Genomic DNA, 226768 nt, shown 5'->3' with positions numbered 1-226768 from the left:
ATTTTGTGTGTTACTGTGCTGGAACATGTCAAGGTTAGGAAAGGGACTGTTGGAGCTTCTGAAAAGTTCCCATAGCCAGATGGAATATATCCCAGGTCCCCACTGCTGGTGAAGGACGATGAGAGGCAACATGATAGAAGTATATGGCTGAGAAGTTCACTTATACTACTCAGAGGGTTTGAACTAGTTTGGCAGAGGGATGGGAGCAAAAGCACTTGGTCAGAATATATAGGGATTTAAGGAAAGTGGATGTCATGGCCAGCAAGTCTGTTCTGTGAGAACAAACTTAAAAGACACAATGTGACAAACTGGTTGGAGTGTGCTGATTTTAGTGCTTGGGATGTTAAAGCTAAGTATGATGAGAGTAGTACATTGTGGCCATTAGCTTAATGTTCCAGGGTTTTGATGCTTCAGAAATTATAAACAAAAAGTGGAAAAGGTGGCAGGGTGTTTCATTGTGTGTAGATTCAGGTGTAGGCAACCTTGAGCACAAATGATTTTCTAGCATGCGTTATTTATTAATTTGAGGCAAAACATAACTAGGTGTATTTAAATGGATAATTTCCATATTTCAAGTTTTTTATGGCATTTATCTGACCCACCATCTGCTCATTAATACGTGATCCAGCTCACAGAGACAAAAAGGTTGCTGACCCCAATCTAGTCCAAGGTTTGCAAATGTCAGATTTGTTCTGGGATAGGTAATCGTATCTGGATCAAATGTGTGCTATACTTGGCAGGAAGGTCTTTGACAGTTAATGAGAAGGATATCGTCACCTACATGCAGGACAGGAGGTCAGCTTGGACCAGCAGAAAGGCTTTGACGGCTATGATGTACGTGGTGGACATACTCTAAAATGGGCTTTTGAATCCAACTGCTCTACACAAACCAGTGGTGCAGTCCAAATCAGTGGGTGGGAAACAACTTTCATATCAAGTATTGTCAGACAGGGTTGCCCATTCACCCCTGTCTTCAGTTTATCTGGGATCCAAGATGGAACAGATAAGATGGACCACAATGCACAAGTTCCTGGACAATGGGCAAATTTACCCAATGTTGCCCTTGCCCTAATGGATGATTGCATCGGGTTGGTCATCTAAATACATGGGCACTAACTACCACTACATGCTGAGGTTCTATCTATCTTGAGTGTTATGAAGGCTGGATCTGGGCCCAGTGCCATATAATGTCAGTCAGCTGGACAGTACCTGTTCTTCAGGGAAACATTCTTAAAGACCAACACCTTTGATCAGCCAGTGGTCAGTGCAGAACATCCTGCAAACACTGCAGAAGAAGGACTCAATGAACACTTTGGGGTAGTTTCCTGAGCAGACTGGGCCATCTGGCAAAATCCCTCAACAGGCACTGAGATCTTGTCTGGCTGATGACGAGAGGGGCCCTTCCAGTCAGATCATGCATGCCCAAAGCATCACTCCTACAGCATGCTGCTCATGGGACGACAGTAGTGGGGAAGAGATGGTAGGTCACCTCTTTGCAGACTTCGGATTTGCTAAAAGAGTAAGGACAAAGATGAAAATGCCTGTGTCATGGTTCATTCTGAATAGCTGCATGAAAAAGTTCTCGATCTACAGGCTGTTCCCAGGGACACACATCAACTCAGTTGACATGCCCTTTGGTCAGCATGTCAGGATGTCTGTTGAGTTCTACCAACTGGCACATTCTTGGCTATGCTGAACCATTTTTCTGCCTCGTCCCACTGACCTGCACCTGGGCCATATCCCTCCAAATCCCTCTCATCCACATACCTGTCCCAAGTTTTTCTTAAGTGTCAAAAGTGAGCCCACATTCACCACTTCATCTGGCAGCTCATTCCACACTCCCACCACTCTCTGCATGAAGAAGCCCCCAATGTTCCCTTTAAACTTTTCCCCCTTCACCCTTAACCCAAGACCTCTAGTTTTTTTCTCCCCTGGCCTCAGTGGTAAAAGCCTGCTTGCATTCACTCTATCTGTACCCATCATAATTTTATACACCTCTATCAAATCACCCCTCATTCTCCCACGCTCCAGGGAATAAATTCCTAACCTATTCAACCTTTCTCTGTAACTCAGTTTCTCAAGTCCCAGAAGAATCCTTGTAAACCTCTGCACTCTTTCAACCTTACCAATATATCCTTCCTGTAATTAGGTGACCAAAACTGCACACAATACTCCAAATTTGGCCTCGCCAATGCATTATACAACCACCTCATAACATTCCAACTCAAACTCAATACTTTGATTTATAAAGGCCAATGTACCAAAAGCTCTCTTTACTACCCAATCTACTTGTGAAGCCACTTTTAGGGAATTATGTACCTGTACTCCCAGATCCTTCTGTTCTACTGCACTCCTCAGTGTCCTACCATTTACCTTGTATGTTCTACCTTAGTTTGACCTTCTGAAGTGCAATACCTCACTCTTGTCTGCATTAAACTCCATCTGCCATTCTTCAGCCCATTCCTTCAACTGGTCCAAATCCCTCTGCAAGCTTTGAAAACCTTCCTCACTGTCCTCACCTCCAATCTTTGTATCATCATCAAATTTGCTGATCCAATTTGCCACATTATCATCCAGATCCTTGATACAGATGACAAATAACAATGGACCCAGCACTGATCCCTGTGGCACACCACTAGTAACAGGCCTCCACTCAGAGTAGCAATCCTCCACTACCACTCTCTGGCTTCTTCCATTGAGCCAATGTCTAATCCAATTTACTACCTCTCCATGTATAGCTAGCGACTGAATCTTCCTAATTGACCTCTCATGCGGGACCTTGTCAAAGGCCTTACTAAAGTCCATGTATACAACATCCACTGCCTTCCCTTTATCCACTTTCCAGGCAACTTCCTCGAAAAACTCTTAATAGATTTGTTAAACATGACCTGCCACGCACAAAGCCATGCTGACTTTTTCTAATAAGTCCCTATCTATCCAAATACTTGTAGACCCAATTATTTACCTACTACCGATGTCAAATTTACTGGCCTATAATTTCCCAGCTTACTTTTTGAGCCTTTTTTAAACAACGGAACTACATGAGCTATCCTCCGGCACCTGACTCGTGGATATCGACATTTTAAATATTTCTGCCAGGGCCCCTGCAATTTCAACACTAGTCTCCTTCAAGGTTCGAGGGAATACCCTGCCAGGTCTTGGGGATTTACCTACTCTGATTTGCCCCAAGACAGCAAGCACCTCCTCCTCTTTAATCTGCATAAGTTCCATGACCTCCCTACTTGTTTGCCTTGTTTCCATAGACTCCATTCCAGTTTCATAGTGTAGAGTTCTATTACTGGAGAGGGAAGGACAAAAATTTGCTTACAGTTCCTGGTGTTTACAGTTATTTTCTATAGTTTTGCTAAGTATGTCCACAGAAAAAGAATCTCGGTTGTATGCGATGACATTTATGTACTCTGACAAGAAATTTTACTTTTAACTATGAACATCTACATAGAGATGCCAAAACATACAGTGAGTGCATTTTTCCGTCAAATCAAATCAACGGGGATTGTGCTAGGCAAGCGTCCCTACCCTTTTGGTGTCAACTATAGCAAGCCATACATCTTTGAAATAAAACCATAAGACATACGAGCAAAATTAGGCCACTCTGCTCATCATTTATGGTTAAATAATATTTATACTTGAACTTTATGGTTGGTGCAGATTTACCATAAGACATAGGAGTAGAATTAGTCTGAATATGCTCTGCCATTCCAACATGGTTGATTCATTATCCCTCTCAACCCCATTCTCCTGTCTTATTGCAATCTTCGACATTCTGTCTAATGAAGAACCAATCAGCCTCTGCTTTAAATATACAGTACTCAATGACTTGGCTTTGACAGCCAACCGTGACAATGCATTCCACAGATTCACCACTCTCTGGCTAAAGCAATTCCTTCCCTTTGCTGTTCTAAATGTACATCCCTCTGTTCTATGGCTGTGCCCTCTGGTCCTAGACTCACTCACAACAGGAAACATCTACGCATCCATTCTATATAGGCCTTTCAATATTCAGTATGTATCAATGAGATTTCCCCTTATTCTTTTAAACACCAGTGAGTACAAGCCCAAAGCCATCAAACCATCCTCACACATTAACCCTTTCATTCACTGAATCATTCTCATTGACCTCCTCTGAGCCCTCTCCAATACCTGCACATATTTTCTCAGATAAGGGGCCCAAAATTGCTCAGAATACTCCAAATGTGGTCAGACCAATGCCTTATAAAACCTCAGTATCACTTATTAGTCCTTGCAAAATGAATGCTAACATTGCATTTGCCTTCCTTACCACTGACACAACCTGCAAGTTGGCCTTCAGGACTCCTAAGGGACTCCTAAGTCCCTTTCCGCCTCTGATTTTTGATTTTTCTCTGCATTTAGAAAATAGTATATTGTAGCGGTGTGTTACACGCAGCGCTAAAATAACGACACGGAGTCGGTAAACTACAGTCAAAGTTAAGTTTATTTGAACTTCACAACATTGCTTTTAAAGCCTCCCTCAATCCGTCCTCCCCCGCGCAGATGCTTCGAGAGGCACGTACTGACACCCCCTCAGGCTTTCTCCCTTTGTTGCGGACCTAGCCTTTGTGCCTGCACACTGGCTAATTGTGAGCTGGTTTGAGTGTGCTAGTAAGTGGGTCGCCACATAACCCCCCCCCCCACCCCAGAACCGGCGATACACCCCCCAATGTCCACAGTCTGGGCCAGACCCTGTTTGGGAGGTCTGCCTCTGCACCGCGGTGTCGGAAACTCGACCATTTGCGCCAGGTCCACATGTGCAGGTTTGAGGCGGTCCACCGTGAAAACCTGCTCTTTCCCCCCAACGTCCAGCACGAACGTGGACCCGTTGTTCCTGAGCACCGTGAATGGCCCCTTGTAAGGCCGTTGCAGCAGTGGCCAATGCCCGCCCTTTCGTACAAACACAAACTTACAGTTCTCCAGGTCTTTGGGTATGCAGGTCGGGTTCTGCCCATGCTGCGAAGTGGGTATGGGGGCCAGGGCACCGAGCCTCTCGCGTAGTCTGCCCAGGACTGCTGTGGGTTCTTCTTCTCGCCCCCTTGGGGCTGGTATGAACTCCCCGGGGACAACCAGGGGTGCACCGTACACCAACTTGGCCGACGAAGCGTGCAGATCGTCTTTGGGCGCCGTGCGGATGCCGAATAGGACCCAGGGAAGCTCGTCCGCCCAGTTAGCTCCTCGCAGGCGGGCCATGAGAGCCGACTTCAGGTGACTGTGGAAACGCTCCACCAGTCCGTTCGACTGTGGGTGGTAGGCAGTGGTGTGGTGCAGCTGAGTCCCCAACAGGCTGGCCATCGCTGACCACAGGCTGGAGGTGAACTGGGCGCCTCTGTCGGAGGTAATGTGGGCCGGTACACCAAAACGGGACACCCAGGTGGTGAGCAGTGATTCGGAGGTGGTGTCGGTGAACCGGTCCACGATAGTCAGGAGGTGCCGCGCTCTGCGCGACACTGGCAGGGAGCCCACAATATCCACATGAATGTGGTCAAAACGCCGGTGGGTGGGGTGGAACTGCTGCGGCAGAGCTTTGGTGTGCCGCTGGACCTTGGCCGTCTGGCAGTGCATGCACGTTCTGGCCCATTCACAGACCTGCTTGCGGAGACCGTGCCAAATAAACCTGCTGGAGACCATCCGGACCGTAGTGCAGATGGAGGGGTGCGCCAAGTTATGAATGGAGTCGAAAACACGTCACCACCAAGGTGCCGGGACGACGGGACGGACTGGCCGGTGGCAATGTCACAGAGTAGGGTCCTCTCACCTGGGTCTACGGGGGGGTCCTGGAGCTGCAAACCGGAGACTGCATTCCTGTAACTCGGGATCTCCTCATCTGCCTGCTGTGCCTCTGCCAGCGCCTCAAAGTCTAAAGGGTGTGAATGTTAGGGCGAGAGAGCGCATCTGCCACGACATTGTCCTTACCCGAGACGTGCCGGACGTCCGTCGTGTATTCAGAGATGTAGGACAGATGGCGCTGCTGGCGGGACGACCAGGGATCGGACACCTTCGTGAACGTAAAGGTAAGCAGTTTGTGGTCCATGAACGCGGTGAAGGGCCTACCTTCTAAGAAGTACCTGAAATGCCGGATTGCCAGGTATAGCGCCAACAGTTCCCGGTCAAAAGCACTGTATTTGAGCTCGGGTGGCCGCAGGTGTTTGCTGAAAAACGCCAGGGGTTGCCAGCGGCCCGCGATGAGCTGCTCCAGTACTCCACCGACTGCCGTGTTAGATGTGTCCACTGTGAGGGCGGTAGGAATGTCCATTCTGGGGTACACTAGCATCACGGCGTTTGCCAAGGCGTCCTTCGTTTGAATGAAAGCGGCGGCTGACTCCTCATCCCAGGTAATGTCCTTGCCCGGACCGGACAGCAAGGCAAACAGGGCATGATCCGGGCAGCTGAAGGGAGGAAGCGGTGGTAGAAATTGACCATACCTACGAATTCCTGAAGGCCTTTGATCGTGGTGGGTCGGGGGAAATGGCAGACCGCATCTACCTTAGCGGGCAGAGGGGTTGCCCCGTCTGTGGTAATCCTGTGGCCCAGGAAGTCAATGGTATCGAGCCTGAATTGGCATTTGGCCAGGTTGATGGTTCGACCGTAGTCACTCAGCCGGGCATAGAGTTGACGGAGGTGGGACGGATGCTCCTGACGACTGCTGCTGGCTATGAGGATGTCGTCCAAATAGATGAATGCGAAGTGCAGGTCACGTCCCACCGCGTCCATCAACCGCTGGAACGTCTGTGCGGCATTCTTCAGGCCGAACGGCATGCAGAGGAACTCGAAAAGGCCGAACGGGGTGATGAGAACCGTTTTGGGGACATCGTCCGGATGCATCAGGATTTGATGGTATCCGCAGAGGAGGTCTACCTTGGAGAAGATCCGTGTGCCGTGCAGGTTTGTTGCAAAGTCCTGAATGTGCTGTGTCCTGGTCGAGGGAGCTCACCACGTAGTAGTAACGGGTGTCCTCTGAGGTTATTTGCCGAACGTGGAATTGGGCTTCTGCTGGAACCATAGGTGAGGTTGTAGCATCCAGAAACTTGGCAGTTTCAATGAAACCGCATGAACAGATGCGGCGTCATTCATCTCCGGTCCAAAATCGTTTGGACCGTCGGGGTCACCAGTTGTAGCGGTGTGCTACACGCAGCGCTAAAATAACAACACGGAATCGGTAAACTGCAGTCCAAGTTAAGTTTATTTGAACTTCACAACCTTGCTTTTAAAGCCTCCCTCAATCCGCCCTCCCCCGCGCGGATGCTTCGAGAGGCACGTACTGACACCCCCTCAGGCCTTCTCCCTTTGTTGCGGACCTAGCCTTTGTGCCTGCATGCTGGCTAATTGTGAGCCGTTTCGAGTGTGCTAGTAAGTGGGTCGCCACACTATGCCTTTATTCTTTCTACCAAAGTGTATGACAATACACTTGCCTACAGTGTATTCCATCTGTCACTTCTTTGCCCATTTTCATAATCTGTCCAAGACCTTCTGCAGAATCCCTGCTTCCTCAACACTACCTGCCCCTCCGCTATCTTTGTATTGTCTGCAAACTTGACAACAAAGTCATCAATTCCTTCATCTAAATTGTTCACATACAACATAAAAAGAAGCAGTCCCAATACCTACTCCAGCAGAATACCACAAGTCACTGGAAGCCAACCAGAATAGGCCTCCTTTATTTCCATTCTTTGCTTCATGCCCGTCAGGCAAACTTCTATCCATGCTAGTATCTTAACTGCAATACTTAACTTGTTAAGCAGCCTCGTGTGGCACCTCATCAAAGGCCTTCTGAAAATCCAAGTAAACAACATTCATTGACTCTTTTGTCTACTCTATTATTTTCTCAAAGAATTCCAAAAGATTTATCAGGCAAGATTTCCCCATAGGAAACTTTGGCCTACTTCATTATGCACTTCCAACTACCCCAAAACCTCATCCTCAATAATGGATTCCAACATCTTCCTAACCACTGAAGTCAGGCCAACTGGCCTAAAATTTCTTCTCTACTGTCTCCCTCCCTTCTTAAAGAGTGGAATTGTCTAGTCTTCCAGAACCATTCCAGAATCTAGTGATTATTGAAAGATAATTACTAATGCCTTTTTCAGAACCCTAGGGTATAGTCTATCTGATCCAGATGACGTATCTACCTTCAGACCTTTCAGCTTCCCAAGCACCTTCTCCTCAGTCATCACAAAAACACTCAGTTCTGCCGTGACACTCCCAAATTTCTGGCATACTACTAGTGTCTTCCACAGTAAAGACTGATGCAAAATAATTATTAAGTTTATCCCCATTTCTTTTACTTATTACTACCTTTCCAGTGTTATTTTCCACTCTTGCCTCTCATTTACTCTTCATATATCTGATAAAATGTCTGGTATCCTCTTTGATATTATTGGCTAGCTAACCTTCAGACTTCATCTTTTCTCTCCTTATCTTTTTTTTAAGTTGCCTCCTGTTGGTTTTTAAAAGCTTCCCAAATCCTTTAATGCTGTACTAATTTTGCAATGTTATATACGCTCTCTTTTGCTTTTATGCTGTTCTTGATTTCCTATGTCAGCCATGGTCTCCTCATCCTCCCTTTAGAATACTTATTCATTTTCAGGATGTATCCATCCTGCACCTTCCAAATTGCCTCTAGAAACTCTAGTCATTGCTTTTCTGCCATCATCCCTGATAGTCTCCCTTTACACCCAACTTTGTCCAGTTCCCCTCTCACGACCGTCATTCCCTTTACTCCACTGTAATATTGATGCATCTCACTTTAGCTTATCTCTCTCAAACTGCAGGGTAAATTCTATCATATTATGATCACTGGCTCCTAAGGGTTCCTTTACCTTAAGCTCCTATTCAAGTCTGGTTCATTACGTAACACCTAATCCAGAATTATCTTTCCCCTAGTGGGCTCAACCACATGCTACTTTAAGAAGCTATCTCGTAGGCTGTCTACAAATTCCCTCTCTTGAGATCCAGCACCAATCTGGTATTCCCAATCTTTCCTGGTCGGTCGGGGCATCAAAGGATATGGTGAGGGTATGGGGTTGAGTGGGATCCAGGATCTGTCATGATGGAATGGTGGAACAGACTCAATAGACTGAATGGCCTAATTCTGCTCATATATCTTATGGTTGAGACCCTTCAGCAGGACCTCCCCCATCTTCCCTGAGTCCTGCTGAAGGGTCTCAGTCCAAAACATCGGCTGTACTTCTTTCCATAGATGCTGCTGGGCCTGCTGAGATTCTCCAGCACTTTGTGTGTGTGGCTTAGATTTCTAGCATCTGCATATGTTCTCTTGTTTGTGATTGCTCTGATTACAGCCATTTTTATTTCCCATTGAAATTTATATCTCACACCCTGGCTACTGTTTGGGGGCTTGTATGTAATTCCCATCAGACTTTATACTCTTGCAGTTTTTTTAACTCTACCCACAAGGATTTGACATCTTCCAATGGTATATCACCTCTTTCTGAGGATTAGACTCCATTTTTTACCAACAGATCCACCCCTCCGCCTCTGCATAACCGCCTCCCCTTTCGATACAAGGTTTATCCTTGGATGTTAAGCTCCCAACTATGTTCTCCTTTCAGCCACAACTCAGTGATGGCCCCAACATCATATTTGCCAGTCTCTAACTGTGCTACAAATTCATCTACTTTATTTCATATTATGCATGGGAATATGGGAGGAAAACAGAGTTCCTGGAGGAAATCCACAGAGTCACGGAAAAAATGTAGAAAGTTGTTACAGACAGTTGAACCCCAGTTGGTGATCACTGGCGCTGTAATAGTGTTATGTTAACCACTACGCCACCCACATTTTTTAGGACAAAAAGCATCCACCTTGAGACTTTAGCAAGAAGGTTTAATGAGAAATCTAAAATTCTTTGGAAGTATATATGAAGCAAGGGGGTAGCTAAGGAGGTAATGGATCCCCTTAGGGATGAATGGGTATCTATGTATGGATATCAGTTTTCACTAGGGAAAAGGACTGGGAGGCTGGAGAGTTAAGGTGGAGCTGCACTGACATTCTGGGAAATGTCTGTGTCAGAAAGGCTTCAATGTAGAAATACTGGATACGTTCGAACAGATCAATGCCAAGAGGCTCACAGGATTTATCACAGCATTCTAAGGAAAGCAGGAAATAAGATTGCTTGGGCCCTGAAGGAAATTTTTGCATCTTTGATAGTCACAGATTACATATAAAAAGATTGGAGGATAGCTAAGGTTGTCTCCTTGTTTTTAAAAGACAGTAGGGATAAATCCAGATACAACAGGCCAACGAGCATCACCATCAGTGGCAGGGAAGTTATTGGAAAAGAATCTGAAGGGCAAGACTTGCATTCACTTGGAAATGCAAGGACTACTTAGGAGGAGTTGGCATGATTTTGTGCAGAGGAGAACATATCTCACTTGGCATGGTTTCATGCAGGGGAGAACATGTCTCATAAAACTGACTGGAGTTTTTGAGAAGGTAATTAAGAATATTGCTAAAGACAGGGCAGTATACATAGTTTTTTTTTAACGAAAGGCTTTTTAACAAAGTCCTGCATAGTCGGCTAGTTTACAAGGTAGGCATGCTGGCAAACTGGATCTAAAACTGTCTTTGTGATAGGAGGGTAGTGTTGCAAGGGTGTTCCTCTGATTGGAAATTGGCAACAAGTGGTATACTGCAGGGGCTGGTGCTGGGAACTTTGTTGTTTGTAACATATATGAATGAAACTCAGCAATCTAATTAGCAGGTTTGATGATGACACAAAAATTGTCGAATTTGTAGTTGGCAAGGATAAGTGGGACATGAATAGAAAGCTGGGAGGAGTGGTAGCAGATAGAATTTAATCCATTAATGTGTGAGGTGATAAACTTAAGCAGGTTCAACTTCTGGTAAGACTTGCTGAGTTAATGACAGGGACCTTAGGAGCATTGATGTACAGAGGCCTTTGAGTGCCAACCGATAATTGGTAAGCCTACCCTCAAGGCCAAGGCATGAATAAAAGATTTAAGATGTTATGCTGCAATTATACAAAATATTAGCAATATTTTGCACCATTCTGTTTCCACACTGCAGGAAGGTAGTAATAAAAGTAAATGCAGAGGAGATTCACCATTATGTTGCTTGCAGTGGGGGGCAGCAGTTAATTCAAATATCACTGGAATGTTGGAGACTGAGGGTATGACCTTATGAATGTTTATAAAATTCTATGGGGCTTCTTTAGTTGTTTTTTTCCCAGGGCAGGTGAGTATAGAACCAGAGATTAGAGCACTAAGGATAGTGATTTTAAATTAGATCTGTTTTTCATACAGAGGGTTGTGAATAACTGGAATGGGCTAGCAGAGGAGGTAATAGATGCACATACAATTACAACCCCTAAATGGCAGTAGGTCAGGTACTTGGATAGGAAAAAAGTAGAAGTATGTAGGACAACTGTGATTTGTGTAAATAGGCATCATAGGCACCAGAAGGTGATTGTTTACTGGACTGCACTGCCTGAGGAGGTCGTGGAGGCAGACACTCTCACAACATTGAAATACCATCAGGATGAGAACAAAGGCATAAAAAGCTACAGACCAGGTATTAGTAAATACAATTAGTATGGGCGGGTACTTAATGGTAAGCTCTCTGTAGATCTGTGCTAGTGCTTGTTTTCTGTCTCTTTCCATGAATTTGGAGAGATGGGGACATTGTTAAGGATGAGAGATTTTAATTGTTTGTTATGTTATTATGGAGAGTTTGTAATGGGGCAGGAGTATAGTCATTTGTTAATAGGGAAGCAATATTTATAAGAGGAGTTTATTGGTTTTGGTTGATGAGGAGAATGTGGCTATAAGTGGAACAGGTGCTATTGAAAATCTTACTGATGTGAAATGTGAACTTTCAACAGTTAGGTGTTTATGTTGGCATTCAATTTGCTAATTTCAGGAAATAAAGTCTTAATATGGCTCTTTTAATACTCCTTTGAAAACTTTCCAGGATGGTTTGCATTGTGTCTTGTGTCTATGCACCAAAATCTTATATCCCTACATAAATGGATCAACAATACTGGTGCCTTGTCAAATGAACTTAGGTTGACCTACAAGCACTTTGAGGGACAAGAAACATATCTCCAAAGCAGCTCTTCAAAATCTTCCAGGTTAGCTAGCAGGATCAGTTGATCAATGTCAGTGTCCTCTTCCAGGTCAAAATGGCCTGCACTACTGTCTACACGACCAGTACTAAACTCTTGAAAAGCTGAGAAAGCAAAGGATACAGAAACAAAAATGTCTCCTTGAAAATAGTAACACTCTTGCTGACTCCTGGTGACTTTGGTCCGTGACTCAATATGACTCATTCAGGATGGTTTTGAGAACCTCATGTGCAACAATAATTCCCACATTGGCTTCAGAACTCACAAAACCGAAGTGGAGGCGAGCCCTGTAGAGGAATTATCTAAGGAGTAGTAGATAATTGGTGACGGCAGAACCAGCAGTAGCAAAGTTTCCTTTGGCTATGACAAATGGCTTCCATTCACAAAATCGTTTCAGTGTCTGGAATCAGAGGGATTGGTCCAGCGACGTGTTTGTGATTGGAAGCCTGTGATGTGTCCCAGGAATTCGCAATTGGATCCTTAGGAGTCACTTAGGATCTCGGCTCTGACGGTAAATTAGCAGATGACCAGATCACCGGTGCTTCCCACAGCAAGAAGTGTCTGGAGATTGTCCATCCCCAACTGTACTCCAGAGATGTGGGACAAATGACTTAGAAAGTTGGGTAAGAACTGTCACCAGGTTTGTACGCGCACCACCCAGCATGTAGGCCAGCTGAACACTAAAGAGATGCCAGTATCCGAAATAGTGACTTGACACAGCAAGGTCCCCAAATCTGCATCGATGGTCGTGCTCCTCCAGCTTGATTCCTCAAACGATTAAGTCTGGTTGCCATAGTTACATAGGAGTTTAGGCAGAAAAAAGCCGTATCGTCCGCTAAACTTCGGTGAGCGGCAACGGGCGTCGCAGTTCCCGAACACTGGCCCACCTCTCTACGATACAAAATACGCTGCAGATTCTGGGGTTAAAGCAACACGCACAACATGCTGCCCGACCTGCTGAGTTCCTCCAGCGTGTTGCATCCCTCTGATGTTGCGTGTGACATGACGCAATCACGTAGCGTGGACGTCAGAGCCGCAGTGTTTACAGGGGACTGTGTACTGTTCGCCGAGCCCAAGGGGAGGGAGAAGAAGCGCGAGCCGAGCGCAGCACGAGCCCCAGGGAGGGAGAGCGGAAGCAAGCCAGCGCGAGCCCGACGGACGAAGAGGCCAAGGCCATTGCTGCCATGTACCGGGCCCTCTACACCTTCCACTCGGCCGAGCCGCATTCTCTGCACTTCACGGCCGGCGAGAGCTTCGTTATCCTGGAGCGGAGCAACCAGCACTGGTGGCTGGCGTCCAAGAGCAGCACCGGGGAGGTGGGCTATATTCCCGCATCGTACATCCACAAGGACGAGGTGAGCAGCAGCGCATCACATTAGTATTCAGTGGAGCGGCCCTTCCACCCACTCACTGTACGACTGCCGGCCTTGGGCTCTGGCTCCCGGCGCAGTGTTTGCCTCAGGATTCGGGTGCCTATAGCTTCTCTGTGTTTTTAGTAGCTGTAGGGCCGGAGGCCGCACGGGATGGTTGAAGACTGTGGTGTCGGGGGGACGCTGGAGCGGCTACCCTGTGTGTGTGTGTGTTGGGGGGTGGTAGTTAATGCGAGTGGTGTCCCATTGTGTGTGTGGGGTTATGATGGGGTGGTTACCTAGTGTGTGTCTGTGGGATTATGGGGTGGTTACCCTGTGTGTGTGTTACAATAGGAGTGGTTTCTCGGTGTTTTGGGGGTTACGATAGGATTGGTTTCTCTGTGTGTGTGTGTGTGAGGCGGATATAGGTAGGTCACTGTTTGCGGATGATGGGGCCTTGTGGAAAAGAGGTAGGAACATGGAGCTACAAACAGGAAGCTATAAGGAGCAATTGATGAAGTGGTGGAGTGGGGTTATGATTGGGAATGTAGATTTTTAGTAGAAAAAACTCAAACTGTATGTTTCACCAGGAAAAGAATTGAGGTAGGGAAAAAGTTAAGGATGTATGGGATAGAATTAGAAAGGGTTGGATCATTTAATTTTCTGGGAGTTATATTTGATTCATGGTTAACATAGGCAGATATAGCAGGAAAGTTGAGAAATGTAAAAAAGTAATAAATGTGATGAGATGTTTGACTGGTAGGGAATGGGGAGCAAGGTGTTCAGTGTTGAAGAGAATGTATATGACTTTAGTAAGATATGTGTTGGACTAATGAAATGTAGCATATGGATCAGCAGCTAGGTATCTTATAAGGAAACTGGATGCGATTCAGGCTCAGGCTTTAAGAATGTGCGTGGGGCTTTTAAAACATCACCAGTATCAGCCCTACAGGTAGAATTGGGAGTAATGCCTTTGAAGCTAAGAAGGAAGAAATTGATGGCAAATTACTGGGCTAATTTGGGGCACAATGATTCTCACCCTGCAAAAGGAGTGCTGAGAGAATGGGAAGTTTCAGAGGGATAACTTTAGTTGGGTAGGGAATGATATTGCGAAAGAATGTGGAGTGTTTGATCTAAGGATAAGTTCTTCAGTAGTTTATCTGGTTGTAGCTCCATGGAAGATTGCATGGCCTGATGTAGACTGACATTTGTTAGAGGTAAAAAGGCAAGGAAAATATAAAACCGATTTGGTAGGTACATTTAACTATCATGTGATGGAAAAGTATAGTGGTTATACTCAGATTTATACGGATGGTGCTAAGGAGCCTGAAACAGGACGGACGGGGTTTGGGGTGGCTATGCCAGTAAAAGAAATTGGAATCAGCAGAAGAACATCCAATAAGTTAGGGGTGTATACTGTGGAGATGTTGGCAGTGTTGGTTGCGATGGGTGGAGAAAGCTATACTATTCAAAATGTTGATATTCATCCTCAGTTCTAGCAAGTTTAAAGTCTTTTCACCCAAACAGCCGGCAAGATGTACTTTATGAAGTCCTTCAGTCAGTCACAAGAGTTGCAAATCAGGGAGGTCAGGTAAAATTTCTATGGGTTCTAGCTGTTGTAGGGGTGAAGGGGAATGAGAGGGTGAATGAGTTGGCAAAGAGTCAGAAAATATAGAAATGCACATTAGTATCAGCAAAGCAGAGGCTTAAGTGTATAATCTGGGAAAGGATTATCCAAATGTGGCAAGAAAGATGGGACAGAGAGGGGAAAGGGAGGCATTTATATCAAATACAAAAGAGTGTTACAGCTACTAGGGTAGGCAGTGGATACAGAAGAGAGGAAACTGCGGATCAGGTTAAGGCTGTGGCACTGTGCACTAAACAAAACATTGAAAATGATAGGGAAACACCAGACAGGATTGTGTGAGGAATGTTAGGACGAGGAGTCAGTAGAACATGTAATTCTGAGTTGCAGGAAGTATGGGATACAGAGAGAGATGAGAATTAACCTAAGGGAATTGGGGGTGCAGGAATTCACATTAAAAGGGTTACTGGGCATGGGTGAGAGGGCACAGGTCCGGGTGCTTTTAGCTTTCTTAAGGGATGCAGGGTTTTTTATAGGATATGATGGGTAAGCAGGAATAGGGTACTAGGATGGCCATAGAAGAAAGGATGAAATGTTGATTAAGGTTGGGGGGGGGGGGGGTGTGTGTGTGTGTTTGTGTATATATATATATAGAGAGAGATTTAGAGTGTGAGTTTATTGTCTGATCCACACTCCGGAGCGGAAAGTGGTGGTAATGCACCATTAAGCTGGGTGCTAACTGCCGTAAAACAAGAAGAAGAAAAGTGTGTGAGGCTTGCGATGGGAGTGGTTTCCCAGTGTGTGTGTGTGGGGGGGGGGGGGGTTACGATAGGAGTGGTTTGTGTGTGTGTGTGGGGAGTTACGATGGGAGTGGTTTCCTGGTGTGTGTGGGGGGGGGTTATGGTGGGAGTGGTTTCTCGGTGTGTGTGGTGTACAGTGGAAGGATCATGGAGGAGGTACTCTAGATATGCAGAGTTTTGGTTGCATTAAGAATGCAATAACCTGGGGGTTATTGAAGGGATCGGTTAATGGGGTTGGTGTGCTCTGTGAGTGAATTACCTGGGAATATTCAGTTGCCCTGGGGTAGTTGATCTAGCATTTTCTAGAGCATTGGTTTGGTATGCTTGGGTTTTTGGTGGTGTGAGTATTTTCTGAGCTTGTTGCAGTTGTCTGTGGGTTTTTTTAGGATTAATGTATTTGGGATTTAGGTGTGGGCACTCCTGTAGGTTTAGAATTTGAGTTGATACATGCTGTGTTGAGGTGTTTCTGGGGCATATTGTTGTACCATTGATGTGGTGTTGTGTTGCTTAGGCTCCTGACGCCAGCTGTTCAGTTGAAGAACTTGCTGCAATGGGGTGGGAGTGCATTGGATTTTGATTTGTTACTCACTTGGTTTTGGGGTGTTGTTGTGGTCCCATTGTTTTTGAGTTTAGGTGATGGTCAAAATATGGGAGATATGAAAGTCTGGCAGAGTTAAGTGTCTTCGACATGTTTTGCATGCTCTTGAGCTTGGTCGATGTGAGCCATGTATTTTGTCTAGTTTTGAGTGTGTGTGGTTCTATATGGGAAAACTATGGACATAATTTCTGCTGGGTAACTTGCCAGTGACACTGATCTACTCTTTTGTGAAAGAGCAGGCTATCACAGTGAGTACTTTTTGCAGAAATGAAAGAAAGCTGGGAAATTGTCAGACAAGTTTCTTTTTGTTTGTTAGCAGTGTTTCGAACATTTTGTTTCATAACTGTTATATTCTGATTCTGCGTGTGATGTGTTCTACTTTGTGACATTGGTTTTGCCTTTCATAAATGATCTTGTATGCAAAGCAATTGCGAGTTGTATTGAGAGAATGAACAATGGCACATGGGAGATGCACTTAATGATATGCTTAAATCTAAATTGCAGTGCGTCAAAGAATCAATACAGTCAACTTTAATATATCTAATTGTACAAGTGGTACCTTTACTATTGGATTACAGCAAACATAATTGTTTTGCATAGCTGAAAACCTTTCATCACAACTTGTGGTGTTCACAACTTATATACTCACATCTGCAATTGAGAGAACAGGTGTATCAAATTCATTTTGTAATAAGATTTCAGTCCAATCAGAAATGAAGTTACTGTTAATGACATATACGTTTGTGAAATGTTTTACCCAGAGCTCACTTATGCATAGTGTTTGTGACTTATGATACTTGCACTGTGTGTGAAAGAAACACATTTTATTTACTGTCACCAGTGTGATATCCCAATAGTATTTTGTTAAAAGTAGAAGCAGATCATGTGCAGATCATAGATTTTATTTTTACATCAATGACCCTGGTTCACACAACCTTGCAGTAGTGGCTATTGATACTACAGTTGGGTTCAGTTTATACGGAGAGTTAAATTGAAGGCATTCCCGAATTTGTCAAAGATCTAATTGATTAATAATTAGGGATTTGTTCAGATTGAAATTGTACTGGGGTATTGATGGCCAAATTTACATTATGATACTGCATGAATTCTTAAGAGAATGTACACTCTACAAATTTCTGAAAGTTCAGTTTCTGTGTTGGAATTTTTGAAAGCACTTGGTTAACACTGTGCTTGAATTAGTCTTGCCCCTTATTTTAGTATAGAGCTTTTGTGTTCTGTCAACACATGCAAATCAATTGAAGCTGGAAGAAGCATGTTTAGCATGTATTTTTTTGTATTTCTCTGCATCTTGCAAGTTAATTTTCTTAGTTGCTGTCTTTCAAAAAAAAATCAGTTTTTGCTGATCTTTTAAAATTTTGTTCTGTTAACTTATTTCAGAGTTATAATTTTATTTAATTTGCATTGCTGGCTTGCGCCTTTTTTTTAACTATGTTACTCATTGGAGCTTGATACAAAGATTTTGTGATTGTGTGTTATCGTGAATGGTAAAGATGCATTACATTTAGATCAGTTTGGTTTAAAAAAAATCACAAGTAGATACTGGAATTAAAATCCCGGTGAAAGTTTTTGGAATTAATAGTTAATATCAATTGGGATCAATTTGTCTGACGTGGATAGGAATCTTGTATTCATTGAGGATATCTCACTGGTGACAGTGAGTTGCCCATAACTCACAAATGCTATGCGCCGAAGTGAGTTATGGTAGCCCTTTGCACGAATGTACGCGTTTGCCTGGAACTCTTGGGTCACTGGTGAGGTATTCTGCATTATTCTATGGGAGTGAACACCCCCCTTCAATTTCCACACACCTTTTACCAAGTTAAGATCTATAGTGCATCTGATGGGGCTCAGCAGATGCTATTGTAAAGAGATTCGTTATGTGTAGTTATCTACTTCTGTCTAACATTTTGATGCCTGCAAATAGTGCCAACATTGTTCACTCTCTTAGAATTAAAAATCCAGATGATGATGATGTTAAATTTTGACCAAAAGATCATAGTATGTAATGGTTAAAACTTTAAAGTGGGGGTGAAAATGTGTCTTTTAATGCAAATTCCCTTTTTTCCTGAACAAAAAATAATCAGCCAGTTCATGATACTGAGTAATTCAAGGGGAAATTTTCTGATTCCTGTTCTCTGCTTATTTCCTACTCTTAATGAAGTGCTAATCCTAATTTTCCCTATCATCCCCAGTCCCTCTCCCCACCTACCCATCTCTTTGGTGATTTAATGAATGGAATATCTATTCTTTGGTATAAAGTAGTAACTGGCTGATCTTAAAATATGAAAGGTAACTTAAGGTGTTGCTGCCTGAATTTACTGGGCAGTTGTGAATATTGACCCCTGCTTTACTGTTAAATGTATGCATGTTAAATGTATTTTACCAAAGTGTTGGCTATTACTGCATGTTTTAAATTGATTTAACTTAGTATTCTACTTTTGTTCTGTGAACATTTAAAATTCTGTTAAATCGTATTTTAACTTTTTTTTCCAAACTGTGCTGTTTTCCATCTACATATCTTCATCTTTTTGTTTTTGTTGAATATTTTTCCACTTCCAACTTCAAGCAGATTTAAAGTAGTTTTAAATTGCCATTAGTAAATACTACTGAGCAGTCAGGTGCTCTATGGCCCTAACATCAGCTGGTATAAAGCTTTGAATCTTTGCTATGGTGTGAAATTTAGGAGATCTGGTAACATTCAGTTATTATTGAAGAGCCTCAAAGACCTGGGATATAAATGGCACTGGCAAAGGTGTTACGGAGATAACACATCATTACCAGTTTACTATTCATTCTGTGATTCTCATTCAGTACAGACTAAATGTCAAATGCAGAGGGCAGTATGTTAAGCGATTGTATACTGGGTACATATTTGCCATTGCCAAGTTATACTATGTCAGTTGAAAAGCTTGTTTGGAGGAAGAATTTTGAGGATTGCAGTGGCTCCGTAAACAAAAATCCACAGAGTATGTTAATCGTAATGAAGAGGGGAATATTATTTCTTGGTGTGTGATTTTTTTTTTGGACTAAGTTTATGTTTTAGTTCACATGGATTTTTCTAGGTGACAGCAAATGCTGGAATTGCTCAGTAAACAATTATCCTCACTCTGCTCTCCAAGCACAAAATTGAGATTGTACCACTCGAGATCGTTGTTGTAAATCTCTATAATACAAATGTTTTCCTGGTTTGGACTTGTATTTGGAACAACATTAAACAGATTTTGCAGATGGGCATTCTCGTTGAAATTGCTTAATGTATTTTGCATATTCAGAATATGCTCTGCCATTGGAAATACACATATATAAACTGTGAAATTGAGCCAAGGTTCAGTTCATCTGCACTGATCTCAAGAAACTTGCCCTTTGTAGTCTATGTATTTATACAATGAACCTCTCGTCAATAAGGAGTTGGTTGCTATTATTGAAGACTAAACTTGGAATGAGGTGTATGGAGGTTGTCCTAAAGTTGGTATATTTTAATCCCAATTTTCAGTTCATTCGAATGATAACTGCCTCCCCAAATTTTCTGATGCAGCAGCAGTTTACTTTCCAAGATGTTTCCTAATTGCTGTAGCTTACTTTTCTCAGTTCGCGTATTCCTTGCATCTTTAGTGCTGTACTAGTTTCCATGCTGTTCTTGGATTTTTAAAAATCTGTTATAAACATGAGCACTCGCGAGTAACTGAGTATACATATTTCTTGTCTCAGTTGGATTTTATTGAGGTGGCATTAGATCAGTAAGGGTGCTAGGTTGCTCCTTGTGTCCTTCAATTAACGAGAGGCAGTTATTCTAGTGAATATCAAGTGCTCCTAATTTTTGTGTGCATGTTTGGCATAACTGAATAGCACATTGAAGTGATGATACTGGCAAATCACTGGCAAATACTGGCAAATCACACTACCTTTTATAGTTTATTGCAATTGTAATTATTTGGGCATCGTGAGGTATTGTTCCAACCCCAGAAGATGCCATTAAAAGGACTGGCGATAGTTGTTCAGAAGTGAAATTACACTTTGATACCAGCATAATCTATACTGGAAATGTTGATAACTAATAGACTGAACTATAGGCACTGAGTTTTAGATAATGATGATGAGCTTTAATCTTTTGTGATCTATTGAAAGACAGTTTTGCATGGGAAACTGGATTTTAACTTTTATCACTACATAGTGATAAAGCTTTTCTCAATACAATTATAACAGATTAAATGTAAAGGAAGCATAATGTGAAGTTGTTCTTTTGCGAGATGAAAGTCAATTATGTTCAATTAGTGACAATTGCATGGGTTTAAGGAAAGTAATTTGTGATTTATACTTGCACAATTCTTGCCATTAATTTGTTACTAAAGGAAGAACATTAGTTACTGCATAACATGTTTCATGATAGCACAAGTACTTTGAAGGTGCAGCATGGACTTTATGATTTGAAGTAATAGTTCTGTTTTAAAAAAAATCATATTTGGAGATTTAATTGGCATACTTTTCTACTGCTTTTTCAGTTCTTCTATTTAAAAAAAACCTTGACCTGTATTGCAGATGTGGCATCATAAATTGTTGATCAGTGAATATGGTGTCAGATCAAATAACCCAAGTAATTCTCTAATGGGATTCCTATGGTTTTAATCTACAATCATTGTTCTCAACATAGTTTAGATGAACTTATAACAAAATTTTAATTTTCTGCTAAAATAGTTGAATGATGCTAGTGGAGAGTTTAAAAATTTGAGGCTTCACTGTTATCATTAGTGGCAAATTTCAGTTTGTAGTTTGCAGCCCATTTCACAGTAATTGTTTGTCTCCTTTAGGCTCTAGACTTCTCTGCTCCTGAAAAGTAACTGTCTTGTTTTTCTATGTATCATGTAAAAAATGTGTCATTCAGACCATCAAGCCTATGGCTATTCTTTTTGATCATATCTGATCTGTACTTGAATTCCATTTGCTCACCTTTGCTCAATTATCCATCTGGCAGTAGGCTGTCAGAAGACCTTGGTGCTCTTTCATTTAAAGCTGCACTTGTGTTATTGTGCAGTCTCAATGGTCGCATTCTTGTGTTGGCCTCGTGGGTTGATTTAAATGGGTGACACATTCTGCAGGCTTGGTCACCTGATTTTGAAAAAGTTCAATTCTCACTCTACAATTATATTCATTTCCTGTTGTTCAGGTTGACATCAAAGTTTTTAGGTTAAATTTGGGATAAATGTATCATAATAGACCTATTGAACAGTATGGGTGTTAGCTAGTATCTGGGAATATTTGAGATGATCTTGCTAATTTTTTAGCTTTGATGCTGCTTGCTTCTAAAAATTAAACCAGTGAACCAGTTCTGGTTCACATTATATGAGGACAGCTATGATTTCATTCCTTGCTTGACAAAGAGGCACAGGACAATCTTTCTGATCAGTCTTGGGAGTTTATGAGATATTTGTAATTGTAGTTTTTAACATTATCTCCTGTAAGCTGCAAGCTGTATTTGAAGGGTTTCACTCCAATAAATATATCTTGCATTGCATGTATGGAAAATTATATGCAACTTCACCACATATGCCACTGTAGATTTGATATGCAATATGAGGATTTATTCTGTTTTCAAATTAAGATTTTGGATGGGAGACGAATAGAGAAATGTACCAAAAAGTTTTAAAAAATAACTTCAGTTGCTGCATATTTGCTAGAAACAATCTGTAGCATCTGTGGAAAGAGAAACAGTTGATTCAGGTCAATTATCCTTCTGAATTTGTGTCTTCAGCCTGAAGCATTAAACTTCTGGAAACACAGCAGGAATTTCATGACTTGCTGTGCTTTTCCAGCCTTTTCTGTTTTGATTGTAAGTACATTCATATAATGTGGGAACAGACAACATAGTTTGAAACTTAAGTTTCTTTCAGCAATTATTCAGTGAGTTCTGATTTATTTTTACAAGAGTCATATTCACCAGAAATGTATTCTTGAAATTAGGCCTACCTAATATTCTACGTTGTAGTTCAAATGGTTTTTGTGACCACCAGTAGTGATAATTAACAGCAGGATAAACAACAGTGAAAACTCACAATTATGACTAAATGGCCTGTTTTTTCTGTTTGTAGATTTTCTTGACTTCCTGAATGCATGGGGAAAATGCATTTGGGATGTTAGAGTAGAAGAGGGAAGTATGCATGTCAGAGCTTTAAAATCTTGGCCTTCTGGCATAAAATGCAGTGTAGATAAGGACAGCGTTGCTGCAAACAGATTAATGACACATTTTGTGAAGCATTGTTTTGTGGTCACTTGTCCTTGCAGTTCCTTGCTGCCTGTATTGAAAATGAGTTGTGAATTTTATTTTACAATGTAGGCTGCGGTCAGCTGTAATCAGGGCTCGAACTGTTGTTTAGTTTTGATCTTTTTTGGTGGTATTGGGGACTTAAGGAAGCTTTGCAGCTACAATTGGGAAAACTGCTGAAGCATATGAGAATCGACAAATGTATTCGTTGACAAGATAAGCGACTTTGGAGGAACTCAGCAAGGCTGTGGAAGGACCATCTGGTTGTGATGTGCAGTTGTGACGCTAAAAGGGTGCAAGTTAAGTTTTGACAGGTAAGAGGAAAATAATATATAGTGTTTTTTTAAATGTGTTTTTATTCCTTTCAATGAAACTTAAATAGTATTGCAGGTTTGTAAAGGATTTGAAGGTACCATAAAACTTGATGCACTTATTGTAAGCTTTCAGGTTTTCAGTGAACATGGCAGATCTTGAAATTTAGGGTACAGAATGAGATATTCCAGTGGTGTAGAGAATGGCAGCTATTAATGAATGGTAAGTGATATGATATTGTGCAAAGGTTGTGAAGAATTGTGATGAAATTGATTGTGAAAGTTTATTTTAGTGTTTGGAATTATGTGGTTAAATAATGGAAAATTAGTTGTTGATTGGATAAAGGTAGCAAATAGGTTTTTTGTTTTTGTTTTAATTTTGTTCAGATAGATAGCATTGTGTGTGTTTTAGTTTTCATAGTTTCCAACTCTGCTATATGTAATGATTAGTAACCAGGAATCCATTTCGAAACTTGGGTCTTGTTGATATTACATGGATGGTTCCAATTTTGCAGCTTTCCGAGAATGAGTGTCTATGGTTACTATGCTTCTAATTTAATTCATTTAGGATTGGTTTTGAATTGTAAGAATGGAAAGCTTCAAGTGCTTTTTATTTTGGAGTCCATGTCTGTGTTGAGTTATTAGTGGAAAAGCCAGCAGATGAAATAAATCAAGTTATTTGGAAAGCAATTCACCATAAGAGAAAGGATAAAAACACATTTAAAAAGTATCATTCTTTTATTTAAGCATTTCGTATTTTATTTTTAACTTCCATGTTTCACATTTTTCCAGTTTGGATGGACATACAATGCATCGCTCTATTTTAGAATTGTTTCACCGTAACACAACAAGATCACATGAGGTAATAATTTTGATTTTTTTAACAAAAGCTTTTAAATCAGTTTTAAAAGTGATCTTTTGAAATGCAATTTCCCCATCTTTCCTTTGCAGAATTCTGAAGATTGTGCTAATGGTCATGAAATTGATGAAGATGAAGACAAAGATAAAAGTGGTGATAATTATGCCAGTTGTTTTGATGATGAACTGAAGGAAAGTTCCTACTTCGATTATGGAATAATGAAAAAGTGTAAAGGAAGTAACTGTGGGCTCAAATCATGGATTCAAATGGACCCACGGCTCTCTTGTTTTCTATATGATGAGCAGCAGAACAAGTGCTATTGCAAGTAAGCATGAAGTATTTAAATAGCAAGTAAGCATAAATATTTATCAACAATACTTGAACATTCATTGTTGAGATTATGCACAAAATACTTTTTTTGATATGCTTTGTTTTAGAGTTTGTGTTGATAATAGCATTACTGATACAGAGTGGACAAGTGGTAGGTCTCAGCCACAAGGTGGGTGGAAAAAAGATTACTTGCTTCGCCATCTGGCCAGTAGAGAACATCTTCAGGCACTGTCGGTTCCTATAAGTGCAGCCAACTGGGAGAAGGCCCTATTTACTGATGCTCTCAGTAGTGACACAAAAGAGGATGTTGTTCACCTCCTCAGAAATGTTCTGTGGTTAATCAAGGAACAGTTGCCCATTTCCAAAGCTAAAAGCCTACACAGGTAAAGACTTTTCATAAATCTTTTTTTCCTCTGTATTGTTACTATCTTTGTCTCATGTAAATTTTTCATTTTAGGTTAATAGAAAGCCATGGTCTATCATTGGGTAGACGCCACAGAAGTAAAAATTACAGCTGGCAGTTTGTTGCAGCTCTCAATGAACCTGTTGAGGCAGAAAACCTAATGGCATTAAAACAAGCAAGGGTTCATTCTCTGATTGTTGATGAAAGTTCAGATATTGCCACTGAAAAGCACCTGATGATGTACACAAAATTTCTTGCAAAGGTAAGTCTTAATTTGCCTATGCTGTAGGGAATTATTATTGATGCAGTCTTAGTAGCCATTCAGCTAAAAGCTCAAAAATTTGACTGCTCCTCCCAGCTGCAAACAATATTTTCAAAGTGAGAAATTCACCATGAGTACATTGTTATTTTCTGCTGGATTTTACTAACATTTCAAGCATTTCCTGGATTACTCTATTGATCAGTGGTCTGACACCAATATTCCAAGATTTTTTTTCTATAAAAGATTAATAGTTGTTGGAGCTGCACATGCCTCTTACGACTTCATTTGTGTACTTTAAGCCAGACATTTGACTTACTAAGGAGAGATTTAAATTTCTGAACTTGATTGGAGGTGATAATTTTAAGCCTTCAGTTTTTTTCTGCACAATTTAATGTGGGTTTTTGTAAATGCACATGAAATTCAAAATGGTATGCTCATTTTGTTTGTTCTTTGATGCTGGAATGTTTAAAATGCCAATAGGTGGAGTAAACACTGGCATCATATAACTTTTGCCCTTTTTGTGACAATTTGCATTGCCATTATTCTGGTTTCCAGTGACCCTCTGCAAGCAGAATCCCATGGCCCTTGTTTTGTTCTTTCGCTCCTGCTTATCTCTATTTGTAATAAGTTTATATTGTTATGTGTAAATGATCAGTCCTTTGCTGTTTTAAGATCCAGCAGAATTAGGCTAACATACCCACCCTTTGCTCATAAGAAAAACTATTAATTTCATCAGTTAATTTCTTTGAGCTGTTTCCATTGTATCACTGTCTTCCCTTAAGTAAGGATGACATAGTACTCCAGATAACTGAAATGTGACCTCCCCAGTTTTTATTTGGCTCATCTCAGAATAAACAGTAACCTGTTGGTTTTCCTGTCTGTAGCTGTTCCTACCTCAGTCATTTTCAGATCATGCCTTGGAGAATTCAGACCTCTCTATAGTTGGGGCAGCTCAATCTCTTAGATTTGAGATAATATTTTTTTTATTTTTCTGCCAAAGTGGAAAATTTCACATTTTCCCATGTCTCCCAGCTTCTTGTGCTTAGTTGTATCCTCTTGTGTCCTTTCCTACCTCTTTGAATTTGGATAGTTAGGATAGTTCACAGAATTCTAATAATTACAATGCCTGTCAGAATTGTGTATCTATTTTATTAAAAAGAATTTTATGCCACATTTTAGGTCATCTTTCCTATGTTTGCTGTTTTCCTTAACTTGAAACTTGCATGACACATAGGAAATGAAGGCAGATCATTTTTCCATTTAATCCCTTAAAAGCTGGTTCCAGTCCTGTGATTACACCTCATTCCTTCCACATCAAGATGTCTCCAACAGTTGTAATTTTTTGCTTCTGCTGCTCTCCTGACAGACCATTGCTCTTCCTGATTGAACTTTTCTTTCCTCACGAAGTTAGAAGCTTCAGCATCGCTGGAGCAACCTAACATTATCCATGTTGTTTAGGGATGATATTTCTGAGACATAGCCATCATCAGTGTTGGAAACTTCTCCATGTGGCCTCAATTTGAAGCATCTGTCTTTTTTTAACTAGTCTAGGTAAATATTTACTAAGTTGTTACAACATTGTCTGCAGTGAAGATAATTGCTAGATCTTTAATATCTTATAATGCTTGTTTTGTCTTTAAGCATTTACGCAATGAATAATAAATTATTTCCTAGGTTAGGTGATATTAGGTTCCTCTGAATCTTTTTTATTATATCCAAGAGAGCCAGGTTTTCAAGTCTTGTCTTCAAGATAGAGTGAAGTACAATTAATAATGTTTGGTAATATAAAGCATACAATTAGAACAGATCTTTTGACATCAGATCAATTCATATTTGCCAGCTTCTGGTACTCCAGGTACTTTCTTGAATTTCTAATGTTCTCTTTGATTTCTGCAACTGCATTGATTTTGAGGGACACATAATCTTTGAATATGACTGTAATCTGTTAAACTGAGCAGAACAGTTTAATCAAGGCAAACCAGTTTAATATTGCTAGATATTGTATGGGAAGGTTCAGTTTGGAATTGAAATAATCTAAATGAGTTTGTTTCCTGAGGTCATTGTCATGACAGAAAGGCAGAACCTAGCATTGTTATTTGATCTTGAAGGCATTTAGTAGATTTTCGAAACACATTGACAGAAGATAACTGAAAGTGGAGGTCCTCTTGTAAAAGGAACGGACAGCTGTAAATCAAAAACTGAAATCAGAAATAAACCACTGGGGCACAATGGTGACATAGTTATAATATGATGTGTTAAATGCTACGGGTATTCTGGAGTTTGGAGTTCAATTTCAGTGCGATTCTGTAAGGAGTCTCTGCACAACCTCCTTGAGAAATGTGTGGGTTTTCCCTGGGTGCTCGAGTTTTCCTGTGGTCTGAAGACTGTGGTAGGTTAATTGGTCATTATAAATTTTCCCATGATTGTTAGGATTAATGGGGTTTATCGGGGGTTCAGGGTGGTGTGGCTCAAAGACCTGGAAGGGCCTTCTCTGCTGTATCTCTTTTTTAAAAAAAATATGTCACGGTACTCCTGTGACAAGAAGAATGGAATTAATGTTTTGCGACAAACTCTCTTCAACAGAAGCCTGTTCAATGGGTTTAATTGCTGAAATGTGGATTTGATATGGCCAGTTGAATATCTAATCACAGCAGATTGTGATTACATATCTTCTGGTTATAAATGCTTGGTTTATGGACAACTTGTACATGTGAATGAGCATTTGGAAGCCAGGCAGGATGGCTGCTGTGGGGCTTCAAGCATCTTCTGCCATGTGTGAACCTGGTTCATGGCAATATTGCATCTCGCAGAGAAATCTAATAGTGTTATACCCATGTTAAACTGCACTTGTTCTTTCTTAGCCTGTATTTTTATTTAGACAAATTGCCATTGGCTACATTTTTGGCTTGTAAACTGCTCCTGTTTTACAGTGCCAGTTGTATAATCGGGGTTTTATTTTTGCTGCTGTCTGTAAGGAGTTTTTAAGTTTTTCCCTTGACCACGAGTTTCTCCCTAGGTGCTCCAGATTTCCTGCATGTTCCAAAGATGTGTGAGTCAGGTTAGTGACTTGTGGGCATGCTGTGGTGGCGCTGGATGATTGATGACACTTGTAGGCTGCTCAACACAATCATGGTTTTTATTCGATGCTAATGACACATTTTACTGCATGTTTTGATACATGTGACAAAGCTAATTTTTTTTTAGGTTATGAAAACTTCCGAGGAACAGAACTCTGCTGCAGCCCAGGGAGGATTTGCATCTGAATGTTGGCTTACCCTTAGTGCATTGCTTCTACTGTGGACTGAAAAAGAGGAGAGATTCTCTATGCTTTTTTTTTATAAGCAACTGAGAGATTGGCGTGTAATATTTTGGGTCATCAGACTTCCTCAGCAGAATGAATTTTTTTTGCCTTAGGCCATTCTTTTTAGGGACCTATTTGGAAACATGTATGTTGCTATAGAGATACCTAATCCAAGTTCCTGAAATCATTTAGATATGCTTAGAAAAATAGAGGGCTATGGGTAACCCTAGGTAATTTCTAAAGTTAGTACATGTTTGGCACAGTATTGTGGGCCAAAGGGCCTGTATTGTGCTGTAGTTTTTCCCTATGTTTCTATATGATTTGGGATGGTTGATATGTTGCTGGGATTACAGCAAAAAAAAACAGAGGCATCATCCAATTATGGTATCTTTGTAGAATCTGTGCTCTCTATCATTTTATCACATTTTCACCTGTTCACAAGTTCATATCGTTATACCAGCCTGTTTTAGTTTTAGATCATAAGACATGGAAGCAGAATTCGGCTATTTGGCCTTTTTGAGTCTTCTCCATCACCATTCCATAATGGCTGATCTATTAGTCCTTCTTGACCCCATTCTGCTGCCTTCTCCCTGTAGCCTGTGACGTACTGACTAATCATTTGCGGTGGTCTGGAATTACATTCAGTGGCTTATGATCAAAACTCAAGTAAATTTATTATCAAGGAATGTATAAATTATACAGCCTTGAGATTTGCTTGCTCATAGGTAGCCGCAAAGCAAGAAACCTGAAATAACCCAAGTTAACGAAAAAAATAAAAGACCAACACTCAGAAGAAAAAAAGTGTACTTTTTAGGAAGCTGAGGTTCCTGTTTTTATGTATTCAGGACTTGGCCAACAAAACAGCTATACTTTGAAGCCATTTGTTTGTCTCACTGTAAGCTAACCAGTTCATATGTAGGGATCTTGCATGAACAGATTGACATTGCTTAAAGGAAAGTTCAACATAAATGATAATTTCATCACCGGAGACCTTATAGTTAGATCATTTCCACACTGATCCAGTTGGTGACTGTGGCAGTTTTCTTCAGGTCGCACATCCACCAGGTCCTTGTCATGTTTGTCTGACTGTTCTTGCCTGTATGATATGTAGACTCTAATGTTCTCCAGGACATTTAGAGCCATTAATTTAAACACATAGATAATGATACACTGCTAACAACAACCTTGATAATTTTGATGCCTGCTTCAGATATTAGTATCTTCCATCTTGCATATTCTCAAATTTTCATGAGATATGCCCTTATCTGGGGTGGTATCTGGGTACAGGGACTTCCTGTTGTGCCAAGACCTAATGCTGTTTGCACCAGCTCGCACATGACTTCATTTAATTTTTAGTGTAATTTCCAGTATTCAAGTGTAAACGCGATCAAAATAATTGTTACTCTGGATCTGATGCAGTGTTTTAAAAGTCCTGATGAAGGGTCTCAGCTCAAAACGTTGACTGATGCTGCCTGACCTGCTGAGTTCCTCCAACTATTTGTTTGTTACTAAGAGAAAGCACACAACAATCAAAAAACCCCCACAATAAATAAGATACATTAGTGTTTACATAAAGTTACACCAGGCTCAGGAGTGTCTATATGTAAGGTGATTGAAAGGAAATGATTAAGTAGTGGAGGGGTGCGTTAGTGGGTGGAAGTGTTAATCAGCGTTATTACCTGGGGAAAGTAACTGTTTTTGTGTCTGGTGGTCCTGGCAAGGATGCGACATAGCCTCCTTCTTGATGGGAATGGGGCAAACAGTCCATGAGCATGTTGGATTCAATTCTTTGTAATGTTACTATCCCTTTTCTGGTATTACTTTTTACTATATATGTCCTTGATGGTGGTCAAGCCTGTGATAATGTTGGCCAGTTTTGACTCACTGTTGTAGAGCCTTCCTGTCTGCTGTAGTGCAGGTTCTGTACTGTGCAACTTGTTAGGATGCTGTGAAGGTGCATCTGTAGAATGAGATGAATATGGATGTGCATAGTCCAGCTCTCTTCAACTTCTACAGAAAGTAGAAACATTGGTAAGCTTTCCTGATCATGCAGAATGTGTTCTGGGGCCACAAGAAGCTTTGTGAGATGTGCACTCCTCGGAGTTTGAAACTCCTGTTTCCACTGCTGTGCTACTGATGTAAGGAGGGGTGTGAATGATCAGTAGAGTTCTCCAAAATTGATAAAAAATTTTGTCTTGTTGATATCGAGGAAGAATTTATTTGATGCGTTGTCTGTGGTGTGGTTCCAGTGGGTATTTGGTATTGTAAAGATTGTTTTGTATTTGTGGTACAGAGTTTGAACTCTGCCAGAGGGTTGTCATCTATTGTGCATTGGAATGTTGTGAATATGGCAAAAAGTTTGTCATTATCACAAATCTTCCTACTACAATATGCATTGATATGAGGGTTGTACAGTAAATAAATATAATCCAAACACTTAGTCATTGCAAATTGTTCAGCTTGTCTGTAACTTTAAGGCAGACAAAACACCATTTTTATGAAGAGCAAGGCTTGAATATGGCTCTCTATCAAGCATAAGCCACTATTGATGTATATGGATTTGTGCTGCAACTATATAGAAATTACGGCATGTTTAAGCAAGGCACATGGTATTCCTTGTATGATTTCTATTTGCCAATCTTTGTGTTTCTGCTTTAGACCTATGGAAAAGCCACTTCTAGATTATGTTCTGGATTTGCAAGGTTTTCTCAGGTGTCCATGTTCCTTTATCCATCCAGAATTTACAGTGTTTTGGGAGAAGTTACCTTTTGTAACTATTTACAAGCTTTGCAAAAATGTGAAGTATATCGCTTGAAGCTTCTCCCAAACTGTGACGGGGGAAATGCAGGGGTTATGCCGCCATGTAACTGATTACAGCGAGTACTACTGCGGTCTTGCACTGACCTTGTCTGCCATTGGATGCAGTGTTGGGTCTGAAAGAGCTTGGATGTGCTGAATTGATGCTGCTTTATGCCAGCTGTGGTTGTGATATGTAGTGTGTACCCCCCCCCACCCCCCACCTTCTGAACAGGGTTGTTGGTCGAGATTATAGTTTGTTTTTCTCTCATTCCATTATAATTGTGTTTGAAGTAAATGTAATTTTATTTTTTAAACTGTATCAAATTTAAAGCTATTTTAAATGTCACTGGTCATAACTGGGCAAATAGCAATTGAAAGTTGACAGAGGTGAGCATGGCTTTTTTTCTAACAAAACTGTAATTTGGAGCCTTTTAATGAGCTTTCTTATGACTCTGATTTGGATTTTTGGATTATGCTTAACCTTTGTCACCTTGAAATTTTGCATGCAAGGGAATAATTCATGTTTTGGGCTGAGACCCTTCATCAGGATTGTTATTGTACTTGATGCCCCCATTTATGAAGCTCAAGTTTTCAAATGTGTAATGGCACTTTCAATTATTTATAAACATTTGCAAGCTGCCCCCCTCTGTTTGCTTATACTTTTTAATGCTGTGACATGAAGTAGTTGTCTCTTTTTTTAAAACTTAATTTACATACTTCTCGACAAGAAGAGCTATGTTGGATAAAATTGAGGATTTATTATTTCATGCATTCTTTCTTTTGGGTTCATCAGATGCATGGAGAGGGGGAGCTTGCTACATGGCCAACAGCTTGCTCTCCATATTGTACAGTCCAGACTTCTGTATGTAGATAGCGAGAATGCAATATCCATGGTCAACTCTGACCAACGGAGGCCTCAGAGAATCAGATGTATTAAATATAATCTTTCAGTTATCTTATTTTGCAGTCTTATTTATGTCTAAACTCTATTAATATCCTACCCTTTGCTATAACTTTGGTACCATTTGCAAATTGAAATTCTACTCTACACACCCACGTCTAAGTCATGAATACACAAAAAAAACAATGTTCATCCTAGCATGGACAACTTGGATCATATTTGCTACCATCTCTATTCTGAAAAACGTTATTCATTATTCTTCTGTACATAGTACTGTGCTTCTAATTGTATTTCAAGGGCCTCAGTTTTCCTTGCTAGTCTTCTATGGGGATTTCATCCTCCCCATTTTGAAAATGCATATTATTAATATAGTATTCTCTTCACCCTCTTCTATCCCCTTAACCAAAATTCTTACAGTTTGTTCAGTATAATTTGCCTTCAACAACTCTGCAGTGGCTTTCTACCCTGATTATTGTTTCTGAAAGATTTTTCACAATAAGATATGACCTTGCACTCCTTTTTAAGTCAAGGTTTGCCACTTTATAGCTAAAGCCCTGCTGCAGCCTTTATCCCCTCTGAATGCTCTTCATAATCTAAAAAGCATGTTATGCAGCGGTCACACTTGAGAATTATCGTGCTTTCAAAGATCATTGAAATAACTTTGACATCATTCACTATTTCTGCTGTGTCAACTTTGATAGATTTTGGGAGTATCCTTGGAAATCCTGATATCCGAGTGCTTTATCCATCAATGTCCTCTAGATCTTTTTTTCTCTCACACTTCCCCGTTATCATGTATTTGGCTTTGAGATTTTATTCTCATTTCGGGCTCCTTTTTCACTTCAATGATGCAGCTGTAATTTTGTGGCGGGTTAAAATTCCAAGTTGGTTTTCTCCCTGCAAAGTTGTATATAACTCAGCCACTTTATTGTGTACCTTCTATAGCTAATAAAGTGGCAACTGAGTGTATGTTTGTGGCCTTCTGCTGTAGCCCATCCACTTCAAAGTTCAACCTGTTCTATGTTCAGAGATGTTCTTCTGCACACCACTAGTGCGTGGTTATTTGAATTATCGTTACTTTCCTGTCAGCTTGAACCAGTCTGGTCACTTTACTCTGACCTTGCTCATTAGCAAGGTGTTTTTGCCCACAGAGCTGCCACTCACTGAACTTTTTGTTTTTGTTTTTCACACTATTCTCCTTAAGCTCTAGAGACCATTGTGTGTGAAAATCCCAGGAGATCAGTTTCTGAGATACTCAAATCACCCCATATGACACCAGCAATCATTCCACAGTCAAAGTCACTTACATTACATTTCTTCCCCATTCTGATGTTAGGTCTAAACAACAGCTGAACCTCTTGACCATGTCTGTGTGCTTTTATGTATTAAGATACTGTTATGTGATTGGCTGCTTAGAAATTTGCATCACCAAGCAAGCGTGTACCAAATAAAGTGGCCGCTGAATGTATATATAGGCTAGGATTTGAACAATCTTCAGGTACAATGGGAAGTTGATAATTGTATCTATACTTAATCTATTGTACTTTTCTGTAGAGTCCAGTTTGTGCATTTTTGACTTGTATATGCTTAGAAACAAATTATATATTTGCAAAATATCAACACCTGAATATTATCCCAGTCTAACTATTGTGTAATAATAGAGAATGGTCAGATAGTTAGTAAAATACACAGTGTATGGGGGATGCAGTTGGCACTAAGGATCTTTCCAGCATCTCATGGTGTGGCAATGTACTTCTTTGTGCCAGACTTACGGAAATTTTCATCTGGAAATCTATCTTGGAAGACAGATCTTCATCTGTGAAGGAGCTCTCTGAAGCAACATGCATGTATTACTTTTGACCAATATTTCAGTTATTCAGTTTGACCCAGTCATATCACATGGTGATCACAGAGCAGTTGCCCTATGTTTTTTAGTTACTGTGATTTTAGTTATGAAAAACACAGCAGCCAACAGTTTATCTCTCAATGAAGATCTTCAATATGGTCCTTGTGTTACTTATGTTACCTTGGTATGGAAATATTAATTTATATAGATATTTTTGGAATTGCTTGCTGATACTTGCTGTCTGTTAATCAAGCCTTCCTATAAAGCTGGATGGTTGATTTCCTTCTCTAAATTTGAGCATGCATATTTCCAAAAACAAAATAATTGTAATTTTCCTCCAACTTCAGCTGTAGAATGCCCTTTATTTTTTAATTTCAATGTTGCATGTTTAAGTTTCAGCTAAGTGGAACGTATTTTGAATGTTTTGCGTGTATAGGAGTGTTTACAATTATTTGATATTTTTAATAATGTGTACATGTTCCTTAATCTATTTCTCACTTGATCTCTTTGTTTAACATTATTTCTATCTATATTTATTTTTACTGAAGCCATCTAGAATATGTATACTAAATTGTTTAACCAAACTACTATTTTCTACAGTCACACATTCAGGAAAAAAAATACAGGAAGTTTTTGAGCGAAGCTTAAGTTTCTGCTTTGGAATTCATTTTCTCATTTGATTCTGTAAATAGTGAACTTGACCCATCTCTGGACCTGTAATCTATTTATATCTTCGATATATCCACATTTCCTCCCTGGAAGCATTTTCACATTTTCTCAAGTTGGGATTCTAAACCTTTCCCTGCTCAACAATGGTTGAATAATTCTAACCATCATATTTATAATTGTTGTGTCTTGTTGGAAGGTTATCAATGCAAGTCCCATTCTAGAAACTTGAACACAGATATCTAGAACAACACTCCATTGCAGTGGTGAGGGAGTGCTGCACTGTTGGAAGTGGGACGTGAGTGAGATAAGCCAAGATCCACTTTGCTTCTGTCTGATTTCTTTGTCAGCTGATTCCATAAATGCAATTTATCATCTCTGTAAATTTTAACCCGAAGTGAAGTTTATGTAGTGTCTTCTTTTGTAAAATAAAAGTGCACATTCAATTATAGGTAAATGTTAGTTTTGTTTTTCATGTAGACTGAGCTGCAAGTGAAATTTATAAAGCTGCTTTATCTGGATGGTAAATCTGATGCTGTATCCTTGTACAAATCTATAAAGAAGTTCTATGTTGAGCACCAAATCTGCCTCCAGTCAATGGCTATGATAACTACAAATGGTTCAGCTATTATGATGGGATCGAAAGGAGGTCTTCATGTCAAGCTCAAGGTAAATGATGAGTAATTTTGACTCTTGGAACCAGCCATTTTTCTGATGGAATTTCAATTAGATTAGGAAGATGGAATTATTGCTTGTTAATCATTTCTAATTTATCAAAGTAGTTTGTTATTTTGATATAACAACATTTATGCAAGTTTTTGAATGTGAAAGCTTAGCTTTTGTCTTTTGAGATGCATTATCTGTAATCTAGTATCTACAAAACCAGAATATAGATGAGATCTTGCAACTGAGAATTGTAGAGTGTGGAGAAATGCTGAGAAATAAATAGCAATGCAGTGGATACCAGTTAATTGCGACACATTTGGACATTTTGGCACAAATAAGCATCCAAAATTAAATAGAAATAATTAAAAAGGCATAGTGAAGACAAACTTCTGTTTAACTGAGTAACAAATTATGTATTTAACTGGATTATGGAACAAATCAGCACTGTACTGCTACAGTACTATAAAACTCTATTAGTTCCTAATAGTTATCAATGGAGAATTCATCAATTGGATGCTGCCATGTTCTTTTGATAGATTGTAAATGAACAAATCAGTGCAGACACTTAGTAGAGCTAATGGACTGCCTTCATACAATGGTTTTGACTATTGCATCCTCCTAACCTTCATTTCATTGTAATCTTCCAGGTGATTGTCAATACCTTGAAATTTTTCATAATTTCTAATTTAATTTAGAGACATAGAGTGGGTTGCAGCCATGCTGGATCAGCAACCCCTGACAACTTTGGATTTAACCCTAACCTAATCACGTGACAATTTATAATGACCATTTAACCTACCCAGTACGTTTTTGGACTGTGGGAGGAAACCAGAACACCTGGTGAAAATTCACATATTTCACGGGAAGGACGTACAAAGGCGCCTTACAGACAGCACAGCAATTGAACTCTGCCCTGAGCTGTAATCGCGTCGAGCTAATCGCTAGGGTACCATGGTTCCATTGAAGTAGAAAAATCATTTTATTTTCAGTGCCAGCTGTTTCTGGCATCTCCAAGCTGGAATGCTTCAAACCACAGTATGCAAAACAATTCTGAATAGTCTTCCTGTTTATTTCTTGCCAATTATCAATAACAAAAATTTTTGCTTTTTAAGCACAAAAACATTCAAGTGATGCTACTCAAAACCTGTTCGCTCTAAAGCTGGTGTAGTGTTCAATGGCCACATAAGTGCACATGACTGACATTATTTCAAAATTGTTTGATAACTGTCTGATGTCCCAATTAAGCTCCACAGTGTCACAAATAAACAGAAGGAACCCCAGCTATTTTCTCAATTAATTGTTATTCTTTATGAGATGACCCAAATGGCTGCTCTGATTAATCAATGCCTCATTAACTGGAATCCACTGTCTATCCAAGTCTCTCTGATTAAATCTTGGCTTTATGTGTGCTAGTGGGAGGCTGCATTTGATTAGTGTCTTTATTCTTAGAATGGTCTAAATAGTTTGTGACAAACTGGCACAGGTATTCAGGACATAGAAGGGGAAATAGGGAGCCTAGGCTAATATATCTTACTGGATGTGTTGACAAATGGGACCAGGAATAAATGGGCCTTGGTGTACAAATTGGCAGGACAGGTAGATGGCATTGTTGAGAAACTATTGTGGGCTTCATCAGCTGAGTATTGAATGCAAGGCAGCTGGAATATTGTGTTTCGTCCTGGTCACCATGCAGTAGGAAGGATGTGATGATCTGGAGAGTATGAGAAGAAGATTCATTATGTTGCCTGGATGGAGTGTTTCAGTTTTCAGGAGAGGCCCCACTTTACCCTAGAGCAATGAGGTTAAAAATGGATGAGATTGAATTGTATAAAAGATTGTATAAATAATTGTATAAATTTCTGTACATAATTATGAGAGGGATAGATGGGATAGGGAGCTCAACAAAGGTTTAAGGTGAGGATAAAATGTCCGGAGGGGATCTGAGGAAAACCATTTTCACCAACAGTGGATGCAGTCTGGAACACACTGCTTGAAGGTGGTGGAGGCAGATACTCTTGCAACATTTAAGATGCATGTGGTTGAGCAATTGAATTTACCAAGAATGAGGTTGCAGACCAAGTGCTGGTAAATAGGATTAGTATCTGTAGGTACTTGATGCTTTGCATGGGTGTAGCGGGCCATAAGGCATTTTTTTTAATTAACCTAACCCTCTCTAATCTTATCCTCTGTGGAATTTCATTGTGGCTTGATTGTCCTCTGAAACGGTCACAGGGATATGAAGTATGATGATACTGGAAACAAGGACTGCGTAACTTAGCCCTAAGACATGGATTTTTCTTTATTTGTAAGCGTTGGAGTTTGGTGTCATTCAGATTATATAAGGTGCTGGGGAGGCCACAAAGAAAATATTTGTGTTTTTGATCTTTTTGTTAAAGAAGTGAGATTGCCAATGCTACAAATCTAGAGTAAATCTAGAATAAATCAAAGGCTGGAGGAATTTGGTAATTAGTCAGCATCCATGGATAGTTGACAGTGTAGACCAAGACCTTTCAGGACTGGGAAAAATAGTAATAGCTAGAAAAAAAGGGTAGGGGGAAGGGTTGGAGCAAGATCTGGTGGGTGGTAGGTGATCCAGGTGGCATTAGATGCAGTCCAGATTAGATTCACTAGGTTAATTCTTGGAATGAATAGTCTTTTTATCACTAGTAACTAAAGAAATTAGATTTATTTTTATTTAGATGTAGTGTGATATCCTTTACAAAACAACCACACCTCACCATTGTGCCCATGTGACTAAGTAACCTTCTGACTGATATGTCTTTGGAATGTGGGAGGAAATCTAAGCCCCTGGAGGAAACCCATGCGATCACAGGAAGGATAAACAAACTCCTTTCGGGCAGTGGTGGAATTGAATCCGGGTCACTAGTGCTATAATAACATTATGCTAACTTCTATGCTGCACTACCATGCTGGCCAGATCAATATTCTTTAAAGGAATGATTGGTGATCTTACTGGAATGCAAGAGATTCTTGGGAGCATTACAAGGTAGTTGTTTAGAAACTACACAAAATGCTAGAGGAACTCAACAGACTAAAGCAGCATCAGACCCTTTGGCAGGGCCTTTCCCAAGTTCCCCTTGTGCCCCATGGGCTAAAATGTATATACAGTGGCATGCAAAAGTTTGGGATGGTCAACATTTCTGTTACTGTGAATAGCTAGGCGAGTAAAAGATGACCTGATTTCCAAAAGGCATAAAGTTAAAGATGACATATTTCTTTAATATTTTAAGCAAGATTACTATCTATTTCCATCTTTTACAGTTTCAAAATAACAAAAAAGGAAAAGGGCCCGAAGCAAAATTTTGGGCACCCTGCATGGTCAGTACTTAGTAACACCCCTTTTGGCAAGTATCACAGCTAGTAAGTGCTTTCTGTAGCTTAGAGTCTTTCAATTCTTGTATGGGGGATTTTTTCCCATTCTTCCTTGCAAAAGGCCTCTAGTTCAGTGCGATTCTTGGACCATCTTGCATGCACTGATCCTTTGAGGTCTATCCACAGAATTATGATGATGTTTAGGTTGGGAGACTGTGAGGGCCATGGCAAAACCTTCAGCTTGCACCTCTTGAGGTAGTCCATTGTGGATTTAGAGGTGTGTTTAGGATCATTATCTTGTTGTAGAAGCCATCCTCTTTTCATCTTCAGCTTTTTTACAGACGATGTGATGTTTGCTTCCAGAATTTGCTGGTGTTTAATTGAATTCATTCTTCCCTCTACCAGTGAAATGTTCCCCGCGCCACTGGCTGCAACACAGGCCCAAAGCATTATCGATCCACCCTCATGCTTAACAGTTGGAGAGGTGTTCTTTTCATGAAATTCTGCGCCCTTTTTTCTCCAAACGTAGCTTTGTTCATTGCGGCCAAAAAGTTCTATTTTAACTTCAACAGTCCACAGGGCGTGTTTCCAAAATGCATCAGGCTTGTTTAGATGTTCCTTTGCAAACTTCTGATGCTGTATTTTGTGGTGAGGATGCAGGAAAGGTCTTCTTCTGATGACTCTTCCATGAAGGTCATATTTGTGCAGGTGTCGCTGCACAGTATAACAGTGCACCACCGCTCCAGAGTCTGCTAAATCTTCCTGAAGGTCTTTTGCAGTCAAACGGGGATTTTGATTTGCCTTTCTAGCAATCCTACGAGCAGTTCTCTCGGAAAGTTTTCTTGGTCTTCCAGACCTCAACTTGACCTCCACCGTTCCTGTTGACTGCCATTTCTTAATTACATTACAAACTGAGGAAACGGCTACCTGAAAATGCTTTGCTATCTTTTTATAACCTTCTCCTGCTTTGTGGGCATCATTTATTTTAATTTTCAGAGCACAAGGCAGCTGCTCAGAGGAGCCCATGGCTGCTGATTGTTGGGACAAGGTTTGAGGAGTCAAGTTATTTATAGAGCTTTGAAATTTGCATCACCTGGTTTTTCCTAATGATGACTGTGAACAAGCCATAGCCCTAACAAGCTAATTAAGGTTTGAGACCTTGGTAAAAGTTATCTCTGAGCTCAAACCTCTTGGGGTGCCCAAACTTTTGCATGCCGCTATATTTCAATGTCAGCATTATGGCTGAGGAGGATGAACAGAGCCTGCATCAGTACATGGAATTACAACATTGCTATTGGAGAGACCTGGTTGCATGAGGGACAGGATTGGCAGCTCAACATTCTTGGGTTCAGTTATTTTAAATGTGAGGGGGAAGGTGTTAAAAGAAATGGAGGGGTTGCACTATTAATGGAGAATGTTACAGCAGTACTTTGAGAGGACAGACTGCAGGGTTCATTCACAGGCAATTTGGATAGACCTCAGAGATAGGATAGGTTCAGCTACATTGACAGAATTACACTGCAAGCCTCACCAGCAGTCATTGAGAAGTTGAACAGGTATGTAAGCAGATGATGGAAAATTGTCATAACAGGGTTGCATAGTGTCCCCAGTATTGTTTGGAACTTACTTAATACAAGAAACTCATGGGGAAAGGATTTCTTCAGCTATCCAGGGATTCTTGATTGTATGTGGAGAATCTAACTATAGAAGTGAACATACTCGATCTAGGTTTGGGAACAAAGCCAGGACAAGTGACAGACCTGATGGTGGTTAAACATTTTGAAAATGATAATGAAAATTAATTATTTTTAAGACAGTTATGAGTAAGGATAAAGGTGGAAATTGGAGGACGGCAAATTATGACAGGATAAGAAAGGAGCTGATGAGCATTGATTGGAAGCAGCTCTTGTGAGATAAGTCCACATTTGATCTGTGTGAGTTGTTTAAAGACCAGCTGATCAGAGTTCAGATAAGGAGTAAGAACAATGATGGTAATGTAATGGAGCATTGGATGGTTTGAGGCCCTAATTTAGTTAAGAAGGGAGAGGAAGCATAAATAATGTTCAGGAAGCTAAAAGTAGTCTAGATCCTTGAAAGCAGGAAAGAACTCAAACAGGTGTTTAGAAAGGTCAAAAGAGACCATGAAATGTCCTTGACAAGCAAAATCCCAAAATTATCAAGGAAAATCCCAAGGCATTTTATACTTGAAGAGAAAAAGGATAACTGAGAAGGTTAGTCCACTCAAGGAGAAAGGAGTGTGCACATTTATAATAATTTATAATAAATAGAACAGTCAGTGTAAAATAGAGTACGCTCAAGTCAGCATGAGTTCATCAGTCTGATGGCCTGTTGGAAAAAGTTGTTCCAGCTTGTTGGTCCTGGCTTTTATGCTGCGGTACCGCTTCCTGGATGGTAGCAGCTGGAATAGATTGTGGTTGGGGTGACTCGGGTCCACAATGATCTTACATACACTTTTTACACACCTGTCCTTGTAAAGGTCCTGCATCATGGGAATTTCACAACTACAGATGCACTGGACTGTCCGCACCACTCTCTGCAGAGTCCTGGGATTCAAGGAGGTACTGTTCCCATACCAAGCAGTGATGCAGCCAGTCAGGATGCTCTCAGTTGTGCCCCTGTAGAAAGTTCTTAGGATTTGGGGACCCATACCAAACTTCCTCAACCATCTGAAGTGAAAGAGGTGCTGTTATGCCTTTTTCACCACACAGCTGGTATGTACAGACCAAGTGAGGTCCTCGGTGATGTGGATGCCAAGGAACTTGAAGCTATTTACCCTCTTAACCCCAGATCCATTGATGTCAGTAGGGGTTAGCCTGTCTCCATTCTTCCTGTAATCCACAACCAGCACCTTTGTTTTTGCGACATTGAGGTAAAGGTTGTTTTCTTGACACCACTGTGTCAGAGAGATGACTTCTTCCCCGTAGCCCATCTCATTATTGTTTGAGATAAGGCCATCAATGTAGTGTCGTCAGTAGTACTGTGTGTGTTGCCTCCCAGTTATCAGTGCCAGGAACATTGTAGCGCAGGTCCACAGCATTCTAAAGGGTGAGGAAGAGCAGACAAAAGTTGTGGTACATATTGTTGCCAATGACATGTGGCAGGAAAGGGGATGAGGTCCTGAAGAGAGAATATAGGGAGCTAGATAGGAAGGTATAAAGCAGGACTTCAAGGGTAGTAATCTCTGGATTGCCTAATATGGAGTGTTGTGCACAGTTCTGGTCACTGGACTGCAGGAAATATATCAATAAAAGGATGAATGTACACCTGAAAATGGAGCAGGAGCAATATCCTTGTGGGCAGTTTTGGTAGAGCTGTTGGGGAGGGTTTAAATTCATTTGGCTGGGGGATGGGAACTAGAGTGACAGGTCAGGGGAAAGTTGGTATACAGGTAGATACAAAGTATCGAGAGATTGTCAGGAAGGATAGGCAGTTGATAGTACAAAATTACAGTCAGATGAGCTGAAGTACATCTATTTTAGGACATAAGAGCATAGAATGTTAAATTACAATACAGGCCCCTTTGGTTGCTATTTTTGTTGACCTTTTACATCATAATGTATGCATTATGTTGCATGGCCCCATATTTTTTTGTCATCCATGTGCCTATCAAAGAGTTTCTTAAGTGCCCCAAATATAACTGCCTCTACCAGCAACTCTGGCATGTTCCATGAACCCAGCACTCGGTGTAAGATAAACTTGGCTCTGACAACCACTCACATACTTTCCTCCAATCACCTGAAAATTACGCCCATTGTATCAGACTTTTCCGCCCTAGGAAAAAGTTGGTAGCTATCCACTTGATTTGTGCATATCTCTGAAGTCACATCTAATCCTGCTTCGCTGCAAAACCCTAACTTGCTCAACCTATCCTCATAAGATATGCACTTTAATCCAAGCAGCATTCTGGTAAATCTCCTCATCACCTCTCTGAAGCTGCTACATCCTTCCCATAATGAGGAGACTAAAACTGAGCACAATATTCTCAGAGTGGTCCAACTGGGGTTTTTGTTTTAGAGCTGCAGCATTACCTCACAACTCTTGAATTCAATTCCCTGTCTAATGGAAGTCAGCACACTATAACCTTCTCAACAACTGTATCAATTTATGGGGCAACTTTGAGGGATCTGTGGATATAGGTTTTGTCATTCAGTGTATATGAACGATCTGGATGATAATGTAGTAAACTGGATCAGCAAATTTGCGAATGACACCAAGATTAGGGGTAAGTGGACAGTGAGGAAGCTTGCATTGGGATCTGAACCAGCAGGAGAAATGGGCTGAAAAGTGGCAGATGGAATTTAATACAGCCAAGTGTGAGATGTTGCACTTTGGGACGACAGAGTAGGATTTGCACAGTGAACAGTAGGGCATTGAGGAGTGCGACAGAACAGAGGTATCTGGGAATACAGATCCATAATTCCTCAAAGGTGATGTCAGAGGTAGATAGGTTCTTAAAAAGAGCTCTTGGCATATTACCCTTCATAAATCAAATTTAGTAAAGGATTTACGATGTTATGCTGAAATCGTATACGATATTGGTAAGGCCTAATCTGGAGTATTGTGCGCAGTTCTGGTCACCAAACTGCAGGAAAGATGTCAATAAAATTGAAGGGGTCTGGAGGAAATTAACAAGAATATTGCTGGGACTTGAGAGCCTTGGTTATTATAGGGAAAGTTTGAATAGGTTAGAACTTTATTCCCCGGTGCACAGGAGAATGAGGGAAGATTTGATAGAGGTATACAAAATTGAGGGATATCGGTAAGATAAATGAAAGTAGTTTTTCTCCCACTGAGGTTGGGTAAGACTAAAGATAGATGTAACACTCTCACCAGGGCTCATAATAAACCAGGTTTGTTGGCTAGCTCTGGCTAACAACCATGTGACTCAGAAATGCATTGGTAATGATGAGATGGCCATATTCAATAAGCAACACATGTCTTAGGTGGGTATGTTTCTGGTTCAGTAAAACAGGGAAGTTGAAATGCTCTGTTGAGGGAACAAACTATGGTGAATGCTGTATAAGTACCGCCCAACCCACTGTCTCCTAGAAAATTAATGCAAGGTCTCTTGGATGTTCCCACTGCACAGAATGTCATCAAAACAAACCCAGTTGGACACAGCATTCCCAAGCTGAGCAAACGACTCCTTATCTTTGCAGAAACAAAATACTGAACTGTGAAACTTGATTAACAGAAAGCATTGCATTTTACGGAAAAGCTTCAGATAATAAAACACTTAACAGCACAACAGTAGTAATACAATAAAATGTGTTTCTCAACCATGGCATTATATAGAGATCATAGGTTAATGGTGAAAGGTGAAATGTTTCAGGAGATGTGTGCAAGTGGAAGTGATCCATCTGGGTTGAATTCAATAATTAAGAGAAATTTGGATAAGTACATGGATGTACTTATCCAAAAGGGCCTACCTGTGGGTTATGCTCAAGCTGAAAATTGATGCAACTAGACAGAATGCACTAAATGGGCCAAAGTGCATGTTTCTGTGCTCTAACTATAATTCTATCCCTCTGTTCCTCTACACTGTGAAGAATCCTGCTATTAATCCTGTATTCTATCTTTAAATTTGACCTTCCAAAGTGAATCACTTCACATCTTTCTGGATTGAACTACATCTGAAATGATTTGGTACTACTGAAGATCATTATCAAAGTGCAGCTATCTCTTTCTTTGCTTTATGTAGTAACCTGGGGTACATCCCATCTAGCCCTGGTGACTTATCTATCCTAATGTTTTTCAGAAGTTCCAACACATACTCTTTCTTAACATCAACGGGTTCTAGCAAGTCATTTGTTTGATGCTGTGCTCACAAATGTCCAGGTTTCTCTCAGTGGTGAATACTGAAGCAAAATATTCATTAAGGACCTCCTCTGACTCCAGGCACATGTTTCCTCTTCTCTCTCCGATTGGTCTTACTCTCACTCTAGTCATCCTCCTGTTGTTCATATATGTGTAGAAAGCCTTGGGATTTTTCTTAATCTTGCTAAGTCCTTCTCATGTCCCCTACTAGCTCCCCTAAGTCCTTTTTAAGCTCCTTTTTGGGTATTTTGTAACTCTTAAGAGCCCTGTTCTTTTTTGTCTAAACTTTAAGTACACTTGAATCTTCCTCTTGACGAGATGTTTCACATCATTTGTGAACTGTGCTTGCTTCTGTCACCCCACTATCTCAATGGGGCATTCCTATGCAGAACCCCATGAAACTCCTCCCTAAGTAACTTCCATATTTCTGCTGTGCATTTCCTTAAGTACAAACCACATTTCAAGAAAAGTTGGGATATTTTCCAAAATGCAATAAAAACAAAAATCTGTGATATGTTAATTCACGTGAACCATTATTTAACTGACAAAAGTACAAAGAAAAGATTTTCAATAGCTTTACTGACCAACTTAATTGTATTTTGTAAATATACACAAATTTAGAATTTGATGGCTGCAACACACTGAACAAAAGTTGGGACAGAGTTAAAATAAGATTGAAAAGTGCACAGAATACTTAAGTAACACCGGTTTGGAAAACTCCACATTAAGCAGGCTAATTGGTAGCAGGTGAGGTATCATGACTGGGTATAAAAGTAGCGTCCATCAAAGGCTTAGTCTTCACAAGCAAGGATGGGTCGTGGCTCACCCCTTTGTGCCAAAATTCGTGAGAGAATTGTTAGTCAGTTCAAAAGGAACATTTCCTAACGCAAGATTGCAGAGAATTTAGGTCTTTCAACATCTACAGTACATAATATTGTGAAAAGATTCAGAGAATTCAGAGATATCTCAGTGCGTAAAGGGCAAGATCGGAAGCCACTGTTGAATGCGCATGATCTTCGAGCCCTCAGGCGGCACTGCCTAAGAAACTGTCATGCTACTGTGACAATTATAGCCACCTGGGCTCGGGAGTACTTTGGAAAACCATTGTCACTTAACACAGTCCATCGCTGCATCCAGAAATGCAACTTGAAACTGTATTACGCAAGGAGGAAGCCATACACCAACTCTATGCAGAAACGCCAGCGAGTTCTCTGGGCCCAAGCTCATCTCAGATGGACCGAAAGACTGTGTCAGATGAGTCCATATTTCAGCTAGTTTTCAGAAAAAACGGGTGTCGAGTTCTCCGTGCCAAAGATGAAAACGACCATCCTGATTGTTAAAAGCGAAAGGTGCAAAAGCCAGCATCTGTGATGGTATGGGGGTGCATCAGTGCCCACGGCATGGGTGAATTGCATGTATGTGAAGGTACCATTGACTCTGAGGTGTATATTATGATTTTAGAGAGACATATGTTGCCATTAAGGCGACGTCTCTTCCCGGGACGTCCATGCTTATTTCAGCAGGACAATGCCAGACCACATTCTGCACGGGCTACAACAGCGTGGCTTTGTAGATACAGAGTGCGTGTGCTTTGCAGTCCAGATCTATCTCCTATTGAAAATGTATGGCGCATCATGAAGAGGAGAATCAGACAATGGAGACCACGGACTGCTGAGCAGCTGAAGTCTTACATCAAGCAAGAATGGACAAAATTTCCATTGCAAATCTACTACAATTAGTATCCTCAGTTCCAAAATGATTAAAAACTGTTATTAAAAGGAAAGGTGATGTAACACAATGGTAAACATGCCTCTGTCCCAACTTTTGTTGAGTGTGTTGCAGCCATCAAATTCTAAATTTGTGTATATTTACAAAATACAATTAAGTTGGTCAGTAAAACTATTGAAAATCTTTTCTTTGTACTTTTGTCAGTTAAATAAAGGTTCACGTGAATTAACAGATCAGATTTTTGTTTTTATTGCATTTTGGAAAATATCCCAACTTTTCTGGAAATGGGGGTTTGTACATCCATTTGCGATTTATGCTCCTATTCTGCATTGTAGCATCGTAATCTATTAAATAGTTACCCATATCATCTAGAACCATAGAACATTACAGCACAGAAACAGGCCCTTTGGCCCTTCTTTCTGTGCCGAATCATTTTTTTGCCTAGTCCCACTGACCTGCACCTCGACCATATACCTCCATACACCTCTGATCCACGTACCTGTCCAAGTTTTTCTTAAATGTTAAAAGTAAGCCCGCTTTTAGCACTTCATCTGGCAGCTGATTCCACACTCCCACCACTCTCTGTGTGAAGAAGCCCCCCCAATGTCCCCTTTAAACTTTTCCCCCTTCACCCTCAACCCATGTCCTCTTTGTTTTCTCCCCTAGCCTCAGTGGAAAAAGCCTGCTTGCATTCACTCTATCTATACCCATCATAATTTGAGATACTTCTATCAAATCTCCCCTCATTCTTCTATGCTCCAGGGAATAAAGTCCTAACCTATTCAACCTTTCTGTGTAACTGTTTCTCAAGTCCTGGCAACATCCTTGTAAACCTTCTCTGCACTCTTTCAACCTTATTAATATCCTTCCTGTAATTCGGTGGCCAAAACTGCTCACAATACTCCAAATTCAGCCTCGCCATTGTCTTATGCAACCTCACCATTACATTCCAACTCTTATACTCAATACTTTGATTCATAAAGGCCAATGTACCAAAAGCTCTCTTTACGACCCTATCTACCTGTGATGCCACTTTTAGGAAACTATGTATCTATATTCCCAGATCCCTCTGTTCTACTGCACTCCTCTGTGTTTTATCATTGTATGTTCTACCTTGATTTGTCCTTCCAAAGTGCAATACCTTACACTTGTCTGCATTCAACTCCATCTGCCATTTGTCAGTCCATTTTTCCAGCTGGACCAAATCCCTCTACAAGCTTTGAAAACCTTTCTCACTGTCCAATACACCTCCAATCATTGTATCATCAGCAAATTTGCTGATCCAATTTACCACATTATCATCCAGATCATTGATATAAATGACAAATAACAATGGACCCAGCACTGATCCCTGTGGCACACCACTAGTCACAGGCCTCCACTAGGAGAAGCAATCCTCCACTATCACTCTCTGACTTCTCTCATTGAGCCAATGTCTAATTCAGTTTACTACCTCTCCATGTATACTTAGCGACTGAATCTTCCTAACTAACCTCCCATGAGGGACCTATTCCAATACTTCTCAAAGGCTACAGTAAAGGATAGGGAGTTCTGGTCACTATCTCTGAAATGCTGACCCACCGAGAAATCTGGCATTTGACCAGGTTCAATGTCTGTCATCACATCCAATCTGGCCAGTCTTATAGTCAACCTGTCTACATGTTGTTCAAGAATCCTTCCCGGACACGCCTAATAAATTCCTTCCAATCGAAACCTTTTGTGTAAAGGAATCAGTCAATTTTAGAAAAGTTGGAGTTGGCTATGGCAACAATCCTGTTATTATTGCACCTTTCCAATATATGCCTTCTGATCTGTTCTTCATTGTCTGTTGCTATTGGTGGGGAGGCGGGAGGGTTTGTGAAATAGACCAATAAAATGATTGCTTCCTTCCTTTCCTTGATTTCCACCCACAGAGACTCATTCAACATCATTCAAATGATGTCATCCATTTCTGCAGCTGTTATGCTACCTGTGATAATATCCCTGATATTATCCCCATCTCTTTTGCCTCCCTCCCTGTCCACTTCAAATACCTAAACCACGGAACATCCAGCAACTGTTCCTGCCCTTGTGGTAGCCAAGTCTCATCACAGCCATGATGTTGTAGTTCCATTTACTGACTCTAATTCCTGATACTATTTGCATTAAAATTCTTATTATGTCTGTTAACATTTGGGATGGAGCTTTCAAAATTGCTTTGCAGTTTTCACTGAGAGTTAGTGATGGCTTAGAGTCAAACAGTAATAGTTTAGGCTCTTAAGTCCCTAACTTGCTGTGGGTGCTCTGTAAATATATATTCATGGTTATAATGATTGCTGATCCCAGGAAAAAAATTGTTTATTGTTTTCACTCTTGGAACTATTCAACTTTTTTCAGACTTTTAATTTTAGACTTTTAATTTACTGATGCAGCCTGCCTTAGCTTAGCTTTTTTTAAATTTTTTTTTATTAGTTTTTCAAAACATTTTACAAATTAAAAACCCAAAATCCCAATGAGGAACATTAAAACAGTGCAAAATTAAGCATACAACAACAATATGCTACAAAGGAAGAGAATTTTAAAAAAAAGCACCTAAATTAAAGACAAGTAAGCTTAGTGTCCTCCCCAAGCCCCACAACACAAGAAAAAACAACAGCAACTCCAGACCAACCACAACACAATATAGAGAGTATAAGTCAGAACAGCCAAACTCCCAGACTGTGAATACACTGAGCAACGGAGGATAATAATGCCTTCTACCAGAGAAAAAAAAAGGAGCTGAAAGCAAGGGACCGAAAAGAGAAAAAAAAAACCCAGTCAAGAGGAAGGTTATGAAAGTACTCAATAAAAGGTCCCCAGACCTTATGGAACTTTAGATCCAAATTGAGAACTGATTAATGAATTTTTTCGAGATCCAAGCAGGCCATGATGTCGTTAAGCCAGTGAGCATGAGTGGGCGGGGCAGCATCTCTCCATCTGAGGAGGATCAAGCGTCTAGCCAGGAGAGAGGCAAAGGATAATATTCGGCATTTGGTCGGACCCAGACATAAATCTGTCTCGCCCCAAAAACCGAACAGAGCAATTAAGGGGTTTGGTTCTAGGTGCTGATTCAGAATACACGATAACATAGTGAAGACATCTTTCCAGAATTTCTCCAAGCTTGGACAGAACCAGTACATATGGATGAGAGAGGCCATGCCCCTCTTGCATTTATCACAGAGCGGACTAACGCTAGGGTAGAGTCGAGATAGTTTAGATTTAGACATATGGGCTCTATGACCAATCTTAAACTGTAAGAGGCAGTGGCGAGCACAAAGAGAGGTTGAGTTAACCGATTTGAGAACTGAATCCCAGCTCTCCTCAGATAAGGAGATATTTAAATCCTGCTCCCAGGCCATTTTGATTTTATCCATGGGGGCCCGTCGTACGGCTGCTAGTTTATCTCGGATGATTGATATTAAGCCTTTACCTAGTGGATTCATGGAAAGAAATAGGTCCATAGCATTTTTCGCAGGCATTTCAGGAAAGTTAGGAATTAAAGGAGCAGTAAAGTGTCGGATTTGGAGATATCTGAAAAAATGAGCATTGGGCAGATTGAACTTAACAGAGAGCTGCTGAAAAGAAGCGAAGCGATTATCAATGAAAAGATCTTCAAAATGTCTAATTCCTATACCAAACCTGGAATGCTGAATCGTATGTAGTAGGTAAAAAAAAGGTGATTATCAGCAACAGGGCTGGAAACGGAAAACCCCTGGAAATCATAGCATTTCCTGATCTGAGCCCATGTACGCAAAGTGTGTCTAACAAGAGGATTAGCTATTGATCTGGGCAGACTACTAGGGAGTGCAGAGCCAAGAAGTGCAGAGATAGATAATTCTTTAGTGGAGTTCAACTCCATCGCCACCCAGTTAGGGCACTCGGGTTGGCCATGGAAGAAAGACCAAAAGGTAGCACACCGTATATTAGCTGCCCAATAATATAAACGAAAGTTAGGTAAAGCCATGCCACCCTCTTTTTTTTAGATTTTTGGAGATGGATTTTATTAATTCTAGAGCGCTTATTCTGCCACAGATATGACAAAATAATAGAGTCTAAGGAATCAAAAAAAGATTTAGGAATAAAAATTGGGATAGATTGAAATAGGTATAAAAACTTGGGGAGAACATACATTTTAACAACGTTAATACGACCTACCAAAGACATAGATAGAGATGACCATTGTACCAGACTCTGTTTTATAGCATATGAAAGATTGGCAAAGTTTTCGTGAAAGAGATCTTTAAACTTTCTTGTGACTGTAATTCCAAGATAAGTAAATTGATTATGGACTACTTTAAAAGGGAGATCACGAAATGTTAGTTCTTGTGCTTCTTTATTAATTGGGAGAAGTTCACTCTTATGTAAATTAAGTTTATAGCCAGAGATCTGGCTAAACTGGTCAAGAAGTGAAAACATTAGAGGTAAGGATGTAGATGGATTTGAGAGAAAGAGTAATAAGTCATCAGCATAGAGAGAAACTTTATGCTCAACACCCCCTCTCCAAATCCCAGTCATTTCAGGGCAGTTTCGAAATGCTATCGCCAGAAGTTCCATAGCTAAATCAAAGAGAAAGGGACTTAAGGGGCATCCCTGGCGGGTGCCACGTTTGAGATTAAATACTTGGGATTTCTGAAAATTAGTTAAAACAGAAACAGTAGGACACAGGTACAGCAATTGGATCCAAGAGATGAAACTGGCCAAGGTCAAATTTTTCTAAAACTGCAAAAAGGTAGTTCCACTCTATACGATCAAAAGCCTTAGCTTAGCTCTGAGCATTTTATGATTTGCTTACACTTGATCTCTTTCAGCCTATATAATTATTTATTTTAATTTGCATTTTTAAATCTGTCTCCTCCCCATGAAAGATTACTTCAGTTTCTGGAGTCTGTATTTCATCACAAATCCCCTGAGGATTTTGTCAATACCAAAATATTATATTAAATTTCTATCCATTTTATTCATTTGCCATGTACCAATTTTAAGGTAAGAGTCAACAAATCAAAGGTTCATAGGTCCAATTTAATGTCAGAGAAATGCTTTTTCTTTGCAACTATTCACAAAAAAAGAAGTGGCCCCAAAGAATGAACAACAATTAAATGTTAGAACCCCAAAGTACTCCCCCCTCCCCTCCCTCCCATTTGTAAGCGGCAGCAAGCAACAATCCTTCTTACCCCCATTGGCCAAAAATAGGCACCAGCACCCGCCACCAAGCACTCAAGTGTGATCAAAGCACTAGCAAAGACACAGACTTGCAGTTACCCAAAGGCTTCGCATTTCACTCGGTATATGACATACCACAGGCTCTCTCCCCCTAATAAGAAGGGGGAAGGAGGTGCATCTATTTTCCCAGCGAGCAGGAAGACATAACAAACAACTCGCTGGTTTACAGTGTTAAAAGTCCATTACATCGCTTTTTTTTGAGCTCTGTGCCTGAAGATCTCTAAGATCTTGGGTTTCCAGGCACACAGCCGTAGACACCCCCAATGACACACGGGTCTCCTGCAGTGACACTGATCCTCGGTCTGCCCATCACCAGAGCTCTGAGATCCTAGGCTTCCTAATCTGAGCCAGACTCTTAGGCATGCCAAACAACGGCCAGTTATGGAACGCCAAGAGCGGGTCCCATTCCCACTTGATATGTTGATTTCTTTGATATGTTGATATGTTGACTTGATATGTTGATTTCTTTTTCTTTTTATAGATGTTTGCTGACCCACTGAGTTCCTTCCAACATTTTGTATGTTGCTCCAGATTTTCAGCATCTGCAGTTTCTTGCTTCCATTATTCCCACATGACGTTGTTAGTAAGCTTAGAATTAATACTGTCCATAACAGTATCTGAGGAGAAACTATGAACGTTTTGTATTAGTGACCTTTGATCAAAGTTGGCTGTACTTTTTCCAGTCTGAAGGTGGTTGAGGCAAATATGAATCTCAAAGGAAATCATTAAATGGAAGAACCTGTATGTAGGATGCATCAGAGTTGAAAAGATTAGGTGACATGAATAATGGTTAATTGGCGATTGTGATCTTGCCTATGTAAACATGCTTGTGCAAAGGAGAAAATACTGATCATCTAGGAGATCTAACAATTGCTTTGAAGGGATGCCAGATGGTGAGAGGCATGGTTGGATTATCAAAACAATGAAGATTGTAGAGAGCTGTATGAAATAGGATGTCTTTTCCTTTCCTAAGACTTACAAACAAAAAGTCAGGTATGTTTTTTTTTTGGGGTTTAATGGACCTCGGTCCCAGGTGTGAGCACTGACTACTGATAAATCCTGATTTAGGAGTGCTGGTCTCAGGCTGAAATGTTGATTGTTTATTCCCCTCCATAGATATTGCCTGACTTGCTGAGTTCCTCCTGCATTTACGTATGTTGCTCAAGATTTTGCATCTTCAGAATCTGTTTATTTTGAGCATTGACTTAATTCTCTCTGGTTAAGGTTTATGTAGTTTATGAAAGAAAGATCAATGTTTCAATTTGTGGAAATGAAGCTAGTATAAATGTGATACATTCATACTTCGGAGACCTTCTCTGTGTTTTTATTTTTTCATTTTCATTGATCAGTTATAGTTTTACCATACAAACCTAGCTCTTTGTCTCGCCACATCCATGGCCAATCTTCAGGATGGTGAGAAATATTGTCAGCAATCCTGCAATCAGAAATGATTATTGCTTGGTATTCATTTCGACATCAAGTCAACTTAAATCACTGTACATTGTACTGTGCCCCCTAAGAGTTGCATAAATTAAAAAAGTTGGTATTGGCCAATTTATGGTTGGAGATAGGTGCAAGTAGAAAGTTGGGAGGAGAGAATATGCTTGACCTCTTTGATGATAGGAGCAAATTATCAGCATCTCGTTAAAATTTTTGTGAAATAGTTGATAAAATAATGATGAAAACCATTTGTCCCAGCTTTATCCAGGTAAAATGACAATTTTAATTGAGAAATTCATTTGTTTCTTTTGTTTGAAGAGATGACAATCTTTGTTGTGCTTTTGGGATTCCTTCTGCTCTCTTTTATTCTTCTACTAGGTTACCATTCAGTCTTGATCTTCCAAGTTGAAAGGCTTATTTGGACCTCTTATAATTAAGAACATATGAAGACTTCAATCCCTATAGTTAATAAAATAATGTTGGTCTATGACCTAGATCCATAACTACATATTTTTCCTATAATCATTAAATTAGCTAAAATCTTTTGATCTCAGATTCAAACTTAACTGTTTACCAGCCACACATTTACAAGATTGTGGAATAGAAAGTGACAATGTTTTTTAACTTGTCTCCAAAAATCCCTGACAATTTTAACATGTCCTTTTGTCCTAGACTCACCACTTTTTCTGTCAGTTCCCCTTAATTCAAATCTTCAGTCAACTTTCTAACTTAATTTGGTAATCTTTCTTCGTAGCTTCACGTGGAATCCAGTATCATTTTGGTAAATCATTGCTGCACTCCTTCCAAGGTCAATCCATGCTTCCAAATGTGGTGTGCCCAGAATTGCTCCAGATTTAGTGAACCTGAGCTTTATGTAGCAGTAGCACAAGTTTTATAAAAGCCAGCTGTCCTATCCTTTATGATAATTTTATGTATCTGTGTTCATGGATTCCCTCATTGCTGCTTGTTTTACACCAATTTTCTTCCCATTTTAGGTCTGCAGTACATGAGCCAACAAAAATTGCATTTAGCATAGTCCATTTGCTTTGTCAGTAGCTCCCTGTAATTTAATGTTCCATCTGCACTGCTTATCTGTCATCTATCCATCAGTATAGTTAGAAGTGTGATATTTTGTTTCTGTCAGATCTAGATCCAATGCATTCAAGTTTATCAATCCTGTTGATAGGTGTGATTCCCCTTGAGAAGTGTATCCTTCCTTATTGTTTGAGTACCTGCCTATAATATTGCCACTTAATTTCCTAAACAGAACATTTCTAAGCTTCACTTTAGCTGATGGTATCCTTACCAAGTACATCCTCCTCCACTACCACATCCTAGTCCTCACCATTTTAGAACTGTAACCTGATAATAACTTAGCTTAAATAACTTCAAGTTAATAACTGAACTTAAATTGGCATAGCTTCCCTGCTGAATTTGCAGCTTCAATTCATTCAGTTTATTCCTTGTACTCTGCATTTAGGTAAGAAATGTTTGTTTGCTATAATGTTTCACTCACGCATGTTGGCCTTTCTCTCCTGTCTTAGTGCTTCAGTTTTTGCTTTGCTTACAGTAATGAAAGCTGAAGTTAATATTACTACTGTGCTATTTCTATGCTTGATTCCTTTTGTTTGCTTTGCAACACATTTTCTTACAGCTCCTACTTTTGCTTGCTTAAAGTTCTTGTGGTCACTGGTCCCTAGCTTATTCATCTTGTTCCTTCCTATTCCCATGCTGGTGAAATGGAACTCCAAGTTTTTATAGCTGTTCTCTGTAATTCATTTCTTAAATATTATCTTTATGTCTCTTGAAACCACTGCCTATTCTTGTTTAGTGCTAGTGGTGACTTTAATGGGTCAGATCACACTGATCATGTCTCATGTGACCCTGACTGACCACTCAGTTTTTGTAGTCATGTGAATGCGATTCAAGAATGCGTTCAGTGTTACCACCAGGACTTTAATGCAAGGCACAGTGTTATGCAAGTGGTGGCTAGGCTGTAGTCAGTAGGTGTTAACACCGCATCATCACCTGCAGACCATTTTGATGGCTGCCCAATGAGGGGCTTTTAGAAATGGTTGAAAAAATGTTTTAACTTTTTATTTCCTTTAAATATTGAATTAAATGTATGACAAAATTGGTGACCAAAAATAAATAGTGTAAAATAAACAGGAAAAATAGATCAACATCTTGCTTTTTGTGATGAAACCAAAGGTCTCATTGATTATTTGAATGGGACTGAGATAGATGCACCAGTTAAGGTTCGCATCAAGTAGAATGGCTGGATACAGTGCATTTAGCTCCTCAGCTCAGCAACACCACTGTTCTGGTTGTTGAGGCTAGAGGCAGATATGCAAGTCTGTAGTGAGCTGCTGTGTGCACTACAATAAGCTAGCTGTTGTGTGTAGAACAGTTGGCTAACTATCAGTGTGTTCTGGCCCAACATATCCAACTGAATACAAATCATTGATGTTACTTAGAGCTAGTTGAAGTCTCAATGCTGATTCTGGAGTAGTGTCTAATTCTGGCCATCTTTAGGAAGTATGTCAAGACCTTGGAGATGATGCAAAGGAGATTTACGGGAATGCTACCAAAGATTCAGGACTTCAGTTATGAGGAGAGACTAGTGAAGCTGGGATTGTTGCCTTTGGAGCTAAGAAGGTTACTTAAATATGTTTTTGCGTATCCTCGCATTTATTCTTATGAACCTCCATTTTCATCCTGCAGAACCTTAGATTTTCTTTGTCCCACTTTGATTTATGTAGGGTCAAATATAATTAGTCTGATCTTACTATTTCAGATATTTTTGAACTGCATGCTCAACATAGTTTTAATATTCCCTTTCGAGAGTATTGTTGAGGACTTGCAACAATCATTGGCATAATGTCAAATCTTTGGGTAATGGGTTTATGCTTTCTTGTATTCCCCACTCACATTGAAATAGATAGCTTTATGGTGGACATTCCCAAGGCACTATGTCATATACAGGTTGGCAATATAATCTTGAGTAAATGATGCCATGGGCAGTCTCTGATATGTTAATGTATTTTGTGTATTTCATGCAGTTAACAAAATGACATTATGGCTCTTGTGTTAATCTAAATTAATTCTGGTTGATTAAGCCTAGCATTCTGTTTCACCTCTTTGTAAAGTTTCTTAAAATCCTCCTCTTCCCCCTTCTCTCTCTCTCTTCCCCCCCCCCCCCCCAACTGTGCTTAATACAGTGTTTTTAATTGTTGGTCTGTATTGTGTACTCTGAACACTACAATGAATTTTAATTTGACATTCGCTTGCTGGCACTTTTGTAGGTAGATATTCCATGGCTGCTTGGACAACACTTTGTGGTACATTCTGAGGCTTTAGCCATTAAGGATTCATACAATGAAATTACACTTTTTCAAGAAATAGATGGTTGTTTCAAAGCTATCTATTCATATATTTCCAGGTAAAATACATTATAGCTCTTCTGCAAAATAACAAGTTTTCATTTTCCTAGAACAGTTTGTTTTTAAACATGGCAAACAGAATGTTTGTCTTAGTTTAGTTGCATTGAGGTTCATGTTTCCCCTCTATTATGACATGCCCAAGGGTTCCTAGTTATTTCATTGGTAATTCATATTGTGAAATTTATTTTGTTACTTTGGCTGTGTTGTCCAGTGTGGGGAATTTATTACTTTGATTAGCATGGCTATCCAATTCTGTTCCTGGCATGTATGAAATTTGTTTGTACAGTTCTAGTACTGTATGTGGAATTCCAATGTTTGTCATTGCATGAATGTGATGTTTCCTTAGAAACTGATGAATATGGTGACCCTTAACTTCAATTGTGATTGTATTTCCAGTTTTTTTTATTAAAAAGATATTTTTGTGTTGCAGAATGCATGTTGGGATTAAGTTTCTTTCGCCTGATCGTTTGTCTACAGTGTTAGACTTCTACTTGCCAATCATTCCAATTTCCACTGCACCTTATACACTAGGAAGTCATAACCCATAGAAACAAATAAATTAAACTTATCCGGGCTGTCTTGGAATGCAAATTTATTTGTGAATAGCTGGTAAAATAGAGCTAATGAAAAACTAACCATTTCTTAAACTTTTCAGATCCACAATTAAACATAGTGGTTTGGAAGAAGTCTTCCATGTCTTGGAGACGAGCACCATCAAACTGGCAAAGGCTTGTCACTTCAAATGGATAAATCGGGGCCGGGCAATCCAAGCAATTTGCAAATCCTACCAAACCCTCATAATATATTTTTCTGACATGAGTTACAGTGACCATGATATCACAGCAGAAAGTATCCTCCTTAAACTCCAACAACCTCGGTATTATCTCCTCCATTCTAATATCTATTTTAATACTTGAGTCTGAAATTATGTTTATTTTCTGGGACTGAAACTTTCTGCTTTGTGCCTAGAAATATCAGTTTGTATTTCTCATTATGGAAGTTCATTCATTCATCTTTTGGGAGTAAAGAGTAGCGCTTTTAAACTATCTTTCATGAATAGAACAACTCAATGTGCTTTACAGCAATAGAAATATTTTTGAGTTGTAGTCACCTTTCCATTATAGAAAAGGTGCAGCCCGATTATGCACTGCTAAGTCCCACAAATTGCAAAATGATTAATGAACCTAAGCTGTTATGAGTGAAAACCATTGGCAAAAACATTGGTGTTAATTTTGTTCTTCAGAATATTGCAGTAGTGTTTTTATCAGTACCTGAGCAGGAAAATTCATATGGCATTTCATCACTACTTGATACCTTTGACAGTTCAGCATGATAGCATCAGCCAAGATTTTGTGCTTAAATTACTGTTTGACTTTATTCCAGTGTTGAGACTCAAAAGCAACAGTGTCTAGTTGATATCATGGATTGTGCTGCAAGGGGATCATTAAAGTATACTTTTAAAATGGCATATTAACCACAATTAACATTCACCTTGGGGAAAATGATGTTAACTCCGGCTGTAATAACTAGATCAATTTATTTGTACAATGTTTTTATTCTCTCTTTACATTTACAGCATTCTACTTGCCATTTTCTTCTTGAGAGATCTCCTCCACCATTTGGACAATCTATCACTATTTTTTCAGGAAAGATTTCTGAATCCAGTAAGAATACCTGAAAAGGTTCAATCCACAATTAATCTCCTTGAGTGCAAATATCTTGGAAACAATATCTTGTGGGAAAGCAGCTTTCTGTTGGGAATCCAGTTGCTGGAAAGTGGTGCTCTTTCTCGACTGCCTTTGGCAAGAAAACCACATGGGCCAATACTTCACAAAACAGCAGCTAAAGCTACTGATGAGATAGCTGACTCTGTTAAAACTTTGGTTAGTAGATACTAAACTATTAGATTATTTATGTACTTGTTGCCAACTTGGAATTTTGCCAATACTTTGCAATAGGATATTGTCATACTTCATGATGCGGTAGTATATAGTGAAGTGGTTTCACTTGCCCTGTGTGCTTAATGCTCCTTGGTTAAGTATACGGCAGTGATAACAAAGAAATAATGTAATAAAGATGGTGGCTTAGTAGAAGAATTCTACTTGTGTTTTGTTTTTGTTAGGTGAGGAATATTGTTGACAGTCTGAAGGAGAGGTTCCCTGATAATGCAATCATCAGAGCCTTTCGGATCCTAGATCCAGATAGGATTCCGTCTGACCCTGAGAAACTGGCTCAGTATGGAAATAGTGAAGCAGCAGCTCTGCAAAACCATTTCTCAGATCTTCTTTCCAGTGATGGGAAAGATTTAGTTGCTGAGTGGGATCAGATGAAATACCTCATTGCATCCAGAAAAGGAGAGAGTTTGGATGAAGTAAGCAATTATTTCAATGATGTATTTTTTGTTGTATTTACTGTGCTTTAATATATGTAATATAATCTAACATTAAGATTTTGGAGGTGACTAAACAGGACCATGAATCATTCAATATGAACGTAGCTGACTTGATTGTTGGATTGGAATCAACTCTTTTCCATAGCTCCTTTGCCATAAAATTGTCTACTGAATTCCTAGACTCAACCTGCCCAACTCTCTGAAGGTGAGACCTTTATAGACTGTAAGAAGAAATTCCTTCTCAGCTCAGTCTTAAATGGGTGATTCTTTATCTTTAGGCTTTCCCACTAGTCTTGATCACTACATCAGGGAAATACCCTCACTTGCTCTGCTTTATTAAGTCTTCTCAGAGCTTTTCATGTCTTAAGATCATGTTTCTTGCTCCTAAATTCCAGATAATATTTGCTTATGGACCTTTTGTCCTAGGGACCCTTTGTCCCATGATTCACTTTCTAACGATAGATACTAAATACAGTAAAACTGAATAATATAGAAATCTTAATCAGTATAATGTTAATATTTTGAAATGCTTTATAAATGTAAGGGTCATAGAATTTCAGAATGGAAATGGGTCCTTTGACCCACTGATAAACCACGCATGTATATCGCTGTCATCAACCACCACCAATTTCTACCCATCATCCACATACAAGAGGCAATTTAAAGTGGCCAATTAGCCCACCAACATCCTCTAGCATGTGGGAGAAAATGGGGGCATCGGAAGAAATGCATGTAGCCACAGGGAGAGCATGCTCCTTCCTCATGGCACTAGCAGTCAAGATTGAACCTCGGTAGATGGAGCTGTGAGGCTGTAGCTCCAGTAATTGTGGTGCCTGTAAAAATCGATGGGTTGTTGAATGGCAGATTATTTTTGTGCAACAAAGGTTTCAAGCATTGACAATGTCCAAAATGGGGATGTGTAACCACCATCATTGGGTCCACCATTTTGCACTGTAATCATAACCAACTGGACTAGCCAGATAAATGGAGGTTACAAGAACAGTGCAGAGGCTGGGCATCCTGAGTGAGTCATCTGCTGACACTCTTAACCTTTCAGAGTTTGAAATGGACACTTTGGCCCACCACATTCATGCTTATTCACAATAATCCAGGTTCTTCAATGTTTTGTCTCTGTGCCTTTCTAAATGCCTCTGAAATGAAGTTACTATATTTTTCATCGCCTCTTCTAGTTGAGAGTTATGAATACCAACCACCATTTTTTATTTAGAAAGAACTTTCTTCTCAAGACTCTTAAAACTCCTTCCTCTCAACTTAAACCTATGCCTTCACCCATCCTCTGTAAGGCACAAGTCATGAGCATGATGAAATACACTCTGCTTACATAGATGAGTGAAACTCTAACAGTTCTCAAAGCAGCCCTCAGCAACCATTTGCCATACTGAACACTCATTGTCTCCGCACAATATTGGCAGTGTTCAAAATGCACCGTATCTTGGTTGATCTGACAGCACCTTTGCCCTAAGACATCCATCGCTAAGAGCAACAAGTGTATAGATCAGTATCAATTGCATTCATCCAAGTTGCATAGCATCCTGGTTTGGAAATGTACGTTATATTTATAGACATTCATCACTAGGCCTAGAGCTTTATACTCCCTCTCCATCAGCAGTGTTGTAATACATTCACCAGAAGCACTGATTTGGTTGAAGAAGGCAGCTCATCACATTGGCTATTCCCCTAGCCAGCAACCTAGTCAGATATCAAAAATGAATATATAAAAATAAAACTAGTTATATCCAAAAGATGGTACTTTGAATTCAACATCACTATGCTGAACTTTACAAGATGTGTGAACAGTATGTTTGAAGCAAGAGCGAATATCATTCTTCTTTCCCTTCCCTTTTTCCAACTCACAGGTTTGCATTGATCTAGCACACTCGGATATGTGGAGAAAAGAATATCCAAACTTCTCAATCCTATCAGAGGTTTGTATGGTGATGTCAGCATCAACCACTGAACCCGATAGGGGATTTACATCTGTGAACTTGATAAAAAATAAATACAGGTATATTGTCATGATGAGAATTAGCCAACAGTTGTTTGTTATATGGTTTATTAGTGGCTGAATACTATGACTTAATTTCTTCTGCAGGAATTTGCTCACTTCAGACCAACTTGATCAGTTGCTCAGACTGTGCTTGGAGAAGCCTGAAGATACCCAGGATTACCTGGATGCAGCCTATGCTGCATGGCTGCAAGCTGAACAATGGAGGCTTCTTCTCAAAGAATGGAGAAGAGGGGAAGAATCAAAAACTGAATCTGATTCAACTGAATCGGATCCAGATCCTTTGTCTGATTCAGAATAAAAGTTATTGCTGCTGACTAGTGTCTTGGGACATGCATGACAAAGGGAAAAAATACAACTTCTTTGTTAACTTGTGATTCTCTGTTGGTGCTATGTTGTTTGTAATTGTATTACAAAGAAATGTACATTTGCCTTACATTACATTACATTTTTGCCTTACATTACATTACATTGCCTGGAATAAAAGGCATCTCCCAGTATTCTGTATACTGTTCCTTTATTGCCGATTGATAATCCAACACAACATGCTTCTATATCATAGCATGTGTATCGTATCATATAATAAACGATTTAACAATTTTTATAGATGAGTTTAAATACAGCCGAGTTATCATGACTCAATAGCATTTGGTACATTTTTAAGAAATAAAACTTTTGACACCCGCTAGTTTCTTAGATCTTTTAACAGTCATTGACTGTCTAAAATTGGATGTAGTAAGTTCAAGGTGAAATGCAACTGCTGAATGTGCGATTGTTGCAGTGATGCTTGGGTATAAGTGTAGAGAGAAGAAGCTGTTTGAAGAATTGCATTCTTAAATCTCCTTAGGAGTTTGGGTTTTAATGTTGCTTTGAAATGCTCATGCATTTCAAAGTCTTAAACAACTTCTGGATCTCATTCTTCCTAAAATAAAAAATTACGTTACAAAGTACTGGGAGTGATGTCAAAACAATGAAATTTAAAATACTTCATATTGGATTATTCCATTGAATGATATTTTAAAATGTGGCATTAACTTTGATTTTAAGAAATATGCGAGACTTGTATTTGGTATTTTTTTTGATAAGGCAGCTGTATACTACTTCAGGGAGTTCTAAAGCTCCGCTTCCTGTATGCAATGCAGAAAAGTGGAGTTAGGGCTTTTATCTGAGCTGTCAATGCCATTGGCATCGGCAACATTTTTTTAAATGAGACACTTTTTACAAAAAATTTCACTTTTATGAATGTTCAGGTTGTGTGCATAGATCAGTAAGAAAACAACATCCCCTCTGATACTTTGTTGTACACTATATATCTCAAATCAAATAAAAAGTGAACATCCCCAGCAAACATCAATCTAGAATAGCGCTGGAGCTGTGTTTTATCATGGGCAGTTCACTGAGGTGCATTTACTACCCTACTCAGTGATACAATCTGCTTATCTGCACAGCAAACTATTCGTTGTTAACCATGTCAGTTTCTATGCTAGTTATGCCTTTATTTAAACCATGCTACTTAGCTAACCTGAAACTTCAGCATTTAAGATTATGCAAATAGTTCACAATTCTTCATCACTTTTTAAATTTTTCTCCAGGTTTCCTGTGAATTTAGCACTCTGGTAATCTTATGTTCATGTGGAAGCAGTTTATATATGTGGTCTCTAATTGTCGCAAACCTGATGTGTTTGGTGCTGATATAAAAATTCACCAAAATGCTGTGATGAATTATGAATTCAGATTATGGTGAAGAAGAAAATTGTAAGGCAATGAGCAGTTTAACTCTTGCACTACTTCACATGCAGGTAGCTGACTCATTCTGGACCAAATCTTTCATGGATCCATTGAAAGCAGATTTTTGAATGTAAAGCCAAAAGATTATTTGGTTCTTCCAGCCTGTATTGAAGCTTAGTAATGCATAAGGTTTACTTATTGGATGACAAAGAATACTCTTGCATGCTCGCACATAGTAAAACATTCTGTGTAGCAGTTCAGCAATTATGTTTTTATCAACCTCCCTTGACACTAATAATTATGTTTCAATAGGGAAACTGGTGGATGTCCACATTAGCATGGTTATGCCCTCCCATGCTTCAATAAAATTTATTTTCCATGAACTTTGCTTTAGTAATCACATTATTTAAAGTTGCATTTGTGAAATAGACTGATGTTTATTACCAGAATTTCCCATTCCATTTTAACTGAGTTCTTCGAATGTTCTTGAGCTGCTGCTTTGGCTTGCTTAATATAATTGGTGTAGGGTGTTGGGTTTGGTAGTAAATGTGTCCATTGTCTTTCTGCTTAACTATGCAAATTTTATTTTATTACATATATTCATTCACGTATAAAAATATATGGATGGTCTTAACACTAGTTTGCCAAAAATTTATTGTACAAGATTTCTATGAAGTGCATGATCCATTTGTAGCATTTTTACCACAGGCCATTAATTCACTCACTGTGCATTTTAATATTAATCCCAACAACATGCATTCCCACTTTAAATAACTTTTCTCAAGAAGGTGCTAACATGCTTTTCAATGAATTACTAACATGTTGTTGTGTTCAGGTGAAAATTGGAAATGGATTGACAGTATACGTTGTGCTGAACACTGAAAATGGATATAATTGAGGATATATTATGCTTGGAACAAGATGATGCATTAAAAAATTGTGCTTGGAAATGGTGTTCTGTTTATTTGGGAGATGGAAAATGATTTGATGCATTTAGAATTCTATGCTTGGATCAGAATTATACTTGGACCAGGTATGTAGCTGTGCTTAACTGGAATTGAATGTATTGTGTTTTGTACTGTATACAGGCTGCTATTGGTCTAAAGAAAATAAAGGTGTTAAGTTTGTTAAAAGTATTCCTTTTGAATGTGATGAATTCAAACTGCACACACAAGTGTCTGTTTAATGTACTGTAATGTGGTACAAAGAAACACAGATCTGCAGTGTTGGTACAGAGTGTATGGAGGTAAAAAGACCTCGGGTTAGGCTGTTTATAGTAGAAATAGATGCTTCAGTTTGCAGTTTATTTCATAGTTCATATGAAAGGCTTTAAATAAACTCTTGGAGGACATGATTGTCACCAGGTGAAAAATGTGTATTCATTCAACAGGCACAAAAAAAATTAACTAGACGATCAACTGCATTTCTAATGTTGGTTCTCTCAAAATTCTTATGCATCAACACACAATGCTGGAGGAACTCAGCAGGACAGGCAGCATTGATGGAAATAAATAAATCGTTGACGTATCAGGCCAGGGCCCTTCATCAGAACTGGACAGGAAGGGGAAAGATGCCAGAATAAAAAGGTTGGGGAAGAGGAAGGAGAACAAGCCAAAAGGTGATAGGTTGAGGCTAAGTGAGTGGGAAAGGTAAAGGGCTGGTGAAGGAGGAATCTGATGGTAGAGGAGAGTAGGCCATGGGATAAAGGGAAGGAGGAGCACTAGGGGGAGGTGATAGGCAGGTGTAGAGGAGGTAAAAGGCCAGAGTAGGGATTAGAAGGAGGAAAAGGAAAAGAAAACATCACTGGAAGGAGAAATGGAGGTTCCTGCCATCAGGTTGGAGGCTACTCCACTCTGAGAATGGTTTCATTATAGCAGAAGAGGATGCTGTGGACTAGAGTGTCAGACCAGGAATGGGGATAGGAATTAAAATAGGGGAAATTTTGCTTCTGGGAGATGGAGTGGAGGTGCTTGACAAAGTAGCCACTCTTGGGTTGAAGGAGCAATACCTCATATTCTGTCCAGGTATCCCCCTACCTGATGGCATGAACATTGATTTCTCCTTCCAGTATTTTTCTCTCTAACCTCTCCTCCTTCTCTTTTCTATTTCCCATTCTAGTCTCTTGCCTCTTCACCCCTGTGCGCCCCCTCACCCTGGTGCCCCCCTTTTTCTTCTTTTCCCATGGTCAACTCCTCTACTATTAGATTCCTCCTCCTCCAGCCCTTAATGTTTCTCACCCACCTGCCTTCACCTGTCATCGAGCTTGTCCTCCTTCCCCACTTTTTTATTTTTGTCTTCCCCCTTCCTTTCCAGTCCTGATGAAGGGTTTTAGCCTGAAATGTCAACTGTTTTTATTTGTTTTCATAGATGCTGCCTGAAACATTGGGATTAAAATTTGGTGGAAATATTTATAATTGTTTGGTGTACATAGGTTTCATGTATCACTGAAGTGGTTCATTGATTTAGGTTTAAATGTTCTTTTACCTTCCATCAAATCGATATAGCTAATTCATTGTTTGATTGAGGTGATATAAATTAATTATTGAACCAGTTAGATTTTTGCTTATAATCTTCCACTGTGGGCATTTTGATCGTTGGAACAGCTGGTCCATGGTGGTCACTCTCTCAAGCCAGGAACTAAGCTGTAGCAGGTGAATGACAAGGTTTACCAAGCATATTCTTGAGAATTATGGTCTCCAAACGTCATATGCAGAGGGAGCATTCGAGAGGGGGTCTTTTGTAAGTATAATACCTTCTTGGAGGGTAGTAGAATTGTAATATTTGTAGAGACTGACCTGTGGTGAACATGTGTTTCAGAAGCATTTTTTTTTATTATGAAGCCCTGATTGTAGGAGGGGAAAAATTGTCTTGCTGTTTAATCTTCCAGTGGACTCACTAAATAGTTGTGATTCTACTGCAGCTTGGGAAGTTCTGTAGTTCAGAATTCAATTCCGGTGCTGTTCTGTAAGGAGTCTCCACGTCATCACCATGGTATGTGTGGGCTTCCTCCTGCAGTCCAAAGATGTATTGGATAGGTTATCTGGTCATTGTAAATCGTCCTGTGATAGGTCTGGGTTAATCAGGGTTATGGGGTTGCTGAGGCGATGTGGCTGGAAGTGCCTTAGTGCTGTATCGCTAAATTAAAACAAAAGTAAATTCATGTTGCAGGGTCTCATCCCTCTTTTCTAGCCATGTTGTAATCCGAATCAGGTTTATTATCACTGGCATGAAATCTGTTAACTTAGCAGCAGCAGCAGTTCAATGCAATACATAATCTAGCAGAGACAGAAAAAATAGTAATAATAAAGTAAGACATAATGTAAATTACTCATATTGAATAGTTTATTAAAAATATGCAAACAGAAATACTGTATTAAAAAAGTGAATGGATGGCAGAAGGGAAGTGTTAGTGCCCACATACACCAGAGCTATAGCTGAATACCCTGCCTGTGTCACCACTGACCTTGGCAATGTACCTTCTAGAAGTCATCTTTAAGTCTACACGTCTTTCCCCTTACTATTAGGTCACCTTCCTGTTAGTTGACCCCCAGCTGTGGTGCCACAAACTTAGACCTTGCTACTTACTCTGCAGTGCCATCCCATAATAGCATCCAAAATGGCATTACCTGTTTGACAGAGACAACAGGGTCCTACTGCTCTTCCCAGTGGTGCTAGAAAGTTTGTGAACTCTGTCGCCCTGTCGAGTTGTCTCTATTTCTGCATAAATGTGATCGGATCTTCATGTAAGTCCTAAACTGGAGAAACTAATTAAATAAACAAAAAAACATTCTTATTCATTTATTTATTGAGAAAAACTATCCAATATTACATATATTGGTAAAAATGAGAACCTTGATTCTCAGTAACTGGCCTGACATCCTTGTATGGCAATAACTTCAACCAAATGTTTCCAGTAACTGTTGATCAGTCCTGTACATTTTTCTCATCTGTCCACAGAATATTGTCCCGAAGTGTTGTAGAGTATCCAGGTAGTCTTTTGCAAACATGAGACATGCAGCAATGTTTTGTTTAGAGTGCACTGGTTTCCTCTGTGGTGTCCTTCCATGAAGACCATTCTTGTTCACTGTTTTTCTTATAGTGGACACATAAACAGAGACTTTAGCAAGTTCTCGATATATTTGCAGATCTTTTAACGTTATCCCTGGGTTCTTTCTCATCTCCTTCAGCATTGCAAGTTGTGCTCTTGGTGAGATCTTTACTGAGCAGCTGCATCACTGCCTGGTTCGAAAATTGCACCATTTTGGATCGCAAGATCCTGCAGTGGATAATGAGGTCAGCTGAGAAGATCTGTTCCCGCCATTACAGACATTTACACTACACACTGCATCCGCAAACAAAACAGCATTATGAAGGACCCCACACACCCCTCATACAAACTCTTCCTCCTGCCATCTGGGAAAAGGCACCGTTAGGGCTCTCACGACCAGACTATGTAACAGTTTCTTCCCCCAAGCCATCAGACTCTTCAATACCCAGAGTCTGGACTGACACCAACTTACTGCCCTCTACTGTGCCTATTATCTTGTTTATTATTTATTGTAATGCCTGCACTGTTTTGTGAACTTTGTGCAGTCCTGGGCAGGTCTGTAGTCTAGTGTAGCTTCTGTTATTTTTACATAATTCAGTGTAGTTTTTGTACTGTAGCACCATGGTCCTGAAAAACGTTGTCTCGTTTTTAACTCTGTACTGTACCAGCAGTTATGGTCGAAATGACAAAAGTGACTTGACTTGAGGATACCCACTACAATGGAGAGGAGCAACAGCACTGAGTTTCTACCTTTTGTTGACAATTTCTCTTACTGTGAACTGATGAACACTCAGGTCCTTAAATGCTTTTGTAGCCTTTTACAGTTTAATGCATCTCTACAATTCTTCTTCTAAGGTCCTCTGAAAGTTGTTTTGATCAAGGCATGGTGCACAGAAACAAATCTTTCTCAAGAAGAGCAGGGTCTGTTAGTATCTTGAGAATCTTTTTAGAGGGCAAGGCATCTCGCAAACCATACTTCCAATCTCATCTCATTGATTGGAACACCTGACTGCAAATAGCTTTTGCAGAAGGTGTTACCCCAGAGGTTCACATACTTTTTCCAACAAATATATGTAATATTGTATCATTTTTCTTAATAACTGAACAAGTATGTTATTAATTTAATTGAGTTCTCTTCATCTAGTTTTCAGACTTTTGAAGATCTGATCACATTTTAGGTCATATTCATGCAGAAATACAGAATTCTATAGGGTTCACATACTTTCGAGCACCACTGTATGTACCAATGTAGTTGTGGTGTGACCAATTCATTAAATATGCTATCCACAATTTTCTTAGCATTGCTGATGTTACCAAGTACTCCCCTATGGCCCATAAGGATTTTCTCAAATGCTAATCCCAATCCCAATCCCTGTTCCCAATCCTCTACCTCCTCTTTCAGGCAATTTGTATGTTTTTTGGATCTAATATGATTAATTTACTTAAAAAAAAATTGGCTTGCTTTCCTGACCCCATCTTGTATAAGATATACTTCCACTGCATGATATTCCAAACATCACCAAATATAATTTGAGAAAAATATTACAAGTGCTGTTTAATGGTATGATTTTAGTTGATTTTTGTATTGGGTTTGCATGTTAGAATTGAAAGGAATTCATGCTTACTGTGATCATCTTGCAAAAGTTTATGAAATTGAAAAGTTCATAAATTTTATTGGCAAGTCTATTTCCCGTGTTGCTCTTGTTATCATTTGTATTGAAGAATTCTCAGACAGCATATGAGGAATATTTTTAAAAATACGTTTATGATGTGGCATTTAATAATCTGAATGCACAATTAAAATATCTAGAATACAAATAGTTAAATGTGCAATTGCTACATGTTAAAATCCCTAATACGATGAAGTAAGGAAATTCCAAAATGCACAAAAATTTGTTTGTCGCTGCAAATTTTCTAAGTAACTGTCATTTGGCATGCTATGTAACTCTTATTCAGATATATAAACAAAGCTTTTGATTTTCTAGTTAATTTATAGATGGTCTAACTTACAAAATGGCTTCTGTTCATGTAATGAGAGGTGATTTTTATTAGTTTGTTTTTTGTAAAGAAAAGTACAAAATCATACTGCCAATGAAAGTGTACTGAATTAGTGATAGCAACTTCATGATGTATATTAAACAAGAGCAGGCATACTCCCTAGAGCCTTCATTTGCTGTATATTGTTGAACAGAGGAATCAAATGTACCTCATTCTCTGAAAGTGGCAACACAGACAGGATGATACATTGATACATAATACAGGTGAAGGCATTTGTGCTTGCATGCATTGTATTGACCACAACAGCTGGGTGTACCAGTTGACTGGACTGCACTTGGAGTATTGGAGTATTGTTTACCATTCTGGTCATTGTGCTACAGGAAAGATGTGATCAAGCTGGAAGTATAGAAAAGGTTCACAAGCACATTGTCTGGATTGGAAGGATTTTTGTTACGAGCAACAATTGTATATTTCTGGTCTGGTTTCCTGGAGTGAAAGAGATTGAGAGGTGACTTGATAGAAGTATACAAGAGGGTAAATAGTTGGTCTAAAATGGCATTGGTGTCTAAAACTAGGGGGTATTGGTTTAAGGTCAGGGGTGGAGGCATAAAAGGAAACTGAGGGGTACATTTTTCTATATAGTAACATGTATCTGGAATGAGCTGCTAGACTGGTAATGGAGAAAGGAGCATGAACAAATTTGAAGCATCTATACAGGTAGTTGAATGAGCAGGAAATAGAGGGATATTGAATTAATACAGGTTAGTGGGATCTGTACAAGTAGTTATGATGGGTGTGGCATAGATACAGTGGGGTGAAAGGTCTGTTTTTCTGCTGTTCAACTTTGTGTAGCCACCCTAAACATGGTGTCACTGATAACCTAGTTGTCTGCTGACATAATTAACACAGAACATCAACCATAATAAAAATGAAGTGATGTTATGTATCAATGTCACAAGTTAATTAAATTATTTTGGTTTTAAGTTCTAATCATTGATATTATGAAGGAAAGACTGATGAAAAGTTGATGTGTAGACTGAAACCAGGCTGTGGATGTCAACAATGTGGCTGTCATATTTCTATGTGATGCTTAACAATTGTCCATCTTTGTATTAATTAGATATGGGAAACTGGTTGGTGTAAAATTTTAACATCAGATGGTTTGGCTGAGTAGGATATTGGGAGTATCTGCCAAGAATCTTGAATTGAATTTGGATTTTAAAAAAAATGTGCAGAGCATGTGGCACATATAACTTGAGCATGTTTGAAGAGTAGAATAACATTTCCCTTTGACAGAAAGGTAAGATCAGTAATTGCAAAGAAGACAAAAAAGTTTGTGGAAAACAAAATCAGGAGTGATTTGTTGCAGAAAGATTTTCTGGTAACGATCATTTCTTTAGTCACAAATCTTCAACCAAACTCTGGCTGAGGGTGTAATACCTCTCAGCACAGACCTCTTCCAGAGCACTTCATTATGGGTTTAAATTTGCATTTTTTGGAACCAAGGGCATAAAATGGAGTCGAGGTATGCAGACATGAGTTCAGTGGGGCAGGAGCAGACAGAAGCAATTGTTCTACCCAGATAGTCAGGTTTGTTGATCTGTAAGTAGAAATAGGCAGTCTGGGTAAGGGACTATGAGGTTAGTGGTAGTGGAATGACGATATCCAGAACTGGAGGTTGATGGTCCTGAGTGTGGTCCTTTTCATGGTGGTGTCTGAGAGTTGCCATCTAGCCTCAGCAAGGTAGAGCATTTCAATGTTCTGCCACACAACAGCAGCAGCCCCTTGCAGGTTTGATGGTGATGTTGGGTTTGGTGTGGAGCAAGTGGAGAAGCAGTATGATCAAAGGTTCGAAAAGGTGAGAGGAGTGCTGAATTTGAGCTGGTTAATGTGTGGTTGACAGAGATGAAAAGATCCCAAGCTTGCAGAAAACCAGAGTGGGTTATTTCAATTATTCCAGCTTTCAATTCTCAGATGATTGCTTTACAGAGGCATTGTATTATTGTATCAGGTGGTACCAAAACATGGGAAAGATTTCTGTTTAAATGATGTTGGGCATTGAACATCTGAGCTCTGCCATGACTTTCTGGACTGTATATGCTTGATAGGCTGAACTGGGAGAATAGTATTTACTACAGTGTTTCAAATTTAATGATTCTGGATTTAATTCTATTTCATATACCATAACAGTACACATTTAGTTGTGAACATAGAAAACATACAGCACAATACAGGCCCTTTGGCCAACAAAGCTGTTCCGAACACGTCCTTACCTTAAAAAAAAAAGCCCAGGGTTACCCATAGCCCTCTATTTTTCTTAGCTCCATGTACCTGTCCAGGAGTCTGTTAAAGACTCTATCGTAACAACCTCCACCACTGTCGCTGGCAGCCCATTCCACACACTCACTACTCTGTGTTTTAAAACAAAACAATAACTTACCACTGACATCTCCTTTGTACCTACTTCCAAGCACCTTAAAACTGTGCTCTCCCGTGCTAGCTATGTCAGCCCTGAGGAAAAAGCCTCTGACTATCCACATGATCAATGCCTCTCATCATCTTGTACACCTCTATAAGTCACCTCTCACCCTCCATCACTCAAAGGAGAAAAGGCCGAGTTCACTCAACCTATTCTCACAAGGCATGCACCCCAATCATGGCAACATCCTTGTAAGAGCAAACACGAGGAAATCTGCAGATGCTGGAAATTCAAATAACAACACCCACAAAATGCTGGTGGAACACAGCAGGCCAGGCAGCATCAATAGGGAGAAGCGCTGTCGACATTTCGGGCTGAGACCCTTCGTCAGGACGCTTTTCTAACTTGTCTGTTCCTATCTCTCTCCAATCTTATGGTAAAGGAGATAAAATTGTGATCACTATCTCCAAAGTGCTCTCCCGCTGAGATCTGATACCTGACCAGGTTCATTTCCCAATACCAGATCAAGTTCAGCCTTATCTGTATATTGTGTCAGGAAACCTTCCTGAACACACCTAACAAACTCTACCCCAAAATCTCCCACCATGACAACCCTGTTATTATTACACCTTCACAGAATCTGTCTTCCTATCTGCTCCTCGAGCCCCTGTTACAATTGGGTGGTCTACAAAAAACACCCAGTAGTTATTGACCTCTTCCTGTTTCTAACTTCCACCCACAGAGACTCTGTAGACAATCCCTCCATGTCTTCCTACTATTCTGCAGCCATGACACTATCTCTGATCAACAGTGCCATGCCCCCACCTCTTTTGCTTCCCTCCCTGTCCTTTCTGAAACATCCGAAGGCTGGCACTCTAAGTAACCATTCCTGCCCCTGCACCATCCAAGTCTCTGTAATGGCCACAACATCATAGCTGCAAGTACAGATCCACACTTTAAGCTGTTCTGCTTTGTTCATAATACTCCTTGCATTAAAATAGATACACCTGAAACTATCAGTTCCTTCTCCATCACCTGCCTATCCTCCCTCTCACACTGTCTCCAAGCTTTCTCTATTTGTGAATGTCAACATTAAGGGGGCTGGAGTGCAAAGAGAAATTATGTTAGCTTATTTTGGCCCCTTTAGACACTTAATGGCAGACACCACAACACAAGAATATATTGAGATTTCATAACAGTCTTGGATGATATTTGCTTGAATCAAACCTGGTCTGAAATATAAAGTGAGACATAATTGCATAGACTTTTCCATTTAATATATAAAAATTGATCAGATTGAGGAATACAAGGTTTCCTAAGTGACAATATTTACTTGAATTGGGAAAGGCAAGAACTGATTAATAAATAGTCAGCATGGTTTTGTGCATGGGAATTCATATCTCAAATTTAATTTTGAGGTGTCCAGGAGGATTCATGAGAGTCAGTCAGGAGTTTATGTGGACCTTACCAAGGCCTTGGGTAGTAGACTAGACTATAATTTTAGATCACATAGATCCATATGTAGGTAAGGAAAGGCAAATGGAATTTAAATGGAAATGGGCCTTTTTGTCCAAGTTACCATGCCAACTGTGTTGCCCAACAAGCTGGTGCCAACTGCCTGTGTTTAGCCCATAGCCCTCTAATCCTCATGTATTCATGTACTTATCTAGATGGTTCTTAAATGTTGCTGATGTGCCTATCTCAAACCACTATTTCAAAGATACAATTTAACTCTGACAAATACAAAGTGCTATGTTTTTAGCAGTTGAGGACATACGGTGCATGATGGGCTTGAAGAACATTGTAGAACAGAAGCCTAGGGATTCAGGTAGACTGTGGTGAAGAAAAGCTGACATGCTTACCTTCATCATCTGTGCCATTGAGTGCAAAGATTGTGACATGTTACAGTTGTACAAGATGCTGGTGAGACTGCACCTGGCATATTGCTTGCAGTTCTGGCCACCACTATAGAAGGGTGTCATTAAGCTGGAAAGGGCGCAGAAAGGATTCACAAGGATGTTGCTAGGGCTGGAGGGTTTGAGTTACTGGTAGACTAGGGCTGTATTACCTGGAGTGGCTGAGGGTTTGACCTTGGGGAGTTTTTAAAAAATTGAGTGATATGGATAGGGCAGATAGTCTCTTTATTATCTTTATAAAATACTAACTAGAAGGCATGGGTTTAAAGTGAGAGGGGATAGATTTAAAGAGGATTTGAGGGACACATTTTCATGCACAGGTTGGTGGGTATATGGGTGAGCTGCCAGCAGTGATGGGTAGAGGCAGGTACAGTTGCACCATGCAACCCATTTGGATAGGTACATGGAGAAGGAAGGTTGGAGAGAGATGAACTTAGCAGGCCTCTGAGATCAACTTAGGAATCAGAATCAGGTTTAATATTGACATGGGGTGAAATTTGTGGCAGCAGTGCAGTGCAACACAAAATATATTACAACTTACAATAAAAATACATAAAGTTGAAAATTGAGCAAAAATAGTGAGGTAATGTTCTTGGGACCATTCAGAAATATGGCAGAAGGGAAGAAGCTGTTCCAAAAACATGGAGTGTGTCTTGAGGTACTACCTCCCTGATGGTAGAGCAGGGGGTGGGGTGCTTTAAAGATGGATGCTACCTTTTTGAGGCATAGCCTTTTGAGGATGTTCTTGGTTGGGAGGCAAGTGCCCATGATGGAGCTGGCTGAGTTTACAACCCTCTGAAGGTTTTTCCGATACTGTGCATTGGCGCCTCCATACCAGATAGTGATGCAACCAGTTAGAAAGCTCTCCACAGTATACCTGCAGAAATTTGCTAGAGTCTTTGGTGACATACCAAATCTCCTCAAACTCCTAATATAGCCACGAGAAGATCTTCAGAGATGTTAATGGCCAGGAACTTGAAACTACTCATCCTTTCTATTGCTGATCCCTCAAAGAGGACCAATCAATTCTTTGGCCTTACTGAAGACAACAGTGGTGTCATCAGAGCTTACAGATGTCTTTTGTACTTTGCCTAGCCACACAGTCACGGGCATAGAGAGAGTAGAGCAGCAGGCTAAGCACACATCCTTGAGGTGCATCTTTGTTGAATATCAGCGAAGAGGGGCTCCTTTGATGTGAGGTGCAATGTAGTTTCCATGCTGTATAACTGATTATATGAATAAGATGAAAGATAAATTTAATGGGATAGAGCTAGCAAAGCTAAATTTGGTAGTCAGGTAGGGGTTTGAGTTAAATGACTGAGGTAAAATTCAAAGTGAGTAACATGCGTATAGAAAAGACAGTCTTGCATGCTCAAATTTAAAACTAAAGGCAAAGTAAAATTTATTGTCATTTGCATAAGAACATGTATGTATAGTTGTATTATCTTATTTGTAGCAGCTTCACATGCAGATAGCCAACCATATAAGCAGCACTCACAAGAAAAATACAAATTAAACACAAACTATTCACAATTAGAATAAATAATAGACAATAAGTGCAGGAGTAGGCCATTTGGCCCTTAGAGCCAGCATCACTATTCACTGTGATCATGGCTAATCATCCACACTCAGTACCCCGTTCCTGGCTTCTCCGGATATCCCTTGACTTTGCTATCTTTAAGAGCTCTATCTAACTCTTTCTTGAAACATCCATAGAATTGGCCTCCACTGCCTTCTGAGGCAGAGCATTCCACAGACCCACAATTCACTGGGTGAAAAAGTTTTGTTCTCAACTCCGTTCTAAATGGCCTACCCCTTATTCTTAAACAGTGGCCTCTGGTTCTGGACTCCCCAACATCGGGAACGTGTTTCTTGCCTCTAGCGTATCCAAGCCTATATGGGTATCCGTCCCCCTTTTTTCCTTCGCTACATTGATGACTGCATTGGCGCTGCCTCCTGCACACATGCTGAGCTCGTTGACCTCATTAACTTTGCCTCCAACTTTTACCCTGCCCTCAAATTTACCTGGTCCATTTCTGACACCTCCCTCCCCTTTCTTGATCTTTCTGTTTCCATCTCTGGAGACGGCTTATCTACTGATATCTACTATAAGCCTACAGACTCTCACAGCTACCTGGACTATTCCTCTTCCCACCCTGTCTCTTGCAAAAATGCTATCCCCTCCTCGCAATTCCTCTGTCTCCGCTGCATCTGCTCTCGGGATGAGGCTTTTCATTCCAGGACGAAGGAGATGTCTTCCTTTTTTAAACAAAGGGGCTTCCCTTCCTCCACCATCAACTCTGCTCTCAAATGCATCTCTCTCATTTCCTGCACATCTGCCCTCACCCCATCCGCCCACCACCCCACTTGGGATAGGGTTCTCCTTGTCCTCAACTACCACCCCACCAGTTTCCGGGTCCAACATATAATTCTCTGTAACTTCTGCCACCTCCAACGGGATCCCACTATCAAGCACATCTTTCCCTCTCCTCCCCCCCTTTCTGCTTTCAGCAGTGATCGCTCCCTATGTGACTCTCTTGTCCATTTGTCCCCCCCATCCCTTCCCACCGATCTCCCACCCAGCACTTATCCTAGTAAGCGGAACAAGTGGTACACCTGCCCTTACGCTTCCTCCCTCACGGCCATTCAGGGCCCCAGACAGTCCTTCCAGGTGAGGCGACACTTCACCTGTGAGTTGGCTGGTCTGGTATACTGCATCCAGTGCTCCCGGTGTGGCCTCTTATATATTGGTGAGACCCGACACAGACTGGGAGACCATTTTGTTGAACACCTACGCTCTGTCCGCCACAGAAAACAGGATCTCCCAGTGGCCACTCATTTTAATTCTACGTCCCATTCCCATTCTGATATGTCTATTCATGACCTCCTCTACTGTCAAGATGAAGCCGCACTCAGGTTGGAGGAACAATACCTTATATACCAGCTGGGTAGCCTCCAATCTGATGGCATGAACATTGACTTTTCTAACTTCCGTTAATGCTCCTCCTCCCCTTCTTATCCCATGCCTAATATATTTAGTTTTTTCCCCCTCCTTTTTTTCTCTTTCTGCCCATCACTCTGCCTGTTCTCCATCTCCCTCCGGTGCTCCCCTCCCTCTTTCTTTCTCCCTAGGCCTCCCGTCCCATGATCCTTGCCCTTCTCCAGCTCTGTATCCCTTCTGCCAATCACCTTTCCAGCTCTCAGCTTCACCCCACTCCCTCCGGTCTTCTATCATTTTACATTTTTCCTTCCCCCTCCTACTTTCAAATTTCTTAACTCTCTTTCCTTTCAGTTAGTCCTGATGAAGGGTCTCGGCCCGAAATGTCAACAGTGCTTCTCCCTATAGATGCTGCCTGGTTTGCTGCATTCCACCAGCATTTTGTGTGTGTTGTTTGAATTTCCAGCGCAGATTTCCTTGTGTTTGCCCTTAATAATCTTGTATGTTTCAATCAGATCCCCTCTCATCCTTCTAAATTCCAGTGTATACAAGCCTAGTTGCTCCAATCTTTAAACATATGACAGTCCCGCCATCCTGGGAATTAACCTCATGAATCTACATTGCACTCCCTCAATAGCAAGAATGTCCTTCCTCAAATTTGGAGACCAAAACTGCACATGATACTCCAGGTGTGGTCTCACCAAGGCCCTGTACGACTGCAGAAGGACCTCTTTGCTCCTATACTCAACTCTCCTTGTTACGAAGGCCAACATGCCATTGGCTTTCTTCACTGCCTTTCAATGACTGATGAACAAGGACACCTAGATCTCATTATACTTGCCCTTTTCCTAACTTGACAGCATTCAGATAGTAATCTGCCTTCCTGTTCTTGCCACCAAAGTGGATAACCTCACATTTATCCACATTAAACTGCATCTGCCCACTCACCCAACCTGTCCGTCCTGCATTCTCATAACATCCTCCTCACATTTCACACTGCCACCCAGCTTAGTGTCATCTGCAAATTTGCTAATGATACTTTTAATCCCTTCATCTAAATCATTAATGTTTATTGTAAATAGCTGCAGTCCCAGCACCGAGCCTTGTGGTACCCCACTGGTCACTATCTGCCATTCTGAAAGGGACCCATTAATCCCTACTCTTTGCTTCCTGTCTGCCAACCAATTTTTTATCCATGTCAGTACTTTACCCCCAATACCATGTGTTCTAATTTTGCCCACGAATCTCCTATGTGGGACCTTATAAAAGGCTTTCTGGAAGTGTGGGTACACTACATCCACTGGCTCTCCCTTGTCCATTTTCATAGTTAAATCCTCAAAAAATTCCAGAAGATTAGTCAAGCATCATTTCCCCTTCATAAATCCATGTTGACTCGGACCGATCCTGTTACTGCTATCTAAATGTGCCGCTATTTCATCTTTTATAATTGATTCCAGCATCTTCCCCACCACTGATGTCAGGCTAACTGGTCTATAAATCCCTGTTTTCTCTCTCCCTCCTTTTTTAAAAAAGTGGGTAACATTAGCTACCCTCCAATCCACAGGAACTGATCCTGAATCTATAGAACACTGGTTACCAACAATTACCAATGTGTCCATGATTTCTAGAGCCACCTCCTTAAGTACCCTGGGATGCAAATCATAACGCTCTGAGGATTCATCAGCCTTCAGTCCCATCAGTCTACCCAACACCCTTTTCTGCCTAAGGTGAATTTCCTTCAGTTCCTCTGTTACCCTAGGTCCTCTGGCCACTATTACATCTGGGAGATTGTGTCTTCCCTAGTGAAGACAGATCCAAAGTACCTGTTCAACTGGTCTGCCATTTCCTTGTACCCTATAATAAAATCACCTATTTCTGTCTTCAAGGGCCCAACTTTGGTCTCAACTAATCTTTTCCTTTTCACATACCTAAAGAAGCTTTTACTATCTTCCTTTATATTCTTGGTTAGCTTACCTTCGTACCTCATCTTTTCTCCCTGTATTGCCTTTTTAGTTATCTTCTGTTGCTCTTTATAAGTTTCCCAATCCTCTGGCTTCCCGATCATCTTTGCTATGTTATACTTCTCTTTTATTTTTATACTGTTGTTGACTTCCCTTGTCAGCCACAGTCACCCCTTACTCCCCTTGGAATCTTTCTACCTCTTTGGAATGAACTGATCCTGCACCTTCTGTATTATTCCCAGAGATACCTGCCATTGTTGTTCCACGGTCATCCCTGCTAGGGTATCTTTCCAGTCAACTTTGGCCAGCTCCTCCCTCATGGCACCATAGTCCCCTTTGTTCAACTGTGATACTGACACTTACGATTTACCCTTCTCCCTCTCAAATTATAGATTAAAATTTATCATTATGGTCACTACCTCCTAATGGCTCCTTTACCTCGAGATCCCTTATCAAATCCGGTTCACTACACAATACTAAATCCAGAATTGCCTTCTCCCTGGTAGGCTCCAGTACAAGCTGCTCTAAGAATCCATCTTGGAGGCACTCCACAAATTCCCTTTCTTGGGATCCAGTACCAACCTGATTTTCCCAGTCTACTTGCATGTTGAAATCCCCCATAACAACTGCAGCATTACCTTTGCGACATGCCAATTTTAACTCTTGATTCAACTTGCACCCTATATCCAGGCTGGGGGGCCTGTAGATAACTCTCATTAGAGTCTTTTTGCCCTTACAATTTCTCAGTTCTATCCATATTGACTCTACATTTCCTGATTCTATGTCACCCCTTGCAAGGGACTGAATTTCATTCCTCACCAACAGAGCCATGCCCCGCCCACCTGTATGTCCTTTCAATAGGATATATACCATTGAACATTCATTTCCCAGCCCTTGTCCTCTTGCAGCCATGTCTCAATAAAGAAAAAAGCCTACTTTTATTCAAACTGATCAAAGTCGTAGTGTTGCTTATCTGTAGTGGTAAGGATTTTGCTGGTTGACTCAAGAAAAAAGTGGTTGAAGGGAAGAAGCTGTTCTTTAACCTGGTTGTGTAGGACTTCAGGCTTCTGTACTTCCTGCCCAATAGTAGCTGTGATAAATAGCATGGTCTATATGATGAGGATCTTTGTATGTTGCTTTCTTGAGGCATCATTATCTGGAAATACCATTGTTGTGCTCATGATGTTCTGGGTAAAATCCACTACCTCTCTGCAGCTTGTATCCTGCATATTTGAATTGTAATACTAGTTGAGGTACTTTCAACACCATCTGTTACTGTGTTTGGGGACCCATTCAATCCATTGTAACTCTGGATCAAAGAGTGGCTTAGGAAATCGGGCAACTTGGTGTATGATTACACTGTGCTGCTTAGTTGTGATTTTTATGGAGGAGTACAAACATGCTATGGAGTGATGAAGATAAGAGATTGAAAGCCCTTTCCTCTGATTTAGTGGGGTAGAAGCCTGCCTAATTTTGAATAGAGAGGTTTTGTTGAGAGCATTATGAAGCTTAAATGTTGAAAAGAAATCACGATTTTATTTGAACAGTTTAGAATGGACAAGTGTGAGCTATTGACTAAGTTGTCGATGGTTGCTGAGTGAAAAGACATGTAATGTTAGCTTAGGAAAAGAATGAAAGAAATGAAAATTGTGTGTTGAGGTGAAAAAGGAGCAGAGGGAGGAATTTGAACCAACAATTAAGAGCTGTGCATCAGAATCCAAAGAAACATGGCACAGAGGCAGTGCATTAGGGTAGTTCATGTTTGCAGTCTAGATGATGAAGTTAAGAATATGGATAGAAGGCAGTAAGATGTATACAGGAATACTGCACTGCTTATATTGATTGTACAGAGCACTATCCATTAATATTAGAAGTGAGATTATGTACTATTATTTCTTGCAGTTTGATAAACTGCACTGACACTGTTAGACTGTATCGGTGCTGTTAATTTTGAATGTGAAAATGTATATTGGTAACAAAATTTTTAAAAAAATGCTGGAAATAGTGGAAATAATCAGCAGGTCAGGTGGATTGCTGGCAGAGAAATGGTGACATTTCAGATTGTGTCCACAGATGATTCAAGATGTGCAGTTCCAGCATTTTTGATTTTCATTCCATGTTTCCAGCATATGGTTTTTTTCGGCTTTTGATTATATTATCGATTCTGCCAATGCTGACATTGGGTACAGGTCATTGCATTGATGTGTATTGGGTTGATTTGTAGTGGACTGTGATTGGCCCAGCTTTTGTTAATGCTGTTGTTGGTATTGGATGTAGAATTGTGTCCCAGCATTAGTTATATCATTGTTGGGAATAAGACTGTGTCATAATGTGTTGTTTTGATCTGTGTACAGAACTATAATTGTGGGACTATGTACAAACTGCATAAGTTTTATTTTTTGGCATGAAAATGTTTTCCTAAATTCCTTTAGTAAGAGTTTTGTAAAATCCTGATGTTTGGCAGTTCAATCCAGTATCCTTAAAGTAAATAATTGGCGTGGGTCCTAGCCTCTGAGCTCCGGGTTTCATTGTAACTAATTTTACATTGCGATTGAACAGTTGAGATTGTAACAGGACACTTGTGTCCTAAAACAAAGAACCTTCCTAAAACAAAGTGCAAGGGATGTTGGCCATAAACAGAGACACAAAGGAAGTTACGATAAAGCTTTAACAAGCAAAAGTTCAGTAAAATCCAAATCCACTGGGAGGATAAGTGAACAGATGTTAGTGCTCTCTGCTGGGCCAATATCCCCAGTATCAAAATCATAGCTACACTCAGCTGGATCTGTTGGTCAGGGCATGTCATTAATGTGCTTACCAACATCCTAATAGGGACACTTCATTCTGAGCTCAGTCACAGAACATGGTTACTAGGCAGCTACAAGAAAAGCTATGCTGATGTTCTCAAAACAAAAGATGTGACTTTCCCTTACAGACTTGGGAATCACTAATTTCACCATCAAGCTGCTTGAGGATTATTGGGGAGGGCATTGGGATCCTGTGTAAGTAGGATCTACCCCATAGGTTACACTCGGTACCTTTTAGGGCACCTCAGTACTGACAGAATTCAAGCAGAAGCAACTCATGCTCGATGCTGGAAGAACACGTACAAAGGAGATTGAGTAAGTGGTCAAAATCTTGACAGAATATGATGCCAGAGAAAGCAGAATCTCCCAGTGGCCACATATTTTAATTCCACTTCCCATACCCATTCTGATATGTCTATCCATGGCCTCCTTTACTGTCAAGATGAAGCCACACTCAGGTTGGAGGAGCAACACCTCATATTCCATCTGGGTAGCCTCCAACCTGATGGCATGAACATTGATTTCTCTCATTTCTGTTAATGCCCCTCCTCCCCTTCTTACCCCATCTCTCTTTTCTCTCTCTGTCCTTCTCACAATCACTCCTTGCCTGCTTTCCTTCTCCCTCTGGTACTCCCCTTCCACTTTCTTTCTCCCTAGGCCTCCCATCCCATGATCCTCTCCCTTCTCCTGCTGTGTATCCCTTTTGCCAATAAACTTTCCAGCTCTTAGCTTCATCCCTCCCCCTCCTGTCTTCTATCATTTCAGATTTCCCCCTCCCATGTTCAAATCTCTTACTATCTCTTCTTTCAGTTAGTCCTGACGAAGGGTCTCAGCCTGAAATGTTGACTGTACTTCCTATAGATGCTGCTTGGCCTGCTGCATTCCACCAGCATTTTGTGTGTGTTGCTCAGATATATAGTTAGTTTGGAAAACTAGAGAAATATAGAATGAGGTGGATCTTCTTGTATACGAATTGCACAGTTAAATTACAGGCAAATCAGAAAATGAGGAACAGATTGAATGCTGGCATTCACTGCAATGGAATGTAAAATTAAGGAAGTCTTAACTCTTGTTGTGATCACACCTGGTGTGCTGCAGTTTTAGGCTCCTTGAGACAGCAAATATTCATTGAGTTGGTTATGAGATTGTTTTAAAAGGGAAAGTTGGGCTGATGTTTGGGAAAATATATTTGAAAAATATTTTTGAAATATTTTAAGAGTCTGAAGGGGCTTTGAGCTGATGGATATTGAAAGAAAGTTCTCTTCACAATTTGAATCTAGAGTTAATAGGTATTTCAGAATAAGGGGCAACATATTTTCAAAGGGGAGGGGGAGAAGGATTTTTTAGATATCACAAAACTTCGGTATTCTCGGGTTCCGGTGACATCATTGTCGAGAATGGCAGCTTAAGTCACTAGCTCCTCTGGAAAAATGCAGATTAAGCCCCATTAACCCATCAAATATAGTATTTTTCGAAAAATATTTGAACTGAAAAGAGGAGCAAGAATGGGGAAAAAGAATAGAAATAAAAAAAAGCGACAATATGGAGCCTACTGCCGAGAAGAGTGCAGCGAGCAGCTCTCCTACCCGACCGCATGCTAGTGAGGCGGATGCTGGGCCTCGTTCAGGCAAAGCGGCGAATATGATCGAAATTCTGAAAGAGATAAGGGAGTTCCAGAAAGATATAAAGCAGCAGCTACATTTAAGTCAGAGCTTGCCAATGTCAGTCAAAAAATAGCGGTGGCAGAGATTCGAATTGAGAAGGTGGAAGATTGCCTTCAAAACGTTGAACAAATACTGAGTAAGATGATAAAAATATTAAATCACCAAGAAGGTAAACTGCTTGACCTGGACAGCAGAAAAATATCAGAATATACAACGTTCCCAAAGGAGCGGAAGTCCTGTCTGTGACAGAGTTTGTCGGAAAGTTGCTATGGGACTCACTGGAGCTTCCCTCGACTATGGAGCTGGAAATCGAGAGAACACATTGTGTGCTAGTCCCGAAGTCTACCCGAGATAAGCCACGCTCAATAATAATTAAATTCCTTCAGTACAGTACCAAGGTGGAGATTCTATGAAGGGCCTGGGGTAAGAAGAGGGTGTTTTTAGGTGATAAGTTAATATATTTCGACCAAGGTTACCCCCCCCCCCCTCACACCGCGGTCCTGCAGAAACTTAAAGTAAAGTGAGTACTAAAGCAAAAAAGGATTTAATTTCAAACTCCGTACCCTGCTAAACTTCGAGTGTTTTATGAAGACGGGACGCAGTTGTACTAGACAATGGAAGAGGCGACTACAGTCATGAAGGCCAGAGGGTTGCCCGTCAGTGTGATCAAACTGAGGGAAAGCCTGGCAGAGGAATTATCCCACTCCACTTGGGAAATAGTGCGAGAATCGAGAAGGCAGGAGACGGGAGGAGGCCGAGAGAAGTATATCAGAAAGAGACTGGGAGTTTTCCAAAGGCAGTCCTCATCCCCTCCAGAAGAGCTAACTTGTTTGGCTAACTTCAAAAATGTTGAGAAGCTAAACGGAAGCAAAGGTAGACGGTGATATACCTATCTCAAGAAATACTTATTATAATGTGGATTTTATATTACTTAGTTGTTATTCTTTATTCGCTCACTCCTTTTCCCCCCACCAAAATGAGAATATGTATATATGTAATATATGTATATATATGTGTGTGTGTGTGTGTATATATATATATAGGAGGAGTACACAGGGAAATCTTTTCTGTGTAATGGATTTGTTCACTAACTTTTATGAATACTGCAATGGGGGCCCTCAACTCACAAATAGGAGGGGTTATCCCCACAGCTAGCTCAACGCAAGGTCATCTACTAGAGACCTCAGCCTTGGAATCACACATTCGTTGCCATTTGTGTTATTATTTGTGTTTCCTGGTTCTTATTTGTTCAGGGAGTAGATCGATTAAGTTTTATTCTAATTTCAATGATACATTGACACATAAATACAGATGGCTATGGACAAGGTAAAATTAATTTCTTTTAATGTCAATGAGCTATTAAATCCAATCAAACGTAATAGAATTTTATCCAAAATGAAAAAACAACAAGCCCATGTAATATACTTACAGGAAACTCATTTAAGTGATAATGAGCATAAAAAACTAAAGAGAATGAGCTTCACTAATTTGTTTTTCTCCTCATATAAATCAGGACATAGGAGAGGAGTTGCTATTCTTATCTCAAGTAGGCTAAATTTTGAAAAAGTATTCAAAGTGGGAGATAGAAAGGGCAGATATATTCTGGTAAGGGGGAATATAGATGGAAATTCAGTTACTCTATTGAATATATATGCACCCCCAGGAAGTGATATTGGTTTCTATCAGATAATTACTAATATTATGGTAACGGAAACAGAAGGTCTCCTGATGTGTGCGAGACTTAAATTTACAATTACAACCAAAATTAGACTCTGTCAATAGAAAAAACCTATGAAACAAAATCCTTACATAAGAAAGTTAATACACTTTTTGAGGGTGCTGGTCTAATTGGTATATGGAGGGACCTATTCCCCAACAGAAGAGATTACACTCATTATTCTGCCCCCCATTCTGTATATACAAGAATAGACTATTTCGTAACATTTGGAAAATTCAAAGACAAAATAAACACCTGTGGAATTGGGATGATAGATGTAAGTGACCATGCACCTATATATTTTATCTGTTGATTTTAACCTACGACCAAAGAATACTATTTGGAAATTAATTTCGTCTACTCAATGATCCATACTTTAAGAAACAAATTAAAAAAGAAATTGGTCTCTACTTAGAATTTAATGATAACAAAGAGGTTTCACCTCCCATTCTATGGGATACTCTGAAGGCAGTCTTAAGAGGGAAAATTATAGTGATATCATATAAGAAAAAAATGAGGAATAAAACATTAGAGGAATTACAAAATAGGCTGAAGGAACTAGAGAAAAAACACAAATTGAATTTTTGCTAGGATTAAAATCAATGGATATTTATCAAATAGTCTTGCCCTAGAAAGGGGCACGAGACAGGGTTGTGCATCGTCACCACTACTCTTCGCGTTATATCTGGAACCATTAGCTCAATACATCAAACAAAATGAAGATATCAGGGGAATTACTATTAAAGGGACAGCTTGTTATGGGGATGACTTTTTGATCTATCTAGGGCAACCAACATACTCTTTACCTAAATTGATTCAATCCTTTTAACAATATAGTCAATTATCAGGATACAAGATCAACATAGATAAAACCCAATTACTTTCATATTACCACAGCCCACCAAGAGAAATTGAAAGTCGATACCCCTGGGCATGGCACACAGTCTTTCAAATATTTGGGCATCATTATGCCAAAAGATTTGGCCAAATTATCAGAATGTAATTATCAGCCTTTATATAAAAAAATTAAGGAAGATGTGGCAAGATAGATCCTGATTCCTTTTTTCAGTCTCAGTTCAAGGATTGAGTCTATTAAAATTAATATACTGCCCAGACTGTTATATCTCTTTCAGACTCTACCAATAGAGATGAATCAAAATCAATCCAATGAATAGAACAAGATGCTATCAAGGTATATTTGGCAGGGTAAAAGGCCTAGAGTTCGTCTCAAAACTTTGCAGTTAGCAAAGGAAAAGGGGGGATGGGGCCTACTTTCTGTTAGAGATGATTATTTTGCAGCACAGTTGAGAGCTGTGATATGTTGGTGTAACCCATCATAAGACGCTGAATGGAAAAACATTGAGGAGCGGGTACTTCCCATCCCCATCCAAGCAATTTTGGCTGATAACCTGTAAAGGTACATAAATACTATTGATAACCCATGGGTGAAATTGGTTCTTAAAATATGGAAAACTTGTATAAAAGCATATGATCTAGAAGGAGATATTGCAATTCTTAAATGGTGTGCATATGACTCAGATTTTACACCAAATAAATTGAATGTTAGATTTAAGGACTGGACAGCTAAAGGAATATCAGTTCTTTGAAACATAATGAAAGAAGGAACACTGTTCAGTTTTGAAATGCTTAAAGAGGAACACTTATTAGAAAAACACAATTTTTATCGGTATTTACAGATGCAACAATATGTTAACAAGATGCTTAAAAATGTAACCAAGGCAAGTACATGCTTGATAGAGCTATTTAGACTGTGATGAGTAGACTGGTAGGACTGAAGGCTAATAAATCCCCAGGTCCAGATGGTCTGCATCCGAGGGTTCTAAAAGAGGTGGCTCAGGAAATTGCGGATGCATTGGTAATCATTTTCCAATGTTCCTTAGATTCAGGATCAGTTCCTGAAGATTGGAGAGTGGCTAATGTTGTCCCACTTTTCAAGAAGGGAGGGAAGGAGAAAACGGAGAACTATCGCCCTGTTAGCCTAACGTCAGTCGTGGGGAAGATGCTTGAGTCCATTATTAAGGGCGAAATAGTGGCACATCTAGATGGCAGAAATAGGATTAGGCCGAGCCAGCATGGATTTACCAAGGGCAAATCATGCTTGACTAATCTGTTGGAGTTTTTTGAGGGTGTAACAAGGATGTTAGACGAGGGTAAGCCAGTAGATGTTGTGTACCTAGATTTTCAGAAGGCATTCGATAAGGTGCCACATAGGAGATTGGTGAGTAAAATCAGAGCTCATGGCATTGGGGGCAGGGTTTCAACATGGATAGAAAACTGGTTGGCAGATAGAAAGCAAAGGGTAGCAGTGAAGGGGTGTTTCTCGGACTGGCTGGAGGTGACTAGTGGGGTACCACAGGGCTCTGTATTGGGACCACTGCTCTTTACGATTTATGTCAATGATTTAGATGAGGGCATTGAAAACTATATCAGCAAGTTTGCTGACGATACTAAACTGGGTGGCAGTGTGACATGCGAAGAGGACGTTAGGAGAATACAGGGAGACTTGGATAGGCTGAGTGAGTGGGCAGATACTTGGCAGATGTCATTCAATGTGAATAAATGTGAAGTTATCCACTTTGGAAGCTGGAACAAGAGGGCAGAGTATTGTCTGAACGGTGTCGAGTTAGGTAAGGGAGAAATGCAAAGAGACCTAGGAGTCCTAGTTCACCAGTCAATGAAGGTGAATGAGCAAGTGCAACATGCAGTGAAGAGGGCAAATGGAATGTTGGCCTTTGTTACAAGGGGAATTGAATACAAGAGCAAGGATGTTCTTTTGCATTTGTACAGGGCCCTGGTGAGACCACACCTGGAATATTGTGTACAGTTTTGGTCTCCAGGTTTAAGGAAGGACATTCTGGCAATTGAGGAAGTGCAATGTAGATTCACTAGGTTGATTCCTGGGATGGCAGGGCTGTCTTACGCAGAGAGATTGGAGAGATTGGGCTTGTACACGCTGGAATTGAGGAGATTGAGAGGGGATCTGATTGAAACGTTTAAGATAATTAAAGGATTTGATAGGATTGAGGCAGGAAATATGTTCCAGATGTTGGGAGAGGGCATGGATTGAGAATAAGAGGTCAGTTATTTAAAACAGAGTTGAGGAAGAGCTTCTTCTCCCAGAGAGTTGTGGAGGTGTGGAATGCACTGCCTCGGAAGACGGTGGAGGCCAATTCTCTGGATGCTTTCAAGAAGGAGCTGGATAGATATCTGATGGATAGGGGAATCAAGGGATATGGGGACAAGGCAGGGACTGGGTATTGATAGTGAATGATCAGCCATGATCTCAGAATGGCGGTGCAGACTCGAGGGGCCGAATGGTCTACTTCTGCACCTATTGTCTATTGTCAAATAATTCAGATAATGGTAGTAGAATCATTTCAAGCATGTATAAGGGTTTGTCAAATCTTACAACACATTTGACTTCATACATTAAAACAAAATGGGAGAAGGAAGGAGGGATAATTATATCTGAGAAAGAATGGACAATAATATGGAGGTATCAATGGAAGTGTACCAGTTCACAGAAATGGAGGGAGTTTGGATGGAAAAACTTGATAAGATATTTTATTACACCCTCTCAGAAATCCCATTATGATAGTAACCTCCCTGTTTGCTGGAGAAATTGTGGAAATCAAAATACAAATCATTATATTTTTTGGGACTGCCCTGTTATTAAAAAAGCTATTGGAGGGGAATACCCAGTGCCCTACAAGACATCTTTAAATGTGAAATACCCTTAGAGAGTAAGACCATGTATTTTGGATAAGTACCTCAAGAATGTTTGAAAAGAGATGAATATTTAATGAATATACTGTTGGTGGTTGGTAAAAAGACTCTTGCCAGGAAATGGTTATCACAGGAGAGCCCAACTTTAAATATATGGATGTAAATTACAACGGACATTTACAAAATGGAGAAGATAACGACATCTGTTAATCATAAGCTGGAACAATTTGATTCATACTGGGGAAAAATGGTTAACTACATAATGTCTAATAGGCCTGATTTTATTCTCACAAATCAATGAATATGTTGTTAAAAAAAAATCACTCCCTACTTGTACATAGATTTTTCCTTTTGCTTGTTTTTTCTTTCCACTCTTTTCTGTAAGTGTATACCTCAGATAAATACTTTGTAGAGATTTGTGATATATATGATTATATGATGTATATGTACGATATCTGAAATACATCTTATGGAAATGTTTGATGATGAAGTTCAATTAAAAAAAATTACAGAACAGTATTCTTTGCATTTGCATGAGGTCCATAATGAGTCGGTAAGTTGAATAAAATTGGGTTAGGCAGAGACATAGGGCAGTGGTAAGTTTCTTGACTAGCTGTCTGTGACCAGTGGTGATCTGCAAAGATCACCAGTTAGTAATGTATATAAATAATCTTGATGAAAATGCATTTGGTCTGATTAGTAAACTTGGAGGCAACATGAAAAGTAGTGAAGTTGTCGATAGTGAGAAAGATTGCCAAAGGATGTGTCAGGATATAACCCAGTTGGAAATTTGGGCAGAAAATGACAGATAAAGTTTAATCTGTACACGTATGAGGTGTTCATTTTGGGAAAGCTGGTGCAAGAGATGCCAGCAGGAACATTGGTGTACAGAAGAACTTTGGGGTACAAGTCTATAGGTCACAGCCAGAAGTGGACAGGATTGTAAAGTAAGTATACAACATGCTTACCTTTACCGTTCAGGGCTGTGAATGCAAAAGTTGAGAAGTCATGATGGAGCCTTGTGAAACTTCAGTTAGGCCATAATTTGAATATTGTGTGCAGCTCTGGTCACCATAGTACAGGAAGGCTGTGCAGAGGAGGTTCACCATGTTGCCTGAATTGGTGTTTGGCTATATATAAGAGGAATGAACTTTGATTGTCTTCTCTGGAACGTTAGAGGCAGAGAGGACTTCAAATATTCAAAGCACATTTATTATCAAAGTATGTATGTGGTGTACAATCCTGAGATTGGTCTTCCCGCAGGCAGGCATGAAACAAAGACACAACACAGAACCCATTCACATGACATCAATCTTACTTGACACTTACTGAGATTGGTGAGTGATTGATTCAGTTATGGCTTTGCAACCCACCTTTAGGCTGTGTACTCCATTCTCAACCTCACTCTTAACCATTCTGAATTCCCTCGGAGACAGCAAAAGCGCCAGATCATTCAGTTGGCCCCAAAACGCTATCTAGATGTACATTACAGGTTCCAATCACATACAGATTAGTAGTAGAAGGAAATTTAAAAGGAGTAGTAGTTTTGTGATCTGTCTGGAGGATGTCACCCTTGGTGTTAATAGAAGTATATATAATTATGAGAGAGATGTAGGAAGGATTGTCATTTTTTGCATTTAAATACAAGAGGGCATAGATTTAAGGGAGGGGGAGTGAAATTTAAAGGAGATAGAAGTTTTTTTTAACAGAGTGGTAGGTGCCTGGAACATGTTGTCAGAGGCAGATATGGTAGAGGCATTTAAGAGTTCCAATTTATTGTTTTGAATAAGGGCTATGACATACAGCGTTTTGCAGCAGCATTAAATGTATCAAAATAGAGCAAAATAGCAGCAAAATAGATCTGCTGAACTTAAAACTTAATGACTTTGCTATCTTTCCACCTGCTACATCTTTGCCTACTTCTAACCAATAAAGAATGGACAATGCTGAAGATGTCAGGTAACATCTGCAGGGATCTGTGGTTAATTGATGACATTTCATCAGAATGAGTTATTTCTGCATGAACTACAGAAACTTCAGTTATGGTATTTTCACCTTCAAACTCCATAAATCATAATCTGTATACCTGAGCTAAACAAGATGGAGCTACTTGTGCAACTGAATGATTGTAGCACACGGGTTCTGTTCAAGTCTTTTTTGCCAACAAGTCAAAAAATATATAATTGTCCACTCAATATGGTAACCATACCTCCACAGTATGGTATTGAATGGTGTCAAAAGTACATAAGACTGTTCTGAAAGAACAATCTCTAAAGCGGAGATATGGAAAACTGGTTCAGCTGTTTGTAGGAACAAATGTTTGTACAAACATCAAACATTTTAATTTCGTAAGTTGTGAGAGTTCACTCATGGGTTTAAAGGTTGGGCATCCTTAACCTGGGGACAGCCTATATCAACAAGTTCCCTTGCCTGTTCTTTTTAATAGCATTGATGCCTACTCCAACAGTCTCTTCAAATACCTTATGGGTAATGATCACCTTCTAACTCCCAACCTGTTTCTGCAGCCACCTTCTCCCCTTTCTCCAACTATGGTCAATTGTCTGTTGATCGATGATATCACTGAAAACATTCCAACGCCACAGTTATCCATAAGCCATAAGCTTCCTCAATTTTTACATCTTCCCTTTTTCCCCAATTTAATGAGGAAATCTAAAAGTGTGGTGATAACTAACCAATGGAACTTGAATTCCATGGAATTCAATATTGGGTTTGGAAGGTAAAATCAGTATTGTTTTGAAAATGTTGGTAAGGCTGACTTTGGAGAAATGAAGTAGAAATTGACCACAATAGACAGGACATAAATATTAATGAATAGTTGTAAAAATACTCTGTTCAAAGCACTTCTGCATCCTGTGATGAGCCACAATCAGGTAGATAATTTTCCACCTGATGCTTAGTGGGAAGTGTTGGGCCAAGGGAACTGTATCTACAGTGCCTATAAAAAGTATTCAACCCCCCCCCCCCCCAAAGAAGTTCTCATGTTTTATTATTTTACAACATTGAATCAGAGTGGATTTAATTTGGCTTTTTTTGACATTGATCAACAGAAAAAGACTCATTTGTGTCAAAATGAAAGTAGATCTCTACAAATATGGAACACAAAGTAATTGCATAAATATTCACCCCCTTTAATATTGCACACCGAATCATCACTGGTACGACCAATGGTTTTTTTAGAAGTCATGTAATTAGTTAAATAGAGATCACTTGTGTGCAGTCAAGGTGTTTCATTTGATTGTAGTAAAAATACACCTGTATCTGGGAGGTCCAACTGCTGGTGAGTCAGTTTCCTGGCAAAAACTACACCATGAACACTCCAAGCACCTCTGAAAAGCACAAGTCAGGAGATGGGATTCAAGAAAATTTCCAAGTCACTGAATATCCCTTGGATACAGTTAATTCAATTATCAAGGAATGGAAAGAATATGGCACAGCTGTAAATCTGCCTAGAGCAGGCCATCCTCAAAAACTGAGTTACTGAGCAAGAAAGGGACTAGTGAGGGAGAAACCTATGACAACTCTGGAGGAGTTGCAAGCGTTAGTGCCTGAGGTGGGAGAGACTGCATACCGTAACTGTTGCCTGGGCGCTTCACCAGTCACAGCTTTAAGGGAGAGTTCCAAAGAGAAAACCACTGGAAAAAAAACTCTCATGAAATTTTTGCTAGAATTTGCCAGAAGCCATGTGGAAGACTCTGAAGTCAGCTAGAAGAAGGTTCTAAGGTCTGATGAAACCAAAAGTGAGCTTTTTGGCCATCAGACTAAATGTAATGTTTGGCGGAAGGCAGATCATCAGAAACAAACCATCCCTACTGTGAAGCCTGGTGGTGGTTGTATCGTGCTGTGGGGATGCTTCAGTACAGCAGGCCCTGGAAGGCTTGTCAAGGTAGAGAGTAAAATAAATGCAGCAAAATACAGGGAAATCCTGGAGGAAATCCTAATGCAGTCTGCAAGAGAACTGTGATTTGGGAGAAGATTTGTTTTCCAGTAAGACAATGATCCCAAGTATAAAGCCAAAGTTAGGTAGGAATGGCTAAAAACAACAAAGTTAATGTCCTGAAGTGGCCTAGTCAGAGTCCAGACCTCAATCCAATTAAGAATTTGTGGCTGGACTTGAAAAGTACTGTTCACTCACGATCTCCATACAATCTGACAGAGCTTGAATAGCTTTGTAAAGAAGAAAGGGAGAAAATTGCAGTGTGCAGATGTGCAAAGCTGATGGAGACCTAGCCACACAGACTCAGTGCTTAATTGCTACCAAAGGTGCATCTACTACCAGATACTGACTTGAAGGGTTGAGTAATTATGCAATTAATTATTTTTTGTTAAATAATTGTAATAAATTTAGACCAATTTGTAGAAATTTGTTTTCACTTTGACACAAGAGTATTTTCGGTTGTTCTCATCCAAATCATTGCTACAGATGACAAATGGACTACCAATCTATAGGAAGCAACACTGTCTCCAGTCTGGAAAAACAACCTTCCACCATCACTCTCTGCTTCATACCATAAAATCAATTGTGTATCAACCCTTGCCTTTTCAAATGCATGTATATCTTACAGAATCCCCTCTAGTATTTTATCTACCACAGGTGTTAAACATGCCTATGTTACCTATCTTAATAGCTTTTCTGAAGTAAAAGACACAACATTAGTCTCTAGTCTTTCAGCACTTTACCCATTGCTAATGATGCATCTAATCTCAGCCAGGGGTCCCACAATTTCTTTGGCTTCCTGCAGTATTCTTGGATATACACAGGATGTGAGATTGATCTACCTTCATATATTTTAAGACATGTAACACCGTCTCCACTGTAATGTGGACTATCACTAAGACCTCCACATTAACTGTGTCAAGTTCCCACATCTCTATACCTTTCTGTATGGTAAACATTGAGGAAAAGTATTCATTGAGGACCTTGCCCATCTCCTGTGGCTTCACACTTAAATGTTCACTGTGGACCTATTTTCTCTCTAGATACTAATTTTTCCTCTTTTATATTTTTATACAGTCTATGGGTTGTTTTTAACCTTTTCTGTCAAAGCTAACTCATTCTGCCTTTTTGCCCTTCTGTTTTCTTATTTGAGTATGCTTCTGTTACCTCAATACTCCTGGGTTACACTTGATCCCAGCTGGCTTCTTTTTCCTGGTGAAAATCTCAATATCTATTGTTGTCCAGGGTTCCCCATTCTTGACCATCATGCCCTTCACATGTAAACCTTGAACTCTCAATAGCTCACTTTCAAAAGCCTCCCACTTGCCAGATGTCCCTTTGCCCTCAAATAACCCACTGTAATACCATCAAAATTTGTCTTCCCTAGTTCAGAATCATAACTTGTAGACCAGGTTTGTCCCTTTCCATAACTAATTTAAACTAAGTGTTATCATCCCTGGTCCCGAAGTGTTTCATACTGGGATACTTGTTCTTTAGGAAATTAAATATAAAGGGACAGTGCATTATTAATGGCAATACCCTTAACAGTGTTAATGAACAGAGGGATTTTGGGGTAAAAATTCAAAGCTCTCTGAAAATGGCTGCACATGTAATAAGGTGTGAAAGAAGTCATGGCATGATTGCTTTTATTAGTCAAGGCACTCACTTTAAATGTCTTTTAATTTTGTTGCAGCTGTACAAAACTCTGATTAAGTTACAGCTGGAATATTGCATTCAGTTCATTATAGATCACTTGGTTAGGCAATCACTTCATTATAGGGAGGATGTGGAGGCTTTGGAGAGGGTGCAGAAGAGGTTTACTAGGACACTTCTTTGATTAGAAGGCATTGGGTGTGGCTGTGGTTTATTGGGAGTACACAATAAGTCCTCCAGTAGACACCAGGACATTGTAGAGTAGATTGGTAGGCATATTTTGCAAAAAATGGTGCAAAAAAATCAGGGTTATTGTCATGAATGAGTTCAGTTTCCCTAATATTGATTGACATGTTCTTGGTATAAAAGGTTCAGATGGGGAAGGGGGCATTTGTTAGTATGTTCAGGAAAGATTCCTGAAACAGTATATGGACAAGCCGAGTAGGAGAGAGGCTAGACTGGATGTGATGCTCAGCAATGAATCTGGTGAGAAGGTTGAGAGTTTTGTAGATAGTGACCACAACCTGTTGACTTTTAGCAAAGCCATTGACAAAGGCAGGGAAGTATTTAATTAAGGGAGGGGTAATTATGCTGGTTAGTTGGGAGTGTCAATTGGGACCAAATATTCTCAGGGAAATGTACAGCATAAATATAGAGGTTATTTAGGGAGGATTTCCATGGCTTTCTGGATAGATTTGTCCCACTGAGACAAGGAAAGGTTGGTAGGGTGAAGGAACCATGGTTGACGAGAGAGGTGGTGGATTTAGTCAAGAGGTAAAAGAAATATATAGTTATATATATATCTTGGTCAGCATTGCCTTTACCCTTGTAAGAGATTCACTGGGATGTTAGAGTCATTCAGTCATTAAGCTCTTTGGCTTGATTGATCCATGCTGACCAAGATACCCATATATAGTTTTATATATATAAACTATAAGAAACTTATAGTTTAGGGAGCAAAAATCAGGCAGGGCTCTTGAGAGTTATAAAATGGTGGGCAGATTTGCCAGAGCTACCAATGAGGGTTTAAACTTTAAATTTTGTGTGTGTACATGTGTGCGTTCAATCTAAAACAGTTCAGGTGCAACCTGTCCCTGTCACCGCGGTCCCAGAAGAGATTCCATGGTCAAAAGTCTGAATCCCTGGCCCTTGCACCAACCCCTTAGCCACACATTCATCTGCCAGATCCTCCTGTTCTTGCCCTCACCAGCATGTGGCACTGGGAATAATCGAGAGATCCTGGAATCCCCTTTCTGGTCATAAAATCTGCTTGGTGATAGGAGGCAGAAATGAGATGGGAGCTTTTTTGGTTAGAAATCTGTTATTAGTTGTGTACCACAGGGATCAGTGCTGAGACCTTTATTGTTTGTCATATATATTAATTGAGAATGTTGGTGGTCATAGCAAAGAACATTGTTTGTAGATAAAGTGGAACTTAGAAGTGGAGAGCTGAGCTGAATGGTAGCGGATGCAATTTAGTCCAGGCACCTGTGAGGTAATGAATACATTTTGGGAAGATAACTTCTGTTAGGTCACAAAAGGACCTTGGGAGCTTTCCATGTGATGGAACTTACCATGTGAGTTCACAGATCCCTGAGAATGGTGAGATGGGTGGATGGGGTTGTGAAACAGGTATCTGATATGCTTGCCTTTGTAAGAGATTCACTGGGATGTTAGAGTCATTCAGCATGGAAGCCGGCCCTTTGGCTTAATTGATCCATGCTGACCAAGATATCCATCCAAGTTAGTCCCATTTGCCAGCATTTGGCCCATAACCCTCTATTCATACACATGTTCAACTATCTTTATAATTTGTTAATGTACCTGTGTCAAACATTTACTCTGGCAGTGCATTCCACATTTCTACCACCCTCTGTGTGTGTAAAAAAAAAAGCAATAACAAAGTTGCCCCTCAAGAAATTGATTACATTCACACTATCTCTGCCCCTCAATTTCATACAACTCCAGAATATTGCCATGAGGAATTATATGGTCCAATAAACTAGGCCATTGCAATCTCCCCCATTAGCCCAGTCCCTCAATTCCTGATAAAAGCCTTGTATATCTTTTCTGTTTCCTTTCCAATTTTTTTCACATCCTGTTTGCATGTGACTTACTTTTCAAGAAACCAGATGCTTGAATTCCAAGTAACTGTGTTCTATAACATTCCTCAGGACCCTACCATTCACTGTGAAAATTCTCCCTTGATTTGACTTTAAAATGTAATACCTCACACTGAGCTGAATAAAATTCCAGTACCATTCCTTTGCTCACTGACTCAGTTGATTAAGATGCCCCTGTAATTGTTGATTACCACCTTCAGCACCCACCATGCCACCTACTTTAGTATCATTTGCAAACAGTACCTTGTAGTTCTTACTCAAATCGTTGATATGGATGTCAAACAGCAATGGGCCCCACACTGAGCCCAGAGGCACACCACTAGTCAGGAGTCTCCAGTCCAAAAAAGAACTCTCCCACTATCACCCTGTTTGCAACCATCAAGCTAATTGTGTATCTATTTAACTACTCTTGGATTCCATGCAATCTAAACTTCCTGAATGACCTGCCTCATGGAACCTTGTCAAAGGCCTTATTGACAAGGTTAAGTTTCTGGAATGAGCAACCAAAGTAGGTGGTGGAGATGGGTTCATTTACAGTGTTTAAAAGGCATTTGGACAGGTATATGGGTAGGGTAGTAGAGGGGAAAAGGCTTAAGACAGACAGATGGGATTCGTGCAGACATGCATCACAATTAGGTAAACATCTTTGTTGGCATGGACAAGGTGGGTGAAAAAGGCCTGTTCCTGTGTTGTATGTTTCTATGTTTCTGTAAACCACATCTACTGATCTTCTGTCATCAACTTTCTTGATCATCTCGTCAAAAAAGCTCAATCAAGTTTATAAGACATCACCTGAGCACAAAGCCGAGCTGACTAGCTCTAATCGACACTTGTCTTTCGATCTGCATGTATTTCTTATCTATCAGTAGCCTTTCCAGTAGCTTACTTATCACAGATGTTAAACTTGCTGTCTGTAATTCTCATGCTTTTCATTGCCGTCCTTCTTAAAGGCATAATATTTGCTACCCTTCTGTCCATGGTCATATATCTGTAGCTCACGATGTTGCAGACATCTCAGCCAAATCTCCCACTGTTTTCTCTAGCTTCCTATGGTCAGGCCCAAAAGATTTGTATATTATCATAGATTTTAAGACACCCATTGCTGTAATGTGGAATATATCCAAGACCACCTCATTAACTTTCATTCTGAAGTCTTTGTCTCTTCACACTAATGGTCGCCAACCAGTTGATCGCGATCGACTGGTCGATCTTTGAGACTTTCCCAGTAGATCCTGAAAAAATGAAAAATAAATACACAAATGCATTATGCCTGATAAACTTTTTGATGAAAATATGTAGTAACTTCTACTTTGAGAAAAGACCACTTGACAACTTCTTGCCCAAAAGGAACAATTTTATCTAGGACGGTAAAACAATATCTGCATACAGAGGTTTTCACTAATGCACACTGGGCAGAAAAGACTGGAAGGAAAACCCCGCAACCCTGGAAACAATCTCTCCTTACAAACAACTTTACCATGATTCTAATTGGTATTAACTTATCTTTATAATGCTCACGTTACAACACTTCTCCCCCCTTTAAATTCCAACATTCCCCAAATGTAAAGAAATGGGAAACAAAAACAGTGGTGTCATTAGCTTGTGTACCCCTGAAACATATACTAGTGTCTCAGTAACAGTTTACCAATAGCAGGAAAGTTGAGGAGCTGATATCAGGGTTGAAGGCTCAGAGGATGTGGATTGACAAGTGTTAAAGGACTTGTCACTCTGTGAATATTTTTCACAACAGTTTGATGAATCCCTGGATGTAATGCAAACAGCTCAGTTTGTTGTATTTGCCAGAATGGCTTTCCAGGATTTTACAATAAAGGAGGACTTTCTCACTCTTTTGCACTTAAAGGAGAGAACGAAAGGTGAGGATATTTACAGTGAGTTTCAAAAAATGTACGTGAAAATGACATCCCCATTCATAAACTGGTGGCAATTACTACTGATGGGGCCCCAGCAATGCGCAGTGTGCGTGTTGGTTTTATAGCCGTAAAGACCCTGATTTTCCCAGCTTCCTGGATTATCACTGTGTGATTCATCAGCAGGCCTTGGCTGGGAAGGTCTTGGACTTTTCTCATGTGATGACACTGGTGGTCAAACTGATGAACTTGATTTGAGGAAAAGCGCTTCAGCACCGCTTATTCAAGGCGTTATTGGATGAGCTTGATGCCGCTATGACTTATTTGATATGCTAGTTACAGTGTTTTCTTGGTTAAATTAATTTGAAAGTTTGACAAAAGCATTTTGTGTAATTAAAATACAATTAGCCCAAATAAAAGGCCTCATGTTGGAAGTACAATCTGAGCTGTTATTTCTGTAAATGATTTAGTAGGGGATCTTGGGCTTAAAAAGGTTGGTGACCACTACTTTACACAGTAAATATGGAGGAGAAATATTTATTTAGACCTTAATCATTTCCACTGTTTCCACACAAAGATATCCACTTTGGTGTTTGAGGGGCCCCATTTTTCTCTTGTGTTGCTTAGATAGATAGGATAGATGGTTGGTGTAATTTATTCCAGCACAGTAGAGTCAAGAAATTTAGGAAATTTGAAGGATTTCAAGGAGTAATTATTTCAATGTAGGTGGTGGGGATGGGTTCATTTGCAATGTTTCAAAGGCATTTGGGCAGATATATGGATAGGAAAGTGGAGAAGAATAAGCCTAATACAGACAAGTAGGCTTAGTGTAGACAAGCATCAGTTGGCCTAGATGAGGTGGGCAGAAAAAACTGTTTCTGTGTTGTGCATTTCTATGATTCAAGCTGTACTGGTACAATATGTTTGTGCTGCATGTAGTGCAGAGACCATTCACCGGGTTGATACCTTGATTGCAGTTCGAAGGAGAAACTACAAACCCCATTTCCAGAAAAGTTGGGATATTTTCCAAAATGCAATAAAAACAAAAATCTGTGATACGTTAATTCACGTGAACCTTTATTTAACTGACAAAAGTACAAAGAAAAGATTTTCAATAGTTTTACTGACCAACTTAATTGTATTTTGTAAAGATACACAAATTTAGAATTTGATGGCTGCAACACACTCAACAAAAGTTGAGACAGAGGCATGTTTACCATTGTGTTACATCACCTTTTAATAATAGTTTTTAATCGTTTTGGAACTGAGGATACTAATTGTAGTAGATTTGCAATTGGAAATTTTGTCCATTCTTGCTTGATATAAGACTTCAGCTGCTCAGCAGTCCGTGGTCTCCGTTGTCTGATTCTCCTCTTCATGATGCACCATACATTTTCAATAGGAGAAAGATCTGGACTGGCAGCAGGCCAGTCAAGCACACGCACTCTGTGTCTACAAAGCCACGCTGTTGTAGCCCGTGCAGAATGTGGTCTGGCATTGTCCTGCTGAAATAAGCATGGATGTCCCGGGAAGAGACGTTGCCTTAAATGGCAACATATGTCTCTCTAAAATCATAATATATGCCTCAGAGTCAATGGTACCTTCACATACATGCAATTCACCCATGCCGTGGGCACTGATGCACCCCCATACCATCACAGATGCTGGCTTTTGCACCTTTCGCTGATAACAATCAGGATGGTCGTTTTCATCTTGGCACTGAGAACTCGATGCCCGTTTTTTCCAAAAACTAACTGAAATGTGGACTCATCTGACACAGTCTTTCGGTCCATCTGAGATGAGCTTGGGCCCAGAGAACTCGCCGATGTCTCTGCATAGAGGTGATGTATGGCTTCCTCCTTGCGTAATACAGTTTCTAATTGCATTTCTGGATGCAGCGACGGACTGTGTTAAATGACAATGGTTTTCCAAAGTACTCCCAAGCCCAGGTGGCTATAATTGTCACAGTAGCATGACAGTTTCTTAGGCAGTGCCGCCTGAGGGCTCGAAGATCACTCACATTCAACAGTGGTTTCCCACCTTGCCCTTTACGCACTGAGATGTCTCTGAATTCTCTGAATCTTTTCACAATATTATGTACTGTAGGTGTTGAAAGACCTAAATTCTCTGCAATCTTGCGTTGGGAAATGTTCCTTTTGAACTGACTAACAATTCTCTCATGAATTTTGGCACAAAGGGGTGAGCCACGACCCATCCTTGCTTGCGAAGACTAAGCCTTTGATGGACGCTACTTTTATACCCAATCATGATACCTCACCTGCTACCAATTAGCCTGCTTAATGTGGAGTCTTCCAAACCAGTGTTACTTGAATATTCTGTGCACTTTTCAATCTTATTTTAACTCTGTCCCAACTTTTGTTGAGTGTGTTGCTGCCATCAAATTCTAAATTTGTGTATATTTACAAAATACAATTAAGTTGGTCAGTAAAACTATTGAAATCTTTTCTTTGTACTTTTGTCAGTCAACTTTTCTGGAAATGGGGTTTGTAGATAAGCTAGGTTTATTTTCCCTGGAGTGGAGGAGGGTAACATGATAGAAATGTACATAGTTATGAGAGTAGTAGCAAGTGCCCTAAACAGCGCAGAAATTGGCCTCTTAGCTCAACAAGTCAATGTAGTGAAGTGTGTGGTCATGCAGTTTAGCAGAAAGCATAGACTGTTGTCTAAAACAAAAAGAAGTTCATAAGTTGAAAGTGCTAAAGGACTTGGGAGTCCTAGTATAGGACTATATTAACCAAAAGGTTAACATGCAGGTTGAGTCAGTGGTAAGGAAGAAAAATGCAATATTAGCATTAATTTCGAGTGGGCTCAAATAAGTAATGCAGAGACCCCACTTTAGACACTTGTCAAACCACATTTGGAATATTGTGAACAGTTCTGGGTCTCATATTGAAGAACGTATGTGCCAGCAGTGGAGAGGGTCCAGAGGTTTACGTGAATAATCCTTGAAATTAAAGGGTTAATGTATGGGGAGTGTTTGATAGCTCCTGGATGTGAAGTGGATGCTTCTAGTACTGGGAGAGTCTACGACCAGAGGTTACAGCCTCAGAGTACAAGAATCTTGCTTTCGGACAGAGATGATGAATTTCTGCACATCTTTGGGATGTGGGAGGAAATATTAACTTCAATGGTCATAGGAAGAACATGAAGAAATACTCAAATGGCAAAATAGTACAACTGTGGCTGACAAGGGAAGACAAAGCTAATATAAAAGGAAAAGAGAAGGCATACAATAAAGCAAAAATTAGTGAGAAGACAGAATTGGGAAGCTTTTAAAAATCTACAGTGAGTAACTAAAAGGATCATTAGGAGGGAAAAGGTAAAATATGAAAGCAAGCTAGCAAACAAGATCAAAGTGGATTGCAAAAGCTTTTTCCAAGTATGTATTTAAAAATAAATAAGAGAGATGAGAGTGGATACGGGACCACTAGAAAATGAGGCTGGAAAAATAATCACAGGGGCCAAGGAGTATTTTGCATAAGTCATATAAACATGCTTAAGCTGTACCATGAGAAATAGGTGGAAACTGTGACCGTTGTTGTCAATAACAATGAGCTGATCTGGCTGATCTGTCTGAGGCCTATTTTAAATCAAACATTATTTCAGCCAGATTGACAAATTCGGCTATTTTGGAAAATCTTGATGAGAAATTGGCTCATTTACAGCCACAAAAGCAGCAGCAAATGAAACAGTTGATCATGAAATTTAGGGATTTGTCCCCCGATGTCCCAAAAAGAACAATAGTAGTTTCACGATGTAGATGTCGGCAATGCCAAACCTCCGTATCGCATGAATATTGAAAAATGTAGACTTGCTGAAACAAGAGATTGAGTATATGTTAGAAAATGGTATTATTAGGCATTCTACTTCAGATTGGAGCTCAGCTTGCATTATGGTACCTAAACCAGATGGTAGTATCAGGTTTTGCACTGATTACAGCAAGGTGAATGCCATGACAAAAACAGATGCTTATCCCATCCCTGGAGTGGATGATTGTGAAGACAAGGTTGGAAAGGCTAAGTTTCTTACAGAGATCGATTTGTCAAAAGGGTATTGGTGTGTTCCATTAACGGATGGAGGTAGAGAAATTTCTGCATTTGTAACACCTTCTGGGTTGTATGAGTATGATGTTCCGCCATTTGGAATGAAAACTGCTCCAGGAACATTCCAGAGAATGATTAATTCTGTAATTCAAGGGTTAGAACACACAGATGCCCATATTGATGATTTGGTCACAGGAAATGACACATGGGAAGCAGAAATGGAAAAGCTGTTTGACAGGCTCTCAAAGGCCAATCTTACAATTAATTTAACTAAGAGTGAATTTGGCCATGCCACGTGACCTATCTTGGTTATGTTGTAGGTCAGGGCAGGTTGGCTCCTGTTCAGACAAAAGTTCAGGCAATTTCTGAGGTTCCCGTTCCAACCGGTAAAAAACCTCTTGGATGATCCCTGGGAATGGTTGGATATTATCACAAGTTCTGGAAGAACTTTGCTGATGTTGGTCTCCCATTGATTAACTTCCTGAAGAAGGGTGAAAAGTTTGTTTGGACAGAGCCTTGTCAGGAGGCATTTGATAAATTGAAACCCATCTTATGTCACCAACCTGTGCTCAGGTCACCTGACTTTGCAAAGCCGTTTTCCATAGCTGTGGATGCCAGTGATGACGCTGCAGGAGCAGTGTTACTACAAATGGATGATTATGATGATGTTGACCATCCTGTGGCTTACTTTTCAAAGAAATTATTCCACCATCGAGAGGGAATTATTATCACTTATTTTGGCTTTGCAGCATTTTGATGTTTATGTTTGCCCAGCTCAGAAACCACTTGTGGTTTATACAGATCATAATCCAGTGGTGTTCTTGAGTAAAGTGAAAAACAAAAATAGAAGGTTGTTGAATTGAAGCTTGATTTTGCAGGAGTATGATCTCATGATAACTCACATTAAAGGAAAGGATAATATAATTGCCGATTATCTTTCCATATGTTAAGTTTGCGATGTACTTTTAATAGTGGAGTGATATTTACTAGTTGTATACGCTTCTGCAATATGTTGTATTAGTCTATAGTATGCTATATGGTACCCATATATGTATTGTTTCACATATTGTAGTTTGCAGTTAAAATTTTGCTCTTCCAGGTCAGAAGTTTCCCTTTTTGGGGGGAAGTGTTATGTGACCACAGTTTCATTTACTGTGGGTGTCACTTTAAAACACCTGGATGAGGCGGGACTATGATGTCAGTATAACAAGCTGCGACAGACCGCTGGGATTTTCAGAGAAGAGAGGGTGAGGGCAAGGTCAAGGGATTTGGACTGCAAGCAGCAGGGGCTTGCTGTAAAAAAAAAAAATGGGTAAAGTCTGATACTTTTCCATGCCCAAAGGACATAGGAAACAGTGCACATTGGATGTATGATTGTCACTTTGTATGATCCATACGTGGATTTTGTTGGAGTATCCTGTGGCGACCACTTTTGTTAACCCTTACCTGGATTCGGGTGTGCTATGTGGTAACCACTTGTGCGAAGGGATATTCCATGACTGTCACCTTTGGGATATTTCTACATGGATTTCAGAACGACTTGATGGATAAGATCTTCGGCAACTGTTACTTCATTTTCCCAGCATGGAACCTGTGGAATTCTTCATGATCGCCTTCTCTCTACATTTTGACGTGGATTTACAAATCCCTTCCCTCACTAATTCCATGGATTACTGGACCTTACTGGTTTGCCATCTTAAGACTTTAAGAACTGTTCCTAAGCTTGACAGTTTGGGAGCCACGCACACATAACGCTGTTAACTTCTGTTTATTTAATTTAATTTTATATATTTTGAGTAGATACTAATAAAGATAGTTGTTTAACATTAAAACTTGATTCAATTTGTGATCTATTGCTGCTGGTACGTAACAATAAATAAATAAATAAGAGAGATGAGAGTGGATATGGCACCACTAGAAACTGAGGCTGGAAAAATAATCACAGGGGCCAAGGAGTATTTTGTATCAGTCTTCAGTGTGGAAGACACTAGCAGTGTGCCAGATGTTGAAGGGTTTGAGGGAAGAGAAGTGAGTGCAGTTACTATTACAAGGAAGAAGGTGCTCGAAAAGCTGAAAGACCTAAGGGTACAGAAGTCACACGGTCCAGATGCACTGCACCCTAGGGTTCTGAAAGAGGTTGTGGTAGAGATTGTGGATGCATTAGTAATGATATTTCAAAAATCATTGGACTCTGGCATGGTGCCAGAGGTCTGGAAAGGATGAGGTTATGGAGTACTTTGTGATACAGGACAAAGTCAACGTGGTTTCCTTAAGGGAAAATCTTGCCTGATGAACCTGTTGGAATTCTTTGAGGAGCTTAATGTTGTGTATTTAGACTTTCAGAAAGCCTTTGATATGGGGCCACACATGAGGCTGCTAACGAAGTTAAGAGCCCATGGTATTACAGGAAAGTTACTGGCATGGTTAGAGTATTGGCTGATTGGTAGGAGGCAGCGAGTGGGAATAAATGGATCCTTTTCTGGTTGGCTACCAGTAATTAGTGGTATTCTGCAGGGGTCAGTGTTGGGACCGTTTCCTTTTATGCTGTATAACAATCATTTAGATGATGGAACAGATGGCTTTGTTGACAGGTTTGCACATGATGTGAAGATTGCTGGAGGGGCAGGTAATGTTGAAGAATCAGGTAGGCTGCAGAAGGACTTGGGTTAGGAGAATAGACAAAAGAGTGACAAATAAAATACAATCTTGGAATATGCATGGTCATGCACTTTGGTAGAAGAAATAAATGTGCAGACTATTCTCTAAATGGGGAGAAAATACAGAAATCTGTGATGCAAAGGGACTTGGATGTCCTTGTGCAGAATACCCTAAAGGTTAACTTGCAGGTAGAGTCGGTGGCGAGGAAAGCAAATGCAATGATAGCATTCATTTCAAGAGTTCTTGAATACAAGAGCAGGGATGTGATGCTGAGGCTTTATAAGGCACTGGTGAGGCCTCACCTTGAGTATTGTGAACAGTTTTGGGCTTCTCATCTAAGAAAAGATGTGCTGGCATTGGAGAGGGTTCAGAGGAAGTTCACAAGGATGATTGTAGGAATGAAAGGGGTAAGATATGAGGAACGCTTGATGGCTCTAGTCTGTACTCACTGTAATTTAGAAGACTGGGGGGGGGAGGGGGAATCTCATTTAAACCTTTTGAATGTTGAAAGGCCGAGACAGTGTAGATGTGGAAAGGATGTTTCCCATGGCGGAGGAGTCCAGGCCAAGGGGGCACAGCCTCCAAATGGAAGAGCATCCATTTAAGAGATGTGGAGACATTTCTTTAGCCAGAGGGTGGTGAATTTGTGGAATTTATTACCACAGGCAGCTGTGGAGACCTGGTCATTGGGTGTACTTGTACTTAAGGCAAAGCTTGATCAGTTCTTGATTGGACGTGACATTGAAGGTTGCAGGGAGAAGTCTGGGTAGTGGGGCTGAGAAGGGGAGAGAAAGGATCAGCTGTGATTGAATGGCAGAGCAGATTTGATGGACTAAATGGCCTAATCCTGTTCCTATGTCTTATGGTCTAACATGGAAACTCCACAAACTGCTCTCATCGTCAGTATTGAGTGTGGATCTCTTCTTTTCTTTGATCACAAGTGAAGTCTCAGAGTACTGAATAATAGTCAGTGGTATTGTGTTTAAGAAGAACAATGGGGACAATTTATATGCTGCTGAGCTTTCATCAGTGGAAAAAAATTATTGGAAAAGCTTCCTGGGGGATAGACTTCACTTACATTTGGAAAACATGGGCTTTTTAGGGTTAGACAGTATGGCTTTGTGGGGCATACCATATCTAATGAACTTGTGTTTTTTTTTTGAAGAGGTGATGAAAATGGTTAATGAGGATAGGGTAGTGGCTGCTGTCTACATGAATTTTGGTAAAGCATTTAATAAGATCACTCATGGTTGAGTGATCCTGAAAATTAGGGCATATGGGATTCATGGATTTTTGGTAGACTGGGTTCAAAAATCTTTGGTCAACAAAAGAACAGGGTAGTATTGGAGAGGTATTATTCTGCTTGGAGATCCATCAACAATGGTGTTCCATGGAGATCTCAGCGGTATTTGTCATTTGCGGTATAATTTGAATGAAAACATAAGTGGTCTGATCTATAAATTTGCAGATTACACAAAAACTAGAAGAGTAGTGGATTGTAAAAAAGATTATAAAAGACTTCAGCAGGGTACATATCAATTGGCTAATGGACAGAGAAATGACAAATGGAGTTTAAGTGAAAAATGTTAAACTTTGGGAGATCAATTGTAAGCTCAAGTTTAATTGTTATTCAACCATACAGGAATACAGTCAAGTGAAACAGCATTCCTCTGGGGTCAAGGTGGAAAACACAGTTGCAACCATCATACACTAGGCAGGGCCCATACAGCACATATACCTTGGAAGAAGTATTCAGCCTCCAGAAATATTTTCACATTTTACAGTCTCATTTTCTAAATTCAAAACACATTAAAGTAGGATTTTTTGAGCTGATCTATAAAAGATTGTGCATTATGTCGAATTAAAAGTAAAATTCTAAAACCTGTCAATAATGTACCAAAACTTAAAAGAACAAAATAGTGAGGTTGAAAATGAATTCATCCCTTTGTAATTACTGCACTAACTTTCCTTAGGTGCAGTATTACCTTACCAACTCATTCAATATGTTGATGTAGAAAACTGGAGGATCATTTATTTTCAATGACTTCATAAGAATAAATACCCCGTCTATCTGTAAGGTCTAACTGTATGGTGGATTTTCAACAGAGCAAACCAGAACGAAGATGTAAGAGCATTCAAGACAAGTCATGGAAATGGCAATAGAGAGGTACAAATCTGGGGAAGGGTACAAAATCCATCTCAAAGGCACTGAATGTCAGTGCAGTCCAGAGTGAAAAGTGGGAAAAAATATGAAACCACAGTCACACTGCCTAGGTCAAGTTGCCCCTGTAAACTTAGTCGCCGGAGAAGAATGGCTCTTGTAAGAGAAGCTACTATGTACACCAACAGTCACTGTGAGTGAGCTGCAGAAGTCAGATAAAGTTCATGGCTCCACAATTCTTGAGACCTTGCACAAAAATAACATTTATGGAAGAGTGACAAGGAAGAAGCCCTGTTTTTTTTAAAAAAAGCATATCCTTGCCCACAAAGACTTTACAAAGTGTCATGTAAAAGATACTATAAACATATGGAAGAAGGTCTTGTGGAGACTAAAGTGGAACTTTTTGACTCAATACTAAGTGATGTATGTTATGTAAATCTAATACTACATATTAGGTAACACCATCCCTACTGTATCAGGATGCTATTCAGCAGCAGGAACTGGAAATCTGGTCAGGATTGATGGGAAGATGAATGCAGCTAAATACAGAGAGATCCTGGACAAAAACCTGCTATCCTCTGCCAGAATGCTTAAACTGGGGAGGAAGTTTATCTTTCAGCAGGATAATGACCCAAAGCATACTGCCAGAGCAACCATGGTGTGGTTTCAAATGAAGAGAATTGATGATTGAACACATCTAGCAAGACCTCAAGATTGCTGTTCACTGCTTCTCCCCAACTAACCCTGCACAGCTTGAGCAATTTTGCAAGGAGGAATGGGCAATTTTTGATCTGTCATGTTGTGCAAAGCTTATAGGTACTTATCCAAAAAGATGCTGGCTGTTTTAGCTATGAGAGGTGGTTCAACTAAGCATTGAACATTTGTGAGGATAATAGGTTTAGAGTAGGGACTGAGATCACAGCCTAATGAGGCAAGGTGCTGCTGTTATGGAGAAGGTACAGTGGAGACAGTAAGTTGCAAAGTCATGATGAGGTAGATTGTGAGGTTAAGACTGCACTTTAGCATATAAGAGGTGCATTCAATTATTGAGGATAATTGTGGCAGAGGTGTGGCTGCCTATTGTTATTGATGCGATCTGTTGACCAGGAATTTGTGGCTGAAAGGAGGTCACAGTTGGGAGTTTAACATCAAAGCATATACTTTGTATTGAAAGGACAGCCAGGAAGGCATAGGTGGTGGTATGGCTCTGTTGGTAAGAGGTGAAATTACATCTTTAGAAAGAGGTAACATAGGGTCAGAGTCTTTGTGAGTGGAGTTAAAAAACAGCAAGAGTAAAAAAAAACATTAAGGGAATCATATATAGACCTCCAAGTAGTAGCTAAGATGTGGGGTTGAGATCGCAAAGGGAGCTGGAAAGGGCATGTAGTAAGGGTAATAATACAATTGTAATAGAGGACTTTAATATGAAAGGCAAAGGGTCTAAGTCAAGGATTTGTTTACAAAGAGAAGTGTTGAGTCCTATGTCTAGGAGACGCTTTGGATATTATAACTAATACTAGAGGTTCCCTGGATTGAATAATATTAGCAGGGGAGGTTGGACAAACTGGAGTGCCAAAGGCTGAGAAGAGACATGCCTGACTTCAGATTCTTAAAGCAGGCCCTCTGTTCTGAGCTGTGTAATTGGAAACGATTCAGGGAGGTGATTGCTGCTTCCTTGGAAATAATTGCAATGTTTCAGCTGACTGCTGGCCTGTGTTCAAGTGATGGGGGCACACTGTATGAGCCAAGCACCTAACATCTGCACACCTCTTCAGACAGCACTTTTTCCAGCTGTGGAAAAATCTTCAGATTTCTTACTGTCAACGCAGAACCCAGAAAACTGAAGTGGTAGCTACCCATCCTTGACCCTGATCAACTACTTCAGGAGAACAATTACAATATTTCTTTAAATTATGGCCATCTTAAAAGCTGTCTGCCTATTATTATCTTCGTAGAGAATACACTGTGAATTTTGCTTAAAGAAGCACAGAATATTTTCTTTTAAACTTTGATGCTAAATGTCATTTATGATTCATATACTTTCACTGTTCATAATCTATAATGAGTAACCATTTGGACTTATTCCTCTCTCTGTTGTCCCCAAGTCAAATCAGCATGATCTGGTCCTACAGTCGATTGACCGAGCAATCGAGGCAATTCATAATGCAGCAATGAAAGCTGGTGGCAAATACAACCTGGAACAACGTGAAGTTCTACAGTAAGTGTCAACTAGATCTCTGTGTGGTGGTGGTGTTTAGGCTGCATCTGGAGCAGAGGAATGGGAGAATGGAAAGTAGCATTAGAATGGCTGGTCATCAAGGTATCCAAGCACAGTCAGATAGAGCAAAGGCACTTGGCAAAGTGGTTACAACCGCACACCCTTCCTAATCAATTGGGTCCACCTGTCCATAGCCAGGATGCTCCATCACTTCCCTTCACCATTTTATACCATCTGCCCTCTTTTTTACCAGTTTAGATCAAGGGTCTTGATTTGAACTATCAAATGTCCATTTCCCCCCACTTTTTCAGATGTGATTAATAAGGCAATTGTGGATAAATTGATTTATATTTTGTATAAAATATTTCATGAATCTAAAAAGTTTAAAATTTCCGAGGTAAGTCTTAAATCCCAATGTAGATGCATTGAATCTGAAACAGCATGATGGAGTGCTTTTACCCAAAGGGTCTTAATGCTTAAAGAAGGCAGCTCAGCAGCACCTTCTCATGGGCACCAAGAGTTGGAGAATAAATGCTGTCACTGTGCTGATGCCTAGTGGTCTCATAAATTGCATAGGAAACTAGGCTGCATGAACTCAGTATTGGTTCACCCAAAGAAGTCAGAGGGTGATAGCAAATGGTACATATTCTGCCTGGAGATTTGTGACCAGTGGTGTTCTATGGAGATCTGTTCTAGGAGCCTGCTCTTTGTAATTTTTATAAATGACTTAGATGATGAAGTGCAAGGGTAGGTTAGTAAGTTTGCAGATGGCATGAAGTTTAGATGTGTTGTAAGTAGTGTAAAAGGTACACTAGAGTACAATGAGTACAATGGGACATTGCTAGGATACAGAACTGGGTTGAGAAGTGGCAAACAGAGTTCAACCTGAGAAGTGTGAAGTGATTCACTTTGGAAGGTTAAACTAGAAGGCAGAAAACAGGATTAATGGCAGGATACAGGATTAATGGTAGGATTCTCAACAATGTGGATCTTGGGGCTCATGTCCATGGATGGCTGAATGTGGCAGTGCAAGTTAATAGGGCTGTTAAGAAGTCGTATGGTGTGTTGACTTTCTTTAGTCAAGGGACTGAGTTCGAAAAGCATGAGATAATGTAATAGCTCTATAAAACTTTGGTCAGACCATTCTTGGAATATATGTTCAATTCTGGTCACCTCATATGAAGGATGTGGAAGCTTTAGAGATGATGCAGGATGCTATATGAATTGGATCGCATGTCTTAAAGGATAGGTTGAATGATTCAATGCTTTTCTCTTTGGAGAGGAGGATGAGAGGTGATTTGATGGAGGCATAGATAGAATGGACAGCCAGTGCCTTTCTCCCAGTGTGGAAATTGTTAATACAAGGGGGCATAACTTTAAGATGTTTTGAGGGAAGTATATGGGAAATGTCAGAGTAGCTTTTTTACATAGTGATGGGTTCATGAAACATCCTTTCAGGGGTGGTGGTAGAGGCATATACATTAGCGACATTTCAGAGACTCTTACATAGGCACACAGCTGAACAAAAAATGGAAGATTATGTGGGAGGGGAGGGTTAGATTGATCTTTGGTTATGTTAAAGTTTGGCACATCATGCGCCGAAGGGCCTGTACTGTGCAATACTGTTCTATGTTCTCTATTTAAATTACAAGTTATTCGGCGTGCATTAATCTGGACTATCAAGTCCAGGACATAAATCTGTTGTGGGATATCTTTGTCATTTCCTATGTTGAATATCTTTTCTCTTCCTATTAAGGAAATTAATACATCATCGAAAATTTACTGTTGCTCGAAAAGACCAGATTATGAGCCAGCAGAAGGTAAATTCCAAGCCTAATATGACTGAGAACCAGGGAGAAACAGATCACCAGCTAGGTAGACAGGCCAAGATCCTGCCTGATTATTGCCCTTTTCCGTCAGAGTCACAGTCTCCAGAAGGCACTGTTTACCAGGTAAAGTTTACTGAAAGCTAATATGTTCTCTTGTTTTCTCCTATTTCTGACCTTTTTTTTTGGGTCATTGGCATTTTTCGTGTTTATTTCTCATTTATTTTGAGGTATGTACAAGTCAATTCATCAACAAATGACATCATCAGTAAATATCTACCCATAAGTTAGAAAGTAAGTTTCCTGTAGGGGGGACACAGTAGTATAGTGCTTAGCACTAAAGTACCAGTGACCTGGGTTCAATTCCCACCACTGCCTGTAAGGTGTTGGAATATTCTCCTCATGACCACGTGGGTTTCCTTTGGATACTCTGGTTTCCTCCCAAAGAGGTACCGGTTAGTAAGTTAATTAATCATTGTAAATTGTACCATGATTAGGCTAGGACTAAATCGGGAGATTGCTGGGCAGCGTGACTTGAAGTGTCAGAAGGGCCTGTTCCACATTGTTTCTCAACAATGAATAAAATAGACGCAAGTGGTACTCTGGTGTGGTGGATAATGGTTGGAAAATATTCATGTACTGCCATGTTTTAACAAAACCATGCAGTAGACAATTAATGAGATTTATTAATCTATGATACACTTTTGAAATCTGCAAACTGAGCCAAGCAGCCCTTACTTCAGCAGCATGAGATTCTGGTTACTTCAACTGTTAAGGTACATTCAAGGTAGAACTAAGCAAGTGGTAGAGACAAAACATGCTGCAGGGTCTTGGCAAAGCATTTGTCTAGTCTGCACTTGGTCTCACTGATGTAGACAAGACTACTTCAAAGGCACTGAATGCCATAGATAAATTTGGAGAATGTTTAAGTCCCTTGATGTGGTGGGTAAGGAGATGTAGGGGCAGGAGTTGTTCCCCCCACCACCCCAAACAGGCACAGGTAAGTACCTAGGGAGGGGACTGGATGGACATACAGTACTATGGAGTCACAGAGTAATCCATATGAAAAGCAGGAAGGGAGCCGAGGACAAGATAGGTGGTGGGATCATGTTGAGCTAGTGGTGGGGTGAGTACATAATGCAAACAATCTTAAATTATATAGTGTGATTTTTAACACTGAGCCTCATTTCTGTAGTGCTTATTATAATAATTACAAGAGATTCTGAAGATGCTGTAAATCTTGAGTAATGCACAAGATGCAAATTCATCAGGTCAGGAAGTATCTATAGAGTGGGATAAACAATCCACATTCTGAGCAAAGGCTGTTCATCAGGACTTTAAAGGAAGTGGGCAAAAGTCAGAATAAAATGATGGGGAAGGGGAAGAAGTACAATGAGACCAGGCGAGGGAGAAAGTTGGTTGGCGCAGAGGGGTAATGAAGTAAGATGCTAGAAGGGGATAGAAGGAAGAGGTAAAGGGCTGAAGAAGGAATTAGAAGAACAGGAAGGAGGAAAAGCACTAGAAGGAGGTGGAAGGCAGGCAAGAGATGAAAGGGTAACCAGAATGGAGAATGGAAAAAGAGGAAGGAGAAGGAGAAATTACCAGAAGTAACAGTGTTCATTTCATCAAGTTTTTAGGCTACTCAGCCAGAATGTGAGGTGTTGTTCACCTGACTTCATCATCGCAGTGATGTGTCATAAGGTGGGCGTTGAGAGCAGACCCAAATGCAAGACACAGACACTGAAGTACTAGGGAAAGTGGGCCCTGGTGTGTTAGAAAGCAAGGGAAGTGGGGGAGAAACAACGCTGGACAAGACTAGGAAAGAGGGACCTGGATGAGGAACTGGGAACCTGAACAAGGACTCCGAGCCAGAGACTGGACAGGGACCTGGAACCTGGGTCTTGACTCGGGCTCGGACTCCAGATCTAGGCGAAGACTGGACTTGGCAAGGTAACAGGACTTGACGAGGGGGCAGGACGCAAGATTCCGGGGCTGGATGAAGACATCTAGGTCTTGGTCAAGGGAGAGCAAAGCAGAAGCGGGGAGAGGCGTAGCTGGACACGGACACTGGCCCTGGACAAGACTAGGACTCAGGGCCTGGGCTATGACTTGGACTTGGACCCAGACTGGAACCTCCTCAGAGCCTTGGACCCGGACTGGGATTTGAACACAGAACAACAAGCAACGACAGTCCATTCGAGTAGCGACAAACAGCCTGCCTACTGAGCTGGATACGAGACGACAAAACAACCACAGTCCATTCAAGTAGCAGCAAACGGTCTGCCTACTACCCTTGGACTTGAGCACAGGAACACTGACCACAGAGCTTGGACCCCTCCTTGGGAACAGGGTGTAGGGCCGGGACTCGTACACAGACACTAAACACGGACGCAAAGAGACAGTTCCAAGCTCAATGATAGATAGTTCCTTCTGTTGGGTTGGCAAGGCTTCAGTCTCACTCCAGCAGCTGAACTTGACGGCGATACAGGCGAGGATGCAGGTGAGGTTGCAGGCAAGGCTTCAGGCATGAGTTGCTGAAAGAAGTGGAAGGGAAGGGAACAGTCCAGCCTCAGGGTAACAGTAAAGTCTCACCCAATGGAGGCAAGGACAGGGAGGGACAGATCCAACCACAGGGTAATGGCAAAGACAGCCTGTGTCCTTGCCACAGAGGCAAGGACAGGATACTGACAAGACAAACCAGCACCCACACTTGAACCCAGGGCCACTTATATTCCCGGCCACAAGACGAGAATCAGGTACCTATGATTAAGCCCAAATGAAACAAGGGACAGCCAGAAAACCCGGAGTATGGAGTCCACGGACCAGACTGTGAACCGGAACACGGACTTCATGGACCGGACCATGACAAGATGAGGCCATAGACTGAAATGTCAAAGTGGGAAATGGAATTGAAATGTGTAGCGGTTGGGAATTTCGGCCTTTTGCAGCAGGCAGGCTGAAGGTGCATGACAAAGTGGTCTCCTAATTTGCACTAGGTCTCACTAATATCAAGAAAGCTGCATTGGGTGCACTGGATACAATATGTAACCCTGACAGATTTGCAGGAGAACTGTGGAAGGAGTAGTGAGAAAAGTGTGTGTAATGGTAAGTTCTTGTTGGAGATGGCAGAAGTTATGGCGAATGATGTATTTACCACGCCACCTGCCTCTGTATCCAGCGCATCATTCTCTGTAACTTCCACCATCTCCAATAGGATCTTATCGCTAAGCATGTCTTTCTCTGTCCTTTCTTCATCTTCTCTAGGGATCACTCCATGTGTGATTCCCATGTCCACTCATCCTACCCACTGATCTCTCTCTCGACACTTATCCTTGCAAGTGAGGCAAGTGCTACACCTGTCCCTACACCACCTCCTTCAACACCATTTCAAGCCCCAAACAGTACTTACATGTGAGGTGACACCTTATATGCAAGTCTGTTATGGTTACCTACAGTGTCTGATGCTCCCATTGTGGCCTACTCTATATCAATGAGATCTAACTCAGATTGAGGGACTTGATTTGTCGAGTACCTTTTCTCTGTCTGCTGCAATAGGCAGGATCTCTGGGTGGCTACCCACTTCAATTCTACCTCCTATTCTCATTTTGATAAGTTTGAGATCAGAGTTTTCCTTCCGGATGAGCCGCCTACCATGGCTGCTTCTACTGCTGTGATGACATACTCAGGCTGGAGGAGCAGCACCTGTCATATTCCACCTGGGTAGCCTCCAACCTGTTAGCATGAACATCAATTTTTCCAACCAGTAACAACATTCCCTCCCTCCCCTTCGCTCTTTTGCCATTCTCCATCCTGTTTACCCTCTCACACCTTCTATTCTCACCTGCACGTGACCTCCCTGTAGTTCCCCTCAGTTTCCTTCTTCAGCACTTTATTTCTTGCACCTATCCCTCCCAGCTTCTCACTTCATAACCCCCTTTTCCACCATCTTTTCCCCCACCTGGTCTCGCCTTTCATGTTCTAGCTTGTACTCTTTCCCCTCTATTCTGGCTGTGCTCTTTTTCTTTTCAGTCCTGATGAAGGGTCTCAGCCAGAAATGTAGACTCTTTATTCACCTCCATAGTTGCTGCCTGGCCAGCTGAATTCATCCAGCATTTTGTGTGTATTGTGATAATAGCTAGCAGGAAATGTCACCAAGGATATTGGGTGGTAACCAGAACTTGGTTGCTCCTTTCATCCTACAGCGTAATGCTGGGTTTCAAGTCACACAGAGTAGGGTAGGCCCTCCATTTATTTGGGTCAACCATGGATGTTGCTTTCTAACTCTCTCTGCAAGCCAGGGCAGATGATATGGAGAGCAAGCTGTTGCCATACAGCAGGCTCCTCCTGTCCACACAGCTGATGAATCCAAAGGAGTGGTAGAGACTGATGCAGTTTGGCACCAGTGGTCACACAGTTGTCAATCAGTGTTGAACTTAATGTAGGACTGCCTTAGGAACTCCAGCTCTGGATTTTTCATTGGGGTTTGCCCCTGAAATCTTCCTCATGAGTGGGTATAGCTACAAGGCAGCATAGGTTTGAGGTCAGAGTTTTCCTTCTCCTGGATGAGCTGCCTACCATGGCTGATGAGCCTCATCTTCCTGAAGCCAGTAACCCATCTTTGCCCATTTTCCTGTTGGTCAAAATGGTTCTGTTGGGCTTAATAGGTAAGCCACACATGAAGGGCAGGAGCAAAACTTGACTGTCAGAGGCTATTTGAGATGCATGCTGTTGGTAACATTTAATAGGTAGTAGCAGCTTATCCCTACTACTTCCCCCAGCAATTACAAATTAAAGGAACCAGGTTCACATAGTATGCTGTGTATCCAGAGAAAAATGCTCCCTTTACCTTCTCGCGGGACTGCATGTCTCCAGGAAAATAGTGTGCAGCGAACTAACAGAACCTCAGCAGATGAGTTTTCAGTGTGATTTTAATTATCTGCAGTTTGGGCTGTCTAATCGACCCAAATGTAGTTCTTAAAGAGCTAGAAACTTCTATCAGAAGTGTAGCAATCCAAACTAGTACCCAATCTGCCAAAGAGCTGAAATATCTCATTGTTGGCCTCCTGCATTCCCTAAATTAAGGCAAGAATCTACAATTGACTTCTGTGTTTTCAGTGGATGATAGAGGAGGAGAGGAAGGTGTAATCCTTGAAGTCCTGTTCTTCAACAATTTCTGTCTGAGATTAGGGGTAGGGTTGGGTCAATGGGGATATTCTTCCATATTCAGAGTTGGTCAACCCTTGTACAATGAATAAGAGAGAAGATCCAAATGTATGGTCACACTCAGTTAGTTCCCACAGAAGAACAGTGCATATGATCAATAGTTTTCTTCACCAATGTTATCAGAGATAAGTTCACAAAGAATCGATGAATTCCTTAAACATTCACTGAATTTGTATACTATGTTCTTATTGCTTTGCAGACCACAGCTCAGCACCGATGTGCAGCTCCAGTGGCTCCACAACAGCATGACAAACTTGGGGATTTGTACCTTTCCTCATCACTTAAGCAAGGTAAGGATGTAAAAAGTCATTCAGTATTGTATTTTGCCATGTCACCTGTCTGAATAAGATATTTGCCAACAAATGGAAAGTCCTTTGTCGGAGACCAAAATGGAACAGAATGATACAGCACTGGAATAAAGCCTTTGGTTGCCATGTTGTGCCAAAGAAATTAAACTAATAATTAAAAGCTTAACTAAACTAATCCCTAAAGCCTATACAATGACCATGTCCCTTCATTCTCCACACATTCATGTGCCTACCTAACGGGCTGTTTAACATCTCTCTCATCTGTTTAGCAGCTCCTCTCACCTTACATGCATGCCTTTGAGTATTAGACAATTCAAGCTGTGAGAAAGATACCTCCAATAACCTTATAAAGTTCTATAAGGTGTCCTTTATCACAAACAGCTGAAAACCCACTATGAAACCCCATAGAACACGGCTTCCAACCTGAATAAGTCCCATTGAAAACTGCCCTTTGTCTTGTACGGGAAAGCAATTTCTGAATCCAAACAGCCAAGCCACCATTGGTTCCATACATCTAAGTGCCACGGGGTGGGGACAAGGGTGCTGGGAGAGGACCCACACACAGGACACAAACCGTCTTTCTTAGGTACAATAAAATAGCGTTTATTACTCGCTACACAGAAGATCAGGAAATTGAGGACAAAGAGGAACATGAACCTCGGACTAGGGGACTAGGGGCTTGAATCGCCACGGACCTGGGACTTGGAAACAAGGAACTGGGACAGCCGCGGACCTTGGACTTGAACGGGGGAGCATGGACAGCCACGGACCTTGGACTCAGACAGGGGGAGCATGGACAGCTGCGGACCTTGGACTTGGACCCTGGGGACTGGGACTGCCACAGCCCTTGGGGAGCAATGGGTAGAAAGGGGGGAACCCCCACTGGGCAGTGGCAGTCCGGCTGGACCTGTCCGACAGAGGCAACGGGTAGGAAGGGGCAGAACCCCACCGGGCAGCAGCAGTCCATCCGGACCCGCCTGATGGAGACAATGGGTAGGAAGGGGCAGAACCCCGCCAGGCAGCGGCAGTCCGGCCGGACCTGCCCGACGGAGGCAACGGGTAGGAAGGGGCAGAACCCCGCCAGGCAGCAGCAGTCCATCCGGACCTGCCTGATGGAGACAATGGGTAGGAAGGGGCAGAACCCCGCCAGGCAGCAGCAGTCCATCCGGACCTGCCTGATGGAGACAATGGGTAGGAAGGGGCAGAACCCCGCCGGGCAGCGGCAGTCCATCCAGACCTGCCTGATGGAGACAATGGGTAGGAAGGGGCAGAACCCCGCCAGGCAGCGGCAGTCCATCCGGACCTGCCCGACTGAGGCAACGGGTAGGAATAATGAGTCAGGACTCCGCCTTCCACTCAGGCACCAAGCCGGGACTTCTTCGAAGGGTAGACATGGACAATGGGCAGGAACATCAAGTCAGGACTCCGCCTTCAGCTCAGGCACCGAGCCGGGACTTCTTCGAAGGTTAGACACGGACAAGGGGCATGAACATCTAGTCAGGACTCCGCCTTCAGCTCAGGCACCGAGTCAGGACTCTTCTTCAGGGGTTAGACACAGACACTGGGCATGATATCGAGCTGGGTCTCCGCCTTCAGCTCAGGCACCGAGCCGGGGCTCTTCTTCAGGGGTAGACACAGACAAGGGGCATAATAAATAAAGTCAGGATTCCGCCTTCAACTCACCCCTGGTAGATTGACCTTGACCGGACCCACTCTGGCGATGGAAGGCGAATTGCTGGTACTCCGATGCGGGCTGGATCACTCTGGTTTGTCATAGCGGCAACGGCGGCGACTTGCGAAGGCTTCTTTAACACTCACGCGCCGAACGGCTAAAGCCAAGGGCTTATAAGCTGCCGGTTCGGGTTGAGGGTAGATTACCTTGATTGCCAAGCTCAAGGGACGCGTGAAACAAAATTAAAAGGGAACAAGACGTCAATGGTCCGGATCGCAACCTAACTAAATTTAAAGGGGAACTGATCCGGTCCATGACACTAATTCTTTTGGATGAGCCTACCATGAGGGGCCACATCAAACACTTCACTAAAAATACGTGGAGACAACATTTACAGCTCTACCTTCATGAAATGTCTTTGTAAACTCTTTGAAAAACTATATCAAGTTAGTAAGACACAACTTGCCCCGCTACAAAGCCATGTAGATTGCCCCTAATTAGGCCTGGTTTTCCAAATGCTCAAGAATTCCCAAGGAACTGATTGTACTGTTAAGGAGATGGAAACCAGAGGTCCATAATCCTCATTGGAGAATCAGAGATGGAGAGGGGTCAGTAAATTCCTGGGTGTTACTATTTCAGAGGACCTATCCTAGACCCAGTATGTAAATATAATAGCAAAGAAAGCATGATGGCACCGCTACTTCCTTGGGAGTCTGTGGAGATTTGGCATGACATCAACAATTTTTACAAACTTCTATAGATATGTAGTAGAGAGTATATTGACTGGGTGCATCATGGGTATGGGAACACCAATGCCTTTGAACAGAAAATCCTACAAAAGGTAATGCATTCAGCCCAGTACATCACTGGTAAAGCCCTCCCATCCATTGACCACATCGACATGAAAGGCTGTCATAGGAAAGCAGCAGACATCATCAAAGATCCTCACCATCCAGGCAATACTCTTCTTGCCATTGCCATCAGGTAGAAGGTACAAGAGTTTCAAGATTCATGCCACCAGGTTCAAGAACAGTTACTACCCCCAACCATCAGGCTCTTAAACAAAAGGGGATAACTGCATTCACCTGCTCCTCTATTGAGAAGTTCCCACAATAAATGATCACACTTTATGGACTCTTTATCTTGTTATTTCATGTTCTTGTTATTTATTGCTGTTTATATTTGCATTTGCACAGTGTGCCTTTGGCACTCTAATTGATCTTTTATTGAATCTTGTATATGGTTACTATTCTATAGATTTGCTGAGTATGCTACAGGAAAATGAATCTCAGGGTTGTGTGTGGTGAGATAATAAAATTTACTTTGAACTTTGAATTCTATTCCTGAGCATCCTCTCTGGTTTCTCTGCCATAAGTTGAGATTCACTGGTTTATAGTTTTCAAAATTAACTCTACCTTCTTTTTAGAAAAATGGAACAATGTTAGTTTGTTGTCTTTTCTTTGCGATAGCTAGAGAGTACAAAGATCTTGGTCAAGGCCCCAACAATCTCAGCTCTTGCTTTTCTCAGTAACCTGGGGTATATCCCATCAGGCACAGGTTACTTATCCACCTTAACTTTAAAATATAGAACAAGTACAGCACATGAACAGACCATTTGGTCCACAATGTTGTGCCAAACCAGCTAAAAAGTGAATCAAAAATACCCAAACACAAATCCCCCCCTACCTACACAATCTTCATATTCCTCTATCTTCCTTACATTGATGTGCCTATCTAAACATTTCTGAAAAGTCTCTAATAGATTTGCCTCTACCACTATACCAGGCAGCCCATTCCAGGCATCCACCACTGAATAAAAAAACTTGCCCCTCACGTCCCCCTTGAACCTACCCGCTCTCACTTTCAATGCACGCTCTCTGGTATTAGACATTTCAACCCTGGGAACTTTCTTCAAGAGCCCAATGCTACCACTTTATTTTATCATAAAATGCATGTTAGCACACTCCATATTGATCTCACTATCCCATATATCCTTCTCCTTGGCCAAAGTGCTCATTCATCATCATACCCCAGTACATGCTATATCCTTTATTCTTCAGTGGTCCTACCCTCTCTCAAGTTGTTTTCTTGCTCTTTAATCATTTCAAACACACTTTTGTGGGAGGGGTGGGGCTAGTTTTAAAAAGAGTGCAGGGCCTTTTGGGACTTTTTGGCAGGCTTAAATCATTGTGAATACACACTTTTGGGAAAGATGACATGAGGTATACAAAGATCGCTGGGCTTTTCGGGACTTTTCAGTGGTTTCAATCATTAGGAGCACTCACCTGTGGGAGAGGCGCATAAGGTTTAAACAGAGCTCTGGCCTTTCAAGACTTTTTGGTGGGCCTCAATCACTTGGCAAAGGCTGATTAAAAAGAAATGAGGTGTAAGTGGAACAGTCATTGTGTCAGTGGGCCGGTGTTAGAGTGGTCAGGCTTTGGCTTGAGAGGCTTATGTGAGAAGGTGCCAAGGCTCTATGTAATTTTTTAGAAAGTTTATTTCTTTCTTTGAATATTAGTACATAGCTAGTGGAGTGACAATGGGTCCAGAGTTTGTGCCATGTTCTTTATATGAGTTGTGGGAACTCTGGAAGATCTCCAGTCTCTCCAGTAACTACATTGCACAAGGTGCATTGAGCTGCAGTTGCTTAGAGACCGTATTAAGGAAATGGAGCTGCAGTTGGATGACCTTTGGCTCATGAGGGAGAATGAGGACATGATAGTGAGGTCGTCACCCTACGTTACAGGAGGCAGATAGCTGAGCAACTGTCATGAGAGGGAAATGGAAATAGGCAGCCTGTGCAGAGTAACCCTGTGGTTGTTCCCCTTTACTGAATACTGCTGTGGTGGGGAGGGGGGAGTCTCCTATCAGAAGAAGCCACAGTGAACAGGCCTCTGGCACTGAGTCTGGCTCTGTAACGCAAAAGGGAAGGGGGGGAAAAGAGGTTTGCAATAGTGATAGGAGTTTCATAATTAGAGGAGCACAGGCAAGAGTTTCTGTGGACATGAAAGAGACACTCGGATAGTACATAGCCTCCCAGGTGCCAGGTCAGTGATGTCCATAGTATTCAAAATGGTGGGGGCGGGGTGAGCAGCTAGACAGCATTATGAGTTAGGTTGAAAGCTGAAAGGCAGGACCCTAAAGTAAGTAAGCTCTAGATTGGTGTCTGTGCCATGCACCAGCGAGGATATGAAATTGGTGCAGGGGTCAGGGTTTCAGATTTCTGAATCACGGGGATCTCTTCTAGGGAAAGTACGACCTATACAAGATGGACGGGTTACACTTGAACTTGAGGGACACCATTATCCTTGCAGGCAAGTTTGCAACAACTGTTGAGGGTTTAAACTAATTTTGCGTGGGATGGGAACGGCAATGAAAGGGCAGAGGGTGGGGCGGTTGGTATACAAGCAGATGCAGTGTGTTGTGAGACTGTGAGGAAGAATAAGTAGATGATGAGGCAAAATTGTAGTCAGTGGGATGAGTGAACATGTAACATGGGGGTAAAATCCAAAAGGTGATGAATACAGGACTGAAGGTGTTATATTTGAATACACATAGTATACAGAGTAAGGTTGATGATCTTGTAGAGCTGTTAGAAATTGGCAGGTATGACGTTGTGGGCATCATTGAGATGTGGCAGGAAAGAAGATCATAGTTGGGAACTTAACATTCAAGGATACGTATGGCGTAAAAAGGATAATTAGTTAGGCAGAGGGGATGGAGTGGCTTTGTGGGTAAAAAATGAAATCATATCCCTAGAAAGAGGCGACATAGGATCGGAAGATGCAGAAACCTCATGGGTAGAGTTGAGAAACTACAAGGGGCAAAAAGGCAAAAAAGGAAATAACTAGATATCGTGTAATGAACCAGATTTTAGGACTTAACCCGGGTTAAGGGTGAAAGCTGGAACTTTAGGGGAAACTTCTTCATTCAGAATGTGGAACAAACTGCCAGTGGAAGTTGTGGGTGAGGGTTTGATTTCAACACATGAGAAATTTGGATAGGTATATGGATGGCTATCGTCTGGGTACAGGTCAATGGGACTTGGCAGCTTAATAGTTCAGCATGGACTACACAGGCCAGAGGGCATGTTTTGTGCCGTAGTAATCCCTGACTCTATTTGATTGGGGAGTTTAATGTAGAGAGGTAGTTTGAGAGGGAGGAGTTAAAATTAGTGGAGTAAAGGGAGTAAAAAATCATGTGCGAGGAACTGGCCAAAATTGATTGGAAGGGAGCACTAGCAGGGATGATGGTGGGACAGCAATTGTAGGAGTTTCTGGGAGCAATTCAGAAGGTACAGGATAGATTCATCCCAAAGTAGTTTTTAAAGGGAGCATAAGGCAAACGTGGCTGACAGTGCAAATTAAACATTGCATAAAAACAAATGAGAGGTTATGTAATATAGCAAAAAATTGTGGGAAGCTAGAGGTTTGGGACACTTTTAAAAATCAACAGAGGACAATAAAAATGCAATAAGAGGAGAAAAGATTAAATATGAAGGTAAGCTAGCCAATAATTTTAAAGAGGACACCAAAAGTTGTTTCAGGTATATAAAGAATAAAAGAGAGGCAAGAATGTACATTGGATCACTGGAAAATGATGTAATGGGGAAAAGAAATGGCAGATGAACTTAATAAGTATTTTGCATCACTTTTCACTCTGGAAGACACCAGCAGAATGCCAGAAATTCGAGACTGTCAGTGGGCAGAAATGAGCTATTACGAAGGGGAAGTTGAAAAATCTGAAGGTGGTTAAGTCACCTTGACCAGATGAACTACATCCCAGAATTCTGAAACAGGTAGCTGAAGAGATTGTGGAGGCATTAAAATAGGCCAAGTCAGCATTGTTTCCTTAAGGGGAAATCTTCCCTGACAAATTCATTGGAATTTTTTGAGGAAATAACAAGCATGATAGACAAAAAAAAGTCCATGTAAGTTGCTTACTTAGACTTTCAGAATGACAAGGTGCTGCACATGAGGCTGGTAACCAAGATAAGAGCCCATGGTATTATAGGAAAGATCCTAGTATGGATAGAAGATTGGATGACTCACTGGAGGCAAAGTTGAAATAAAGGGGGCCTTTTCTGGTTGTCTGCCAGTGACAAGTGGTGTTCCATAAGGGTCTATGTTGGGACCAATTCTTTTCACATTACATATCAATGATTTGGATGATGGCCAAGTATGTAGACGATATGAAGATAGGCAGAAGGGAAGATAGTGTTGAGGAAACAGGAAGTCTACAGAAGGATGTAGAGAGATTAAGAGAATGTGCAAAGAAGTGGTAGATAGAATATAGTGTAGGGAAGAGTGTGTTAAATAACTTTGGTAGACAGAATAAAAGAGTTGACCATTTCCTAAATGGAGAAAATTTGGAAATCAGAGGTGCAAAGGAACTTAGGAGTCCTCATGCAAGACTCCCTAAAGGTTAACTTGTAGATGAGTTGGTGATAAGAAAGGCAAATGCAATGTTAGCATTCATTTTGAGAAATCTAGAATATAAGTGAGGATATAATGCTGAGGCACGATAAGGTATTGTTCAGACTACATTCATTTTGAGCAGTTTTGGGCCCCTTGTCTAAGAGAAGATATGTTGGCATTAGAGAGGGTCCAAAGAAGGTCAACAGGAATGGTTCTGGGCATGAAAGGCTTAATGTATGAGGAGTGTTTGATGGCTGTGGGCTTGCATTTACTGGAGTTTAAAACAATGAGACGAAATTTCATTGAAACCTATCAAATATTGAAAGAGTTAAATAAAGTGGATTTGGAGAGGATGTTCCCTGCAGTGGAGGAGTCTAGGACCAGAGAGACTTCAGAATAGAGGGATGTCCCTGTAGTGGTTACTTTAAGAACAAATCAAAACAGCTCCAAGTCTAAGCATGGGGGGTTGACATTGTATGAATCATTCCACAAATAATGGAGTTCTAAGTCAAAGAAAATACGTTTGATTCTTTATTAAGAAACCAGCAAAAGTAAATAACCTTTTAGCGATAAAACTAATGAAGCTAAAACAAGTAATATAAAAAAGTAAACAGTCTAAGCCAGGGGTGGGCAAACTTTTTGACTATTGGGCCACAAAGGGTTCTAAAATTTGACAGGGAGGCCGGACCAGGAGCAGATGGACGGAGTGTTTTGGTAATACACCTCATAAGAGAAAATAAAATATCATGGGATATGTAGAAAACATGTGCTTGAATTTCAATTGAAAATGAATAAATGCATTACAACAAAATATCTGTCTTTGAAGTCCCATGGTATTTAGCTATTTATTGAAATGACTTTTAAAACACTGAAAATTAAATGAATAAAATACAACTTTTTTTAATAGTAACAGTTATTATTTTAAAGCACTGAAAATTCTGTTATCCTTCAAGATATTATCATCATCACTCTCCTCCTGACTGTCTTTATTTCAAAAACGGTAGGAGATGCAGGTCTACTTGTTCTGCTCCTTCTTATTCAATTATCCCCTGTGCCAAAACTCAACAATGACCAGCACAAGGACAGAACAGTGACAGCGTGCCAGTATGCGGAGCGCGTTATTTGATCTGGAGCGCATTTTTTATTTTGAGAACGTACGTGCACCTGCGCACTACTCATGTCCATCACTTAACAGAAATGACATGTAACATGTAAGGCTTATTGTAAAAAATATTTTCAAATGCATTTTTTACATAACACAATGAAGAAACTTATTTTTAATTTCAGTGGGAACAGTGTTGTTGGTCTCCCTTTTTAGCCAGCGCATCAAAGTCTGGATTTAGTTTTGTTGTGGCGATTCTCATGATGGATCTGAGGTGTTGGTCAGTTAACTTGGATCTGTGGCTGGCTTTGTTGATGTTCATGACGCTGAACGCCTGTTCACACAAATAGGTCGAGCCGAACAAAGAGTAAAGCGCAAATGTGGAGTAATACGCTGCACCTCAACAAAGGTCAATGTATATAGAGTGCGTCATCTATTGGGAAAACGCCAGAATTGCGGGGAAAAAATGTTAACAAGGTTTATTAATATAATTTCATCAAGTTCTGTGGGCCGGATTAAAAAGCTTAACGGGCCGCATATGGCCCCCGGGCCGTAGTTTGCCCATGCCTGGTCTAAGCGTATTTAAATGTACTTAAGTGTTGGCAAATTTAAAACTACTAAACCAAACATTCTTAAACATACTTAAATGATAAGCAGTCAACAAAAAAAATCATTTCCCCCGACTTGCTCCCTACTAAAAACTGACTAAAGACAAAGCACTTAACTATACTCTTCACTTCTACCATGTAACAAATTACCCATAATAAACATGCAACACAAAATGCAATATAGATAGACAGAAAATAGATACATGGCTCCAACATCCCAGCCCTTAATTATCACATTGTAATAATTACAACTACATTCTACTCAAAAAATAGGAAACATGAAATCTTAACATTCAATCAAATGTCCTCTTCTTCTTCCCAACAAGTCACGCAACAGTCATCCAGGGCAGAGGTTACCAGTACTTAGCACAGTACAGAGTGATCTTTACTACCACTTTCTGTCAAATCAGTAAATCAAGTCAAAATCATTAAACTTCTGAAGCTATAGCTCCTCAAACCTCTGCCTCCTGTCGAAGACAGATCTTGGTTATAGACTTGCCCAGACATGTAGTCTTTTCTTCATGCACACTTGCCCTGCATCAAGAACACCCACAGCTCCAATCTGCTAATTAGATTTGCAGATGATACTACATTGATTGCCATTGTCTCAAATGATGAGGCAGCCTACAGAGAAGAAGTCATCACCCTGACACAGTGGTGTCAAGAAAACAACCTCTCCCTCAATGATGCAAAAACAAAGGAGCTGGTTGTGGACTACAGGAGGAATGGAGACAGGCTAACCCCTATTGACATCAATGGATCTGGGGTTAAGAGGGTGAAGAACTTCAAGTTTTTTGGTATACATGTCACTGAGGACCTCACTTGTTCTGTACATACCGACTGTGTGGTGAAAAAAAGTACAACAGCACCTCTTTCACCTCAGACAGTTGAAGAAGTTCAGCACGAGTCCCAAATCCTAAGGACTTTCTACAGGGGCACAATTGAGAGCATCCTGACTGGCTGTATCACTGCCTGGTGTGTGAACTTTACTTCCCTAAATCGCAGGATTCTGCAGAGAGTGATGCTGAACAGCCCAGCACATCTGTGGATGTGAACTTGCCACTATTGAGGGTATTTACAGCATCAGGTGTTTAAAAAGGGCCCGAAGGATCATTGGGACCTGAGTCACCCAACCACAAACTGTTCCAGCTGCTACCGTTTGAGAAACGGTACCACAGCATTAAAGCCAGGACCAACAGACTCCAGGACAGCTTCTTTCACCAGGCAATCGAACTGATTAGTTCATGCTGATTGTATTTCTAAGCTATATTCACTGTTCTGTTGTACATAGTATTTATTACAAATTACTATAATTTGCACATTGCACATTCATTTGGAGCTGTAGCATAAACATTTTTACTACTCCTGTATGTGAAAGATGTAAGAAATAGTCAGTTCAATTTAATTCCTCTTTTGCCTGAAAAGACTTGAATGATTCTTCTCATGATCCAAGAGTTTGGAGGTATTTTGTCATCAACTATATGCACAATATCTCCTGGGAGGAAATTGTGCCTTATACATGACCATTTCTGATGTTCCTGCAGCTGTGGTAAATACTCCTTGACCCTATCCTGAGGTAGATCCACCATGTGCTGGCATTCTGCAGCTGCAAGCAACCATTGACAAACAACACACTTAGACAGGATTCTTCTTAGAGCTGTACCCACACCAGGAATCCTGACACAACCTGAATAACATGAACAAACTTCCATTTACAATGAGCATAACCATCTTCCTTTTGGAAGTCTCCTGGTGGTAAGGAAGGATGGTGACATCTTCAGATGGTTGGGTGTTAATACTTCCAAATCATTGGGATTCTAGATGCTTCAGTAATCGAATGATCATTGATAATAGCCACTACTTCACAAAGAACTGTGTGGAAACCCTCTTCATCAAAATTCTACTTTCAGTACTGGGTTGATGTTGACCTTAAAATCAGCACAGATCCTGACAGACCAATTCTCAGCTATCTAGAATACTGATGTTGCCCATGGGCTCCACTCAACATTGGAAAGAATTCCTTCAGCCTCCATGTGATCTAGCTCACTGGCTACTTTATCACTGGCCTTGTAAAGATTGGTGAGGCATTTTCATTTAAGACCCTTGATATGTTCGACTTTTCCAGTGCCATCCTTGAACACTGCTGTGGCATCATCCAGTACCTTTCTTGATTCACTGGCAGTCAGCTCTCTTGCTGGGAATGAGGCATGCATCAGGTGGATGGATCTCAAATCAAGTTGTAGTTGTAGATCCCACAAAGCTGGCCCTCTTGTTTTTACCACACATAAGCCCAATGTGGCTTGTTGGTTGTAGTATTTCACTGTTACGAATGTCATTCCCACATATCTGAAGGCTTCATTTCCGTATCTTTGAAATGCCATCAATCGCATTTTGTGGAATGACAAACAGCTGAGCCAATGTGTCCAATTCCAGTTTAATTAATTTACCTTTCACTTCTGATGTAAGCCATATTGATTGTCTATTATTAGTTTTCACATTGTAAATCTCATGGTGATCCAGTCCTTGTCACTGTCATCATTGTCAGATTTTTCATCAACAGCTTGCAGATTAGTGCTTTTTTTTTGAAACTGCAACTTGCCATTTTCTTCTTTCTTCTGCAGTCCACTTATTCTTGTCTGCCTAATGTGCCCTTTGTGCGTGTCCTATTTTATTGCATTTTTTGCAAGTTTTGCCTTTAAATATGCATTCAGCAGGTGTATGTGAGCCTCTGCCACAACGGTAATGCAATTTGTTAGCCCAGGCTGGTTTCTGTTTAGTTCTTGCAAATTTGTTCATGCTGTCTTCATTCCTGACTACAATTCCATTGCATCTCTGTCTGATGATAGAGCTATTCAACTATTCTTGTAAATGTAAGTTGTAAATGTAAGTTAAATGTAAGTTAGGAGCTGATTTTGAATGCTTTCTCATAAGAATCCAGAAACTAAACCATCTCTCAGTGCATCATTAAGCTCATTACCAAACTGACATTGCTCACCCACCCTCCCACACATGGACAGGCTCCAGGCCTTTGGGATTGATGGTTTCTTCCAGAATATTTACAAACATGAAACTTGCTGTTCATTTCTCCTATACTTCACTGTGATTGCTTTGACAGATCCATGATATACTATCCAAAGCATTCGTTCTGAAGCCCTACTTGATTTGGTGCACTTTGCCAAATCTGGCCATTCCTTGCTCAATCCAGCATATTGAAATTCACTTAAAATCCTGTTGCAGATTAATAACTCATCAGATTATAATTTGCAGCCATAATTTCAGTTTGGCAATGTATTGTCAAAGGTCTTGCCAATAATCAAATGTCATATACATGTACTTTTCATATTTACTTATGACAGGAAAATAGGCCATTCAGGTTATCATGGCAATTCTTTGAGAAATTCTATCACTTCTATTTCACCATTAATTACCCTCACATGCACATTAACATCCACCTGAATTCCTCTATTACCCATCTACATTAACAATGATCAATTAATCTACAAATCAATGTGTCTCGGGATGTGGGAAGAAACTGGAGTGTCCATGAAGAAAAGAGGGGAACTGGATGTGGGGTTGCACACAGCATCAGAAGTCAAGAGCGAAGGCTGATCTCAGGAGCTGTGAGGTAGAATATCTCGTCATTTTCCTGACATCTTCTGAAATGCTCAAATTTGCTGATGTTCTCTTTGTGGTGATTCTTGAGAGCTTTAAAAATCTGTTCAGTGTTTCATTTGTAATGTTGATTAGTGACAAATCCAACATTATATACCTTCACCTTCACCATTTTCCCTCCTCTTCACATTCACTCTTACCTATGCTCTATTTTCATCAATTACCTTTGTCACCTCATGAGTTTTTCAAGAAGGGATGATGATTGGTGAAATGAGAGCTATATATGTTGTCTGCATGGATTTTAGTGAGAAATTTGACAAGATCCCTCATGATAGGCTCATCTGTAATTTTAAGACATTGACATGGCAATTTGGATTTAGCCGATATAAGGTAGAGGTCAATAATACTTATTCTAGCTAGAGGTTTAGTTGAGATATTTCACAAAGATATGTTCTGGGACCTCCAATGTTCGTAATCTAAATAAATAACAGATGAAAATGTGGATAGATGGGTTCACAGATGATACAAGATTGTGGATAGTGCAGAAGATTGAAATTTGGCCAATAGAGTTTAATCTGGCCACATGTGAAGTATTGGGAGATCAAATATCATACAGTATGCAATTAATTTAAGGATCCTTAACAGTATTGATGTACAGAGCATCTTGGATTCCAAGCCCTTAGCTCCCTGAAAGTGGCTGCACAGGTTGATAGGGCAGTAGGAAAATTCGCCTTCATCAGTCACAGCATTGAGTTCAAGAGTCAGGAAGTTATTTTACACCTTAATTAAACTCTGGTTAGGCTGCACCTGATGTATTACATTCAATTCTGATCATCCTTTCCTCAGGAAGGATGTGGAGACTTTGGAGAGCATGCAAAAAGGTTTATCAGGACACTGTCTGGATTAGAGTGCCACTTCCTGAGGAAATTGAGGAGAATGGAGCTACCCTTCCCCCCCATTCTAACCAATTTTCCAGGAGCACCATCGAGATTGTCCTGACCAGCTGTATCACCATCTGGTATCGGAATTGCGAGACAACTGTCCGTGAGTCCCTGCAAAGGATTGCAATTGACTGCTAGGGTTTCTCTCCTGCTCATTTGAGGTATTTATCAGGAGTGCTGTGTACACAAGGCCCTTAGCAATATCAATGATCCCTCTGGACAAGAACATGATGATGAGAACTGTTAGAATGGAAAACAGCTTCTTCATCCAGGCTGTAAGACTATTGAACTCCCTGCCGTCATCCAGGTCTCATCACATATGAAGTGCCAGTAGCGTTTATGCTGTTTACTTTTTAACTTGTATCATACATGCACCTTATTATTTAGTTTAATTTGTCATTATATTATTTTGTCATGTGTGAGTTAAGTGTACTGTGTTGTGTACCTTGGTCTAGCGGAACGTTGTCTCATTTGGCAGTATGCACATGTACAGTTGAATGATGATGAATTTCAACTTGATAGACTTGGGTTGGTTTCTCTTTATTGGCAGAGGGGAAGTCTGTTAGAAGTTTATAAGATTGTGTGAGGCATAGATGAATAGACAACCAGTATCTTTTTCCCAACATCAAAATGCTTAATATTAGAGGGCATACATTTAAGCTGAGAGGGGGTTAAATTTAAAGATGTGTGTGTCAAGTTCTTTTTAAACACAGAAAGTTGTGGGTACTTGAAATGCATTGTTGGAGTTGATGTTGGAGGCAAATACAACAGAGGTGTTTGTCAGCTGAAGGATCTTGATTCTGTGCTGTACTGGCTTACATTCTTCATTAGCCAATGCAATAAAAAGAATTCCTCCTTTCACTGACTCAAATATTGCTTTCCCTGCTCCAAACTTTAAACGCTTATAATTGGCATACCAGAAAGCCAAGCCTGGTATTTCCATTTCATCTGCCATGTGCCATCTCAGTGGATCTTTAATTAAGAAATAGTATCTTTTATTGAGAACATAGTGCCCTATTAGAGCAGACTTGCCTCAGTCTGCCTCAGAAGGCAGTGGAGGCCAATTCTCTGGATGCTTTCAAGAAAGAGTTAGATAGAGCTCTTAAAGATAGCGGAGTCAAGGGATATGGGGAGAAGGCAGGAACGGGGTACTGATTGTGGATGATCAGCTATGATCACATTGAATGGTGGTGCTGGCTCAAAGGGCCTACTCCTGCACCTATTGTCTATTGTCTATTTTCTGTATCCATATACCAGGGGTCACCAACCTTTTTTGCACCACGGACCAGTTTAATATTGACAATGTTCTTGCGGACCGGCCGACGGGGTAGGGGGGGTTGTTAATCATGACCGGAATATAGGTGATAAGTCAATTATAAGTCACTTATAAGTGGCTAATACACTCAATTTCATTTCTAAAAGAGTTTATCTAACAAATTTAGTATTAAACACAAAGCGCCTATTTTCCTCACATGAACATAGTGATAAGTCCATAGCATCATAACATTTTAAGTAACGTTTGGATATTAAACACACAGCACATATTTTCCTTCTATGAACATATAAAATTATTGCAACACATCAGTGAGAGGACAAGGTAAGGGCCGGAGGTCCCTATATCGGGGCCGCGGCAGTCGCCGTCTGGAGAGAGCGACTGACTGAGCGAGGTGTGTGACAGGGCACGTGCCTGCCCCTCTTGTAGGTAGGTAGGATCTATCGGCCGATAAAAGTTTGGCTCGAGGGATGACTTTCAGCAGATCGCAGCAGCTGTGCTACTTATGAAACCCTGAGCCCGAATTAGGTTGTCTGCAAATATTTTAGCACCGGGTTCCCCACGAACATTTGGTGTGCTAAACAGGTTTAGAGGCGGCATCCATCTGTCCGCGCTCCAGGCCAGTAGCAACAACACTTTTTGCCGGCCGCATGAGGCGGCCGGTTACCCAAGGCCAACCAGTGATCCCTGGCACTATGGTATCATAATGACCTCGCGTGCTTTCAAGTTCAACAGTGGGCATGACAGGGAATGAGGAAAGGTGCAGCTGACTCATATCGTTTCATATTGACAAATCATATAGTTTCCTCGTGGCTCAGTAGCACATGCTTTGTGGCCCAGTGGTTGGGGACCACTGCTATATATACCTTTCTCCTCTTACTGGAAGTGAATGTTCCAAGATAAAAAGTCAATATCACAGGTGTATTATGCTATTCTCAGTGTATGTTCTTCAAATAATGTACTTGCTACCACACTTCGACAGTTTTTGATGCAAAATTAATTCCATTGTTTAATTTCATGATCATTGTCTGCTTTAACAGTACTCTTTTATTTGGAAATATTTGAGCTTGCAGCTGTTGCAATATATTGTTGTTGGCTGGAACTGCTCCCCTCATAGAAGCTATATGTTTTATGATGCTTTGCAATTGCAAGAGTTCATTGGCTTGTGTAAGTCTGGCTCTAATATTTTAGACGTGGCTGTCATTTTTGGATTCCCCACTTCTATTCGTATAGTTTTGCCTTAAGCTTAAAAATCTCAATCAAATTTAAATTTTAGGGAACACCATTTCTGCATGTTTCTGTTAGAATGAAGGGCAAGGCTGGTAGGAATAGGGAACCCTGAATGCTGAGGGATATTGAGCCATTGGCCAGGAAAAAGAAGGAAGCTTGAGTCAGATTCACACAGCTGGGATCAAGTAAACCCTAAAGATGTTGAAGTGTACTCAAGAAGAAAATCAGGAAGTTGAAAAAAGAGTATGAGGTAATTTTCACAGAGAAGATTAAGAAACATCCAAAGAGACTATTTAAATATGTTAAGGAAGAAAGTGTAACTTAAGAGAGAATAGGCCAACCAAAGAGGATACATTGATATGGAGCCACAGGAAATGGGCAAGGTCTTGATTGAATATTTTTCCTCTGTACCTTGGAGAAAGACATAAAGACTTCATAACAAGGAAAAATGGAGAGGTCTTGGGAATAATCTGCATTACCGTACAAGAGATACTAGATGTCTTAAAAGGTATGAAGGTTGATAACTCTCCAGGAGGCCTAGTGGAAGCCTAGAAAAGTAGTTGTGGAAACCCTGGCTGAGATATTTACATCGTAGTTAACCACTGACGAGGTGCCAGTAGATTGGATGATAGTGAATGTTGTGTCTTCATTTAAGAAGAGCAGCAAGGAAAAGCTTGGGAACTCTAGGCCAGTACATCTAATATCTGTGGTAGGTAAGTTACCAGGGATGATTCTCAGTGATTTAATTTTTTTTAATTTACTGAGTTGGGAATGGGCTCTACCAGCCCTTCGAGACGTGCAGCCAATTTGACACTAGTCTAATCACAGGACAATTTACAAAGATCAATTAACCTACCAATTGGTACATTTTTGGACTGAGAGAGGAAACTGGAGCAACTGGAGGAAACCCATATGGCCATGGAGAGAATGTACTAAGATTCATGATATGTACATCTGGAAAGACAGGGATTGATTAGTGTTGGCCATATATGGCTTTATGCATGAGAGATTGTCTTAAGAACTTGAGTTTTTTAATGCGGGCACCAGTAAAGTTGATGATGGTAAGGCAATAGACATTTATATAGATTTCAGTGAGGTCTTTGATAAGTTTCCACAAGATAGGCTGCTTTGAAGGTTAGATCACATGGGATCCAGGGAGACTGGCTAATCAGATTTTCTTGAAGGTTGTAATAGAATGTCGTTCTCAGTGCTGGGCCCATTGTTATTTATCATTTATATCAACAATTTGAATAATAATGTACTGGTTGGTAAATTTACAGAGGACACAAAAGTAAGTAGTATAGTGGATAATGAGGAAGGTTATTAAAATTTACAGGGATTTTGATCAGCTGAGTAAGTGGGCTGAGGAAAAACAAGTGAAGTTTAATTCAGATGAGTGTGAGGTGTTGCATTTTAGAAAGTGAGGTTCGGGGAAGATTTTCACAGTGAACAGCAGGCCCTGGGGTGCGCTGAGGAACAGTACATGGTTCCCTGGAGCTAGTGACTTAAACTGCCATTCTCGACGATGACGTCCCCAGAACCTCAGAAAAGTCTTTTTTCTAACCCCCAAAATGCTCCTAGATTTAGTTGTGTCCAGTACAATTGGAAATATTGCTAATTCTGACCATGCAGCAGTATACTTAAATATTAAACCCAAAGATTATTCAGCATGATCTAGAATTGGAGGCTGAATCCTTTTATTCTAAAATATAATAAATTTATAGACTATTTTACTTCTAAATTCAAAACTTCCCTATCTATTGATTCCAAATCAGCTAGTAGTCCATCGATGCTCTGGGAAACCACGAAGGCCTATGCAAGGAGATTAATTATCTCCTACTGTGCTAGTAAGAAGCGACAAGCTGTGGAACAGCAGCACCTTGTGGAAGCAAGGCTTGTGGCAGTGAAAAGGATTATATTAGTAAGCCTTCTGCAGCCAAGTTACAGAATATCACAGCCCTACGCTGCACACTAAGCTCTTTACTTACACAAGCAGCCAAAGGAAAATTGACATTTGCTAAACAATGATTGTTTGAACATGGTGAAAAACCAGGTAGTATTTGGCTTATTTGGCTAGAAAGAAAAATGCCTCTCAGACTATTGCTTCAATTAGGGATGGGACAGGAGCCCACACTAGTAATTCTAAAATGATTAATGTTGTGTTTAAGAAATTTTATTCTAAATTGTATCAATCTGAGCAATGTAACATTGGACAATCTAGGATGGAGACCTTTTTCAGGAATTTAGAGTTTTTTCCAGGCATTTCTACTGAACAAGAGTCCCTCCTCAATGCTCCGTTAGCTATACATGAGATACAGGAAGTTGTGAGACAGCTGCAAAGTAGGAATGCCCCTGGTCCTGATGGACTCACTAGTGAATTCTAGAAAGAGTTCACAGGGTTATTATCAGAGCCTATGCTAAACATCTTCAAGCATGCATTTAATTGTGGTTTCCTCCCACCATCATTGAGAGAAGCTAATTTCTCCCTAATTCTTAAGAAAGGAAAAAGCCCTAAGGATTGTGCCTTCTACAAGCCTATTTCATCGTTAGAAATTGACTTTAAAATCTTATCTAAAACCTTAGCATTGCGATTAGAAATTGTGTTACCTTTTATCATAAAAGAGGATCAAATGGGTTTTGTAAAAGACCCTAGATCATCTAACAATATCAGAGGATTACTTTATGTGATTCAGGCATGTCAGCAACAGGCAGTGGATGGCTTGGTGGTTTCCTTAGATGCAGGAATTTGATCGTGTCGAATGGCCGTATCTTTCTTCACTTTAGAACGATTTGTTTTGGACACTAATTTTATTAAGAGGGTGAAGGTTCTTTATAATGACCCTTTGGCTGCGATTCTCACTAATGGTATTAGGTCAAATAATTTTAGTATTCTGAGGGGTAGCCAGCAGGGCTGCCCTTTATCATATTACTTTTCACACTAGTGATCGAGCCATTGGCTGAGGCTGTTCAGCGAGACCCCAAAATATCTACTCCAGACATTGGACTAAAGTTACATAAAATTACATTGTATGTGGATGATGTTCTAATTTTCTTATCAAACCCTGCTATATCAGTGCACCACCCTATACAATGCTATGCTTCTGGGGAATCTGCAGCAGGTACCTGACACTCAGGGTGTTTTCCCCTTTAAATGGTCGCAGACAGGTTTTGTTTATTTAGGCATATTTATCACACCTATGTTTGATCAATTGCTCAAAGCTAACTTTACACAGTTATTTGACAAAATCAAACAGAATCTTGAGCGATGGAGCACTCTTCCCATTTCTTGGCTTCGCCAAAAATCCTTGCTCAAAATGAACATTCTTCCTCGTTTGCTCTACCCAATACAAATGATTGCAGTCATTTTTACCCAACAAATACTTTAAAAAAAAATGGCTGGTTTGTTTCTTTCATCTGGAACAAAAAAAAGACCCTGTATTAAAATGTCTTAAAATGTCTAAGTTACAGCTTCCCGTAGTCTAGAGGGTCTGGATTTTTCAGACATCAAAATATATCAATTAAGTTCCTTTTTATCTTATGTGGCTGACTGAGTTTGCAGGGACCCCTCCTCAATTTGGCTAGACATTGAAGCTTCACAGGCAAAATGCCCTCTTATTAATTTGCTTTACTTCAATAAGCTGAAACTAGTTAAGAATATTGTCACAATCCAATAGCAATTACAATTGTCACAATAACAATAACAATAACAATCAGGGCTTGGAGGGTGGTGCGACAAATTGAGGGCAACACAGCGAAAATATCACCCTTCACTCCAATAACCGATTTCTAAGGGTATTTTCCATTTGGAGATTTGTTTCTTTGTTTCTTGCTTTTTTTTCCAAATCGTTGTATTATTATTATTCAAAAATACACAGGTACATCGAAGTAACAACACACAAGAAAAGTGAGAAAAAAAGAACCCATTGAGGGCACAACCCTGGAGCCATGCGTCATATAGAAAGCTTCTAAAAATAAACATCAAACCACCAACAAGAAGAAAAAATATATCAAATCAAAATTTACACTTAGATCATGGAGGAAATCTATAAGTTAACTGAAATGATAGTAACGAGCAAATGAGCCCCATCTCTTCTCAAAATCAAATAAAGGTTCAAAGGTTCGACTTCTAATTTTCTCCAAGCTAAGACACAGCATCACTTGAGAGAACCATTATGACAAAGTAAGAGCTGATATATCCTTCCATTTCAACAAAATGGCCCTCCTATGTAACAAATGCAATAACATGTTGGTCAGACAGAGAAATACTTTTGAGGAATTATTCCAAAAAGCACAGTCAATTTATTAGGTTGTAAATTGATTCTAAGTGCTTTAGAAATTGTCAAAAAGACTGACTTCCAGAACAGTTTTAATTTAGAACATGACCAAAACATATGTGTCAGTGTAGCTACCTCAGTTTTACATCTATCACAATACTTGTCGACATTGGGAAATATTTTAGAAAGTCTCTCTTTTGTCCAATGTTAACAATGTACAATTTTAAATTGAATCAGTGAATGACTAGCACAGACTGAGGAAGAGTTAACCAACTTCAGAATCTGCGTCCAATCCTCCCATATAAAAGTCAAATTGAGTTCTTGCTCCCAATTCTGTTTAGTCTTAAGTAAAGGGCGCTTATCCCATTGTAATAATAAATTATAAATTCTTCCAATAGAACCTTTCATCAAGGGGTTCATATTCATAATAGTATCTAACAAGTCAGCCTCCAATATCTAAGGAAAATTACTTAAATATTTTTGTAAAAAATGTCTAACTTGAAGATATTGTAAAAAATGTGAATATGAAAGAGAATTTTTATCGACTAATTGTTCAAAAGCCATCAATCTGCCTTTTTTAAGTAAGTCCAAAAAGAACTTAATTCCTTTATTTTTCCAAAGTAAAAAAATTGGAACACTCCAGGAAGGTTTAAAAAAGTAATTACGATAAATTATACTATCAAGTTTAAATTTTTTAAGATTAAAAAAAATTGCGGAACTGGAGCCAAATTTGTAAAGAGTGCTTAACCACAGGATATAAATTTAAATTTAAATTAGCAATTTAAATTAGTAATTGTATAGGTAGAGCAACTCTTAATAATGAAGTTAAATAAAACTGTTTCATAGCTCTCAGTTCCAGGTCTACCCAGATTGGCCAGTCATTTCTATCACCCCAATATAACTAAAAGGATATATATCGCAAATTAACAGCCCAATAATACATTCTTAGATTAGGCAAAGTGAGACCTCTGTCCTTTTTCAACTTTTATAAATGATTTTTACTGATCCTTGGTCTTTTATTATCCCAAATAAAAAATAGAATAATAGAGTCAGTCTGATCAAAAAAACTTCTTAGTCAAAAAAACAGGAATATTCTGAAATAAATATAAAAATTTCGGTAAAATCATCATTTTAACTATATGAATACGACCAACAAATGAAAATGTAAGTGGGCTCCATCTACTAAATGAGTACTTCATAGAGTCCACTAAAGGAGGACTCTAAAAGAATCCGTAATTTTGAAAGGAATGTATAGAGACAAATTCATTTAAAGGAAGTAATTCACTTTTACTAAAATTTATTTTATATCCTGAAAAATCTCCAAATTTGTCAAATAATTTTAGCAAAGCAGGAATAGATTCTTCAGGTTTAGATATATATATATACCAATAAATCATAAGCATGAAGAGAAATCTTGTGCATGGTCCCATTCATAAAAATCTCATGAATTTTTCTAGCTTCACGAAGAGCAATAGCGAGGGGTTCTAATATTAAGTTAAATAACAAAGGACTTAATGGACAACCTCGTCTTGCCCCCTGTGATCGCTGAAAAAGGGGAGACCTAAAGTTACTGGTGACAACAGTAGCAACAGGAGCTTTATATATCCAATTATTAAAATTAATCCCAAAACCAAATTTTTCTAAAACATTAAATAAATATTTCCATTCCACTCGATCAAATGCTTTTTCAGCATCCAAAGATATAACACATTGTAGAGTTTTAGAAGAGGGCGAATATATAATGTTAAATAATCTCCAAACATTTGAAAAAGAATAATGACCCTTTATAAATGATTTTTCCCAAAAACTCTCCAACTGATTAGCCATTATTTTTGAGAGAATCTTAACATAAACATTCAGTAATGAAATAGGTCTGTATGAGGCACAATCAGTAGGATCTTTATCCTTTTTGATGATTAAAGAAACAAAAGCTTCATAGAAAGGAGAGGGTAATTCACTTTTCACAAAAGAATCTTTAAACATCTCCAACATATATGGAGAAAGCAGTTTTCCAAACTTTTTTATAAAATTCTACAGGATGACCATCAAGTCCTGGGGCCTTACCAGATTGCATTGAAAAAATAGCTTTATGGATTTTGGATTCAGTAATTTGGGCATCAAGAGTTTTTTGATCCTCAGCAGAAATTTTAGGGAAAACAATCTTTCGTAAAAAAACATTCATTTCAGAAGAATCTACTGAAGATTGAGATTTATAAAGTCCAGTATAAAAATCTTGGAAAATCTTACTGATTTCTTCATATTCCTGAGCCAAGGTACCATCCTTTCTACGAATTTTCAAAATTTGCCTTTTGGCTCCAGCCGATTTTAATTGAAAAGCAAGTAATTTACTATTTTTATCTCCAAACATACAAAATTGGCTCTTTAACTTAAGTAGATAACCTTTGGATGACTTAATAATAGATTATATTGTGATTGAAGTTCCATGCCTTTTTTTAAATAAGTCAACATTAGGGGAAAGCACATAGACATTATCTAAATTTTTAATTTGTTTTGAAATTTTATCTAATTCTGCTTTTGTCTGTTTTTTGAGTTTAGCTGAATAAGAAATAATCTGACCACATAAAAATGCTTTGAATGTATCCCATATAATTAATTTGGACATACCTCCTATATCATTAAAAAGAAAAAAAATATTTTATCTGGCTTTCAATAAAAATGATAAAATCAGAGTTTTGCAATAAAGTCTGAGATATGCGCCATGGTAGGCAGACAAAAATGACAAATTCATATTCAAAAAATCGTCAAGTTCAAAGGACAAACTCAAAGGCGCATGATCAAAGGCGCTATTGCCTAGCAATAGCGTCATATACACAGTTTTTAACATTAAGCAAAAGGTGGGGATCAACTATAATATAATCAATCCTCGAATATTTTTTGTAGACATGCGAAAAGAAGGAATATTCTCTATTATCAGGGTGTATATGCCTCCATAATTCGATCAACCCAAAATTGATCAAAAAGGAGTTGATAACTGATGCAGAGCAATTTGGAAGTCTCTGATTAGTTGAACTCTTATCAATCAAAGGATTTAAACAACAGTTGAAATCCCCACCTATTATTAACATATACTCATTTAAATCTAGCAATAAAGCAAATACTTTTTTTAAAAAAGTAGGATCATCTAAATTGGGACCATACAAATTAACTAAAACAATCTTTCTATTAAAAATCACTCCTTTAACAATTAAAAATCTCCCATTAGAGTCTGATTCCATATCCTCTTGAGTAAATATACTAGATTTAATAAAGACAGATACGCCCTTAGTTTTACTTTGCGAAGCAGCATGGAACTGCAGGCCATTCCACCATCTAAAAAACCTATTTTGATCTCCCACCTTGATACGTGTCTCCTGAGCAAAAACTATATCAGGTTGGAATCGATTGATAGAATTTTTGTTTGATAGAATGTACATTCTACCACGTACATTCCAACTTATTACATTAATCCGTTTGACTGCCATAGTATAAATTTATTCTAATTTACTTTATATATGCGCAGAGCACATACCAATACGGAATTATCAAAGATGGTGGTGATGAGGAATACAACCATATAGAAAACACGCGTGCTCCGGAACCACCCAATGGGAAAAAAAACTCCTAACTCTAAACACGCCCATCCTCCCAAAAGCTCGAAAAAAGGCAAGCAAACTAAGATAGATGCAAAGCCACGGCCGCTCTGTCAGTCTCGTCCCTCCCTCCTCCCCCCCCCCCCACCAGCGAGTGCCTGTACAGAAAAAATAAGATGACCTTGCAAGAAAAACAGTAACATCTCAGCAAAGGCGAGTGTTTACATTCCGTCATGTATTAAACAAAAAAGAACCAAAATAATATAATCTCTTAAAGAGAAAAACCAGTACCATCTTAAATTAAGCTTTAAATTTCTAAGAAAACTATTAAATTTGGTTATATATTGCTATAATAAAACAGATTTAAAAAAGAAGGGTTTTTTCCTTTTTGCCTTTTTTCGAGCTTTTGGGAGGGTAGGCAGGTTTAGAGTTAGAAGGTTTTTTTCCCATTGGGTGGTTCCGGAGCATGTGTGTTTTCTATATGGTTGTATTCCTCATCACCGCCATCTTTGATAATTCCGTATATTTAACCAAACTAAATTTACAGAAATATTAATTAGTAATATCATAAGTAACTAAACCCTCCCGGATATATATATATATAAAGAAACCGGAAATAGGAAAGAAAACTACCAGTTAGTAAATTAAGTAACAACAAAAAGAAACATCAAAACCAAATATTAGATAAAAGGAACAAATCCCTCTATCTCAGTCAAATATCTAATTAGCCATTTAAAGAGTCAAACTTGAGCCGTAAATCTTCTTTCCAAAAAAAATCCAATAGGATATAATAATAAGCAGGTTTTCTTATCTTCTTTTATTAATCTCTCAATAAAATATCCAATTAGCCTTCATATATCTTCTTTTTAAACTATGAATAATATACAAATAATCAAACAGTTTTTCAGATAGTTCATTCGGTAGTAATTTGGTGACGGTGATAGGTATAGCCTGAACAAAATCCAACGCGGCTTTGGGATCGAAGGAAATATGTAGAGAAGAATTGGAAGCGAAACTTTCATTCTTGTTGGATATCTCAGAGAGGGAAATAATTTCTTATCATATGCTTGTCTCATTACCGAAGCAAATCTTAATCATTGTACCATTACTTGTTTCCGGTAATCTTCATAAAAACGGAGCTCAGACCCATTGAATCTGAAAACTCTCTGTTTTCTTGCCTGCCGCATTATTTGATCTTTAATTTTAAAGTGATGAAAACAAACCAAAATAACTCTTGGTCTGCTTGAGTTTTTAAATTTCGAAAGTCTGTGTGCTCTTTCAATAGCAGGCGGCTTTGATAAAATGGTCGGAAATAAAGTATGAAAGAGCTTACCAAAGTAAACTGTTAGAACTCCATTTTCAGCTTCTTGCAATCCAATGATTCTTATGTTGTTTCGCCGAGACCTGGTTTCTAAATCTATAATCTTATCATGATATTTTTGCAAACGGGTTGTAGTTTCAGACAATTTCTGCTTGGTTAACTTCAATTCCTCTTTGTGTTTAGTAACTTGAGTCTCCACATCTTTTAAGATTTCCCAGAAAGAACTTCATTTCATTATTATTCTTTTCTAGTTGATCTTTAATTACCGTAATCTGTTCTTGAATTAAATTCAGTGTCCAAACGATGTCTTCAGCCCATGATGGCATTTCTTCAGATCTTTCCTTCGGTATCTTTCCTTTTCCATTACCTTTTCCATTCCCTTTGTCAGTAGATTCATGCAAATTCTTCCCACTTCTTGTAAACGTATTACTCTCCTTCAAGAATCAGCAATTAAAAATTATGAATTCAAAATTTAAGTTGGGGGGGGGAGAGAGAGAAAGCTAAGAGCAGCACTGAATTACTGCTGAAGTTTCCGGTGATGTCATCGTCGAGAATGGCAGCTTAAATCACTAGCTCCTCCGGAAAAACGTGTACTAAGCCCCATTAACCCATCAAATATAATATTTTTCGAAAAATATTTGAACTGAAAAGAGGGGCAAGAATGGGGAGAAGAAATGGAAATAAAAAAAGTGACACTGTGGAGCCTGAGTCCGAGAGGAGTGCAGCGAGTGGCTCTCCGACCGGACTGTGTGCTAGCGAGGTGGCTGCTGGGCCTCGTTCAGCCGAAGCGGCGAATGTCTTCGAAATCCTGAAAGAGATAAGGGAGTTCCGGAAAGAAATAGAGCAGCAGCTCCGTGATATTAGGGCAGAGCTCGCCAACGTTAATCAAAAAATAGCAGTGGCAGAGACTCGCATCGAGAAGGTGGAAGATCGCGTTCAAAACGTGGAATGGATACTGAGCAAGACAATAAAAATAATACATCACCAAGAAGGTAAACTGCTTGACCTGGAGGGAAGATCATGGTGGAAAAATATCAGAATCTACAATGTTACCGAAGGAGCAGAGGGCTCATCTATAATGCAGTTTGTCGGAAAGTTACTGTGGGACGCGCTGGATCTTCCCCCGGCTCTGAAGCTGGAAGTCGAAAGAGCCCAGCGCGTGTTGGTCCCAAAACCTACCCAGTATAGAAAGCCACGCTCAATAATAATAAAATTCCTTCGGTACAGCACCAAGGCGGAGATTCTACGAAGGGCCTGGGGTAAGAAGAGAGTGTTTTTAGAGGATAAATTAATATATTTCGATCAAGATTACCCTCCCCCCCCGCGGTCCTCCAGAAACGCAAAGAATATTCCGAAGTAAAGGTAGTATTAAAGCAAAATAAGATTAGATTTCAAACTCCATACCCTGCTAAACTTCGAGTGTTTTATGACAACGGGACGCGGTTGTACCAGACGGTGGAAGAGGCGACCACAGACATGAAGTCCAGAGGGTTGCCCGTCAGCATGACCAAAACAAAGGAAAGCCTGGCTGAGGAATTGTCCCGCTCGGCTTGGGAAATAGTGCGAGAAACGAGAAGGCAGGAGACGGGAGGAGGCCAAGAGAAACATATCAGGAAGAGACCGGGAGTTTCCCAATGACAGTCCTCACCCGCTTCAGAAGAGCCATAAGGTTTGGCTAACTTTAAAAATGTTGAGAAGCAAAAGTACACGGTGATATACCTATCTCGAGAAATACTTATTATAATGTAGATTTTATATTACTTAGCTGTTATTCTTTATTCGCTCACTTACTCCTTTTCCCCCACCAAAATCAGAATATGTATATATGTGTGTGTGTGTGTGCATATATGTGTATGTGTGTAATGTGTGTGTATATATGTATGCATACATATATATATATATATATATTTGTGCGTATACATATGTATATGTAGGAGGGGTACACGGAAATCTTCTCTGTGTAATGGATTTGTTCACTGACTTTTATGAATACTGCAATGGGGGCCCTCAACTCATAAGTAGGAGGGGTTAACCCCCACAGCTAGACATTTCCTCTAGCTCAACGTAGGGTCATTTACTAGAGACTTCAGCCTTGGAATCACACGTTCGTTGCCATTTTTGTTATTATTTGAGTTTCTTGGTTCTTATTTGTTTAGGGAGTAGATCAATTAAGTTTTATTCTAATTACAATGATACATTGACAGATAAATACAGATGGCTAAGGACAAGGTAAAATTCATTTCTTTTAATGTAAATGGGCTATTAAATCCAATAAAACGTAAGAGAATTTTATCTAAAATGAAAAAAGAACAAGCCCATGTAGTATATTTACAGGAAACTCATTTAACTGATAATGAGCATAAAAAACTAAAGAGAATGGGCTTCACTAATCTGTTTTTCTCCTCGTATAAATTGGGACATAGGAGAGGAGTTGCTATTCTTATCTCAAGTAAGTTAAATTTTGAAAAAATATTTGAAATGGGAGATAAAGAAGGCAGATATATTCTGGTAAGGGGGAATTCAGTTACTCTATTGAATATATATGCACCCCCAGGAAGTGATATTGGTTTCTTTCAGAAAATTACTAATATTATGGTAATGGAAACAGAAGGTCTCCTGATGTGTGCGAGACTTAAATTTACAATTACAACCAAAGTTAGACTCTGTCAATAGAAAAAAACCTATGAAACAAAATCCTTACATAAGAAAGTTAATACACTTTTTGAGGGTGCTGGTCTAATTGGTATATGGAGGGACCTTTTCCCCAACAGAAGGGATTACACTCATTATTCTGCCCCCCATTTCTGTCTATACAAGAATAGACTATTTCATAATATTTGGAAAACACAAAGACAAAATAAACACCTGTGGAATTGGGACAATAGATGTAAGTGACTATGCACCTATATATTTTATCTGTTGATTTTAACCTACAACCAAAGAATACTATTTGGAAATTAATTCCAATTCTAGTCAATGATCCATACTTTAAGAAACAAATTAAAAAAGAAATTGGTCTCTACTTAGAATTTAATGATAACAAAGAGGTTTCACCTCCCACTCTATGGGATACTCTGAAGGCAGTCTTAAGAGGGAAAATTATAGCGATATCTTCATATAAGAAAAAAAATAAGGAATAAAACATTAGAGGAATTACAAAATAGGCTGAAGGAACTAGAGAAAAAACACAAATTGAATTTGGCACAGGATACATTAGGGGAAATTGAAAGAATTAGGAATGAAATAAATAGTTTGGCTATGTAAGAAATCAGGAAAAACTTAGTGTTTCTGAAACAGAGACATTATGAAAGTGGATCGAAATCTACAAGAATACTGGCATGAAAACTGAAAAAAAAAGAAAGCAGAAAATAGGGACCCAAAAACGAAACTGATTAAAAAATAAGCTAAGTAAAATTCAAGAAACTTTTGAAGTGTTTTACAAAACACTATATTCCAAAGTTCCAGGGGGAAGCATAACCCAAATTGGCACCTTCTTGAATTCTCTAGAGTTACCCACTTTAAGCGAAGAACAAAATAGAAGGATGACTGCTGACATAACTGAAGTTGAATTAAATGCTGCAATTAGTAGGCTTAGATTAAGCAAGTCACCAGGATCAGATGGGTATATGGCAGAATGGTACAAAGAATTTAAAAATGAGCTTTACTCCCCACACTGAACTGGGCTCTAAAAAAGGCACAAATGCCACCCAGTTGGAAGGAAGCGATAATTTTAGCTATACCAAAAGAAGGCAAGGATAAAATGGAATGTGGGTCAGTTAGACCAATATCGATTCTTAATGTAGATTATAGGTTATTTACCTCCAACATGGCCAAACAATTAGAGGAGTTTCTACCCATACCGATACGTAATGATCAGACAGGTTTTTTATGACAACACTAGACTCAAGACAATATACAAAGGACACTTCACATTATGGATCATATACAAAAAAATAAAATCGAAGCAATAGTGTTAAGCTTGGACGCTGAAAAAGCTTTTGATTGGGTTAATTGGAATTTTCTTTACAGAGTTTTACATAGATTTGGTTTTCAAGACACAATTATTAAAACTATACAGACACTATATGACAATGCTACTGCTAGGATTTAAATCAATGGATATTTATCAAATAGTCTTACCCTAGAAAGGGGCACGAGACAGGGTTGTGCATAGTCACCACTACTCTTCACGTTATATCTGGAACCATAAGCTCAATACATCAGACAAAATGAAGATATCAGCAGAATTACTTTTAAAGGGACAGAACATAAATTGGCTTGTTATGCAGATGACAGTTCTTTGCAATATAATAAAAGAAGGAATACTGTTCAGTTTTGAAATGATTAAAGAGAAACACTTGTTAGAAAAATAAGATTTTTATCGGTATTTACAGATGTGACAATGTGTTAATAGGATGCTTAAAAATGTAACCAAGACAAATACATGCTTGATAGAGCTCTTTAGAAAAGCATATAATTCAGATAATGGTAGTAGAATCATTTCAAGCATGTATAAGGGGTTGTCAAATCTTAAAATACATTCGACTTCATACGTTAAAACAAAATGGGAAAAGGAAGGAGGGATAATTATATCTGAGGAAGAATAGACAACAGTGTGGAGATATCAATGGAAGTGTACCAATTCACAGAAATGGAAGGAGTTTGGATGGAATAACTTGATAAGATATTTTATTACACCCTCAGAAACCCCCTACGAGAGTAACCTCCCTGTTTGCTGGAGAGATTGTGGAAATCAAAATGCAAATCATTATCATATTTTTTGGGACCGCCCTGTTATCAAAAACTGTTGGAGGGGGATACACAATGCCCTACAAGACATCTTTAAATGTGAAATTCCCCTTGGAGAGTAAGACCATATATTTTGGATATATACCTCGAATGGTTGAAAAGAGATAAATATTTAATGAATATACTGTTGGTGGCTGGTATAAAGATTCTTACTAGGAAAAGATTATCACAGGAGAGCCCAACTTTAAATACATGGATGGAAATTACAATGGACATTTACAAAATGGAGAAGATAACAGCATCTGTTAATCATAAGCTGGAACAATTTGATTCATACTGGGAAAAATGCCTACATAATGCCTCATAGGCCTGATTTTATTCTCACAAATCAATGAATCTGTTGTAAAAAAAAAGATCACTCCCTACTTGTACATAGTTCTTTCCTTTTACTTGTTTTTTCTTTCCACTCTTTTTTATACGTGTATAACTCAGATAAATACTTTGTGAAGACTTTTTGATTTATATGATATATATGTACAATGTCTTAAATACATCTTATGGAAATGTTTGTTTGATGAACTTCAATAAAAAAATAAATTACAAAAAAAAAACCAAAATTACTGCTACATCGACAGAGGCAGTCTCCTCGAGATTTGCTTGATGAAGGAATGATGATGTATTTTAGTCAAATAGTACAGACATTTAACATACCTAACAAGGATCTTTTTCGTTTCTTTCAGATAAGAGATTATATACAGAAAAAAATCATTGTTAACTGATTTCTATAACCCTAACATAGAAAAGAGGGTGTTTTGTTCTAAGGGTGAAGTCTCCATTCGTACTTTTTACAGCATCCTGAAGGGAATGTTCTTGTGGAGAAGCTGAGCAGCTGGGGAGGGTCTGGGAGGAAGAGCTGGGAGTAAAATTACAACTGAAACATGGGACGACATCTGTGATAATGCAAAGAAAAGTTCAGTTTATAATAGAACTAAAGCATTGCAACTCAGAATTCTGCATAGAGCCCATCTGACTTCAGATTGTCTCTCGAAATGTAAGATGGGGGTTTCTCCAATGTGTTCTAAATGTAAAGTAAATACTGGAACTTTCAACCACTGTTTTTGGACTTGTCCCAAACTTCAGGCATACTAGAGTGATATTTTGGGTGAAATGGAACAATTCTGAAGATGGAGCTTGAACTGGACCCAGTGTCTTTTCTCTTAGGCTTACCCAGCAGTTGCATTATTAATGCACATCAGGAAAAACTTCTAAACATCCTGACTTTTTGTGCGAGGAAGAACTTATTACTTTGTTGGATATCCGATAAGGCTCCTGGACTTTTTGGTTGGCGAAAATTAATCATGGAATACATTCCTTTGGACTTTTTGACATGTATAGTAAACTCAAAACCAAATAAGTTTTCATAAAACATGGCAAGCTTTTCCGCAGTATGTAGATGTAAACCTATCTGCTCTACTAATAAGGGCTTTTGTATAGGATGTTGTGGTGATGTCTATGTTTTGATGAAAATGTTCTGTTAGCTGATATCCATGAGGGGAAGAAATGTAAATGTATCTGGAAATTGAAAGTTTTGTTATACTGAGCAAAAAAAAAATAAAAAGATACCATAAGATCATGAAACATAGAAGCAGAATTAAGTGATTCAGCCCATTGAGTCCGCTCTGTTATTTCCCAGATCCCATTCAACCCCATACACCTGCCCTCTCACCAATTAGGATTTAATTCCCCTGAATTCCCAACCAATTAGGCATCTATCAACTTCCGATTTAAATATATCCATGGATTTGACCCCCACCACAGTCTGTGACAGAGTATTCCACAGATTCACCAGTCTTTGGCTAAAAGAATTCCTCCTTACTTCTGTTCTAAAAGGATGCAATCTTGAGGCTGTGCCCTCTAGTTCTGGGTACGCCCACCAGAAGAAATGTCCTCTCCACATCCACCTTATCTAGTCCTTTTAACATTTGGTAGGTTTCAATGAGATCCCCATGCATCCTTCTAAATTCCTGTGAGTACAGGCCCAAAGCAAACAAACACTGCTCATACGTTAAGCCCTTCTTTCCCTGAATCATCCTCGTGAACCTCCTCTAGATACTCTCCAATGACAATATATCCTTTCTGAGATAAAGGGCCCAAAACTGTTGACAATACTCCAAGTGCCCTGATTAGTGTCTTATAAATCTTCAGCATTATCTCCTTGTTTTTATGTTCTATTTTAGAAACAAATGCCAACATTGCATTTGCCTTCTTTACCTCAGACTCAATCTGTGAATTAACCTTCTGGGAGTCTTGGAACAAGAACTCTTAAACCCATTTGCACGTCTGTTGTTTGAATTTCTCCCCATTTAGATAATTTACACTATTGTTCCTTTTACTAAACACATTATCATATATTTCCCAACACTGTATTCCATCTGACACTTATTTCCCCATTCTTCCAATTTGTCTACGTCATACTGCAATTGCATTGCTTCCTCAGCAATACCTATCCCTCCACCTATCTTCGTATCATCCACAAACTTTGCCGCAAAGCCATTAATTCCACTATCTAAATTACTGAGAAACAATGTGAAAAGTAGTGGTCCCAACACTGACCCCTGAGGAACACCACTAGTCACTGGCAACCAACTAGAAAAGGCCCCCTTTATTTCCACTTACTGCCTCCTGCCTGTCAGTATCTTTCCTGTAATGCCATAGGATTTTATCTTGTTAGCAGCCTCATGTAAGACACTTTATCAAATGCCTTCTGAAAAGCTAAGAAATGACATCTACTGCTTCTCCTCTGTCCACCCTGCTTGCTACTTCCTTGAAGAACTCTAACAGATCTGTCAGGCAAGATTTCCCTTTCAAGAACCATGCTGACTTGGACTTATTTTATCATTAGTTTCCAAGTATCCTGAAAACTCATCCTTAATAATAAACTCCCAACATTTTCCCAACCACTGAGGTTATGCTAACTGGCCTAAATTTTCCTTTCTTTTGCCTTCCTCCCTTCTTAAAGTGGAGTGACATTTGCAATTTTCCAGTCCTCTGGCACCATGCCAGAATCAAGTGATTCTTGAAAGGTCATGACCAATGCATCTGTTATCTCTTCAGCAACCTCTTTCAGGATTCTAAAATGTAATCCATCTACTTTATCCACCTTAGACTCTTTCAGTTTGTCTTGCACTTTTTCCTTTGTAATAGCAATGGCACTCACATCTGCTCTCTGACACACACAGATGTCTGGCACGCTGCTAGTGTCTTCCAAAATGAAGACTGAAGCAAAGTACTTAAATTCATCTGCGATTTTTTTTCCCCTTTTTACAAACTCATCAACATCACTTTCCAGTGGTCCAATATCAACTGTCACCTCCCTTTTATTCTTCATATAACTCTTTTTTACTTGCCCTTTGTTGGATTTTAAAAGCTTTCCAATCATCCAATTTCCTACTCACTTTTATTACCTTATATGCCCTTTCCTTGCTTTTATGCAGTCTTTAACATCCCATGTCAGCCTCGGTTGCCTAGCGCTGCCATTTGAGAACAACTACATCTGTGGGACACATCTATCCTGCACCTTGTGAACTATTCCCATTAGCTTCAGCCATCTCTGTCCTGCTGCCATCCTCAGCAGTATCCCCCTCCAATCAATCTGGCCAAGCTCCTCTTTCATGCCTCTGTAATTCTTTTTGTTCCATTGTGATACTGGTACATGTAATTTGTGCTTCTCCCTTTCAAATTGCAGCACGAATTCAATCATATGATCAGTACCTCTTCAGGGTTCCTTTACGTTAAGCTGACTAATAAGATTTGGATTATTACACAGCACCCAATCTAAGCTAGCCTTTCGCTGAGTAGGCTCAAGCACAAGCTTCTCTTAAAAAGCCATCTTGTAGGCATTCAACAAATTCCCTCTCTTGCAATCTGACACTAATATGATTTTTTCTGATCCCCTTGTACATTGAAGTTCCCCAATACAATTGTGATGTTACCTCTAAGACTTACCCTTTCCAGCTCCCTTTGCAATCTCATCCCCCACATCTTGGCTACTATTTGAAGGCCTATATATGATTCCCATAATGTTTTTTTTAATCCTTACAGTTTCTTAACTCCACCTACAAAGATTCAACATTCTCAGACCCTATGTTACCTCTTTCTAAAGATGTAATTCCATCTCTTACCAATAGAGCCACACTACCTTCCTGCCTGTACTCTCGATACAAAGTATATCCTTTGATTTTAAGCTCCCAGCTGCGGCCTTTTCAGCCACGACTCAATGATGTCATACCGACCAATCTGTAGTTGTGCCACAAGCTTGGCCACCTTATTCTGAATGCTATGTGAATTTAAATACTGTATCTTCTGCCCTCCATTCTTCATCCTTCTAAATTTTGCCTCTGTGGTACAGCTGAACTCTTTGCTCTGCCTGCAGTTGTATCCAATCATTGGCTTGCCCTTGCATCATCTACTTGTAAACCTGCTGGCTCACCCTCAGCTGGTTCACATTCTTCTGCTATATTAGTTTAAACCACTCCCAGCAGCTTTAGTAAATCAGCCGATAATGATGTTAGTTCCCCTTGGACTCGAGTGCAACTTGTTTCTTTTGTACAGGTTACACCTGTCCCAGAAGAGGTCCCAATGATTCAAAATCTGAATCCCTGCCCCTTTCTCCAATTCTTCAGCCAATTATTCAGAAACAATTCACAATGACTAAGCTACAATTTAGAGAACTCGTTTATTTTAAAATTATTTTGCCCAAATGTTTACCCACTGCCCGGGCCTGTCATGTTTGTTGTCTCATAGTTAGCCAGTACCCTTGAGAGTCAGAAGTTTCAAATTGTAGGCAGTTTTCACCCCAGGTAACAAGGATACAACCCAGTCTGTCAGTGACTTGCTTCATCTGAATGTTGTCAGCCCTTCTCAATACCTGTATCTGATTTGGGAATCATTTTCTCTTGTAAACTCTTCTGTGGGAAGACAGCAATGTTTGTTACCTAGCATCAGCTCTCTCCAGATTTTCCCTTATTTTTTTCTAAAATTGTTTTCAGAGACTGTAGAAGACTCCCCACAGAACGTGTCAACTATTTCGTCTGTGAGTACAGCTTCTCTTGATACCCTGTATACTGGCTCCTCCAACTCGCCTGAACTGCAGCAGTCCACAGTCACTTCCAGTCCTTCGACAACCCCTCCACCCCTCCCAACTCGAAGCACTTTTTCTGCTCCTAAATATCCAACCAGCATCCCTCCCTGTGGAGACGCAATACCAGGACATTTGATTGATGCCTACAATCCCAGTGGCCCAGTTCAAGCATCCACTCTTATCGACTTGAATGCTGAAAATGTGCACTGTGCAAGTCAGGGCAAGGAGACTCCAGCAATGTCATCACCTGAAGCGGAGGCAGGCCAGCCTGTTGTCTCTGTTCCCAAAACTATTGGAGCCGAGCTGATTGAACTGGTTCGTAAGAACACAAATCTCAGCTATGAGATGTCACGCGTGGCAATTGGTGTGATGGTTGGACACATTCAGAGTTCAGTCCCAGCAGTGATGGATGTTATGGAGCAGATCTTGCTGTCGCTGGTGGAGAGCAAGGTAAGATACAGATTTATTGATTGATTGCTGTCACTGAACATGAGGTCTTGTAACACTTTAGTACACTGGAGCAATATTTTGGCTGATTGCAGTGATGATTGTTTATTACTCTGCCCCTAAAAATGCTTAAAGTATTTTAAAGGTTTCTGGAGCAATTCCAGAACACCCAAATTGGCAGTTATTCGAACAGTGACTCTGGAATCTGTTTGTTCAGGCTACAACCTGACTTCACTGAACATTGACATCAACTTCAGAACAGAACCTGCATTTACCATTTTTCTTTCTTTATCAATCTTCTTATTAATTAAATAAAAGAGTGTATATAAAAACAAGAGGAGAATTATCTCAAATATCTATATCAATAACAATTCATATAAAAGGTAAAATAAACATTATCAAGATCATACATAGTATTAATCTAGAAGTATGTAATAAAGAAAAAGATAATTAATTTTCCTCTTATCCATGAAAAGAAGAAAAAAGATAAAGAAACATAATTTTAATATACATAAAAACCCACTAAACAAAAAAAAACAAAAGAAAAAGAGAGAAAAAAAGGGAACTGGGCAGCTCAAACTGAGAGTGAAAGCAAGAAAAAAGAAAAACTTTCTGATCAAATCCAACATTTTGAGAAGGTAACTGGAAGAGCCATAAATCAAAGCATATGAAAATATTGAATAAAAGGTCGCCAAGTTTCCTCAAATTTAAAGGATGTATCAAATGTCTGACTTCCTATTTTTTCTAAACTTAAACAGGACATAATGGAAGTAAGCCAATAAAGACCAGTAGGTGGATCAATATACTTCCATTTAAGCAAAATGGCTCTCCTAGCCAGTAAAGTTGTAAAAGCTATCATCCATTGAGCGGAAACAGGAATATATCTTGTTTCCAATGGAATGATCCCAAAAACTGCTGTCAGTAAATTCGGTTGTAGATCCAAATTTAAGATTTTTGATAAAGTTTTAAAGACTTCTTTCCAAAAGTTATCTATCTTGATACAAGACCAAAACACATGTTAAAGTAGCTACCTAAATATTACATCTATCGCAAATAGGATTAATATTGGAAAAGATATGGGCTAATTTGTCCTTTGATATATGCGCCCGATGCACTACCTTGACCTGTATCAAGGAATCATGGGCACAAATAAATGAAGTATTTACCAAATGAAAAATTTTATCCCATTGATTATCTGAAAGTGACTCTCAAAATTCCAATTCCCATGCAGCTTTAATTTTATTATTTAACATAAGCAAATTCAATAACCATTTATACATTATAGCTATCAGTCCTTTTTGAAATGGTTTAACCTGAAAGACGGTATCTATTGGGTGAATAAGCTGAGGGAAAATTTGGAAGTTAACTGCTTAGAAAATTCCTAATTTGAAAATATCTAAAAAAAGTGTGCATTAGATAGGTCATATTTATCTGCTAACTGAGTGAAAGACATTAAACAATTCCCCATAGACAAATTTAAAAAAGTTACTAAAAGCCTGATCAGAAATTGATGGTTTAAAACAATAATTGGGATAGATTTTACTAGAAAGAACAAAATTATTAAAGTCAAAGAATCTACAAAACTGAAACCAAATTCTTAATGTATATTTAATAATGGGATTAAGGTCTTGACTACCAATCTTAGAAAGCAAAAAAGGAAGAGGAGCTCCCAGTAGAGGCCAAAGAATACCCCTTCACCGAGTTTTTCTCCAAATCCACCCATAAAGGACAGTCGTGTATGTCTGAGAAATGAATCCAAGAAGATATATATTGAATATTAATTGCCCAGTAATACATTCTAAAATTTGGCAAGGTCATACCACCATACTTTTTTAAATTTCTGCATTAAAGGTTTACTCAATCTAGGACTTTTATTATTCCAAATGAAAGATAGAACTTTAGAGTCTATTCTATCAAAAAAAACCAGTTTAGGAACAAAAAAAGGGATTGCTTGGAATACATATAGAAACTTCGGTAACACTATCATTTTAATAGCACTAATTCAACCAATTAATGATAATGTGATAGGAGACCATTTAGAAAGTACTTGTTGCATGGACTCAATTAATGGAAAAAGTTATATTTATACAGGTCCTTAAAATTTTTGGTAATTTTAACACCAAGATAAGTGAAGTTATTTTTTAGCAATACTAAAAGGAATTTGGTCATATTGATTCAAATAGTTGTTAACAGGAAATAACTCACTTTTGTGCAAACTTAATCTATATCCAGAAAAACTACTAAATACAGGAAATATTGATAACATAGCAGGAATAGATTTCTTAGGATCCGAAATATAAACTAACAAGTCATCTGCACACATGAAACCTTATGCACTTTACCTCCTCTCTTAGTACCTTGAACCTCATTGGAGTCCCAAACAGCAGTAGCAAGTGGTTTTAGAGCCAGGTTGAATAACAACAGACTAAGAGGACAACCCTGCCGGGTACCTCTGTATAACCTAAAATAAGGAGATTTTTGATTGTTAGTTATAACTGCTGCCATAGGGGCTTGGTAGATCAGCTTAATCCAGGAAATAAAACCTGGACCAAAATTAAATCTTTCTAAAACCAGAAAAATAAATAGGGCCATTCTACCCTATCAAAGGCTTTCTCTGCATCAAGGGAAACAATGCATTCAGATTCTTTAGATGGAGAGGAATGAATAATGTTCAATAATTCTGAATATTAAAATATGAGTATCTATTCTTAATAAATCCAGTTTGATCCTTAGAAATAACCTCAGGTAAATATTCTCAAGACTGTTAGCCAACATCTTAGAAAGAATTTTAGAATCCGCATTTAATAAGGAAATTGGTCTGGAAGGCATTTACCATTCTTAACAAATTATTTACAACAGAATAGTTAATCATATGGTATTGTGGAAACCCTGTTAACCCACTCCTTCTGCTGTAGGTGCATTGAATGTTTATTCCTATGTTGTTTCCTTTCACATATTTTTGATCCACAATGGAAACACAGGAATCTGCAGATGATGGAAATCCAGAGCAACACACATAAGATACTGGAGGAACTCAGGAGGTCAAGCAATATCTATCTTTCAACCTGAGATCCTTCCTTTCCAGTACTGATGAAGAGTCTTGCCCTAAAACATTGATTGTTCATTCATTTCTATAGAAGCTTTCTGAACTGCTGGGTTCCTTCACCATTTTGTATTGGTTCACTGGATTGGCAGTGTTTTGCAGGAAATGGCTCAGCAGTATTTTTGCCCTCAGCTTGATATCACTCGATCCTGCATTGAAATGTTTTTGATAATCACTTCTTTATCCCAGGACCTTAGTTCAGCATTACCCAGGGGTCAAGTTTGTCAGGATGAACAGCGGCTTGAAGTAATCTTTGCTGATCTGGCAAGGCACAAGAACGATACCCAGCAAAGGAGCTGGGCATTGCATGAGGATGAGAGCATCATCTCCTGTTACTTGGAGGAGCTGCTGGGTATTCTGGTGCGTACTGAATATAGAAGTTGGTCTAGCAGATGATGTTTATTTATTTATTTATGTAGAGATACAACATGGTAACAGGCCCTTCCAATCTAACGAGCACATGCTATTTAATGACTAAAATGTGACCAATGAGCACACACTGTCTAATGAAGCACATGTGACCAATGTAACCTGTACGTCTTTGGAATGTGGGAGGAAACCAGAGCACCCGGAGGAAACTCGTGGTTATGGGGAGAATGTACAGACTGCGGCAAAATTGAATCCTGGTTACTGACACTGTATTTAGTTTGATTACTACCCTTGGTTCACTGGTGTTTACAGATGTGATGTAAACTTTCTCTTCCTCCTCTAAGCCACATTGTTGACAAGTTGCAAGCCCATGGTTACTGAAAGAGCACTCATCTGATGTGATGAGATGAGCCTTCTGGTGATCTCCTGAACCTGTGCAGAGGGTTAGGGTTGAATGCCAATTCGTTGCCTTGTCATTGAGAAGGTACTTGTTAACTTCAAGTGCAGTCATGTGTGCAGCATTCCTTTGTTTGTATCAAACCCAGAAGCTCATCTCTGTATCAAGTCTGTATACCTGGTACTCACACCTCTTCTATTTTCTATCTCATTAAAAATAAGGAATTCTTTTAAATAACTTGAACTGTCAGAGGAAGATCCACTTCTTTTCTGAGCAACAATTTAATGGATCAGCTAAATTACTTGGAAGAGGAAGGAAGTAAAATTTAAAGGGAAAGATACTTGACAAATGTAGAGTGGGAGCATTAGTAATTCTACAAGGAAAAGCTGGTAGCTGCTGACCATTGTTGAGTATAGGTCCTTGTAAGTTTTGGGATAATTTCACATAAATTCACACTTCAACACAGTTGAAGTTCATGACAGCAGAAAAACTTGGCTAATTTTTACAAGAGTTGAGCAGTTTTTCTTCCTTTTGCAGAAAGATAAGAACATAATAAACTCCCTTGGTCAATCTGATTGTTGCTGATCTGAGCCAGGTCTCAACTCCTCTGCTGTTCCAGTTCCTTATTGCCCTCACTTCCTTAATCTTCCAAAGATGTACTTATCTGGAATTTATCTAGCCAAGGAGGGGGAATGGTGGCCTTCTCCAGGGATATGGTGTTGGGTCAGGTTATCTTTGTGATTTATACTAACAAGTTAGAAAAGTGTTTAATTGGAGAAAGGGGAATTATGAGGCTATCAGGCAAGAAATTGGAAGCTTAAATTGGAAACAGATGTTCTCAGGGAAAAGTATGGAAGAAATGTGGCAAATGTTCAGGGGGTATTTCTGTGGAGTTCTGTATATGTACGTTCCAATGAGACAGGGAATTTATGGTAGGGTACAGGAACCGTGGTGTACAAAGGCTGTAATAAATCTAGTTAAGAAGAAAAGTTTGCAAAAGGTTCAGAGAACTAGGTAATGTTAGAGATCTAGAAGATTTATAAGGCTAATATGAAGGAGCTTAAGAAGGAAATTAGGAGAGCTAGAAGGGTCCATGAGAAGGCCTTGGAGGAGAGGATTAAAGAAAACCCCAAGGCATTCTACAAGTATGTGAAGAGCAAGAGGATAAGACGTGAAAGAATAGGACGTATCAAATGTGACAGTAGGAAAGTGTGTATGGAACTGGAGGAAATAGCAAATGTACTGAATGAATACTTTTCTTCAGTATTCACTATGGAAAAGGATCTTGGTGATTATAGTGATGACTTGCAACAGTCTGAAAAATTTGAGCATGTAGATATTAGGAAAGAGAATGTGCTGGAGCTTTTGGAAAGCATCAAGTTGGATAAGTCACCAGGACCGGTTGAGATGTACCCCAGGCTACTTTGGTGGGGAGGGAGGAGATTGCTGAGTCTCTGGTGATGATCTTTGCATCATCAATGGGGACAGGGGCAGTTCCAGAGGATTAGAGGGTTGCAGATGTTGTTCCTTTCTTCAAGAAAGGGAGTAGAGATAGCCCAGGAAATTATAGACTAGTGAGTCTTACCTCAGTGGTTGGTAAGTTGATGGAGAAGATCCTGAGAGGCAGGACTTATGAACAGTTGAAGAGGTATAATATGATTAGGAATAGTCAGCATGGCTTTGTCAAGGGCAGGTCGTGCCTTACAAGCCTGACTGAATTTTTTGAGTATGTGACTAAACACATTGATGAAGGGAGAGCAGTATATGGATTTCAGCAAGGAATTTGATAAGGTATTCCCTGCAAGGCTTATTGAGAAAGTAAGGAGGCATGGGATCCAAGAGGACATTGCTTTGTGGATACAGAAATGGCTTGCCCACAGAAGGTTGTAGACAGGTTATATTCTGCGTGGAGGTCGGTCACCAGAGGAGTGCCTCAGGGATCTGTTCTGGAACCCTTATAATTCATGATTTTATAAATGACCTGGATGAGGAAGTGGAGGGTTGAGTTAGTAAGTTTGCCAATGACACAAAGGTTGGAGGTGTTGTGGATAGTGTGGAGGGCTGTCAGCGGGACATTGATAGGATCAGGGGAATCTTGGGGACCGAGTCCATAGGACACTCAAAGCAGCTGCACAAATTGACTCTGTGGTTAAGAAGGCATATTGGCATTCATCAATTGTGGAATTGAATTTAGGAGCTGAGAGGTAATGTTGCAGCTATATAGGACCCTGGTCAGACCCCACTTGGAGTACTGTGCTCAGTTCTGTCTGCCTCACTATAGGAAGGATGTGGAAGCCATAGAAAGGGTGCAGAGGAGATTTACAAGGATTGTGCCTGGATTGGGGAGCAAACCTTAAGAGAATAGGTTGAGTGATCTCGGCCTTTTCTCCTTGGAGCGACAGAGGATGAGAGGTGACCTGATAGAGGTATATAAGATGATGAGAGGCATTGATCGTGTGGATAGACCATAAGACAAAGGAGCAGAAGTTGGCCATTCGGCCCATCGAGTCTGCTCCACCATTTCATCATGAGCTGATCCAATCTCCCCTTTAGTCCCATTCCCCCGCCTTCTCACCATAACCTTTGATGCCCTGACTACTCAGATACCTATCAACCTCTGCCTTAAATAGACCCAATGACTTGGCCTCCACTGCCACCCATGGCAACAAATTCCATAGATTCACCGACTTCTGGCGTTTTTGCATCTCTGTTCTGAATGGGTGTCAGAACAAGTCATGTCCTCTCGTACTAGACCCCCCCCACCATGGGAAACAACTTTGCCACATCCACTCTGTCCAAGCCTTTCAACATTCGAAATGTTTCTATGAGGTCCCCCCTCATTCTTCTAAACTGCAAGGAGTACAGTCCAAGAGCAGTCAGACATTCCTCATATGTTAACCCTCTCATTCCCAGAATCACTCTAGTGAATCTTATCTGAACCCTCTCCAATGTCAGCACATCGTTTCTTAAATAAGGAGCCCAAAACTGCACACAGTATTCCAAGTGAGGTATTACCAGTGCCTTATAGAGCCTCAACGTCACATCCCTGCTCCTATACTCTATTCCTCTGGAAATGAGTGCCAACATTGCATTCCCCTTTTTCACCACCAACTCAACCTGGAGGTTAACCTTAAGGGTATCCTGCAGGAGGTCTCCCAAGTCCCGTTGCATCTCAGAACTTTGAATCCTCTCCCCATTTAAATAATAATCTGCCTGTTTATTTCTTCTACAAAAGTGCATGACCGTACACTTTCCGGCATTGTAATTCATTTGCCACTTCTTTGCCCATTCCCCCAATCTATCCAAGTCTCTCTGTAGACTCTCTGTTTCCTCAGCACTACCGGCCCCTCCACCTATCTTTGTATCATCAGCAAACTTAGCCACAAAGCCATCTATTCCATAATCCAAATCATTGATATACAATGTAAAAAGGGTAGTCAGAGGCTTTTTCCCAGGGCTGAAATGGTTGCCACAAGAGGACACAGGTTCATTGTGCTGGGGAGTAGGCACAGAGGAGATGTCAGGGGTAGGGTTTTTACTCAGAGCAGTGAGTGCATGGAATGGGCTGCCGGCAATGGTGGTGGAGGTGGATATGACAGGGTCTTTTACGAGGCTTTTAGATATGTACATGGAGCTTAGTAAAATAGAGGCGAAAGGGAAGCCTAGTAATTTCTAAGGTAGGAACATGTTCAGCACATCTTTGTGGGCTGAAGGGCCTGTACTGTGCTGTAGGTTTTCTGTGTTCTATGTTCTACCACCACCCCTGGCTGTATATTCCAGGCCCCCACCACTCTTCAGCTTCAGAGATCAGGATTAAAACTGTCAATGGAGCTTTTAGATATGCAAAGAATGGAACAATATGGATAATATACAGATAGAAGGGATTAGTTTAATTAAGATTGCAATTGCTAGTTTAATCAATATGGCATAACATAGCAGACCAAAGTGTCTGCACCTGCACTTTACTGTTTTATGTTCTAAATCTGAAATACAGCTGGTAAATAGAAAAGGGATAAATCATTCGTGGTTTAGTAGACTGGTGCGCCAGGCTACATTTGAATGTCTTTCCCAGTTGACCAGTTTCTGTTACAGCTGTAATTCTCCCTTCTCTGTGAGTGTGAGCAGGCAGTACTAATGATTTTGATGAAATGGCTACATTCATTTCCAAGGTTCACAAACAGCAAACTATGCTGTTAACCACTGAGTCTCCAAGGATAATTGAGTGCAACATTGAAGCCGTATTAGTTTTCACTAGGAATGAGTGAGAAAAAGTCACAATGTACAGAATGCTGTCACACAAGCCCACAGTGATGCTAGGCTGGCCACCTTGATCTTGCTAATAGTTTTTTTCTTGGTTCTGGTTGCTTGTTTTTGTTTACTGGCCTTTTTCATTTATTATTACAAATAAAGCAGATAATTCCTGTAGCAAGAGAACTGTGTTCCATAAGCATGCATCTTCAATAATGGTCTTTATTTTCTTAGACTGATGCAGATCCAGAAGTCTGTAAAAGAATGATAAAGAAGAATCACTTTGAACCAGTTCTCTCACTCATTGCTTATTATCAGATGGTAAGAATACTGAATGTTTGGTTTTGGAGTGTGGAAAATGATCACGGAATGCCAGAGTATCCTTTACTTGAGTGTTGTGTTTTAGATTGTGTATATCTTTTTTCTCAGTCTGTCCTTTGTATATGGTTCTCTATTTATTTACCTGTATTAGTGATGAGGGTTCCCTGATAGAATTTGGAACAGCAGTTTAGTATTTTTCTATTTACTGCATCATCTTGGTCTCTGTTATGTGAGATTCAAATTTTAGTGCAATATAAGATTATTCAGCTTCCAACTTCCTTTCCTTACAATTTTTCCTTAAGCTGCACTCATTTGATCCTTATCAAAGGTGAAGCTATGGGAATCCACATGAATCTAAGGCATGGCTGACTCATCGTGAAACTTGTATCAGTATCACAGTCTATCCCTGAGTTACCAATGCTGAACCATTTAAACTGCCTTGTTCCATTGACCTGCACCCAGATCCATACCCTTACTGTCCATGTACCTATCCAAACTCCTCTCAAGCATTGAAATTGAGTTCTGTAACATTGAATCAGGTTCCCAGGTCTGGTGAGTGAGATGGAAAATACTGACTATGAATAAGTGTATTAATAGTCCATTTACAATCAGTAAAAATTTGACCAAACATTCATGTTCCCTAAGTTATAGAAATTACAATGCTGAATATTCAACAAACATGGATATTTATAAGCTTGCACAGAGCTTACCTTCCCTACAGTTAAGTTCACCTCTTGCCTTAAACAAAGGAAAAGTGAGCAAGCCCCTTCCATAAGACATTGGAGCAGAATTAGGCCATTCAGCCCATCAAGTCCGCACCGCTGTTTCATCATGGCTGATCCCGGATGCCATCTCATCATATCACCAATCTCACCAATCATGAAGTTATCAACTCCAGCTTTAAATATACTCATGGACTATGCCTCCACCTCAGTCTGTGGTAGAGTATTCCACAGATTCACCACTTTTTAATCTAAATAATTCCTCCTTGCTTCTGTTCTAAAAGGTCGCCACTCAACTTTGAGGCTGTGCCCTCTAGTTCTGGATACCTCCACCAGAGGAAACATCCTGTCACATTCACCTTATCTAGTCCTTTAAACATTCAGTAGATTTCAATGAGATCCCACACATTCTTCTAAATTCCAGTGAGTAGAGGCCCAAAGCTGCCAAACACTCTTCATATGTTCTCTTCGTTCCCGGAAACCTCCTCTGGACTGTCTTCAATGACAATACATTCTTTCTAAGATAAGGAGCCAAAAACTGTTGACAATGCTTCAAGTTGTGGCCTGACTAGTGTCTTATAAATCTTCAGCATTATCTCCTTCTTTGTATATTCTATTCCCCTTGAAATAAATGCCAAAGTTGAAATTGCCTTCGTTACCACAGACTCAACCTGTAAATTAACCTTCTGAGAGTCTTGCACGAGGACTCCCAAGTCCTTTTGCACCTCTGATGTTTAAATTTTCTCCCCATTTAGATAATAGTCTGCACTATTGTTCCTTTTACCAAAATGCATTATAAGAGCATGAGATATAGGAGCAATAGGCCATTTGACCCATCAAGTCTGCTTCGCCATTCAATCATGGGCTGATCCAATTCTTCCAGTCATTCCCGCTCCTCTGCCATCTTCCCATGTCCTTTGATGCCCTGGCTAATCAGGAACCTATCTATCACTTACACCCAATGACTTGGCCTCCACAGCCTCTCATGGCAACAAATTCCACAGATTTACCACCCTCTGACTAAAGTAATTTCTCCATATCTCTGTCCTAAATGGACGTCCTTCAATCCTGAAGATGCACCCACTTGCCCTAGAATCCCCTACTATGGGAAATAACTTTGCCATATCTAATCTGTTCGGGCCTTTTAACATTTGGAATGTTTATATGAGATCACCCCTCATTCTCTTGAACTCCAGGGTATACAGCCCAAGAGCTGCCAGACATTCCTCATAAGATCACCCTGTCATTCCTGGAATCATTCTTATGAATCTTCTCTGAACTTTCTCCAAAATCAGTATATCCCTTCTAAAATAAGAAGCCCAAAACTGCATACAATACTCCAAATGTGGTCTCACGAATCCCTTATAGAGCTTCAACATCACATCCCTGCTCTTATATTCTATATCTCCAGAAATGAATGCCAACATTGCATTCACCACCGACTCAACCTGCAGTTTAACTTTTAGGGTATCCTGCACAAGGACTCCCAAGTCCCCTTGCATCTCTGCCTTTTGATTTCTCTCCCCATCTAAATAATGGTCTTCCCATTTATTTCTTCCACCAAAGTGAATGGCCATACATTTTCTAATATTGTATTTCATTTGCCACTTTTTTGCCAATTCCCCTAAACTATCTAAGTCTCTCTGCAGGCTCTGTTTCCTCATTCACTACCCACCCCTCCACCTATCTTTATATCATCGTCAAATGTAGCCACAAATCCATTAATCCGGTCGTCTAAATCATGGACATACATCGTAAAAAGCAGCAGTCCCAACACTGACCCCTGTGGAATTCCAGTGGTAACTGGCAGCCAGCCAGAATAGGATCCCTTTATTCCCACTCTCTGTTTTATGTCGATCAGCCAATGCTCCACCCATGCTAGTAACTTCCCTGTAATTCCACAGGCTCTCATCTTGCTGAGAAGCCTCATATGTGGCAGCTTGTCAAAGACTTTCTGTACACCACACCTACTACATCTCCTTTGTCTACCCTGCTTGTAATTTCCTCAAAAAATTTGCAGTATATTAGCCAGGCAGGTCTTTCCTTTCAGGAAACCATGCTGGCTTTGGCCTCCAGGTATTCCATAATCTCATCCCTAACAATCGGTTCCAACAACTTCCCAACCTCTGACATCAGGCTAACAGGTCTATAGTTTACTTTCTGCTGCCTCCCACCTTTCATAAATAGCGGAGTGACATTTGCAATTTTCCAGTCATCCAGTACAATGCCAGAATCTATCGATTCTTGAAAGATCATTGTTAATACCTCCACAATCTCTCCAGCTAGTTCCTTCAGGACCCAAGAATGCACTCCATCAGGTCCAAGAGATTTATCCACCTTCAGACCATTAAGCTTCCTCAGCACCTTCTCAGTCATAATTTCCACTGCACATACTTCACTTCCCTGACACTCTTGAATGTCCGGTATACAGCAGATGTCTTCCACTGTGAAGACTAATGTAGAATATGCATTCAATTCCTCTGCCATCTCTGTGTCTCTCATTACAATATCCCCTGCAAGATTTTCTATTGATCCTATATCTACCCTTGACTTTTTTTTAACCCTTTATATACTTAAAAAAGCTTTTAGTATCTTCTCTGATATTAGTCGCCAGCTTCCTTTCATAATTCATCTTTTCCTTCCTAATGACCTTCTGCAAGATTCTAAAAGCTTCCTAATCCTCTATCTTTCCTCTAGCTTTGCCTTCTTTGTATGCCCTCTCTTTTGCTCTTACTTTGGCTCTGACTTCACTTGTCAGCCACGGTAGTGTCCTTCCATTCAAAAATTTCTTCTTATTTGGAATATATCTGTCTTGCACTTCCCTCATTTTTCGCAGAACCTCCAGCCATTGCTACTGTGCTGTCCTTCCTGCTAGTGTCCCTTTCCAGTCAACTTTGGCCAGTTCCCCACTCATGTCATTTTAATTTCCTTTATTCCACTAAAATACCGATACATTGGACTTCAGTTTCTCCTTCTCAAATTTCAAAGTGAACTCATAGAAACATAGAAAACTTACAGCACACTACAGGCCCTTCGGCCCACAATGCTGTGCTGAACATGTACTTACTTTAGAAATTACCTAGGATGACCCATAGCCCTCTATTTTTCTAAACTCCATGTACCCATCCAGGAGTCTCTTAAAAGACACTATCATATCTGCCTCCACCACCATTGCTGGCAGCCCATTCCACACACTCACCACTTGCTGAGTAAAAAGAAAACACACTTACCCCTGACATCTCCTCCGTACCTACTTCCAAGTACCTTATAACTGTGTCTTCTCGTGTTAGCCAACTCAAGCATATTGTGATCATTGTTCCCAAAGGGAGCCTTAACCTTAAGCTCTCTTATCACCTTCAGATCATTGCATAACACCCAATCAGCACAGCCATCCGCCTCGTGGGCTCAACAACAAGCTGTTCTAAAAAGCCATAAAAAGCCATCCCTTAGACATTCTACAAATTCTCTATCTTGAGGTCCAGTACTGGCCTGGTTTTCCCAATCCATTTTCATGTTAAAATCCCCAACGATTATTGTGACACTGCCCTTCTGACAAGCCTTTTCTACTGTAATTTGTAATCTACATCCCAGCTGTTGTTTGAAGGCTTGTATACAACTGCCATTAGGGTCCTTTTACCCTTACCATTTCTTAACTCAACCCATAGAGACTCTACACCTACTGATCCTATGTCATCCCTTTCTAACGATTTAGTATTATTTCTTATACACAGGGCTCACTAGGCACCCCCTCTGCCTACTAACCTATCTTTTTGATACACCACATATCCTTGGACGTTCAGCTCCCAATGGAAGCCATCCTTTAGCCAATTTTCAGGGATGGCCACAATGTCATACTTGCCAAACTGTAGCTGAATTTCAAGATCATTCATTTTATTTCTTGTGCTGCCTGCATTCGAATATAAAACTTATAGTCCAGTATTTGTTGCTTTCTGTTTTAACTACACCACACCTCTATTGCCCTGTAACTCATCCCACTGGCTGTGATTATGCCTCATCTCCTGTCTGTGCTATCATCTCTGTTACATGCTACCTTTGATTTATTTCTGTTTTCCCCTTCCTCGGACCTATCACTCCGGTTCCCATCCTCCTGCCAAATTAGGTTAACCCCCCCCAACAGCTCTATTAAATCTGCCTACTGGGATATTGGACCCCTTTGGGTTCAGCTATAACCCGTCCTTTTCGTACAGATCATGCCTCTTCCAGAAGAGGCCCCAATGATCCAGAAACCTGAAGCCCTGCCCCCTACACCAGTCTCTCAGCCACGCATTAATATGCCTGATCTTGCTATTCTTGCGCTCGTTAGCACGTGGTACAGGCAACAATCCTGAGATTACTACTCGGGGTGTCCTGCTTTTCAGCTTCCTACTTAACTCCCTGAATTCTCTCTTCAGAACCTCCTCCATTTTTCTGCCTATGTCATTGGTATCAACGTGACCAAGACTTCTGGCTGCTTACCCTTTCCCTTCAGAATACTTTGTACCTGATCCAAGGCACCCCGTATCCTGGCACCTGGAAGGCAACACACCCTGCAGGTACCTCTATCAGGCTGACAGAACCTCCTGTCTGTTCCCCTCGCTATGGAATCCCCTATGACTACCACATTCCTCATATTCTCTCCCTTCTGCACCCGACAACAGCATCCAAAACAAGATAACGATTACTGAGGAGGATGGCCACAGGGGTGCTCTCTACTACCTGAGCTCTTCCCTGATGGTCACATATGAGGCAAGTTTTCCCTCATATTTCATATTTTTCCTTCTTACAGATTTTTTAGTTGCCTTTTGTTGGATTTTAAAAGGTTCCCAGTCATCCAAATTCCCACTCACTTTTGCTACCTTATATGCCCTTTCCTTGGCTTTTATGCAGTCCTTAACTTCCCTTGTCAGCCATGGTTGTCCAACCCTGCCATTTGAGAAATTCTTCCTGAAAGCACTTCAAAAATTCCACACTTGCTATTTTCCAGCCCCACGTGTAATGCCTGAAACTTCTGCACTCTGGAATGTATTGCCCTTTTAATCATATCATAAATCATGCAGCATGGATACAGATCCTTTGGTCCAACCAGACTATGCTGATCATGGTGCCCACCCAGCTAGTTCCAATTGATGGCCATATCTTTCTAAGCTTCACCCCTCTATGTGCTTCTTAAATGATACCATTTTAGCTGCCTCAATTACTCCCTGTAGTAACAATATCCTCATCACCCTCAACTTGAAAAAGTTACCCTTCTGGTCCCTGAAGGAAATCTCCTTCAAACTCTACACCCATATTTTGGACCTTTGGAAAAGACTATTGCCACCCATCTTATCTGTGCCTCTCATAATCTTAACACCTCTATAAGGTTGGCTCTCATTCTCTTTGTTCTGAAGAATAAAGTTCCTGCCTGTCCAACCTCTCCCTATAACTGAGGCCTTCTGGTCCTGACTAGAGAATGTATCAGATGTTGGAAATGTGTTGTATTTGTTGTATGACTTGCACTTTGTTCTATTATGCCAAAGGAACATAGGGTGGCATTGAGGTTGTTCTTACTGAAATGCTTTGGAGCCATGTGCAATCTGGATGCAGCCATCATCTCCACATTGTCAAACTCTGTGCTACCAATGGAACTTGCACGGGATATGCAAGCTGACACCAAAGGTAGGCTTGTGTATTGGGGAATTAACAGATTATGGCTGAAGAGAACTCTGAGCTGGAAACACATGAAGTTTTCACATTTATACTTTGGAGAAGCTGGTGTTGATAATAGCTACTCTAATAATATAATATTTGAACAGGAAGCTGAGGTAGACATGTATAAAGATGTGTCCCTCCATGGTTGTCCCTCCACTTCCCCAGTTTTTAATCTCCACGAGATTATTTCATGTAAAGAGCCAAACTGGCATCAATGAGTTGTGAATTTCAAGGTTCTGTTGCATCATTTGTCTGTAACACTAATTTAATGAATTGAGCTGAGAGAGGGGTGTGATGTGTGAATGCTAATGCCTCGTACCATGAGGGATAATAATGCATCTGCAGCCTGTGTGTATTCATGTTCCTGGAGGGGAGGTTATGTCCAGGCAGAGCCTGGAGATGTCAGGTAGCTCAATGATTTTATCTGTAGGTGAAGACAAGCTTTTCACTGTATCGTGGCTTTCACAAACCAAACCAAACAAGGCAAAGCACTGCATCTGCTATACTGAGGTTCTCAGCTCGGTGTCTACATAATGAGTGCTAACTGAAAGTGACTTCTGTAGGATAACATTCTCATTCTTTGGTGAGCTTGTCTGGATGAGAGTGAAAAGCTACTGTGGATCGGTGCAGACATCACAGGGTTTGCTGGCTGACAAATGGCAGTCCAAGTTCAGAAAACTGCAGTTGTGATAATTAAAACTGGCCTGAAATGGCTGCCGAGTTGATTGCATTTTCTTTTCCTGCAGAACACCAGAAGCTGTGTTACTCTGCATTGCTGCTGACCATGGTGTTTTCCATGGGGGAGCCATTACCATATCATCATTATGGTAGGTAAAAAAATTCCAGAACTCTGAAGAGCCTGTATTGTGCTGTAGGTTTTCCATGTTTCTATGACATACCAATGCGTTGCAGATAAATGAATCATTTGTTGCAGTAATCGAAGGCAGAAGAATGTATTTTCTGTCATTCTGTCTTTCGTCCTGCTGTCATTCTTCTTGCTGTTCCATGACTATTTCTAACAAAGCTGACTGCTCTCTTACATTTGTACTGCTTCTTTCCACTTGCATAACTTCACATATATGTTGTTTTTCTCAGTTACCTTTTTACATAAACTGTCTAAAACTTTCTAGAGACCAAGTTCCAGGTATCCACAATTAATGCTGTCAGGCTGACTCTGAGCCCACAAGTCTTCCACCTATTAACAGATCAACTATATGATGTGCTCAGTGGTAGTATTAATCTAGTCTGCAAGCTTTCTTGAACTAAATAACTTAGCCAGTGATGTCTGGTTTAATTCAAGCCCAATTGTTTTCGACCATAATACAAAGGAGCAGAATTAGGTCATCAGGTCGGGCAGCATGTGTGGAAACGAACAGTCAACATTTTGGGCCGAGACCCTTCGTCAGGACTGTAGAGGAAGGGGGCGGGGCCCTATAAAGAAGGTGGGGGGAGGGTAGGAAGGAGAAGGCTGGTAGGTACCAGGTGAAAAACCAATAAGGGAAAAGATCAAGGGGTGGGGGAGGGGAAGCAGGGAGGTGTTAGGCATGTAAAGTGAAGAAGGAGTGTAAGGGGAAAGCACTAGGGGTAGTAGAAGGAGGCGGAACCATGAGGGAGGTGATAGGCAGCTGGAGGAGGAAGCAGAGTGGGATGGGGGAAGGGAGGGGGAGGGAATTACCGGAAGTTGGAGAATTCAATGTTCATGCCAAGGGGCAGGACACTACCCAAACAGTATATGAGGTGTTGCTCCTCCAACCTGAGTTTGGCCTCATCATGGCAGTAGAGGAGGCCGCATTTGGACATATCAGAATGGGAATGTGAAGCAGAGTTGAAGTGGGTGGCAACAGGGAGATCCTGTCTGTTGTGGTGGATGGAGCAGAGTTTCCTCCTCCTGGAAACTATATCTCTGAGCCTAGTACTTTAACAAGGATTCCCCTCCCCCTATTGATGACCCCTTCTCCCGTCTTCAACTCTCCTCCTCCTCCTGGAAATTACCCTCCTCTGACCCCAGCTCCAACCCTTGTCGTGTTTTCACTATCCCCTCTGACCTTCCCCTCTCTGAGGCAGAACGTTCTGTTCTTAGTGTCACTTTTGTCTCCCTCCTCCTCCTCCTGGACAGCACCCACCCCCCAGCCCGGGCCTTTTACCTGCACTCAATCTTTTAATCTCCAACTGTCGCCAAGACATCAACCGTCTCAACTTCACCACTCCTGTCTCCTGTTCCAACCTTACTCCCTCTGAACGCACTGCCCTCCATTCTCTCCGCACTAATCCTAACCTCACCATCAAACCCGCAAACGAAGATGGTGCTGTAGTAGTCTGGCAGATGGAACTCTACCTCACTGAGGCCAAATGGCAGCTCTCTGACACCTCCTCTTACTTACCCGTGGAGCAAGACCCCACCAATAAACATCAAACCATTCTCTTCTGTACCATCACTGCACTTACCAACTCTGGAACGACCTTCCATCCTCCGCCAAAAAACTCATAATTCCTACACCCCGCAGTGCTCGGTTTTATCTCCTCCTCAAGATCCACAAGCCTGACTGTCCTGGTAGACCCATAGTTTTGGCCTGCTCCTGCCCCACCGAACTTGTATCTATCTACCTGGACTCCATTTTGTCACCCATAGTTCAGTCCCTCCCCACCTACATCTGAGATACATCCCATGCCCTCCACCTCTTCAACAATTTCCAGTTCCCCTGTCCCAACCGCTACATTTTCACTATGGATGTCCAATCCTTATACACTTCCATTCCCCTTCAAGAAGACCTCAAGGCTCTCTGCTACTTTCTTGACAATAGACCTCACCAGTTCCCCACAGTGGTAAGAAAGCTTCCCACTTTCTTCAGACCAAGGTTGTAGCTATGGGCACTTGCATGGGCCCCAGCTATGTCTGCCTCTTCATTGGTTATGTGGAACAGTCTATGCTCCAAACCTATACTGGTACTGCTTCCCAACTTTTCCTTTGCTACATTGACGGCTCCATTGGTGCTGTTTCCTGCACCCATGCTGAACTCATCAATTTCATCGACTTTGCCTCTAACTTCTACCTAGCCCTCAAATTCACTTGGTCCATCTCGGACACTCCTCTCCCCTTTCTCAGTCTCTTGGTCTCCATCTCTGGAGACAGGCTGTCCACTTAAACCTTCTGTAAACCCACTGATTTTCATAACTACCTGAAATATACCTCTTCCCACCCTGCCAAATGCAAAAATGCTATTCCCTATTCCCAGTTCCACCATCTCCGCCGCATCTGCTCGCAGGATGAGGCTTTCCATTCCAGGACATCTCAAATGTCTTCTTTCTTTAAGGATCGTGGTTTCCCTTCTTCTGTCATCAAAAATGCCCTCACCCGCATCTCCTCCATTTCCTGCATTTCGGCCCTCACCCCATCCTCCCATCACCACAACAGGGACTGAGTTCCCCTTGTCCTCACCTACAACCCCACCAGCCTCCGGATCAACTTCCCCAACACTAAGCACATCTTTCCTTCTCTACCCCTCTCTGCTTTCCGCAGGGATCGTTCCCTCCCCAACTCCCTGGTCCACATGTCCCTCCCCACGGATCTCCCACCTGGCACTTATCCCTGCAAGCATAAGTGCTACACCTGTCCCTACTCTTCCTCCCTTACCACCATTCAGGGCCCCAAACAGTCCCTCAAGGTGAGACAACTCTTCACTTGTGAGTCTTTTGGGGTCATCTATTGCATCTAGTGCTCCCGGTGTGGCCTCCTCCACATTGGCAAGACGCAGATTGGGGGACCGCTTTGTCGAGCACCTCTGCTCCTTCTGCCACAACAGACAAGATCTCCTGGTTGCTGCCCACTTCAACTCTGCTTCACATTCCCATTCAGATATGTCCATACATGGCCTCCTCTACTCCCATGATGAGGCCAAACTCAGGTTGGAGGAGCAACATCTTGTATACTGTCTGAGTGGTCTCCAGCCCCTTGGCATGAACATTGAATTCTCCAACTTCTGGTAATTCCCTCCCCCTCCCTTCCACCATCCCACTCTGCTTTCTCCTCCAGCTGCCTATCACCTTTCTCATGGTTCCGTCTCCTACCACCCATAGTGCTTTCCCCTTACGTTCCTTCTTCACCTTACCCGCCTATTCCATCCCTGCTTCCCCTCGCCCACCCCTTGATCTTTTCCCTTACTGGTTTTTCACCTGGCACCTACCAGCCTTCTCCTTCCCACCCTCCCCCCACCCTCTTTATAGGGCCCCACCCCCTCCCTCTTCAGTCCTGATGAAAGGTCTTGGCCCGAAACATTGACTGTTCATTTCCACGGATGCTGCCCAACCTGCTGAGTTCCTCCAGCGTGTTGTGCGTGTTGCTTTGACCCCAGCATCTGCAGAGTATTTTGTGTTTAGAATTAGACCATTCAGTCCATCGAGCCTGGTCTGCCATTCCATCATGGCTGATCCCAGATCCCACTCACCCTCATACGGTTGCCTTCTCACCATTTCCCTTGTTGCCTTGACCAATTAGGAAACAAACAACTTCAGCTTTAAATAGGCCCACGGACTTGGCCTCTACCGTAGTCTGTGGCAGAGTATTCCATGGATTCACTACTTTCTGGCTAAAAACATTCCTTGTTACTTATTTTCTAAAGGATCACCCCTCAGTTTTGAGGCTGTGCCTTCTAGTTCTGGATACTGCACTAGAGGAAGCATCCTGTCCATATCCACCCTATCTAGCCATTTCAACATTTGATAGGTTTCATGAGATCCCCATGAATTCTTCTAAATTCTAGTGAGTACAGGCCCAAGGCTGCCAAACACTCCTCATATATTAACTCTTTCATTTCCCAAATCATCCTCATGAACCTCTTCTGGACTCTCTCCAATTACAGTAGATCTTTTCTGACATATGAGTCCCAAAACTGTTGACAATACTCGAAGTGCAGCTTGGCTAGACTCTTATAAAGTTTCAGCATTATCTCCTTACTTGAATATTCTATTCCCCTTAATATAAATGCTAACATTGAATTTGCCTCCTTGAGTACAGACTCAACCTGTAAATTAACCTTCTGGGAGTCTTACACATAGACTCTCAAGTCTGCACTTCTGATGTTGAATTTTCTCCCCATTTAAATAATAGTACACACCTAGCAGTTATAGGCCTGTAACTTTGATGTCAGTGGTGGGTAAATTAATGGTAAGTATTCTTAGAGATGGTATATATAATTATCTGGATAGACAGGGTCTGATTAGGAACAGTCAACATGGATTTGTGCATGGAAGGTCATGTTTGATAAATCATTGAATTTTTTGAAGAGGTTACTAGGAAAGTTGACAAGGGTAAAGCAGTGGATGTTGTCTATATAGACTTCAGTAAGGCCTTTGACAAGGTTCTGCACGGAAGGTTAGTTAGGAAGGTCCAGTCTTTAGGTGTTAATATAGAAGTAGTAAAATGGTTTCAACAGTGGCTGGATGGGAGATGCCAGAGAGTAGTGGTGGATAACTGCTTGTCAGGTTGGAGGCTGGTGACTAATGGTGTGCCTCAGGGATCTGTACTGGGTCCAATGTTGTTTGTCATTTACATTAATGATCTGGATGATGGGGTGGTAAATTGGATTTGTAAGTATGTAGATGATACTAAGATAGGTGGCATTGTGGATAATGAAGTAGGTTTTCAAAGCTTGCAGAGAGATTTAGGCCAGTTAGAAGAGTGGGCTGAAAGATTGCAGATGGGAGTTTAATGCTGATAAATGTGAGGTTTTTCCATGCTGTAATTGTTATATGGTTATATATTGATTCTTTTACCAAAATTCATTATCGTACATTTCCCAACAATATATTTCATCTGCTACTTTTTTGCCCATTCTTCCAATTTGTCTGAGTCCTGCTGCAATTGCATTGCTTCCTCAGCACTACCAACCCTCCTCCTATTTTTGTATCATCCACAAACTTTGCCACAAAGCCATTCCATTAATTCCATTCTAAATCAATTCCATTACCTAAATCATTGATTATCATTGTGAAAAGTAGTTGTTCCAATACTGACCCCTGAGGAACACCACTAGTTGTAGCCAACTAGCAAAAGCCTCCTTTATTTCAACTTGCTGCCTCCTGCCTGTCAGCCATTCCTTTATCCATGCCAGTATCTTTCCTGTAACGCCATGGGATTTTGCCTTCTTAAGCAGCCTCATGTGAGACACCTAATCACATGTCTTTTGAAAATCCAAGTAAATGACATCCACTGCCTTTCATTTGTCCAGCTTGCTTGTTACCTTCCCTGAAGAACTCTAACAGATTTTGTCAGGCTAGATTTCCCTTTACAAGTTACCATGCTGACTTTGACTTGTTTTATCATTAGTCTCCAGGTACCCTGAACCTCATCCTTGATAATAGACTCCAAAACTTTCCCAACCACTGATATTAGGCTAACAAGCCCATAATTCTCTTTTGTCTTTCTCCTTTCTTAAAGAGCGGAGTGACATTTGCAATTTTCCAGTCCTCAAGGAACATGCTAGAATCAAGTGACAAATGCATCTGTTATCTCTTCAGCAGCCTCTTTCAGGACTCTGGGATGTAGTCCATCTAGTGATTTTTTTCTACCTCAAGATCTTTCAGTTTGCCTAGCACTTTTTCTTTGTAATAGCAACAACACTCACTCCTGCTTCCTAACACCCAAGGACCTCTGGCACACTGATAAACTAATGCAAAGTAACATAGAAACCAAAAGTACAATGCAGGCCCTTTGGCCCACAATGCTAGCCCAAACATATACAAACGTTTGTACTTACTTTGGAAATTACCTAGGGTTACCCATAGCCCTCTATTTTTCTGAGCTCAATGTACCTATCCAGGAGCCTCTTGAAAGACCCTATTGTATCCACCTCTAAATGACTCACATTCCATTTTATCCTTGCCTCTTTTTGGTATAGCTGAGATTATCACCTCCTTCCAGCTGAGTGGCATTTGCGCCTTTCTTAGAGCCCAGTTCAATTTGGGGAGTAAAACAGGAATTAACTCATTTCTAAATTCTTTATACCTCTCTGCCGAATATCTATCTGATCCTGGTGACTTGCTTAATTTAAGCCTACTAATTGCAGTTTTTAGTTCAGCTTCAGTTATGTCAGCAGTCATCGTTCTATTTTGTTCTTTGCTTAAAGTGGGTAACTCTAAAGAATTCAGGAAGGTGTCAATCTGGGTTATGCTTCCCCCTGCAACTTTGGAATATAGAGTTTTATAAAATGTTTCAAACGCTTCTTGAATTTCACTTAGCTTATTTTTTATCACTTTTGTTCTTGGATCCCTAATTCTATGAATTGTATTTTCTGCTATCTTTTTTTTCAGTTTCCATGGCAGTATTTTCATAGATTTAGATCCACTTTCATAGTGTCTCTGTTTCAGAAATTAAATTTTTTCTAATTTCTTGTGTAGCCAAACTATTAATTTCATTTCCTCTAGTGTATCCTGTGCCAAACTCAATTTGTGTTTTTTTTCTAGTTCCTTCAGTTTATTTTGTAATTCCTCTCATGTTTTATTCCTCTTAAGACAGCCTTCACAGTATCCCATAGAATGGGAGGTGAAACCTCTCTATTATCATTGAATTCTAAGTAAAGACCAATTTCCTTTTTAATTTGTCACCTTGCATTTCTTCACCTCCATTATGACCTCACCAGCATCGTTTTCCAATGCTCCAATTTCAACTCTCACCTCTCTTTTACTCTTCATATAACTGAAAATTATTTTGGTATCCTGCTTTATACTATTGGTTTCTTTGCCCTTATATTGCATCTTTTCCCATATTGCTTTTTTTAAATGCCCTTTCCTTGGCTTTTATGCAGTTCGTAACTCCCTTGTTATCCATGGTTTGTCATTTGAAAACTACTACTTCTGTGTGACATACCTATCCTGTGAACTATTCCCAGGAACATTATCCACCTCTATTCTGCCATCATCCCCACCAGCATCCTCTTCCAATGCACCTGGGAAAGCTACTCTCTCAACCTCTGCAATTCCCTTTATTCCATTGCAAAACTGATACATGTGCCTGGTGCTTCTCCCTCTCAAATTGCAATATGAATTGAATCATATTATGATCACTGTCTCCTCAGGGTTCCTTTAGGTTAAGCTCTCTAATAAGATCTGGGTTGTTGCACAACACCCAATCTAAGATGGCCATTCCCTAGTAGGCTCAAGTACAAGCTGCTCTAAAAAAACATTTTGTAGGTATTCAACAAATTCCATCTCTTGCATATACCAACCTGATTTTTCTGATCCCCTTGCATATTGAAGTCCCATATTACAATTGTGTCATTGCCCTTATTACATGTGTTGGCACGTGGTCAAGTGGTTAAGGCGTTCGTCTAGTTATCTGAAGGTCGCTAGTTCGAGCCTTGGCTGAGGCTGCGTGTGTGTCCTTGAGCAAGGCACTTAACCACACATTGCTCTGCGACGACACCGGTGCCAAGCTCTATGGGTCCTAACACCCTTTGCTTGGACAACATTGGTGGCGTGGAGAGGGGAGACTTGCAGCTTGGGCAACTGCCGGTCATCCATAAAAAAAACCTTGCCCAAGCTTGTGCCCTGGAAATTTTCCAAGGTGCAAATCCATGGTGTATCGAGACTAACAGAGGCCTACACACCCTACGTGCCTTTTCCAGCTCCCTTTGAAATCTCAACCCCACATCCTGGCTACTACTTGGAGGCCAAGATATGATTCCCACATTAGTTTTTTTTATCCTTGCAGTTTCTTAATTCAACAGTCTCTTACACTGCATCTCTTGAGAAGTCAGCTCTGTTCTGTGGGCCAGCAGTGTGTTCTACAGAGAATTCTATTTGTTTGCAAGCTGTCCTTTTAAGTTCAGATTGATTATTGTTTGCTATTTACATTCAGAAGTTTATGAGAAGAAACCGAACAAAGAATATGTGGTTGGAAGTTTAACTTACTCAGACACAACTTTGTTTTCTACAAGTATTAGCTGTTTTGTCTGAGCGCTAAGCTTGGCGAAAAAGATAACGAAAAGATGCCCTGGACAGTGAATATCCATCATATGTGGAACTGGCTGATTGCCCTTTATACTCACTTGTTTATCCAGGCACACTGCTGACAAATAACCAGCTCTTTAAGGCGCTTTACATAGGATCAAGTAACTGAGCCATGTTGTAGTGTGTTTATTTTTAAAATTCAGTTTGAAGCTGTCATTTTGCTTTCATCGCTCAGTTCAGGAGGCCTGACTGTATCCAGGGTTGCTAAGGAGCTGTGTTTATTTGCCACTCATACTTTTGCCCCAGACTATAGGTACATTTAAACTCGGATGGTAGTTTGCCTCCCAGGTGCCAGGGTCCGGGATGTTTCAGATCACGTCCAAGATATCCTGCAGTAGGAGGGAGAACAGCCAGAGGTCTTGGTACATATTGATACCAATGACATAGGTAGGAAAAGGGAAGAGATCCTGAAAGAAGACTACAGGGAGTTAGGATGGAAGTTGAGAAGCAGGACCGCAAAGGTAGTAATCTGGGGATTATTGCCTGTGCCACATGACAGTGAGTATAGGAATAGAATGAGGTGGCAGATTAATGCATGGCTAAGGGATTGGAGCAGTGGGCAGGGATTCAGATTTCTGGATCATTGGGACATCTTTTGGGGCAGGTATGACCTGTACAAAAAGGACGGGTTGCAGTTGAATCCCAGGGGGACCAATATCCTTGTGAGGAGGTTTGCTAAGGCTACTGGGGAGAGTTTAAATTAGAATTGTTGGGGGGTGGGAACTGAAATGAAGAGACTGGGGAAGAGGCGGTTGGCTCACAAATAGAGAAAGCTTGTAGACAGTGTGTGAGGGAGGATAAGCAGGTGATAGAGATGGGATGCGCTCAGATAGATGGTTTGAGATATGTCTATTTTAATGCAAGGAGTATTGTGAACAAAGTGGATAAGCTTAGAGCGTAGATCAGTACTTGGAGCTATGATGTGGTGGTCATTACAGAGACTTGGATGGCTCAGGAATGAATAATTACCTCAAGTGCCAAGTTTTAGATGTTTCAGAAAGGACAGGGAGAGAGGCAAAAGAGGTGGGGGCTTGGCACTGTTGATCAGAGACGGTGTCACGGCTGCAGAAAAGATGGACGTCATGGAGGCATTGTCTACGGAGTCTCTGTGGGTGGAAGTTAGGAACAGGAAGGAGTCAAGAACTTTACTGGGTGTATTTTATAGGCTGACCAATAGTAACAGGAGCAGATAGGGAAACAGATACTGGAAAGGTGTAATAATAGAGTTGTCATGATGGGAGATTTTAATTTCCCAAATATCAACTGGCATCTCCTTAGAGCAAAGGGGTTTAGATGGGGTGGAGTTTGATAGGTGTGCTCAGGAAGGTTTCTTGACACAATATGTAGATAAGCCTACAAGAGGAGAGATGATATAGTATTGGGAAATGAACCTGGTCAGGTGTCAGATCTCACAGTGGGAGAACATTTTGGAGATAGTGATCATAATTCTATCTCATTTATAATAGCATTGGAGAAAGATAAGAATAGACAAGTTAGAAAAGTGTTTAATTGGAGTAAGGGGAATTATGAGGCTATCAGGCAGGAAATTGGGAACAGATGTTCTCGGAAAAGTACGAAAGTAATATGGCAAATGTTCAGGTCATATTTGTGTGGAGTTCTGCATAGGTACATTCCAATAAGACAGGGAAATTATGGTAGGTTACAGGAACCGTGGTGTACAAAGGCTGTAATAAATCTAGTCAAGAAGAAAAAAAAAGCTTACAAAAGTTCAGAGCGTTGTATTGTTATAGATCTAGAAGATTATAAGGCAACAGAAAGGAGCTTAAAAAGGAAATTAGAAGAGGAAATTAGAAAAGGATCTTGGTGATTGTAGTGCTGACTTGCAGCAGACTGAAAAGCTTAAGCATGTAGATATTAAGAAAGAGGATGTGCTGGAGCTTTTGGAAAGCATCAATTTGGATAAGTCGCCAGGACCGGATGAGATGTACCCCAGGCTACTGTGGGAGGCGAGGGAGGAGATTGCTGAGCCTCTGTCGATGATTCATCAATGGGGACAGGAGAGGTTCCAGAGGAGTGGAGGGTTGCGGATGTTGTTCCTTTATTCAAGAAAGGGAGTAGAGATAGCCCAGGAAATTATAGACCAGTGAGTCTTACTTCAATAGCTGGTAAGTTGATGGAGAAGATCCTGGGAGGTAGGATTTATGAACATTTGGAGAGGTATAATATGATTAGGAATAGTCAACATGGCATTTTGAGGGCAGGTTGTGCCTTACAAGCCTGTTCGAATTTTTTGAGGATGTGACTAAACACACTGATGAAGGAAGTGCAGTAGATGCAGTGTATATGGATTTCCACAAGGCATTTAATAAGGCTTATTGAGAAAGCAAGGAGGCATGGGATCCAAGGGGACATTGCTTTGTGGATCCAGAACTGGCTTGCCCATAGAAGGTTGCAGACAGGTCATATTTTGCATGGAGGTCGGTGACCAGTGGAGTGCCTCAGGGGTCTGTTCTGGGATCCTTACTCTTTGTGATTTTTATAAATGATCTGGATGAGGAAGTGGAGGGATGGGTTAGTAAGTTTGCTAATGACACAAAGGTTGGAGGTATTGTGGCTAGTGTGGATAGCTGTCAGAGGTTACAGCGGGACATTGATAGGATGCAAAACTGGGCTGAGAAGTGGCAGATGGAGTTCAACCCAGATAACCATATAACAATTACAGCACGGAAACAGGCCATCTCGGCCCTTCTAGTCCGTGCCGAACGCTTACTCTCACCTAGTCCCACCTACCTGTACTCAGCCCATAACCCTTCATTCCTTTCCTGTCCATATTCCTATCCAATTTTTTTTTTAAATGACAAAATCGAACCTGCCTCTACCACTTCTACTGGAAGCTCATTCCACACAGCCACCACTCTCTGAGTAAAGAAATTCCCCCTTGTGTTACCCCTAAACTTTTGCCCCTTAACTCACAACTCATGTCCTCTTGTTTGAATCTCCCCTACTCTCGATGGAAAAAGCCTATCCACGTCAAATCTATCTATCCCCTTCATAATTTTAAATACCTCTATCAAGTCTCCCCTCAACCTTCTATGCTCCAAAGAATAAAGACCTAACTTGTTCAAACTTTCTCTGTAACTTGGGTACTGAAACCCAGGTAATGTTCTAGTAAATCTCTCTCTAAGTGTGAAGTGCTTCATTTTGGTAGATCAAATAGGATGGCAGAATATAGTATTAATGGTAAGACTCTTAGCAGTATGGAGGATCAGAGGGACCTTGGGGTCCAAGTCCATAGGACGCTCAAAGCAGCTGTGCATGTTGACGCTGTGTTTAAGAAGGCATATGGTTTATTGGCCTTCATCAATCGTGGAATTGAATTTAGGAGCCAAGAGGTAATGTTGCAGCTATATTGGACCCTGGTCAGTTCCCACTTGGAGTACTGTGCTCAGTTCTGGTTGCCTCACTGCAGGAAGGATGTGGAAAGCATAGAAAGGGTGCAGAGGAGATTTACAAAGATGTTGCCTGGATTGGGGAGCATATCTTATGAAAACACGTTGAGTGAACTCCTTGAAAAGATGGAGGATAAGAGGTGTATAAGATGATGAGAGGCATTGATCGTGTGGATAGTCAGAGGCTTTTTCCCAGGGCTGAAATGGTTGCCACAAGAGGACACAGGTTTAAGGTACTGGGGAGTAGGTATAGAGGAGATGTCAGGGGTAAGTTTTTTACTCAGAGAGTGGTGAGTGCGTGGAATGAGCTGCCGCCAACGGTGGTGGAGGCGGTTACGATAGGGTATTTTAAGAGACTTTTAGATAGGTACATGGAGCTTAGAACTATAGAGGGCTATGGGGATGTCTAGTAATTTCTAAGGTAGGGACATGTTCAGCACATCTTTGTGGGCTGAAGGGCCTGTACGGTGCTGTAGGTTTTCTATGTTTCTATGTTTATGTCAGTAAAATGTATACAATATACATTCTGAATTTCCTTTTTTTAGCAAATATCCACAAAAACAGAGGGGTGTCCCAAAGAATGAATGACAGTTAAACGTTAGAACCCCGAAGCCTGCCCCATCTCCCTCCTCCCACACACAAGCAGCAGCAAGGCAATGAACCACCCCCCCCCATCACCTCCACCGAGCACTCAAGCATGGAGCGAAGGATGAGTAAAGAAACAGACTTGCATTACCCCAAAGACTACTCATTCACCCAGTTATTTGACTTGCTACAGGCTCACTCTCTCCCTAGTAAGGGAAAAAGAGATGTCCCTGTTTCACAGCGAGAGAGGAGACATAACCAACAACTCACTGATTAATGATGTTAAAAGCCTGTTGTGTCGCTTTTTTCAGCCCAGGGTTCAGGTCTCTGGACACACAGCCCATAGCAGCAAATCTGCTGCTCCTGATGTTCTGTGTTCTCCAGCGATTCCTCAGTCAGGGGCACTGGCCTAGAATCAGCCCGCCTTCAGAGCCACGAAAATCTGGCACCCTGAAGGTGCACTAGTCTTCCAAACCGTGTCCTTGGTATATCAAAAATCAGCCTGTCATGAGGCCCCTTGAGCGGGTCGAATTCCAATAAAGAATGTAAGTCAGAGTGTAACTCCAGGTCAGGGTTTTCAAAATGATGTGTCAACAGCTGATGTAGCTTTCAAGGTACAGCTACTGCAGGTTGCATATTACCCACTGGAATTGGTTAAATTGTTACTGTTCACCTTGTGTGTCCACAGCCAGCTTGGCATCATTATATCAATGCTACTGAGTTTGACAGTTTGAATGTGTTGCATTAGCTGCAGCCAGTCAGGGTTCACTCCACCCAAAACGCAACTTCTCCGTGGAGTACTGAAGAAAGGTTAGCAGTGACACTGAACCAAAAGATTGTGTGATTAAATTGAACAACAACGTATAGGCAGAATAGTTCACTTCCTATGTATTAAGATGTCTTTAAAATTAATTGTAAATGGTAAATTATTAAATATTAGGTCCAGAGTAATTCTGAAGAAACTAAGGGTGGAATCAATATTACCCAGAACAAGCAGGACAGGTCATCTTCCAGTTTGTGACTGAGAAGGACTCAATTCAATCCCCTTGCAGCAGTCTCTTGTGTTGGTGGCTAATCCTTGATAAAGTCACAGCCACAGATTATACTCTGCTTTATGGTGATGATGGAAACAAAGTCAATAGTCATCCTGTTTATATTCTCCCTCCTAAAGATTAGTGATCTTGGGATGAAAGGACTCTTCAAAGGCAAGGCACAGAATCATCACATCTGGGAGGAATATAACGCAGAATAAGCCCCATTTAGCCCACCCCTATTGTAACTGAAGGAAAACTATGCAACTTAATATTACTTTTCATACCTTGGTAGTCAGCCCATTAGGTTTTCAAACAATCTAAGTAATTAATGCATAACATCAATCAGTCTAATAAGTCATCACAATCTAAGTAATTAATGCATAACATCAATCAGTCTAATAAGTCATCACCACTACAGTTTCCAAGTGCATCTTTTCCATGTTTCAGTGCCCAGTATCATACTCCATTCATGGCAAACCTCGTGTCTTCTAATAACCTCCTGTTGATATATTTACATTGTTTTGTAATACAAACCTAAATAAAATTCTAACCTCCCACCTTATTTACAGAACATCTGAATTCAGATTTCATTCAGTTTCTCCTGGATGTGATTGAGGACGGACTACTCTCTGATTCCACTGAACAGCTTCCAGACTTGTTCACAAATGTACTGCTTTCTTTCAATCTCCACATGCTTGGTAAGTCTTTTTCAGATTACTCATTGGTAATCATTTGTTCATTTATTCTGCAGTAGTTATCACTAACAAGCCAAAGGATACTGACCTTGCCTAATATTTTGTAGAAGAGGCCCTCCTCCACTACACCAGCTTCCCCACTCTGTGATGGTAAATGCACATTATTGTAGCCACTTGGGCACTCCTGAGAGAGCTGCGAGCCTTAAACCCAGAAATAAGAAGCAGCATGGTATGTCCAAGTCAAAATGGTGTATGACATGGAGGGAAACTTACAGCTAGTGATGTTCACATGCAAAATTTGGATTCAGACAAGAATGCTGGAGTGGCAAACTGTCTGACACTGAAAGAGTGCGCCACATAGCATTTCTCACACTCCTCACAAATCAGCGCCATGGTTCCCACACTCCCTCTCACACACGGGATCTCAAGCTCCACTCTCCCTCTCCCACACTTTAATACACCAGGGCCCCAGCTCACACACACTGGAACCCAGTTCTCACACCACAACCAGAGGCCAATACATGTCCAACACACCATGAACCCAATTACCAAGCTTCCTCTCTCACACCAAGATCCCAGTTCCACACACTCTCTCACACATGACCATAGTTCTCACACTTCTCCCACACCAGCATCCAGTTCCCACTCTCTCTAACATAATGGGATGCCGGTTTGCATAATCCCTTTTACACACCAGTCTGCAAATCCCACGCTTCTCTCACACACTATGAAGCCACTTCCCACGCACTCTCTCACACACACACACACACACACACACACACACACACACACACACACACACACACACACACACACACACACACACACACACACAAGGACTCCATATCCTTCACTCCCTATAACACACTAGGACCCCAGTTCTCTCACTCTCTTTAACACCAGTCACCAGTTCCCACACACCCATGCACACACTAGGCCTCTAGTTTCCACATTCAATCTCACAAACCAGTCACCAATTCCCACACTTCATCTAACAAGCTGGGACTCCTTTTCCCACATTTCCTGTCATACACTGGGACCCCTTTGTCTCACACAGAGAGAACCCAGTTACCACATTCCCTCCAACACACTGATATCCAAACTCTTGCCAGACCAAAATGGTGCCATGTGTGGCAGCTGTGTTGCAAACTCCATACCAACTCTACAGTGTACTGCTAATTTCTGCAATTTCCTTCATATTTCCTTTTCAAGAAGCTGATAGTCACATCAGATATGATCGACTGACTCTTCTGAACATTGAGAAGATGGCATTTACCCACAGCGTGCTGCCTTTTCTACATTGGGAACCCCTGTTTACATAATCCATGGCAGGCTCATTTGTTACACCGCTGCTACCTCGGAAGTGGCACCAGAGGCGAGGGAGAAGGGCCAGTATCCTGATGAGGTTGAGACAGCATTCAAATCAACCATCACTCCCTAGCATACTCCTGGCTAATGTTCAGTCCCTGGACAACAAGCTGTGTGAACTGAGAGTCAGAATCTCCAATCAATGGGAAACGAAGGAATGTAACATTTTGTGTTTCGTGGAGACCTGGTTGACCGAGGAGATACCGGATCACAACATCGAGCCCTTTGGGTTCTCCCTATTCTGGGTGGACAGGTCTGAAAACCTCTGTGGGAGAAGTAAAGGAGGTGGGGTATGCTTCACTGTCAATAATGCTTGGTGCAATTCCCGGAATGTGCATGCCCTCAAATTCTTTTGTTCTCCAGATCAGAAGTATACGGTGCTGCTGTGTGGACCTTTCTGGCTGCCTAGAGAGTTCACGGCTGTTATTATCACAGCTATGTGTGTAAATTCTGCCACAGGTTGATACTGACCTGGCTCTGAAGAAACTGTACGAGACCATCAGCACCTTGGAGACTGTACACAGAGAGGTTGCTTTCATCATTGCCTGTGACTTTAATCGAGCATCATCGACTAAAATGTCTCTGAAGTTTTATCAGCACATCCAGGTGAGCACAAGGGGAGAAAGCACCACTGATCACTGCTACTCTCCCTTCTGCAATGCTTACAAAGTGCTCCTCCATCTGCCGCCTGGGGAACTCTGATCACTCCTCCATCCTGCTTCTGCCCATGTACAGGCAGAAGCTGAAACAAGAGGCAGCCATAGTTAAAACTGTACACTATTGGTCTGACTAATCAGTTTCCATGCTACAAGACTGCTTTGATGACATCAGCAGGAATATCTTTCATAATGAGGACATCTCCGAGTTCACGGAAGGGGTCACAAGCTTCATCCGGAAGTGCATTGAGGATGTTGTCCCCCAAAAATCGGTCAGTGTGTATCCAAACCAGAAACGCTGATCAACAGTTTCGTGTGTGCAGCAGTTACCGCGCGACGCAGAGCTTATGTTGCTGGTAACCACAGAAACTCAAGAAATGCAGCTACGATCTGTGCAAAGTCATCAAGGCAGCAAAACAACAATACAGAGGCAAGATCCAGACACAGCTCTCCACCAACAACACATGCAATTCATGGCAAGGTCTACACACCATCACAGACTTCAAAACTAAACGCAGTGGAGTTTCCAGCATTTAGATGAGCTAAATCTTTTTGAACTTAGTTCGATGTTGCCAACACCGAGCCCTCGAGGAGAGCCGCCAAAGCGCCCTGCACCTGGGTCATCCCTGAGGCTGAAGCACACAGGTGTTTCCAATGAAACACCTGCATACAGCAAGACTGCAGGACCAGATGGCATTTCAGGGCGGGTACTCAGGATATGCGCGGCACAACTGGCAGATGTGCCTCCCTCTCCCAGTGTGGTGTGCCCTCCTACTTTAAAACATCCACGATTGTCCCTGTATCTAAAAAGACCAAGGTAACATGTCTAAACAACTGGCATCTTGTGACACTCACTGCCATAATAAGCAAATGCTTTGAGAGGCTAGACAAGGATGACACCTGCTGTGTGCTACCACCCACACTGGACCCCCTACAATCCGTTTACCGCCACAGCCGATCGACAGTTGACGCAATAACCACAGCTCTACACACTGTCCTTCTAAACCTGGAGAAGAGGGATGCTTATGTGAGAATGCTGTTCTTGGACTAAGTTCAGCATTCAACACCATAATTCCCTTCAGGCTTGACAAGAAACTCAGAGACCTTGGCCTTCATACTACCTTGACCAGCTGGATCCTGGACTTCCTGTCAGGTCACTGCCAGTTGTTAAGAATGGGCTCCCTCTCCTCTGCCTCTCTGACCCTCAACACAGGTGCCCCTCAGGGCTGTGTCCTAAGCCCCCTCCTTTACTCTCTGTATACCCATGTTGGTGTTTGCACCCACAGCTCCAATCTGCTAATTAACTTTGATGATACTACACTGTTTGGACTTACCTCAAATTGGACTTACAGTGTAGCCTACAGAGAAGAAATCACCCTGACACAATGGTGTCAAGAAAACAACCTCACCCTCAATGTCGCTAAAGCAGAAGAGCTGGTTGTGGACTAGAGCAGGTATAGAGACAGGCTATTGGCATCAATGGATCTGGGGTTGAGAGGGTGAACAGCTTTAAGTTTCTCGCTATATACATCACCGAAGACCTCACGTAGTTTGTACATACCGGTTGTGTGGTGAGAAAAGCACAACAGCGCCTCTTTCACCTCAGATGGTTTAAGAAGTTTGGTACGGGCCCCCAAATCCTAAGAACTTTTTACAGGGGCACAATTGAGAGCATCCTGACTGGCTGCATCACTACCTAGTGTGGGATCTGCACTTCCACAATTACAGGATTCTGCAGAGATTGTGGACAGTCCAGCACATCTGTAAATGTGAACTTCCCACTATATATTACAGTGGCAAGTGTGTAAAAAGGGCCTGAAGGATCATTAGGACCTGAGTCACCCCAACCACAAACTGTTCCAGCTGCTACCGTTCGGGAAACGATACCACAGCATTAAAGTTAGGACCAACAGGCTCCGGAACAGCTTCCACGAGGCCATCAGACTGATTAATTCACACTGACACAACTTTCTAAGCTATATAGATTGTTCTGTTAGAAACATAGAAAACTTACAGCACACTACAGGCCCTTCAGCCCACAATGCTGTGCCGAACACTTCTTAATTGTTTTGTGTGCATAGAAAGGTAAAATATATACTGTATACTGAGACAAATGTTTGACTAACTGATGCTAAATAATACCAGATGTATCTGTTCCGACTTATGTACAAATCCGACTTAAAGACGGACTTTGGAATGGAACTCATTCGTAACCCGGGGACTGCCTGTACTTTTCTGACTGTCTCCTCTCCCTGGAGTCCACAGCTTTGGATCTTCAAACTTGATTGAATTCAACTGCTTGATTCTTTCTTCAGCAAACCCACAGTTTCAGTTCTGGCTTTACTTGCTTTTTCATTGTCTTGTGATTATTTACTAATTAAATGTGGAAATAAAATTATAAAATGCACACTTGCCACTAGTTAATATCAAATTCCTATTCAGTTCAGTGTGGTATAATTTTCATTTTGAATATAACAATGATGGGCAGCAATGAGCTACACAACTACCAGGTGATGCTGCTTTGTATCCTACTCATCCAGAGGGATGAGACATCACTTTTCCCTAGCTGGGATTTCACCTAGGCAGAATAAGCTTTTAAAATATGCATTACACGTGATGTAATTAGTTATCCATTGTTCTGTGTGTATTTAGTATGTTTCACACAATTTCATTTGAGAGCAGTACTATATTTGTGTGGAGTTTTCACCTTCTCCCTGTGACACATGGATTTCCTCTGAGTGCACTGGTTCTTTCGACATCCCAATCATGTTGGTATCTTGGTGTGTAGGAAAGTAGCAGAATGTGGGAAGAATCAATGGAAATGTGAGAAGAATAACATAGGATACGAGCAGTTAGGTAGTTTGTGGTCAGTGTAAATTTGATGGGCCACAGGGCCTCTGTCCATGCTTATCAAACAAAGATGCAGAAAGTGGAAACTTCAGAAGTCAAATTATGTTCACAATACACAGGGGACAATTTCAACACACAGCCTGAAAGTCAGAATGAATAATATTAAGACCTATAAGAAAGGATGGAGTCACTGAGATATGCAACAGGAATCAAGCCCACTATGTTGACCATCAAGCACCATAGCAATCTCAGCCACCTTTCCATCAACTCCCCCCCAGTTTCTACCCCTCCCCTACACACAAGAAACAATTTACAGTTGTCAATTAACCTAACACCATGTTCATCTTTGGGATGTGGGAGGAAATGTGATCACCTGGAGAAAACTGACATTTTCTCAGGAAGAGTATTCAAGCTCCACATAAAGAGAAACCAGAGAATATAGGGACAATGGCTGTATGAGTTCAACCATTGTGCTACTTCTTTGACTGATCTCACAAAAATTATGTAGGATACTGTAAACAAACTATAACCCATTGCCACCTCTACTTTACTTTTCAAGCGATGGGCATGCATATTCTGTGTCCTCATGAAAATACAAATGCACACAGCCAGTTTTGCATAGTTTCTGCATTGCAGAAGGTTCATTCTTCATGTAAAATTCAAAATTCAAATTGCCAACTCAGAATTTTATTGGTATTGCAAAAAGACTGAGTGAGCCAGGGTTCCCCAGTGGAAATGGTCCTTTTAAAAAAATGAGAAGGACAACAATGGAACGATGTGGTGGAATGATTTGCTGATGGAACTATGTTGAAGCTGGAGAGAACTGTAAAACATGATTTGCAGATTGCTGAGGCTTGTGGAAGACAAGGATACAACATGACCTCTCGGTGAAGCAGCAATGTTATTGCCTTCTTCCATTCCAGCATACTACTTCCATTGTTCACAAAGTGCTCTCCTTTGCATCAGAGAAGTTAAATGAAGATTGGACCAGCACTTTGTGAACCACTAATGATTAACAACTTGGTGTCCCTTGTTGTTTGCCAAATTAATTCTCTTCCCACTCAGTGAGGTCCACTGTAAGCTTCAAAAACAGTACCTCACTTGCCTGGACGTGTTGTAGCCTATCTGATGTTAAATTGTATGACTTCAGACAACATACATTCCCTTCTGTAAGAGAATACAGACAGACAGACATACTTTATTGATCCCAAGGGAAATAGACTACATCTGTTGTCAGTCATCCATTAATGTATTTGATATATAATTCTCTCTTCATTAATATATTTGATCCTGCTAGGCTTGTAACTTTTAAGTTGCTTTGTTAGTATTCTCACTAACTGTCCTCATTAAACCACCTATAGGATGAACAATAGAACTTCACCCCACAGCAGCCCTGACTACTCTACCACCAGTATTTATTTTGTCCTATTCATTTGTCCCCATGCTCTCTGCTACTTAAAACAAACATATTGATTTCTCCTTCCTGTGCAAAAAAACTCACCTCCTTCCCTTCTTTCCCCTCTTCCCTTATTCATCACTCTGACCTTTTACCTCTTCTCCTGAGTACCCTCCTCCTTCCCTTTCTCCTGTGGTCTTCTCTCCTCTCCTATCAGATTCCTTCTCCAGCCCTTGACCTTTCCCACCCACCTGGCTTCCCACATCACCTTCTAGCTAGTCTCCTATCCCTCGCCCCACCTTTTTATTCTAGTGTCTTCACCCTTCTGTCTCAGTACTAAAGAAGGGTCTTGGCTTGAAACATCAACTGTTTATGTATTTCCATAGATGCTGCCTGACCTGCTGAGTTCTTCCAGCATTTTGTGTGTGTGACAGTGCCAGGGACCGAGGTTTAGCTCCTGATTTTGGTGCTGTCTTGATGCAGTTTGCACATTAAATCTATGACCACATGGGTTCCTCCCATATCCTAAAGATGTACAGGTGGTTAATTGTCCTAGTGTGCATATGGGCAGTAGAATTTGGGAGATGTGAATGGGAGTTTCAGTGAAAAATTGGGGTGAATGGGATTGAATTACTCTGAACCAGCACAGACACAGAATAATCACCAGGAAATTGCACGATATGAGAATTCAAAACAATGATTAGTTTGTGACACTGAAGAACTGTGGTCTGTGTTGCCAATAAGAGGCTTTCTTGCAAGTTTAAACTTACCTGATCATGAATTAGCAGAGATCATCAATGGACTGGAGCCAATATGATTGAATGCAATCCTACAATTGAAATGTGATGGAATAAAAGCAGCTTCACCTTATGTTGTGCTGATTAAATTCTGTTGTGCCCACAGTGCCATCAAACAATATCATCATGAAAACGCTATCTAAACGGGAAAATGTGAAGGTGTTCACTGAAAAGTTACTGCTTCTGTTAAACCGAGCAGGTGAGGATCATATTTAGATATGGTTTTGTTTATCTTGGTATGCATGTGCTCCTCTCCTGGGTAAATTAAGGTCATACACTGAATCAGAGTCTTTTGTGTTTGGTAAAACCATTTTCTAATGTGCAGAGAATACTTTTGCAATATCTTCAGAATGCACAAAGTACTAGAGCTCTACAGCACAGAAACAGGCCATTTGGCCTATCTAGTCTGTGCCAAACTGTTATTTTGCCTAGTCCCATCTACCCATACCTCAACCATAGCCCTGCATACCCTTCTTCATCTTTAGAATATATCTATACTGTGCCTTACAAATTGCCCTCAGAAACTCCAGCCATTGCTCTTATGCCATCATCCATGCTAGTGTCTCCTTCCAATGAACTTTAGCCAGCTCCTCTCTCATGCCTCTGTAATTCCCTTTACCCCACTCTAGTACCAATACATCTGACTTTAGATTTTCCCTCTCAGACTGCAGGGTGAACTCTATCATTTAATGATCATTCCTGAAGAAGAGTCTTGGCCTGAAACATTCACTATTTATTCATTTCCATTGATGCTGCCTGACCTGCCGAGTTCCTCCAGCATTTTGTGCGTGATGCATTTAATGATCACCGTCTCCTGAGGGTTCCTTTACCTTAAGCTCTCTAATCAAATCTGGTGCATTACGCAACACCCAATCCAGAATGCCTTTCACCAAGTGGACTAAACCACAAGCTGTCTAAAAAGCCATTCTATGAGCATTCTATAAATGTCATGTTTTGGGATTCAGCAGCAACCTAATTTTCCCAGTCTATCTGCATATTGAAATCCCCTGTGACTATCATAACATTGCCCATGTTACTTGCCTTTTCTACTTTCTATTGAATTTATATCCCACATCCTGTTGGGAGCCTATATATAACTCACATCAGGCTTTTATACTCTTGTAGTTTCTTAACTCTGGCCACAAGGATTCTGATCCTATGTCACCCAACAGACCCATGCCATCCCCTTTGACTACCTGCCTATCCTTTTGGTATAATGTGTATCCTTGGACATTAAGTTTTCAACTATGGTCTTCTTTCTGCCATGTCTTAGTGGTGCCCACAATGTCATACCTGCCAATCTCCAACAATGTTACAAGCTCACCTACCTTATTCTGTGTACTGTGTACATGCAAATATAACATCATCAGTTCTGTGTTTATCACTCTTTTTTATTCCCCCCCCCCATTACACTTCATCTTGTCCCGCTGACTGTAATTTTGCCCTGTCATCTGCCTGTCCCTCCTTTCAGTCTCACTGCCCACAGCATCTACTGACCTACCAACTGCCAGCTCCTCATTCTGGTTTCGATCCTTCAACCAAATTAGTTTAAATCCTCCCCATCAACTCTAGCAAACATGCCTGCAAGGATATTGGTTCCCTCTTGGTTTAAGGTGTAACCCGTCCTTTTTTCATAGGTCATATCTTCCCCAGAAGAAATCCCAATGATCCAGAAATCTGAAACCCTGCACCCTGCACTACTTCTTCAGTCACTCATTCATTTGTACCATCATCCTATTCCTGCCCTGACTAACACCTGGCACTGGGAGTAATCCAGGGATGACTATCTTGGACTATCTTCAGCCTCTCCAATAACTCCCTGTACTCACTGCACAAAACCGCAGGAGTTGAAGTTGAGTGCACTTCCCGCAGATGTAGTCATTAGGGAAATGATTAATTACCCTGACATCCCACATCTCACAGGAGAAGCATTTCACTGCCTGAATTAATATCCTGCTAACACCTGTTATACCTCTAACTTTTCAAATGTAAGTCTTAGCCTGCGCTTGTTCTCACCCAAGCCTGTTTAGCCAAAGCCTGACCACTCCTACACTGTCCGCTCACACAACAGCTGCTTCTTTTTATTGGCCCTTGCTAATTAACCCAAGCAATCTTGCACTCCACAGGCAAATCTTGAAAAGAAGGCCAAGCATTTGTGAGCTCCAATCTTCCAACAGCTCACCCGTGGTTAACGATGTTGCATATATCTCCACTTCGGCTCTTGCAATTTCTTCTCCAAACACCCAAAGTGTTCTTGGATGTACCAGGTCAGAGCCCAGTGATTTATCTACTTCCATACATTTTAAGACATTCAACACCTCCCCTACTGCAATGCATACTATCCCCAAGTCTTCCAGTTTAGATCAGGCAGCTTAAGATAAAGGAACCTTTATGAGGTAGTGATCATAATATGATAGACTTCACCCCTCAGTTTGAAAGCAAGAAGCTATCAGATATATTGGAGTAATGAATAATGAAGCATGAGTGAGGAGCAGGCCAAAGTTGATTGGATGGGGACACTAGCAAGGATGACGACAGAACAGCAATGTTTGGAGATTCTTTGAGTAATTTGGAAAGCGCAAGATCAGTTCATCCCAATAAAAGAAGCAAGGCTGACAAGGGAAGTCAAAGATGGTATAAAAGCACAAGAGAGAGCATATAATATAGCAAAACCAGGTGGGAAGCTTTTACAAACCAACAGAAGGCAACTAAAAAAGTAATAAGTAGAGGAAAGGTGAAATATCCAGATAAGCTAGTCAATAAAATAAAAGAGCATACCAGAAGTTTTTTTTCAGATATGTAGTGTCTATAAAAAGTATTCTTCCCTCTGCCCCCCACCCTCCGGAAGTATTCATGTTTTATTGTTTTACAACAATGAATCAATGGATTTAATTTGGCTTTTTGACACTGATCAACAGAAAAAGACACTTCCATGCCAAAGTGAAAACAGATCTCTAAAAAGTGATCTAAATTATTTACAAAAATAAAGGACAAAATAATTGATTGCATAAGTAGTCACCTCCTTCAAGTCAGTAGTTAGTAGATGCACCTTTCGCAGCAATTACAGCTTGAGTCTGTGTGGATAGGTCTCTATCAACTTTGCACATCTGCACACTGCAATTTTTCTCCTTTCTTCTTTACAAAGCTACTCAAGCTCTGTCAGGTTGTATGGGGATTGTGAGTGAACAGCCCTTTTCAAATCCAGCAAAAAATTCTCTGTTGGGTTGAGGTCTGGACTCTGACTTGGCCACTCCAGGACATTAACTTTGTTGTTTTTAAGCCATTCCAGTGTAGCTTTGGCTTTATACTTGGCATCATTGTCTTGCTGGAAAACAAATCTTCTTACAGTTCTCTTGAAGACTGCATCAGGCTTTCCTCCAATATTTCCCTGTATTTTGCTGCATTCATTTTACCCTCTACCTTCACAATCCTTCCAGGGCCTGCTTCAGTGAAGCACCCCCACAGTAGGATGCAGCCACCACCATGTGTCCTGGTAGGGTTGGCGTGTTATTGATGATGTGCTGTGTTTGTCTTATGTCTTTATGCATTTAGTCTGATGGCCAAAAAGCTCAAATTTGGTTTCAACAGACCATAGAACCTTCCAGCTGACTTCAGACTCCCACATGCCTTCTGACAAACTGTAGCCAAGATTACATGTGAGTTTTTTCAACAGTGGCTTTTTTTTTGCCAAGACCTGAAGACCTGAAACAAAGTCAGGAATCGAAATATTGAGCAGGGTGCAACTAATATCCTGAGCTGTGTATATTTCAATGCAAGAAAGATTGCAGGAAAAGCAAATGAGCTCAGAGCATGGATCATCACATTTTGTAGATATTAGTGAGACTTAGTAGCCAGAGGGGAAGACTGGCAGCTTAATATTCTGGAGTTCCATTGTCTTAGACTTGACAAAGTGAGAGGGATTAACGGGGGGAGTGGTGGTGGCATTATGAGTTAGAGAAAATAAAGAAAACTTGGAGACAGTGCAAGAAGGAGGATAGGCAGGTGATAGAGAAGGTATGTGCTCAGACCGATGGTGTTGATGTTGTTGTCTACATTGACTTAAGCAATGCATTTAACAAAGTCCCACATGGGAGTTTGATCAAGAAGGTCCAGTTACTTGGCATTCAAGATGACATAGTAAATTGGATTAGACTGTGGCTTTGTGGGAGTAGACAGAGGGTTGCCTTTGAGTGGAGACCTGTGACTGGTGGAGTGCTGGGTCCTTTGTTGTTTGTCATCTATATCAATTTTCTGGATTATATGTGGCTAACTGGTTCAGCAAAATTGTGGATGACTGTGGTGAACTACATATACCTGTCTGGACACGCCCCCTGCTGACTGCTCCTGTGGCTCCTCCCACAGACCCCTGTATAAAGGCGATCAAGGCCTGAGCCCGGCTCTCAGTCTCCAGGGTGTAGTATGGTGGTCAACCACTGCTTGTTCCTTCTTCCAGTCAATAAAAGCCGATATCTCGCCTTACATCTCAGAGTGAGTTATTGATGGTGCAACAATGACACTATGATTGGGGATATAGCAGACAGCATAAACGGGCTGAAAAATGGCTGATGGAATTTAGTGTTGCTGATTGAAGAGGAGGAGGTGCTTGCTAGCTTGAGGCAAATCAGAGTAGATAAATCCCCAGGACCTGACAGGGTATTCCCTTGGACCTTGAAGGAGACTAGTGTTGAAATTGCAGGGACCCTGGCAGATATATTTAAAATGTCGTTATCTACGGGTGAGGTGCTGGAGGATTGGAGGATAGCTCATGTTGTTCCGTTGTTTAAAAAAGGCTCTAAAAGTAATCCAGGAAATTATAGGCCGGTAAATTTGACGTCAGTAGTGAGTAAATTATTGGAAGGAGCACTAAGATCTACAAATATTTAGATAGACAGGGACTTATTAGGGAGAGTCAACACAACTTTGTGCGTGGTCGGTCATGTTTAACAAATCTCTTAGAGTTTTTCGAGGAGGTTACAAGGAAAGTGGAGGAAGAGAAGGCAATGGATGTTGTCTACATGGACTTCAGTAAGGCCTTTGACAAGGTCCCGCATGGGAGGTTAGTTAGGAAGATTCAGTCGCTAGGTATACATGGTGAAGTAGTAAATTGGATTAGTCATTGGCTCAATGGGAGAAGTCAGAGAGTGGTAGTGGAGGATTGCTTCTCTGAGTGGAGGCCTGTGACTAGTGGTGTGCCACAGGGATCAGTGCTGGGTCCATTGTTATTTATCATCTTTATCAATGATCTGGATGATAATGTGGTAAATTGGATCAGCAAATTTGCTGATGATACAAAGATTGGAGGTATAGTGGACAGTGAGGAAGGTTTTCAAAACTTGTAGAGGGATCTGGACCAGCTGGAAATGTGGGATGAAAAATGGTAAAAGGAGTTTAATACAGTCAAGTGTGAGGTATAGCACTTTGGAAGGAAAAACCAAGGTAGTTCATACAAGGTAAATGGTAGGGCACTGAGGAGTGCAGTAGAACAGAGGGATCTAGGAATACAGATACAAAATTCCCTAAAAGTGGCGTCACAGGTAGATAGGATAGTAAAGAGAGCTTTTGGTACATTGGCCTTTATGAATCAAAGTATTGAGTATAAGAGTTGGAATGTTATGGTGAGGTTGTATAAGGCATTGGTGAGGCCGCATTTGGAGTATTGGGCGCAGTTTTGATCACCGAATTACAGGAAGGATATTAGTAAGGTTGAAAGAGTGCAGAGTAGGTTTACAAGGATGTTGCCGGGACTTGAGAAACTGAGTTACAGAGAAAGTTTGAATAGGTTAGGACTTTATTCCCTGGAGCATAGAAGGATGAGGGGAGATCTGATAGAGGTATATAAAATTATGATGGGTATAGATAGAGTGGCTTTTTCCACTGAAGCTAGGGGAGAAAACAACCAGAGGACATGAGTGAAGGGGAAAAAGTTTAAAGGGAACTTTGGGGGGGGGAGGTTTCTTCACACAGAGAGTGGTGGAAGTGTCGAATGAGCTGCCAGATGAAGTGGTGAATGCGGGCTCACTTTTAACATTTAAGAATAACTTAGACAGGTACATGGATGAGAGGTGTATGGAGGGATATGGACTGGGTGCAGGTCAGTGGGACTAGTCAGAAAAATGGTTCGGCACAGCCAAGAAGGGCCAAAAGGCCTGTATCTGTGCTGTAATGTTCTATGGTTCTATGGTTGCACTTCAGTAGGACTAACCAGGGTAGGTCTAGCACAGTGAATCGTAGGGCACTGAGGAGTGTGGTAGTACAAAGGGATCTGGGAAAACAGGTTCAGAGTTAATTGAAAGTGGAGACACGGGTAAATGGGTCCTTCAAAAAAGCTTTTGCCACTTTGACCTTCATAGATTAAAGTATTGAATACAGGACATGGGATGTTATGTTGAGGTTGTGTATGACATTAGTGATGTCTGATTTGGAGTGTGGAGTGCACTTTTGCTCACCTGCCTACAGGAAGGATGTAAATAAAGTTGAAACAATGCTGAGAAAATTTACAAGGGTGTTGCCAGGACTGGAGGACCTGAGTTATAAGGAAAGATTGAATAGGTTAGGAGTTTATTCCTTGGAATGTAGAAGATTGAGGGGAGGTTTGACAGAGGTATTCAAACTTATGAAGAGTTTAAATAGAGTAAATACAAGCAGGCTTTTTCCACTGAGGTTGGGGTAGGACTACAACTAGAGGTCATGGGTTAAGGGTGAAAGTTGAAAAGTTTAAGGAGAACATGAGGGTATCTTCACAGAGGGCCGTGAGTGTGGGACAAGCTGCATGCACAGTAGTGCATGAAAGTTGAATTTCATTGTTTAAGGGAAGTTTGGATAGGTACATGAATGGTAGGGCTATAGAGGGCTATGGTTCAGGTGCAGGTCAATGGGAATAGGCAAAGAGCATATTTTCTGTGACACTGACTATGACTCTGCTCTATGCTTACAGTACCTGACAATAATTTCTTGAGGTGTTTTAAAGGAGGAAGACTCAACAACAAAACCAGCTGAGCAGTTTGTTAGTGGGGTGATCTGGGTAATTGGGTGCTGAGGATATTTCAGTGAGACCACACCCATGGTGTCGGTGAGACAAATGGATTTGGACAGCTCTACAGATTACTGTCCTGAACTGAAGCAGGGCTAGTTTGAGAGGAATTAGGGAGGATCAAGCAAATGTTGATTGGGTGAGGCTGTTTGAAGGGACTGGAATGTGATGTCATTCGCATTCACAAGAGTGTGATGTCAAGAGTCTAGGAGCAGCATCGTCCTGTCAGGGTGAAGAGTAAAGCTAGCAGACTTAAGGAACCCTGGCTGAAGAGAGGTATTGAGGATCTAGTCAAAAAAAAGAAGAAAACATTAGGATCTTGGAGAAGTGTGAATCCCTTGAAAGGTACAAAGAGAATACACTTGAGGGAAATCAGGAGGATAGGGAGAGGGTACGCAATGTATTCAGCAGGTAAAATTAAGGAAAATCCCAAGAGATTATATAGCTATAGTAGTTGCAGTATATTAATAGTAAAAAGGTGGTTTGGGAGAAAATAGGTCCCCATAGAGATCTATGTCTCGAGACACAGAAAGTGGGTGTGATTTTTAACAAGTGTTTTTCTTCAGTGTTTACTGAGGAGAAAATAATGGTTGCTCAAGAGATAAGGGAAACAAGTGGAGATGTTTTGGGGACATTCATATTATCAAGGAAGTGGTATCTGCAGAATTATAGAGCATTAAGGTAGCTAAATCCTGAGGACCTGACTGAGTACATCCTCAGATTTGTATGAGGTGAGATAAGATATTGTGGAGAGAGATTTTTTTCATTGTCAGCCACTGATGATGTCCCAATGATTAAAAGGTGGATGACATTGTTTTGGTATTTGTGAACAATAGCAAGGACAAGCCAAGGAACTACATGCTGGACAGGCTGGCATTCAGGGCATTGAATATATCAGTAGTAGGGAGGTTATTGGAGGAAATTCTGAGGGACAGGATCAATCAGCTCGTGGATTGATAGAATATATTAGGAGGAGTTATTTTGGCTTTGTGCATGGAAAATAGGCTTGATGAATCTTTTAGAGTTTTTTGAAGAGGTAATCAAAAAGGTAGATGAGGGTGGGGCATTAGATATTGCATATTTGGATTTTAGAAAGCTCCAACAAGTTTCAAGGGTTAGAAGCAGAGCATGGTGTATGTAAGTTTTTTCTCAAAATAGACACTGTGACTAATATGCAACAGGGGTCATATTGAGACCCTCTTTATTCATTATGTATAGAAATGATAATAATGAAAATTCACAGAGCTTGATTAGTAAGTCTGCAAATGACATGAAATGAATGGATATTGTCAATAGTGAAAAGGCTATCGTACATTATATTGTGATGTTGATCTGTCAGGGAAGTGAACCAAAGGTTGGCAAATGGATTTCAATACAGACAGGTGTGAGATGATGCATTTTGGAATGACAAGCCAGTTTGTTGGACTTGAGTTATGAATGGTTGGATGCTAGAGAGTGTAATGGGATAAAGGAGCCTAGCAGTGAAAGTGCATAGCTCATTGAAAGCAGAATCACAGGTAGAATGGATGGTGGAAAGGGTGTTCACTTGTCTTCATCATTCAGGGCATTGAATATAGCAGTTTAGGCATTGTGGTTGTCTAAATTGTTGCTAATGCTGCACTTGGAGAACTCTGTAAGTTTAGGTCCTCTGTTACTGGAATTAGTGCAGAAGAGATTTATGAAGATGTTGCCAAGACTAGAGGGCTTGAAAGATGGGGATTGGTTGACCAGGCTGGGCTTTTATTCCTTGTAATGTTAGAGACTGAGGGAAGACCTTATAGAAATAGTTAAGACTGTGAGGTGCTTACATGAGGTGAATGGTAAGTTTTTTGACCCAGGATAGAAGAATCTAAAACTAGGAAGCATAGATTTAAGATGAAAGGGGAAATGTTTTAAAGGGGAAACATTTTCCTATACAAAGGGTGATGAGTATATGTTACAAGCTGCCAGAGGAAGTGGTTGAAGCAGGTACAATGGCATAGATTAGTTGGGCTATAGGGCCTGTATCTGTGCTACCTACAGTGCTTATAAGTAGTATTCACCCCACTTTGGAAGTTTTCATGTTTTATTGCTTTACAACATTGAATCACAGTGGTGTGGTGACCCACTTTCTGCACAGGCGAACCAGCTCACAAATAGCCAGCACGTGGGGAGAGACTTTGGTAATGCACCTCTGATGTCATTTCCATCCGGAGAGGGCGGGCGCTAGGGATTAAATGCCAGCGCTGTGAAGTTTGAATAAACTAGTCTCGAAACGACTTACCGACTGCGTGTCGTTATTTCAGCGCTGTGTGTAGCTCATCGCTACATTGGTGACCCCGACGGTTCAAACGGGATTTGGACCAAAGATGACCGACTCTTCATCTGTTCACATAGTTGCACTAAAACTGCCGACTTTCTGGACGCTACAACCACGCGTGTGGTTTAGCCAAGCAGAAGCCCAGTTCGAGATTTGGCAGATCTCTTCTGATTCCATGAGTTACTACCACGTGGTGAGCGCCCTTGACCAGGAGATGGCCGCCCAGGTTGTGGATTTCATACAGTCGCCCCCGGAAGAAGGCAAATATGAAGCATTCAATGCGCTGCTCATTGGGACCTTTGGCCTCTCATGGCGTGAGCGGGGTGCCCGCCTGCTTCACCTGGACAGTTTGGGAGGCAGACTGCCGTCAGCATTGATGAACGAGATGCTGGCCCTGGCTGACGGACACAAGCCCTGCATCATGTTCGAGCAAGCGTTCCTAGAGCATCTGCCTGAGGACATACATCTGCTGCTGGCCGATGCAGATTTCAGCGACCCCTGGAAGGTGGCAACACGAGCAGACATGCTGTGGAAAGCCAAGAATGAGAGCGTGTCATCCGTCGGTCAGATTACCAGGCCACGCACCCAACAGCGGACCAGACCAGGCCCGGCAGGGGGGTGCACACAACACAGAGGCAGGAGTGAGGAGGCCGGTGAACAGTGGTGTTTCTACCACCAGCGGTGGGGCTGGCCACCAGGACAGCCTCTTGTACGTCTGGGACAAACAGTCGGGACGCCGCTTCTTGGTCGACACTGGAGCGGAAATCAGCGTCTTGCCCCCGACGGGGTACGACACCCGCAACAGGAAGCCAGGACCCACCCTGAAGGCCGCAAACGGCAGCACGATATGGACCTATGGCACCCGCACAGTGCAGCTGCAGTTCGGTGCCAGCCGGTTCATGTGGGACTTCACACTGCCTGCCGTGGCCCAACTACTCCTGGGGGCAGACTTCTTGTGAGCTCACAGCCTGCTGGTCAACTTGCAAGGGAAAAGACTGGTACATGCCGAGACTTTCCAGACGTTCTCCCTGGGTAAAGCCAAGTTGCCGGCCCCACATCTGGACTCCATCACGCTGTCGGACAATGAATTCACCAGAATCCTGGCGGACTTTCCATCGATTCTGGCACCGCAGTTCACGGCAGCCATGCCCAGACACCACATCCCGACCCAGGGACCACCCCTCCATGCCCGCGCACAAAGGCTCCCCCTGGAAAAGCTGCGCCTGGCAAAGGAGGAGTTCGAGGATGGAGGAATTGGGGATCGTACGGAGGTCTGACAGCCCATGGGCCTCCCCTTGCACATGATGTCCAAAGCAGCCGGGGGTTGGAGACCATGTGGCGACTACTGCAGACTGAACGAGGCTACAACTCCAGACAGCTATCCCATGCCACACATACAGGACTTTGCAGCAAACCTGCACGGGGCAAGAATATTTTCCAAAGTAGACCTCGTCCGGGGATACCATCAAATCCCGATGCACCCTGAAGACATTCCCAAAACAGCACTCATCACCCCGTTCGGCCTGTTCAAGTTCCTCTGAATGCTGTTCGCCCTGAAGAATGCCGCACAGACGTTCCTGCGGCTAATGGATGTGGTGGGACACGACCTGGACTTTGCGTTCATCTATTTGGATGACATCCTTATAGCCAGCAGAAATCGCCAGGGGCACCTGTCCCACCTAAGCCAGCTCTACTCCCGCCTGAGTGATTTCGGCCTCACGATCCACCCGGCCAAATGCCAGTTCGGTCTCGATACCATCGACTTCCTGGGCCACAGGATTACCAAAGATGGGGCAACACCTCTGCCTGCCAAGGTAGACACAATCCGCCACTTTGCCCGGCCCAACACGGTCAAAGGCCTGCAGGAGTTCATTGGTATGGTGAATTTCTACCACTGTTTCCTCCCCTCAGCAGCCCGTATCATGCGCCCTGATGTCGGGTAAAGGCAAGGACATTACTTGGGACGAGGAGGCCACGGCTGCTTTCGTTAAAGCCAAGGAAGCCTTGGCAGATGTCGCGATGCTGGTGCACCCCAGAACGGATGTTCCGACTGCCCTCATGGTGGACGCATCTGACACAGCAGTCGGTGGGGTGCTGGAGCAGCTCATCGAGGGGTGCTGGCAACCCTTGGCGTTCTCCAGCAAGCATCTACAACCACCTGAACTCAAGTACAGTGCTTTCAACTGGGAGCTGTTGGCATTGTATTTGGCAATCCGGCATTTCAGGTACTTCTTAGAAGGCAGGCCATTCACCGCGTTCACAGACCACAAACCGTTGACCTTCACGTTCACGGAGGTGTCCGATCCCTGGTCGGCTCGCCAGCAGCGACATCTGTCCTACATCTCCGAGTACACGACAGACATCCTGCATGTCTTGGTAAAGGACAACGTCGTGGCAGACGCACTCCCCAGACCAGCTGTCCAGGCCCTGTCCCTGGAGGTGGACTATGCAGCACTGGCGGAGGCGCAGCAGGCAGACGACGAGATGCCCAGCTACAGGACTGCAGTCTCGGGTTTGCAGCTGCAGGATTTTCTCGTAGGCCCAGGTGAGAGGACCCTCCTGTGCGACGTGGATACTGGCCAACCTCGCCCCATCGTCCCGGCAGCCTGGAGGCAGCGAGTTTTCGACTCCATACACGGTTTGGCGCACCCATCTATCTGGACAACCGTCCGGCTGGTCTCCAGCAAGTTCTCTTGGCACGGACTTCGCAAGCAGGTCAGTGAATAGGCCAGAACGTGCGCGCAGTGCTAAACAGCCAAGGTGCAGCGGCACACTAAAGCCCCACCGCAGCAGTTCGAACCCACCCACCGGAGGTTCGACCACGTTCATGTGGGTATTGTGGGCCCTCTACCAGTGTCCCAAGGAGCGCGGTACCTCCTAACTATGGTAGACCCGTTCACGAGGTGGCCAGAGGCAGCCCCACTCACCGACACATCTGCCGATTCCTGCGCCCGAGCACTGATTGCAACCTGGGTAGCACGCTTCGGGGTACCGGCCCACATTATCTATGACAGTTCACCTCCAGTCTGTGGTTGGCTGTGGCCAGCCTGTTGGGAATGCAGCTACACCACACTACTTCCTACCACCCACTAGTGGAACGCTTCCACCGTTACTTGAAGTCGGCTCTCATGGCCCACCTGAGAAAACCTAACTGGGTGGACAAGCTTCCCTGGGTCCTGCTTGGAATTCGCACAGCGCCCAAAGAGGATCTGCACCTTGTTGGCCGAGTTGGTGTACGGCACACCCCTGGCCGTCCCAAGAGAGTTCATACCAGCCCCAAGGGGGCAAGAGGAAGAACCCACAGCAGTCCTGGACAGACTACACGAAAGACTCGGCAACCTGGCCCCCGTACCGACTTAGCAGCACAGACTGACCCTAAACCATGTACCCAAAGACCTGCAGGACTGTAAGTTTGTGTTTGTACGAAGGGGCAGACACCGGGCATCACTACAGCGGCCAGCATGAGGGGCCGTTCAAGGTGATCAACAATAACGGGTCCTCGTACGTTCTGGACATTGGGGGGAGAGAGGAGGTTTTCACGGTGGACCGACTCAAACCAGCCCATGTGGACGGCGCAGCCGGTCGAGGTTCAGGCACCGTGGTGTAGAGGCAGACCTCCCAGACAGAGGCTGATCCAGACTGTGGACACTGGGGGGGTGTATCGCTGGTTCTGGGGGGGGGGGGGTTATGTGGCGACCCACTTTCTGCGTAGGCAAATCGGCTCACAAATAGCCAGCACGCGGGGGGAGACTTTGGGACTCTGATGCCATTTCTGCCCAGAGAGGGCGGGCGCTAGTGATTAAATGCCAGCGCCGCGAAGTTTGAATAAACTGGTCTCGAAACGACTTACCGACGGCGTGTCGTTATTTCAGCGCTGTGTGTAGCTCATCACTACAGTGAATTTAATTGGCTTTTTGACACCGATTGACAGAAAGGACACTTTTGTGTCAAAGTAAAAACAGATCTCTACAAAGTGATCTAAATTAATTACAAATACAAAGTACAGAATAATTGATTGGATAAGTATTCACTTCGTCGGTATTTAGCAGATGCACCTTTGGCAGCAATTACAGCCTTGAGTCTGGTTGATAGGTCTCTATCACCTTTGTGCATCTGGATACTTTAATTTTTCCCCATTCTTCTTTACAAAACTGCTCAAGCTCTGTGAGATTGCATGGGAATCGTGAGTGAACAGCCCTTTTCAAGTCCAGCCACAAATTCTTAATTGGATTGAGGTCTGGACTCTGACTTGGCCACTCCATGACATTAACTTTGCTATTTTTAAGCTATTCTTATGAAGTTTTGGCTTTATGTTGGGATCATTATCTTGCTGGAAAACAAATCTTCTTGCAGTTCTCTTGCAGACTACATCAGGTTTTCCTCCAAGATTTCCTTGTATTTAGCTGCAATTCATTTAACCGTCTGCCTTCCCAAGTCTTCCAGGGCCTACTTCAGTGAAGCATCCCCGCAGCATGATGTAGTTACCACTACACTGCCTGGTAGGGATGGTGTGTTTTTGATGATGTGAAGTGTTTGGCTTACACCAAACATAACATTTAGTCTGATGGCCAGAAAGCTCAATTTTGGTTTAATCACACCATAGTACCTTATTCCAGCTGACTTCAGAGTCTCCCATGTGCCTTCTAGCAAACTGTAGCCAAGATTTCATGTGAGATTTTTCAACAGTGGCTTTCTCTTTGCCACTCTCCCATAAAGCTGTGACTGGTGAGTCAACAGGGTAACAGTGATGTATGTGCAGTCTCTCCCATTTTAGCCACTGAAGCTTGGAACTCATCCAGAATTGTCTTAGGTCTCTTGATGGTCTCCCTCACTAGTCCTCTTCTTGCATGGTCATTCCGTTTTTGAGCACAGCCTACTCTAGTCAGATTTACAGCTGTGCCATATTCTTTCCATTTCTTGATGATTGACTTAACTGTACTCCAAGGGATATTCAGTGACTTGGAAATTTCCTTGTATCCATCTTTTGACTTGTGCTTTTCAAAAACCTTTTCACGGAGATGCTTGGAGTATTCTTTTGTCTTCCTGGTGTAGTTTTTACCAGGATACTGACTCATCAGCAGTTGGACCTTCCAGATACAGGTGTATTTTTACTACAATCAATTGAAACAACCGGACTGCACACAGATCTCCATTTAACTGATTATGTGACTTCTAAAATGAATTGGCTGCACCAGTAATGATTTGGTGTGTCGTATTAAAGGGGGGGGGGATCTTATGTAGTCAATTATCTTGTGTTTTATATTTGTAATTATTTTAGATCACTTTGTAGAGATCTGTTTTCACTTTGACACAAAGAATCCTTTTCTGTTGATCGGTGTCAAGAAAGCCAAATTAAATCCACTGTGATTCAATGTTGTAAAACAATAAAACATGAAAACTTCTGGGGGGGAGGGAATATTTTATATGCACTGTATAACTCTATGACCACACCCACGGTGTTAGAGGGACCAGGTAGGAGCAGATTGGGAGGCAGATTTTGGAAAGGTGCAAAAATAACAGGGTTGTTATCATGGGTGACCATAATTTCCCTAATATTGTTTGCCATCTGATTAGTTCCAATGGTTTAGACGGGACAGAGTTTGTTAAGTGTGTCCAGGATAGATTCCTGTCACAGTATGTTGACAGGCCGACTAGGGGGAATGCCATATTAGATCTAGTATTAGGTAACGAACCAGGTCAGGTCATAGATCTCTCAGTGGGTGAGTATCTGGGGGACAGTGACCACTGTTTCCTGGCCTTTAGCATTATCATGGAAAAGGATAGAATCAGAGAGGACAGGAAAATTTTTAACTGGGGAAGAGCAAATTATGAGGCTATAAGGCTAGAACTTGCAGGTGTGAATTGGGATGATGCTTTTGCAGGGAAATGTACTATGGACATGTGGTCGATGTTCAGGGATCTCTTGGAGGATGTTAGGGATAAATTTATCCCAGTGAGGAAGATAAAGAATGGTAGGGTGAAGGAACCATGGGTGACAAGTGAGGTGGGGAATCTAGTCAGATGGAAGAAGGCAGCAGACGTGAGGTTTAGGAAGCAAGGATCAGATGAGTCTATTGAGGAATATAGGGTAGCAAGAAAGGAGCTTAAGAAGGGGCTGAGGAGAGCAAGAAGGGGGCATGAGAAGGCCTTGGTGAGTAGAGTAAAGGAAAACCCCAAGGCATTCTTCAATTATGTGAAGAACAAAAGGTTGACAGGAGTGAAGATAGGACTGATTAGAGATAAAGGTGGGAAGATGTGCCTGGAGACTGTGGAAGTGAGCAATGTCCTCAATAAATACTTCTATTCGGTATTCACCAATGAGAGGGAACTTGATGACGGTGAGGACAATATGAGTGAGGTTGAAGTTCTGGAGCATGATGATATTAAGGGAGAGGAAGTGTTGGAGTTGTTAAAATACATCAGGATGGACAAGTTCCCGGGGCCTTATGGAATATTCCCCAGGCTGCTCCACGAGGCGAGGGAAGAGATTGCTGAGCCTCTGGTAGGATATTTATGTCCTCGTTGTCCATGGGAATGGTACCGGAGGATTGGAGGGAGGCGAATGTTGTCTCCTTGTTCAAAAAAGGTAGTGGGGATAGTCCAGATAACTATAGACCAGTGAGCCTTATGTCTGTGGTGGGAAAGCTGTTGGAAAAGATTCTTAGAGATAGAATCTATGGGCATTTAGAGAATCATGGTCTGATCAGGGACAGTCAGCATGGCTTTGTGAAGGGCAGATTGTGTCTAACAAGCCTGTTAGAGTTCTTTGAGGAGGTGACCAGGCATATAGATGAGGGTAGTGCAGTGGATATGATCTACATGGATTTTAGTAAGGCATTTAATAAGGTTCCACACGGTAGGCTTATTCAGAAAGTCAGAATGCATGGGGTCCAAGGAAGTTTGGCCAGGTGGATTCAGAATTGGCTTGCCTGCACAAAGCAGAGGGACGTGGTGGAGGGAGTACATTCTAATTGGAGGGTTGTGACAAGTGGTGTCCCACATGGATCGGTTCTGGGGCTCCTACTTTTTGTGATTTTTGTTAATGACCTGGATGTTGGGGGGTGGGGGGAGTAGAAGGATGGATTAGCAAGTTTGCAGATGACACAAAGGTCGGTAGTGTAGAGGATTGTTGAAGATTGCAGAGAGACATTGATAGGATGCAGAAATGGACTGAGAAGTGGCAGATGGAGTTCAACCCGGAGAAGTGTGAGGTGGTACATTTTGGAATGTACCATTTTTGCAGGTAGGTGGGACTAGGTGAGAGTCATTCAGCAAGGACTAGAAGGGCCGAGATGGCCTGTTTCCATGCTGTAATTGTTATATGGTTATATGGAAGGACAAACTCCAAGGAAGAGTACAAAGTAAGTGGCAGGATACTTGGTAGTGTGGAAGAGCAGAGGGATCTAGGGGTACATGTCCACAGATCCTTGTAAGTTGCGTCACAGGTAGATAGGGCAGTTAAGAATGCTTATTGGGTGTTAGCTTTCATAAGTCGAGGGATAGAGTTTAAGAGTCGTGAGGTAATGATTCAGCTCTATGCAACTTTGGTTAGGCCACACTTGGAGTATTGTGTCCAGTTCTGGTCGCCTCACTGTAGGTAGGATGTTGAAGCATTGGAAAGGGTGCAGAGGAGATTTACCAGGATGCTGCCTGGTTTAGAGAGTATGGATTATGATCAGAAATTAAAGGAGCTAGAGCTTTACTCTTTGGAGAGAAGGATGAGAGGAGACATGATGGAGGTATACAAGATATTAAGAGGAATAGATAGAGTGAATTGCCAGCGCCTCTTCCCCACGGCACCACTGCTCAATACAAGAGGACATGGCTTTAAGGTAAGGGGTAGAGCTTCCAGAGATGTGTTCAAGTGTTTTGGAAGTGTGTTCTATCCACTGAGGTAATATGATAATATCATATTTTACTTGTCTCCTTAGATGATCCAGTTAGTATCTTCAAGCACCAGCCCCAGCCACCACACTCAGTTCTCAAATTTCTGCAGGATGTGTTTGCAGACAAAGATACGGCAAGAATTTTCTACCGAACTGACATGATGGTGATGATCGACATAATCGTGCGGCAGACTTCTGACCTCTCACCAGGAGAAAAGGTCAGAACACTGATTTGATTGTAACAGGTTCCTCTCTGGTACAATGTTAGCACTAGCTGACAATTTCCAGAAACATGAGAATCATCCAACAGTAAAGACCAGCAATCAGGTTGGACCCGAGGATATCCCACATCTCAGGTTCATTCTGTTGCCTTTTATGCCTTAGCAATTTGTGCTCATTTCTTGAATGTGGTGAGAGTCTTTTCCTTCATCACCCACTGAGGCAGCTTGTTCTAGATCCCAACCAGCTTTGGGAAAAGGGGAGGGAATATCCCTTCAATCTTTTCTCTGTATTCCATTACTGAACTTAAACTTATGCAGTCTGGTTATAGACACTCAAAAAGAGAACAGATTTATCACTATCAGTCCTATCTATGCCTCTCATAATAGAACATGTGTATATATAACAATATATAATATATATAACAATATATAACAATATAACAGTGTAACACAGAAGCAGACCCTTCTGTCCTAATTTCTTCTGTTTTCATGTGGTCCTCATCTATCCTTTCTCTGCACATCCACCTTCCTATGTAAGAGCCCCTTAAACACCTTGTTTGTATTTGCCTCAACCACCACTCATGGTGGTACATTCCAGGCACCCAGCACTCTGTGTTTAAAAAAAAGTGATGTCCCTTACATCAGTTTTGAACTTCCCCTCTCAATTTCAATGCATACCCTATAGTATTAGACAGTTCAACCTTGGGAGGAAAGATAGCAGTTTGGTTCAACCTCTCCTTATATCACTTATACTCAATGTCCTGACTGATGAGAGCAGTGTGCACAACAGCTTCTTCAGCACCCTATCCATCTGTGATGCTGCATTCACCAGACATTTTCACCCCTAGGTCCCTCTGTTCTATAACACTCTACAGGGCCATACCATTCACTGTACAAGTCCTGCTCTGCTCTAATACAATACCTTCCCTTTATCTGCATTGAGAGCCATTTGCCAATCCTCTGCCCACATACCAAGGTGATCAAGATCCCCTTATAATTTTCATAACCACCTACACTATCTACATCACCTATTTTAGTTTCTCCGCAGTCTAACCATTTCTAATGTATATCCACATTCACATCACTGATATCAATTATAAACAACTAAAGGTCCCTGCACTGACCTCTGTAGCACACTACTAGATACAAGCCTCCAGTCTGAGAAACAACCCTCAACCGTGCAACATTCCAATGAGGGCAAGATAAGGTGATTTGGCAGGTGAATGCATGGCTGAGGAACTGGTGCAAGGGGCAAGGGTTTGTATTTATGGATCGTTGGGATCTCTTTTGTTGTAGGTATGACTGTATAAAAGGACGGCTTACACCTAAACCCGAGGAGGTCCAATATTCTTGCAGACAGGTTTAATAGAGATGTTCAGGAGGGTTTAAACTAATTTGGCAAGGGGATGGGAACAAGAGTGATAATGCTAAGGATGAGGAAGTTTGTTTACAAACAAAGGCTCCTAATAATGAGAGGCTGATGACAGGACAAAATTTCAGTCAACAGGATGAGTTGCAATGTAAAAGGCAGACAAAATCGAAAAGAGTGAGTACAGGACTGAAGGTGTAGTATGTGTGCAGTATATGGAATAAGGTTGATGAACTTGTAGCACAGTTGCAGACTGGCATATATGATGTTGTAGGCATCACCCAATCATGGCTGAACGGAGATTATAACTGGGAGCTTAATGTCCAAGCATTCACATTTTATTGAGAGGAAAGGCAGGTAGACAGAGTGGGTGGTGTGACTCTCCTGGTTAAAAAATGAAATCAAGCCATTAGAAAGAAGTGATAAAGGGTCAAAAGGTGTTGAATCATTGTGGATAGATCTAAGGAACTGCAAGAGTAAAAGGATCCTGATAGGAGTTATATACATACCCCAACAGTAGTAAGGATGTGGTCTACAAATTATAATGGGAGATAGAAAATGCATACCAAAAGGGCAATGTTACAGTAGTCATGGGGGATTTCAATATGCAATTGGGAAAATCAGGTTGGTGCTCAATCCCAAGAGGGGGAATTTCTAGAATGCCTTGAAATGGTTTTTTAGAGCAGCTTGTGGTTGAACCCACTGGAGGATCAGTTATTCTGGATTGGGTTTTGTGCAATGAACCAGAATTGATTAGAGACTTAAGGTAAAAGAAGCCTTAGGGGAATTTGATTATAGTATGAGCAAATTCACTCTGAAATTTGAGGAGAAGCTAAAGTCAGATGTATTAATATTACAGTGGTGTAAAGGGAATTACAGAGGCATGAGGGAGGAGTTGGCCAAAACTAATTGGAAAAAATACATTGGCTGGTATAAAGGCAGAGCAGCAACGGCTGAAATTTCAGGAAGCAATTCTGAAGGCACATACTGTACAGTCAGCCCTTCTTATCCACGGGGGATTGGTTCTGAGACCCTCCCCCGCCCCGCGGATACCAAAAAACACGGATTCTCAAGTCCCTTATTTAACCTGAATCAACGCGGTGGACATTAGGACCCAGCGCAGCTCTGAATCTGCGGTGTTTCTGTTCACGAAAATAATCGCGATCATGATTGAAAATAAGGTGGAAGTAATAAAGCAGTTGGAAAGAGGTGAAATGCCATCGGTCATTGGAAAAGCGTTAGGCTAGTCGGTCAACGATCGAAACTATTTTAACGGAGCATGCGAAAGGTCCTGCCCCAATGAAAGCTACAATTATCACTAAGCAACACAGTGGTTTAATTATTGAAATACGTATGTTTCTTAAGTGTTTTATATGCATAGAAAGGTAAAATATGTACTATATACTAAGAAAAACGTTTGACTAATTGACACTAAATAATACCAGATGTACCTGTTCCGATTTCAAATCCAACTTAAAGATGGACTCAAGAACGGAACTCATTCATAACCCAGGGATTGCCTATACTTTTAAGTAATTTCTATATTATTTATAATACCTAATACAATGTAAATGCTATGTAAATAGTTGTTATACTGTATTGTTTAGGGAATAATGACAGGAAAAAAAATAGTCTGTACATGCTCAGACAATGAGTGCTGGAGAGAGAACTTACGGGTTTTCCCGATCCGCAGTTGGTAGAATCCGCGGATAAGGAGGGCTGACTGTATATATATTCTAAAGGCACGATGACATGACCATGGCTAACAAGAGAAGTCAAAGCCAACATAAGAGCCAAACAGAGGGTGTATAATTGAGCAAAAATTAGTGAGAAGTTGGATGATTAGAAGCTTTTAAAAACCAACAAAAGGCAACTAAAAATGTCATTAAGAAGGAAAAGATGGAATACAAAAGTAAACTACCCAATAATATTAAAGAGGACATCAAAAGTTTCATCAGATACATAAAGTGTAAAAGAGAGATGAAAGTGGATGTCGGACCACTGAAAAGCGATGCTGGAGAGGTCGTAATGGTAGACAAAGAAATGGTGGATGAACTGAATAAGTATTTTGCATCAGTCTTCACTGTGGAAGACACTAGCAGTATGGTGGAAGTTCCAGAGGGACGGGTCAGAGGTGTGTGAAGTTGTCATTACTAGGTAGAAAGTACTTGGAAAATTGAAAGGTCTGAAGGCTGATAAATCTCCTGGATCAGATGGTATACACCCAAGGGTTCTGAAAGAGGTGGCTGAAGAGATTGTGGGAGCATCACTAATGATCTTTCAAGATTCTAGATTCTGAAGTGGGTCCAGAAGACTGGAAAATTGTAAATGTCACTCCACTCTTCAAGAAGGAGGGTGGAGAAGAAAGGAAATTATAGACCAGTTAATCTGACTTCAATGGTTTGGAAGATGTTGGAATTGTTTGTTAAGGATGTGGTTTTGGGTACTTGGAGGCACATGATAAAATAGGCTGTCATCAGCACAGTTTCCTCAAGAGAAAATCTTGCCTGACAAATCTTTGAAGAAATAACCAGCAAGATAGACAAAGGAGAATTGATTGATGTTCTGTACTTGGATTTGTAGATGGCCTTTGACAAGTTGCCACATGCAAAGTGCTTAACAAGTTAAGAGCCCATGGTATTACAGGAAAGATTCTAGCATGAATTAAACAGTGGAATTAATGACATTGTTGCAAAGTTTATGGATGATACGAAATTTGCTAAGGGGGCAGGTAGTTTTGAGGAAGTAAGAGGCTACAGAAGGATTTAGACAGATTAGGAGAATGGGGAAATGGCAGATGGAATTCACTGTTGGGAAGTGTAAAATAAAGAGAAAATTCAAAACTCTGAGGCACAAAGAGACTTGGGAATCCTTGTGCAGGATTCCCTAAAGTTTAATGTGCAGTTTGAGTCTGCAGTGAGGAAGGCAAGTGCAATGTTTGCATTCATTTAAAAGGACTAGAATATAGAATCAGAAACAGGTTTATTATCACCGGCATGTGATGTGAAATTTGTTAACTTAGCAGCAGCAGTTCAATGCAATACATAATCTAGCAGAGAAAAAAATAATAAATAAAATAAAAAAGATAAGCAAGTAAATCAATTACGTATAATGAATAGATTTTTTTTAAAGTGTAAAAACAGAAATACTGTATATTTAAAAAAATGAGATAGTGTCCAAAGATTCAACATCCATTTAGGAATTGGATGGCAGAGGGGAAGAAGCTGCCCCTGAATCTCTGTGTGCCCCCAGCTACCTCCTACCTGATGGTAACAGTGAGAAAAGCAAAGATGTAATGTTGAGACTTTATACAGTAAAGCACTTGGAGTGTTGTGAGCATTTTTGGGTGACGTCTTAGAAAGGATGTGCAGGCACTGGAGAGGGCTCAAAGGAGATTCACAAAAATGAACCCGACATGTCAATCCATGGTCTCCTGTACTTCCACAATGAGGCCACACTCAGTTTGGTGGAGCAACACTTTTATCTTCCGTCTGGGTAGCCTCCAACCTGATGGCATGAACATTGATTTCTTGAACTTCCAGTAATGGCCCCCATACGACCCCCTTCACAATTCCCATTTCCCTCTCTCACCCTATTTCCTTACCTGCCCATCACCTCCCTCTGGTGGTTCTCCCTCTTCCCTTCCTCATGGCCTTCTGTCCTCTCCTATCAGATTCCCTTTCTCCAGCCTTGTATTTCTTTCACCAATCAACTACCCAGCTCTTTACTTCACCCCTTCCCCCCACTTGGTTTCACCTATCACCAACTCTGTTGCATTTCTTCCTCCCCTCCCCCCAGTTTCTTACTCTTCCTTGTTCTGTTGGCCCACCTTCATTGCTTTATTCCATGGTTCTCTATCCTCTCCTATTGGATTCCCCAGACTTGTGGGAACCTCCAACATGTTGCTCAAGAATTCTAGCATGTACAGAATCTCCTGTGTTGCTGGTAGTAGGTTTTCTGTCACAAAAGCAACCCTGCACCACCACACTCTGCCTCATTACTTTGCCAATTTTGAATCCAGTTTGGAAGGTTACCATGGACTCTGACATTTTGGAGCCTTAGTGAATACAAAATGGTATAAATAGTTGGAAGGCAAGGTCCAAGTGGTGGTCCGGAGGACTCGAACTGTATTGTACTATAAAACAGTACAGTACAGGAATAGGCTTAATAGCCTACAGTGTTGTGCTGAACTAATTAAACTGGTAATTGAATGCCTAATTAAACTAATACTTTGGTCTACACATCCATATCCCTCCTTTCTTATTTTCTTATTTTTATTTAGAGATTCAATGGGGCCTTTTCAGCCCTATGAGCCACACTGTCCAGAAACCTCTGATTTTACCCTAAACTAATCACTGAACAACATAAAATAACGATTTAACTTACTAACCAGTACATCTTTGGATTGTGGGAGGAAACCAGAGGATCCAGAGAAAACCCATACATTCCAGGGGAGGATGTACAGACTCCTTACAGATGAAGTTGGAATTAAACTCTGAGACCAAAAGCTGAAATAGCATCATGTTAATCGCAACACTACCTTGGCGCTCATTCACACCCCCTTTCTCAATCTCTGCATCTCTGGAGACAGTGCATCTACTGATGTATTTTATAAACCCACTGACTCTCACAACTAGCTGGACTATACCTTTTCCCACTCTGTTACTTGTAAGAATGCCATCACCTTCTCTCAATTCCTCCATCTCTGCCATTCCAAAATGAAGGACCTGTCCTCCTTCAAGGAAAGGGACATCCCTTCCTCCACCAATAACACAGCCCTCAACCGCATCTCTTCCTTTATCTGTGTGGATTTTAGTAAGGCACCTGATAAGGTGGTGCATAGTAGGCTGATCCAGGAGGTTAAGGCACAAGGAGAGTTGGCTATAATAATCTAAAATTAGTTTTGTGATGGAGGCAGATGGTATTGGTTTGAGTAACACAAATGAAATACCAGGGACCCATATTCAGTTCCCACTGCTGTCTGTACGTTCTCCCCATGATAGTATGGATTTCCTCTGGATGCTCCCCAATCCAAAGATGTGAATGTTAGTAGGTTAATTGGTTACATGGGTGAAATAGGATAGTGTGGGCTCAATATAACCATTTAACAATTACAGCACGGAAACAGGCCATCGCGGCCCTTCTAGTCCATGCCAACGCTTACACTCACCTAGTTCCACTGGCCCCCACTCAGCCCATAACCCTCCATTCCTTTCCTGTCCATATACCTATCCAATTTTACTTTAAATGACAATACCGAACCTGTGCTAGAAAGTGCTGTATTTATAAAGTAAAGGATGCTTTGTAGTAATCTATGACCAGTGTACCACAGGACACCGGACCCTTTTTGTTTGTGATATAAGTTAATGGCTTGGATGTGAATGTAGGCAAATGATTAGTATGTTTACTGTTAGCATGAAATAGATGGTGTTGAGGATTACAAGGAAGCATTAGCGGTTTAAGTTACATCCAGAGAAAGTTCAATTGGAAAGTTGGTTAGAATATTGAAAGATCAAATTTAATCCTAACAAGTTTGAGATTGATGCCACTTGGGAAAGTTAAATAAGAGTAGTTCACATGCAATAAATGGTAGTGCAATAAGGAATGTTGATGAATGGAGAAACCTTGTGGTTTAAGTACAAAACTTAAGTGACAACATGGGTAGGTGTGGGCCTTGAAAAAGGCATGTGGTACATTTGCTTTCATTGAGTGGGCCATTGAATGTAAAAGTTGGGACATTATGTTGCCACTTTATAAAACACTGATTAGACCACACTTGAGAGTAGTGTGTGCAATTTTGGTCAACTCCTCAAAGGAAGAATGTAGTTACTCTGGAAAGTGGAGAGGTGATGCAGCAGGATGTTTTCTGGACTGGAGGATGATACTTATGGGGAAGACTGGAAAGGTTGTGCTTGTTTTTCCTGGAGCGAAGGAGCTCAAGGATGATCTGATAGAGGTGATATGTCTATGAAGGTTCTCAGTCATCCAGGTCATTGTATATCAAGCAGCAGTAAATCAAGGCAACTAGACTTGCTGTGTTGTCTAGAAGATGTTTTGCCAATGTACTGGTTAGGCACAGGAATACATTCAGCCAGAGACTCATTCCACCGAGATGCAACACTGAGCATCATAGGAAGTCATTCCTGCCTGTGGCCATCAAACTTTACAACTCCTCCCTCAGAGTGTCAGACACTCTGAGCCAATAGGCTGGCCCTGGACTTACTTCCACTTGGCATAATTTACCTATTATTATTTAATTATTTCTACACCATTCTTGGTTGGTGAGACTGTAACAAACCCAATTCCCCTTGGGATCATTAAAGTATGTCTGTCTGTCTGTCTGTCATCTGAGAGGCTTCTTCAGTTTTAATCCATGGTGGGTAGCTTTCCAGTTTATAAACTCTGAGGCTACATCCACACTAGACCGGATAATTTTGAAAACGCTGGTTTCACGTAAAAACGATAGGCGTCCACACTATGCGTTTTAAAAAATATCTCTATCCACATTGAAACAGAGATTTTGGCAAATCTCCTCCTCCTGCGCATGCTCAGGACATATCTACCAAAAACAAGTGACATGTTTGGTGTCGAATCTCGCCGTAAAAGTGCGCGTTTGTGTAGTTACAGACTAGAAAAACTTAAAACGACGGACAGCTGTTGGCTTTCGCGCAGGAGAACTTAAAAGTAATAACAGACAAATACTGTATATGGTATATGGTATGGAGGCAACTGACAGGAAGTTCACGGACAGATTGACCCGGTTGACAACGAACATTGAAAAACTGACTAAGGTGCATTAATAAAAGCACCTTGTTAAATGTATAAAACATGTCTGCATCAGTGTTATCTTGTATTTCCATATAATGTTACATTAGGCTGTTACACATCTATTGTCAAAGAAGTACTTGCATAAATGGGTAAACCACCTTCATACGAGCAAGGACAGAAAACAGGGCAAAGTGAATATACTTATTTATTCAGTAAGTTATGGGTCAAAGTATTTGGTGAGTACATTTCTAACTCTTCTGGCATCAGTTTCATTGCCATCTGTTCTGAAATTGTTAGGTTGCGCTCCAGAAAACAATGAAATAGCACGCTGCCGTCTGACTACGTTTTCAGAAGTCTCCATTTACCCTGTCCACACTGATCCAGCCAATCCGGCGTTTTCAAAAATATACACTTTGGAGAGTGTTTCTGAAAAGCTCCGGTTTTGGAGGACGAAAACACCATTTTAGTGTGGACGAAGGGTAAAAATGAAGAGAAAGAGCTTCGGTTATGGATTTATTCGGTGTAGCGTGGACATAACCTGAGTTGTTTGAGGGTTGTTGATTCACAGAAGTAATGAGAGGGTCATTAATCTTATTTTTGTTTGAATGAAGTTGTGAACTGTTGTGGAGATGCCAGGGTAAAGATTTTAGGACTACATTGTAAACAGCTGATAACAGGTGGTGTCATGCCCCTCCCCCTCTGTTCAGGGATGGGTTTTCCAGTGTGACAAAGATGATTTCCTTAATCCCTCTTTCAAACCACCAGTCCTCCCTGTCCAAAATGTGCAGATTGTGTCCCTTGTCCTTTAGGTGTAGATATATAGCTGGGTCTTGAGCTGAGGTGTTAGCCCTCCTATATTGGGCCATCTGTCTCTTAAACATAGTGATTGCATCTGATTCTATCACCTCCTCTTGCAGTGTGTTCCAGATATCAACCACTGTTTGTAAAATGAACTTTCTCATCAGATCCCCTTTACAGCTCCTTCCTCTCACCTTGTTGTTTTACCAATCTGTAACAATGATCCAGACCTCCAGCTCTGCTACATTTTGTCACATTGGAGAGAAAAATTTAAAAGGGTCATGAGGAAGGAGATTGGAGTGTTTAGGAGGAAGGAGATTGGTGGGGTCAAGAGGAAGGAGATTGGAGGGGTCAGGAGGAAGGAGATTGGAGGGGTCAGGAGGAAGGAGATTGGTGGGGTCAAGAGGAAGGAGATTGGAGGGGTCAGGAGGAAGGAGATTGGAGGGGTCAGGAGGAAGGAGATTGGAGGGGTCAGGGGGAAGGAGATTGGAGGGGTCAGGAGGAAGGAGATTGGAGGGGTCAGGAGGAAGGAGATTGGAGGGGTCAGGGGGAAGGAGATTGGTGGGGTCAGGAGGAAGGAGATTGGTGGGGTCAGGAGGAAGGAGATTGGTGGGGTCAGGAGGAAGGAGATTGGAGGGGTCAGGGGAAGGAGATTGGAGGGGTCAGGAGGAAGGAGATTGGTGGGGTCAAGAGGAAGGAGATTGGAGGGGTCAGGAGGAAGGAGATTGGAGGGGTCAGGGGAAGGAGATTGGAGGGGTCAGGGGAAGGAGATTGGGGGGGTCAGGAGGAAGGAGATTGGAGGGGTCAGGAGGAAGGAGATTGGAGGGGTCAGGGGGAAGGAGATTGGAGGGGTCAGGGGGAAGGAGATTGGAGGGGTCAGGAGGAAGGAGATTGGAGGGGTCAGGAGGAAGGAGATTGGAGGGGTCAGGAGGAAGGAGATTGGAGGGGTCAGGGGAAGGAGATTGGAGGGGTCAGGAGGAAGGAGATTGGAGGGGTCAGGGGGAAGGAGATTGGAGGGGTCAGGAGGAAGGAGATTGGAGGGGTCAGGGGGAAGGAGATTGGAGGGGTCAGGGGAAGGAGATTGGAGGGGTCAGGAGGAAGGAGATTGGAGGGGTCAGGAGGAAGGAGATTGGTGGGGTCAGGAGGAAGGAGATTGGAGGGGTCAGGAGGAAGGAGATTGGAGGGGTCAGGGGGAAGGAGATTGGAGGGGTCAGGAGAAAGGAGATTGGAGGGGTCAGGGGAAGGAGATTGGAGGGGTCAGGAGGAAGGAGATTGGTGGGGTCAAGAGGAAGGAGATTGGAGGGGTCAGGAGGAAGGAGATTGGAGGGATCAGGGGAAGGAGATTGGAGGGGTCAGGAGGAAGGAGATTGGAGGGGTCAGGAGGAAGGAGATTGGAGGAGTCAGGGGGAAGGAGATTGGAGGGGTCAGGGGGAAGGAGATTGGAGGGGTCAGGGGAAGGAGATTGGAGGGGTCAGGAGGAAGGAGATTGGTGGGGTCAAGAGGAAGGAGATTGGAGGGGTCAGGAGGAAGGAGATTGGAGGGGTCAGGGGAAGGAGATTGGAGGGGTCAGGGGAAGGAGATTGGGGGGGTCAGGAGGAAGGAGATTGGAGGGGTCAGGAGGAAGGAGATTGGAGGGGTCAGGGGGAAGGAGATTGGAGGGGTCAGGGGGAAGGAGATTGGAGGGGTCAGGAGGAAGGAGATTGGAGGGGTCAGGGGAAGGAGATTGGAGGGGTCAGGAGGAAGGAGATTGGAGGGGTCAGGGGAAGGAGATTGGAGGGGTCAGGAGGAAGGAGATTGGAGGGGTCAGGGGGAAGGAGATTGGAGGGGTCAGGAGGAAGGAGATTGGAGGGGTCGGGGGAAGGAGATTGGAGGGGTCAGGGGAAGGAGATTGGAGGGGTCAGGAGGAAGGAGATTGGAGGGGTCAGGAGGAAGGAGATTGGTGGGGTCAGGAGGAAGGAGATTGGAGGGGTCAGGAGGAAGGAGATTGGAGGGGTCAGGGGGAAGGAGATTGGAGGGGTCAGGAGGAAGGAGATTGGAGGGGTCAGGGGAAGGAGATTGGAGGGGTCAGGAGGAAGGAGATTGGTGGGGTCAAGAGGAAGGAGATTGGAGGGGTCAGGAGGAAGGAGATTGGAGGGATCAGGGGAAGGAGATTGGAGGGGTCAGGAGGAAGGAGATTGGAGGGGTCAGGAGGAAGGAGATTGGAGGGGTCAGGGGGAAGGAGATTGGAGGGGTCAGGGGGAAGGAGATTGGAGGGGTCAGGGGAAGGAGATTGGAGGGGTCAGGAGGAAGGAGATTGGAGGGGTCAGGGGAAGGAGATTGGAGGGGTCAGGAGGAAGGAGATTGGAGGGGTCAGGGGGAAGGAGATTGGAGGGGTCAGGAGGAAGGAGATTGGAGGGGTCAGGGGGAAGGAGATTGGTGGGGTCAGGAGGAAGGAGATTGGAGGGGTCAGGAGGAAGGAGATTGGAGGGGTCAGGAGGAAGGAGATTAGAGGGGTCAGGGGGAAGGAGATTGGAGGGGTCAGGAGGAAGGAGATTGGTGGGGTCAGGAGGAAGGAGATTGGAGGGGTCAGGAGGAAGGAGATTGGTGGGGTCAGGAGGAAGGAGATTGGAGGGGTCAGGGGGAAGGAGATTGGAGGGGTCAGGAGGAAGGAGATTGGAAGGGTCAGGTGGGAAGGAGTCAGGAGGGGACAAGCCAGTGGAGGAACTGAAACATAATGAGCATTTTAACAGCACAAAAGGTTTTAAAAGAATCATGCAACTACTGTAGCTCTGATATAATGTGACTTTTTATTATGTATATTTTTCAAGGAACATAGCTATAGCAAACCCACATGTAATTTATTCTTGTTTAATTTTGTGATTTAAAGGGGTTTTAAATTAATATATACTACTACATTAATTGCATACTGTAATTTTAACATAAAACAGCCTATTGGCTCTTGGATCAATTGACTCAAAAATGTACTTGATTGCATTCTACAGCCTTTCCTGAATAATATTGTTCCAGTGCTGGTGAAGATGAAAGATTATTGCATGAACCTAGAGATTCATATTCATGTATCAGCTGTTATTTCTCTTTTATTTTCTTGTCTTTTCTAAAACTCATACTTGATTTTTTAGGTATCATAGATATTTGGGTATCTACATTTATAAACCTTCAGCAAATTCTACGTAAAAGCAATATTTCTGCACTTGTCCCATAAATTCAACTTTTATTGGAGAAACACTTCTCCAAAACCACAACTTACATTTTGAGGACAAAGTCAATTTATTATCAAAATGTGCATATGTTATCATATGCTACCTTAGATTCATTTTCTTGCAGGCATTCACAGGAAAATAAAGAAATACAGTAGAATTTATGAAAAACTTTACATAAATACTTTTCTCTTTTCTCTCGGATGTGTCAGTATAGCCATTCTGATTCCTGATATCTGTTACATAAACAGAGACTGACAAGCAATGTACAAAAGAAGACAAATACTGTAAATAAATAAATACTGCAAATAAGAATAAGATAATTAATACTGAGAGCATGAGCTGTAGAGCCTTGAAAATGAGTCTGTAGGTTCTGGAGTCATTTCAGTGTTGAGGTGACTGAAGTTATCCACACTGGTTCAGGAGCCTGAAGGTTGTAGGAAATTCCTCTCTTGTTCCCTTATTGTACCTTCAGTCACTGGTACCCATTACTGAGGCTATATTTCAAGTCCCATGCTCAGTTATTTTGACTTTTCTCTTGGATGTGTCAGTGTAGCCATTCTGATTCCTGTTTCTAAAGCAGATGCTCACCTTCCATCTCCAGAGTCAGAACAGAAGACCGATGTGAGTAGATGCTCAGCAATAGAAAGTGTGGAACGCTCAGCAGCTCAAGTTGCATTTGTGGAAAATGGAACAGCATTAATGTTCCAAATCAAAGATCCTTTGTGAGAAATAGGAAAACAAAAAGAAAACTGGGCGCCATGGTAGAGTAGCAGTTAGTGCTATGCTATTACAGCTTGGGTGTTCATTTCTGGTGCTGTCTGTACGTTCTCCCCATGACTGTGTGGGATTTCTCCAGGTGCTCTGGTTTCCTCCCACAGTCCAAAGATGTACCAGTTACAAGGTTAATTGGTCATTTTAAATTGTCCTGTGATTAGGCTATAAGTAGGTGGGTTGCTGGTCATGTGGCTAATCTCTAAATAAATAAAAACCTCATTTTATGTTGTAGAGTGGCTGAGGAAGGGATGGCTAGAACAGCGGGTATGTTTCTGATGGAGTGAGACCAGGTTAAATGGGAGCACCTAGATAATGGATCAAACTTTGTTTGTTATATGTTGCTGACATATGCAGCAGCTCAGGCTGAGTTAACAGAGAGAGTAAACCTTACAGCAGATGGGGCTGGTTCTGATATGGACAAGGGAATAAGTAAACTGAATTAGAATAATTCAGTATTGAGAATGGAAGGCTGCAGCATTCCCAGACAGAAGATCAGAGGTGTAGCTGTAGGAGCTCACTTGGGCCCCTGCCTGTCCTTTCATGGGATGTGTGGAGCTCTCTGTTTCAGTCCTACTTAGCTTTTTCTCTGGTATGTCAGCAGCTGCATGGGTACTGTTTCCTACACTTGTTCAGAACTGGAAAATGTCTTCTGTCTGCTGCCAATATCCACACTGTGCTCTTTCCTTCACACATGGTCGGTCACTGAACCTTCCCTGGTGGTTCCCTTCACCATCTGAAGAGACAGGTGAGTCCCAGATTGCAATAGCTGTATTATTAGTCCACCCACCCTTTCCCTTGTAAGGACTCCATTCCATTCTCTGAGTTCCACCAATACTGTTGCATTTGCTCTAATGAGGAGGCTTTCTGTACAAGTGCCTCTTCTTTTCAAACTGTGGCTTCCTCTACTGTCATGGGGAAAACACTTAACCGTATCTCATCTATTTCCTGAATTCTGGTCTCACCCCTCCTGCCCTGATCCTTATCATCCACCCTGCCAATCTCCACAACAGACCATTCCTTGTAATTTGCACCAGCTCCAGCATGATTCCAGCACCGAACACATATTCCATTCTCCCCCAAAGTTCTCCCATTTCAGAATTTAGAAGGGATCACAGCATTTGTGATTCTTTGGTGTGCTGTTCTGATCCTTACCAATTGCCCCTGCCTTATGCCTAGGCACAGCAGGATATGCAACTCCTTTCACCCCTTCCCCTCCCAACAACCAGGGACAGAAACATTCTTTCCAGATGAAGTAGTGATCCATTTGCACTTCTTCCAACCTAGTGTACTGCATTTGATGTTCACAATGTGCTCTCCTCTACACAGGGTAAACCAAACATATTGGTGATCAGTTTGTAAATCACCTGTGTTTAATCCAGAGTGATCCTGAACATTCTGTTTCCAACCAGTTTATTTCCTCACCTCTTTCCCTTTCTGACCTCTATCTGTGGCTTATTGCACTTGTTACATTGATAGAACATAGAACATTGATCATGTTGACAGATGGAAGGTTTTTCCCAGGGCTGAAATGGCTAACATGAGAGGGCACAGTTTTAAGGTGCTTGGAAGTTGGTACAGAGGAGATATCAGGGGTAAGCTTTTTACACTGAGAATGGTGAGTGCATGGAATGGGCTGCTGGTGATGGTGATGGAGGTGAATATGATAGTGTCTTTTAAGAGGTTCCTGAATAGGAACAGTGGCATGCAAAAGTTTGGGTACCTCTGGTCAAGATTTCTGTTACTGTGAATAGTTAAGTGAGTAGAAGATGAACTGATCTCCAAAAGTCATAAAGTTAAAAATGAAACATTCTTTTCAACATTTTAAGCAAGATTAGTGTATTATTTTTTGTTTTGTACAATTTTAGAGTGAAAAAAAGGAAAGGAGCACCATGCAAAAGTTTGGGCATCCCAAGAGATTTGAGCTCTCAGATAACTTTTACCAAGGTCTCAGACCTTAATTAGCTTGCTAGGGCTATGGCTTGTTCACAGTCATTGTTAGGAAAGGCCAGGTAATGCAAATTTTAAAGCTTTATAAATACCCTGACTCCTCAAACCTTATCCCAACAATCTGCAGCCACAGGCTCCTCTAAGCAGCTGCCTAGCACTTTGAAAATTAAAATAAATGATGCCCACAAAGCAGGAGAAGGCTTATAAGAAGATAGCAAAGCATTTTCAGGTAGCTGTTTCCTCAGTTCGTAATGTAATTAAAAAATAGCAGTTAACAAGAATGGTGGAGATCAAGTTGAGGTCTGGAAGACCAAAAAAACTTTCCGAGTGAACAGCTCGTAGTATTGCTAGAAAGTCAAATTGACTGCAAAAGGCCTTCAGGAAGATTTAGCAGACTCTGGAGTGGTGGTGCATTGTTCTACAGTGCAGCGACACCTGCACAAATGTGACTTTCATGGAAGAGTCATCAGAAGAAAACTTGTCCTACGTCCTCACCACAAAATTCGGCGTCTGAAGTTTGCAAAGGAACATCTAAACAAGCCTGATGCATTTTGGAAACAAGTCCTGTGGACTGATGGAGTTAAAATAGAAATTTTTGGTCGCAATGAGTAAAGCTATGTTTGGAGAAAAAAAAGGTACAGAATTTCATGAAAGGAACACCTCTCCAATTTTAAGCACGGTGGTGGATCGATTATGCTTTGGGCTTGTGTTGCAGCCAGTGGCACGGGGAACAATTCGCTGGTAGAGGGAAGAATGAATTCAATTAAATACCAGCAAATTCTGGAGCAAACATCACACTGTCTGTAAAGAAGCTGAAGATGAAAAGAGGATGGCTTCTACAACAGGATAATGATCCTAAACACACCTCAAATTCCACAGTGGACTACCTCACAAGGTGCAAGCTGAAGGTTTTGTCATGGCCCTCACAATCCCCCGACCTAAACATCATTGAAAATCTGTGGATAGACCTCAAAAGAGCAGTGCATGCAAGATGGCCCAAGAGTGTCATAGAACTAGAAGCCTTTCGCAAGGAAGAATGGTGACAATCCCCCAAACAAGAATTGAAAGACTTTTAGCTGGCTACAGAAAATGTTTACAAGCTGTGATACTTGCCAAAGGGGGTGTTACTAAGTACTGACCATGCAGGATGCCCAAACTTTTGCTTCAGGTCCTTTTCCTTTTTTGTTATTTTGAAACCATAAAAGATGGAATTAAAAAAGTAATTTTGCTTCAAATATTAGAGAAATATGTCATCTTTAACTTCATGCCTTTTGGAAATCAGGTCATCTTTTATTCACTTAGCTATTCACAGTAACAGAAATCTTGACCGGGGTGCCCACTGCATGCCACTGTATATGGAGCTTAAAAAAATCGAGGGCTATTGGTAATCCTAGGTAATTTATAAGATAATGACATGTTCAGCACAGCATTGTGGGCCAAAGGGCCTGTATTGTGCTGTTGGTTTTCTATGTTTCTAACATAGAATGTCATCCTTCGGCCCTCAATGTTGTAGCAACCAATTAGCTTACCCTAAGATCAATCTAAACCTTCCCTCCCACATAGCCTTCATTTTTTTCTGTCATCCATGCACCTATCCAAGAGTCTCTTATAAAAATCTCTAATGTATTTACCTCTATCAGCAACATCTTGCAGGCTGGGAGCCATGTGAAAACTGCAAGTATCTTCAGATTATACTGGAGAATGAAGATGTGATAGATAAGAACTGCAGGGAAGTAGTTACCCCTAAACTGCAGGAGGCAGGTACCTGGGTAACTGTCAGGAGCAGGAAAGAGAATTGGCAGCCAGTACAGAGTACTCTTGTGTCCATTCTCCTCAATAATATACCACTTTAGATGCTGTTGGGGGAGGGTGGGGGTTGATGACCTACCAGGGAGAAGCCACTGCATGCAGGCCTCTTGCACTGAGTCTGGCCCTTTGGCTCATAGGATGTCTGAGACCAAGTTGGCCCTATGGCTCATAGGATGTCTGAGACCAAGTCAATAGCATTCTAAAGGGGAAGGGCAAGCAGACAAAATTTATGGTACCAACAACATAGGTATAAAAAGAGAGCAGGTCCAGAAGAGAGAATATAGGGAGTTAGGTAGAAAGCTGAAAAGCAGGACCCCCAGGATAGTAATTTCTGGATTCCTGCCTTACACAGGCCAAAGAGAATAAAAATAGGTTGATTTGGTAGATGAATGCATGGCTGAGAAAATGGTGAAGGGGCAGGGTTTCAGATTTCTGAATCATTTGGATCTCTTCTGTGTAGTATGACCTTTTACAAAAGGACAGGTTACATCTGAACCCAAGGGTAGGGGAGCAAGTATACTTGCAGGCAAGTTTGCTAGTGCTGTCAGGGAAGGTTTCAACCAATTTGGCAGGGGGATGGGAGCTAGAATGATTGGGCTGAGGATGGTGCATTTGATATTCAAGAAAATGTGTAGTGAGACTGTGAGGAAAGACAGGTAGATGAGAGAGCAAAATTGCGGCCACTGGGATGAGTTGAAATGTAACATGGTGGAAAAATCGAAAAGGGTGATACAGGAAAATACAGGAAATACAGAACTTGAAGGTATTGCATTTGAATAAACGCAGTATTTGGAATAGAGTAGATGAATTTTTAGAGCAGTTAGAAATTAGCAGGTATGATGTTGTGGGCATCACTGAGTCGTGGCTGAAAGAAGATCATAGCTGGGAGCTAAACATCCAAGGATACACATTGGAAGGTAGGTACTATAGGTGAAAAATGATGTAAAATCCTTAGAAAGTGGTGACATGGGATCCAAAGATGTAGAATCCTTGTGGGTAGAGTGAAGAAATTGCTAGGGTGAAAGGAGCTTGATGGGAGTTATCTACAGGTCTCTGAACAGTTGCCAGGATGTGAGATACAAATTACAATGGCAGACACAGAGTCAAAGAGAAGTGCAGTACAGAAACATGCCTTTTGGCCCAAATGTCCATGCTGAAACATTTAAGCTGTCTATTCTCATTGACCGGCACCCGGACCAGAGTCTTCCATAACCCCAAACTTCTCTTAAAATTCTACCTAGTCTCATCTGATTGAGATGTTCCCAATGTTTTATGTGTAACCATCCCACTAGTTCTGCGATTTAACATTTGTTTTTCTCTTTCTCTCAATTTTGAAGAAAAGTCTTCAACCTGAGACATTAATTCTGTTTATCTCTCTTCACAGATGCTGCTTGGCCTGTTAAGTGTTTCCACATTTTCTTTTTCTGTTGAAGATTTCTGCAGTATTTTTCCTTTCAGTGGCCAGTGATATCCCTACCCCAGATATAACTATGTTTCAGTGCACAGGCAATTCAGAGGCAAACAAGATTGGAGTTGTCCATTTAGAAGTTAGTTAAACTTGTGTATTGAGAGAGAGCTTTGGGATTGACTTTGAGTAGTTTGTTTATCACTGGTTCATATTAGTCCTATTCATGCACTGGGACTTTATTGGGACCACTCTCCCTAGTGTAGTTTAAGATAAGATGTAGAACTGCCCCAAAAAATGTTGTCATGTGCTTTCCAATAAAACTCTAATAATCCAGCATGCTCAGCACATTGGTGCTAATCAACTTGCAGACTTTCCAGACTATTGAATATTATTTCTATTAATAAAAAACAATCTTTTTTAAATTTTAGATTAAATGTCACAGACTGTGACAATAATTTTTCCAGTGAACCACTAACGAATGTGGGCTCCAGTGAGTGAGGCTGGAGGAACCATGGCCCCTGTGAGTGAGGCTGGAGGAACAGGAGGCCCCCTGTGAGTGGGGTTGTAGGAACCAGGCTCCCCTGTGAGTTAGGCTGGAGGAACCTGGGTGCCCTCCTGTGAGTGGGGCTGTAGAAACCGGGAGCCCCCTGTGAGTGAGGCTGGAGGAACCGGGGGCCCCTTGTGAGTGGGGCTGTAGGAACTGGGCCCCCCCCCCTGTGAGTGGGGCTGGAGTGCTGGAACTGATAATCTGGTGAGTGAAAAATATATTAGCTTTATGTGTCATAGTTATATAAAAACATGTAGTAAAATGCTTCATTTTGTGTCAACGACCAACACAGCCCAAGAATTATGCTGGGGCAGCCTGCAAGTGTCTCCATGCTTATGGCATGCTCACAACAATTGAAGAAGAGCATGGCATACATTATCTCTTGTGTCAGATGCTAAACCTTCAAGATTCCCAAAAGTTGAAGTGTTTTTCTTTTTTTAGAGTTTTGCTCTACTCTACTACTGCAATAAACACAGAAAGGTTTAAGCTTTACTATCATCTGATGCTTGTATTTAACTTGTTCATGAGATGCGGTAGATTTCACTCACAATGCTCCCCTACCTGTTCCTACAGATCAGAATGGAGTACCTCTCACTGATGCACGCCATCATCCGTACAACTGATTACACATGCCACCAACATCGCCTCTCTGATCTACAGGGTACCTTCCAGCGAATTTTGGCTGAAGAGGAAAATGACCAGGCATGCCAGATGGACAAACTGATCATCAATGAGATTTGCAAAGAATTTCCAGATTTTGCCATCGAGAACTAACCCAGGAATAATTGTGCCAAAAGAGTTTTCAGGATGCAATATGCAAACACTTGAAAGATTTGTTGGTGTGGTCTATTGCTAAATTCTGATCCCCATTTGACAGTGTGCTTTGTATTTGCAACTGAACCCAAAGCCTTTTGCAGCCTTGGAAAAGGTTCTGAATCCTTTGTCTTCCCCATTTGCTACAGAAATGGTGGAGCATTGTGACTGACCATTGTTGCTAGACTATATAGATTGCTATTGTGTCCAGAATATCAGTAACTCTAAAGTAGAAGAGCCATGCCATGGCAATAACCACTGAACAGGGAGGGTAGAATGTTGGTTGAGAGGGTTTAATGGACTTTGGCATCTAACATTTCTCCCAAGTTTCCTGGAGCTGAGCTGACCAGCCAGATCTTTAGCACAGCAGTTAGAATATTTCACAAAAGGCTCATCTGGACATATATAGCAGGGATACCATGCGTTATAAAGCCGCAATGAGTTTTGGGCATTGCAGGCATTATCTATGAGGATAAAATTATAACAGTTTGGTGATCTCACCTTGACTTTGCTAAAGTAACATCCACCTCTTTATATTTGTGATTGGAAATTTAAAAATTTAGCCAATTATTTACTGAATGATAAGTTTGCTGTTTTGGTGGAGTTAACAACTGTCACTCTGACAGCTTGTTAGAAGTGTTGGTAGTTGTGGTGGGAACAGGGTACCATGCTACAGTCTGCCAGGGTCCTCACAGTGGCACACACTACTTGAGTGAGTGGTGCCAATACTTTTCTCTGGGATCTCAGTGTCAGGCAACTATAAAAGAATGTAGTGTTCAGGGATTTCATTTACTGCCCTCAATAGTGTGAGGAGGAGGAGGGTATGGTTGGGGACTCCACACCAATCTTGACTGTGTGTGCTCAGGATCAGATTAAGACAGGAGTGTAATTGGAGATGAGTTGATCAGTCACTTGGGCATTTTGATCAGTCCTGCCATTTCCTGTTTAACATACTGCCCACAATCGGCTGCTGCTGTTTGACAGGGCAGTGTCCGAATGCACCACTTTTCTGCTGCTATCATCTGCATAGCTAGCAAGGAAACATGGGAATGAATCAGGAAAATTGAATGTTTGAAAGTATTGTGGTATGATCTGACTGCGGCTTAAAGGCCACTCAAACATGGCTCTTCTTTATCTGTGTGGACATGTTCTCTGGGTGTGCCAGTAGCTTTCTGTGTCCAAACTCTGCTCAGTATTCTCTGGCTCACACTGCTGTTTTCCAGCTTTAACAAAGTGCTTAACATTTAAATAGCCTTAAGTGAATGGAGATAAAAGTGTTGGTCTGGGGTAAAGTGAGTACACAGTCACTGACTGTCTGCTCGTGTTCTTACAGAGTAGGAGCAAACCAAGCTGTAGTCTGACCTCTGAACAGATCGGCAGTGAGGTTATTGGTGGGCCCGTTACCTGCAGGTACTCACCCCTCCCAGCTTCCACTGCTATTTGTTATTCAGTATTTCCCTATTTCTCTTCGTTATAATTAAAACAGCTACAAACATGGCCTTCACTGTGTGATCTTTTCCCAACAGCAGGCATCACCGGTTTCTCAAGAAATTGACATTTTTTGTAGCTTTTTTAGAATGTTATTCAAAATTCAAAGTAGATTTATAATCAAAGTACATGAATGTCTGTGTTGGCACATGGCCTAGTGGCAAGGCATCAGACTAATAACCTGAAGGTCACTGGTTCGAACCTCAGCTGAGGCAGCGTTTTTGTGTCCTTGAGCAAGGCACTTAACAACACGTTGCTCTGCCGATGTCACCAGTGACAAGCTGCATGGGTCCTAGTGCCCTTCCCTTGGACAACATCGGTGGCGTGGAGAGGGGAAGGCCTGCAGCTTGGGCAACTGCTGGTCTCCCATACAACCCTCTCCAGGCGCAGATCCATGGTCTCTCGAGACCAACGGATGCCACCACCACATGAATGTCACCATATACAACCCTGAGATTTATTTTTTGTAGGCATACTCAATTCATAATAGAATTATAACCATAATAGAATCAATGAAAGACTGTGCAAATACAAAAACAAAGAAATAATAAATAAACAAACAAACAAACAAACAAGCAAGCAAGCAATGAATATTGGGAACATGAGATGAAGAGCCCTTGAAAGTGAGTCCATCGGTTGTGGGAACAATTTAGTGATGGGGCAAGTGAAGTTATCCCCTTTGATTCAAGAGCCTGATAGTTGAAGGGTAATAACTGTTCCTGAACCTGGTGGTGTGAGTCCTGTTGAGGCTTCTGTACCTTCTTCCTGATAGCAGCAGCAAGGAGAGAGCATAACCTAGGTGATGGCAGGTCCCTGATAATGGTTGCTGCTTTCTTTTGACAACACCCCATTGTAGATGTGCTCAA

At 41.1% G+C, this 226768-nt stretch overlaps 2 protein-coding genes across 5 annotated transcripts; both read left to right on the top strand.

The window, feature by feature from the left end:
* Positions 1–13159: 13159 nt before the first annotated feature.
* Positions 13160–226230, top strand: LOC132377949 (NCK-interacting protein with SH3 domain-like). 3 transcript variants are annotated; one of them, XR_009506852.1, is made up of 13 exons: positions 13160–13488; positions 108055–108167; positions 109924–110119; positions 115416–115506; positions 150362–150903; positions 154193–154363; positions 159252–159338; positions 165580–165718; positions 166498–166578; positions 180353–180481; positions 187652–187744; positions 189672–189812; positions 204806–204942. XR_009506852.1 is itself a non-coding variant. In XM_059944473.1 (13 exons), exons 1-13 carry the CDS (start codon positions 13318–13320, stop codon positions 224373–224375), a joined length of 2187 nt encoding a protein of 728 aa, XP_059800456.1. In that variant the 5' UTR covers positions 13160–13317; the 3' UTR covers positions 224376–226229. The 3 variants fall into 3 exon arrangements, 2 of the variants coding, with proteins under 2 accessions (XP_059800456.1, XP_059800457.1); XM_059944473.1 differs by lacking the exon at positions 189672–189812 and adding an exon at positions 224175–226229 and having other exon boundaries at positions 204806–204978; XM_059944474.1 differs by lacking the exons at positions 108055–108167; positions 109924–110119; positions 189672–189812 and adding an exon at positions 224175–226230 and having other exon boundaries at positions 204806–204978.
* LOC132377948 (uncharacterized) lies at positions 22526–63388 on the top strand. Of its 2 annotated transcripts, XM_059944470.1 has the most exons (12): positions 22526–23056; positions 23846–23915; positions 24005–24237; positions 24350–24625; positions 24700–24907; positions 34901–35089; positions 55969–56105; positions 56762–56983; positions 57683–57989; positions 58229–58477; positions 60376–60524; positions 60612–63388. In XM_059944470.1, the coding sequence occupies exons 2-12, from the start codon at positions 23862–23864 to the stop codon at positions 60823–60825; spliced, it is 2238 nt and encodes a 745-aa protein (XP_059800453.1). In that variant the 5' UTR covers positions 22526–23056; positions 23846–23861; the 3' UTR covers positions 60826–63388. The 2 variants fall into 2 exon arrangements, with proteins under 2 accessions (XP_059800453.1, XP_059800454.1); XM_059944471.1 differs by lacking the exons at positions 22526–23056; positions 23846–23915 and having other exon boundaries at positions 24125–24263.
* Positions 226231–226768: the final 538 nt, after the last annotated feature.

The sequence above is a fragment of the Hypanus sabinus genome, chromosome 19, assembly GCF_030144855.1.
Source record: "Hypanus sabinus isolate sHypSab1 chromosome 19, sHypSab1.hap1, whole genome shotgun sequence".
Classification (NCBI taxonomy): Eukaryota; Metazoa; Chordata; class Chondrichthyes; order Myliobatiformes; family Dasyatidae; genus Hypanus; species Hypanus sabinus.
This window is presented reverse-complemented; position numbering and strand designations above follow the sequence as displayed.

Excerpts from the sequence above, each read along its gene's own strand:
- LOC132377949 (XM_059944473.1), top strand. The coding sequence starts at position 13,318 with ATGTACCGGGCCCTCTACACCTTCCACTCGGCCGAGCCGCATTCTCTG. Across the intron at positions 13,489-108,054 it reads CGTACATCCACAAGGACGAG|TCAAATCAGCATGATCTGGT; the intron begins GTGAGCAGCAGC and ends GTTGTCCCCAAG. Across the intron at positions 180,482-187,651 it reads TTTCAATCTCCACATGCTTG|TGCCATCAAACAATATCATC; the intron begins GTAAGTCTTTTT and ends TTGTGCCCACAG.
- LOC132377948 (XM_059944470.1), top strand. The coding sequence starts at position 23,862 with ATGCATCGCTCTATTTTAGAATTGTTTCACCGTAACACAACAAGATCA. Across the intron at positions 23,916-24,004 it reads ACACAACAAGATCACATGAG|AATTCTGAAGATTGTGCTAA; the intron begins GTAATAATTTTG and ends TTTCCTTTGCAG. Across the intron at positions 35,090-55,968 it reads GTCTTCATGTCAAGCTCAAG|GTAGATATTCCATGGCTGCT; the intron begins GTAAATGATGAG and ends GCACTTTTGTAG.